Source organism: Phocoena sinus, chromosome 3 (assembly GCF_008692025.1).
Source record: "Phocoena sinus isolate mPhoSin1 chromosome 3, mPhoSin1.pri, whole genome shotgun sequence".
NCBI lineage: Eukaryota > Metazoa > Chordata > Mammalia > Artiodactyla > Phocoenidae > Phocoena > Phocoena sinus.
Genome location: NC_045765.1, coordinates 142125374 through 142413731, shown reverse-complemented (window position 1 = coordinate 142413731; position 288358 = coordinate 142125374). Strand labels below are relative to the sequence as shown.

Below are 288358 nucleotides of genomic sequence, written 5' to 3'. Positions count from 1 at the left end.
TTCTTATTTCTTTATATATACCCTATTGCTCTTTACCTTCCTGAGTTGAATTCTTAGCTCATTTTCCACCTTTCTTGTTTTTCATTCCATATATTTAAAGCTCTCCCTAGCCCTCTAAGCACTGCTTTAGCTGCATCCGACTAATGCTGAAATGTAATGCTTTCCTTGCCATAAAGCTCTATATTTTTAGTAACTTTTCTATATGATTTGCTCTTACATCCAAATGTTCTTTAGTAGTATCTTTTTTGGTTTCCAGACATATGGAATTTTTAAAAACTGTCATTTGATGAATTTTTAATTTTATTACACTGGGTCAGAGAAGTTAGTCTCTGTGACACTGGTGCCTTGAATCTTTTTTCTTTTTTTCAGCCAAGAACATGTCCAATTTTTGTGAAGTTTCATATGCCCTTGAAAGAACATGACTTTTGTTTGTTGGAAGTGAAGGTATACATGTATATATGTTAGTGCTTATGGTATTGAATATGTATATAATAGCAGTTATATTAATATATCTTAGCACCTCTTAACCATGTTATTAAAATCTTCTGAACGTGTGTTTGTTTGCTGTCTGCTAGACCCACTATTTCCTTCCCTCTGTTTATTTCCCTCACTTTTCCTTCTGAGATTCCTATTAGAATGATGTTGACATTTCTGTTTATCTTTCATATCTAACTCTTCTCTCATTCTTTTCATCTCTTCAGACTTTCTTGACATGTACTGGGATAATTCTTCAACCTGAACATCCAGTTTGCAAATTTAGAATTTGTATCTGCTGTTTCCAGGCCCCCAGTGAGAATGGGGGTAGGAATCATGCCAGGAAACATGAAGGAGAGAAAATGACACAAATAAAAGCTGTCTCCTGGAGGCTGGCTGGTGCTTCAGCTGTGTCCCAGGCTCTCTCTAGCATAAGACCATCATCATCCCCATCCCCCAACCCCCACTCCCAGCTACTGGGTCCCAATCAAGACTCTCCCCGAGCATTTCTCACGATGTTTGTGTTATTTGGCTGAGCACACTTGAGATCCATCAAACTTCTCATTTCTTCTGTAGCATCTCCAACCCTGGGATCCATAGGGAAGCCAGCAGTCATGAATAGTCATTTCATGTCCATCCTGGCTTATCTGTGGGTCCCAGTTCCCTGTTTTTATAGCCACTGCTTGTCTTAACTTTATTCTTTTCAAAATAGTGCAAGAAGAAAATACTGAGAAGTTTGGGATCATTTTATTAGCAACAAATGTCTGTCAATATTAATTTATCCCATGTGAGATATATGAGTGAGTTAAGTGCCAAACTATTAAATTCAACTTAAATAACAGGAACAGCAAAGGATGAACTGAATTCTTGGCTAGTAGAGTAGCCACGTTTTTCCAGCAGACTTGACCTGCTGAAGTTCAGAGGTCTGGAGTAAAAAACCTTAACAGAAGTTCAGACAGGTACCGAATCTGGGAGGACAAGTTTCTCAGGGTAAATTCCCCAGGATTTTAGCAGAGTGGTTTCTCCATAGAGTTGACAGATTTTGCAAATAAAAACATAGGACACCCAATTCAATTTGAAAAATAGCTTTGACTGCCAAATTTTTGTAATTTATTTCAAAAATATCTGAACACAGGACATTTGAGGAGTCCTGACAAGGTCAACATACGACACAGAAGAAAATCATTAAATACAGGTCCTCTCCTGTGTATACAGGCCTGGCAACTCTTATTTCTCCATCCATTGGCGTTACTAGACTTCTACCAGCCTAATGGCGTTCACGGTCATGATGAGAAACACTTTCCTTCCACATGTTTGATCCATGACCACCTTGGGAGAGAATACTGGAAATCAGGACCATTCGGGAAATTCCAGGAAGGGTATTGCATAACAGCAGGCTTTCTTTATGGCAGAAGTCTTCAACCCTGGATGTATATTAGTGTCACCTGGGGATTGTATTACCAAAAAAAAAACCAGGATGCCAGTAAGATTTAAATTTCAGAAAGATGGGAAAAATTTCTTACTGTAAGTATGTTCCAAATACTGCTTAGGATACGCTTATAGTAAAACAAAAAATCGTTGTTTATCCAAAATTCAAATTTAACTGCATGTTCTGTAATTCTGTTTGTTAAATCTGGCAACCTTACCTGGGGAGCTTTGGAGACATACCCTTGCCTGGTGGGACCTCTCTCTTGGTCGGGTTAAGGATCCAGGTGATTCTAGTGTGCCGCCAGTGTTGAGGATCCCTGCCTGCCCACAGCCCCAGTCTAGAGTGAAGCGTCTCAAGCTTAAATTTTATGTAGATCATCTGGGCTTTGTCCACGTGCTGATTCTATCCTTTGGGGCGGGGCTTGCGATTCTGTGTTTCTAACAAGCTCCGGATGATGTGGGCCCACAGGTCACGGACCTTTTCTGCTGAAGAGCTGTTTAGGAGCGCCTGTCGGTTAGACAATGCTAGATGGGGTTGGGGTGAAACCCTACAGCTATTGAGAGAGTATCAGTGCCTCCTCACCATCCACAACTGTCCATAGGAGTTTGGTGCATTTTCCTGGCCTTCCTCTCACTGACACTGCTCCGGTACCTGGTAAGAGGAACGGCTCCTTTGTCCACCTTGTCTTAACAAGCCCCTACTGGTTTCCTTGCTGAGTATAGGGTGTACCTGGGTGCAGGGAGCAAAACCCGGTGTGTGTATCTGGAGATGAGCTGTGGGATGTGGGAAGCAGTGGCGGACGCAGCCCCTCGCCTCCCAAGGAGCTACACTCTGACCCCACCTGACTTGATCTTTTTTTAACTTATTTTATTGAAGTACAGCTGATTCACAGTGCTGTGTGCATTTCTGCTGTACAGCAAAGTGATTCAGTTATACACACACACATAAATGTATTCTTTCATATTCCTTTCCATTATGGTTTATCACAGGATATTGAATACCGTTCCCTGTGCTATACAGTAGGACGTTGTTGTTTATCCATCCTGTACATAAGAGTTTGCCTCTGCTAACCCCAAACTCCCAATGCATCCCTGCCCTACCCTCTTCCCCCTTGGCAACCACAAGTCTGTTCTCTGTATCTGGGAGTCTGTTTCTGTTTCGTAGAAATGTTCATTTGTGTCATATTTTAGATTCCACATATAAGTGATAGCATATGGCATTTGTCTTTCTCTGTCTGACTTACTTCACTTAGTAAATGACCATCTCTGGTCCACCCATATTGCAGCAAATGGCATTATTTCATTGCCTTTTGTGGCTGAGTAGTATTTTGTTGCATACATACATATACATATATATGTCTCACATCTTTATTCATTCATCTATTGATGGACATTTAGGTTGTTTCCATGTCTTGACTGTAGTAAGTAGTGCTGCTCTGAACATAGGGGTGCCTGTATCTTTTCGAATTATAGTTTTACCTGGATGTATGCCCAGGATTGGGATTGCTCGATCATAAGGAAACTCTATTTTCAGTTTTTTGAGGAACCTCCGTACTGTTTTCCAGAGTGGCTGCACCAATTTACATTCTCACCAACAGTGCAAGAGGGTTCCCTTTTTCCCCCACCCTCCCTGGCATTTATCATTTGTAGACTTCTTAATGATGGCCATTCTCACCGGTGTGAGGCGGTACCTCATTGTAGTTTTGATTTGCATTTCTCTCAAAATTTGCGATGATGAGCATCTTTTCACGTGTTTGTTGGCCATCTGTATGTCTTCTTTGGAGAAATGTCTATTTATGACCCCATCTGACTTGGCAGCCTCTCTTTGCCCAACAGAAGCTGGACTTTGATCATCAGAAGTAATCTAACGCAGAAAGGATTTTAGACCCCTTAGAGCAGCCACTTTAGCCCTGCAGAGAGAATCATGGGATTTTTGCAGAGGTGCATACATGTGAAACAGATGGCGTGGATGGATGTGCGTACATGTGTGACAGGAAGCCTGTAGAAATAGATCAGATGGGGTCTGTGGCGCTGGTGTGGAGCTGGGGGGAAGGGGAAGGGGAAGGGGGAAGGTGTGTCACGTTACTGAGTGGAGTTCTTGAGGCTTTGGCTCCTTCTATCAGCCAGATCCTTCCCCCAGCCCCATTGCTTCATGGTCACTGTGCACGTGCGTGCACGCACACCTTCACACACTTACGCTTTCTTTCTTCAACTCTTACACAAAGTCTAAAAGTCTGGGTCCCTGTTAAGATCACCAGGAGAAGGTCGGCTCATTCCTCTGGGGTTGTCTAGCCCAGTTTATCATCTCTAAAGGAATACACACGACAAGGACCGGTCACTAGCGAATGCTGTCAAATGAGGAAACTGGAAATACCATTCTGAAAGCTACCACATACCACCATTCAGCAGAACTGCCCTCAGGATACTTCAGAGAAACGGGACAAGGTGGGCCCCTGTTTTTGTCCCTCCAAGGAGACGGGGGCAGAGTAGTCCGAAAAGCAATGTCGCTTGGAGAGTAAGATTTGATTCGCATCTCGGTTTTGCCACCTAACAGTGGGAGGACTCCTGGCAAGACCAGTGGCTGGCCTGACTTAGTTTTCCACTCTCAACACTGAGCTAGTAATACTTAAGAGGACTGCTGGAGGGTTAATGAGAAGTTGCGGGTCAGGGCCTGGCACGGTGCCTGGCCTGAGAAAACTGCTGATCAGCCAGTTCTGCGTATGGGGGGTGGGGAGAGGCTGTTTACATGACAACTTCAAGGTCTCCCCGTCTCCAGTCCTTATTCCCACACACGTGCTCTGAGGGAAGAAGGCTGCAGAAAGCAGCAAACACTGCCGCTCAGAGGACTGCAGAGCCATGTATCGGCGCCCAGCTCATGTTTATGAAGAATGGCATTTATAGCTGAGCATTTGCCAGGGGAGCGTACTTCAATAACACAAAACAAATCACACAAAAATACCAGCACACACACATCCCTTAAAAAACTATTTACTGTTAATTTTACGAGAAGTTGACTGGACTGTTGAAAGAATGTTGAAATGAAAAGCCACTTCTGAAACATCTCTCCATGTCTAGAAACATTTTGGTGTATTATTAACAGTACTCATTTTAATCTGGAGGCTCTTTGCCGCCCCTGCCTGCGTGACTGAATGAGGAAATACCCCAGTGTGTTGAGCAGGGTATCTCTGGTTATCTCCTCCGCGAACATTTGTTGATTCCAAATGAATCATCGCTTTGGAATATCAAGAAATGCCATTTACCGATTAGACCCAACAGACTTTTACTCAGTGAACTAATTGTTTGACAAAATGTGCCAAGGAAGCAGGGAGAGATTTGTTTCAGAAGCTGGGATTGCCCTAATTTTCTTTTTAATTTATGATTGAAATAATGAATTTGTCTTCTTGTTTTTAAATGCTCATAAGCAGAGGAGAGAATTTTATTTTCAGCCTGATCACTGTGGCCAGACATAGATTGTGTTGTTTTTGTGAATAACAACCAAATTCACACAGTCCAGTGTAAGTGTATTTTGGTGTGTGTCTACCCATATATGTGTATATGTTAGAATATAAATATCAATTACATATACACAAAAAATTGTTCAATACTTTGTGCTATAAATATTTAAAATTATCTCTCTGTATATATTTGATTACTGGACAACCCCTAAAAATTAAGTGATTAATGAAAAGATGCTCAACATCACTAATTATTAGAGAAATGCAAATCAAAACTACAATAAGGTATTACCTCACACCGGTCAGAATGGCCATCATCAAAAAGTCTACAAACAATAAATGCTGGAGAGGGTGTGGAGAAAAGGGAACCCTCTTGCACTGTTGGTGGGAATGTAAATTGATACAGCCACTGTGGAGAACAGTATGGAGGTTCCTGAAAAAACTAAAAATAGAGCTGCCACATGATCCAGCAATCCAACTCCTGGGCATATATCCAGAGAAAAGGCTAATTCATAAAGATACATGTACCCCAATGTTCATAGCAGCACTGTTTATAATAGCCAGGTCATGGAAGCAACCTAAATGTCCATCGACAGATGAATGGATAAAGAAGATGTGGCATATATATACAACGGAATATTACTCAGCCATAAAAAAGAATGAAATAATGCCATTTGCAGCACCATGGATGGACCTAGAGATTATCCTACTAAGCGAAGTAGGACAGAGAAAGACAAATATCATGTGATATCACTTATATGTGGATTCTAAAAAAATGATACAAATGAACTTATGTACAAAATGGAGATAGAGTCACAGATGTAGAAAACAAACTTATGGTTACCAGGGGTAAAAGGGGGAGGGGATAAATTGGGAGATTGGGATTGACATTTACACACTACTATATATAAAATAGATAACTAATAAGGACCTACTGTATAGCACAGGGAACTCTACTCAATACTCTGTAATGGCCAACATGGGAAGAGAATCTAAAAAAGAGTGGATATATGTATATGTATAAGTGATTCACTTTGCTGTACACCTGAAACTAACGCAACATTGTAGATCAACTATACTCCAATAAATTTTTTTTTAAAAGTGATTAAGGATTCTTCAGTGACAAGGGGAGATAGCAAAATAAGGAGGTGAAAAAGTTGTAAAATGGTATTAGAGTATGATCCTAGGTTTGTAAAATTACACACAAACACACGGAAAAAATACATAAGCAAAAATTAGGATACGTAATAATATGTGACCGGTTGTTATCGGGCTGGTTGGATTACTGGTGATTTTGTTTACTTTGGGTTTTTTTTGTATTTTTTTGCATTTTCTTCAATAAACATTTTTATAATCAGAAAGAAAAATCCCACAACAATGGTACTCTTAGGAACTGAAGTGGAAACCCCAGTGTTTTCTATGGCTGCAGGTCAGTGAGCCACTTTGCCTCCTTGGTTTTGTGGCTGAGACCCCCTGGTTTCCTCGGCTGGCCTGGCAGGGGCTGAGGGGAGAGGTCTCCATCAAGATGGCAGAGCCTGAAGAGTTCCTTCCAGCCGCCTTGTCCAACAAAGAGACAGAGGTCTGACCGCCCTTAGGCTTCGTACCTAAAGATCAAAGAGGCTAAAGTGACCCCTGAAGCCACAGAAGCCTCTGAAAGGTCCCCATGCTTGGCTGGTGTTCTGTTGTCACCATGTTGAAATTCTTACTAATTTTTGAACAGAACCCTGCACTTTCATTTTTCCCTGGGCCCTGCAAGTGACTAGCTGGTCTTGCCTGAAACCCTGACCTCTCAAGAGCAGAATCTATGTTTATGAAAGAAAAACAAAAAGAGTAAAACGATAGCTTAGTTTTTCCACTACTTCAAATGCCCGGTTTGCAGCATCCCAGGTTGAGTGTCCTTGGAACTCTGTATTTCCTCTGTAGCATCTCACACTATCTCTGTACATTAAAAACACATGGTTACCTCAACAACATTGGAGGCTGATGGTGGCTGGCACTCAGCTTACGGATCAATTTCTTCTCCTCCTCCAGTTATGTGGTTCTTCCGGAGTGTGGCTGGCGGTCGATGTTCCTGTCCCTAATGGGGACTGTGGGGACACATGTGTGCCCCTTCTCTCAAAGAGTTCACAGCAACCTGGTATTATCAGACCCTGGGAGAGACTGTCCCACTCTCCACTTTCTAGGTCCTATGCCTTTAAGATTTGTGCCCCATCAGATTGCTCTCTCTCTCTCTTTTTTTAGTGGCTTTACTCAACTCCAAAAAGTGGCATCAAAAAAATTCACCTGTTTGCTGTGTGGGTGCGCTCTTTAAAAGAAAAAAAAAAGTTTGCTTTGCATTCTGAATTACTTTTAAGGAAACTGAACATTTAAAATGGAAGCCGCACAACAGGCTCATTCTTGACTTAATCTTTTGCAAGAAAGAGAAAACTTCTGATATTTTTGGGCCTGCAAGGTCTTTAGAACTGCATTTACAATATTTTTTATTGAATAAAGTACCGGTCTGCAGCGTGCACCCCGTGGCACTCGTCGCCCTCTGCTGCTGGGGCCTTGGGGTCTGTGGTAGCCCCCTGCGGGCTGCACTGCATTCCCTGCTGAGCCCCGGGCGGGTCACATCCGCGTGGGCTCACCAGCTCCGGAGCGCTGGCCTCAGCCACAGCCTGCCCTGATTAGTCTTGCTCTCACTCGACCCTGTCCCAGGAATGGCTTCTCTTATTACAAAGTATCATCCTACCTCAGCTGTTGAAACCTGGTCATTTCGCACCTGCTTCGATGAATTCAGAGTGACTTGTGTTTTTGATGAGCTGCTCACTTCATAAATTCACCACTCTCCAGTAATCGACACTCACTCCCCACTCAGGCTTGTCCCGGTGCAGCCTTCTCGGCAGCATCAGAAGGAGGCCAGTTTTAAGCCTCTGTTCACATTAAGATTCCCAAGTCATGATTTTAAGTCTGCCTGAAAACTTGAAGTGCCGTAATTGACAGAGGCTCAAAATTGGATCCACAGCCTGACCTGAGGGGCAACGGCCTTGCCGTCATACTCCCAAGTCCTAGAGAGCCAGCTGGAGCAGATATAATGCGGAATAGAACTGTTTTCTAAAGTTAAAGTAGAAATCTGGCTCACCTTCTCACCCCCGCTTGGGGGGATTTGTTTGTTTTCCCGTCATGAAATCACTGCCTGGGTTCTTTTTCCCCCTCAAAGATTTTTCAACACCACTAATTGCTGGAAGTACCAAAATGCCAGGAGTTCCAGGGTACTTCTGGCATTTTAGGGTCGGCTCAGACCAGGAAGTACTTCAAGTTTGGTAAGGGAACCTGATCTCTCGAGGTTTCCAGCCCAGATAGCTTTGGTATCCCGGCCCTCACTAGTCTTGCTGAGGACAAAGCTGCCTCCCTCCCTTTGTCTCTTGGATGAAAAAGAATTTTCTCTCAGGTCAGATTCAGACAAATTGGCATCACCTCTTTTCTAGATTCTCTAGAGCAGCATTCGTAATCTGTGTGGTCTGTGGTATCTGATTATGAGTCTGTGTGTTCGTGGGTGGGTGAGTGTGTGTGTGTGTGTGTGTGTGTGTACGTATGTGCGTTCACACACACAGCATAGACTGGAGTGAGAATCTTCCAAATCATAAATTCACTAGGTTTATACTTATGACCCTAGTGGGGAATTCAAAACAGTGAACAGTCAGTAGCACCACCTTGGGCTTCTATTGACTGACAATGCCAGCATTTAGGGCTCTGAGAATTCCTTTCCTGCCCCTCAAGTGTCTCCTTCCAGAGAGATCCAGAAAGGCTCAGGCTCATTCTCGGGTGGAATATGCTGGGCCCAGGAAAAACCCAGTCCTGATGTCTCTGCTCCCAAGTAAGCCCTTATCAGGGACCAGCCCCAGGAAGCCCAGGGAACATAAGTGCCCAACCGGTCTGTGCTTTTCCCCTGGCTCTGTGCCCTCACCTGCCACGGGATAAAGGTACCCACACCTTGGTAGTGCCCACAGTTGTCACCCGGGTTCAGCCTCATCTGTTTCAATCCAGGCTTCATCTGCCTTCTGACTCTGCCCATTTAGGAGGCCACATCAGCCCTTTGCGGACTTGACCTCTGAGCTTCATCAGGGTCCCCAGGTGAGATTTTTAGCTCAGATTCACCTCACTGGCTCCTCCTGCCTTGGACCAGCCATTTGGACTCAGAACCCACCCTTGGCTGTAGCTGCTGGGATGGGATTTTGGTCATTTGTGTGGGGTTCAGAGAAAGGAAGTGTATCCCTTCTCCAACGTGAGGAATGGCCATTCTCTTCTTGCTCAGGTCTTCTCTTGGCCTCTCCACCCAGGACCTGGGTGTCACACAGTGGATCTTCCACTTCTCCTCATCGAGAGAACCACAACTCAAGTCTTCTTGAAGGGGTTCAGCTCAAGGTGACGGACGCAATAGTCCCAAACCTTATATTAGGGATGGTATGTACGCCCTCACCCACCTTAAATCAGCGAAAGGGCCTTGCCTCTAAGATTCTCCTTAGTAAGAGAGCTGCTGCCCGTGCTCTTCTTCGCTAGGCTAAATTTCCCCATTCAGCCCCGCTACTGCCCTAGCTGTGGTATACAGGTATGCAAACAACCACTGGGGCTTATGGCCCGGAGCTCTTCCACTCTTTTCCCCAGAGCATGGCTAGGCTCAGACACATACTCCAGGCTTGACAGCAGACATTCTCACATCTTAGGACACACCAGACTTGCCTCTTCTCTTGTTAGAAATGCCTATTCCTTTATTCCATTTCTAGAGATCCTAATATGACAGCTTGGGAGTAGAGTAAGGCATCTGATAAGTAGCAAGCCACCTCTCCTTCCAGGTGATTCTGATGCAGGTGGCTCACAGACATCATTTTGAGAAATGATGCTTAACAGTCTTTAGATTACATCCTTATTTAAAAAAGGTAAAGACCAGGTAGTACCAGTATTAAATATCAAAATAATAAGTAGTGATTGTATTGTGAGTTTCTGAGTTACCTGCAGTTTTGGAGTTGTCTGAAACTCTTTGTTGGCTGAATAATCTGTTCTCTTCTCTGCACTTGGATCTCTGAGTTATGGGACCCCAGAGATAAGGAGACCAAAAGGTATTAAATGGTTAAAATCTAAGTATATCAATGAAATTAAATGATGTTATCACAACATACAAAAGCGAGAAACTTTTCTCCAGGTATGTTTGGGGTGGACTGACTGCAGGCACTTTGGGAGTCCTCAAAGAAATGCCATCAAAGAGATGGACAGTCGTCTTCCAGGGTCACCAAAACTACAATGAAGAGCCAACTGGGAGAGACGTGCCATTTGTATTAAGAAAACATGGGTAACACAGAAAATGACAAGTGTTGGCAAAGATGTGGAGAAATCAGAACCCTCATACACTGCTGGTGGGGATATAAAATGGTGAAAGGAAGCAGGGTGGCAAGTCCTCATTGTTAACCATAGAATTACTATATAACAAAGCAATTTCACTCCTAGTTATCTACTCAAGATAAATGAAAAGATATGTTTACACAAGGCCTTATATGTGAATGTTCAGAGCAGCCTTACTTATAATAGCCCCAAAATGGAAACAACCCAAATACCCATTAAGTGATGAATGGATAAACAAAATATGATATAGCATGGAATATTATTCAGCAGCAAAAAGGAATGAAGTACTGATACATGCTACAGTATGGATGAGCCTTAAAAACATTATGCTACTTAAAGAAGCCAGTCACAGAAGACCATATATTGAATAGGCAGCTCTACAGAGACAGAGATCCAGAGAGTAGATTAGCGGTTGCTTAGGGCTGGGGTGGGAGGGGCTGGAGAGTGATTATAAGTGGGTTTGAGATTTCTTTTAGGGATGATGAAAATGTTCTAACATTAGATTATGGTGATCGTTGCACAATTCTGAACATACTAAAAACCATTGTACCTGTCACATGGGTGGATTTTATAATATGCAAATTATATCTCGGTAAAGCTTTTTTTTTTTTTTTTTTAAAGCCACTCTGGACAGAAAAAAATAAATAGTTATTTCAACTGTAAGCCCATAATAAAAAATCACAAGGGCAGACCCTCCAAACTGGACATCCTCATTGAGATAGAGCCTAGTAGCTTGGTCCAGGGTTTTTATTTAACGATGGTTAAAGATTCTGCCAAGCAATGCCAAGTTCACAGCTGGTCTAGGAGAGTAAGTTATCTGGTGACAGGCTTCCTGAACCAAGAGTCTCAATGTCCCTGAGTGATCGGGCCCCTGCACCCCAGAGGGTAAGCACCACTGCAGCTCAAGCACACACTTGAGGGCAGAATTTCAGCAGTCCCGTGCTGGGCTTAGAGTGTTTTGCCTCTGACTCGTTAGCTAAATCTGGCCCAGGCAGTAAGCCATGATCCAAAGAGGATCTTTGTAAGAACTACATTACTTGTATAAAAACCTTTCCATTTTGAAAAATTGCTCCAGGTCCACCTGCACTTGTAACTTTATTTGGGCTATTTGGCTGGAAAATGGATGGAATTTTTCAACATGACCATTTTAAAGCTTGAAAGATAAACTTTTTTTTTTTTTGGTTCTGCCTCAAATATTCCACTTGTTCCTAAGATTCTGCCAGTAAAAATTGAGCTTCACCCTGAGAATTATTTACACTGTCTTCTGTAATTCACTCTGGGTATTGTCATAACCTTAGAAATGGAACCTCTTATTCAGCAACTTCAAACTTTTTGAGTTGTAACATGCTATATTTGTTCAATCTCACGAAGTCTCCCTACTCCTCTACAAAGAACCTGGATACGAGTCTGAATTCTAAGCCTTGACCCTATTACGAAACTGTGCAATCCGTTTAGAAAATACTAAATAAAAATTAAATAAGGCTGGACGGAACTTCAGGGAAACCTTGCTTGGTTCAACCCTTTCATTCTGCAGATAAGGCAGATCTCCTTTGGAAGGCTGTGACCAATTCACAAAGCTAGTTATTTCAAGCCTTGGTTGGTTCATCCTTAAAATGGGATGGATAATATTTTCCCTTCATTGCTATTGCTTCAGTCATAGAATTGTTGTGAGGATAAAGTAAGATTATCTATATAGATGTGTTTTGAATAAACTTTAGAAGAGCTAAATAAATGGTATTTTTCATAAACACATGCACACTCAAATTCATTTTATTCTGCAAAGGTTTTTTTCTCTACTGAGAAAGTCTGAGACCCTGGGTAGGGGTCACATCATTAGAGTGGATACCCATTGCTCTTGTCTGATAAACATCGGCTGATGAGGATAGGGGAGTTAAATCAGTTTTCCATGTCCAGGAGGGAAGCTGTATTTAATAAACTGTTTCCATGTATATTTTAAAAATTCATCAGCTCTGTAATTTTTCACTGAGATTAGTTTGTAAGAGCTGGAGCAGTAAGGGAAAAGCTTTGACATGATTTCCTAAATAGGAAGAAGAAGGCATAAAGTGAAACTGAGCTGCCATGATGCCAGGGTAAGAGTTCCCTTCATGCGACCATTGGAAAGGGTCTGCCTTGTGGCAAAGAGTTGGTGCCAGAAAATGATATTAGAAAACTTGAAATAAACGTGAACTGTTGATCTGAATATAGGAAGATGGGACAATTTGACTTCTTGGTTTTAATTTGAACTGATGGGACGTCTCTGAGGATTATATTATGTTATGGTAGCAGTGACAGATTTCCAAGCCAGTGCAATCATGGAAATTGTATCAAATGTACCCATAGCCAAGTGGAGTGATATGTCTTAGGAGAGCAATCAGGCTGAAGAACTACAGAAATACACAAAGAAACTCCCAGCTGCAAAGTACTTGAATGAAGTGAGTAAAAACTTGAATGAAGCTAAGATTGCACAGGAATGCACAACTCTTTATATGTCCTTGAAGAGAGAAAGTCCAATGCTTCTGTCATGCTCAGTAAAGCTAGTTTGCCTTAGAGGACCAAGGAGGAATGAATTCCACCTTTCCTCTAGCTAAGAGAGAGAAATGCATTTGTTCTGGTAGATTTTGTGCAAAACTGAGTGAAGTTTAGAAGGAGACTGTTATCTTTGTACTAAAGCCCACAACTGAAAATGTTTTCTGTTGAGTCCAAGTGAAGAAAAAGTTTGGAGGCATCTGCTCAATCCATGTTCCTTCCCCATCTCTGAGAACCCCTCCTGCCACCATCCATTGGGATGGGATCCAATGGCATATCTTTATTGTGTGACCTCTCCTTGATAGTCAAAGCTGATTGGACCAGTGGGGGACACCCAACACAGGCTGAACCAATCAAATCTTCTTTTCCCAGAATCTGGAATTAGGATTCTAAGGTGCTGGCCAGATTCATCTGAACTTTTGAGCCAGACTATGATGTATAATTGCGTCTCAGGCAGAAGCAGAGAAAGCTGGTCTGCAGAAAGGGGAAAAACAGAATGATGCAGACATGCAGACAAAAGCAGAAACGAGATCACGTGGCCCCAGAGAGATGGAGAAACTGACTGGTTCTGACAGCTTTACAGTTTCTGGTCTAATTCCTTGTAAGGCCCAGCTACACTTCCTGTCCTAAGATGAATAAATTTGCTTAAGCTAGTTTCAGCAGGTTTATGTTACTTTCAGTCTAACAAGGCTTAACCAAAATCTTGGAAGTCTGTAGATGAGAAGAGATCGGATGGCTCTCTTTTATTGTAAAATAGCCCTCTTGAGCCCTAAAATAGTTTTTCTTGCATATTTTGTTTTAGAAAACCTCAAACTATTAACACATTTTTAAAATGTCTTATAAATATCATTCACATTATTACATACAAATGCCACTTAGCCAGGAAAGGCATGATACTTAAATTCCAGCATAGTAGGGGCTCCCTAAATATTTGTTGAAAGAATGAATCTTTGACAGATATTTACTAAGATATTCTAGTACTGAGCTAAGTCACATATTAATCCTGTATTTCCAAAATTAGTGATTAATGTTCTTGGAAAATTGTTGTGCCTTTCAACAAAACATAAATGAAACATTTTATGGATTTGCTAGAACACATGGCCTACATATGCCATGTAGTTATATTTGCATTATTTCCATATAAGAGATTTATTGTCTCATAATAGCAGTCAGGAGAGGAAAAATAGTGTTGGGCCTTTGAAGACATAGTTTATAGAAAGAACCAGCAGTTGAAGTTTCTATATGGGAAAAACTTAGTTTAGAATTGTATTCATTTCCATTACTGAGATGCTCCGTAGACACCTAAATGTAAGGTTGAAATTCTTTCCCTTCAGTTTAGAGTTGGACCTGGAATCAAATCCCATTACGTGTTTGGGGAGATGAATTTAATGCTTCCCTAAATTGTATGACATTGTTTCCAGAATTACCTTGAAATTGTTTGTGAACATCATCTCTGCTGCCCAGAAGGAGAAAAAATGTTGATCTCTACTGGTTACCTTTACTTTAACAAGTGATTCCACCTGAGGTTGATTTACAGGGGCCCTTAAGGACACAGGTGGGCTTCATTAACCACAGCTGACCTTCAGACTGATAGAATCCAGTCATTTAATGGGATAAATGGTGGTCTCTGGTTATTCCCACATTAGCTACACAGCCTTTTGGCCTAGAAACTTTCTGAAAGTTTGTTTGGCAAGAGACATTTCCTGAAATCTTCAACTACAGCTGCCCATTTTTGAGCCCCCAATTAACAATGAAATAATTCCTAGTCTATGATTTTATAAGGAAAGGTGCTATATATTTTCTAAAGCTGTAGGCCATTTGAAGGTTTTCCTTTGCCTGAATTTATGTAAAAAATTGTGATTTTTATTAGCAATATTATTTCTGTTATATACAATTTAAGTAATAACCTAAATACTGAGAGTAATAAGTTATATTAAAGATGTGAAGGAAAATCACAGATAAAGAAAGTTTTTTTTTTTCTTTCTCTAACATGCAGAGTTAAATTTTCATTTGGTTCAACGTATTTCTAGAGAAATACATAGGTCTGTATTTATTGCCAGTCATGGCAGCAAAACTGTTTATGGGAAAGCAAAGATGTTTATTTCCTGATATCTGTAACAGGAAATGTGTTCAGAAACACCCACCCCCCACCTCGCCCCTCAAACAGTGGCTTATACAAACTACAAGTTTCATTTTCCTCACCTTTCAAAAACTCCAGAAGTAAGTGGTTAATGGCTTTGGCTCAATGGCTTAAAGGTACCAAGGCTAAGGTATCTGGGAAGATCAGGGAGGAATAAAGAGGTAAATGGTGCAGGCCCTCAGGTCTGTCCTCCTTAAGCTCCACCTGTCAGACTTCTGCTCACACCTCCTGCGCTAGAACTCGGTCTGCAAGAGGCACTGGGAAGTGTGGATTTATAGCTGGGAGCATTGCACCTCCCAACAAAATTAAGGTTTGTGAGGAAGAAGGGCAGTGACTAGCAGGTCTGCTCCAATATCACTTCAAAGTAAAGGTACAGAAAGCATACTAAACATCCCTGGAAATTAACACCTCACTATGGTTGAATAGTCCTGAATGTATCTAGAACTTGCTCGAATCTCTTTCTACTTTCAGCCAATCTACTTTTTTTTTTTTTTTTGCGATACGCAAGCCTCTCACTGTTGTGGCCTCTCCCGTTGCGGAGTACAGGCTCCGGACGCGCAGGCTCAGCGGCCATGGCTTACGGGCCCAGCTGCTCTGCGGCATGTGGGATCCTCCCGGACCGGGGCTCGAACCCGCGTCCCCTGCATCAGCAGGCGGACTCTCAACCACTGTGCCACCTGGGAAGCCCAGCCAATCTACTTTTTGAGGGAAAAGTCAGTAATGGTAGAAACAAACTCGAAAGTGGTTTTTTCCGTTAGTCTCTTTTGGGACAATAAGGAAGAGCACAGTTGGCAACCAGCTCTGGAACTTCACTGTTGTCTGTGGTCCTCGCTCATATCCCAGGGAGAAATCTGGGAATCATTAGTACTTGGAGAGACTTCCCCCTGCCGTCCATGCTCTTTATCCCTCCACAGACATACGTACATGTGCTCAAACCTTTCCTACAAATGAACTTCCATCCCCCCACTATGTGCCAACCTCTGTCCTCGAGCCCCTTGGCGTTCCAAATTTTGGCCCTTCTCAAAGGTTCAGGATATACGATGCTTTGTGATTGAACTGAAGCAGGAATTTAAATCCTACGTATGCAGGAGTGGATTGGTTTTCAGTGTTTCTCAAAGTTAGGTTCAGTGACCACCTACATCAAAGCCCTTGAGGTGTTTGTTAAAAATGTAAATTCCTAGACTCCAGTGATACCTTTAAAATCCAAATCTCTGGGGGGAGAGCTGAGGCAATCTGCTAGGGTAATGTGAGCCCCAGAAGGACAGGGATTCTCTGTTTTCCCTCCACTGCTGTATCCCCACTACCTGGCACAGTGCCTGTCATGAGGTTGGCACTCAAGTATCTGTTGGAGATAAGTAAACACTTATAATGCTTCCTATGTACTGGGCACCATTCCAAGGACTTTTTATGTCCTTATAAAAGACATATTTAATCCATATAAAAACCCTTTGTGATAAGCACTGTTCTTATCCCCATGGAACAGCTGAGAAAACTGAAGCACAGAGAGATGAAATGACTTGCCCAAGGTCTCAGTCTGTAGGTGATGGAGCTGAGGTTTGAACTCAAAGCTGTGGGAGTAGAATTAATGATTGACATGGAACCTAAACATATTAGGTTGGATAGTTAACAAAAAGAAAGAAAAAATTACCAAAAATATCTAGAGATTTGTGACAGTCTCAGAATGCATCTGTCAAGACTACCAGGAGATGATTACAGTAGACACTGGAGATACAAAGAAGAATAAAATGGGAGGAGACAGACAAGTTAACAGGGAAATTATAAAACCGTGTGGTGTGTGCCATGAGAGAGGCTGGCTCAGCATGTGCTGGGAGCTCTCGCGAAGCCAAGGGAAGGGGTGGGAGAGGCAGCTGAGTGGGGCCGTGTGGAGAGTTAAGACTGGAAGTTGATGAAGGGAGTTGTTTGCCTTGATGAGGACACTCAGGGAGCAGCAGAGAGTAATCCAGAGCAGAGACGGGCTGCCCAGAGCACAGGGTGCAGAATTAGAAAATGGACCGGCTCAGGAGCCTGCATTCATCCAATATCCAGTCATCCTATGAGCACTAACAAGGCCAATAGTTACTGAGCATCCATCTCGTATGCAAGGGACAGCGCTCTACTCATGTGTGCGTTGTCTCACCTCATCCTTGCTCTAGTCCTATCAGGTTGTCTGTATTCCTGTTTTACAAAAAAATAGCAGAACAACTGACTTAGCCATTCATAGGAAGAAGCTAGCTAGTTCATAAAATAGTATGGAACCTTCAAAATAGCAGAAAGAAAATGTCCAGAAAAAGTTATTATAAAGAAACATAAATGGTAGCCAAATCTGATGAAGTTATCCTTTCAGCAGGATTCACTATCTTTCCTCCTTAATGCACACATTTGTCAGTGCCATTCTACTGAATGTCAATTTCATGTGTGTTTCAGGTTTCCCCTACTTCTGAGCACTTCTCCAAAGGTGAGTATTTCTTTTATGAATGGGATGACTTTCCCTTCAATGCAATTTGTTTGTCATAGATGAAGCAGAAACTTTCTTTTGTCCAGTGGACAAACGAAGACTGTATGAATCTAAATATGGAGTTTACATGTGGGTCTGAGGTGTCTGTGTGTGCATAAGTGTATGTTTTCTTCAACACTTACAGGGATAGTGGGTGTTTGTGCTCAGAGGATACATACAAAGGTATTCCTAGTCACAGTTTCCCAATTCTCACCTATGACTCTAAGCTTTTATTTCTCTGTGACTTTAGGAAAGGTGGTAGACATAAAGTTAAACATTTTTAAAAGAAAGAGACCTACTTTATTGTTTATAAAATCCTTGAAATTCCTTATATGTTCAACACTTGGCAAGAAATTACCATACCCCAAAATACAGTGATTTTGAAAAGCCTTCAGCAAAATAAAAATTGGCATAAACTTCTTAAGTAATTATTAGAAACAAGTTTTAAGCAAACAGATAATTTAGCAAATTACTAAATTGATGAATGAGTGTACAGAAATTGCTTTCTGGAAAATTGACCTAGAATTCTTTCTTCATGTAGCAGTTAGAATTAGGTTGGATAGCTTATAAAGAATACACAATGTGGCTTAAGATAGGGGCTTCTTTTTCTCTTCTGTAAAAGGAGAAGGAGGTCTTCTTAACAGGGCTGTGATGGATGACTGTAAGATCATCAGTGTTCCAGGCTCCTACTATCTTTCTTCTTGACTATCTTTAGGGGTTGCCTTACATCCTCGGGGTCACTGCATGGTCCAAGATGGCTACTAAAGCTCCAGCCATCACTTCTAGGTTTTAGACAGGAAGAAGGTAAAAGGGAGATGGGAGGAAAGGACAAAAGGGCATGTACCAGCTGCCTGTCCCTCTGTTAAGGAGTTTCCCTTGAAGTCCCACCTGACAAATGCCACTTACATCTCAGAAGCCATCCTAACTGCAAGGGAGGCTGAGAAATATATTCTTTCAGTTGGACACATTGCTTTCTGGAATAAAATTAGGGTTAATTTGGTAAGAAGGAAAGAGATAATGAGTAGACAGCCTCGGCCACATCACTGTACCAAAATCCTGAATTTGGGTACATCGGGGCCAAAATTTTAAGTGAAGAAGGAAACTCAACGCCCTCCTTTGGGCACTTACGAAAAGGATGAGTTCTCATGTCACGGGCCTAAAAAAGAGACATTGACAACCCAGAGGACCGCTATCAGTCTAAAGTTGTAGAAGCCTTTCTACTTTGGGTGAATAGTGAGAAGCTGGCGGAAGAGATTTCTTTGGCCTTCACGCTAATATTTGCCTGAGAGTCACCAGACATACCCCAATCCCAAGTCATAACGATAGAGCGTGACAGAAAAGAGAGCTGAAGAAAGCAGATGATTACCATTCCCCAGACTTCCAGGGATGACCATGAAAATACGTATCTTTTCCTCATATACCGTTGCTGAGATTTAGCTCAGATATGGAATTATTTGTGATGCAGTGTAAATAGTTGTATCAAGTTACAGCATAAGCTGTTGGATCATTTGAGCTCTCAGCTGACTTGGCAGGTTTGGGGTGAGGAGATGGGTCTTTTCACATAAAGCCTAAACTTCAGCACGAGAAGCACGATGGGAGTGGAAAATGCTCAGTGCAAAGGATGAACTTCCTGCCTGAGGAGTAGCTCTTCCAAACCCTGATGCTACTGCCCCATCCCGGCTGAGGCAAATGATTTGTGCTACGTCTCCAGTGGTGGTGTAGAATTTCCACTCTGATACTCGTACTCATGTTCGAAAACTGGTTTAGGATCTGCCATAGCTGCAAGCATCCTGGAAACAGGTAGGCTGAACTTGTGGTGGCGACACTGCCAGGGACAGTCCCCTGCTGTCTATGACTTGTTGTGACTTTACAGAGATAGGACCCACCCAATAAATCAAAACGAGTGACAGCTGCTACCTCCTTCCTAAAGTCTTTGGATTGTACTTGCTTTACCAATTCTACCTCCTCCTTCCTCTTTCTCTTTCCTTTTTCCTTCCACATAGAGCCTTTTGTTATTCTGATCTTTGGTCCCTAAATCACCATCGGGTCATTGTCCGCTAAACATACTCTAGACCAGGCCTGTGTTTCCTTTGATATATTGTGCTCTCTGAGTTGGAGAAGATTTTTATGGTCTGCCCAAAACTATGCTGAAAGTACCTATAATTGAAAAAAAAAAGATAAATTCTTGGTAACTGGGGGAGAGAATATCGTGACAGGAGTGCTATGGGGAAGACAAAAAACTCCGCTGTGCAAGGGGCCTCTGGGGCTGGAGTGGGGAGAGTCCTCAAGAGCACAGCAGGACTGAGAGCTGGGCATCACCTCAGTCAGAAACTCCACAGGGTGGGGTCTGAGCACTGCCTTTCCCGACAGCCTCTGTGCATCAGCCATGGACCTGCATCCTCCAAACTAGAAGCTGCTAGACACGTTACCTGCCTCCAGAAAGAAACTTCAGGCATCAACATCGCTGTTGAAGGGTTTATAATTGTGTCAGGACTTGAATTTGGGGCTAAGAGTTTGGGGGTGGTTGTGGCGCAGACGATGGAGGATCTGGAATGCTATTCTACCAGTTCCCACGAAAATGGAGAACAGCACAGTGTAACGGGAACACGGCGTGAGCCGCGCATGTGATTTCGACTTTTCCAGTAGGCACGATTCAAAAAGTAAAAAGACACAGGTGAAATTAACATTAATAATAATGTATTTATTTAACCCTATATATCCAGAATAGTATCATTTCAAAATGTAATCAATGTGAAATATTAATGAGATACTTTACAGTCTTTTCCTTTTTTTTTGCATAAAATCTATAAAATCTGGTGTGTATTGTCTACTGACAGCACATTGCACTTCAGACCAGCTGCATTTCAAGGGCTCAATGGTCACACTTGCTAGTGGCTGCCATATTGATCAGCACAGCTGTATGAAGATCCATTGCTTCAGTATATCAAAGGTACTTTCAACTCTCTTCCCCATATCCTCCATCTCTCTCTGGTCATTTTGAAATCTTTCCCTTCTTTTTACTTGCCCCCTTTTCCCTAACTTCTTTTCCAATATTCTCCACTTTTTCTCTCCCTCCTTTTCTTTCTTATATCAACGACCTGTATGAATCACTTCTGGACTCATTAGAAATGAGAAGAGGGCCAGGACTCGGACCAGGAAAAAAGGGACAAAAAGAGCTTAATTTTGCGGTATAATAGAAGGAATATGTGACAAATGGTGTGCAGTTTTAGCCCAAACCACACCACCTCAAGCTCCAGGAAGAAATAATATTTCTCAGTGAATTTTGTACAGAAAGGAGTTCATTAAATGAATTTCATTTATAATGAAAAGAAATACTAACTCTCCTCTGTGATTTAATTACTCCATGCCCACGTGTGTCAAATTTTCCAGTGGCAACCATGCTGGTTTTCTTTACCAAAACTGAATTTCTTTTAGTTGCATAGAATCTATGTAGTTGCTCACCCTCTTCTCTTTATGAACTAGCATCCAAGCTCATGCAGAAGGTGTACGAAGCGTTCTCAGTTGCTACACTCCTCTTTGTCAATAGAAGACTCCCAGCTCATAACCATGTTTCTTAGAAAAGAGGAATGAGGGAAGAGTTTCTTTCCCCCGCTCCATCTTCCTTCTTCTTCTCTGATGTTCTAAGACAGCTGAGCAGAGCCTGAGCGGTCACATAATGAGGTGGTTGTCTCAAAACTGTGAGCTGTGGGTTTTGTTGGGGCTGAAAGCTATTCTTCAAAGTCTTGAATGTACAGGAAGCCCAGCCTTGGCTCTGAGGGACATTAGGTTTTCCCCCAGTTTCCTTATTTCCCTCTGGTCCTACACTACTACCTATTAAGTCCATCAGAGATAATTTGGTTGATTCTGGGCAGCCTTCCTAATTATTCCAACTCTTCTTCTTGTTCGAATGCATTATGAATGGAAAGATCATTTCCAAAGTTTGGATTTGGCACCCTATTGACATACTGCCTCCAACTGTCAACCCATTGAGTTAAAATAGGCCAAATCCCTTATTCAACTTCTTCACTAGAAATCAGTTGTTCCGTTGACTATTTTAACAGCTCATTCCTGCATTTAGATATAATTTTGGTGAGGTTGCCTTTTCCCGTCATGTGCTGGTTTGACATTAAACCTCTGCTTTCTTTAGCTTTAGCCTCGCTGGCTACACTGAGGCAAAGCTTTCGTTGTTTTCTGTCTAGCTTATCCACCACCCACTTCGTTTGACCTTATAAACATGTTTAAATAGATTTCTTGGATAAGGACCATTTTAGCTGGCAACTTCCCGTTTAGATATTACAGCAGGCACAGTGTAAATTAAAGGGCAGAGCAAAAAGCGCTAAGGATCATGAGACCCTGGACAAATATAGTCAGGTCGCTCAGCCTCCATAGGACAAGGCCGCATTCTGATCCCAGTTTACTCACTGACTCAGTAAGTGACTCTGGGTAGGGAGAGTAAAACACTCACTGATTTCATCCACTGGTGACTCAGTCATGTTGATCTCGATAATGGGGGCCAAAGAAGGAGCTTACTGTCACAAAGATACCTCATTTCCATCCTGGCTGTTTCACTGTTTTCTGGGCTTGCCTCTGAATTCACACTGAGCAAAACAAAGACGCCCTTTGTGCACTATATACTGGGTGATCATTGGGGTGACTGGCCTGATCAGCGATGAGAGGAATGTTTCTAAAGTTTAGCCGATGGGCAAATAGAAAGAGCTGGTCAACCTGATATTAAAAGGTAGCCTTGAAAAGGTGGCTTTGTTCAATTTGGTGTTACCTCGATGGGATGTGCTTCCCTGCTCTGTGATCTCAGTAACTGCCCAGGTCCACAAATGATTCAAACTTTCAGTTAGAAGCCGGATGAGGTTCTGCTCAGCCCCTCACACAGCCTTTGTCACGTACTAGATGCTCAGTGAATGTTGTGAGAGTGAGCGAATGGATAAAGGACTGAAGAATTAGGAGTGATTACATTGTCAATGGCCTCATTCACATCTCTGACAGCACCTTTCCTTGGGGACTTGATTTCCCAAGGGTCAGAATTGTCAAATCTGAACTTCCTCAAGTCTTCTTTCTTTTTCTGATTTTTAGAGCAAGGGTTTTTTACAAATTGAATTATGATTGACATACAATATTATATTAGTTTTAGGTGTACAACATCATGACTCAATATTTTTATACAGTAAGCATTTTCAGTTACTTGCTGGCCATCTGATGGGTCTTTTACATTCAGTTGTTTGCAGGAGATCATACTTTTGTGACCTAGATGGGAAATATTTTGGCTAACTTTTCACTAGTCCTTATTAAATAAACTTAGCTTATCTCCCTTCTCATTCCCCAAAATGTATTTCCATCTTTACGGAGGTGGAACAAGGGAATGAGAAAGTATAACACATAAAACTATATAGCAATTTGATGAGCAACTAAGTTGATTTTTTCAAAACGCAGAAAACTTGCAAAGCAAGAAAGCAACTGGCAAAACAAATTACAAAAAAGTTACCAGTTCATATTTTTTCCTTTAGAGAAAGAAGCAATTTCATATGGATGAATGACGTTATATTTACTAGTTAATAAACACATCACCTCATACTACATAGCTCTTTTACATTTACTGACCCCAGATACCTTTATGTCCTCATAAATATTGCCTGAGGCAAATGGGACAAGTGCATTGTGCTACTTGAGCAGAGGTGGTAACTGAGCTTTCTTCCAAAGATCTTATTTTTTTAATTTTTTATTTATTATTTTTTTAATTGAAATACAGTTGATTTACAATGTTGTGTTAGCTTCAGGTGTACAGCAAAGTGATTTGGTTTTATGTAAATATATACACACACATATATATATTCTTTTTCAGATTCTTTTCCATTATATGTTATTATAAGATATAGAATATAGTTCCCTGTGTGATACAGCAGGTCCTTGTTCATTATCTATTTTATATATAGTAGTGTGTATCTGTTAATTCCAAACTCCTAATTTATCCCTCCCCAGCCCCTTTCCCCTTTGCTAACCATACGTTTGTTTTCTATCTCTATGAGTCTGTTTCTGTTTTGTAAATAAGTTCATTTGTATCATTTTTTAGGTTGCACATATAAGTGATAGCATATGATATTTGTCTCTCCCTGTCTGGCTTGCTTCATTTAGTATTATAAACACTAGGTCCATCCATGTTGCTGTAAATGGCATTATTTCATTCTTTTTTATGGCTGAGTAATATTCCATTGTATATATACACCACATCTTTGTTATGCATTCATCTGTCAGTGGACATTTAGGTTGCTTCTATGTCTTGGCTACTGTAAATAGCACTGCTATGAACACTGACGTGCATATATTTTTTTTGAATTAGAGTTTTCATCTTTTCCAGATATATGTCCAGGAGTGGGATTGCTGGATCATACAGTAACTCTAGTTTTAGTTTTTAAAAGAACCCCCTTACTCTTATCCATAGTGGCTGCACCAATTTACATCCCCACCAACAGTGAAGGAGGGTTCCCTTTTCTCCACACCCTCTCCAGTTATGATTTGTAGACTTTTTGATGATGGCCATTCTGACCAGTGTGAGGTGATACCTTATTGCAGTTTTGATTTGCATTTCTCTAATAATTAGCAATGATGAGCATGTTTTCATGTGCCTGTTGGCCATCTGTATGTCTTTCTTTGGAGAAATGTCTGTTTAGGTCTTCTTCCCATTAAGGATCTTGTAGTCTATTTGGGAAATTAAAGGTGTATATAAAAGTGAATAACATGGGGTAGATTCTGAGTACCCATTAAATGGTAGGAGTTCAGGCAATGGTGATACCACCTCACTGTATCAGGGAAGCCTTTCCAGAGGAGGATGTGTTTATGAATTTAAAGGATTAGTGAAGCTAAAGCAAGTGGAGAAAACTAACTTTGGTGGATCAGGGGTGCAGAGAAAGGGGCAAAACCAATACCAATAAATCTAATGGTTTTCCAGATTCCTTGAAATGTTTTGGTCAGGTCAGTTTCCAAGTGCACATTGTAACTTATGCTCTGTATGTACTGATTGTACTGAGTTTGAGTCCCGGTGTGACTCTCACAAAACCAGATTCTGATAGGTTCCTGAGATAGCACTGAAAGCTATAGAACAACCCTGAGCTAAAGGATCCAGCATCTCTGACCAGGAGTGTAGGAGACACTGCCCTGCATTACTCAGATCCTCTCTGGTTCATTTTTCCATTTTGGTGTGCCCTTCTTTCCCCTGGCTTCCGTGTGATTTTGTTTCTGTGTTCACACCTGTGACTCTCTCCAAAGACTGCCTCTTTGCCTTTGAGCTTGAAAGCCAGAAGCACCTGAGGGCTTATATATCCTCATGCCACCCCTACCCAGTGACTGACGGGTAAAGGAGAGTGAAAGCCCAGATCCATCGCCTCAGTTTGGAATAAACTTGGTGGTGTAATTCACACTCCAGAGTTCTGCTGAAAGATCAGGCTCAAATAACCTTTGTGAAATTTTCCCTAAAATCATAGCCCTACTTGGACTTCCCCCTTCCCTATCCACCATCCATCTTCCTCTACCCCCTTATGAAACAAATCTTCATTTCAGAATCTGCATCTGGAAAAATGTCCTTAAAATAAGGAAACAGTTTATCTTCTAGTTTGGGTTTAAGGTCTCTAAAAGAAAACCAAGAGGGAGGGGATGATGACACAGCTAAACCAGAAATTAATCTCTCATTATTTTCCGAGCACAGGAAGACTCTACTCTGCCTCCTTTCTTCTCCACTGTCCCTTCCCCTGTCTCTGTTTTAGAGTCCTTCAAGGCACAGTCAAATACCACCTTTGAAAATGGTAAACTCTGATAACTCGTTCCTGAATAGAAATGAACGAGTCATCCCCTCCATCCCCACCATCTCCAATACGATCTGTGTTCACGACATGCAGTTTGGAAATGATGATGATGATAGTCACATAATCATAGTCATAGCCCTGTTTCACTGCTCTGTACCCACACATCCTCTTGCTCAGCCCATTGATGGTTACCAGGAGGCAGCTTGCCAGGAAGGAAGCCAGCTGTGGCGGCTGCACAACCCCAGGAGGCAATCCATCAAGAAGACATTTGTGACTTTTGGGCGTGGGGGTGAAAGGGAACAAAAGTAGTGTTTGTCTACTTGCGTCATGGGAGCAGCATTGGGAGAAGTCACTCCTGACCAAGCAGTGCCAGTTGGTGGAGCCCAGGCTTTGAAGACCATCTAGCTGCCCATAAGGAAAGATACCCAAGGGATGAATCCACCACCATGACTTTCTCTTTTCTTCTGTTTGATTTTTTCAGAAGGAGTGCCAATCCTGTGACAGGCTGTACTCATGTGATGATTACTCTATTGTGAACTCACTGACGCTAATGATGTACAGACTTTCCAAAGTTCAACTGTTTTATAATATCCCCCAATTAATACTAAAAGCATTTCTGGGAAGAGGAAGGGAACTACTGTGACATATGGGCCAAATCTGATGATTTGTCTGAAACAGATCAGCTGAATTTTTACCTCCTTTGTCCCCTAATTCCTTGAGAAATGAGAATCGATCAATGTCATGTCTAATTATTCCAAAGAGAGAAATAATTGATAGCACCTTACACTTAAGAAAGGCCTTCTTTGATGACTAGAATCACTAGAAACTCAGTTTGTATCTCATGAATTTTGAGTTACTGGAAGTTCAGTCTTAATAATTCTAATCGTGAATTGACTGAATTTCAGAGTACTTTGTACAAAAATTCATATTGAAAGAAATGCTACCCTAAAAGATGTTTCAAATGCCTTGATTAAAATTTAGATATATGGACTTGCCTGGTGGTACAGTGGTTAAGAAATTGCCTGCCAATGCAGTGGACACGGGTTGGAGCCCTGGTCTGGGAAGATCCCACATGCCGCGGAGCAACTAAGCCTGAGCACCACAGCTACTGAGCCCACGTGCCACAACTACTGAGCCTATGTGCCAGGAGCCCATGCTCTGCAACAAGAGAAGCCACTGCAAAGAGAAGCCCACACACCACAACGAAGAGTAGCCCCTGCTCGCCACAACTAGAGAAAGCCCACATGCAGCAACAAAGACACAATTCAACCAAAAATAAAAATTAATTAATTTTAAAAAGTAGATGCTGCTTCAAGGATGCAGCCTTGAGAGAGTAAGGTGGTGTTGAGACCATCTGAACTGAATATAGGACTGAACCCCTATATGAACTTTTTAAGATTCTGGTGTCTGGGTGTGGCAATCTACTCATCTTGCCTCTGCCCAAGACAAGCCTTAGCACTACAATAAGTCCCCTACGTATGAACCTTCAAGTTGAGAACTTTCAAAGATGGGAATGTGCATGCCAGCCACTGTATGCCAGCTGCTGTACTGTTCTACTGTACTTTTCAAGCTGCTGAACTTTACTTGAACCAAATGCTTAACTCATAAAAGAAATCAGGAGAGGGCAGACAGCAGAAGCAAGGAGAACTACAATCCTGCAGCCTGTACAACGAAAACCACATTCATAGAAAGACAGACAAGATGAAAAGGCAGAGGACTATGTACCAGATGAAGGAACAAGATAAAACCCCAGAAAAACAATGAAATGAAGGGGAGATAGGCAACCTTCCAGAAAAAGAATTCAGAATAATGATAGTGAAGATGATCCAGGACCTCGGAAAAAGAATGGAGGCAAAGATGGAGAAGATGCAAGAAATGTTTAACAAAGACGTAGAAGAATTAAAGCACAAACAAACAGAGGTGAACAATACAATAAATGAAATGAAAACTACACTAGAAGGAATCAATAGTAGAATAACTGAGGCAGAAGAACGGATAAGTGACCTGGAAGACAGAATGGTGGAATTCACTTCTGTGGAACAGAATAAAGAGAGAAGAATGAAAAGAAATGAAGACAGCCTAAGAGACCTCTGGGACAACATCAAACGCAACAACATTCGCATTATAGGGGTCCCAGTAGGAGAAGAGAGAGAGAAAGGACCCAAGAAAATATTTGAAGAGATTAGAGTCAAAAACTTCCCTAACATGGGAAAGGAAATAGCCACCCAAGTCCAGGAAGCGCAGCGAGTCCCATACAGGATAAACCCAAGGAGAAACACGCCGAGATACATAGTAATCAAATTAGCAAAAATTAAAAACAAATTATTGAAAGTAGCAAGGGAAAAATGACAAATAACATACAAGGGAACTCCCATAAGGTTAACAGCTGATTTCTCAGCAGAAACTCTACAAGTCAGAAGGGAGAGTGACATTATGTACTTAAAGTGATGAAAGGGAAGAACCTACAACCAAGATAACTCTACCCGGAAAGGATCTCATTCAGATTCGAAGGAGAAATCAAAAGCTTTACATATACACAATGGAATATTACTCAGCCTTAAAAAGAAATGAAATTGAGCTATTTGTAATGAGATGGATAGACCTAGAGTCTGTCATACAGAGTGAAGTAAGTCAGAAAGAAAAAGACAAATACCGTATGCTAACACATATATATGGAATTTAAGGGAAAAAAAAATGTCATGAAGAACCTAGGGGTAAGACAGGAATAAAGACGCAGACCTACTGGAGAACGGACTTGAGGATATGGGGAGGGGGAAGGGTGAGTTTTGATTTTGACAGGGCGAGAGAGAGTCATGGACATATACACACTAACAAACGTAGTAAGGTAGATAGCTAGGGGGAAGCAGCCGCAAGGCACATTAGCTCGGTGCTTTGTGACAGCCTGGAGGGGTGGGATGGGGAGAGTGAGAGGGAGGGAGACGCAAGAGGGAAGACATGTGGGCACATTTGTATATGTATAGCTGATTCACTTTGTTATAAAGCAGAAACTAACACACCATTGTAAAGCAATTATACCCCAATAAAGATGTTTAAAAAAAAAAAAAAAGCTTTACAGACAAGCAAAAGCTAAGAGAATACAGCACCACCGAACCAGCTCTACAACAAATGCTAAAGGAATTTCTCTAAGTAGGAAACACAAGAGGAGAAAAGAACCTACAAAAACAAACCCAAAACAATTAAGAAAATGGTCATAGGAACATACATATCAGTAATTACCTTAAGCGAGAATGGATTAATGCTCCAACCAAAAGACACAGGAATGTTGAATGGATACAAAAACAAGACCCATATATATGCTGTCTACAAGAGACCCACTTCAGACCTAGGGACACATACAGACTGAAAGTGAGGCGATGGAATAATATATTCCATGCAAATGGAAATCAAAAGAAAGCTGGAGTAGCTATACTCATATCAGATAAAATAGACTTTAAAATAAAAAATGTTACAAGAAACAAGGAAGGACACTACGAAATGATCAAGGGATCAATCCAAGAAGAAGATATAACAATTATATATATATATATATGTACCCAACATAGGAGCACCTTAATACATAAGGAAAATGCTAACAGCTATAAGAGAGGAAATCGACAGTAACACAATAATAGTGGGGGACTTTAACACCTCACTTACACCAATGGACAGATCCTCCAAAATGAAAATAAATAAGGAACCAGAATCTTTAAATGACACAATAGACCAGATAGATTTAATTGATATTTATAGGACATTCCACACAAAAACAGCAGATTATACTTTCTTCTCAAGTGCATGTGGAACATTCTCCAGGACAGATCATATCTTGGGTCACAAATCAAGCCTCAGTACATTTAAGAAAATTGAAATCATATCAAGCATCTTTTCTGACCACAACATGATGAGATTAGAAATCAATTACAGGGGAAAAAACGTAAAAAACACAAATACATGGAGGCTAAACAATACGTTACTAAATAACCAAGTGCTCACTGAAGACATCAAAGAGGAAATCAAAAAATACCTAGAGACAAATGACAATGAAAACACGATGATCCAAAACCTACGGGATGCAGGAAAATCAGTTCTAAGATGGAAGTTTATAGCTATACAAGCCTACCTCAAGAAACAAGAAAAATCTCAAATAAAAAATTTAACTTTACACTTAAAGGAACTAGAAAAAGAAGAACAAACAAAACCCAAAGTTAGCAGAAGGAAAGAAATCAAAGATCAGAGCAGAAATAAGTGAAATAGAAACAAAGAAAACAATAGCAAAGATCAATAAAACTAAAAGCTGGTTCTTTGAGAAGATAAACAAAATTGATAAACCATTAGCCAGACTCATCAAGAAAAAGAGGGAGAGGACTCAAATCAATAAAATTAGAAATGAAATAGGAGAAGTTACAACAGACACTGCAGAAATAGAAAGCATCCTAAAAGACTACTAAAAGCAACTCTATGCCAATAAAATAGACAACCTGGAAGAAATGGACAAATTCTTAGAAAAGTATAACCTTCCAAGACTGAAGCAGGAAGAAATAGAAAATATGAACAGACCAATCACAAGTAATGAAATTGAAACTGTGATTAAAAATCTTCCAACAAACAAAAATCCAGGACCAGGTGGCTTCACAGGTGAATTCTATCAAACATTTAGAGAATAGCTAACACCCATCCTTCTCAAACTCTTCCAAAAATTTGCAGAGGAAGGAACACTCCCAAACTCATTCTATGAGGCCACCATCACCCTGATAGCAAAACCAGAGAAAGATACTACAAAAAAAGAAAATTGCAGACCAATATCACTGATGAATATAGATGCAAAAATCCTCAACAAAATACTAGCAAACAGAATCTAACAACACATTAAAAGGATCATACACCATGATCAAGTGGGATTTCTCCCAGGGATGCAAGGATTCTTCAGTATACACAAATCAATCAATGTGATACACCATATTAACAAATTGAAGAATAACAACGATATGATCATCTCAATAGATGCAGAAAAAGCTCTGGACAAAATTCAACACCCATTTATTATAAAAACTCTCCAGGAAGTGGGCATAGAGGGAGCCTACCTCAACATAATAAAGGCCAATTATGACAAACTCACAGCCAACATCATTCTCAATGGTGAAAAACTGAAACCATTTCCTCTAAGATCAGGAACAAGACAAGGATGTCCACTCTTGCTACTATTATATAACAGAGTTTTGGAAATCCTAGCCTTGGAAATCAAAGAAGAAAAAGAAATAAAAGGAATGCAAATTGGAAAAGAAACTGTAAAGCTGTCACTGTTTGCAGATGACATGATACTATACATAGAGAATCCTAAAGATGTTAACAGAAAACTACTAGAGCTAATTAATGAGTTTGGTAAAGTTGCAGGATACAAAATTAATGCACAGAAAGCTCTTGCATTCCTATACACTAATGATGAAAAATCTGAAAGAGAAATTAAGGAAACACTCCCATTTAGCATTGCGACAAAAAGAATAAAATACCTAGGAATAAACCTACCTAGGGAGACAAAAGACTTGTATGCAGAAAACTGTAAGACACTGATGAAAAAAATTAAAGATGATACAAACAGATGGAGAGATATACCATGTTCTTGGATTGGAAGAATCAACATTGAGAAAATAACTATACTACCCAAAGCAATCTACAGATTCAGTGCAATCCCTATCAAATTACCAATGGCATTTTTTATGGAACTAGAACAAAAAATCTTAAAATTTGTATGGAGACACAAAAGACCCCGAATAGCCAAAGCAGTCTTCAGGGAGAAAAACAGAGCTGAAGGAATCAGACTCCCTGACTTCAGACTATACTACAAAGCTACAGTAATCAAGACAGTATTGTACTGGCACAAAAACAGAAACATAGAACAATGGAACAAGATAGAAAGCCCAGAGATAAACCCATGCACCTATGGTCAACTAATCTATGACCAAGGAGGCAAGGATATACAATGGAGAAAAGACAGTCTCTTCAATAAGTGGTGCTGGGAAAACTGGAGAGCTACATGTAAAAGAATGAAATTAGAACACTCCCTAACACCATACACAAAAATAAACTCCAAATGGATTAAAGACCTAAATGTAAGGCCAGACACCATCAGACTCTTAGAGGAAAACATAGGCAGAACACTGTATGACATAAATCACAGCAAGATCCTTTTTGACCCACCTCCTAGAGAAATGCAAATAAAAACAAAAATAAACAAATGGGACCTAATGAAACTTCAAAGCTTTTGCACAGCAACGGAAACCATAAAAAAGATGAAAAGACAACCCTGAGAATGGGAGAAAATATTTGCAAACGAATCCACGGACAAAGGATTAATCTCCAAAATATATAAACAGCTCATGCAGCTCAATATTAAAGAAACAAACAACTCAATCCAAAAATGGGCAGAAGACGTAAACAGACATTTCTCCAAAGAAGACATATAGATGGCCAAGAAGCACATGAAAAGCTGCTCAGCATCACTAATTATTAGAGAAATGCAAATCAAAACTACAGTGAGGTATCACTTCACACCAGTTAGAATGGGCATCGTCAGAAAATCTCCAAACAACAAATGCTGGAGAGGGTGTGGAGAAAAGGGAACCCTCTTGCACTGTTGGTGGGAATGTAAATTGATACAGCCACTATGGAGAACAGTATGGAGGTTCCTTAAATAACAAAAACTAGAATTACCATATGATCCAGCAATCCCACTACTGGGCATATACCCAGAGAAAACCATAATTCAAAAAGACACATGTACCCCAATGTTCATTGCAGCACTATTTACAATAGCCTAAATGGAAGCAGCCTAAATGCCCATCGACAGACAAATGGATAAAGAAGATGTAGTACATATACACAATGGAATATTACTCAGCCATAAAAAAGAACAAAATTGAGTCATTTGTTGAGACGTGGATGGATCTAGAGACTGTCATACAGAGTGAAGTAAGTCAGGAAGAGAAAAACAAATATCGTATATTAACACATGTATGTGGAACCTAGAATATTGGTACAGGTGAACCAGTTTGCAGGGCAGAAGTTGAGACACAGATGTAGAGAACAAATGTATGGACACCAAGGGGGGAAAACCGCGGTGGGGTGGGGATGGTGGTGTGCTGAATTGGGCGATTGAGATTGACATGTATACACTGATGTGTATAAAATTGATGACTAATAAGCACCTGCTGTATAAAAAAATAAAATAAAATTCAAAAATTAAAAAAAATACAGTAACACCTAAAAAAAAAAGAAATCAGACCTCAGGTGTCTATCCTAAAGTTGATCACATTCCTGGTATCAGGACAAGTGATCATCCCTGGGGGAGAACTTTACTCGTTTAATCGTTTTGCTATTGTCTTCATCTACCATCTCCCTTGTCCCTCCAACTTCTACTCCTACGTATTTAATATATGCCCTTCCATTCATTGTTCATAGATTTATAGATTTTTTAAAAAATAAATTTATTTGGCAAAAAAAATTAGATATACTATAATTAGCACTGCCTTCACCTACCATTCCAAGAGAAAGCATATTTCTTTTAAAAAAGAAAAGTTTATTTTGGCACAATTTGGTTTTAGTGATTCTCTATGGTTCCTCAAGGATGGGGGTTTGTAATCACAGCTGAAGAGAGCTTATCAATTCTTGATTAATTGAATGAGTGAACAGAATATAATATCATCAATCTGTCCATTCAGTTATCATCTTTAGTACCTCTCTCTTTAATTATGCTTCCTAAAATATTATTTACACTGTGAATTGGTTTTATAAAATTCTTTTAAAGCAAAGGTGAAATTCAGTTCAGTCACTGTCTTATTGAAAATACCAAATTAATAAAGCCTAAATGTATGATATTTGACAACTTTATAGTAGTCGACATCTATAGAATAGATTATCTAGACTTTCATAGGATCTATATGACATCTACAGGATGTCCAGCAGAAGAGAGGCTGCTTTTGCTGTGTATCTTTTCTTATCTGTAAAGAAACTTTCTCAGAACCCCCCACGAAAATTCTTATGTATTACTGGCCAAGATTGGATCCATGCTCCTTTCTAAACCAATAACTGTCAAGGGAGATGAAATTATAATAGCAAAGATTAATCAAAATTTGCTCCCTGAGTCATGTAAAGAAAGGGTGCAGGCCTGAACCAAAGCAAAGGAAGGGAGGCATGGACGATGGCCGAGAAACCGGAAAACATCTGCTCCAACTGCCTTCCTAGGAACCTAGCTTCTTCTGCCACTGCAGTGGGGAAAGATGTGTTCAGGGTGTGTGAGGTGACTTTTTGTAAGGGTGGCTTGTAAGTAAAGGCATGGGGCTATTAAGTTATGATTAATGGATGAACATGTTCACCCTCCCCAAATGTCTCACTAATGAGTCTTCTGAAAAGTCTTACCTTATTCCTTTGGGTTAAATTATTTTATCCAGAATAAAAGTACCTAATAAAATGCATGTGAAATTTTGGAGTGATATAGCACAGTAAATAGGATATTTGTTTAATATTTATTTAGCAACTTTTTTAAAGCATCTAATAGCAAGGCACTATGCTAGGTGCCGTGGGAGATACAAGAATCCATCATAAATAGTCCCTACTGACAATCATTTGGTTTGAGTGAGCTATGTGCACAAAAAACAAGGTAGAACGTGATGCCATAGAGATGTGGCTGGCTACTGGAGTTTAGAGGTAGGAACTATAACTTCTGAAAAATGTAGAGAATGGAAAGAGAATGGTGGAGAAGGTGGTATTTGAATGTGTCTTGAAGGACTCTGAGATGGCAACAGGGGAAAGGACAAGTGAGACATAAGGGTTTCGTGGGGAGATGAGAAGCACGGAAAAGAGATCTCCTTTCCCTGAAAGAAGTTGGCAACTCATGGTTGGCCTTTGGTGCAAGGCTAAGGGGTTTGGCATTTAAGACAAATACGGAGAAGATCCATTAAAGGCATTGAAAAGAGATGACTTTTTAAAAAAATAGAATTTATTTTTTTAGAGCAGTTTTAGGATAACAGCAAAAGTACAGTGAGTTCCCACATATCCTTGCTCTCACGCATGCACAGCTTCCCCGCCATGAGCATCTCACTCCAGAGTGGTACAATTTGTTACAAACTACATTGACACATCATTATCACACATCATTATCATCACTATCCCAGTCCATAGTTTACATTAGTGTTCACTCTTGTATATTGTACATTTTATGGGTTTTGACAAACTTATAATGACATGCATCGACCATTATAGTTTCATATGGAATAGTTTCACCGCTCTAAAACTCCTCTGCTCTCTGCTTGTTCATCCCTCCCCTTTAAACCTTGGAAACCACTGATCTTTTTACTGTCTCCGTGGTTTTGCTTTTCCCAGAATGTCATACAGTTGGAATCATACAATATGTAACCTTTTTAGATTGGCTTCTATTACTTAGTAATCCACGTCTTTTCAGGACGTGCCTCTGGAGCTTTTATTAGTGAAATTGTTATAGTTTTGATTGGTGAGTAAATTGATGGGGAGGGGATGATAATAGACTATGGCAGTAGTAAAGCCAGTTATTTATTCATTAATTATTTGAAAGGACCTAGCTGGAAACAAGAAATATTTATCGAATACTTACTGTGTGCTAGGCTTTATGCTAAACGCTGTGGACAACAAAAAATAGAAGCAAGCACAAGCCTTACTTTTTTAAATTGAAGTAGAGTTGATTTACAATGTTGTGTTAGTTTCAGGTGTACAGCAAAATGATTCGGCTGTATATACATATATACCTATTGTTTTTCAGATTCTTTTCCCTTATAGATTATTACAAAGTATTGAGTAGAGTTCCCTGTGCTAAACAGTAGGTCCTTGTTGGTTATCTATTTTATGTGTAACAGTGTGTATATGTTCATCCTAAACTCCTAATTTATCCCTCCCTCCCACCCCCGCAATGAGCCTTACTTTTAAAGAGCTTCAAACTTTGGAGGCAAAGCACATACACAAATAACTAAAGTTTGTACACTCACCCATCCTTCGCTTGGAGGAATAGACGTTCTTGTGCCTTTTAGATAAAATGCTTTGATCACAGTCTAGAGCATGTCTTGGCACCCCTTCTGTGCTTTGCATACAGAGTGCCCTGAACCCACAGGCATGTCCCCAAAACAATGAATAAGTCACTTTTGCTAGAGCTGAGGGAGTATATCTTCCTTCAGACAGGATGGGTAGGGGTCCCAAATGTTTGTTTTACTCTGGAACAGTTGGCAGACTAATGACCTATTCAGGGATCCCTTGTTTCTCCTGCTGTATTGTCCTCTCCAGGTTTGGGGAGTTGGAGTACTCAGGAGCTGGCCAGTACTAAAGCTTGTAGCTAAGCTTCCCTTTGACATTTCATTGCTACCACTTAACAATATCCAGGCTTTGTAAATGGTCACAAAAAATAGTATTTTATCAGCTTTGAGAAAAGCTCCATCATGGGGAGAAGTCTTTGTCACATGTATAATTTCACTGTCAGTTTCTTAGACATGGTTGCATTTGGAAATGCTTTAGTTCCAGCCCATTTATGTTATCTTGGAGAAACAGTTCCATTCTTCCAGTCTCATTGATTATGTCCTTATTCCTCTTTGATGTCAGAGCTTGGCTGGATTATTCCAGTTTCTTGTCATCAATGTTTCAACAAAGGCCTTTAAGTAGGCCTTTTAGAACAAGATGACTACAGACCTCATAGAAAGCAAGGAAATTGTTCTAAGATGCAGATAAAATGGTCCAAGACCAGTAAGACAGTGGGAATAGGATCGTCTTCCCTACTGCTTCTTTGTATTCCTAAGCACCCCTCTAACTTCTGGGTCATAGATGAATTAAAATGAAAAACTTACTTTTCACATCTCCTTATTCCAACCCAAATTCTTACACACAATTATTTCTTATAATTTCCTCCCAGAATTACAAATATTTAAGCTGACATAGACAAAGAAAAAAATTAGAAAAGAGGATAAATTCCCAAATCAGTTCTTTGAAAATATCTACAAAATAGAAGAAGGAAAACAAACAAACAAACAAAAAAACAACCCTTGTAAGCCTGATTAAGGTTAAAAAGAACAAAAAGGTTAGGAATGAAGATGGAAATGTAATATAGATTCTAATGAAAGTAAATTAATTATGAGATCATTTCCCAATGGCAGCAAAGTTGAAAACGTAAAATAAATGTATAGACTGGTTCTGCTTACAGTATAAACAAGTAATCCCCTACCAGACCAACCATAAACTACAGACCAAATAAAATCAACCACTCGAAGGCACTGGAAAGGTAGATTCAGGGGACAGATTTTGGATAGTCACTTAGAAGAAGGGAACATTATGGGGTGAGTTCCCTCCTCTTTTTTCTGAAGGCTGGTCTCAGTCTATAACATACAGGGTGGCAAACACTCTGAAACAAACTCTCAATCTTATTGACTTGTAGAACTAGAGGATTCAGGGCAGCCACAGCCACAAGAAAGTAAAGAGATTCCTGGAAAGAGCCAGAAAGGGAGAGCTCCAAGGTCTGAGTGTGAACTGCTCAAATCTCTGGCTGACCCCTCAGCTATTATAAGAGCAGACTGAGAGGCCCATCTAAGGCTAAAAGAATGGAACTGAGATTTGCGGTGCTACCCGAGAGATAGAGTGTCAAGTTTGAATGCAACCATCTTGATTGCTGCTAAAACAAATAATTAAATGCAGAGTGTCTACAACTTAACATTGCAATAATCAAGAGACAAACAAAGTTACCTGACAAAGAAAGAAACAGGAAAATGTGACCCATGTTTTGAGAAAGAAATCCTAAGGTAGCTTACGTTTTGGAGTTAGCAGATGAATATTTAAATCGGCTATTTTAAATACGTTCAGTGATACGAAGAAAAATAGGTTCAAAATTAATGAAAAGATGGGACATTTCAGCAGGAAATAGAAACCACAAAAAAAGATTTAAAATTAAAAATATTTTTTCCATCCTAGTGTAGTGTCTGTCCCTCTTTCCAAGAGATCTGTCCTTTCCTGTTAGAAATATCATCAGAATGATAAACAGCTGAATTTCCTTAGAAGTATGACTTGTTCTGTAATTACCTAGAGCTTTTTTCTCCATTCTGTGCCTTTTAGCTCCTTCTTCTTCACCTCACCTCTGGCTCTTGCTAAAGTAGAATTTAGAGTCACCAGCATCTTTTTAAATCAATAACAACAACAGTAAACTTGTAGGTAAGCTTTGAGGACACCATGCTGTATAGTTTGGTCTCCTGGTGCTTACATTCTAATGGAGTAAAATAATTTAATGCAGGGGTTCTCAACTTTGGTGACTTGGAAACACTTGGCAAGTATTTTTTTTAATGCCTGGGTTCCTCCCAGAGATTCTAATTTGGGGGATCTGGGGTGCAGCCCAGACAACAGCATTTATTAAAAGCTCCCCAGACAATTCCAATGGGCAGCCAGTGTTGGTAGCCACCAATTTAACGTGTTACCCATCAAAAGAATTAAGAAAAGGATGTTTGGGGCAAAGGAATTATCAAAGGAATATATCCTGAATGTGAAATTTCAGACATTGTGGCTTTTGCATAAAGGAGATAGTTTGGAGTTTAGAGATGAAAGTCCTTCTGTCACCCCTCAGTTTACACAGTGTAGCAAGTGGAAGTTTTGTTGATGGCTAAGGTCAACTTGACCCCAAAGCTTTCTGATCAAAATTCCGCTTATATCCTGACTACAGATTATATGGCCACATTAGTTACCATTTACTAAGTGCTACCAGCACGTTATCTTATTGGATTCTCACAGGGATATTGTGAGGTAGGCATTCTGATTTCCACTTCACTAACGAAGAAACAGAGAGGGCAAGCCACATGCTGGAGCCCACATAGCTCGGAAGGGAGACAGCCAGTTCTTACATCCCAGGGGCCAAACAAGTGGTGCTGAGCAGAGGGGTCTGAGGAAAGCAACCGGGGTATAACTCCCAGACCCACTCAGCCCGGAGGCTCTGCAGACCCCGGTCCATGCTGCAGCCTAGGTAGGGGCGCTGCTTTTGTATCCTGAGTTGTGCTACCCTAAATTAAAAATAAGCCCTCTCGGGCTTCCCTGGTGGCGCAGTGGTTGAGAGTCCGCCTGCCGATGCGGGGGACACGGGTTCGTGCCCCGGCCTGGGAAGATCCCACATGCCGCGGAGCGGCTGGGCCCGTGAGCCATGGCCGCTGAGCCTGCGCGTCCGGAGCCTGTGCTCCGCAACGGGAGAGGCCACAACAGTGAGAGGCCCGCGTACCGCAAAAATAAATAAATAAATAAGCCCTCTCTTCCTTCTCCTGGAACATTAGCAGCTTTTCCATCCTTCACTCTCTTCTCAGAAATGAGAGTTGAAGAAAGACACTGTATTACACACTTCCTTTCCCGTCACCTGCTCTGTCGAGGCCACCAGAGATATTCGCGGCTGACAAAATCAGTAAGCGACTGACGTGTGTCTTTGTGGTTACCATCCCCTTTTTCTGTGCTCTTTCTTTCCCTTTGTGGAATCTAGAACCTTTAGGCTTTTTTTTTTTTTTTTTTGGTTTTTTTGCGGTACACGGGCCTCTCGCTGTTGTGGCCTCTCCTGTTGCGGAGCACAGGCTCCGGACGTGCAGGCTCAGTGGCCATGGCTCACGGGCCCAGCCGCTCCACGGCACGTGGGATCTTCCCGGACCAGGGCACGAACCCGTGTCCCCTTCATCAGCCGGCGGACTCTCAACCCTGCGCCACCAGGGAAGCCCAACCTTTAGGCTTTTTAAGCAAAACTTTCTCTCAGGAAAGGGTAGGGTCAATCCATTACACTACAGTGTGAATGACTGATAGAGTCCCACGTGCTGCCTTTCCCAGGGACAGTCACATTTTAACAGGGGACAAAGAGTTCAGTTTGGGAGTCCGATCCACGTGGACTTGACTCTCAGGCTGCCGACTGGTTATGTAATGTTTGGCAAGTAACCTAACCTGTCTTAGTTTCAATTTCCTCATCTCTAAAAAGGGAAGAAGACCTCAGAGGGCTGTGGTGAGGATTAAGAAGATTTGAGAATGCACCTAGCCTGGTGCCTGGCACGTAGTAGGTGCCTATTAAAGGTCTGGTCCCTTTTCCTTCCACGTCAGTGGCAGAAGTGATGCGTCTGTTGGGCAGGAATGAAAGTGCTTGGGGCCCTGTTGTTTTGGAGATCCCTCAATAGCAGATGGCCTCGGACATCCTCTATGCCACAGGCTACACAAGTCGTTGTTGAGGAACACACTGAACTTTCCCCACTGTGAGTCACACTCACACACACACACACTCACATTCCATTGTTGTGTGACACAGATGATTTCATGTAGGCAGGCTGGAACTGTATTTCACATCCAGGCTTCTCATCAGCCCTTCCTTTCAATCCTGAAGCTTGCCCGGAAACCTAGTTGTGAACGTTCATATCTCACCTCTGATGCACTAAGTGTTTGGATACATTTTGGACAAAACAGCTACCTCTTGGTCCTTCTTTCTACAGAGGTTGAAATGCAGCCCCTCTGAATGAAAAACTAGCGGCTGTGTTCACAAAGAACGTGGCTGAAATGCAAATACACTTCGGAGTCTGTGCCTTGATGGCATCGTGCTAAAAGGTGACTGTTATTAAAGAACAATGCAAAGCCGCTAATTACCAAGCTTTCACAGAAGCTTTGTGCACAAGCTTGACTTTCATTATCTGTCTCTGTCATCCCTGTAAAACAGCCCATTAGACTTTCTACTAAGGCAGAGAAACCAGCTGACAACGGAAAGGGAGTTGTTTAATTGCTATTACCTTTGCAAGTTTGAAGTGCATTTTTTTCCCCATAATTGTTTCGAGGAAAAGAAACCTGGATTTGAGGACTAGATTGGATGAGAGAAGGACTGAGATGGAGCTGGCTGCTGCATCAAAATTCCTCCGATGCCACAGATCCTGCCCAGTTACAGTAGGCTTCTGACTTCACCTCGACTGGGTGTACCCTTCCAGGCTTGAACACAGGCCACTTATAGGATGGTAGACCTTGGCAAGTCATGTCATCGCTCCACACATCAATTGCCTCACCAGTAAAATCAGCAGAATGATAGTGATCCAAGGGTCTTTGTGAAGGTAAACAGAATTTATGTAAGGTACCATCACATTGCGCAGAGGGGAGTCAAGAGATGCTACTGCCCTTTTCTCTCTGTATGCACCCAAATGTCGTTGGTCCAGAGCAATTACATTTGCTGAAACCAAATGAAGTGGCCATTAAGGGCAGCTTTGGAAGAAGAGAGAAGTCACAGAGGGAAAATACCCTCAGGGGCGTGTGTGTGTGTGTGTGTGTGTATGTGTAAGACCCAGTTTTTGAAACTCAAGGTATAAACTATAAAAACTCCAGTACATTTGAAAAGCGACCTTATGGCAAAGTGTGCAAGCAGGAGGCCCAACTCCAGCACTAAAAAGGGATACCATTTACCTGGCCTGGCGGTGTTTACTCCCGTCAAACGTCATGTTCATAGCAGAGGATTTGACGAGTTAATTCAAACCAAGTCAAGTCATTAAATACCTTGCGGAATAAATAACAATGGGTCACGCGTTTCTGAGACGTGTTTTCTGGGCTCTTTTTTTTTTAAACCAAAGTAGTCTTTCCTGGCTCCTGAACACAAGCCGTCCTCATCTATTTCCTAAGATAATCCATTATAAATTATGACAGGCTCCGAAGGGCCTGGCGGGCAGCGCGGCCCGATCTGCTGCCCAGGTCTCACTTTTCTGTCCTTGTCATCTCCGACAAGCTCCATGCGTGACCGGTCAGGAGATGGCTAATTCTAGTCCACACATTTTTCAGATGAGCTTCATTTTATTTTTAATTTCCCCACAAATGCACGCCAGGCACAGATTTCAACAGTTACAGACATAGCTCTCTAATCTGTGCCGCTCTTCCGTAGCTCGGACTACCAAACGAATTAAGGTCCAGTTACATATAAAAGTGATTATGATCAGCGAAACGTCTGCCCAGAGCGGCCCTCCCCCGAAAAGGGCGATTCGTGAGTCTGACACTCCCCTTTGGCCATCCTGGGGCCATGAACTGTACGATAAAAATGACCCCACCAACCACCTTCTGAAACCTACGCTCCCTTCGGATCTTACAGCTCAGGGGCCTCTGGCCACCAAGGAGCAGAGAAATAAATTGTTTTCTTGTGTTGGGTGAAATTTATTTGTTTTCTATCTTCATCTGACAAGATTCCGGGAGAGCCGACCTGATCCTTTTGAAAACTTCCTATTTCACTTCTACTGGCACCTGGCTTTCTCTTAGAGGCAGACGACTTCTTGCAAATCCTAACAATTGAGAGACAGGACTCGACATCATTTTAGGATTCTTGTTAGGCTCATCCAGGCATTTCTCAGGGCAGTTCAGGGCCGTTTTCCCCTTAAATGGTCAGCGGCCAGGAGCACATGAGGTAAACACTGCACCGAGAGTATAAAATTAACTCAGGACCAGGCAGCAAAGGAATAAAGGCCACCTCTCTTTGCTCACAAAGGGTTCATAGCCTACTTCAGGGAAGAGGAAATATTCCAAAGGATGCATTTACTTATATTACTTTATCATTGCATCTTGCTAAGTTAGGGAGTTGTTTACAAGACTGAGAGAACAAGGACTAGCGTAGCAGAAAGAGTTTTTATTAGGGACCAAGGAGCTGGATTTTCCACCAGAGAAGGATGTGATCGTGTATACTTCAGTGCCTCTCTCTGGGAGTTGGTTCCCACAAATGTAAAAACTCTGTTATATCCGGAGCTTCTGTGACAAGTGGTGACAGAGCTAGGGAAATCTGGAAAGCCTTCCTCATTGGAGTTTTTAGAACAATGATCACAAAGGCATAACCAGGCTGATCCTGTGGGGATATCTCAGTAGCCCCCGAATCATGCCTCTTTTGTGGATTTTTCCAACTTGCTGTGCAGACCCCAAAGTGGGTGAGGCAAAGTCTACTCAAACCATGTGATACAGTTCTTGTCCGGGTGGAACCAAGTTTATAAACGGTCCAACAAGCTCTACCAGATCTGAACCCCAAGCGGAGCAAGAGAGAGGAAAGGCTGCCCTCACCGGCAGAAGCGTGCATTATACCCGCTCCCCTACACCTGCCAGGCCAGGACCCAAGTGCCCTCAGGGACAAGCCAACCTTGGTAGCCACCCAACTTGAGAATCTTTTGAGCTCTTCCTGTCGCCATGCCCCACCCCATCCCATTCCACCCTGGCCTCTTTTTTCTCCTCCCTGGCAGCCACTCTGTTTTCAGATGTTTACCCTGAGTTAGAACCTCAGTGGCCGGCATGAGGCCTCGGGGAGGGAGGAGGGAGAGTGCCCAGAAAGAGGAATTCCTCTGGGAGGCGTCTAGGGGGCATCAGATGGATGCCTACTCTTTCTCTTGGTGTCTGGCAGACTGTGCGTGCGTGTGTGTTTTCACTGGCTGACAGTGGTCTGTCTCTCTGGCTTGTAACGGCCTTAATCCTAGATTAGCCCAAGTCAGATGCCTTTTTTTGGGAACGCTCATCTCTGAATGCCCCATCTCAGTGGTCTCTATTTGATCAGGACATCCGGATTTTGTAACGTCATTTTACAACCGTTCCCCCAACCCTGATTCCATCCTTCGGAGCTCTGAGGACATGTAACTAGAAGCCACTCCAGTTACTCTCCCCCTCTGCGGTGGACCCGTGTCACCTGCCGCCCTGGCATCATCACCCAGGCATGCACTGTCACACTCCCAACCGGAATGTCAGCTTTGCTGTTTGAGATTCACACCGACGCTGGGTCCCCAGAGGGCCCCTCCAGGAGCCAGGGCGGCCTGCGCTTGGGAACACATAAAAGCACAGGAGTCCCCTGGCTTTCTGGCAGCACTTCAAGCGCTTGCCCAATGAAGAGATCTTGACAGCATACTTGTAAACTCCACAGGCCCCAGGGGCTCAAACACCACGATATTTATGCTCGCGGGGTGGACAGCCAAAATAGTTGGGTTGTTATGCAGACGTGGGTCTCTTAGTCGGGGCCAGCATTTCTGACACCTGTTAATTGGCATTTGAGAGAACTGAGTTGAGGGGGTTGGGGGCCTTCGGAGCAGCTGCTGGCCTGTACCTGAACAGCAGGGAGTCCTGTAAAGGTTTGGCCCACCAATGGGGGTGGGGAGCTTCCCGAGGTGGGGAATAAGCAAGTGAGTCCCAGCATTGCCAGAAAGGATCATCAGAGAAGGAAGAAAATAGGAAGGAGGGTGAGAAGAAAAGAGACCAAGAGGGAAAGAAAAAAATAGAGAGGGCGGGTATTTTTAGATTTGCTAGCACAGGGCTTTGTGCTGTGGCACTCTGGTCCTTGTTTCTGCAGCACCAGTTCTCCTGGCCCAGGTTAGGACAAGCACTCCTTCCCCGCTGAGACTGTAGACCCACCCACGTTTCAAGGTCAGCTGCAGGACCACCGGCCCCCACGAGCCTCCTCTGGAAACCCCCAGGTCCAGCCCTCTCTTCCTCCCGCGTGCTCTCACCCTCACACACAGTTCAGCACTCCCCCACTCTCCCTGTGCATCTTGTGCTCCTTCCCTAAATGGCGCCCTCACCCCGAGGTTCCCTCCTTGGCATCATAATGGAGACTTTCTTTGGCCCTTGCTGCCCTAGACTCACAGTGGATTTTCTGTTTCCACAGCTGGATGGCTCTTCTCCCTCTTCTTCTCTTTAGTTCCAGGCTTTCTGCTTCAACTTCCAATCGGCAAAGCCCCCGCTCTGTCCCCACATAGCTTCAAGCTGACCTCGGGGCCCTGTGAATCTTCTTCCCTGTTCCTATCTCAAGGTTTGGGTGGTCCACAGTTCAACCTGAGGTGAGACTAGGTTTAAATGGCTCAGTAAACGTCATTTCTGTATTTCATCATTAACACACACAAATGTCCAGAATGTCCCTATTTGTGAACTGACTTATGTTCCAAAAGTCAGCTTATAAATTAGTGGTTTGAATCTGGAAGTCCATAGAAACAATATTATAAATGAATTCGTCCATTCATTCATTCAACAAATACATCTGAACAAAAGGCAGTCACTGTGCTGACCAACCTGTGGGGAACAAAAAGCCCTTATCCTCAAGGGACGTATTCCCTGGTCAGGGGAGACAGATAACCCACAAATAAACGAGTAAACTATATATGGCAGATGATCCTAAGTGCCATTGAAAGGAATACAACAGGGAAAGGGAATAAGGAGTACTGGAATGGGGCTGGGATTATAAATAGGGTGGCCTGGGAAAGCTATTTGAGGGAAAACTGAAGGAGAGAGAGTGGACGAGGAAAATCCAGACTGAAGGCAAGAGTGAAGTTGGTCTGTTCAAGGACCAAAAAAAGGCCAGAGTAGCTACAGCCCAGTGAGCACTGGGAGTGAAATATACTGGTTGGTTTCCCGGCCAGCCCACTGGTGGTCAATTTAGCTGTAATTCTAATTCAATGCAAGACACATTTACCGGGTGCTGACTCTCTGCCAGGGGTTAGGGCTGAGACTCATTCTCTTGACTTCCATAACCATGGCTCTCTGGGAATATCTCTTTGGAGTATCAGCTAGGAGTGCAAGAGACTACAGAGCCCACTCAGGGTAGCACAGCGTGCAGGCAGATGAGAGGCAATGCCCAGTAGACAAAACCTCCCTCCTGGAGGCAATGTGGGCGTTAGAACCATCTCTCAATTTGCTGGCCGACCAGACGGCTTCAATCACCTGGGGTGACCAACCATCTCTTGATTTGGAAACCTAGGCACTTGATCCATTGCTGAGTGTTGGTTTTTGTCCGTAGACGTGTTATATAATATGACCTTCCTGATCTTTGATTTCCTGGTAGTGATAATGACTGCTTCACCTCTTTTGTGAAAAATTAAATGAGGTTAGTGTCCATAACAGAGCCTTGTAAAACAGAATAGCCTACTGATCGGAGTCGTCATGATTTTAGAGCAGTCACTCTGTCTTCTACGTCAGGGAATTAAGGGGAAAAGGGCTCAGGAACAGATACCTTCCAATGACACCTTTATATATGGAAATATCTGTTAAGTTTTATGTTGGCTGTCTAATCTCCTCTGGAAAAGGTGATGAGGGTGGGCAGTTTCAAGATGGTGAATAACTCTGCTAAAAGGTCCAGGTAGGAGAAGAAGCAGGTTGATGAAAGAGAAAATTGCCTAACTCTAGAGGAGGTTGTGGAGTAGAATTTGAAGAAAGGTATATAGTTCATCTCAAAAATGACAAGCAAGTGGACAGACCCAAACAAATCATTACAGAGGTAAAAATCACATTTCCCCTCTGGGCACTGCTGTTTTCTCTCCATTTCCCTGCATCCTCCAGTCCCTATTTCCTGCAATGTTTAAGCTGCTCAAATAGCCCAAGTTTCACTACCCCAGCCTCAGCCATCCAGTCCCTCCCAAATCTGCCTGCCTTCCCTCCAGCGCCCTTTTGAATTGGGCACTCTATGTAGGAAGGAAACTTTCTAGTGACAGAGAACTCATTTCCTTATTATAAGGCAAGCTGTACATTCTGGAGCACCCCTATTATTGGAATGTTCTTCCTTAAACTCACTTAAAATCTGCTTCCCTGTGATTTCTACTCCTAGGTCCTGGGTCACCCTCTGAGGGACTCAGAGGCATACTGACTAACTCTTCTTCCAAGACACAGCTTTTCAGATATTTGAAGACAGGTCCCTTTCTCACTACCCTAACCCCAACACGTTCAGTTTAAGATCCTATGTGCCCACCACCTCTCGTATCCTCACTTGTTTAAACCCCTTGTGGACAAAATCAATTTTCCACGAGAAGAGTTAAACAAGAATGAACACAAGAGGCTCTTTGCCTCTTCACTTCCGACCCTTCTTTGGTGAACACTCTGCTCCAAAATTGCAGTTAGAAAAATCTCAAATTCAACCTTGGGCATGTTTCTTTTGGCTTCACTTGTGACACGTCTCTAAATAAATGTTAGCGTTTTGCAGCTTTGAAAAATACCAGAAGTACACATTTCTCCATAAAACCCAGGAAATTCTCAGTATTAGAGCATGAGCCATAACTCTGACTCTTTACTGGAGAATGAGTGTGCACGGCCTCCCTCCAGTGCATGCTTAGGCCTCTCCAGATCAGGTGGTGCAGGTGGCCATCTGGGTAGAATCAGTATCAGCCCAGCAACAAGTCCTGTGAAGACCCCAGGTTTCAGTTTTCTAACAGGAGACTCACATTCTCCACCTGAACTGACTGGTGTGAAGAAAATATCGGTACACTGAATGTACCTAAGGAAAGGTGATGCTCATCCACACATTCCTGTGGTACAAGTGGGAGCTATGTTATAACTTCCCACAACATAATCCACAATAGTGAGATCTGGTCATGCAATCTATGACTTTCCCTGGATAGGTAGTAAACATAGTTCATCTGTGTTAAAATCAAGGGTAGGCAAAAAAAATATGAAGAAGCATTTCACAGAGGAGGAAACATAAATAGCTACTAAACATATGACGAAATGAATTATCATGGTGGTTCTCAGGGAAATGCAAGTGAAAACTACAACAGGTTACCATTTTATGCCATTAGATGGGGTATAAAATGACACTAAATGATGGTATGGATGTTGAACAATGGGAAATCTTATACCCTGCTGTTGGGAGTATACACTGGTTCAGTTACTTTAGAGAAAAATTTGGCATTATTTAGTCATGGTGCAGATATGCATTCCCTTTGCCTTAGGTAGTCCACTATTAGAACAAGTCTCACATGAGTGCAAAGGAGATATGTACATGGACATCTGGATAAGATTACTGGTTAAAACAAAACAATGGAAACAGCTTAACGTCCATCAACAGTGCATAAATAAATGGTGGTGCCTTCATATAATGAAGTACTATACAGGGGTGAAAATGAACAAGAGCAATGCGCACCAACATGGATGAAGGTCACAAACAAAAAGTAAGAGAACAGAAGCCATTTGTAGACTAATAAATACATAATAAATGATATTACTGATACATAGTTAAAAACAGACAAAATACCACATGTTTCTCAGGGATCCACATATATGCATATAATAAAAGTGTAAAGACATGCGTGAAAATGAAAAGCACAAAATCAGGGTGGTGAGTTGTTCTGGGATGGAGAACACACATGTTCTGGGATGGGAAGGATACACAGAAAGTTATCTATTATTTTGATAACTTGTGTTTCTTAAGCTGGGTGGGTATTCATTGTGTTCTTCTTTATATCATGTTGTATGCCTTAAATGTTTTATAATACACTTAAAAATATTCCTTTGAGATGCCAAAGAATTGCAGAGCTAGAAAGGCCTTAGAAATCATCTAGTTCAACAATCTCCCTTTAAACATGATGACAAATAACTAAAATCAGAAATGGAAGAGGAGGCATTGTAACTAATGGCACAGAAGTAAAAAGGAATATAAGAGACTACTATAAACAATTATGCGCCAACAAATTGGATAACCTAGAAGAAAGTATACGTTCTTAGAAACACACAAACTATGAAGACTGAATCAGGAAGAAACAGAAAATCTGAACATACCTATAGCTAGCTAGTAAGGAGATTGAATTAGTAATCAAAAATCTCTCAACAAATAAAAGTCCAGGACCGGATGGCTTCACTGAATAATTCTACCAAACATTTAAAGAAGAATCAGTGTCAATCCTTCTCAAACTCTTCCAAAAAGTTGAAGAGGAGGGAATACTTTCAAACTCCTTTTACAAGGCCAATATTACCCTGATACCAAAGCCAGACAAAGAGACTAAAAGAAAAAAAAACTACAGACCAATATCCCTGATGAATATTGATGTAAAAATCCTCAACAAAATATTAGCTAACCAAGTTCAATAGCACATTAAAAGGATTGTACACCATAACCAAGTGACATTTATCCCTCGGATGTAAGGATGGTTCAACATACAAAAATCAATGAATGTAACACACTATGTTGATAGAATAATAGACAAAATTTACATGATCACCTCAACTGATGCAGAGAAAGCATTTGACATAATTAAAAATCCTTTTTTGATGAAAACACTGAACAGACTATGAATAGAGGGAAACTACATCAACATAATAAAGGTCATACACTAAAATCCTATATAGCTAACATCATACTCAACAGTGAAAAGCTGAAAGCTTCTCCTCTAAGATAGAAAAAGGACTAATATCCACTCTTGCCATTTCTATTCAACATAGTACTGGAAGTCCAAGCCAGAGCAATTAGGCAAGAAAAATAAATAGAAGGCATTCAAATTGGAAAAGAAGTAAAATATCTGTTTGCAGATTACATGATCTTATATGTAGAAAACCCTAAAGATTCCACAAAAAACGAAATTGTTAGAATTAATAAACTAATCCAGCAAAGTTGCAGGATATAAAACCAGCACTCAAAAATCAGTTGCACTTTTATGCACCAACAGTGAATGATCCAAAAAGAAAATTAAGAAAACAATAGCATCAAAAAGAATAAAATACCCTAGAATAAACTTAACCAAGGAGGTAAAAGACTTGTACACTGAAAACTACAGAACAGTGATAAAAGAAATTAAAGAAGACACAAATAAGTGGAAAGAAATCCCATGTTCATGGATTGGAAGACTTAATATTGTTAAGACGTCCATACTGCCCAGACCCATATACAGATTTGATAAAATCCCCATCAAAATCTCAATGGCATTTTTTGTAGAAAGGAAAAAAATCATAAAATACACATAGCATTTCAAAAAATCCCAGATAGCCAAAAACTCTTGAGAAAGAAGAACAAAGCTGGAGGCTGCACACTTTCTGATTTCAAAACATATTACAAAGCTATAGTAATCAAAATTGTATAGTGCTGGCATAAATACAGACATATAGACCAGTGGAACTAAATAGAGAGCCCCCAGATAAACTCTCATGTATATGGTCAAATGATGTTTGACAAGGATACTAAGGCTACAAAATGGAAAAAGGATAATCTCTTCAATAAATGGTGTTGAGAAAACTGAATATCCACATGCAAAGGAATGAAGATGGACCCTTATCTTACACTATATACAAAAATTAAAGTCCTAAGTGTAAGACCTGAAACTATAAAACTCCTAGAAGAAAACACAGGGAAAGACTTCATGACATTGGAGTAGGCAATGATTTCTTAGATATAACACCAAATGCACAGGCAACAAAAGCAAAAACAGACAAGTGGTACTACATCAAACTTTAAAACTTATGCACAGCAAAGGGTACAATTATCAGAGTCATAGGCATCCTACAGAATGGGAGAAAATATTTGCAAACCACATACTGAGTAAGGGATTAATCTTCAGAATATACAAATAACTCCTACAATCCAACAACAACAAAGCAAATAACCTGATTAAAAATGGGCAAAGGACTTGAACAGGTATTTCTCCAAAGAAGATATACAAATGGCCAACAAATATATGAAAAGATGCTCAATACCACTAATCTTCAAGAAAATGCAAATAAAAACATGAGTTATCACCTCAAAACTGTTAGGATGGCCACTATACAAACCAAACCAAACCAAACCAAACCCCAGAAAATAATGAGTGTTGGATATGAAGAACTTGGAGTTTTTCTGCACTGTTGACGGGGTTATAAAATGGTATAGCCATTATGAAAAACAATATGGGGGTTTCACAAGAAATTAAAAATAGAACTACCATATGATCCAGCAATACCACTTCTGGGTATATATCCAAAAGAACTGAAAATAGGATCTCGAAGAGATATTTGCACACCCACATTCACTGCAACATTATTCACAATAGCCAAGATCTGGAAGCATCCTAAATGTTCATCAACAGATGAACAGATAAAGAAAATGTGTATACACATGTAATGGAATACTATTCAGCTTTAATAAAGAAGGAAATCCTGGCATGTGCTACAACGTGGATAAACGTGAGGACATTATGCTAAGTTAAATAAGCTGGTCGCAAAAAGACAAATACTGCATGATTCCACTTATACGAGGTAGCTAAAGTAATCAAACTTATAGAAACAGAAAGTAGGATGGTGGCTGCCAGGGCCTGAGGGGAGGGGAAAATAAGACTTTGCGTTTCAATGGGTATAGAATTTTAGTAATACAAGATGAAAATATTCTAGAAATCTGTTGTATAACACCATGAATGGCATATAGTTAACAGTGCTGTACTGTTGCACTTAAACATTATTAAGAGGGTAAATTTATGCTGTGTGTTTTTTTACAACTAAAAAACAAAAAAAACATGATGAAAGCAACGTCCAGGATGATGGAATGACTTACCCAAGCTCATGAACTAGTTAGTGCTGGGGGCTAGAACGGGGGCTGGCCAAGTCCAGATCATAGGCCTTTTCTCTACACCTTGCCACCTCCTTGTGCTGGTTTGTTTTATTTGTAACACCATTTCAGAGATGTGAGATGGCCTTTAGTGATGATTGCTCTAGGGGAGAATCAACTCTTTGTTGAACCATGATGCCTCTGCTTCAAATATTGCCTTATATCTTTGTGAGGCTTGCCCATCAAACTTCTATAAATGAGTTCCTGATCTTATTGCAAGCAATCACACATTAATACTGTGTTCAGCTTTTGCTGCCTTTCAATTGTGGAGCTCAGGGGCCCTTCCAAGGCAGTTAAGATTCACGATTTGCTTACTGGATGACGTGACAGCTATATTATAAAGAGAAAAATGCTGAGGTCTAGAAAGGTTAAAGGGCCTATCTAACATTACAATGTCATCCTTGAGGGGAAGACGCTTTATTTTAAGGTCAAATTATTTAAAACTTCTCCACCCCCTCCCTCACTTCAGCAGACGACGATGGTCTGTCTCATTCCCTAGCAGTGGAAAGTGATTAAAATATAGAAGTTTTAGTCCCAGCAGTACCTTTTGCCCTTGGAAATGCCCTTCCCACCACCAGCCTCTGTGAGAAAAGTGTAAAGCGTTTCCTTGGTTCTAAGGACACCTTTCTGAAAATTTTCATAATTTGGGGTGACTGAGAGTCCATGGTGAGAGGGGGCACGGGAACCGCTCCCCAGAGCGGAAATGTGGGCATGTTAAAATAAGTAGCCCCTGCAAATGGGAGTTCACAGCCAAAGGCGTCCTGAGTCCAGTCATAACTCATGGTTTCCTGAACACTCCAGAGGCTCCTGAGGGTAATTAGGGCTGCCTTCTCAGGGGCCCATTTGACCCAAATGGGCCCTTGGGGATTGAGGCTGGGCACCCGGTCAGCCGGCCTCTTGGATCAGCTCAGGTTCTGGGTTTAGAAAGTAAGAGGCTGCCAGCCACTGACCCGCCTTCCCGGAGGGTTTGCTTCCTTTCGGTGAACTTGCCTAAACTGGCTTCCAGGAAGAATGACAGGCGCGCGGCATTCTTCAATACAGACAAGCAGTGGCCGCGCGGGGTGCCGGGGAGACGGCTTCCCCAGGACCCTGCTGCCCCCGCGTGGGTGCCGCGTGGACCCCGAAGCCCCGCCTCCCAGGGGGCGTTTGCTGCTGCCCAGAGGCTCCTGGGACCCCAGCGTTTGTGGGTGTCCCTGCGCCCCACCGAATCTCCCGCCTTGCATTTCTCACCCCGGGGTGGGCATGCTTGTCCCGCCCAGGCCTCCAGCCTGACCTGGGTCCTGATGTTGGCACGGATTTATGACCCTGAGCTGCTTTTTTATCTCTTCGGGAAGTAAACGTTTTGGTTGGGAAGTTTTTCAATTTCCTCCTGGCTTGGACCAAACTGCTCAGATTTCCAAGGGTGAGATTTCCCTCTCCTCCTGGCTAGGAGGCTCACTTCACTGCAGACAGGCCACTGCAAATGCTTTGAGGGTGGAGCAGACAGAAAGCCCCTCCCTGGCAGGCCTCCTCCTTTCCAAAATGTACATGAGGGGCAGGGGCATAATGACAGCCATCAACCAGCCTTCCCTAAGTGTCCCCTCCAAATCAGGCACCAGTTCTCCTAAGCCACAATCTCCTAGGACAGGGCCGGAAACCGACGCCTTCCCCCAGTGGCCCAGGTGGTTCTGATACACCCCAAAGTTCTAGACCAACTGCTGTAGTCACTGTACAGGAGACAGAATGAGGCAAAGCAAATCTTAGTCCCCCTACTTTTAGGGGGACTAATCCTCCTGAAGCCGTACAGCATCATTCGCAAGAAAAAAACGATGAACCCGAGACAGTGCAACAATGCCATGCATCGGCTTCTCACCAACAACACAGCGCCTTTTTTCTTTCTTTCTTTTTTTCCCTCCATAAGATCCCCTCCTTCTAATCCCCATACTCACCCTCCCACGCAGTTTTCCCTCTTAGCCTGGTGCCCGACACGATGTCATTTGAAAGTCAGGGAAAGCAGTAAAGTCGGGGCATCCCTTTTATACCTTGGTGAATATCTTCCGTTTTGAAGGGCCCTTTTATCCTGAAATGCTTCACCCACTTTATATCCCAGGATAACTTCACCCACCACTGAAGTACCGCCAGCCGGCTCGGGAGGGTAAAGTGGCAGCTGTTCCTCTGTTTAGGGCAGGAAGCAAAGAAGAACGTGATATTCAATTAAAACTGCAGGGGGAATTCAGCGAGACAGCAGGCTCTAATGGAGACTGATGGCCCGGCAGATCTGCCGGTCTGAGTTCTATCCCCATCTCTGCCACCAGCTCATGGGGGTGACCTTGGGCCTGTCACTAAAACGTTCTGGGCCTTCGTTTCCTCTGAAAAATGGTGGTGATGATACCTGTATCCTCACAGGGATGGTTGTGAGGATTAGGGAGATTAGGAAAATACACAGGGCTCTTTTGATCCCTTCAAAGTCAGCAGCAAAGGATGGATGGATGCAGAAAGCCGTCTTAGGCTGAGTGGAATCAGCTGCCAATTACAGGATGTGATTTGAGGTGTAATGAAAAGGCGGCCAGTGCAGAGTTACCTCGCCTACCAGCCTGAAGAGTTGCTCTGAAATCCCATTTCTGGAATGGCATGCAGAGAGCCAAGTTCAAAGATAAATGTGACCTATAGGAGCAAACAGCACATCACCTGCCTTCTCATGAGTTGGCTGGAACGGTTTGCCCGTTTCCCAGGAGAAAAAAGTGTCCTGAGTGAGTGAGGAGCTTGAACAGGTCCGTGTTATTGGAGCAGAGTTTAGTACAAAGAATGAGCAAAATTGGTGTCAGAACGATGGTGGTTAGGGACTTGGGGAGGGAAGTAATATTACGGAAGCTGTTTTTTAAAAACACTTTTATTCAGTGTTAGGTTATCAATAACAATAAGATAGCCCTCCCAAGGTGATGTTGGCTGATGTCTGTCCTCTCTGTAAGACACTGTACATATCATTTCTTATCGATTTTTGCTCTTTATATGTAGCTATCCTTACATATATGTTCAGGACACCAAGAAAAAGTGTCGTTCTCCAGAAAGCATTACGATGATGATGGCCGCAGTTGTGTTGGCCAGTATTATCATTTCCCTGTCCGCGTTTGGTAGGTGTCAGGCATCGTACTAGGGAGGGTGATGGAGTCCAGGTGCTTGAGTTGGATTCCCAGTTCTGTCACTTTGCTCTGGGACCCTGAATGCTTGAGCTTTCTGAAACCCAGTTTCACTATTTGGAAAACTGGGGTAAGAGACCTACTACACAGCTCTTTCCAGAGGATCAAATGACGTGGTGCAATGTGCAAAAGGCATATGTATATGGCAGAGGGCAATAAAAAGGAGAGCTGTTGTCTCAGTCAGGGTAGGCTGGGTTATGCTGCAGTAACAAATAGCCCATAACCCCAGCATTCTGTGGCTTAAAGCAACAAAGGTAGATTTCTTACTCCTGCTACAGGTCTACCACAGGTCAGCCTAGGGGGAACTCTGCTCATTGTAGTCACAGTAGGACACAGGCTGGTGGAACAGCCATCAACCGCTGGGTCAGAGGGAGATAAAGAACTGCATTGGCTCTTAAAGCTTCTGCTTCTAGTTCCTTAGCCCAAGAAAGTCACACGGCCCTATCGACTTCAGGTGGCTGGGGAAGTGCGATCCTACTACGTGTCAGAAGAAGAGAGATCTGGGCTCTTTATTCACAGCCCTATGGCAGGCACAGCTGCTGTTCTACAAGGCTGGATAAGATGTGGTCCCTGCCTTCAAGGAGCTTACCCAGAACTTACCTCCAGATCATGCCCCAGAGGTTCCAGAAGAGCGCACGCACCTTCCGCCCCGATTCCCTCCCCCACCTCTGCCCCACGCCTTCTCCTGGGCTGGGCTGTACTCAGTCCCATCTCAGGAATGCCTGTGCTAAAGGCAGGTGGAACACCCACCTGCTTCCTTGGCCTCTGCCACACTGGTTGTAAAATAACCCCAAGGCCTCTCTTTCAGAGCTGGTGTCCTGCCTTTGTCCTTCGCCCAGACTGCACGGAGAGGTGCCCAGGCAGCAGACCCCTCAGGACGGCCTCCCCTGGCTGCAGCTAATTGCACTGGGCTTGACTGCTGCTGGGAAGCACAGCTCTTCACCTGCCTCCAGCCCTTCCTGGGCCTGACGCCTGCTGACCTTCCCTTGGCCCAAGCTCAGGTCTGTCATTCTGCCTTTGGGGAAGAGGCAGGCGCACCTAGGTCAGGCTTTGCCCCTCCCAACCTCCCTTAGAACCGTTTTCCTGCTCTTCTGCCAGACTGTAGACATCTCCGACATCCCCTTCTCCATCATCCACAGATTCCTGGCATGGCCTGAGATTCAGCAAAGTTTTTCCTCCTTCCTCCTGAGTCATGTCCCTTCTCCTTGACATTTCGGTTGGGACCCTGAAAGAAAATGAAAGGGTTTAATGTAATATTCTTAGTAATAACAATAAATAGCTTACCATGTGCCAGGCTCTGAGTACATAACAAGTACTAACTCATTAAATGTTCACAACAAGCCTAGAAAATCGGGATTTTTTTATAGTCTCATTTTAGAAATGAGGTGGAAACAGGCCCAGAGAGGTGAAGTAAGTTGTCCAAGGTCACACAGCTAGTAAGTTGGCAGAGCTGGGATTTTAACCCAGGCAGTTTGACTGCAAAGCACATGCAAATCATTTTCCGTCATGGTAGTTATTTATACAGTGGTTGAGAGAGGTGGTTGAAGTTATGGATTGTAAGAGCCATTCACTCCCAGATGCCTTCATGAGGTATTATGAGGCTGTCACTGCCCTCTGGTGGTCATTAGTGAGCATTGCCACTCAAAGTGCACTGGCCCTAACCCGCTGGCAAAGCGTTTCACGGAATTCAGAGTAAACTGGCAAATACATGTGCAGCTTACATGAGGCAGTGTCATATTGACTATTTCTTTCCCTCTGGCTTGGTGTGTCTTTCCTCTTGGAGGAAAAAAAAAAAAACAGAAGGGAGAACAAAAAGCACACAGGCAGCTCTCCACCTCTACGAGAATAAGCAGAAGAAAACCACAATTATGTAACTATCAAATAATGTGTTTATTGTCATGGAAATTGTGACGTGGCATGGATGCCCATGAAATGTCATCCTAAACAGATGCAAAAGCACATTTTCAGTCGTTTATAGCTAAGTTAGAGTAAAATGCTCACCTTAATTAATCAGGGTATTCTTCCACTACAGAACGCTGCATGCAAGAAGATTCTTATTTTTAAAGTTCAGCCATTTTGGATAATCTGTGTTCGAAAAGAAATCTGAAGTCATTTTTTGGTTTGATGTAGAAAGATGAAGGTGACCACGTCTGACGTGGTTGTAATCGGACAGCTTGGCCTGAGAAAGTGTTTCATTAGTTACTACAATTCAGGAGTAACCTGGCTTCTTATTAAACCCCAGCCAAGAGGACCCCTCAGACAAGGCGATCCAGTAAGTCTTCATGGGTGGGGGGGTGGGGGGAGAGGGAAAGATGACGGAGGAAAGGGATCCCCGTCTGCAGCCACAGAAACCCCTGGTCTGGGCCTGGAGGCTTGTCCAGGAATTGCCCAGATGAAGCCCCTGGTAACAGGTGGGAGATCTGAGGAGTCATGGCTTCTGGAGGCTGGGTTTTCAGCCCCCAGATGGAGAATGATCAGCATTGGCAGCTCTTAATTTGGCTATTTAAAGTTTCCCTTCTTGAGAAGATCAAGCAAGTTATGCATGCACAGGACTTTGGTCACACCAACAGTAAATGCTTCACTGGTCAGAATTCCTCTGTATTTTTAACCCCCTGCTAACACACTGTGCTCATATCAATGTGAAAAACTGCTGATAGGAAGAGTTAGTAGATCAGACCTACTTTCAGGACACATTTAGGATCTGTACTTAGCCCCAGCCGCAGGTCATACCTGGATGATGAACATTCATATCCTGTCCTTGGGTAACGTTTCTGGTCCATGCCTACACCTTCAAATCATTGTCTCCACGTGGGCCACGTGCAAATCCATTTCCTTACTGCTGCCTCTGTCCTGGGGTCCCAACTTACATCCAGCTGCCCAGTGGCAAGCTCCATCCAGTTGTCCCCCAGGACCCCACTCAGCATGTCCAAGGTAGACCAGAGTGTCCTGTCCCTGGAAGTGCCTCCCCTCGACGTCTTGATTTCTTTCACCAGCTTCACCATCTCCCTGTGATTCCAGCTCAAAACCTGAAATTCCTCAACTTTGCTTCACGCTCCTGCACCACCCACTGGATCTAGTCACTTGCAGAGATGACTTACATTCTTCCTGCTTCCCACCCTCACTGCCCCGGATGGCACGATGCAGTGGATGAGCGCCCGTTTCAGAGTCAGACATGGGTTCAAGTCCCAGCTCTGTTGTTTATTATATGTACGGGTGTGGACTTTTTACTTAATGTATTCAAGCCTCATTTGTACAATGGAAGATTGATGATGAGTTCAGTAGGATAATATAGGTTAAACGTCTGACATATGGTAGGTGCTCAGCATATGTTATTTCTCTTTCCTTCCATTCAGGCCTTGTTGTTTCTCACCAGGGCTAACTTAACAGCCTCCCAGGTAGCCCTCGCTCCTTTGCTCTCCATCACTAGTATGGATTGAATACCCATTAAATAAGCTGACCACTACGAAGAGAAACATTAAACAATTCCACAGGGCCCTGCCCCCGTGAAACTCATAGTATGACAGAGCAACTTAAATTCTCTGTTTCCAGTGATTTATTTGTACTCTTCTGCCCAATGAATCTTGCTAAAGCATAGATCACTCGTGACATTTCCCTCCTCAAGACCGTCAGCGGCTCCCCACTTCTCATCTCATGAGATATATGTTCCTTTGCCTACATTCAGGCCCTCCTTAGTTAATAAGGCCCTCACCTCCTCTCGCAGCCTAATTTCCTCCACCCCACAGACCCTCCTTTCTGCAAGCAGAGCTACTTGCCAGTCCCACAATAAAGTAGATAATTGTTTTTTTATTTATTTTTTTTAATGACTGATTATTGTAACGTCCTTCTTGTTGGGAGAAATCCCCATGACTGTGGGTCTTGGTGAGAAACAGGACTCTCTTCACACAGAAGTGGGAGCACAGGGTTCTTTTTCCCCATCTGTGGACACTGGGATATAGGCAAATGGTCAAGGCTTGGCCAATCCCAAACCCTCCCCAGGATTCTGAATTTTGAGGGAGTGACATGGTATCAGATGAAGCACTTAAAGGTTTTAACTGAAAAGATCTTAAGGAAGAGACTATTTACAGAGGTATGGGCAGGGTTAAGGAGGTTAGGAAAACCAGCAAGAGGTGATGAGTACCAACCCCCAGGAGTGCCAACACCCTTGGGATGTACTTATAAAGGCAAATCTAGGTGAAAGTTTATGTTCCCCCCCAACTTTAAAAAATGTGACAGTTTTCTAATTTTATCAGCAAAAATGTGAAGAATCACATAAGAATGTATTCTCAGCTTGTCTGCCCAAGGAGGGAAGGGCATAATTTTAGTCTGTGACTTTAGAGCTCAAAAGACCCGGAGGGATGGGAATGCAGGAGTGGATTTAGCATGTTTGATCAGCACCCATCCTCTGTGTTTCTGAAGAGGCCCCAGTTACCATGCTCTTCACCAAGACCTTTAGAAATAACACAGGAGGGGAGACCCACCATCTTTGAACAGTACATATGGGCTGCGTGTGTGAGTGGAAGGTTCTACAATTGAAACAGGGTCCCTGACTTCAGTGGGGTGGAGAGGCAGTAGGAGGGGGCTAGTGGGGGGGGGGCAGAGGAGAAGCCCTTACCAGACAGAGACAAAGGAGAGGGTGTTTACCATGATAAGCAGAAGAGTTGACTTGTAATAGGAGTGATCAAACAAGCATTTTTGGTAGAGAATTCCCTGGTGGTCCAGTGGTTAGGATTTGGTGCTTTCATTGCCAGGGACTGGGTTCAATCCCTGGTGAGGGAACCAAGATTCCGCAAGCTGCGTGGCCAAAAAAAGTTAAAAAGAATTTTTGGCAGAAGTTTACCGATTCTGAAGTTCCATGTGTATGTGGATTATCACAGCCCTATTTGCATAACTGAAAATAATTTTCAGGGTGAGAGGCTGTAGATTTGCCCAATTTGGGGTAATATAAACATGCGGCCAGGGAGAAGCAACAGTGAAACACCACTGCCCTCTCAACTCCTGACTCACTTCAGGGAACCTCCCCAAGGAGGGAGGAAAGGAGTGCCACTTTGACACAGGCAGACGATTGGACACCAGAGAGGCATCGGGGGCCCCTGTACCTGCCCACCGCCTGCCCTTCAGCAAAGCCAACATGTTCAAGTTATTGGGAAAGAACAGCTGGGATAAATGAACTTGAAGAGCTTAATTTAACTAGTCACGGGGAAAATATGGGTTTTTTTTTTCTTGATTTCACATTTTTGTGTCCAACTAAAATGATCGATTTAGTGACAGAATTGAGACTTTCGATCTATAAACACCAAAGTGATAGCAGGTCCTGCTGATTCACAGTTGACCTGTTTAGCATGGGGTAATATTCCTCATACACAGAAGGGACTTGGACCTGGGAAGATCTCGCTTTATTCAGACTCAACCCATCAGATCTCAAAGAATTATAGTCTAAGAGAACTCAGGCCACAGTCTTAGAGCGCTCTTTCCTATTGATGAAAAAGGAATTTCCAAAGACAGTTTACAATGGAAGACCCTCCTGCTGGCAGAACAGTGAATGAGGTAGTATGCTTGGGCAAGTATTCAATACACTCCTAATACAAACCTGGTGGCAAAGCAAAAATCCCTGACTCAGCTAGAAACCTGAACTATTTTGATAAACTAAACTGAAAACGTCTCTCTTAGGTCCTGATGCCTAAAAGTTATCAATAAAAGTCACCAAATATAATTAAATAATTTCCATATCTCATGACCAGGTATGTGTCTGATTTGAGCTAAGCTACAATGGCAGAAAGTAATAGTAGACAGAAAAATACATGAAGGAGTTGGGTACCGTAGGAAGGACCCTGCAAGAACATCTCGAGGACACAGTATGGTTCCTCCTCCTAGTTCTCCAAAGATCTCTGAAGACAATTTACCAAGGTACCTGGGTACTCGGGAAAAACATTATTTTGACACTGACTCTAAGCTAACAGATTCTTAGAGATTAGAGAGAGGGCTTGTGGAAGCCATGTGATAAGTGACAGTTTGTCCAAATCCACCTTGAATACAGTTTAGTGAGATCCCAAGCATATTATGGTTATTTCACCAGCCCCTGGGTATATAGTTAAAATTAATATTTTAACAGTTAGAAAAATCCCAATCTGTGTAGTAAGATATCTCATGGTAAGAAGGACCCAAAGAAGATTCAAAGAGCCCTACCAAACTGGCAAAAAAAAAAAAGTAATACAAATTTCCTGGGTTAAGGGACAGAGGTATTCATATAAATTAGTGCCACTTGAAAGATCCAGGGGTGGTGATTCTCCAAAATAAGGATATTTACCTCAGAGCGATATTGTGATCATTAAATGAGTTAATACATGTGCGTGGCAAACTATAATCCCTTAATAAAACTTAGCTACTATTTCCACAATGATTAATAATTACAAATCCTATTTAAGTCTGCATGGGGGTGTGCAGAAGACACCCAGATCTTGAAGAATTACTATAGGTTATTTGAGGCTTAATCAGGGATCACACCTAAAATGCTGTCACTGAATTATCATTTTAGTTGGACACAGGGATCCTAGAGTTTAGGTAAGAGAATGAAAAGTAAATCCCCCCCAGTACAAGAACTTTCCACTTCAACACTCCCTCGGGGCTTCAGTGGTCTGAGGCACATCAGGATATCTCCTCCAAGGAGAAGTTAGGTCAGTGCTTTTACACCTCCTACCAGGAGGCTTTTGACCTGAGAGGCTGGGCCGCCTGTTCCAGGTGGCTGCTGAGGCTACCAGACCAAGATGGCGTTTCCCTCCTCCCGTGGATGCTCTGAAAATACACTCAAGAAACAGAGCTGCACATCACCTAGCTCTGAAAGCCAGTGGGATGGCGTTCACAGGTTCCACAGTGTGATAGCAAACAAAGAAGCAGTTGTCGGTGGGTGAGCCCTCCTTAACAGCTATCCCTCCAGAGTTCAGTGCGGTAGGAACAGGCAGAAACACCCATCTTCCCTGGAAGCGGTTTGACAGCATATTTTACAAACGGATGTTGCCTGAGGGTCTCGCTCCTAGTTAGCATTCGTCTAGGTGCTGACCGCATTCCTCCAGGGAACCCCAAAGATCCAGTGGACACCTCCCAGTCTTCTCCCTCTGGCTCACTCCAACAATATAACTAAGCCACCAGTATTGACCTTCCTGTGTTGAGACCAACAATGGTGTAGAAAGAGGCCGTTGCACCCACCTGGCTCCCAGTGAGTGAGCAAGAAACTTTTGTCGCTTGTTACTGCATCACTTAGTCTATGCTGACTGATACTCCCTCTTTACCAAGTGTCCCATCACCCAGAAGCAGTGTGCTCTATGGAATGGTAAGGTGGCTTAGGCAGTAGGCAATTACAGTGCCAGTTTGGTGCGCTCTCCTGAAGGTGGAGAAACCAGTCAAAACCAATGAGCATATTATGCAGTTTTTCCCACGACATGGTTAGAGATCTGGGGAGAAGATGTAGACCTAACCGCAAAATTTCGCCTCCCCTCTCTGAAGCTCCAGCTTCTGTTGCTGCAGAAGCTGTTTTAAGCAGGGAAAGAGTATTCCCCCAGGGAAACCAACAATAGCCACATGGACTTGGAAGCTGAGTATGCCACCTGGTCAGTTCTGGCTGCACATCCTACTGGGTGAACAGGCAAAAAAGTCTCCATTTCCTGGACTCTTGCCAGCTGCGGTCTGGTTGGGTCCTACTAGGGAGCACTGACTGGATATTGGAAAGTGAGCAGGGGAGAGGACAAACTTGTGCTGTTTCTAGGTGCTGGAGGTATCTTTCCAGCAGATAGTAATAGACACCTCTATGCTCTGGTGTCCTTTGACAGGTGCAGCATTGCAGCATGGAGATTTCCTGGAGCCTACAATGGAACTTGGTGCCCTCTCAGTGGTGCCAACACTAGCCACACAGTGTCCCCTTGGCAAGCCAGCATTGCCATCTGTGCTTCCCATTAGGGATGTCCCAGCACCAGCTGTGGGAACCCCGTGTTCCGGGACTGCTCCAGGTGGCAGCCCCTCTGCAGTAGTCCTGCTGGCTGCGAGACGCCCCCGGCAGCGGGGGTGATGAGCTCTTGGCTGTGGAGAAACCACCTCCTCTTCTTTGTTTCTGCAGCCGTGGGGATAGAAACTTCCTTCAGCTACGTTTCTCTGCATTGCCTGGCCTCCCTGATCTTGCTTTCTTGGCTGATTCCATGTTTTTGTAAACAATTCCCTGAATGAAATCCTTAGTTAGAAATGTTTAGCTTGGTATCAGCTTTCCGGATCAGACCCCTGAACGATCCACTATCCATTTTAGAAAGCACATCCCGAACACCCTCCCCTCCCTGAAGTCTTATCTGATCTCCCATCCAGAAGTAATATACGAACTATTTGCGATTATTTAATGCTTTTCAAACATCTTTTGACATTTGTGATTTTCCATCTTGTATAAAATTCACTTATTCTGTCCCACTCGATTTCCATTAGATGTAAACACACTGAAAGCAATCACCGAATTGCAGTCATTTTTTTAATCTCCTACAGCAACTAGCTCGGTACCATGAACTCAGTTGATGTTCTGAGAAAATATCAGTTGATTTGAATTGCTGTTCTAAACGGGAACCTACGATATTATGGTATCGTCACTCATCAAGATTCTATTGCCTTGGCTCTGCTGTCATAGTTGTACTCATAGCAATGTGTAAATTTGGGGGTTAAAAAAGAACTGTGGTTAAATTGCAAAAAAAAAAAAAATTCTATCCATAATTCCCCAAACTGAAATGAAAGTATTTGTACACCCTATTTCCTGCCTTACACTCATTCTTTCACACACCTAAAACAGTGCTTTCTGCAAACATTATCTCATTTAAACCTCGCGTTGACGATGAGAAATAGGAATTGATACCCTCACTCAAACAGTACCAAAAGGCAGAATTCAGGCTCCTACCCAAAATACTAACTCCAAAGTCCAGCATTCTTTCTTGCCTTTTGTCTGAAGTTGGGTTCTGGTAAGTCAAGGATTGGATTTCTCTAAATCTTTTTTCCCTGCTAACAAATGCCATTAGACATCCAGACGGCCATGTTTTATACAGAGGTACAAAAGAGCAGATTATCTGTGATTCCTTTTTCATAGGAAATAAATGGGATAATGACCATTTTATTCCTCTGGCTTAGAGAATGTGGACAATTGTGTTCTCAATTTCACAGTTCATCGCGTGAACATTTATTAGATTAGCACTTGTTTAAAAATGCACCACAGAGCCTCCCAACAGCTTGGCAGTCGCGTTTTGATTGCTTTTCGGAATTGTACTGCTTGTTCTCCCAAGACTGCGACCAAGGTTTAGCGAGTTAAAACTGAAATGCTGCAGGCAGAAATTGAATGCAATCCAGGCAAGGCTCAAGTTATTACTTTTTCCCACCTGTTTGTTATTTGACTTTTCACTGGTGCCACTTCTTGTCTCAGAGGCTGATGTTATGGGAACAGATCTCCTTTCTCAGAGCAACTTATGTACCCTGGTAGAGAGGGGAGACCCCTTCCATCATGAACCGCGTATTGGCCCCCAACCACCTGAAAACAGAGCCCCAGTAAGCTCATCTTGGGTTTGACTGGAAAAGACTTGCTCTGTGGCCAAGCAATATGGGGTGCTATCTGAAGGATGCTGGGGATGGCCAGGCATAAATGTCATTCTCTACACCACAACCCTTGTCTTCCATTGTGGTTGATGCCTAAATTCCACCAACAATAAATCATTTTTTTCCTTTCCATCTGGTTCTTGAGTCCTTATTCCTGAGAAATCTATCGCATTGATTTTGCTTCTCTCGTCAGGCTCAGTCCCCCTCTCTGATCAGACAGTTTGGGCCCCAGAACCTGAACCACTCACTTGGAACCGCCAACCTAATGTGGGCAAAGTGCTTAGGACACCTCCTGGCAGATAGTAAGTTCCTCCAGCAATGGTGGTCATTACTGCTATTGTTATCATTATTACTATTATTAGATTTGTTTTGTTGCCCAGATCAGCGAATCACGATGGCTGATGTTTGCCGAACACATACTGTTCTAGGTATTGTTCTAGGCACTTATTTTGCTATTTCATCATTGCAACCACCCTGTGAAATAGGTATTAATACCTCATTTTAAGGATGAGGAAATGGAGCCAGAGACTTAAAGCATGTTTCCCAAAGCTATAGGGCTAGAAAGGGGCAAACCCAAAATTCAGCTGTCGGCACGCTTAAGAGTGGAAGAATTGAAGGGAGGGGCTGTAAGATGAGTCTAGCAGACACGTCACCTACTTCTATGAGGGCTGGGAGATAGAGCCTACCTGAAAAATACTGAAAGGAATTTGTCTAGACAAAAGGAAAAATTCAAAGGCTTGTGTCATTGAGGAGTAGTATGGGTCCTCTTTCTTCCCCAAACTTTTAGAATGGGGCACATAATATCTGGAAAAGGCTGGTGTCGACTGAAAAAAAAAAAGCACAATGTGAGAGTTGTGAGTTAAGTTTTATTTGGAGCAAAATGAGGACTTTAGGCCAAGAGACAGCATTTCAGATAGTTCTGAGAAACTGCTCCAAAGAGGTAGAGGGGAAAGTCAGTATATATGTGATTCTGGTGAAGGGGGAGTACATGCGCTCAAGTGCATACTTTTAAAAAATAAAATTTATTTATTTTTGCTGTGTTGGCTCTTCGTTTCTGTGCGAGGGCTTTCTCTAGTTGCGGCAAGCGGGGGCCACTCTTCATCGCGGTGCGCGGGCGTCTCACTCTCGCGGCCTCTCTTGTTGCGGAGCACAGGCTCCAGACGCGCAGGCTCAGTAGCTGTGGCTCACGGGCCTAGTTGCTCCGCGGCATGTGGGATCCTCCCAGACCAGGGCTCAAACCCATGTCCCCTGCATCGGTAGGCAGACTCTCAACCACAGCGCCACCAGGGAAGCCCTACCAGCGCGTACTTTTTGCAGAAGGCTACTGCTAACGTCATGAAGGTTACTGCTGGTCACGAGGAGCAGACATCACCTTGAAGGATTTTCGTGCTTTTCTAGATACGAGGAGATGCAAGAATGGGGCTCATCAAATTTTCTCCTGAGAATATGTAACTAACTGAAGGCCTTTTCTGCCAGTTTTTCCCAGAGCACAGAGTGCCTCATTCCCGATCTCCAGCCTGAACTCCTTTCAGGGGGTGTTGAAGGGCAGCGGCTGCAGCAGCTCGAGATTTAATCCTCGTAGAGGTAGATGGCAAGTGCCAGTTTGTAGTTGGCCCTGGGAATGGCACACCTTAAGGCAGAAGATGTATAGGGAATGTGGTTCTCAGCCTTCCTTTGTTCACAGCAGACATACGTGGTGGGTGACCTCCACGAGGTATGTTTAGGTTTGTGTACAACTTCTGGCCCTGACCTATAGATCTCTCTTCTACTCCTCCACTCAGGGAAGCCCACTGGAAATTAAGTGAATTAAGTAATGTCTTTGGACCAAATAACTCTAGAGAGCATTGTTCTGGTGACCCCGGTGGGCTATCTCCAAGGGGAACCTGACCTTCCCATGCTCCCTGCAGGGTATCTGTGGGTGTAGTCATACCTACGGCTCTACCGTGAGAGCTGGCATACTTCTTGATCGAAAAACGGGAGATGGGGCTTCCCTGGGATAGGAAAACAGGAGACGGGACTTCCCTGGTGGTCCAGTGGTTAAGACTCTGAGCTTCCATTGCAGGGGCCACGGGTTCGTTCCCTGGTCGCGGAACTAAGATCCCGCGTGCTGCTCGGTGCAGCCAAAAAGTTGAGAAAAAGAAAAGAAAAGGAAAATGGGAGTGAGGAAAAGGACAGAGGTATGACTGCACAAACCCAGCTCTTGCAAGCACACATCAGGCGTGGTTGAGAAGAACTTGGTCATGTCATCTCCCCAGATTTCCAGCTTGGCAAACCCATGCTCTACTCCCAGACTCAGGCTGCAGAAGGAGTCCAGCCAACCGTTGGTTCTGGGTGGGGGGCTGAGGCTGGACTGACAGCCAGGAGGGCAAAGCGACTGGTGGAGCGGAATCAGTAACCATCTCTCTGGTGACCAGTCTGGCTCTTGGGTCTCCTGTGGTCCCCTTTCCCTGCTCTCCTGTCCTACCTTTCCTGTTCTCATCGCCTTCCATCTCAGCAGCCATTTCCCAGTAACAACAGTGTCGGCAGTGGAGGCCCCTGTCGCCATGTTATAACCCGCCAGGTTCCAATGTCGTGTCCCAGGGTGGGGAAATTGTAACTGAAAAGTAGCACAACATGAAATATGAAAGTACATGAAATCACCAAAATGGAGTTCAGAAATTTAGTTGTGGTGCTATATTGAACATTGTGTTCGTCAAAATAAGTGTGCCCCTCTGTTAGCCCTGAGTACGGGGAATGGGGGGACCTACCCCACTCTTCTCCATCCCCAACTCCCTGGAGTTTCCAGTGAGAAATCTCTGTCCCTTTCCCTTCTGTCTGGACTTCCTTTCCAGTCTTCCCAGTTCCCTCCTGCTCTTATCACCCCGCCTCCCGTTTTTCTGTCCTGTATTCCTTCCCTCGCCTCATATTCTCATCTTGCTGGCCCTTTCCACCTTCTCTCTCTCGTTCTCTTTTTTTTTTTTTTTTTTTTTTTTTGCGGTACGTGGGCCCCTCACTGTTGTGGCCTCTCCCGTTGCGGAGCACAGGCTCCGGACGCGCAGGCTCAGCGATCATGGCTCACGGGCCCAGCCGCTCCGCGGCGTGTGGGATCTTCCCGGACTGGGGCACGAACCCGTGTCCCCTGCATTGGCAGGCGGATTCTCAACCACTGTGCCACCAGGGAAGCCCTCATCTCTCTTTTAAGACTGCTACGTGATGGCAAATGACAATGACAAACCAGAAATCTGACTAAAAGTGACTTCCTCCCTTCTTCTAACTCTTTTTTCCAGAGAGTTGGAATATGCATGTAAACATTTTTCTTTTCCCACAAGGCTTGTGCATTTTTAGTTGGAAATGGTTTCATGCCATGGCAAAGCTTTGATAAGCCGAAGCTATTAACTGAGTTCCTCAATTATCTATATGTTTTGCAGTGCCGTATTTTTAGGAGAAAGGTAACTGACAAGACAGCAAGCATCCTGAATTTTGAAAGGATACTCCTATATAGTAACCTATCGCCACACAAAATGATGTATAACAAATAACTGCAAAACTCAGTACAGTGAATACTTGTTGAGTTCTGCTCACTCAGCTGCCAGTTAGCTGCAGGGTGGCTGATCCGGGCTGGGCTGGGCTGGGCTCCGCTCCAAGCTGTAGGCTGGTTCTGTTTCTGTTCTATGAGTCTTTCCTCATCCTTGGATCAATGAGATTCTTGGAAACGTTCTTCTCATAGAAAGGACGGAAGTCCAACTGGCCAAGCCCAGTTCAAGCTTCTGTTTGCATCATATCTTATAACATCCCACTGGGCAAGGCACCTCCCTTGGCCAAGCCCAGTGTTAAGGGGTCGGGAAGGATACTTTGCTTCTAGTAGGAGGAACTGCAAAGTCACAGGATAAAGGGTCTGAGTACGGGGAAGGCTGAGGAAATGGGGCAACTGAATTCAACCTACCACTCCTGGGACAGTAGCTGCTGCATTTAAAGCCGTGAATAGCCAGCAATTAGATGAAACCTTCACTTTGATTAAACTCTGGTGGCATAAGGAGCCCTCCTGAGGCAGAGGCGGTGGGGTGTGAAGGAAAGTGGGTACAGGAGTGTCCCTGGCAATGAGACACCAGTCAGCACTCTTCTCACAAAGGATCACTTTCCAGGACACTATCTGCCTCCTTTTGTAACCTTCAGGTTGTCACTTGTCTACTAAGAGCCTCCGTGTTTAACCTGTAGAATGGGCGCAAGGGGGTAGAAAGGACAGTATGAACTGCATGAGCTCTGGGTTCCCTTCACACTGAGGAGTTTGTTTTTGAAAAAAAATTACTTAAAATATCCTTCCTTCCCTTGTCCCTCTCTCTCAAAGCTAGATTCACCTAGCAAGACCTTAGCCCAACTTTCTGCCTGCGTCACACCTAAACCCAAGCCAGCTCGTTATCCTGAAGGGAATCACACAGCAGGCTTGCCCAGCCCACCTCCAGCTTAGGACCAAAAGCTCCAATGGGCTCTTACCACTACTGGGCAGTTGTTCTATAATCTCCTAATAAATGCACTTTCCAACCTTATCTCTCCTCACATTTCCAATATTTCTTCCTTGCCTCATGGTCATGGGATGACCTTACTTTATAACTTTGTAGGCAATATTGAAGCAATTAAAAAAATACCTCATTTCCCCTCCAATTTCACCAATGGACTTACAGCTGTACTCACGCATGGCTGACAGAAGCAACCACAGCTCAGACACGTGAAGGTCACGTAACACGAGTAAGAAATAAACCCTTGTGTTCCGTTCACCACTGAGATTTTGGAGTTATTTGTTACTGCAGGCTAACCTAGCGAAAGCTGACTAATATATGTTTCCTTTTAGTTTATCACACTAATACATACAGTGAAAGCGACTCTGTCATGGAAGAGCCCATGATCTAGAGTTAAAAGACCTCCATTTGAAATCTAGATCTGACATTGGACTCGTTACCTTGGGTATATCACTTGACCTCTCAACCTCATTTTCCTTGTTTGTAAACTGGAAATAATTAAATTTCATGTTTTTAAAATTATTATTATTTTCTACTCTAACCAATAATAATAATTACTTCCACTTTTTGCTCTCTTATTATTGAGCTCTTACCAGCCACTGGGGCCAAGCACCTTCCATGGGTTTAATCTTCCCCACAGTGTCATGAAGTAGGCTTATTATCCCCATTTTACAGATACAGAACTCAAGGCCTTGCAATATTAAGTAATCTAGCCATGGTCACATAGCAAACAAGAGCAGATACAGGATGTTTGCTGAAGCTGAAACTATTGAACTTAGCAAGGATTTCAACTTTACAATTAGAAAAGAAAGCCCCCAAGAGGGAATTTACAAACTCCAACCCACACACTTCAGAAGTTTAGTATTTTTAAGATTCATTGTTCTTAATTAGCTTACCTAACACAACAGCATTGTGCGTAGGTGAGAACTACATTACATTTGATTGTTTCTAGATCTTTTTTTTAAAAAGGTTTTCTTGCTTTTGGCCACAAGATGGCGCCCAAGGCCAACAAGCTCTAACAAGCTGCCCCTGTTTGACCTTAAGTCACTTCCCAGCACAACTTTGCCGGATATTCTGGCACTTTCACAACAGGCCTCACACCTTGCTGACACCAGAGGGTCCAAGCTGGAAGAACTGATCAACATCCATGGGGTTCCGGACATCTGGACACCTAGGCCAACACTGGGACTATATTTGGAATTTTTTCCCATAAATTTGTTAACATTTTTCCAAACCAAATAAATTTACCTTGGAAACTCCCGTCATTTCCAGAAATGACACGCCTGTCTACCTCTGGCCAAGATCTATTATTACAAGTGTTACCATTTAATGCAATGAAATAGGTATTGATTGTAACAAACTTTGGAGTTTATTATTACATTAAAAGTCCCACTGTACTACTCAAGCATGGCTCACGTAGCAGCACCATGGGCAAAACCTGGGGACTTACTCGAGATGCCAGATTTCAGCATCTGCTCCGGACCCACTGGGTCAGGATCTGCATTTGAATAAGATTCCCCAGTGACTTGTGGGATCCAGTTTCAGTCTGAGGAACACACAAGAGCCCATCTGTGGTCTTCCTGTAAATTTTCTTTAAAAAGTGTCTCGCTGCAGGCAGATGCGGCCATAAAGTTCTGAGCACAGCGGGTTTTCAGCCCCCGTTGGCATGTGTGCTGGGGTTCTTGTGCTGGGGTTTAATCTGCACCAGGGGCTCTCGTGCTGGGGTTTAATGAGCACATTACACAGTGGCCTTGATGATTGATTTATTGACAGTTAGATTCTGTCCTCTTTCTCTCTCTCCTTTCTCCTTCCCACCTTCCATTCCACTCTCTCTATGGCATCTCTATCAAGGATCCATATATAATATTTGTTGAACCAGAACACAACAGGTTACCTTACAAAGGTGTCCCTGAAAAGCATTTTTCAATTTTCAGCTCCTTGGAATATTGATGTCACATCCATTAGCCCTGGTAATCAAGAGCTGGTTATATTCTGAATCCTGAGATAAACATACACCCACTTACAAACTCACACTGCGAAAAGGATGAAAAAAACCCATTATTCATCTGTTTATTCCCTACCACGTTCACATCAATCCAATACCACTTGCATATTTCTTTAAATGCTTTGGGATCTTGCTTTAAAAATAACAACAAAATATTCTTGATGGTCTTTGCTTTAATTCTCATCTGGTCCTTCCCAAACCTTTTCTGTCTGATGCCCAGCATCTGAGGAATAAGGTAAATCCTCCTGGAAAGCTCTGGCCTGGACCAACCTTCTCACTGGATCGTTCCAGGGGCAGTGACCTCCTTAGTTTCATATGCCACCAACAGAGTGAAGTGTTACCTAAAAGAAGAAGAGTTATCGAAGGGTAAAAAAGGGTCTAGAGGAGCACAGGTGAAGAGGCATAGATAGATGGGGAGAGAGAAGATGGGAGGAGGAGTTGGGAGGTAGGAGGAAGGAAGAGTGAAGAAAAAGTGCCAGTGATACAAGGTAATTATTACAATTAATGATAAGTATAGCATTCCCCATCGCCTGCAGAATTAAAACCAGGGCCCAGGCTTCCCTGGTGGTGCAGTGGTTGAGAGTCCGCCTGCCAATGCAGGGGACACGGGTTCGTGCCCCGGTCCGGGAAGATCCCACATGCCGTGGAGCGGCTGGGCCCGTGAGCCATGGCCGCTGAGCCTGCGCGTCCGGAGCCTGTGCTCCGCAACGGGAGAGGCCGCAGCAGTGAGAGGCCCGCGTACCGCAACAAAGAAAGACAAAAAAAAAACCCAGGGCCCATAACCTGTCCTCTTCACATTTCCTCAAACTCCGCCCAAGAATTCCCACACTGCTATGGCCGTGCCCACCTCACCTCCGTCAGGGAGCACAGCCCGCAGGTTCTTGCTTCAGGGATTTTGCATTGATCTTATCTGCGTTGAAACAGGCTTCCTCCAGGTATTTACCTGGCTCACTTCCTCCCTTCTGGAAGTTTTCTGCTCCACATCTCTCCTCAGGCGCACCCTACATAAAACTTTACAAACACACCTCTCCCACCCGCTCTTAATCCTGTTTTATTTTCCTTTTCAGCCTTTATCACCTCCTGACATCTTTCGTATCTGTTTCTTTCTCTGACTTGCTGTACCAGAATTTGAGACGCAAGACAGCGGGGACTTGGTTTTGCTGGCAATGGGACCTCCAGCACCGAGGACAGTGGCTGGTCACAGTCAGGGGCAGTAAATCTCTGTGCCGGTGAGCCTGTTAACGCAAGTTCCTGTGCCCAACGCGCAGTGAGGCCAAACAAACTGAAACATCAGAGTTGGGAGCAGAGAAAGGTTTATTGCAAGGCCATGCAAGGAGACGGGTGGCTCATGCCCTAAAAGCCCCGAACTCCCCAAAGGGTTTCCTTAAAGCACTTTCAAAAGCCAGGCGAGGGAGGGGTTTGCAGGGTATGTAATCAGCTTGCGCACAGTTCTCTGATTGGCTGATGGTGAGGTAGCAGGGTGGTGTCACAAGGCTTAACATTATCAGTCCTTAGGCTCCAGGAGGCCTGGGGCCATGTGCTCATGGTCATCAAGTACTTAACATCTTCCATTTGTCCGGGAGGGGGGAGTTTCGCACCTGCAAAACAACTCAGGAAATGTGCATCAAATGCTATTATCTAGGTACTTCAGAGGAGCTAAAGCGTAGGATATGGGGGAAGACTCCATAGGGTCCTGCTCTGCTTGCTGGGCACTCTTCTAAGTGCGCTACAGCAACCTGTTTCATCGTCACAACAACCCTGTCGGGTAGGTTTTGTACTGAAGAGAAATCCGAGGCACAGAAAGGTGAGGTAACCTGCCCAAGGTTTCTTTGTTTAGGTTCTTCTCTGACTTTGCCTTGACCAGTCCTTCTCTGGTGAAGGACAAGTGTGGGCAAAGTACCGCTCCCTGGCCAAATTCAGCCCGCTGTCTGTTTGTGTAAAGAAGTTTTAGGATGGCAGCAATGCCTGCTTTTGACATACTGTCTGTGGCTGTTTTTGCACTAAAATGGTAGCGTTGACTGATGTGACAGAGGCCATGTGGCCCGCAACATCTTTACTATCTGACTCCACAGAAAAAGTTTGCTGACCCATGTTCTTGACGGTAACCTATCAGGAAGACAAAGCCAAACTCCTGGTCATCTAGTTGAATGTGGTGGTTCAATAACTGTGTTTGATCATGTCTTTTTAGGCATTGAAATGAATTGAGGGAAAAAGAATTCCAATCTTGGCTTTAATAAATATGTGTTCTCATCTCTGTTCTGTTCCTAATGAGCTGTGTGATCTAAGGTCAATCATTTCATGTTCCTGGATCTGTTTTCCCACAGGTAACAGCTATAATAACGATAATAGTAATAATAGCTCTTGCTAAATGCCAGGCTCTGTTCTTGGCATTTTACTATAAAATAATGCTGTTTTGATATTCTGAGTTAATCATTGGGCTTTTCGTAAATATTCTGACTCTGTCCTTGCGGGCACATGGTAGAAGTGTGCTTCCACACCAACTGGGAAGTAAGTGTGGCCATGAACTTGCTTTGGTGAATGAAATGTTAGAGGAGGTGGCACATTGCAACTTCTGATCAAACTTTAATAGCCTGTGCACACATTTCTTCATTCTCTTTCCCTGTTTCTCTCTCTACCGTGGCAACCAAAAATGTTTCAAGAAGTGGACATTACGTCAGCTGGGTCTCAGAGTGCAGATAAGGCAGGGCAGAGCCCCTGGTTTTCCCTCATGGAGCATAAGCATTCCATACACCTGGTTTGTTTTGTTTTTTTAAGCCACTGAGATTTGGAGCTGTTTGTTACTGAAGCACCAGCTAGCCTACCCTGACTAATGACACAGCCCATTACGCTTCTCTTCAGGTCAAATTCTAGAGTCTTAAAAATAAAACTCCATTCCTGCAATCACACTCCTGGGCATATATCCGGAGAAAAACATGGTCTGAAAGGATACATGCACCCCAATGTTCACTGCAGCAGTGTTTACAATGGCCAGGACATGGAAGCAACCTAAATGTCCGTTGACAGAGGAATGGATAAAGAAGATGTGGTACCTATATACAATGGAATATTACTCAGCCATTTAAAACAATGAAATAATGCCATTTGCAGCAACGTGGATGGACCTAGAGATTGTCGTACTGACTGAAGTAAGTCAGACAGAGAAAGAGAAGTATCATATGATATCACTTACATGTGGAATCTAAAAAGAAATGATACAAATGAACTTATTTACAAAACAGAAACAGACTCACAAACTTAGAGAATGAACTCATGGTTACCAGCGGGAAGGGTGGAGGGAAGGGATAGTTAGGGAGTTTGGGATTGACATGTACACACTGTTATATTTAAAACAGATAACCAGCAAGGACCTACTGTATAGCACAGGGAACTCTGCTCGGTGTTATGTGGCAGCCTGGCTGGGAGGGGAGTTTGAAGGACAGTGAATACATGAATATGTATGGCTGAGTGGCTTGGCTGAGCACCTGAAACTACCACCACATTGTTAACTGGCTATCCTCCAATACAAAATAAAAAGGTTTAAAGAAATTAAAAAATAGGGCTTCCCTGGTGGCGCAGTGGTTGAGAGTCCGCCTGCCGATGCAGGGGACACGGGTTCGTGCCCCAGTCCGGGAAGATCCCACATGCCGTGGAGCGGCTGGGCCCGTGAGCCATGGCCACTGAGCCTGCGCGTCCGGGAGCCTGTGCTCCGCGACGGGAGAGGCCACAACAGTGAGAGGCCCGCGTACCGCAAAAAAAAAAAAAAAAAAAAAATTAAAAATTAAAACTCTTTCCTTCTCAGGGGTGGGATCTTCATTGTTTTTGTCATGGGAAGATGACTTCTCCCTGTGCTGTGGAAGAGGAGTGATAGAGCGTACAGCGGAGATGGACAAGGAACAGGAGGGGAACAAGGTTCTATCTGAATGGAGAGGACAGCAATCCAGATTGCCCTGTTGTTATTTCAGTTATACTAGTTTTAGGCGATCTTATCCCCAAATATCTGCTCTTGTGGCCACTTAAAAATTCTATCACTGCTCATTCCTTGGGTCAGATAGTAAAAGTTCTTATTAGAATATGTGTGCATGCAAATGCATGAGTGTATTGTTTTAGGAAGGGTAGAGAGGTAAGTTATTAGCAATCACAATAAAAACCAATGCATCAAGTTTTATTCCCTGGAAGGGAAATGAATGTGGCCTAAGAGAGATATATTTTGAAAAGGAATGCGGGGAAAGGTTCGTACATGGACATTTCCTGCAAATAGAGAACACGAAGTGGCCAGGGTTCAAGGTTCCTGGGGTTGAGGGAGAACTGAAAGAGGAAAAAAAGGAGAATGAGGGGGGAACAACACAAAATTGTAAGTGTCAGTCAGACCCAGGATTGGTATGAGTTTTAAGATTAAGGTTGTAAAAGAGAAAGGTTGAGCATTTTGTTATTTTTGTCAATTCAGCCTGAAAAGGATTCAACTTGGCACCAATAAAGGTGAGGGGTGGGCAACAGATATTATTTGAATTGTAAGCATGATGTGTTGTCCCCACAAGCCATTTAGTTTTTTCCCTTCCCACTTTTCATGAGAATACCTTCAGGTTGCCTTCTGCAATTTATAGCGCAGGACGTCTGATGGGCACAAGAATCCTGTGGGTAAACGTTCACCACATTTGGGCATTGGGTGGAGTTATTTTATCAATACAAGTTGGAGGGGTTCTAGAATGGGCAACTAATATCTGTTTTAAGATGAGCCACGGGCCATCTAAGGTGTAGGTGGCCTTTTGTGTGCCCAGCAAAGACAAAGCAAATGGCAGCCACATAAGAGGGCCAGGTGTCTGAGCAGTGGACGAGCCACGTGACTGTACGAGCTGCTGCCCTGAGCCCTCCCCGATAGCAGCAAATGTGCCCTGAGCACCGACGCTGTGCCAGCCGACAGTCCTCCTCTGGGAATGTTGGCTGCCAGGCCCCATGGTGCACAGCTCCCAAGGGACCATCCACTTCTGTTAAGGGCTGCATTGGTGCTCTTCAGACAGAACGCAGCCTGAGTGTGCTCCTGGGAGTTGTACAAAGTAGTGACCTTTGTCCCTAACCTCTTATGAGCATCTCACCTCCCAGATGCCATAGATATTGACAAGCTTTTACAAGCCATGGGCCAAGTTTCCTAGGCCAACTCTTCTGGGGTCAAGGCAGGAGAGAGTGGGGTCTCTCAAGAAGCTGAGTGGGTGGGAAAAGATGGAGTGTGACCTTGCACTCATGTTGTATATAGGAGACAAAGGAGGCTCTAGGGCTAGAATGGGAAAAGAGGCTTTGGAAAATGCAGGAACCCCCTCCTTCTTGAGCAAAGACAGAGGCAGGGACCCTCCTGGGGAAAGTCTCAGGAGTCAGGACACTATATTTTGAGGTATCCAAATGAGTAGTACATGTGGTTAACATATTTCAGGAGTTTAGAGGAATGAGAAGGCTTTGTGGGCTAAATCATGTCATTCCTTCGAATATTCTCTAAATTTTTTTTTTTTTTTTTACCTTTTGTATGTATTGCTTTTATAATCAGAGATGGCAATAGCTACTCCTTTTTGTCAAAATTAACTCGTGTGCTGAAAAAAGAGGTGGCAACGTAATATACACCATTAATTATTAATTATTTACAATTGTTTTATAATAATGACAATAATTATACATGCATATAGTTATACATAATTATAATTTTAAAATAATTATTAAATTAATAATTAAAATAGTTAATTTATATGAATTATTGAGAATGCTAAGAATGAATGAGCATTAGCTATGGCCTGGGATGTAGTCATCTTTTTACAGATGTGTACTGAAGGGTAGGAGGTATTTCTGGCATCTGGGCCATCAGGACATGTGAGCTTCTTGCATCCAAAAGTTTGTCTTATCATGTGAACATCTGTGCTTGGTATATCCAACCCCTTAGTAATTATTAACTGAACTGAAAAAGCACAGTTTTGCTATCCAGTAAGCCTCTGGTTTGAGGCAAGTTTTTTGTTATGGAAATTTGTTTCCCTGACCCACCAGTATTACTCTGGTGTGCTCTGGTTTGAGATTCAGAGACCTAAATGCTACCCAGGTTTCTATAGAAAGTTGACAATCTTTGCAACATCTAGTATATGCATTTGGAAATGTGAGCTTTCAAATTAATAAGATTTTGCCTTAGTTGTTTGAACTCATAACGCATCCCATAGCAAAGAGAAGAAGCCCCATCATGTCTGAAGCCCTGGGAAAGCGGGATTTTTAGCCCACACTATTGTCTTGTGGGGCAGAATTTCTTTATATCATTATACACATGAAAAATGTGAAAAAGATCTGCATTTCATGTCATTTCTTCCTTGCATTTTCCCCACCCTCCTTTCTCCCCTGTTTCTATAGTTCCGTAAAGTGCTTAGAGATACGGTTTATAGGGAAGATGTCATAGAAAATGAAGGTGCCATGCGTGTGGCTCTACTACCTCAACGTGAAGCGTTTTGAGCACGAGGAGACTTTTCAACAGCAAATGAAAATGAAATGAACAAAATATTTTTGATTCATTCTCATAACACTGGCGAGTGATTTCCTGTAACACCGTGAGGTCAGAAAACCATGCTTAGTTTCCTCTGCAAGATGGATCAGAAATGTAAAAAGAAATATGAAGCCTGGAATGGTAGTAACTTCCAAATCTGGAGCTAAAAGGAAACTTGAATTCATTCAACCTTTTCATAGATGAGAAAATCAATACCTACATAAGTCAAAAGCTTTGCTTGTGCAGGCAGTGGGAGAGTCAAGCTCAGAACCCTGGTCTCTTAGTTCCCAGCCAAGTATTTGTTTCGCTAGACTATATTGCCTTGCTCTACCTGCAGCCAGGGTTTGAGGTCATACAACCTCTCTCTTCCACTAGGATCTCTTCACTGTGCTTCACTGCAGAATCAGAATTTGGGGATCATCTTGACATAAACCTTAACAGATATAGGCTTCCAGTCTTTGTATGTTGCATAAAGGGCATTGGAAAAAGAAATGCCACCCTGCTGGCTAAACCCACATGATGGGAAAAATGAGGAAGAATTATGAAAAAAATGAAGACATCGGGTTGTAAGAAGTACGGATATCAAAGCTTTGATTTATGCTCATGAACATTTCCAAGCAAATTTTTCATGTTTTCAATTCTACCTCTTCACAGACTGAAATGTGCACCAGTTGGATTCCATTTCAAAGTTAAAATTCCAATTCAGTGAAGTTAAGATGAAGATCTGAGTTGACTCTTGTTTCAGTATGACCTAAGTCTCCTATCCATGCCAACTTTTTCATTTTTTTCTTTTTTGTGCATTCATGATGGCTTCTTTCCTCCTTGAAGTTTAACTCCATAAAATATCCTCTATAACTGTTCTACTTGTCACAGTCTAAACAATTCTCCAATCAAATTGTCCTGCCTAGCACAATACCTCCTCTCAGAAAGCCAAAAAAATAGTTATGGAGCAAACAAAGTGCAGCTGTGTTGAAGTTGTTTAATAGCCCGCCAATGTACAGTCCACCAATTGCACGGTGGGAGATGGGGGGTGGTCAGAGGGTGGGGGAGGGGTAGAGAGACAAACATAGACACCCAAAGAAAGAGCAACAATTTTGACTTCAGAAACAAATTAAAGAGCCCCTTTTTTTCCCAAAAGGTACTTGGGGTAAGAATGCAAATTGTGATCTAATAATATAGGCTCCAGCATCAGGACTTCCCAGGGAGAAATCTTAAGCAGAAAAGTTAAGCAGGTGGATGGCTGTTTCCATGGAGATTGTTAGCTGCCTAGGGTGAAGCCCTCTGGGAGTCTTTGTGACATTCTGGGGTGTCCATTAGATGGGTGAGGGTGTCTTACCAGCGCTATAAGATCCCAAGGAGTCAATCCCATTGGCATGGCCAGACAGTCTTAACATCCTTGAAACTAGCTGCACGTCATCAGAAAGTTAATTCTTTAGTGGTGGGGGGAATAAAGAAAGGAGTTTTGGTTGGGGGCAGGGGAATATGGAGCTGGCTGGTAAAAAATGGCCTGAAGCTACAGAGAGTATTTTACAATAAGCCATTGATGATGAAGAATTTCAGAGCTGAGGCAGAGACGTTATTAGCCCATGGGTGGGTTGTGAGACAAAGCAGAATGGGATTATTTCAAGTGCCCCCAATACGAATAGTGTTCTGGCCTTTCATCTTTAGGCTTCTGTGGAAATGTATGCTTCCCGATTCACATGTGCAAATCAGCCAGACGTCAGAGAAAGAGATGTGTTCTCTTTCCTACTGAGTTCTGTGAAGCACTAGGTGGAGGGGTGTTTTGAAATCAAACTGTAACCTTTCTTTTGGTAAGATTCACTTGCTGAAAATAACAGAGGTCTTCAAATATTGTTGAATAATGTTTCAAGGGTAAAAATTGAATTCTTAGAGGTTTAGTTAGTCACTTATGTTCTATTTTATGGAAACGTAAATCTTTATTTTTTTCTTCATTGCTAGAACATCTTTCCAGTTTATTTGGTGAGCTTTGTCCAGGTGACTCACAGATATTTGTGACACTTTTGCTGGTTTCATATTTCTGAGCCAGGCTCCATTTTATAGACCAGTTAGTTTTACCAGCCGTCTCAGTAATTCTCAAATATTGGAATGTGTCAGTACCCATTGAAAGCCTGTTTTCGTTTGTTTGTTTTTTTAAATTTTTAAATTGTAGTAGAGCTGATTTACAATATTGTGTAAGTTTCAGGTGTACAGCACAACAATTCTGTTATACATACATATATATATTCTTTTTCAGATTCTTTTTCCTTTTAGGTTATTACATAATATCGAGTATAGTTCCCTGTGCTAAACAGTAGGTCCTTGTTGGTTATCTATTTATATAGAGTGATGTGTATATGTTAATCCCAAACTCTTAATTTATCCCTTCCCACTCTCACTTTCCCCTTTGGTAACCGTAAGTTTGCTTTCTATGTCTGTGAGTCTCTTTCTGTTTCATAAATAAGTTGATTTGTATCTTTTTTTCTTTTAAGATTCCACATATAAACAATGTCGTATGATATTTGTCTTTCTCTGTCTAGCCAGACAGAGACTTACTTTACTTGGTATCATAGTCTCTAGGTCTATCCATGTTGCTACAGGTGACATTATTTCATTCTTTCTTATGGCTGAGTAATATTCCACTATATATATATATATATATATATATATATATATACACACATATGCCACATCTTCTTTATCCATTCACCTGTCGATGGACATTTAGGTTGCTTCCATGTCCTGGCTATTGTAAATAGTGCTGCAGTGAACATTGGGGTGCATGTGTCTTTTCGCATTACGGTTTTCTCTGGATATATGTCCAGGAGCGGGATTGCAGGATCATACGGTAGCTCTATTTGTAGTTTTTTAAGGAACTTCCACACTGTTGTCCATAGTGGTGTTAGACCCAAGCGGTCTACGAGGGATTCCAACTCGCCCAAGAACCGCCAAGAGTCGAGAGCCGTTGCAACACGCAAGAGGTTTATTAGGAGCCGATGCACCGGGGTTCCCTGAACCTCACGCAGGAGGCCGATGGGGAACGCCTAAAAGCGGAATCACATACTTTTTATAGGTTTATTTATTCATAGGGCGGGTATATTCTCACAATGATTGGGTAAATGTGGTGACTTTTGAATTCATTGGCTTAGGAACTTTTGTCCCACCTTCTGGCCGTTATAGTTGTCTGTTCATTGTGGCGGTTAGGGCGTATACCTGTTACGGGCAACTGGAAAATTACCCGCTGTCTGGCAAGTCCCCGTCAACTGAAAAACTCCAAGAATTGGTTTCGATAGGGAGAAGGAGTGGCGCACGATAGGGAGAAGAATTGGTTTCGATAGGGAGAAGGAGTGGCGCACGATAGGGAGAAGAATTGGTTTACGGGAACAAGTGAGGGGGTGGAAAGTCCCTAAAGGCCCCACAGTGGCTGCACCAATTTACATTCCCACCAGCAGTGTAGGAGGGTTCCTTTGAAAGCCTGTTAGATTGTGGCTTCTTGAGCCCTACTACCAGCGATTCTGATTCAGATGTGGGACCAAGGAACCTGCATTGTGACAAATGCTCTGGGTGATTCTGATTCTGATGCAGTTGGTCCACCAACGGCACTTTGAGAAACCCTGCCTTGCCTCCTCCCCTTCTAGTTGCTGTCCCCTTCTGCATGTCCTGCCCTCCCTCCATTTCCCACCGCCAGGATTCATATCAAGGGGAAAGCCAGGGGCCCCAAACTTTCTCAAAGTCCATCACACATGTCATCAGCACCCAATTTCCCAATTATTCCAACTCCAATTCTTCCATCCTTTGGAATCAGTCTCTAATTCCCCCTGCTCTAGAATATCCTCTAGAAGCAGGCAAAGTGAGAGATTAGGAATAGCTTTTCTTTAGGCAAATCACAATTATCTCTTTAGCCTTTTGGTCCTTCAGCTACAAAATGAATCGGTTGGACAAGATCGATGGTTCTCAAAATTGTTTGGGAGGCAGAGTACCTATGAGCCTTTGTGGAAAGCTATAGAATACAGAACTATTCAGTTAATTCCAGGAACAATTTTACTAAAAGAAAACTTGGCCATGCAATATAAAATCACAACCATGACCACAGGAGTAGCAGATTGTCTTTCCCAAAGATGGCCACACCCAACTACATATCCCTTCCCATATATTCTTTTTATAATGTGTCTGACACTCCTTTCACTGAGAAGTGAGCTCTATGTTACCTCCCCTTGAATCTGGGCAGGAATTTGTGGCAGCTCTGGTCCACAGAGTACAGTGGAAATGATATTTGTGAGCTCCAAATCTAGGTCATAAAAAGAATATACTTCTATCTGGCACTCCCACCTCCCAGTGTACTTGTACCTGTCCCAGCCTCCATACTGTGAGGAAGCTCAGCTATAACATGAGGCAATCACTCTGTCATTAAGGTAGTGGCACCACCCAGGTGTAATGGCTGGATTAAGGGAAGGAGAATTTTTGCTCTGCCAGCATTGGGACAATCTCTTATTATCTATATCTGTGCTGCTGAGCTTAGGAGTTTTCCAATTATATGCATTTAGGGGTTTTCTATGGTAGGCCTGGTCATCACAATAAGAAGTTTTTATTTTATTCTAAGTGCAATGGGAAACTGTTGGTGGATTTCAAGAAAAGGCATGACATTATTTATGTTTTAAGAAGACAACTCTGGCAGGTTCATGAAGAATGGGTTGTGTAGACAAACATGGAATCTGGGAGGCCTGTAGGAAGTTATTTTAGGAAAAAAATTATGGCGGCGTGGACAAAGGTGGCAACAGTAGTGATAAAGATAAGTAGATGGATTTGGGATGTGCTCTGGAAGGAGAGATGACAGGATGTCCCAGTCGATTTGTCCTGGGGGGTGGTGAGAAAATCAGGGTTCTCTTAGCTTTTCGTCTTGATTACCCAGTTGGAAAATAGAGTCATTTACTGAGATGGTTAAGAAGGAGGGGGGAATACCTTTGTGTTAGGGAGATGGAGAAATCAGTAGTCGTCTTTTGAGATCCTATGAGTCATCCACACAGATATATCAAGTCCAAAGAAGGATACAAGTGTGGAGTTGAGGAGAGAGGTCAAGGCTAGAAATGTAAATAGAGGCACCATCCACACATTGATGCTATTTAAAGCCGTGGGGCTGGCTGACAGCAGGGAGGGAAGGGTAGCTGGGAAAATCAAGTGGGTAAAGGCAAAGCCCTGGATAATCCCTGTTTGGAGAATTGGTAGACAAGATGGAGCTAGCAAAGGAGGCTGAGAAGGAGATGCCATTGACAGGAAAACCTGGAGGGGTCAGCATGTTTACACGTGCTTAGAGCATGCCGATGGGAATAGAGGGGGGGAAAAGGCAGAAGAAAAAGAAAATAACCACAGAAGCAAAGTCCTTGAAAAGGTGAGGGAGGAGAGATCCAAGTACAAAGGAGAGTTGGTCTCTCATAGGAACAGGGAAAGCTTTGTGACTGACCAGAGTGCGGACACACTGCACGCGCAGAGGCTGCAGACTGGTAGATTTGATGTGGGAAGATGAGAGAGTTTGGCTTGAGTCACTTGCTCTAAACCCACTTAGTTTGTTTGTTTGATAATCCTATGGGAAACCTGTTTATAAAGGTCAGCTGTTCTGGGAGAGTCGGAAGTTCCATCTGGCATTGCTCAAGGCGTTTGTATTGCAGATGAGCTCAAAGCTAAGACACGGCACTGAGCAAATGGTGAGGTAGATAAGGCTTATCTTTAGAAACCCTCCCTCCCCCAACTCCTTCACCTCCTCACCCCTTTGTTCAGCGCTCTCAAAGGACGTTGATAACTCAGGTCAAAAAGAAAGCATCAGGACTTCCCTGGCGATCCAGTGGTTGAGACTCCGAGCTTCCACTGCAGGGGGCATGGGTTTGATCCCCGGTCAGGGGAACTAAGATCCTGAATGCCAAGGCGTGGTCAAAAAAAAAAAAAAAAAGCATCAGATAAACTTCTCTACACCAAGCTGTAAGGGCTTAAGTGACACCCTTCCCAGGACTGTTTGACTTTATAAAGAGAGTTCTGGGAAAAGGGAAGACAGTTCCCAACCCAAATTCCCACGGGGAAGATTTGGGGGGAGTGGCTTTTCTCCCTCGAATCCCAGTGGGGACAACAATCATAAACAATTACAGGACTAAGAAAAAAACATCAACCAAACCACTGTTTACAAATCTGATGACTGCTCACAGATGTTTTCTGTTTCATCTTTCAAGGTACTTAACTGTGACATACTGTGAACCATCATGATGGGGGAAGACAATAAGGGAAGGAGGAAGGAAGAGGGAGGGAGAAGAGAGGAAGGAAAGAAAGTATATTGTTTGGCATAGTTTGTGGCTCTGTTATAATACCTCTCTAACAGTCTATTTGTATATTTAGCAGCAATTCTAGTTGGAGTATCCAAGCATTGGGATTATAAGGTGATCTAGAGCAAAATGGACTTTTTATGAAAGTTGGTTTGATGACTACCATCAGTCACCACACTAATCTTTAATAATAAAATATAAAATTTCAGTTAAAGCATTTGTGTGTCATATCAGATACAAAGGAAATAAACAGAGCTTGGCTTTTGCATAATGAGGAGAAAAGCAGAATAATTCTAACAACAGTAATGATAATGGCAGTAGTAGCAGCTATGATATTGGGCATCTACTATGTGCCCAGCACAGTGTTAAGTAATTGATATTACCCCATTTAATTATTCTTGTTTCATCTTGTTGATATTTTAAAAGCCCATGCTTTCATAAAATAAGTAGCTGTAACGTTTGCACACTTGGAAAGGTCAGGAATAAGGTGGCTCTCGAGACCTACAAAGGTAAAGGGAGGGACAGTGATCTTTAACAGTAGGATTTTGTCAAATTCAAAGAACACATGTTCTCTGTGTTGATTTCTGCCTCAACTGTCCCTTCTCCACTCAAGTCAGAGGAAACGACACTTAGCATCTGCGTTCGCCTTTCCGCCTCAGGTCTAGATATTTCCCAGACTCTCCACGGATGGTGAATGTTGTGGAATGAAAATAGCTTAAGGTCACCCTATCCTTATTGCAGAAAGTTATCACTCAGCATAAACCCACTCCTGGCCCCCTCACCATTAGCCAACAGGTGACACTGAGGTTTATGCTATTTTGCATGGGGTGGCTCTCTGGTGGACAGAAGTCGGCAGCAGGTGTCACACCAAGCCTGCATTTGCATCTCATCTCTGCTATTTATTAGCTGTGTTACCTTGGGAATTTCCTTAGCCTCTCTGATGCTCAATTTCCTCATTAGTAATGTAAGGAAATCCTGCTTTCCTGTTAGGATCAAATCAGAGAGTGTACATGAGCATACAGAATTTGTAAATGGAAAAGGAACACTGAAGGAAGTGGGGCAACAAAGAAAAGAAAGGAAGGCGGGGAGAGAGAGAAGAAGAAGAAGGAGAAGGAGAAGAGGAAGAAGGAGGAGGAGGAGGAAGAGAGAGAAAGAAAGCGCTTTGAAGACTGTAAATTGTTTTGCACATGTAGGAAATATTTGTTTACTGGCTAAAATGCTGAATCAATTTCAATGAAAAGAATCATAATGAATAGCTAACAGTTCTCTCTTTCTCTCCTTCATCCGCAATAGTTTCCAATATCTGCCCCACCAAAATGTTTGTAAAGAGGTAAGATCACAGGTTACAACATCACCGTCTTGGGGCAATCCTAATGAGGGGAAAAAGAAAACAGTATGGAGGTTTGGGATAATTCAAAAGCTGAGCAATCAGCCCCTGAATAACTGAGAGCTGCCGGCTTCTGCAGCACTGCTTCATGCTAGTAAGAGAGCTGGACACATAGTGAGGCATTGTGTACCCACGCCCCCTCGCCTGGCCCCAAACACAGGGATGAGGATTTGACCTTGATGCAAACTCCACCAAGTCCAGCACAGTCTGACCTGCCTTTGGTGCAGCAAGCTCTGTGTGTGTTCATTGTGTATACATCACGCATGTTTAAAATACAAGTCTGCCGTGCTTTCTAATGACTGCAGGGAAAATCAGGCTACCTGTCTGCATACATCACTTACCTGAAGCAGAATTAAAATATTTCCACTTGATTTCCTGAAAAAGTGTCAATGGAATGATTTTTAGGCCATGAGTTTAGTAACAGGCAATAGTATAATTATTAAGTGAAATCTATAATATGTATTACATATATATCATAAATCTAATTATAAATTAAATATATATAACACATCTAATTATAAATTAATATAGGTTTAGAAAATAAATGAATATATAATTAAGTGAAATCTATTTAGATTTTACTGGAGTTGGTTTTGCTATCTTGACTTCTGCATAAAAATGGGTATTTAAACTCCCACAAGAATCAGTAAAATATAAAATCCCTCCAATTCCTGTATTCTTCTGGACACTACCGCAATGGAATAAATAATCCTATCAGTCAATGCTTGTGCTATGAAGGCTGTGATTTCTTTTACTCTGCAGCAGAAACCAGGTGTCAGCGGGCTCATTAGTACAGGGCAGATGCCAGTACCGTTTCAGAAGCGTGTGGGCACGGAGAAATTAATGCTTTCTGAAAATAAATGGGGTCAGCAGCCACTGCTACATTTCCAAATCTTTGGCCTCTCTCCTTAGTCTGGGAATGGAGTGAGGTGTTTTTCCCGGAGGTCATTCTGTCACCTCCTTCGTCCCACAGGAGGTGAGAACTCAGCCCTGGGCTGGAGGTGAAGCCGGGAGCAGGCACTGGGCGTGGTCCCGGATATCGGCGTGAGGCTGGGCTCGTGATTTCCAGGAAGCCCAGCTCACGTTGTGTAGGGCTCCATCACGGCCTTACTCCCCGGTAATTCTCTTCTCTGCTGATTTGTCAGGTTACGGGAGAGGCAACAACTTTGGAAACAATAAAAACAAACACTTGGATTGATGTGCCACAGACTACCTTCCGTCATGCGTAGGAACAGGGATAACTGCTGGGGGCCAAGAAGGGATAGGATATGGGGTCTATTTGAAATGGAGCAAGTGTGTTTGCTGTGGAAAGAAGTCCCCGTGGTTCTGGTGCTGGCTAAATGGGGGCTGAAATCCTAAAGCCCGGGGCAGACACCCCTGCTTAAGAACTTGACCCTGCTCCATCCACAGATACTTCTGTGATCAGAATCGCGCTCTGTCCATGAATTAGCCTATAGAGAATTTCTAAACATTCAGACTATAAAAGAGTCCATGACCGAAACACACGTTCTTTCATTGTGAGAATGAGAAGGGAGGCCTTCAGATTTAGTCTTCAAAACAGCTCAGTGCCGGTTCACTCTGTTGTGACCCTCATGTGTTATTTCTTTGAAACCATCGGGTCTTGCCAAATGCAGGGCAAGACAGGAGCATCAGAGGGAGACCTTGGCAGCACAAGGGGGACCAAGGACAATCTTGAATAAGTATCTGTCAAAAGGCTGAACCTTCATCCTAGGGCTCAGATTCTTCAAAAATGGCTCCTTGGTATCTAAATGACCAAATGTGGATAAATTCTTTTTAAAAAACAGTTCATTCATATAAAATCATTTTCCTTAACATCAAAGTATCTAGAAAAGAGGCTTGTTGTTTACAGAAGTATGTTTCCTCCCTGAAGTGCACAGTAAGGACCACTTTAGGACTTTCTTCCGCTCACTTGCTTGAATCATGAAGTCTCTTGTGGCAGAGACTATGTGATCTCTCACCAAACCATTTCCATTTTCCTCCCAGGCACGCGGCTGGGGTGCGTGTCCCAGCCTCCCCTGCAGTCAGGTGCAACCATGAGACTGAGTTCCACGCAACGTGGGCAAAAGTGATGTTTGCTTCCACTGCCACCCCCAAGCCTGGTCCATAAAACCTCCTTTGCAATCTTCTAGGCTCCCTCTTTTACTGATCACTGGTTGGAAGCAGAGGAGCCAGGAGAAGATGGGGGGTTTAACCTGGGGTCCTCAGACCCCCAAAGAGGTCTGTGGACAGAATTCAGGAGACCTGAGAAGTTGAAAGGGGAATTGATATGCATCTTTATTTTCTCCAGCTAACAGACATTTAATAGTTTCTTCAATTATGAATGAAAGCAACAAACCACAGTAAAACTAACAGCATCTGTAACTTTGTCACTAATAGAAATGACAGATATTTTCATATCACGTTACAGTGGTTGATGAGATCCCAAAATGCTGTGTGATCATCGCCACTGTGACGTTATGGCAGTTCTTATTATAACAATTGCCTATATCGCCATTCCTTTAATATTTTGATAAATGTATTTCAGTATCTTTGATGTTGCTATCTGAAGTCGTTCACTGTACACATTTAAAAATAATATTTAAAAAATATTATTCTGGGGTTGGCCCTTAAGCTTCACCAGACTGCCGAGCGGGTCCATGACACAGAAAAGTTTGAGTTCCTGCCTTGCGGGCGGTGGGCCCGTGAGACAGAAGGATCCTGGAGTCCTGAATGACTGCTTGGAGCAGACCCCTCCCCTTCTTCTACTCCCTCGCTCATTCTCCCATCAATTCACATTAACCTGTGATGTGAGAGGGAAATAAACGATTGTTTCAACAGTTAGTCTACTACCGATCTGCTTCCACAGGAAGGTAAGTAGGGAGGAAGTTAACATTCGTGCTGATGTTAACATTCTGACACTCAGGTTGCCAAGTCTCACTGGCAGGCATCCCGCTGCTGGACTTTCACCTTTGTGACGCTCAGCGTGGGCTCCTTGGGATTCAGCAGAATGAGAGCACCTCGTTCCCCAACATTCTCAGACTGCGTTCCCCCTCAGCTGTATCCAAGTTCAGCTTTGGAAGGGACTTAATGCAGCTGGCGTGGTTGCTCATAAAAGCAGCATGAAGTAGCATCTACCTATGTACACCACAGTTGTGTAAAAACACCCAGCTGACCAGCTCTCTAACCAGGAGACTTAAAGCAGTGAGCCATGGAGAACTCCATAGCACGCTGTCTTTTTCCTTTCAAAATTAATATTTCTTTCACTGGGGAAGCCATTACTTCTAAAAAATATATACATTTATTTATTATTTTTCTTTATAAATTTATTTATTTTATTTATTTTCGGCTGCATTGGGTCTTTGGGCAAGCAGGGGCTACTCTTCTTTGCAGTGCCCGCGGGCTTCTCATTGATGTGGCCTCTCTTGTTGCAGAGCACCGGCTCTAGAGAACAGGCTCAGTAGTTGTGGCATGTGCGCTTAGTTGCTCTGCAGCATGTGGGATCTTCCCGGACCAGGGCTCGAACTTGTGTCCCCTGCATTGGCAGGCAGATTCTTAACCACTGCGCCACAAGGGAAGCCATATATTTATTTTTTAAGTTGGTTTTAAAGCAAAAGAATTCTGATGTGTTCATCAAATTTGGTAATTAAATGAGTGAAGAGATTGTGATTACCAGTGGCCAAGCATACGCTTCTTGTTATAAGTTTAGCTGAAAATCACTTTTTCTTTCCCTTTCTTTTCCTGATTTAACAGAATATTTTCCCACAATTCTATTTTAATGGACTCCTAATGATGTTCTATGTATTTGCTTGTACGTTATTGGAGAGCAATGGGTTTATAAGCTTAATGAAGTTGATGATTATAGAAGTTCAAACCAAAATCACACCTGTAACATATGCAGTTCTTTTTTAACCTCAATATACTTGTCAGTAGCTAATGCATCAATATTGTTTGACTTTTAGCCTTTTACATAGGCATATGGGCAAACAAAATACTGTTCCTAGGTTCCCAACAGTTAAGCTTCAAGGAAGCATATGACACACTTAAAATTAGTTTTATAATTTAATTTATTGTTTGAATAGATAATGTAATGCAGACAATATTCAAACAACATAAAAGATCATCTAGTGAAGAAGCAAGTCCTTCTCTTTCCCTTGCCTTCTAGAAACCCAATTTCTCTGAAAACTACCACTATTACCCATTTCTTATATATCTTTTCAAAGGTATTCTATGTCTATTTAAATAAACATGTATATATTTATTTTCCCACACAAATATGATATTATACTTAAATGCTTTTTTGGAACCTTTCTTTTTTAACCTAACGATATCATCCAGAAGATCTTTCCATATCAATGTATAAAGAACTTTTTCCCTTTCTGTATAGTATTCCATCCATTTTAGGGATGTACCATGTTCTGTTTAACCAGTGCCTATTAATGGACATTTATGTGGTTCCCAATCTTTTGCTATTATAATATTGCAATGGATATATTTGCCCAGGAATGTCACTTTGCACATATGAGAGTGCCTGTCTGTTAACCAAATACCAAGGAGCAGAAGATATGAGCATTTTTATTCTGAGAGATACATAAAGGACTACGATTATACAATCATGTCTTTATAATGACCAATGTTGGACTCTTACACTTGGGAGGAATTCTCATGATGCAAGGAGCCAGCAATTCGCTTGGCCTCTCTGGACCTTGCTGAAGGGCTAAGTAGGTACAAGAGCCTAGACCTAACGATGGTCAACCAGAAACGAATTCACAGGACGCACAGACATCTGGGAGCTTGGGGTGGGGCAGCTAAGACAGGGGTGAGAGGAATGGGCTAATGACATATAGAATTAAGACCACCTGGCTGAAGATGCCAGGAAATGCACAGGTTAGGGAAGGGCACCTGGAAAAGATCATTGTGCAGTTGTAGTGAAGGGGAGAGACAGAGACAGAGACAGAGACTGAACACGGAGCCTGGAGTTACAAGACCCAGCTTTGAACTCCAGCTCCACCACTTACGAGAGCTGTGTGAATCTGGGACCAATTATCAAGGCAAGGTTGTTCTGGGTGATACAGAAAGGGTGCATGTGAAAATGCTTGGTTAACAGTTTGAACTTTTTTTCTATTTACTTCATTATTTATTATTTTTTTATTGAAGTAGAGTGGATTTACAATGTTGCATTAGTTTCAGGTATACAGCACAGTGACTCAGTTATATATATATATGTATATATGTATCCTTTTTCAGATTCTTTTCCCTTATAGGTTATTATAAAATATTGAGCAGAGTTCCCTGTGCTATGTAGTTGGTTATCTATTTGATATATAGTTGTGTGTATCTGTGAGTCCCGAACTCCTCATTTATCCCTCTCCCCCAACCCCACACTTTCCCTTCTGGTAACCATAAGTTTGTTTTCTATGTTTGTGAGTTTCTCTGTTTTGTAAATAAGTTCATTTGTCTCTTTATTTTTAGATTCCACATATAAGCAATATCATATGATATTTGTCTTTCTCTGTCTGGCTTACTTCACTTAATATGATCATCTCTAGGTCCATCCATGTTGCTGCCAATGGCATTGTTTCTTTCTTTCTCATAGCTGAGTAATATTCCATTGCATTATATATATATATGTATATATATATATATATATACATATATATATATATATACACACACACACCCCACATCTTCTTTATCCATTCATCTGTTGATGGACCTTTAGGTTGCTTCCATGTCTTGGCTATTGTAAATTGTGCTGCTATGAACATTGGGGTGAACTTAACAAAGGTTAGTGGAATCGGAATGAATTTATGTTTCAACATGTCTAGGCACAAAGGAATACTAACTTCAGAAAGTTCATCGGGACATCAACTCCATAAGAACTGGAGCTGTGTCTGGCTTGTTCACTGCTGTGTCTGCTGAGCCCAGAATTGTGGCTGGTGCTGAACAGGTGCCCAATGAATATTCACTGAAGGAGGGAAGTTCAGGCCGTCTCTACTCCACTGAGGAAGGAAATGAACCAAAGAGAGAAGGAAATTAACCAGAGAGCCTGGTTAAGGCTGGAGATAGAGTTTTGAGAGTTACACACTCATAATTATTAGTCCTAATCATTCTTTATAAGGAAAACCTAGCAATGCAGATATTTTATGAAAATTTGTCGATTGCATAAATGAATGGATGAATGAATGAATGAACTTCAGAAGGTATTTCATGAAGTCGATGAGTTCCCCCAACCCGAGAGGAAGAAAAAGTTTTTTTTTATTTGAAATATTTATGTTACAGTGACTTGAACGGTTGACAAAGTTATTCTATATTTTACTTTTTTGTATGTTTAACTATTTTTTGACCTATGTTTTGCTTGGGATAAATTAACACATATGTTGTTGGCCACATATCTCTAAAGTCTGTTTTATGTCTTAATGTAGTTTACATCTCCATATGGAAATACACAGAGAAGGAGGAAATTCCTCAAACTTTCTCAATGATTAGGGTTTTTGAAATTAAATGAGGAAATTGAGGTAAATGATCTCAAATGCCCCCCTTTGGCCTAAAATTATAGAATTTTGAGAATAAAAGCACAAGGGGAGAGCAGAGGTTAAAAAAAAAAAAAAGCCCGGGATTCCTGTGGGACAGGAATCACATTATACTTGGAGGATGATAATAAACACCTCACATTTATAGGGTGTTGACTAAGGGCCAGGCCTACATAACTTGTTTCACTTGATCCTTACAATCCCTATAAAACGGGTGTTGGAAATTCTGCCTGGTGTCCAGCAACTGGAAAGGAGGAGATCATTCTAAGCACAGACCACGATTCGAAGCAGCAAAGTTGCCAACAATAACACGCTTTGTAAAAGTAATTGCTACCCCAAGTCAAAGAACTGTTCCCCCCACCCTTCCCCCAGCTGATAGGGCTATTAAATCTGGGGGTGGTCTCTCCAGCTACAAAGACACACAGAGATGATGTCATCTTTGACTCTGAGGGACAGGGTTCTGTGTGGTTATGGCTTCATGGAACAGGGCTTTTTTGCTTGCTGTATCCCTTTCTCTAGCATCAGTTCTTTCCTTAATTGGTGATACTTTCTCCTTTCTAGTTTCTACTTCTGTCGTGAACTGACCTAAGCCAATGTAGAAGCATAGCGTTCTCAGGTTCTTTTTATTCACAGTGGGTATATATCAATGATCAGAAGTAGGTGAGGACTGCAGATCTCTGAGCCCATCATCACACTACAGGTAATAAAAGCAAGGCTCAGACAAATTCTGCTCCCACACAATTATTTATTATTTATAAAATGTATTTATTGACAGGCAGGCATCAAAGCATGTAACTTAATGACTTCTAGTTCTTGCCCTTTTGTATGCTCCCATTACTTCCGGTTTGAATGGCACATTTGGGGCAAATGCCGCAACATCCTAGAGGTGCAGTTCAGTTAACCTTGTAGTTATCAGGCAACCAGAATCCTCCAAGCCAGCAGTGGACTTGGGACTATTCTGGAATTCAGCCTTAGGAACCATTTTATCGTGTGAAGAGATTTATATTCTTAAACCCTATGCATTCAAGGACAGGCGGTGTTTCTACTTATTCTAGCCTAGTAGCTGGCAAACTTGGTGCAAAGGCCAAATCTGGTCTGTGCCTATTTTGTAAATAAAGTCGTACTGGGACACAACCATGCCAATTCATTTAGTATTGTCTATGACTGCTTCTGTGCTATAACAGCAGAGCTGAGTGATTGTGACAAAGATGGTTTGCCCGCAAAGCCAGAAATAATTTACCATCTGACCCGTTTCAGAAAAAAAAAAAAGTTTTCTGACCCCTGCATTAGCCAATCCACATACACTAAGCACGACTGTTTTCAGCAATGAAAACCCATTGCTAATATCCATTTTGCTAATTAGCAAAACCTCTGGTGTAGATCAGAGATAAATATAGCTGAAGTGCTTACAGCAGCTCCTTCTGGAGTGTGGCCTTCTTATTAAATATTAGATGACACCCCCCCAAATATGCAAGTTCTACTAGGGTAGTAGTAGACTCAGAGTATTTATTAAAACTAACACACATTTATAGAACATCGTCAATTTTGAAATTTTAAAAGTAAGTTGCAGTCATCATAAGACTTTCTTTTATTGCTTCTCAAAGCTCATTTTTGTTAATGATTATGATTAAATTTTCAGGTACTCTCATATCAATATTAAGCCCAGAGTTTGAAAATTATGTTATCCAATTGGATCTCAATGCAATAGCTAAGATAGAGCAGTTTATTATCATCCCATTTTACAGAATGCAAAACCTAAGGTCCGAAAGTATATCTACTTTTCTCACAGTTGCAGAACTGATGAGTGAGGCTTGAATCTGAAGCTTTTCATTTTGCATATCTTATCGTCTCTTCTCTACACCATGATAATTTTCCAGTAGCAACAATCAATTGATCTTTTTCTTTTCTTGGAGCAAACTGCAGATTCTGACTTCAGCCAATAGAAATATATTCTGTCTTCAGGAAAAAAAGAAAAACATCCTCAGAAACTTCTTGATTATTTTGCAAACAGACTTTGCCTCCTTTCTCCACATTGTTTATTCTTAAAGTAGAGCCACCATTGGGTTGCAGGATTGGTTACTAGAGGTGGGGAGAAATTTCCCAGAGGAATCAAAGGAATGAAGGTAAATGCTTGAAAATGGATCTGTTTCAGCAACCACATAAAATGAGACCCTACAGAGTCAAAGAAGTCTTTGAAGGACCACCCCGACTTAGAAGTCTGTAACTGTAGCACAGCATAACAAGGCTCCAGGGCTAGTCATAGACTCAGACATGTTAGAAAAGGAAGAAGCTCATTATTAGGTCGGCGAGTTCACTCCACCTCGCTGTACAATGCTGGGTTGTTCTCCCAGCTGTGTTGGGCTGCATGGGAAATTCATTTATTATTGATTAGTGGGGGGTTATGAGAACTGGTGTGGCATCTCCTCAGCCTTTTCTCAGCCACTCTTTCCCATGACTGTGACCTGCAATTCCCCATAATCTATTCCTTCCCACCCTATGGCATCATCTTGGTTGGATTTAAGCTGATAATTGGTGCTGGTGCCTTTTGCTTCTTCTACCTGCAGGTTCTGAGTTGGAGACGGGAGAGCCTTTCCTCCAAGACCGTCCCTTCATCTACATGGGCTCTAACAGGCCTCCATCGTTACCATAACTGGTGGAGAAGAAAAAAGGGCAGGTATTGTAGTCAGGAATAAGAATGTTAAGCTATGAGCCCAAGGAGGAAGCTAGAGGGCATCTTTCCAGACCCTAGTGTGATTGTCTGCAGGTGACTTGGATGACAAGTCATAACCATATGGATTCTAACAGCCATTGAGAACCCGCATTGGAGACTTTTAAAAACAACTTTAAAGCAACAAGTCAGTAGTGTAAAGAGACAAAAATGAGTTCAGGTGTAAGTCTACCAGTAGATAGTAAAAAAGCAGTACTGTTAGGAGAAGTCCCTGTGTGTGTGTGTGTGTGTGTGTGTGTGTGTGTGTGTTGAGAAGACTCTAGTCTCTTAAAGATAGCTTCTCATTTCTGAACTTCTGAGAATCTTCTTTGTGATTCTTCTAGCTGACTTTTTGATGATGTGTGGAAATAGCAGTGCCAATGTTGGGAGCAAGACAAGACTTTCAAAAGTTTGAGTTTGAGATTAAATATTTATGATCCAGCCTAAATAGAAGAGTGGAGGGGGAAGACAATGAAATCTTGAATACTGATTTTTGGGGGAGAAGACTGATTCCTCTTTTAAAGATAATTTACTTGCCACATAATACTAACTTTAGGACTATGTAGTGAATCATTCAGGATGGGTTAGGTTGTCCTGCGGAAACACACAACCTCAAAATCTCAGTGGCTTAAAACAACCAAGGTCTATTTTTCATCCATGGAACATACCCATTATGAGTGTTGACTTCACTCTGGAACACAGGATTACAGGATGGCTGCTCTAAGGAACAGGTCTGATCATTGTGACAGAGAATAAGAGCTTTGGAAGGACTTGAATCAGCAATTAAGTGCTCCAGCCCAGAGTAACGTTTGCTCACAACTCATTGGCCAGCAGTGGTCATGTGCTCCATTCAATCACAAGGGCCCAGGAAGTAAAAGCCTACCAAGTACCTGAAAGGCAGCTGAGAATATTTGTAAAATAGTACTAATGACTTCCACATGTCATTAAGATTGACAGGGCAAATTTTGACCTGTAGTATGTTCAAAATCACACAAGTCAAATGCTTGTGGTAAGGCTGACGTTTAAAAAGCAGACACAGTATCTAGAGGATCTACCTGATGGTTCTCTGCACTTGGAGAATAAACATGGGGATCTCCTGGAAAGTTTGCAAAACACTGATGCCTGGGTCCCACTCCGGGGATTCTAATTTAATTCGTGTGAGGTGCAGCTTGAACATCAGGATTTTTTAAAGCTCCCGAAGTGATGCTGAGGTACGCTCAGAGTAGAAAGTCAGTGATCTCTTCTAAGCATCAGGGCTTTACCGTGATCTTCAACTCCAATACTATCTGTCCATCTGTGTGGTCTTAAGCCAGTTAACCACTCTGGGTCTCTGTTTTATTATCTGTGAAATTAGGGGTGGAATACAATGACTTCTACAGATACTTCCAGCCTTAAAAATCTCTCCTAGACTACTGATATCTACTTATAAGGAGTTTTAGAGCTCAAGTTAATGTGTAAGTGCAGCCAGATTACTCTGTAAGTTCATCTGGTTAAGCTCCTCTATCTTCGATAACGGAATAAAGGCAATAATTGGCAGGAGTCTTTACCAGGTAAGTAGCTGCGTTTTTCCAGCAAACCAGGAAGCCTGGCCAGACTTGGAGATAAAGTCATGTTATAAGAAAAGATATGGAGTTAACTTGATCTCTTGGTTATTTGTGGACTGAGGGTGAACTTCCTGCTCTAAGATGAAAAAATTGTATGACCTAAGGCTATTCAGATAAAAATAAATTTTAGGAAGCCACTTCCTTCAATTCTTCTTGCTGAAAATGAAAACGTTAAAGGTTTCACAATTTCTTCACCGTGTAATCCTATCTCAGTGCTGTCAGTGTGTCTTAATAGCATATTGATTGGCTCGCACTCCTGCTATCTTTAGAGAAGCATTATTACTCTGTTGGGCCAAACATAAAAAACTACTTTTAAAGACCCTGTTAAGAGTTTTTTGATTTTTCAAAACCTTCTTAGGGGCGTATTGAGCTTCCCTGGCAGCTGGAATTAACTCTACAATGCTCTTTCTCTATTTCTGACACAATGAATTCATCTGAAGCCGGCAGGTTATCAATGACTCACAGGCGGGAGAAGATAAGGGGGTCCTGGAGATAAATTAATGTGGTAATTAGTTACACGAACACCTGTATTTTTAGGCTCTTTCTAAGTGCTACCGTTGCATTGGAAACTCGTGATAATTATCAACAGCCATCTTAAATATGTGAAGTTGAGTAGTATTAAGGGGTAGAAAGTGAGGAGAGGAGAAGATAGATTGTAAAAATGAAAACTGAGCGTCAAATAGCATTAAACTGTTTTTCAATTATCAAAATGCCTGACAGCTGAAAAAAGACAAAATCTTCATTTATAGCTCTACTATATTTATTCAATGTCTGCATCTCTCTTCTTCAGTTATTAGAAAAAAGCATCAGAATAATTTTTATTGAATGCTTAGAAAAATATTTGATGATAATACACCAAAATGTTATCACTGTGGGCGATGGTATTGTGGGTGAGTCTTTTTTCTTCTTTTGGGAATCTCTCTGTTTTCACTACTTTTCTCTGTTAAGCAAACAATTTTTTACCTTCACTCCTTCACTGTGTTTTGGGGAAAATTACTTAACCATCTTGAGCCTCATTCTGTACCTCAGGTAATATTCACTGTGAAAGAGTGTTAAGGAAATACAGCGAGAACAAATTTAAAAATACTAAGCACTCAGGTAATATTCACTGTGAAAGAGTGTTAAGGAAATACAGCGAGAACAAATTTAAAAATAGATAGGACATGATATGCAATTTAAAACATTACGTTTTAAATGTCATTTGCATATAGTATACAGTTCTAGAAAAGCTGACAAACGCATACAGTTGGGTAACCACAGTCAAGATACAGAGCGATTCCATCATCCCCCCCAAAATGCATCGTGCCTCTGGTAGCCAGCCCCTCCCCCCTCCCCAGCCCCTGGCAACTGCTGGTAGTTTTCTGTCCCTATAGTTCTGCCTTTAATATGAATTTCCCCCCTGACTTGAATTAAGTAAATGTATTCATTTGCCTCCTTCCTACGCGGACAAACACTTTCAGAGGCAGAAGGGAAGTGCCGTCACTCTGGCCAGCCGCCGATGAAGTTCCTTGAGAGAAGCCACTTTTAATTTGCTCTGGAGGGTGGAGGATGCTGGGGTTCAGGGTGTGAACGGGGTAGGGACAGGCATTTGCTGAGGCTCGACTTCCAGGAGTAGAGGTTCGTTCCTCGTGAAAGGAGGCGAGAATGTGCTCAGGCAGCCCGTTTTGGCTACTTTTCCTGGGACCCAGTGTGGTTTTGGAGTCTGATTTTTCTGTTGATTGTAACATGTACACAGCTTGTCGGAGGTCTCAGGACCTAGGGGTCATTTTAAATTCCGTATCTCCAAATAGCGTTTAGCAAAGAGCCCTCTTCAGTCCGGTTCTCCTTTTAGAAAAGTGCCCAACCTGTGGGTGTAGGCGAAGCTCTCCTTTCTTGGATGCTGGGGCACTTTTATCAGGGTCAAGCTCATTGTCATGCTCTTGGAGGTATTTTTTCTTGCCCTCTTAGCATCCCTTCATGATATCACTTGGCTACATATTATTGGCCATAGCATCCAGTTGACGATCTTTATCATCTTGAAAATAGAATGTCACTCCCCTGTGACAAGCCTGCAGTGCTCCCTTGGGCTCACAGGATGAAACCTGGCTTCCTTTGCCTGGCAAATAAACCCTTCACCATCTGACCCCACCCGGACTTAAACAGCACCATTAATCAGTTTGATTTTGGGGGGCATGTAGAGCCCAGTACCCACCAAATAGAGAACCTGGAACTTTTGCAAGCATAGGTCACTTATTAGCTAGAAAACAAATCACAATAAAATTTTTTTGGTATCGCAGACAGAGGCTGCTTCCCATAGTGGAAAGTGCACCGACTTGGGAGCCCACCTGCTTTTCTTTGGATCCTGACCATTCCTCCTACTAGTCCTATGAGCTTGGGACAGTTACTTAACCCTCCATGCCTCTGTTTCCTCATCTGTGAAACTCAAAGGCTTGTGGTGAGGAAAATGGTAGTCCCTTAATCATGTCACACTCTCCCAGGATTCTCTACCTTTGCACTTGCTGTTTCTGCCTTGGAACATGCCTTCTCCGCCTCTTTGAACACACAGGGAATCCATCTGGCAGCTTTATTGTATGGAAGTTGCTGGGATTGCTGTCTTCCCACTGATCTGTACCCTCCCTGAAGTAGGAATAGCACCTAGAACTTAATGAGTATTTACTGAGTACTCAGTATTTACTGAGTGTTTATTACAGGCAAGGCATTATTTACCTTTTACATATATTAATTCATTTATCTCCATAAAAACTCCAAGAGCTGGGTACTATCGTTTTGCCCACTTTACAGATAAGGAAACTGAGGCTATGTAATTTGCCTAACTTCACCCAGCTAGGGAGAGGTTAAGATGGATTTCAAAGAGTCTACATTGGGCTGTATTGAGAGTAGGATCAACTAACTAAATAAAAACTACAGTCCAGGGCTTCTCAAATAATTGTGTCCATGAGTCACCTGGGGACTTTGTGAAAATGCAGATTCTGATCAATAGGTCTGAAGCGGCACCAAGATTCTGACTTTCCAACAGGCTCCCAGCCAGTGGACTACACTTTGAGAATCAAGGCCCTAGACTTGTGGTTCAAAGCTTTGTTTGTTGGTATTTTTGGCCTCGGGACCCTTTTACACTATTAAATATTACTGAGGACACCCCAGAGCTTTTGTTTACATGGGCTATATCTGTCGATATTTACTGGAATAAAAATTAAAAATGAGAAATTGAAAAAGTATTTTTAAAATATTTAAGGAAACCCATTACATGTTAATAAAAATAACGCGTTTTAATGAGAAATAACTATATTTTTCAAAATAAAAGATTAGTGAGAAGAATGGCCTTGTTGCACACTTCTGCAAATCTTTTTAACGTCCAATTTAATAGAAGATGGCTGCATGCTCACACCTGCTTATGCAATCTATTATCCTATGACGTGACATGCAGCCTCTGAAAAACCCCATTGTGTTCTCAGGAGAGAATGCAAATCAAAACAAGCAAATGGCATCTTAATATTACAGGGATAGTTTTAACCTTACAGACCCCACGAGAAGGTCTCAGAGACCCCACCCGAGGGTCCCCAGACTCTACCTTAAAAAAAAACCACTGCTCTAGACCACTCTTAAGAATCCGAGAAAACTCTGAAAGTCATTACGTTCATTGTGGAGTTGGGCTATGGACATTTCGTAAAATTTCTGACTTCTAAAATTCTGTGAGGATACTCTTTCTGAATCTGGATTTTGTATCTATTCCAGTTGCGGTTTTCATCGTCATCTGCATTCTCTGATGGTACCTGATCATAGTCTCAACGCAGAGAAGACTCTCTTCAGAAGACCAGCAGCCAAAAAGGTAGTACTCTCTCTCTTTTTTAAAAAATTTTCTTTTCTTTATTTATTTGGCTGCATTGGGTGTTCATTGCTGCACGTGGGCTTTCTCTAGTTGCAGTGACCCGGGGCTACTCTTCATTGCGGGGTGCAGGCTTCTCATTGCTGTGGCTTCTCTTGTTGCGGAGCATGGGCTCTAGGTGTGTGGGCTTCAGTAGTTGTGGCACGCGGGCTCAGTAGTTGTGGCTCGTGGGCTCTAGAGGTCAGGCTCAGTAGCTATGGTGTACTGGCTTAGCTGCTCTGCAGCATGTGGGATCTTCCCGGACCAGGGCTCGAACCCGTGTCCCCTGCATTGGCAGGCAGATTCTTAACCAGTGCGCCATCAGGGAAGTCCTGGTAGTACTCTCTCTAGATAGAATATTGATAAAGAAGAAGGTCAAGTGGAAAAACATATTTTATTGAATTCCTTAAAGATTTTTAAAAATCACTTTCGAATAGATCATCCTAAACTAATGTATTAAATGACTTAAAGCTAGTAGGATTTTATGCTATATACATTTACTACATTTATCTTTTTGTTCACACATGGTTTCACAATTTTTAAAATAAAAGATGTAAACTGAAATCATTTGATATGCTTAAATATCGTATACCCACTTCTTGTCCCTAATTTTTAATACCTTACTCTTATGCCTGGATTTCCAAGTTTATACCAGGTGTTCTCAGGAGAACATTTGAGTAGGTTCCTGGGCTCTTTGATTTGCACTCCCCTTTGAGCTCGGAAATGTTTCCTTAGCACATTTGCTTCTCCACTGGGTCTGTATCAACTGACTCCTCTAACTGTATGTCGAAGGAGTTATGCCCATTGGTAAATCTGTTCATCATATGTTAGGGCAAGGAAAATAGGACCCTGTGAGTTCAAGCCTTCAGGCTGTCTCTGGAAGAATATCTCCTCAAGCCTTGATGCTCTCAATTCAGAGAATCATAGAATCTTAGGATGAGGAGGGATCTTCAAGGTCATCTAGACCCTTGCTACTCAAGGGTCAAGGTACAGGCACCACCTGGGAACTTGTTAGAAATGCAGAGACTCAGGAGCCACTCAGACCTACTGAATCAGAATCTTCATTCTAACAAGATCCCAAGATATGATGTGTGCATGTTAGTGTTTAAGAAGTGCCGCTCCAGACCAGCCCCCCATCCAGTGGAGAAATCCTATCTGCGGCGTCTTCCCCTGGGGCTGCCCCTCAGTGCTCAGAAGTCTTTACTTCAGGCTTTGGGATACAGATCAATGATTCCCAAGTTTGATTGCACATTAAAATCACTTGGGGATCTTTTAAAAATCCCTATGTTGAGGCCTCGTCTCTGACAAATAAAATCTGAACCTCTGGCATTGGTATTTTATGAAGTTCCCACAATACTCTAAATGTGTAACCAAGTATGGACCGTTGATCAAGCGCTATCCGTTTGCATCTTAAGCCATTTACTTCATTCCTTGCTTTAATTTTCTGTGAAAATGCACATATCCCCTCATTTTGCCTGGAAATAGTTTTTTTTTTAATCAGCATAAATAATTTATTGCCAACATTTTCATATCATACACTTGTAGGCTTGACGATTCACACAGCAGTATTCTGGGATGGAGGAACCAGGAGTTAGGGAATGAGAAGAAAGTTTATGATGGGATGTTAGGTTGCTGAGGGGCAGACTTCATGCCTAGTTCTTGGTCATGACCAGTTCTTGGCCAGCTAAGCTGCCTTGGGCAGGAAGGGGCTAGGTCAGGCCAAGAAGGGGAAGTTCTCCTTTGGCCATAGCACTTCAGTTTTCCAGCCTTTCCTCTTGCTTCTGCATTCGTGGTTCTCTGGGGGTGAGGGAGATGTAAGGAAGCAAGAACCTCTACAGCTGTCAGGTAAGTGGGCTCCATCAGCTGAACATGGGGTGCCCAGTCTAGTCCTTGGCCTGATGCGTCTAAGAGAAATGTTGCTAATGTCATAGTCTTGCTGGCCTCAAAAGTGGCCGGATGTTTATCTCCACTCAATAATCCTCTTGAGTAATAAGCACTTTTGTTTGTGACATGACTGTTTAAGAAAATGAAAGCTGCATTTTTTTTCAAGATTACGGGAGAATGATTTTGTTGACGTTTATTAGCTTTTAAACTACCTAGTTTTATTTTAATAGTGCTACATTAGACTAATTGTTGCTTGGAAATATATAAATCTTGTTAACAGTAATTCTGAACAGACTAAATACATGATCAAGTCAAAAGTTTGAGGACTAGGGAGAGAGTGTTATTTTAAAAGGAAATCCGAATTACTACCCATAGTCATTTTAATTTACTATTAATAAAAATATAACACCAAGTGAACTCAATAATAAATAAGTTTGGAAGTTCTAACATTCTAGATTCTAATGAGTATCATTCACATATTAAAATAAAATTTAGAAAATGTACAGCTTACAAACTTTCCTTTTTACATATGTGTTTTGAAAACTAAATAATAGTCAAATTAATTTGGATGTTCGAGGAGGAAATGCCATCACATCTTCTCCCCCCTCCCATCCCTGCTTACCTAGGCTTCAAATCTGGATAAACATATTCAAGTGTTGTTTAATCATGAATGTGACACATTAGACAGATTTATAATGCGTGAGGGATTTAAAAATTTGATTATTCTCAGATCTTTAAACATCCCAATAAGTAATGTTAGAGATAACATTAACGTTTACTCTGTAGACTAAGCAAGGATTGTAGGAAGAGAAGATTGTGTTTTGGGTGCCTGAAAAGTACAGAGAAATTTAGAGTATTTCTGTTCTCCATTAAGGAACATGTAGTTTGGCTTCCCCCCAAAAATGTGAGAGACGAAGATGGAGAACATTTTAAGAAGGATATTTTTTCTTTTTTTTTTCTTTTTTTTTTTTGCGGTATGTGGGCCTCTCACTGTTGTGGCCCCTCCCGTTGCGGAGCACAGGCACCGGACGCGCAGGCTCAGCGGCCATGGCTCACGGGCCCAGCCGCTCTGCGGCACGCGGGATCCTCCCGGACCGGGGCACAAACCCGTGCCCCCCGCCTCAGTAGGCGGACTCTCAACCACTGCGCCACCAGGGAAGCCCAGGATATTTTTTCTAAGTATAATTCTTGTCTTCTATTACTGTAACATTTGTATTTATTATGTTTTTAATGAAGTCTCAATTTTGGTACATATTTTCTACTTTCCTCACTGGCTTACATTTTCATTTCAATAATGCTTTATTTTTGGACTTCCCTGATGGCGCAGTGGTTAAGAATCCGCCTGCCAATGTAGGGTACACGGGTTCGATCCCTGGTCCAGGAAGATCTCACATGCCGTGGAGCAGCTAAGCCCGTGCACCACAACTACTGAGCCTGTGCTCTAGAGCCCATGAGCCACATCTACAGAGCCCGTGTGCCACAACTACTGAAGCCCAAGCACCTGGAGCCCGTGCTCCGTAACAAGAGAAGCCACTGCAATGAGAAGCCCGCAAACTGCAACGAACAGTAGCTCCTGCTCGCCGCAACTAGAGAAAGCCCACGCACAGCAACGAAGACCCAACGCAGCCAAAAATATAAATAAAAAAATAAATAAATAAAATTTTAAAAAAAAACTAATGCTTTATTTTTACATTTGAATACATATAAATTGAAACTGAAGCTAACACTTTAGTTTGTCTATTCTACTTTCAATTAAAATTTTTGGGAAAGGGCTTCCCTGGTGGCGCAGTGGTTGAGAGTATGCCTGCCGATGCAGGGGACACGGGTTCGTGCCCCGGTCCGGGAAGATCCCACATGCTGCGGAGCGGCTGGGCCTGTGAGCCATGGCCACTGAGCCTGCGCGTCCAGAGCCTGTGCTCCGCAACGGGAAAGGCCACAACAGTGAGAGGCCCGCGTACCGCAAAAAAACAAAAACAAAAACAAAACAAAACAAAAATATTTGGGAAAATTTCGCTGTAGTGACTACTTTCTAAAATTGTTTAAAAGCTGTGAAAAAATCCCAATCATCCCCCAAATAAATATTTTACATATATTTAGATTTCTTAAAGAAGGGCACACCTGTAAAGAGCCACCTATTTGAACTGGTAATTTTGTTTATCTACTTGACTGGTTGTTAATATGTTAAATTGTTAAAATTTGAAGTCGTGCTATCAAACTTGTGAGCTAATTCTGTGGGCTTTCGGGAACGTGTGAGAATGCTCTTCCCATTCTCTGTATCTTCCACTTCGTTTCCTTGACTTCTGGGTTTCTTCTTTGTCCTAATTTCCTTACGTATAGCTCTCTACTGTTTGAGACGGGCCCAGGTATATACCTACATGGGTGGGGATCCATGGGGACACTTTCTTACATATTCAAAGTCATTGTATTGCTACTGTCTGATTTTCACCTCAGTAAAAGTGAATAGCTTGAATTGTGTGTTATTATTACTGTTCTGTCAACTAAACCCATGATTATAAATAGAGCCTAGAACCAAAGAACAATTAAAGCCATCCCTCTCTGTTCACCACACAAATACTTTCAGGACTGCCTTCTTCATGCGAGTCAACATTTGCACATTCTCCAACTGCTTCTTGGATTTTTTTTTCCATCATCTGGACTCAGCAACCACTTTGGTCTATTCCTTTAGCTCAGACACCAGAGCCATGGCAGCATTTCCCAGGATAAGCCGTTGGGATCTGGACATAATTGAGGAGGGTGTGCCTGGGGCCATTGTGCCCAAACGTGGATTCAAGAATGTCCCAGTGGGGAAAGATCTTGTGCTCCATTCAGTTCAGCCCAGGAAACTGATGTCAGGGAGGCAATGTGACTCATCCAGGGAATATAATAAGTAATAAGCAAGGAAGGAAACAGGGAACATGGAAAGCACGCATACTGGATCAATTAAGAGGCACTAAAGCTGAAGGAAAATACGAATGGGCCTCAGTGTTCCCAGGAGCAGAGAGGACTAATTGGCGTGCTACCAGTGGTAGTTGTATCCTGTGTGTATCTTTATTTGTTTTGATGGCTCAGCCATTATTCCTTCCCTGGAGGATCCCTATCTACTATATCATTATCTTTTGGGAGATATCTTTCATTGTCCCAAAACACACAACTTGATTTTCCATTATTTCCAGTTCACATTGAAAGTATCTGGATCAAAGCTTTATCTTCGGTCTCGAGTCTTATTTGCCATTCTAGCAGTAATTCACTAGTGCTTCTGGAATTTAACTCTGGAGAGGACTTAGCTTGTCTCTGTGATAAATGTGAGAGTGATGGAATGAAATAAAGCCAACATTTAGTGAATGCCAAGGGTACGGTATATATAGTGCACTGGGTTATCCCATCTGATGGGCACAGCCTTTAAAGTAGGTGTTATATCCCATTATACAGGGGAGGAAACCAAGGCTAATTTCTCCCTCATCCTTTACCATTGATCTTTTTTTTTTTCCTGTACGCGGGCCTCTCACTGTTGTGGCCTCTCCCATTGCGGAGCACAGGCTCCGGACGCGCAAGCTCAGCGGCCATGGCTCACAGGCCCAGCCGCTCCGCGGCACGTGGGATCTTCCTGGACCGGGGCACGAACCTGTGTCCCCTGCATCGGCAGGCGGACTCTCAACCACTGCGCCACCAGGGAAGCCCTGATCTTTCTTTATATCAACAATTAACTTAAAAACATGGATCTAAGCCATCCCTCTTATTTTTTTGGATTTTCCTTTGAAGCTGTCCCATTCCTCTTTCCTTCCAGCAGCCCTGCTATCCTGACAGGCTACATGACTTCTTCTCTTGCTTAAACCTTTTCCTTTCACGCCTCTCCTCCCTGGGGGCTGGGTACAAGCCAAGTCTCCTCTCACTCAGCTATTTTGCACCTCCTTGACACCTCCCACTTGGTGACATCAGACTGGATCTTCAGATCTCCCAGTCCTCTTCTCATTTCCTCCTTTAAGAAACATCCAAATACAGATATAACCAAACTCAGATGGAAATATTGGCCTTTGCTTCCTTCCACAGGTTTTCTCTTGGCATCAGAAAATCCGGATTTTCTGGTTATTTAATGCACTGTCATTAAATAACCCCGAAACTGAGCCAGCATTCCTCTGCTTCCTATACCCACCTCCCCACACTGGTCTCCCCTGCCCCTCCTTTCTCACACCTCCCCATTTCCTCTGTCTGGATGTCCTGAGCCTTCTCAGAGGCTTTTGTCCTGCCGTCTGTCTTCCTTCCTTTCTTCCTTCCTTTCTTTCTTTCTTTCTTCCTTCCTTTCTTTCTTCCTTCCTTCCTTCCTTCCTTTCTTTTTCTTTCTTTCTTTCTTCCTTCCTTCCTTTCTCTCTCTCTCTTTCTTTCTCTCTCTCTCCCCCTTCTTTCTTTCTTTCTTTTAGCAAGACCCTGCTTTCCAACTTCAAAGTTTTTCTGAGAATAAACTTTTTGCAAGAGTTCTTGCTGTTTTTAAGTAGTGATATCTGTCTATCCTGGGAAAAATAAAGAGGTTCTTCCACGGATGCTGAGACTGTGAGCCCCAGGACTAGCGAAGACATCCTCTCATCCAACACCGTCATTTGATAGAGGAGAAAAATAACGTCTAAAGAGGTTGATTGAATCACTAATGTCCCATCGACTGTTCCCGACAGGGCTAGAGCCAGAGGGCAGGTCTCCCGACCTCTAGTCCACCGAGATTTTCTTGAGATTGTGTCATTTCACAAACAAGCCCTGCATTTGGAAGTTGCATGCCGGCTCTTGAAATAGATGCCCGATAGTATGCTGAGCACTGCGGGGCTCCCGCATTTTGCTGTGTTGTGTGTGCTTCACAGGTCATAGAGACCCCAACATCGTCAACGTTCTGCGGGGTTCCCTGCATTTCCAGGAAGACGGTAGCTCTTGCTCTCTTTCTTACATTAAATCTGGCAGCACCAGACAGAATCACATGATCTGTGAGGTCTGCCTTTCATGCCCCCTCCTCTTTGAAGGGACTGCCTGTCTCAAACTTCTTCTCTCCTTCTAAGATGTCTGGGGCCTGTATCTCTTCTCTTGGTTTCTCAGTCCCTACCATTCCTCCTGTCCCACCAGATACTCCACCTAGGCTGCCCTATATTCTTTTAAAATGCATTCATACTTTCTTTTTAACCCCAATAAAGACATTCCTATGATTAAAAATACAAGTAGTAAAAACATCATCTCAGACCCCTCAGTCCCCTTCCCACACTCAGTTAACACTTGCACACTCTGTTCTGCATCTTGCTTTGTCCACTTTGTCCACAAGTTTGGGAATACCAGGTGATATACCTTGGTAATTCCAGTTCTGTCCCTGGTGAATCCTATTATGTATATAAGCATGCTTTAAACACCCATGATGCTGAGTGCTGTATTTTATAGTATATGATTACAGAACTTATTATTTGAAATACAGGGTCTTCCTCTCCTGACACACCAACAGCATGTTGCAGTCTTACCCTGGTGCTGCCTTTGCTCTGTTTTGTGCACAACTGTCTTCTCTCAACAAAACTGTGGTCTTCTTGGGTGCAGAAGAAAGACATTGTTGTCCTTTCCTTCCTGTGGTCATTCTGTTCTCAGCACAGGGCCTTGCACATAATGGGATCACATCTTAATTCATGCTTGTTTCATACTGAGGATGGAGAGTGTTTACACTTTTTGCTGATCTATTTTTATTTGTGTATTCTAATTAAAAGTGAATGGGAGGTTTGAACTCTCCTCATTCCTCTTCTTCAAAAATATACATCTAGGGGCTTCCCTGGTGGCGCAGTGGTTGAGAGTCCGCCTGCCGATGCAGGGGACATGGGTTCATGCCCCGGTCCGGGAAGATCCCACATGCCGCGGAGCGGTTGGGCCTGTGAGCAATGGCCGCTGAGCCTGCGCATCTGGAGCCTGTGGGAGAGGCCACAACAGTGAGAGGTCCGCGTACCGCAAAAAAAAAAAAAAAAAAAAAAAAAATATATATATATATATATATAAAATATATATATATGTATATATAAAAAATATATATATATGAAGCATGACGAGGGATTACTGGGGGTGCTGGTCATGCTCTAGTTCTTGGTCTGGATGGTAGTTATACATGTGTGCTCACTTTGATATAACTCATCAATTGGCACAGTTCATATTTGTATACTTTTCTTCATATGTTGTATGTCTATTAAAACATGTAATATGTATGTGTATAATATATAGTTTTAGGTTGATAAGATACTGTGTTTGTGAAAGTTTGTGCAAATAGTCATGCTTGTGTATTGCTTCTGGGAGTGTAAATTGTATAATGCCGTTGGGAGGAAATTTGGCCAAACTATCATAATGAAAAGGTGCTTACCCTTTGGCTGAGCAACGGCTAGCCTAGAAATGTACCCTACAGTCTATTATAACATGTGCAAACCGTTATACATTCAAGATCATTCACTTGTCTATAATAATGAAACTGGAAACAACAGAAGGAAGAACAAACAGATTGTTGTACATCCTACCATAAAATATTATTCAGCAGTTAGTAAAAGGGAGGCAGATCTGTTACTGCTGATTTGGAAGCATCTTAGGGTTAAAAACTGTGTACAAGCTGCTCCTGTTTGTGTTACGTATGTGTATATATATCTGCTTGTATGTTCATAGACTATCTCTAGAAGGATACACAAGAAACTGATAATAGTCGTTGCTTCTGAGACAGGAAGGGGTAAAAGGAAACTTATTTTTCACTATACACTCTGCTTGATGCACATTTCAAATTTTATATGTACATGTAACCTATTCAAAAAATTAATTAAATCCAAAGCTGCTTCTTTGCAGCTGGCTTCTCTTCATTCTCATTTACAGACTTCCTAAACATTCTAGAATTGGTGAGTTTGCCTCTACTTTCTTCCAACAGCCTCCAAAACCATCCCATGGAGCAAAAATCATACTTTTCTTCCATGATATTGAGCAAAGCAGGCAGGTCACTCTTCTGCTGGTGACCTTATTAACTGAATTTAGACCTCAAGTGAATTTGAACAGATTTTTTTTTTTTAATGAAACATTCAAAGCCTCTTTGCCCTCTTTAGTTCCTCTCCTCCCAGAAGGCAGGAAGAGAGTGAAAGACAAGTGTTCCATTTGTCTTTAATCAGATTTACAAGTGCTGTAAACTGGCTGTCAAACTAGAAGAAGAGAAAACCTTGGGGGATGTGGTTTGACTAGCAAAGGAAGGGAATAAGTCGAGTCTAACATGTGCCCTAGATTTGTAACAAGTAGATCTCAAGAAGTAAGGTTTTATCTCGATAGCCTGAGAATCCAGAGCGTATGGAAGCCCTCAAAAGTAAAATATAACAATATAATCAAAGGTAATCCTTGCAAAGAAGAAACAAAAGGGCCTCTGAAGAAGCCAAGCCAGCTTCCAACTTGCCCATGGCCGTCTGCAGAAGATGGAAGGGAGGCCCGGGGCCAGGGATGAGGAGGTGGTATGGGTGCTTGCTGAGGATATCAGCAAGAAGGCTGAAACTCAAGTTTGCAAAATTCGCCATGGACAGTTTGTACAGGTCTTTGAAAAGGCACATTCAGAGCAAAAATGGCTTGGATTAGACGTTGCTGTTTTATTAGATAATAAAGAAAAAGCAAACCCTGAAACTTAGCGATGATTTCGTCCGGCCCCTTCATTTTGCCAAGATGCACTGTAGGCAGAGCCTACTATTAAACCCCCAGATCTCACGATTCTTGGTCCACTGCTGTGTCTGCTCTCCACCTGTCTTCTTAAAAGTCTGGACTCTGGAACCAGACCACCTGGACAGAGCTCTGGCTCTCAGGAGCTGCATGCTTTGGGGCAGGTTACCTAATTTTACATGCTTCAGTTTCCTCATCTGTCAAATGGGGATAATGCTGATAACAGTAACTACCTGGTATGGTTGTTAGTGGGATTATAAAGCCCTTCAGTGAAGTAAGTCAGAAAGAAAAAGACAAATACCGTATGCTAACACATATATATGGAATTTAAGGAAAAAAAATGTCATGAAGAACCTAGGGGTAAGATAGGAATAAAGATGCAGACCTACTGGAGAACGGACTTGAGGATATGGGGAGGGGGAAGGGTGAGTTTTGACAGGGCGAGAGAGAGTCATGGACATATACACACTAACAAACGTAGTAAGGTAGATAGCTGGGGGGAAGCAGCCGCAAGGCACAGGGATATTAGCTCGGTGCTTTGTGACAGACTGGAGGGGTGGGATGGGGAGAGTGGAAGGGAGGGAGACGCAAGAGGGAAGACATATGGGAACATATGTATATGTATGGCTGATTCACTTTGTTATAGAGCGGAAACTAACACACCATTGTAAAGCAATTATACCCCAATAAAGATGTTTAAAAAAAAAAAAGAATTTTGCAAACTTGATATTAAAACTTAAATCATATAAATGTGCCATTAAATCAAATTAAAAATAAAAGTAATAAATTCTTAAAACTTAAAAAAAAAAAAAGACGGTCGGGTACATGGGAGGTGTTGTGTCAATTCTAGCCGTAATATTAATGGTTAGTATTACTTCCAATTTCTACAGCAGGGAGAATCATTTTTAAGTGGGAAAGACCACAACACCAACATAGGAGGTGTCTTCATGGTAATAGTTAACTTGGTTCCGGGTGCCACCTGAGGTCTGATATAAGAAATCCCTTTCTCGTAAAAAGAGCTATCCAACTTCTGGGCTGGTGGTAAGGTAGATGCCCTTTGTCACAGGTGGAGTTCAAGCCAAGGATGTAGAAGGCAGATTCCTGTGTAGAATGGAGGCGGGGCCTAGATGACCTCTAGGGGCTCTGATCTTAAGGGTCTAGGATTCTGCTACCTTTGAGACTAGTAGCCTTGGGGACAGTCACATGGCCCGTCTCCTGGACATGGGTGTGTTATCAACTTGGAAGTGAAGAGCACAGTTTGTAAGACTTTTCTCCTCCAGCTCCGTGTAAAAGGACAAGCTCTGGTGTGACATCTAAGACTTCCAAAGACTCATGACTTTGAATTTCTTTATGGAGAGCTGCACACCCGAGGATGCCAACACAGAAGGGAACATATTCTTAGATCTGGCTCAGTACAAACCCTCTAGCCAGGAGGGATACTTCACTCCTAAAAGAGGAGTAGAAATCTTTGGGGGGTGGGGGGGAGGGAGATACATTGGTCAACATTGTTCCCTCCGGGTCCCCAAACCCAGGTTAACAATGAAGGGCCAGGACGCCAGGAGCCTCTGCCACGCTGCCAGGTGGGGCCGGGCCAGCACGAAGTCCCGCGGGCCAGCGACCTCGGCTCCCTCTGCGGGGTACTTCCTAGGGCCTTTGATGTTTCCCCAGGAACTGGCAAGGGCTGCGTTTCCCTCAAGGTTTATTCCCTCTTGGTTTATTTGTTGTATCTGCCTTCTCGTCTCGCTGGCTTGAAGATCAGCACGCAGGTGTGCAACGGGACTTAAGTCCCCGGGTCTCCTCTACCAGCGCCACCTGGAAACCCGGCAACAGGCGCATTTTACTGAGTTCTCTGGCAGCATATTCGGAGAGGAAGGGGTCTTTTTCGGGCCGGCTAGCCGATCTGGGAACCCTGGTCCCAGGATCAGTGGCCAGGACTCCCCGTCGGCCTCCAGCCCCAGCCCGGCCGGCGCGCGCCCCCTCCCAGCCGGGTCTTCTCGGTCTGCCAGGGGGCTCGAGCTCGCTTCCTTTCCCCCCGCAAAGCCAGGCTTAACCCAGAGCTTCATCTCCTCCCCTGGAGGGTCTCAAGTTGCCTTCCTCTGCCCGGAGGGCACCACACTTCCCCGTGCCGGGCCCTAATCTCCACCCGGCCTTTCCAACAGAGTGGCAGGCTTCAGCTCTCCATCTGCGCGCCTTAAATCCCATTTATCTTCTTAGCGCCTGTGTCCTGGCCAGCCCCGCCCCCTCTTCCTCCCACGCACCCTCCCCCCTCACCCCCCCCCCCCGCGCAAATCACAGACCCTCTCCTCCTCCCTCTGCTATCCCCCTTACTCCTAGTGCGGTGGACCGGCTAGAGCAAGCTTTGGAGGTGTTGGGTAAAGTACCCGAGGAAGGTGGAAGCGACCTAGAGGGGCGCGGCCGGAGGAGAGTATACCAGGGGAGGGGGAGGCGCCGCAAGATTTCAGGCTCAGGACCAAGGCAGAGGGTCCTGGACTCGCAGTCACCTAAATCCTGCCCTGCGTCTCTAGCGGTTGAAGTCGGCCCCTCCTAGCGCCCCAATCTAGGTCACCAGTCGGGAAGGGCTGAGCTGGGGGTCGCTAGAGGGGTGACGCGCGGGCTCTCTGCCCTAGAGGTGGGCGAAGAGTAAATTGTCTCAGGGCCTGCCCCTCTCACTTCCACTCGATTGTAATTCCATCCCCGGGTCGGTCGAGCCTCCCTCCCGCTCTCCCGCGGCCAGCCAGTCCCTCCCCGTCGGCTTCCCTCGCCGCCCCCATCCCCGCCCTCCCCCCCGCCCCGCCCGAAAAGCCCTGCTGCTCGAAGCCCGCTTCACTCCCGCACGCGGACCTCCCGGCTGCTGTCCTGCCTCCGTGGACTCCTCCGTGGCTCCTGGTCCAGCTCCCTCAGCCCTTCGCCTCCTCACCTCGGTCAGGGGATCCGCGGGGGCCGCGTCTCCCGACGTATCTCAGGAGACGCCCTTTCCCTGTGCGCCCAGGACTTGGTGAAACTTCTGAGGCACCCGCGGTGAAATGGATTTAACCCGAGGCGTCTTGCTCCGGCTCTTGCTCCTGGCTTCCAGCCTCGGACCCGGCGCTGTGCCGCTCAGAGCAGCTCACAGAAAACCAGGTAATGCGTTCGGTGCTCCCGGGAGCATCACGTCCGGAGCGCCCAGGTCCCCGTCTCTAGCGAGGACCCAAAGCGGGCAACGCACCGCCTCTCCCACCCCTGACCCGCGGCACTTAACTGGGTTCTTCTCTGCCCAGAGCCGAGAAAAGACGCCAGCCTCGCCCTCCCCCTCCCAGGACAGGCGGTTCCAGGGATATTTGTTTGTTAAAAGAATGATCTATTTTCCAGACACAGTAGAGGTGGAGGGCTCTGTATTTGACCACAGAGAGCTGAGAGTTGGGGCAGCGATCACGCTGTCTCAATTACAAGGATTGCAACTGTGCAAGAAAAGTCAAACAGCTCCTCCTGTGTCTCTAAACAGCTTATTGAATTCATATTGTTCAGAGCCCAGCGATTTCCTGTTAAGTGTCTGAAGATTTGTCTGGTGTACCCTATGCCCATCTCCAGTCCTTCCCACGCACTATGTAGGGATGTGGCCTCTGCTGTTAGGATCCTCTTCCACTCTGGGGCCATTTTCTCAGAAAGGAGCACCCAACGGGTTAATTTTTACCGTGATTTGAGCTCCTGTCTTTGCCCTGTGATTTAAACAAAGATGTACAGCGTTGTGGGCTATTAACAGTGAACTGCTGAGAACTCGAAACATACTAACTTGCATTTTCTCTAGTTACACAGGTAGAAAGTCTTACTGTGTTTTTGCCTACTTTGGTTTGGCCTGTGTGGTGAGATTATTCAAAGTAGAACATTCTAAGCAAGAAAGTTCTAAACACTGTTTCTCGGATAATGATTTTTATTCCTCTTTGCTGAGACTATATTTAGAATTCTGAAAAATCTGTTTTTTCTTAGTTTACTTTGCAAACCGGGTTGTCTTACGGTAGTAATTACATCGTATGAACAATGGAAAACAATATAACTATTTGAATGCAGTCTGCAAAACTTTGCAGAAAGCACAGTTTGTCTTCACAAATAAAGTTGCTGTTAGAAAGAGACAAACGGGGGAAATTTATCAGAGGGCAAAGAAAATAATCTTGGCAGGTTCCCATATGGCTGCTTAAATAATTTCACTGCTCCAGGATCTCTCCACTTGGAAATATGACTTGTTGCCTTTCTGCTCTGGAAGATGCCTTCACTCTTCAAGCTGTATCTATTATCACCTGTGCCTTGCTACCTGCCTTGAAATTTATAATTGTTATTATAATCTGAAGCACACTTAAATTATGAGCGATTTCAGTCCCACTGATCATTCACTTTGGAGAAAATAGCAGCAGTCCCAGGTGATAATATATTAAATTGTTTCTTTCCTACGTGCACGCAGACACATATCTTCAAGGATTTCAATGAAGGGCTTCTTTCTAACTTTCCTCCTTAAGATACCCACACGTGATCATCTGCATTCTGTGGGTTTATTTACATAAAACCATCCAGTCACAATTTTTGAACAATGCCATAGTTATACCTGTAGTTCTTAAGGGTGAGCAGTGTATGTAGTGTTCTTTTAAGGATAGATTTCAATTCGTTTAAGCAGAATTTTTTAAAAAAGTATTTCACAAAAGCCTGCTGTGTAAAAACTGCTCATATGGTTCACCATGTTTCCTTTCTTATTTTCTGTAGTTCCTCTCCTACAGATACTTCCTACCTGGTTCATCCAGGGTTTCATTCTGTTATTCATGCCATGAATATGCCATGTTGGTCTCTTTGGTTTTATTTGAAGCATAGATAGGGTTTTGATAGTGGAAACTACATTTTAAATATTTTAGCACATTAAATATATCAAATTTGAGGTAAAAGGAGTGTTTGGACTAGGTTCAGCCTAGGAGAGTTTTTCATTACTTTATAATTTTATCCAGACACTGGCTCTCAGGTTGGAAGGCTGCTCAGATTAAAATGACAGCTGCTTCATAAACTTTGGGGGCAAATATCCTCCTGGGCTCATTTACAACTCTTGGAAAGATTAGTTTTTGATCCGGAGAATTGGTCCAGATTAAAGACTGAATGTGCCCCACTTGGCTCCGATGTGAACAGCAGCCAGCAGCCAGCTGATTTATAATCTTCCCCAGATACTAGCAGGTCTTGCTAGTATCCATACAGGAGTTTCTTTGTACCTTGTTTCCTCAATAGAAATTGATTTGTGTGCAGTACTTTGAAGGTGGCATGGCTACCCCTAAGGTGTACTGCAACAGTCCTGTTTTATTTGGATGACCCTGTCTTTCTCCTCACCCTCCCTAAATCTCCCTTTGACAAGTTCGGCTTTGTTGGAGAAGTCTTGGATTCAAAATCCACCTGAAAATTTCCCATCCCCATCTACTTCTGGTGAGAAAAAACCAAGCAGCAGCTTCAATTATGAGTCTCATTTGGGTCCAACATAGACAACTTTTCCCTCCACCAAGACAGCTACTCCTCTGTCACTGAGTGTTAATAAAGAAACCTCTGCATTTGCTGAGACTCACAAGAAAGAACAGTTCGCAAGTTAAGTCAAATTAAATAATAATGAGCATTAATTAATTGCTTTCTACACTGTCCTAAGAACTTGACACATACTGATTTATTTAATCAACCCAACAGGTCTGCGGGTCAAGCAAAGGTCTGCGAGATGGGTATTATTATTACCCCTGTTTAACTGAAGGGAAATTGTGGCTTAGAGAAATTAAATATCTCACCCAGGGTCACCCAACTAGTAAGAGCCTGAATGGGAATTCAGGCTCTGATACCCAGGAGCAGAAAGGAGTCCTTAGCAGCCTGGTTAGGGGAGGTGTGCAACCCCTCAGGGAGGGCGTCTTCCCCCTGGATGAATGGGGGGGGCCTCCCAAATTCGAATCACAGACCTGGCAGGAAGTGAAACACCCTATTGTACAGCCGGGCTGAGCATGACCAAGGGACTTGCCCAAGTTAATATCAGAAGCTCAGCTGGACTAGTACCCAGACCCCCTTGAGTGGTTTCCAGTTCTTCCCATACCCAGAGTCTTACCAGGACATGCAGGGAGGACTGTTGTGCCTCTGATGTAGGGCAGGGGGGAGGGAGAAGGAAATCCAGACACATCTGCTGGGACCAGCATGTCAAGCCACGTGTGTTCCCACAGGCAGATTGCTAACTTAACGGTGTTAGCTTAACTCTCTGGCACAGAGAGAGGGGCTGGAGGGCTGCGTGAGGGCCCTGCCTTTCCTCTGCCTTTCCGGCTGCCTGAGGTCCCAGGGTCAGTGGGACAAGGTCAGGGTTCAGAATTCAAGGTTTTCCTCTGGAGGACTGGAGATCCGCAGTCATTTTGCGGAGGGAGATGTAGGTCTGTAATCTTTTCCTTTCCACTTTTCCCTCAGTGTTTCTCTATCTGAAGAAGTGGATTAAAACAAAGATCCAGGGAAACTCAAAAAGAAGAAAAAACAAAAGACTGGAGGGGCAGAGCAGAGTTAGGGCAAGGGCAATGTGCCTTGTCCGTTGCTGGTGGGGAATACGTGTACCTCTAGGTGGTTTCTGCTGCTACTAGTGTGAGGCTGAATGGCTAAAGGGTCAAGCAAAGGTCAGGGTTCATCCTCTTCTACTTCCCCCACCCACCCAGGATAACCTGAAATTCACAAGAGATTGGTTATGTCCTCACTCAAAGCTCTCACCCAAGTCCCTTTCCCAAAGCATGTAATCTGGGGGGGCTCAGCTCTTCCGGATGTCACCCCTCCCTTTCCAACCAACCCTGCTCCTCCACAAGGCTCATCCAGATTGTCTTGCTTCTTGATGAAAACTGGAGCGACAAACACCGTAAGAGGGATTATGTATATTTCTCCCCAGCACCTAACTACTAGTGTCCAATGCAGTTCTGGCACCATAGCGGAAATATTTCCCTCTGATCCTTCCTTCCATCAGCCCTCCTACCCTCCCATTTGTTTCCACATCATACCTCATCCCTATAAAGAAGCCCCTGCCTCTCTTTCTCTTTCTCTTTCCTTTGATCCTCTATGAGGTAAAGGGACACAGAGAGGTCATGGTCAGGAGTAAATGTGTGTAACATGAGGCAGTACTTTTTTCTCAGAATTCTTTCTCATGGGAGAGTGACTTGACCAGAAAGGAACTGAGTGGTGTTTCGCTTTTTGGTTTTGTTTTTGTTTTTGCTTTTTGTTGCTTCCCTGAGCCCAGGGCTTTAATAACCTTAGAATTCTTTGGGGAGTAGCTGTCCATCTGTCCACGGGTTACTGTAGCTCAAAAGTGGTCCAGTGAACCAGAGGTAGATTTCTGGAAAACAGGGACTCAGGTGTCTGAGGTGGAGGTGGGATCTCAACTCCTGCAGTGTTATCCTCGGGAGCTCCTGTCTTCTCCTACCTAACCCACTAGGCAAGCAGGACTGTATTTCTCCCAACGGACTAAATGAGTGACGTGATATCTTGATTGCAACAGAGAATATTTTGAGCTGGTCAAGACCCTTGCCACTTGTTTTGGTCACAGCAAGTTGCAGGTATTAGAAGTGCACCTGCTATTTCAGGGATAAAAAAGGGAAAGGGTGAGGAGATGCTGCAGAGACTAAATGGCAGTTTGTAGGAGAAACCCCCCAAACCCATCTTTGATTGCATTGGTTGTGAACGGTCGTTCTGAAGAAGGACCCCAAAGTGTGCTTCAGCCTCCTGAAATGAGCTGGAAGACACTTACTTCCTTGAAGAATCCCGATCTCATGGGATGGGGGTCTGGGTCTGGGGGCAGAGAGAGACTCAGGTGAAAATCAAATCAAATTGCTGCCAGCAGAGGGCGCCGTTTCCAGAGCTGGCACAGAGCGGATCTCAGACTTCTGACCCAGGCGAGTCACCGCTGAACTTCTATGTGGATAAGAATTCTTGGAGTGCATCCCAGACATCTGCTTTTTTAAACAAGAGCCTCAGGTCACTTGGCGCATGTGGTTCACAGTCCACACTTAGGGACGTGACGGAGGAGAACTTGGGCTCCTCGCATAGCCTCCCTGCCTCCACCCCAGGTACTCTCCGGTACCCCGACAGCCTCCACTTCGACAGCAAGCATCTGTATTTCAGCCAAAACAACCCCAGTGTTTAGATTCTCTGCCGGGTTTCCGAAGGTTGGATTCGGGACTTGAGGTCCTCTGAAGGCCCCTGAAGGACATCTCTTCTGGGCAGGTCGTCCTTCTACTCACCCTCTTTCCCAGTAACCCCGTCATTGAGAGATGGCTGCACACGGCGGGACACCCTTCAGTAGCATCAACAAAGAAGTCAGGCTGTATATGACCAGCCCCTGCCCCTCATTTCCCCCAGGCCCATTCCACCCCCGCTCCCACGCAGCTCCTTCTTTCAGGCAGGCTTCTCCTGGCCGAGCCGGAAGGCTTGGGTGAAAGCACAGACTCTGCTATTCGCCAACTTTGGGTTCAAGTTCTGACACTTCTTTTTTATTATTATTATTAGTTCCTTGGTGACATAGGGCTAGTTATATTAGCTCTGTAAACCTGGGTTTCCTTGTCTGTAAAAATAGGGTAAGGAAAGAACCTACCATTTAAGGATTAAATGAGGTAATAGATATACCAAGGCATTAAAAAAGGATTAGAAGCCAGAAGCTTGAAGGCAATGTTTATGAAGTTGGGATTGTTTAATCTGGAAGAGGGTGTGGGTGGGAGAAGAATGTGTGTATTTCCAGGCATCAGAATAATTAACATAGACCATAGACACTTATGAGTTCATGTACTTTTTTTTTTTTTTTTTTTTTGTGGTACGCGGGCCTCTCACTGTTGTGGCCTCTCCCGTTGCAGAGCACAGGCTCCGGATGCGCAGGCTCAGCGGCCATGGCTCACGGGCCCAGCCGCTCCGCGGCATGTGGGATCTTCCCGGACTGGGGCACAAACCTGTGTCCCCGCATCTGCCAGGCGGACTCTCAACCACTGCGCCACCAGGGAAGCCCGAGTTTATGTACTTTTATCCTTTCTTGTACACGTTAATGTATGATTGATAGCATAATTCTAATTTTACTGAGTTGTACAAATTTTTAGATAAACTGACAAATCAGAAAGACTCTTTGGTCAACCACATGCCTTGATTTGGGGTTTGGAAATGTGGCTGTGAGGTTTGTGGTCTTGCTGGAGTAGATTCTTTTGAGAAACAGTATCCCCAAGGGTGATGGACAATTTTTTCTGGTAATTGTCACGTGGAGGTTTTGTTCCTGAAAGAGAATTATCCAGCCTGACATGTGACTGGGAGTCTGTGAAAATCTCCATGAAGCTAGAGAGCTAAGAAAGGGTCAGGGTCTGCTCATTGATCATCAGTTTGGAGTAATTTATGAGCCACTACCAGTGACATAGAAAGATAGAGACTGGGCTCCATTGGCTCTTCCTTTTCTTATTAATGATTCGTGCACTTCCAGAGTTGTAAAAAAAACCCCACTTACCCCAGATAACCCCACCAGCTTATTTTAAGAATCAAAGGAAATAAAGCAGACTAGTGCTTTGAAAGAACTGAAGTGTTACACAAAGATGGGATGTTACTAACTAATAATACTCACACTAATTATTATTACTTTAACCAACCAGACCCACCAAGGACACACTTTCTGAAGCTTTGATCTCTTTTCCAGTCTCTTCTTCCCCATCCCCGTAAAGACACTTGAAGATTCTTTCTCTGTCTGACTCTGCAAATCCTGAGCAATTTAAATCTTAACACTTGTGTTTGCTGACAGGGCACCCAAAATCCCGAATCAGATTTAATGCAGTGTTAATGCTATTTATTTCTCTTGATGCAACAAGTTGATATTAGCCAGTTAATGGCTTACATTGTGCAAAAGGAGTTGTATCAGCAGGCACTTTTCTGTAGCATCTGGGCAGTTGGAAACATAATACTTAAATACAACCTGAGTTTAAAGCCTTCCTTGGACAGATGGCTAATTTTATTGATCTAATCTTACACTTAGGAATAGGTCCCATGATCCTTTGCTGGTAATTCTTAGAGTGAGCAGAGACGTAAATAAACTGGATGACGGCTAGACGCTTGTTTGCTTGTAATTTATTTTTTAAATACTTCAGTATAAACAGTCATGGTGTGAATTACTTTAATCTCTACCCTAAGGGTGCTTAATTAACATTTGAAGTAATCCAGGATAGAAGGTACCGCTCTGGCATAAGAGTTTACATCTTTTTTTAATGTCTTGGTGGCTGTGTCATACCAGTGGTTAAATATTTTGAATTCACCTCTGTGCTGGCCAGGAGTCTACACTCCAGGGCTGGTTAGTTACCACTTGAAGAACTTTACTATGATGTCTACTCTCAAAGGTGGCTGGGAAGATATTTCAAGTGATGCTATCAAAACTCCAGCCTAGAGGGTTTGTTAATTAGCACACACAAATTATGTTAGAAATAATGTTTTCATTGGTGAAATATGTGATTGGCTAGAAAGATTGTACATGCCCCTCTATTTTTGCATGGACAGAATGTAACAATTCAGTAAGCCCAACAGTCAAGCTGCTTTGGCATCGGGCCAGAGCTCCATTCAATCCTGTGTCTTCCTCACTTAACAGTAGATTCCTTTGCCTCATCCGTCTGGATGATTTGTTGATCCTGCCGTTAAAACCCTGATGCATCTGCCTCAGCAAGTTGCTTGCGGCTGTAACAAACAACTCTAAATCTCAGTGGCTTGACATAAGATTTATTTTTCATTTACTCCAAGTCCAAAGTGATCGTTTCTTGTTGGGCAGCTCTCCTGGGCTGCCCTTCTCCAAAGGGTGACTTGAAAAACCTGAGTCACTGTGTCTTTAATACCTTCATCTTGTAATGCCACCATCTTTATTTTTTATTTTAATTTTAAATTATTTTATTTTTGGCTGCATTGGGTCTTTATTGCTGCACGCAGGCTTTCTCTAGTTGCAGCGAGCGGGGGCTACTCTTCATTGCGGTGCACGGGCTTCTCATTGCAGTAGCTTCTCTCGTCGTGGAGCATGGTCTCTAGGCACGCGGACTTCAGTAGTTGCAGCATGTGGACTCAGTAGTTGCGGCACGCAGGCTCTGGGGCATGCAGGCTCAGTGGTTGTGGTGCACAGGCTTAGTTGCACGGGCTTAGATCTTCCCAGACCAGGGATCAAACCCATGTTCCCTGAATTGGCAGGCTGATTCTTAACCACTGAGCCACCAGGGAAGTTCCCACCATCTTTAAAATGGGCCTCCAAGGTGTCATGGAAGGTAAAAAGAAAGAAGGCTTGTGTGGGAGATGTTTATGTGTCGGGCCAGAACGCGGTCACAGGGCCTCAACCTAACTGCAAGGAGGTCGGGAAATGTAGTTCAGCTGTGTACACAGCAAGACAAGGACCAGACATGGTGGATTGTCTCTCATGCAGTGCTTTGGAGTTCCTAGAAGAACAAACAGGGTTGTTATAAGAGTAAGTTATTTGAGAATTTTTGCAACTTCCTGTCCATCCGTTGTTCGTATGTGTGGGAGAATTTGGCCTAGAATTTGCTTTCACTGTAGTGTACAGCGTGGTTGAAAAGCAGATAGTTACCGCCTATCTTAACTTGTTGGAGGCTACCATGATTTAATAGAAGATCCTAAAAATCAGGCAGCCAAATTGACTTACATCACTTTGCAGTAGGGTCCAAAAATAGGTATATGTTTATGTGACTACATGCTGTTTGTTGCTACATATTTCCTACATTTTACAAAAAGTAAAATAAATCCCTTTTAAAAGGTAAAATAACGACTCAGTGGGTTAGAGTGAATTTCTAAGGAATGTCAACTAGAACTTCAGTTTTTACCAGTTTTCTAGAAGTTCCTTCTCTTTGTATCCCATAACAAAGAGGAGTATTCATGGTAGAATAATTTATTCAGTGAGAGATGCATCTTAAAATATAAAAATCATTTTTTAGTCACCACAGCCTGCTTTGATGGGGATGAAGATGATCCCCCCAAAATAAATGGATATATTTTGTTGGACCACTGCACTTTTCAAAGCACTTTTAGAGAAATGAACTCGTTTGATCTTGTAACCCTTGCCCCACTGGGAAGTCAAGAGCTGATGACTTAGCAAAGAGGAAACAGGCACAGCCAGGACATGAACCCAGGTTGTCAACCCGTAACCCCTGATGCTTCCCATCAATCCGGAGATTTTCTTGCAGCTGATGGATAAGAGCATGGTCGCTGTGATGGCCCTGAGTCTAGCTCTGCAGCCAGGAGGGACCTTGCCAACAAGACTCACCCACGTTTTACTTGCAGAGGCTCCATGCCTGTCACAGGACACTCTGTAGAATGAACTGGTACTGCTTTCAGTCATACTCCTGACTGGTTGGTGTGTGTTTTGCGGAATACGTGATGACTGAGGGGCTGTTTGCAAATGAGAAGCAGCTATAGTGGCTGGAGGATAGCTCCAGAATCCTCCCAGTGTCTCCTACAGAAGATCCTTTTGGGGTCTCAGGGACACCCAGGATACTCAGCCTGGCTTTGTTGTTCCTCCCAGCTTCCCATTCCTCCACTATTTAGCCATCTTCTTTATTGGAAATAATATTTGCTACACCTTCAATGTGAGTATTTCAAGGTTTATCATTCAAGTCTCAAGGCTTTCTGGTAGTTTCTTCAGCATCTTTTTGATGTTCTAGGAGTTCCTAATGGCTGTAGTTAAACAAGTAAATCATTAGGTTGGAAAAAGAGGCCTTCCTTTGATAGCTGTTTTAGAGTAATTGATGGGCTTTGGCCACAACCTACACACATAACACACATCCCTGAAGCTTGGAGGAGTTGTAACAAGAATCCAATCAAACAGACATGGGTTTGAATCCTAGTTTTAAAATTGATGGCTGCCTGATCCCAGACAGAGTATTTAATCTCTTTATACCTTAGATTTCTACCTGAAATTTAAGGCTCATAATACCTACCACAAGGGTTTTATTTGATAAATCAGTGAAATAATATGATGACTGGAAATGCAGCTAGGAAAGTACTTAGACATGTGGTACATAATGGGCACTCCAAAGTTAGTCCATATTAACTAGGTTCTTTTTGATTTATAGAGTTTATGTAGTGGTAGAGATGGTAGTTTTCCCATATTTGATATAACCGCAAATATTGACAACATTGACACAAATGTATAATTGAGCTTAGGCTCCCATGAAAATGGAATTGAAAGGAATTTCATTTCCTTAATCTCATATTATAGATTTTTCAAGTTTATATCATCAAATGATGACTTTTGGTGTCTAGATCAGTCATAAAGTTCATTTTATTGATAAAAGATCTGGAACCAGCATAGAGTTTAATAAAAATAGCTCACATCCTTTTTGGCCTTTGTATTAAACCAAGAAGAAAGATCCTGTATCAAGATTTTATATAGCTACTATAGTAGTGATAGATTTTCATGTATCAGCTATATGGCTCTGTACCCCAAAAGAGGTTAATTGCAGTTGGAATATAAAGAAAATTTTCCTTAGCTACCTTCTTTACAGTGGTATTAAGATAACAAGTATAAAAGATGCTATTTCTATGATATCTGCTCTCTCCCCATTTTGAGTCAACCATACTCTCTGCCAGAATGCTCCTTCTAAAATGCAGTTCTAATCCTGTCACTCTTGGGTTTAATATTCCTTTCTGGCTCTCTACTGCCTTCTAAATTCTAAAGCTGAGCATCCAAGGTCTATTAGAGTATGGCCTCCACTTCCTTTTCCTGTCTTCTCACTGAATACATAATCTGTATTCCAACCAAGCTCGATTATTTGCGCTTCCACAGTCCTCCTCTTTGCTTCCCAGTGGTGGACCTGTCCAGTTGATCCATCCCCTTGGAAAATCCTTCCCTCATCTCTGCCCAAGGAAATGCAGTGACCCTTCCAAGCACGGCTCAGTGCCGTTCTGTGAGGTCTTCACGTACCCTCCCAGCCAGAAGCCCTTACGCTTTTCTTCCATTTTGTCTTGTATTATGTTTTTGATGTACTGACCCATGCCTTGTCTTAGATTTGTAACTCGTGAAGGAAAGCCCTGTGATGTCTTCACCTGTGTGTCCCCTCCAATGCCTGCTGGAGTGTCTTGCATTCAGCTGGTCTTTCCCAGACAGCTATGCAGTGGAAAACGATGGCCTCGTTTGGGGCAAATACTTTTTAACGTGTTGTGATTAATTTGATCGTGTTCTCAGCTCCCAAATTCACTTCCTTCCTCCCTCATGATACAGAAAAGGTGTCATTTCTCTGTGCCAACATTTTTTCTCAACCTGAGAAGACATTTGAAAACCCACACTGCAGTGTGATTTAGAGAAGGAAATGGCCCAGGAGTCAGTCTGTAGCAGTATATAATTTAAATCCTACCTCCATGCTGCCAGGGGCTATTGGAATTGTGGGTTTTTAAGGAGCATCTGATCAAGTCCACACTGTGAAATATGTCATTTTCAATACCCAGAGAAGAGGTAGAGTTTGAAGTAACATGTGGGGCTGCCTTAGACCTGCTTTTTATCATGTTTTGGAAGGTTAAGAAGCAAAGGCAATAATGCTGTTTACTCATACATCAAAAGATAGCGGGGGAGGATGAGTTAAAACAGTCCATTGTTCAGTTCCCCTCCTTCTTCCAGTTGTCTTTGAAAGCAAAGGAACATGAGATGTATGTGGGAATGGCTTTGGCGGTGTGATAGAAAACGTCAGGTTGCAGGGGAAGGGATAGAGCCAGTCCATCTCTCATAACGAGATCTGACTGTGAGGTTGGGAGGAAAACAGTACTCAAGTCTTCTTCAGTTTTATTGTGCTGACCCTGGCTTACTTACGAAGATCAATTCTTTAATCCCTGGAAAGTAAAGCAGCCAAAAGATAGAGTGTTTGCAAAGGTTTTTCTGGTCTTTGTTTTGTAAGGACTTTCATATCTGATAAAATGAATGCTCCTGGGGGGCCCAGTTGAAAGCAACCAATTGATTGACCCATTCACCAATTAATTTCTTGATATATACATACACATACATACATATATATATGTATGAAAAATAAACTGCATTGTAGTAGAATTAAAAATGAACAAAGTAAATGATATGATGCTGAAGCATTTAAGGGGAAGTAATGTCTGAAATTTACTTTGAAATACATCAAAAATCAGATTCACTGATGGAGACAGGGATAGATTGTTGATATATGTGTGATAAAAGAAGTATAGTAAAATGTTTACGGTAGCATCCATGTGGTGATTATACACATGTTCATTCTAAAACTCTTTCACTTTTCTGTAGTGTTTGATTATTTTCATAATAAAGCGATGGAAAAGATGAACTAAGTATGAAGGAAACAAATGAAATGACTACAAAGTTTTTCCCACACAGAGTGAGGGTCCGACATGCTCTGCTCTGCACCCAGATAACAATGGGTTTTCTACTTTCGTCCTGCTCTTCCCTCCACATTTCCTCTCTGCTCTTCTCCGCCCGGCTCCTTGCTGCCTGGGGCTGGCCTTACTGCATCAGTCAGGCTGCTTTGCCCTTTGGCTTTTTTGGGTTCAGCTAACGAGAGGCACCGGAAGGAGATGAGAGGAGAGCAGCGGAGAGACCCTGGTGTGCGTCTTGCCTGATTCCACCCTGCTTTGGTGCTGCTTTCCTGGCAGCAGTTGCATTTCTTTAAAACTGCATCTCCTGGCTGTCCTTGGCTTCCAGCTCTGGCTGGCGCCAGGAACAGTATTTTCTCCTCTTGTACTTTCTGCCCTGGGTACCGGCAGCATTTCACTGCTGCTGATCTCTGGGTGCATCCACAGCCCTAGTTTTTTCTCAGAGCTGTTCATACCTCTGTAAGATATCTTTTAATTACAGTCTTTTTAGATTAAGTAAATTCTTCTTCCTGCTGGGACCCTAATTGCTACCTTTGGTACCACTGCTTTGTGATAATATGCTCTGTTTCTACTATTTTCCTCCTTAGGTGTAACCATGAGGTTTTGATTTGTGTTTAGCTTGCATTCAGAACTCTCTGAGGATCAGGTCTGATTTAGCTTAAGGATGCCTGCTGTAAATTCATGAAGTAACTGCAAGAGCCATAGAAACCTTGATCTTTTGAGAATGAGCTTGTCCTCTGGGCCCAAATCTGCTGGCTTCTTGGCTAAGAGCACATTGAGATTGACCTATTCATTGCTGTGTGGTATTGAGAAATGATTGCAGTGATGTCCAGGGTTCGTAATAGAAATTCTAGGAACTCAGAGGTTTCTGGAACACATATGAAATGATTGGAAGATAATTCTTCATCTCGAGAAAGCCCCCTGAACCCAAATTAACCTCTTACAACTCCAGGGAATTTGACCTAAAGGGGAAGACCATGGCGAGCTTGGACTTTCTCCCACTTCTGTTAGGTTTGTTGCTAGTTTTTATGATGATGATATTTTTTTCAACTCTGTTCTGATTTCTTGGCTATAAATATCTTGTACCTGATATTCTACAGATGAATGCTTATTATTCAAACTCTAAAGAATTAATTAGGCAACACCTATTGTCTTCCTTTGGATTTCCCAGGAACAGACCATAGGATAAAGATTTGAATTAAAATAAGTTATATGAAAGGTGAAACAAAACAAAACAGAACAAAAAAAAAGAGTGGGAAAGTGAGACAGGGAGTCCACTGAAAAGGCAGTCAATGAAGGTTTTCTCATCAAGTGGGTTAACACTGTGATGATTAGAGCTTATACTCGTGGGAGAAACTCTAGAAAATGGTAGAGAACACATAGCACAGAGTTTTCCTACCTGAGGGGTGAGAGAGCTGGGGTACTTACATCAATTCCATCTGTCACCAGGGGAGGGCTGCTCGGGGATGGGTGTTAATTTCCTGACACTTCTGGCCTGCCAGGCTTATGGGTAGAGCAGTTTTCTATGTCTTCTGAGAAAATTCTTAGGCCAAAAGGTGCAAAGATTGGTAGCTAGAAGTGGGTTGGCCAGCTCTGAAGTGGTGAAGCCTGAGGGATTATGGTGGGTACTAACAGTTCTTCTACACCCATAATTGACGAATTATATTTGGAAACTCAAGACTGAATGTCATTTACCATTTTGATGGACAACCTTGCTCCCTCCCCTGCCCCCACAAGGAGTTTATATATTATGAGAAGAAGGGGAAAGATGTTTGGATATTCCAAGGAATTCGAGTTCTCAGTCTCAACTTATATCAAGATTTTCAGGGGAAAAAATTTATCTTGCAGTACAAAATGGACTTTTGATTAAACCAGCTCTCCAGTTGGAAGGGTGACTGTTTGGGTTTTAGATTCAAGAACTACCATCACCACCAACCACCCTCTACCCCCCCAGTTAAAAGCTTTATTCATTTGTGCTAATTGAGAAGGCCAACAGAAATTGGAGTCTTCATTGCTTATGGTTATGCTCTGTTATTTAGAACTTGAGTTTAGGTTGTTGACTGTTACAGTGGGGAAGAACCCACATTTACATTTAAAGGCATGCCTTGTGCCTTCACAAAGCAGTAGTGACAGCTAACATTTATGTAGTGCTTGCTATGTGCCAAGCACTGGTAACAGCACAGTCTCCTAAGGCCGGCATCGTAGAATCCAAAAATTTTAGCACTAGAAGGGACCTTAGGGGTAGCTGTCTAAACCTATATGGCTTAGTGAAGGTAAGTCACTTGCCTGGGGTCATGCATCTTGTTAGTAGCAAAATCAGCACCAGGACCCAAGCCTTCTGACCCCTGACCTAGTGCTCTGTCTACTAGACCCACCACCCCTATGACCATGGGGTAGGTAAAGACTCATGTTCTATGTTCATTGACTATCTCTTTCTTTTTGAACTTGGTCTTGCTTGTGTGTTTAGAGGTAATGAACCCTTAGCCCAGGCTCCTGTGACAATGCCATGACTGGAGAAACAAATGATCTATGAAAAGGCAGCCCAAGCTACCTTCTCAGCTCAGCTCCTTGTTTGCTCCAAAATACAGGGTCTGTGAGAAGCACCATCTTCTAAGCCACAGAGACCCACAGGTAGACAGACAGTGGTATTAGGGCAGAGAAAAGAGTACATTTGTATAGGATCAAAATTCCCATCTGAAATTATTTCCACAGCATGATTTTAAGTGAATCCTTCTAAGAGGCACCGTTGAAGGGGAAATTGAGGGGAAAGTTGTGTCCTAAGACAGTGTCAGTGGCTTAGTTAATCACTTGGCTTGCTTCTCATTGTTGGGGATAACCTTGAAGAATTAATCCACTATGGCGAAGTTCCAGGACATTTTTTAAAAACACAATTACAGTCATTCTTTGTCAAGACTGACTTGTACAGAATTGATCCTTTAGAGCTGAGGTTAGCAAACTTTTTCTGAAAAGGGCCAGATAATGAATATGTTATTTATTTCATTTGTATTTATTGGGTCTGTATTGCAACTACTCAGCTCTGCCATTGTAAAGCAAAAATAGCCAAGGGCAATATGTAAATAAATTTACGTATGTTTCAATAAGGCTGTTTCAATACAACTTTATTTACAAAACAGGCAGAGGGCCACATTTTGCCAGAACCCTAGTCAGCCAGAGCCTTCAGATAATGCACATCACCAGGCCTGCTGCTTTCTTTTGTTTGCTGCCTCTGTGGTGTCTGTATTCATTATTAATGTTATTGATAACCTTTTTTTTCCTGATGAAAGTTTCTTGTGTCCTGGCAAATAGCTTGATTCAATTTCCAAACACAACAAAGATGGGGGTGTTACAGCAAGTCCAGGGGAGTTAGCCTTAGACAGATGTGAGGTCATCCCTCAAGCTCTCCATTTGATATAGGTAATGGGCCATATATGACTATGTCCAAAATACACACACATAGAAAGCATTGTAGACTTGACCCATATCTTAGAACCCCCATTCTGCTCATATTTTAAAGTAATGACAATAACTCTGTCTTAAAGGAAAAATAAGGGAGTTCCCTGGTGGTCCAGTGGTTAAGACTCCTCGCTTCCACTGCAAGGGGTATTGGTTCAATCCCTGGTCAGGGAACTAAGATTCCCACATGCCTCGAAGTTGTTATCAAGAGTAACTATTCACAGGGCTTCCCTGGTGGCGCAGTAGTTGGGAGTCCGCCTGCCGGTGCAGGGGGCGCGGGTTCGTGCCCTGGTCCGGGAGGGTCCCACGTGCCGCGGAGCGGCTGGGCCCCGTGGGCCATGGCCGCTGGGCCTGCATGTCTGGAGCCTGTGCTCCACGGCGGGAGAGGCCACAACGGTGGGAGGCCCAAGTACCTCAAAAAAAAAAAAAAAAAAAAAAAAAAAAGAGTAACTATTCTCATATAATTATGGTAGAAACTCTCCTATCTGCTCCAATTTGGATTGGTCAGTTAATTGGAAGAGTTAGTTAAGGGGACAATTTAAATATAGATACATTTTATTTTCAGTTGAGAGATAGTAGTGGGAGATTTATTTGACAATGCTTGGATGTAAGGATAATGCTTCTTCTTCTTCTTTTTTTTTTTTTTTTTTTAACATGGGCCCACTGATTGGAGTTCTTAGTCATGAAGCAATAGGGCATTATCTGAGTATAGCAAGCTTCCAGATTTTTCAGTCTTTTAGAGTAGCTGCAGTTGTTGCTTAGAAAACACCTTTATTGAGTTATCCCAAAGCAGTCAACCTGGTTTTTACAGAAACAATTTTTTCTTGTTATATTTGTATTTCATCCATTTACAGAATGGAAGGCCATGTAATTAAAATAACAACCGGGAACAATGCAACTGACCCTTGGTAAGCATACCACTCAGCTGTGGGGTGAGTGGATGCCCAAGGGCCACACAGAGAGTGGAGCCCTGCCAGCGCAAGCCTTCCAGGGCACTGGGGCCATCAGTATCAAGGACACTTGAGAGGGAATCTAGGATGTTGGTTAATACAGGAAGTAAGTAGGACTTTCTTTTGCTCACAGTACTTTAAAAAGTTGTTTCATTTGGGTTTGTTAAGACAGGTTTCCTGCTCACTTGTTCAAGCTCGTATTTTGCACAGGTAATTTCTTTGCAGTAGGCTGTACACAAGCTTCTGCCAAACCCTGATGAAATTGTCAACTAACTTGGCCTTGGTGGAGTTCAAATCAATGAAATGCTTTTCAGTGAGTTGAGTACCCTTCATCCGTGAACCTGTGTCTTCTCTAATGACACATGTATGTAAAAAAAAAAAACAGTCATTAGTAAACTATGTCAGAATTTAAAAACCTTAAAGACTCATACAGCTTTACTACATGTCAAGTATTATTTCAAGTGCTTAGAAATAATATACTTTTATTCCTCTTAACATCCCTTAGATGTAGATCTTATCTCATGACCATCTTGCGGATGAAGAAACAGGCAGAAATTTGAGTGACAGAGCTGGGCTTTCTTCTTAGTCATTTCTTTCTGCCTCTCCGGAGCTGAAGTTGCCTGCAGAGGATGGGTTGGAAACTTGACCCAAATGAGAACTCTGACAGCCAGATCTTTTACATCTCGTAGTTCTCTCCAATAAGCACAAATGATGGGTTGTCAGCCAAGTGGATCATGCGGTATCAGCCCAGGGGTGGGGTGTAAGGTAAGCACAACTTCCCAAATCTCCAGTTCCGCAAGGAAGACACATTTGACTTGGTGGCCAAGTCAAGAGGAGGTCCTGCCAGGTCATGAGAAGCCCTGAGTAGGAGCTGACAAAGCCTCTTTAATCCTCAGCCAAAGACCCTGAAACTCCAGCATACTTAGCTTTTATGGATATAAAATTGCTGTTAGAAAGCTAGATCACTGGACTGAATATCTGAGTGCAGGGTACTGTGTCACCAGCACCATCTTGCTATTGATTGACCCAAATTTATAAAACCATGAGCAGGTATCACTCCTGAACAGTAACTTAGCACCTATGAAATGATGAGCAACATATGAACATGCTCAGACAGTCAGGTCTGATCTAAATAGACCAAGAAGGGGTTGAACACAGCAGGCCTGGCCAGAGCCTACCACAGAAATCAGGCAAATGAAGGACTCCACCGATATATTAAGTGGTTTTCGTTGCCGTCAGACAAGAAGTATCTATGAAGGCAACGATAGAAATATAGGAGACTGACAGATTATGATGTTAGTTCTTATGTGTATGGTGTTCAGAGTTGGCAAAACTCTTGTCTATATCATTAGCATTGCTACTGGTGATAGATTTTGGAGTCAGATAGAGCTATTTTACAATCCTGCCTCTTAGACTTGTGACTTTAGGTCAAGATCATTAATTTTTCTGAAGGTTAGTTTTTGTTTTATGTGTGAAATGTGAATAAATCCTTTACCTTTTGGAGTTTCATGAGTTAAAGCCTATAATGCCTATGAAGTGCCTAGCACAGAGCCTAGTTTGTAGTAGGTTTAATGATCTCCTTTGCACATCTCTTTACACAGAAAGAGTCACAGGAGTGGCAGGACCTGACCCTATATCTTCTGATTCTTAGGTCAGTCGTCCTTGTCCTTAATCATATGTTCCCTAGAAGCAGGCACATTTCTGTTTAATGAACTGTAAGGCAAAGGATCGATCCAGTCAGAATGGGCACCCAACTGATAGAAGAAAATGAATCAGTGCTCTGAGTTGAGACACAGAAGTGAGTATCATTCAGCCCCTGAGTGGGGTGGGGGGGAGCAATGACAAATGAACGTGCTTTTGCCAATCACTTACTCATGATTACATATTCATTTATTTATTCAGCGATTGTTTATTTAGCAAGGACCATATGCCAGGTATTGTGCTAACTGCTGGGAATAAAGTGAATAAGAAATATCGTCATTTCTCTAAAACTCATTAACGCTCTGTGGACTTCCAAAGGTATAATGATTCCTGTTGGAAATAGAAATAACTTAGTCTGTAATTTAACTATATTAGATTTAAATCATCTGATTAAAGATTACAGAACTAATTATAAAGCTGAAAGATACATTATGAACTTCTTTTTCAGTATAATTTCTTAATATATACCATTATTAATTTATTTTTACATAAATGGAAATTCAGTGCACACGTTAGAAGGTCTAGAGATTTAAAAAGAAACTGTTAAAGATAAAAGGTCTTAAATATATGGTAAGGCTGTTTTATTGTATTACTCAATTTTCTTGACATTTTCTAGGACTTTTAGTATAATTAGTAAAATAGCTGTAGCTTCTGAGCTTACGAAAGAAAGACGGTCATTTCGAAAATTGGAAAATGAAAAAAACATACTGCTGGGAAAGAAAGGACCTCCACTTTAATATTATTTATTTTCTTCTTCTGGTCAAATAGAAAGCCCTTATTTTGCAGTTGAACTTTAACTAGGAAAACTAAATAATTTCATAAAATTTTATCAAAGAGTCTGATTGAGGAGTTCATATTTAAGGTTGAGAGTGGAGTTTTCAATTCCTGAGATTTTGGTCCACAAGTTGAGAAAATATAGGGCTCCTATCAGTTCTTGGAGAGAAGTGGTAGTTTTTGGTTACAGAATAAAGCTTAGGGCAACCTAAATGCTAATTTTTCATGTGGTAAAACATTCTCAACTATAAGAAGGAAAAAGATGACAAGCATTTGCTTTATTTTCCTTACAAGTTACATAATTCAGTTGTCTAGACAATCTTACATTAACCATATTGTTGAGTAACCCCTCCTTTGGTTGTATAGACCAGATGTGTGTTATTTCTTCAATACTGGGGCAGTTTTAAGGGGTAGGAAGAGTACTGGGTTATAAGCCAAGAGCCCTGAGTACAAGCCATCCCATCATTATGTCCTATAATTGGGTCCATGATCACCACACATTATTATGAGGGAAATACTAGGGAAACCCTTTGTTGCTTATCCATTATTAACCCCCAATTCCTGCCTTCTGTGGAGAGGGGGCATAAGAAGGTTTCTTTTGATGGTACTGTATAAAGTAGAACGTCTTTAAACTCATGTCTTATATCAAACCAGCCTCTCCAACATCCACTCTTCCTCTAGACTTGCCTTTTTCTTTTAAGATACCATCTTCCAGTTTTCCAAGCTTGAATCCCAGGAGTCATCTTTAAGTCCTTTTCTCTTCTCCCCTACTTGCTGATTTGTTTTCCTTGGAAATTGCCCTTTTATTTCCTTCCCTCCACATTCCAGTTTCTAGATCTTAGTTCAGACTCTTCTTACTCGAGGCTTAACATAGACTCCTAACTAACCTTCCTTCTGTCGTTCTGCCTCCTCGCCATCTGTATTAGTCAGGGTGAGCTAGGTTATGCTACAGTGACAAACAATTAGAAAATCTCAGTGGCTTAAAACAAAATTTACCTGTGGTTTATGTTACCTGGTTATCATAGATTCTAGGGGTTGACTTCCATTGCCTCTTTACTCAATGACCCAAGCTCCACTCTTTAGAATTTCATCAGTTTTCCAAGGAGAAGGGGGTGTTGGATGATCTTACTCTGACAATTAAATGTTCTGTCCCAGAAGTGACACACTAACTTCCACTCACAGCCATTGGCCAGAACTAGTCACATGGCGGACATGTGGAGTCCACTCACGTGCTTGCAACAAGTGGAGAAATGGATATTGAGGCGCACTAGGGGGCTGCACTGTTCCATCCTACAGTGAAGTCCAGAATCCTCCACTAAAGACCAAGTCCTCCAATGAAGGCCATTGGAGTTTCTGCAAAGCACCCCTTTACCTAAAACCTTTCAGCCATTCCCACTCTATCAGATGGCCTAGAATTCATGGATCTCTAACATGTATTGAACAACCAGTAGTTCTCAAGCCTTTGCTATGTCAGGTACCCTGCTACGTTCTTTAACCCATTATCTCATCTATCTCTTACAACAAATATTCAAAGTAGGCTTTATTATCCCCATATGACAGATGAAGAAACTGAGACTTAAAGAATGTCCTAGTTTGGGTTTCTCCGAAATCCGACCACGTGGCAAGGACTTGGACACCAGAAAGCTCAGTGAGGGAGAGGGCTTGTGATAACAGCAAGAGAGGCGTATCAATAATGGGACAATGAGTGGGTTACCACAGGGGGCAGCTGCAGACCCTCTGAGAGACTGCAGAACAGGGCTCTACACCGCGGGCCAAGGAACTCCTATACGTCATTGCTTGAGGGCTGCTCTTGAGATGTGAACTCCCCAGCACCTTTGCCCTACCCTACCCGTAAGCCAAGCACATGCTGTCAGCCTTCTGCAGAGGCAAGCAGGTTGCCAGTTTTCTGGAACAGTGTTGATTCCCTGAGGGGATATGGGCATTGGCAGCTTCTGCTACAGAGAGGTGAATCTACTTGCCCAAGGAATACAGTGAATAAGATTTAAATCCAAATACTCTTGTCCCCCACTGTCCACACGGACCTCTCACTATTTACTAACACTGGAGGTGGATCCGGGATCCAGCCAAAAATGTATCACTGACCACTCTCCAAGCACTCTTGTCCTTTTTCTTTCTATCCCTGGGTTCATACCATTTCTTTCTTTTTTTTTTTTAATAAATTTATTTTACGTATTTTTATTTTTGGCTGCGTTGGGCCTTTGTTGCTGCACGCGGGCTTTCTCTAGTTGCGGTGAGTGGCTACTATTCTTCGTTGCAGTGCACGGGCTTCTCATTGCGGTGGCTTCTCTTGTTGCGGAGCACGGGCTCTAGGCGCACCGGCTTCAGTAGTCGTGGCTCGCGGGTTCTAGAGCGCAGGCTCAGTAGTTGTGGCACACGGGCTTAGTTGCTCCACGGCATGTGGGATCTTCCCGGACCAGGGCTCGAACCTGTGTCCCCTGCATTGGCAGGCAGATTCTTAACAACCGCACCGCTAGGGAAATCTCATACCATTTCTTCTGCTGGGAATTCTCGCTGTTCTGTGCCTCCTATTTAAGTTCTATCCATATTCTCTGCTCAGCTCAAACGGCGCCTTCTCCGTGAAGCCTTATTTGATCATCAGAAATCCTGCTCTCCCCTCTCAGCCCTACTGTGGTCAGTTTCACTCTTCTAGCACTTCCCCTGTCCTTGCTTGCATGGCAGAGATGCATGGACAGGTCTCTCTCTGGATTAGACTGTAGGCTCCTTGAGGGCATGAATCCTATTTTATTCAGTTGCTTCGAACACTTGGTGGAATAAGGTAGATAAATATAACTGTACATGTGCGCACGTCCACATGCACATTCATTTCACATTCAGTCCAGGTTGACTGAATTTGCCAAACGTCACACTGAAGTCTGGATTCCGGGAGGAGGTGGTTTTCTGCTTTTCTTCTTAATGCGCCACCATCAGCTTCTCTACTCACCTGACTTCCAGCCCCTGTGTTGCCACTTGCCGTGTCCGCTCCGGAGAGGGACAGGCGAAGGAGCTGACCGATGAGGACACAGTGGCCTCCAGCAGTTTGTACACGTCATGTCTGGGGGATGCGTACTTGTCATTATTCCCATTTGAAATGGCAGCGGGATGAAGATGCTTTGCCTAGTTCAGGTGACATGACCAGGAGAGTGTAATTAACCTTCAGGGGACACACCATATCGCCATAAACTATATGCCAAGAGTTTCTAGTGGTTGGGAGGCAACAAAAACCTTCAGCTTTGCGTGTTCAGAACTTGGTTTACCTGCAGTCTCGGTGGTGCGGTGAAGAAGGGAATTCCGCTGGGCTCTCCCTGGCTTCCAAAGAGACATTCTCCTGTTGCTGAAGATCACCTTTCAGATTTCCATTGCCCACTGGAGCTCCATGACAAGAAATAACAGCAGAATAGATGGCCCTGGTCTCCACGGTGTTGCTGTTCCCGTGAGCTTTTCTCATATGGCAATCCCAACCCCTCCTTGGGAATACTGCTGTTCATTTTTGAAACGCTGAGCCCAAGGAGGCACTTTGGCCACAGGTGGTAATTCATTCTAAACAAAGAAAGGTGACCTTTCTCATCTTCCCCCCCGCCCCCAATTATGGAAACAGATTATATTCTTAGATCCTTTTTGAAAAAACTATATAATAACTTGCCTTAACAATTTCCTGCACAGAAAATTCTTAATTATGCAGTGGATCAAAAAAAAAAAGGCATTTTCTTTTATCTGTTTTGAACGAGTTGCCTTTCAATTTCATTGACTGCCCCTTTGTTCTTATAGGGCTAAGAGTTTGTTTGAAGAATGGCTTTGTCGTGTTTCCTTTGACTGTCTCCATGGCCTAAATAAAAAGTCTACCAGAAAAACACTGAAAAAATCAGCTTCTTAGTTGTGAGTCTCTTGCAAGAGCTGACAACCTAAAAGTTTGCTTTTATCTTTCAGATTCTGAAATCCATCCCATTTATAAATCGCTCATGTCCCCCCATTTGCTGTTTGACACTAACCAAGTACCCACAGTCAGTGAGTTAATCATTATTCCTGTATCAAAACCACAAAGATTCCAGATGTACAAAGGGGACAGTGCTCACATGTATATGTATAGGCAATTTAAGTCCACTTTGCAAAAGTATGTGTTGATATTAGGAGAATTTTGTATATGTATATGTAAGCAGATTGGCCAGGGCTGGGAGGGCGAGCAGTGATTAATCAAGGTGAACTTTCTGGAGGAGTCAATGTCTGTGCCAGTGTTGGAAGGAAAGGGCATAATTCCATAGCGAGTCATATAAACATTTATTATTATTATACTTGGTGAGATAGTTGATATTTTCACGGAGAACCATTAACAATTGTTAAAAGTAAATCAATTCCTGCTCTCCGTCTACCCCTCTCTCTATGGAACATACAACAGAGATTTGCCCTCGTGAAAAACTGCTCTGTTGGAAAGCTCCTTTCCTGTGTTCTGTTTGTTTTTAGGTTGCAGCTTTTATTTCTGCCTTTAAGCCTCTGACTCCATATGTTTTTCATTTCTACTCAGAGGAGTTAGGACTGCTGTTGACTGAGAATGTCTAGTCTAATAAGGCTTTTTATTTTTGACCTTTTAATTTGTCTAGTGTTTCAAACTACGAAGACCCTTTGCTTTCTAATCTAGGCTGGTTTGTAGTTGTCCTCGTAGGTGGTATGGTGGGAAGAACATGGGGTTTGAAGGCAGAAGACCTTGGTTTGAGTCCCAGTCTCAGCTGTGTGACTTTAGACAAGACCTTCAACCTCTCTGAACCTCTGTTTCCTTGTTTGCAAAGTAAATTAAATAAGGAGGACAATACTTATTGGCTCCAGAATGACAGTAAGGATTACAGTTAGCCACATACATTGCGTAAATTTAAATGTGTTATTTTAAATGATCAGTGCTATAATTGTGCAGGCACTGAAGGAGACTGGGCTGCCAAGAATTTCCCCTTTAAGGTCTTCTTCCATTCCTGAAACACTTTAACTGTAAACAGTTACTCACACCGAAAGCATATTTTTCCTTAGCAGTTGCCCCTTGTCAGTCCCCAAAAGTGTCTTCACATGTGGTTCCTCAAGATGTAAGTGGTGGAGTTTTAGGTTTTATGGGGTTATTTCCTAATGTTAGTGCATCATATCAAAATTGCACAAGAAGCCAACATTATTCTTGAAAGTCTTTATTATTATTCATAAAGTACAGTATATAAGCTTTGATGCCTACACATGTGACTCCCACTTAGGGAGCCATTTGTAGGAAAAGTATTTCTCTCTAAGCATTCTGTGGGGTTGATACCCACACTGGGAGATGCATGTGGAAATTGATACCTATTAAGGAAAAGTAGATTACAGACCCCCATCTCACACTCACTCCATGTGCTCACTCATTAGGAACGCTTTATATTGATGTTTCTTTCTTTTTCTTTATTACTCCATCTGTCAGTTATTACTGGATAGCAAACCACTCCCAACCTCAATGATTTATAAGAGCTATTATGTATTCTCACTCATGTCTCTGCAGGTTGGCTGGTATTAGACTGATCTTGGCTGAACCCAGCCGGGCAGTGCTGTTTCAGGGTGCAGGTTTTTCTGGGCTTGATCCGTTGTAACAGTTTAGGTTCAGGTCCACCCCACATAGGTCTTATGTCGATTCTGGTTGAAGGGGTTGTCATGGCAATGACAGAGGCACAAGAGGCAAGCCCAGGACTTCCCTGGTGGCGCAGTGCCTGCCAGTGCAGGGGAAACGGGTTCGAACCCTGGTCCGGGAAGATCCCACATGTCGTGGAGCAGCTAAGCCCGTGAGCCACAACTACTGAGCCTGCGCTCTAGAACCCCCGAGCCACGACTGCTGAAGCCCGCGTGCCTAGAGCCCGTGCTCCGCAACAAGAGAAGCCACCGCAATGAGAAGACCGCGCACCACAACGAAGAGTAGCCCCCGCTCGTTGCAACTAGAGAAAGCCCCAACAAAGACCCAACGCAGCAACAATGGCCGTTGTAAAAAAAGCAGCAACAAGACCCAATGCAACCAAAAGTAAATAAATAAATAAATGTATTAAAAAAGAAAAGCAAGGAGTATTAAGGAAAAAAATAGAGGCAAGACCAAGGGCACAGAACGTATCAAACCTTTTACGGCATCATGTCTGCTAACACTCATTGGTCACATACTGCTAAGCTTAATGACAAGGAGCAAGGCAATAGATACACACTGCTTACCCTGAAACCAAAGCAAAGCACATGGCCACGCCCAGTGTCAAAGGGGCGGGGAAATATACTCTTTCCATGTTGGAGCATGGGGAGGTTACATATTTTTTGTCAGTAATCTAATAGTCCTGCTGCCAAGTACGTACGTTGAATTCCTATACACAAGATACATATGTGTGGTGCAACTCTACAGTATAAACATGGAAGTTCCAATGCCCCTCTACAATGGCCATCCTGAAATGACACATAGAGGATGATTCTCCCATACAGAACCATTGCCACTGTTAAAAAAAGATAAGATAGGCTATAGATTTTACAGGTTTGTCTTGGATCTATCTATAATTCTACCATCCTGTTCCCTTTCTAAAAAGTATATCTACCTTGATTTTTTTTTTTTGCTGTACGCGGGCCTCTCACTGTTGTGGCCTCTCCAGTTGCGGAGCACAGGCTACGGACGCGCAGGCTCAGCGGCCATGGCTCACGGGCCCAGCCGCTCCGCGGCACGTGGGATCTTCGCAGACCGGGGCACGAACCCGCGTCCCCTGCATCGGCAGGCGGACTCTCAACCACTGCGCCACCAGGGAAGCCCTACCTTGATTTATTTTTCAAAAAGCAAATCATTCTTAAACTTTGGTACTTTAGGTATGATTAGTCATTAATTGCTTACAATAAAGCTCATACTGATGACAGCATGCCGTGACTAAGAACCACAGGTAGATTCCAGGTATCCACACTAACCAGAACGTGTGGATAGTTTATTACAAAAGAATGTCCGTGGAACATTGTGGTGATCTGGGCTTTTTTGATGGACTTGAAAAGGGAAGCATGTTTGTGCTAGTAATCAAGACAGAGAGAGGACCATGCTTGATCTTTGAATAAGTGGGTGTTTTAACATAATATACTTGAAAAATTTTTAAATATATATGGCTAATGAATAATATATAGATGGACAAACTGTCTAATAAGGATGACCAAATAGGACATCCCTTCTCTTCTTTCAGGTGTATGTTAGAAGAGTCCCAATAATTCAACACATGGAAAAGGTTAGAAAAGAATCCTTTACAAATAAGAATTTAATTGATTTTTTAAAAATTTATGCTGGAACTGAGAGGGGGATCCTGATTTGAACTTGGTAAGTAATATAACTGTATACCTTTCTACATTCACGAAATGCACCCAAACAATAAATAAGATTATGATGATAGTTATCAGACAACTAGTGAAGCCTACCTTACACATGTCTAGTAGGAAAAATAAAAAAGCCTATGTAAAGCAGAATGTAATCCATCGCTAAGCTAACCTCCTTTTTCAATTGATACTGGGTTGAAAGACCACATAGCTTTATACTACCTACATTGTGAAGGCAGTATCACAGTTTAGGTAGTTCAAGTAGCAATTCTGAAATGTGGAGGAATATTTGTTATATATTTCGCGTTTGTGCTATTTAAACTGCAAAATACAATCAGAAGCAAGAATAATTGTTCTGATTTTTGTTTCCAAGAATAATTGTTAAGATACTTTGAGGAGTTTAACAAGTCTACTTCTGGCTAAACACAACACTCCTAGACATGCAATTTTTTTTTTTTAACATCTTTATAGGAGTATAATTGCTTTACAATGGTGTGTTAGTTTCTGCTTTATAACAACGTGAATCAGCTATACATATACATATATCCCCATATCCCCTACCTCTTGCGTGTCCCTCCCACCCTCCCTATCCCATGCCTCTAGGTGGACACAAAACACCGAGCTGACCTCCCTGTGCTATGCGGCTGCTTCCCACTAGCTATCTGTTTTACATTTGGTAGTATATATAAGTCCATGCCACTCTCTCACTTCGTCCCAGCTTACCCTTCCCCTTCCCCGTGTCCTCAAGTCCATTCCCTACGTCTGTGTCTTTATTCCTTTCCTGCCCCTAGTTTCTTCAGAACCAATTTTTTTTTTTTTTTAGATTCCATATATATATATATATATGTTAGCATACGGTATTTGTTTTTCTCTTTCTGACTTACTTTACTCTGTATGACAGACTCTAGGTCCATCGACCTCACTACAAATAACTCAATTTCATTTCTTTTTATGGCTGAGTAGTATTCCATTGTATATATGTGCCACATCTTCTTTATCCATTCATCTGATGATGGACACTTAGGTTGCTTCCATGTCCTGGCTATTGTAAATAGCACTGCAATGAACATTGTGGTACATGCTTCTTTTTGAATTTTAGTTTTCTCAGGGTATATGCCCAGTAGTGGGATTGCATGGTGGTATGGTAGTTCTATTTTTAGTTTTTAAAGGACCCTCCAGGGCTTTCCTGGTGGCGCAGTGGTTGAGAGTCCGCCTGCCGATGCAGGGTACACAGGTTCGTGCCCCGGTCCGGGAAGATCCCACATGTCGTGGAGTGGCTAGGCCCGTGAGCCATGGCCGCTGAGCCTGCGCGTCCAGAGCCTGTGCTCTGCAACGGGAGAGGCCACAACAGTGAGAGGCCCGCGTACCGCAAAAAAAAAAAAAAAAAAAAAAAAAAAAGGAACCTCCATACAGTTCTCCATAGTGGCTATAATCAATTTACATTCCCACCAACAGTGCAAGAGGGTTCCCTTTTCTCCACACCCTCTCCAGCATTTATTGTTTGTAGATTTTTTGATGATGGCCATTCTGACTGGTGTGAGGTGATACCTCATTGCAGTTTTGATTTGCATTTCTCTAATGATTAGTGATGTTGAGCATCCTTTCATGTGTTTGTTGGCAATCTGTATGTCTTCTTTGGAGAAATGTCTATTTAGGTCTTCTGCCCACTTTTGGGTTGGGTTGTTTGTTTTCTTGATATTGAACTGCATGAGCTGCATGCAAATTTTGGAGATTAATCTTTGTCAGTTGCTTCGTTTGCAAATATTTTCTCCCATTCTGAGGGTTGTCTTTCATCTTGTTTATAGTTTCCTTTGCTGTGCAAAAGATTTTAAGTTTCATTAGGTCCCATTTGTTTATTTTTGTTTTTATTTCCATTTCTCTAGGAGGTGGGTCAAAAAGGATCTTTCTGTGATTTATGTCCTAGAGTGTTCTGCCTATGTTTTCTTCTAAGAGTTTTATAGTGTCTGGCCTTACATTTAGGTCTTTAATGCATTTTGAGTTTATTTTTGTGTATGGTTTTAGGGAGTGTTCTAAATTCATACTTTTACATGTAGCTATCCAGTTTTCCCAGCACCACTTATTGAAGAGGCTGTCTTTTTTCCATTGTATATTTTGTATATTTTTGCTTCCTTTATCAAAGATAAGGTGACCATATGTATGTGGGTTTATCTCTGGGCTTTCTATCCTGTTCCATTGATCTATATTTCTGTTTTTGTGCCAGTACCATATTGTCTTGATTACTGTAGCTTTGTAGTATAGTCTGAAGTCAGGGAGCCTGATTACTCCAGCTCCGTTTTTCAGTCTCAAAATTGCTTTGGCTATTCGGGGTATTTTGTGTTTCCATACAAATTGTGAAATTTTTTGTTCTAGTTCTGTGAAAAATGCCACTGGTAGTTTGATAAGGATTGCACTGAATCTGTAGATTGATTTGGGTGGTGTAATCATTTTCACAATATTGATTCTTCCAATCTAAGAACATGGTATATCTCTCCATCTGTTGGTATCATCTTTAATGTCTTTCCTCAGTGTCTTATAGTTTTCTGCATACTGGTCTTTGGTCTCCTTAGGTAGGTTTATTCCTAGGTATTTTATTCTTTTTGTTGCAGTGGTAAATGGGAGCATTTCCTTAATTTCTTTTTCAGATATTTCATCATTAGTGTATAGGAATGCAAGAGATATCTGTGCATTAATTTTTTATTCTGCAGCTTTACCAAATTCACTGATTAGCTCTAGTAGTTTTCTGGTAGCATCTTTAGGGTTCTGTATGTATAGTATCATGTCATCTGCAAACAGTGACAGTTTTACCTCTTCTTTTCCAATTTGGATTCCTTTTATTTTTTTTTTTCTTCTCTGATTGCCGTGGCTAGGACTTCCAAAACTATGCTGAATGATAGTGGCAAGAGTGGACACCCTTGTCTTGTTCCTGATCTTAGAGGAAATGCTTTCAGTTTTTCACCATTGAGCATGATGTTTGCTGTGGGTTTGTCGTATATGGCCTTTATTATGTTGAGGTAGGTTCCCTCATTTTGTTTATCTTACTGTGTTTGGGGGTCTCCTTTTTGCAGGCTGCAGGTTCGTAGTTCCCATTGTTTTTGGTGTCTGTCCCCAGTGGCTAAGTTTGGTTCCGTGGGTTGTGTAGGCTTCCTGGTGGAGGGGACTAGTGCCTGTGTTCTGGTGGATAAGGCTGGATCTTGTCTTTCTGGTGGGCAGGTCCACGTCTGGTGGTGTGTTTTGGGGTGTCTGTGGACTTATGATTTTAGGCAGCCTCTCTACTAATGGGTGGGGTTGTGTTCCTGTCTTGCTAGTTTGGCAGAGGGTGTCCAGCACTGTAGCTTGCTGGTCGTTGAGTGAAGCTGGGTGCTGGTGTTGAGATGGAGATCTCTGGGAGATTTTCGCTGTTTGATATTATGTGGACCTGGGAGGTCTCTTGTGAACCAGTGTCCTGAAGTTGGCTCTCCCACCTCAGAGGCACAGCACTGACTCCTGGCTGCAGCACCAAGAGCCTTTCATCCACTCGGCTCAGAATAAAGGAGAAAAAGTAGAAAGAAAGAATTAGAAGAAAAGAAAGAAAGGAAGGAAGAAAGGAAGGAGAAAAGGAAAGAAAGAAAGGAGGGAGGGACGAAGGGAGGAAGGAAGGAAGGAAGGAGGGAAGGAAGGAAAAAAGAAAGAAAGAAAGAAGATAAAGTAAAATAAAATTAAAATATAAAGTTATTGAAATAAAAAAATTATTAAGAAAAAAATTTTTAAAAAAAGCAAAAATGGACGGATAGAACCCTAGGACAAATGGTGGAAGCAAAGCTATACAGACAAAATCTCACACAGAAGCATACACATACACACTCACAAAAAGAGGAAAAGAGGAAAAAATCATAAATCTTGCTCTCAAAGTCCACCTCCTTAATTTGGGATGATTCGTTGTCTATTCATGTATTCCACAGATGCAGGTACATCAGGTTGATTGTGGAGCTTTAATTCGCTGCTTCTGAGGCTGCTGGGAGAGATTTCCCTTTCTCTTCTTTGTTCTCACAGCTCCCAGGGGCTCAGCTTTGGATTTGACCCCGCCTCTGCGTGTAGGTCGCTGGAGGGCTTCTGTTCTTCGCTCAGAGAGGATGGGGTTAAAGGAGCCGCTGATTCGGGGGCTCTGGGTCACTCAGGCGGGGCGGGGGAGGGAGGGGCACGGAGTGCGTGCGGGGCGAGACTGCGGCGGCAGAGACCGCCGTGACGTTGCACCAGCCTGAGGTGCGCTGTGCGTTCTCCCGGGGAAGGAAGTTGTCCCTTGATCCCGGGACCCTGGCAGTGGCGGGCTGCACAGGCTCCCCGGAAGGGAGGTGTGTGACCTGTGCTCGCACACAGGCTTCTTGGTGGCGGCAGCAGCAGCCTTAGTGTCTCATCCCTGTCTCTGGGGTCCGCGCTTTTAGCCGCGGCTCGCGCCCGTCTCTGGAGCTCCTTTAAGCAGCGCTCTTAATCCCCTCTCCTCGCGCACCAGGAAACAAAGAGGTAAGAAAAGGTCTCTTGCCTCTTTGGCAGCTCCAGACCTTTTCCCGGACTCCCTCCCGGCTAGCCGTGGCGCACTAACCCCCTGCAGGCTGTGTTCACGCCACTAACCCCAGTCCTCTCCCTGCGCTCCTACCGAAGCCCGAGCCTCAACTCCCAGCCCCGCCCGCCCCGGCGGATGAGCAGACAAGCCTCTCGGGCTGGTGAGTGCCGGTCGGCCCTGATCCTCTGTGTGGGAATATCTCTGCTTTGCCCTCCGCACCTCCGTCGCTGCGCTCTTGAGGTAGGTTCCCTCTATGCCAACTTTGAGGAGTTTTTATCATAAATAGGTGTTGAATTTTGTCAAAGCTTTTTCTGCATCTATTGAGATGATCATATGGTTTTTCTCCTTCAATTTGTTAATATGGTGTATCACATTGATTGATTGGGGTATATTGAAGATTCCTTGCATCCCTGGGATAAATCCCACTTGATCATGGTGTATGATCCTTTTAATGTGTTGTTGGATTCTGTTTGCTAGTATTTTGTTGAGGATTTTTGCATCTACATTCATCAGTGGTATTGGTCTGTAATTTTCTTTTTTTGTATTATCTTTGTCTGGTTTTGGTACCAGGGTGATGGTGGCCTCGTAGAATGAGTTTGGGAGGGTTCCTGCCTCTGCAACTTCTGGGAAGAGTTTGAGAAGGATGGTGTTAGCTCTTCTCTAAATGTTTGATAGAATTTACCTGTGAAGCCATCTGGTCCTGGACTTTTATTTGTTGGAGGATTTTAATCAGTTTCAATTTCATTATTTGTGATTGGTTTGTTCATATTTTCTATTTCTTCCTGGTTCAGTCTTGGAAGGTTATACCTTTCTAAGAATTTGTCCATTTCTTCCAGGTTGTCCATTTTTGCCATAGAGCTGCCTGTAGTTATCTCTTAGGATGCTTTGTATTTCTGTGGTGTCTGTTGTAACTTCTCCTTTTTCATTTCTAATTTTATTGATTTGAGTCCTCTCCCTCTTTTTCTTGATGAATCTGGCTAATGGTTTATCAGTTTTGTTTATCTTCTCAAAGAACCAGCTTTTAGTTTTATTGATCTTTGCTATTGTTTTCTTTGTTTCTATTTCATTTATTTCTGCCCTGATCTTTATGATTTCTTTCCTTCTGCTAGCTTTGGGTTTTGTTTTTTCTTCTTTCTCTAGTTCCTTTAGGTGTAAGGTTAGATTGTTTATTTGAGATTTTTCTTGTTTCTTGAGGTAAGCTTGTTTTGCTATAAACTTCCCTCTTAGAACTGCTTTTGCTGCATCCCATAGGCTTTGGGTCATCATGTTTTCATTGTCATTTGTCTCTAGGTATTTTTTGATTTCCTCTTTGATTTCTTCAGTGATCTCTTGGTTATTTAGTAACGTATTGTTTAGCCTCTATGTGTTTGTGTTTTTTACATTTTTTTCCCTGTAATTGATTTCTAATCTCATCACGTTGTGGTCAGAAAAGATGCTTGATATAATTTCAATTTTCTTAAATTTATGGAGGCTTGGTTTGTGACCCAAAATGTGATCCATCCTGGAGAATGTTCTGTGCACACTTGAGAAGAAAGTGTAATCTGCTGTTTTGGGGTGGAATGTCCTATAAATATCAATTAAATCTATCTGGTCTGTTGTGTCATTTAAAGCTTGTGTTTCCTTATTAATTTTCTGTTTGGATGATCTGTCCACTGGTGTAAGTGAGGTGTTAAAGTCCCCCACTATTATTGTGTTACTGTCGATTTCCTCTTTTATAGCTGTTAGCAGTTGCCTTAAGTATTGAGGTCCTCCTATATTGGGTGCATATATATTTATAATTGTTATATCTTCTTCTTGGATTGATCCCTTGATCATTATGTAGTGTCCTTCATGTCTCTTGTAACATTCTTTATTTTAAAATCTATTTTATCTGATATGAGTATTGCTACTCCAGCTTCCTTTCGATTTCCTTTTGCATGGAATATCTTTTTCCATCTCCTCACTTTCAGTCTGTAGGTGTGCCTAGGTCTGAAATGGGTCTCTTGTAGACAGCATATATATGGGTCTTGTTCTTGTATCCATTCAGCGAGCCTGTGTCTTTTGGTTGGAGCATTTAATCCATTCACGTTTATGTTCCTATTGCCATTTTCTTAATTGTTTTGGGTTTGTTTCTGTAGGTCCTTTTCTTCTCTTGTGTTTCCCACTTAGAGAAGTTCCTTTAGCATTTGTTGTAGAGCTGGTTTCGTGGTGCTGAATTCTCTTAGCTTTTGCTTGTCTGTAAAGCTTTTGATTTCTCCGACAAATCTGAGTGAGATACTTGCTGGGTGGAGTACTCTTGGTGGTAGGTTCTTCCCTTTCATCACTTTAAATTTACCATGCCACTCCCTTCTGGCTTGTAGATTTTCTGCTGAGAAATCAGCTGTTAACCTTATGGGATTTCCTTTGTATGTTATTTTTAGTTTCTCCCTTGTTGCTTTCAATACTTTTTCTTTGTCTTTAATTTTTGTCAGTTTGATTACTGTGTGTCTCGGCATGCTTCTCCTTGTGTTTTCCTGCCTGGGGCTCTCTGTGCTTCCTGGACTTGGGTGGCTATTTCCTTTCCCATGTTAGGGAAGTTTTCAACTATAATCTCTTCAAATATTTTCTCAGGTCCTTTCTCTCTTCTCCTTCTGGGGCCCCTATTATATGAATGTTCTTGCGTTTCATGTTGTCCCAGAGTTCTCTTAGGCTGTCTTCATTTGTTTTCATTCTTTTTTCTTTATTGCCTTCCACATCAATGAATTCCACCATTCTGTCTTCCAGGTCACTTATCAGTTCTTCTGCCTCAGTTATTATGCTATTGATTCCTTTTGGTGTATTTTTCATTTCAGTTATTGTATTGTTCATCTCTGTTTGCTTGTTCTTTAATTCTTCTAGGTCTTTGTTAAACATTTCTTGCATCTTCTCCATCTTTGCCTCCATTCTTTTTCTGAGGTCCTGGATCATCTTCACCATCATTATTCTGAATTCTTTTTCTGGAAGGTTGCCTATCTCCACTTCGTTTAGTTGTTTTTCTGGGGTTTTATCTTGTTCCTTCATCTGCTACATAGCCCTCTGCCTTTTCTTCTTGTCTACCTTCTGTGAATATGCTTTTTGTTCCACAGGCTGCAGGATTGTAGTTCTTCTTGCTTCTGCTCTCTGCCCTCTGGTGGATGAGGCTATCTAAGAGGCTTGTTCAAGTTTCCTGGTGGTAGGGACTGGGGGTGGGTAGAACTGGGTGTTGCTCTGGTGGGCAGAGCTCAGTAAAACTTTAATCTGCTTGTCTGCTGATAGCTGGGCCTGGGTTCCCTCCCTGTTGGTTGTTCGGCCTGAGGCGACCCAACACTGAGTCTTCCTGGGCTCTTTGGTGTGGCTAATGGCAGACTGTGGTAGGGCTCACACCAAGGAGTACTTCCCAGAACTTCTGCTGCCAGTGTCCTTGTCCTCACAGTGAGACACAGCCACCACCCGCCTCTGAAGGAGACCCTCCAACACTAGCATGTAGGTCTGGTTCAGCATCCTATGGGGTCACTGCTCCTTCCCCTGGGTCCCGATGTGCACACTACCTTGTGTGTGCCCTCCAAGAGTGGAGTCTTTGTTTCCCCCAGTCATGTCGAAGTCCTACAGTCAAATCCCGCTAGCTTTTAAAGTCTGATTCTCTTGGAATTCCTCCTCCCATTGCTGGACCCCCAGGTTGGGAAGCCTGACCTGGGTCTCAGAACCTTCACTCCAGTGGGTGGACTTCTGTGGTATAATTGTTCTCCAGTTTGTGAGTCACCCACCCAGCAGTTATGGGATTTGATTTTATTGTGATTGTGCCCCTCCTACCATCTCATTGTGGCTTCTCCTTTGTCTTTGGATGTGGGGGTATCTCTTTTGGTGAGTTTCAGTGTCTTCCTCTTGATGATTGTTCAGCAGTTAGTTGTGATTCCAGTGCTCTCACAAGAGGGAGTGAGAGCAGGTCCTTCTACTCCACCATATTGATCCAATCTCCTTTTTCATTTTTTTCTGATCTGATCTTTATGATTTCTTTCCTTCGCTAACTTCGGGTTTTTTTTGTTCTTCTTTCTCTAATTGCTTTAGGTGTAAGGTTAGATTGTTTATTTGAGATGTTTCTTGTTTCTTGAGGTAATATTGTATTGCTATAAACTTCCCTCTTACAACTGCTTTTGCTGCATCCCATAGGTTTTGGGTCGTCGTGTTTTAATTGTCATTTGTTTCTAGGTATTTTTTGATTTCCTCTTTGATTTCTTCAGTGATCTCCCGGTTATTTAGTAGTGTATTGTTTAACCTATATGTGTTTGTATTTTTTACATATGTTTTCCTGTAATTGATATCTAGTCTCATAGCGTTATGGTCGGAAAAGATACTTAATGTGATTTCAATTTTCTTAAATTTCCCAAGGCTTGATTTGTGACCCAAGATATGATCTATCCTGGAGAATGTTCCATGAGCACTTGAGAAGAAAGTGTCTTCTGTTGTTTTCGGATGGAATGTCCTATAAATATCAATTAAACACATCTTGTTTAATGTATCATTTAAAGCTTGTGTTTCCTTATTTATTTTCATTTTGGATGATCTGTCCATTGGTGAAAGTGGGGTGTTAAAGTCCCCTACTATGATTTTGTTGCTGTCGATTTCCCCTTTTATGGCTGTTAGTGTTTGCCTTATGTATTGAGGTGCTCCTGTGTTGGGTGCATAAATATTTACAATTGTTATATCTTCTTCTTGGATCGATCCCTTGATCATTATATAGTGCCCTTCTTTGTCTCTTGTAATAGTCTTTATTTTAAAGTCTATTTTGTCTGATATGAGAATTGGTACTCCAGCTTTCTTTTGTTTTCCATTTGCATGGAATATCTTTTTCCATCCCCTCACTTTCAGTCTGTATATGTTCTTAGGTTTGAAGTGGGTCTCTTGCAATGGAGCATTTAATCCACTTACAGTTAAGGTAATTATCAATATGTATGTTCCTATTACCATTTTCTTAATTGTTTTGGGTTTGTATTTGTAGGTCTTTTCCTTCTCTTGTGTTTCCTGCCTTGAGAAGTTCCTTTAGCATTTGTTGGAAAGCTGGGTTGTGTAGGCTTCCTAGTGGAGGTAACTGGTGCCTGTGTTCTGGTGGATGAGGCTGGATCTTGTCTTTCTGGTGGGCAGGACTTTGTTTGGTGGTGTGTTTTGGGGTGTCTGAACTTATGATTTTAGGCAGCCTCTTTGCTAATGGGTGGGGTTGTGTTCCTGTCTTGCCAGTTTTTTGGTATAGGGTGTCCAGCACTGTAGCCTGCTGGTCGTTGAGTAGAGCTGGGTCTTAGCGTTGAGATGGAGATCTCTAGGAGAGCTTTTGCCATTTGATATTACATGGGGCTTGGAGGTCTCTGGTGGACCAATGTCCTGAGCTCGGCTCTCCCACCTCAGAAGCTCAGGCCTGACACCTGGCTGGAGTACCAAGACCCTGTCAGCCACATGGCCAGGTATGTGGGGAGTTTCTTGCCTTTTAGGAAGTCTGAGGTCTTCTGCTAGCATTCAGTAGGTGTTCTGTAGGAGTTGTTACACGTGTAGATGTATTTCTGATGTATTTTTGGGGAGAAAGGTGATCTCCATGTCTTACTCCTCTGCCATGTTGAAGGTCCCCCAGGGTGGTTAGTTTTTATGGGCTGCGTAATTTCATAGGCTAGTGAGTAGGAGGATTATTCCAACTAATTTGCAGAAGAGGTGAGATTTCCAGGAACTGGGCCACCACCCACTTTTTGACCTTGTGTGGTAGCCCTCAGAACTGTCCTGGTGCCTCTGGGTGTGCCATTTAGATGTTAATGTATTATGATGAGCATATAATGAGGCTCAAGGTCTACTGAAGGTTGAACCTTCTGCCATCTTGGACCTAGTTGGTTCTAACCAGTTTTGTCTTGTCCTATGGCTATGTCATTCTTTTAGAAGTTGCGCCCTGCTCCCTTCCCTCCTGTTTCACTTCCATACCCTCTTTGGAAAGATGACCATGTTTCCTGCAGCAGACCCCTGCTGCTTAGGGGTATCTGTATCTCTATCTGAGGTCTATCTCTTTATACCTCAGATTGGGAATGACCCACAGGTCTCAGTGGGTCTCTGACCTAGAGCAAATGGCCTCTGGTCTCAGCCAGAGATCTAGTGATGGAGATGTGACCCATTCTTGCCACCACGATTTCTTTTTTCTAGCAGTCCTTGTGGTAACTTGGGAGAGCAAATTCAGGTTTGTGGCTAATTTGGGGATGTTAGTACAGTTTGATAGGAGGCTGAACTAAGGTCATGGCAGTAGCACTACAAGGAAGATGTGGATTTATTCAGTCAGTCATTTAGTCAATCAGACAGCTAATATTTCTGTAATGCCTATTATATTCTAGAGACTACTATAGGTGCCGAGGATAAAGGATGACCACAAAAGGCCTGGCCCTCATGGAGCTTACATTCTATGGTCTGTTGGGGGCAGCATGGTGGGTGGTGGTGTATCTTGATAAAGATGCTCCCAGATTTTTGGACTGTGAGGAACGTGGGAGAGGAGATTTGCAGACTGAATATGGTTTTAATCTAGAACATTTGGAGTTTGAGGTGTCTGTGAACCATCAAGGCTGAGATGCTTAGTTAGATAGGCGGGACTTACTTGAAAAGATACACTGGGCAGGTGCTTGGAGATACTGTGGGAATGGATGAGACCACCTGGAAGAATGGGACTCACAGTAGGGCTCAGCCAGGGGCAGGTGTACATCAGGACCACCTGGGGAGCTTCTTCAGACTCTGGGCATCAGTGTCCTTGACCCAGACATTTAGAGATTTTGAAATACCCCATATGGGCATCCTCCCTAAACTACCACCATTGAGATGTCCTCTAAGGGGAATGTGATTACGTTGAAGCAGCAAAAAGGGTTGAGAGTTACTGGTACAACCTGAGAGGAGGCCAGCGTCCAACCGAAAGCCTCGACAGCTTCGTGAAATTCGGAAGTACCTGCGAGAAGCTCCAAAGCTGCTGGCTAGGGACTGAACAAATAAGGCTTTAGTGTCAGTTTTTCACTAGCTGCTGAGAGCTCACACGGCGCTTAGCTGCTCTGAGTTTTAATTTCCCCATCATTAAGATCAGAGGGTAGGCCAAAGCAGTGGTTCTCACCCTGTGGTTTAGGAACTAGCAGTGCCAGCATCCCCTGGGAGCATGTTAGAAACGCAAATTCTTGGGCCCCATCCCTTACCTCCTTAATCAGAAGTTCCAGGCGGGGCCCGCAATCTATTACTCCAGCCTGTCAGGTGATTCGGATGCTCCCAAACGTCAGAGAACCGCTGGATGAGATGAATTTGGAACTCCCTTCTAGCTTAGAATCTTCTGCTCTATACTCTTGTCCAGACGCTTTTGTCAAGTTTCCCAGTCTGAGTCTCTTTGTCCCTCTCCCGTGTTAAATGATCTTAGCAATGAATCATTGTAAAATGATTTAAATGACTTCTGCTTGTGATGGGGAGGATACGCATGTGTGTATGTGTATGCCTGTGTGTGCATGCGTGTGCACGTGTGTGTGGCAACAGGAGGCTGGCGAGTGGAGACTCAGCCTTCCTGCTTGCTTTTTCGGATGACGTGGTCAGAGTGAGCCTGCCCCAGTGACAGCAAAGAGTCACAAGGTGTGGTCGCGCCCAGTAGGCGCTCAGAAGCTGGTTTGGGCCTTAACCCTCTGTAACACACCTGGAGTTAGGGGAGAGCGGGGCCTCGAAGTCCACCGTCTAATTGTTACTCCAGTAGGTTGCCAGCTCTCTGGTGCTGGCGCTGTCTCCAGCGTCCTTCTCCATTTCTGGCCTGTGCTTTATTTGCCTTGCTGACCGTGACCAGGAACTGCTGTTAGAGGCTCTCGGCTAGATTTCCCTTCGCTGGAAGTCCGCAGCTGGGCCAGAAGGACTCCTCTGCAAGATCCCCTCACAACCCAGCTGAGCCCAGTTTATGAAGCTGCGTGATGCTCGAGCTGGGCCTGCCCCTAATGCTAGTGCATCTAGAGCAAGAGTTCAAAGGGACACCTACCTACCACCTGTAAAAACTTACAATTCATTCACAAAATAAACAGTTAGATGCAAGATTTTCTCTCCTTCCGCCTTGACAAATATACTTTCATAATGACCTGGAAGACCGGGTTCAAATTTAGATTTCTCAGCCTCCCTGAATTTCCACTTCGAAAGAGGCAGTGTGGACAGGACTGGTCCCTGAGGCCCGGTCTGCTGCTCTGCTTGCTCTGCCCCTCCCTGGAGGCTGCGCTTGTGCACACACGTGGGCACCGCAACCAACAACCCAGCTCCGTCCGCTGGCCGTCCTGGCACACAGCGACCCACTGGTCACCCCATCACTGAGGGTGCACACACCGGCAGCACAGGTCCCCCCCAGAAGGACAGACCCAGGGAAGAGGCCACTGCAGACCAGGACACAGGCTCAGGACTCTCCAGGCGGGGAACCCAGGGTCTTGTGTGCTCAGGGAGTGGTCCATGAGCGGAGGGAACCCAGGCTCTTCTAGGCATGTCCTCCTGGCCTGGGACACACACTCCAGCCAAGGAGCGTGGTGTGGCCAAAGGAGGGTCCAAACTGGGTCTTCTAAATCAGGGCCCACGTTTGTCTGGGTCTAATTGTGCCAGGAACCGCTCTGAGTGATTCTCTTCCCTGTCACCTTTAGTGTTCTGTGGATGCTTCCCCATGTGCTATTCAGGGAAGTATGAATGTCAGAGTAGGAGGGACATTAGAAATCATAGAATCCAGCCCATTGGTTAGCAGACGAGTAAATCGAGGCACTGCGTGAGGGTGGATTACATTCTGGAAAGATGCATTACTCCCTGGAATTGTATGTACTCTGGAGTGGTGGATTGTGGAATTACATGCTGGAACGGTGGATTTCAGAGGGAAGCATGATTGTGATGTGAACCATAAACCCCCCACTAAAAGAAGCCGGGAGGGCTCTGGAAGACATTTCATGCTGCCCCTCAGTGTCTGAGAATCTCCTGAATCCCTAGGTCACTAGAACAAATACTGTTCTGTGTCTTAAACCCACATTTTTACTACTGCCTTGAAGGCATCACCTTGAAAGTGGCTCTAGTGGCAGATTCTGGTTACATATTCATAGTGCTGCTTTAGTAATATTAGTTGGAGCAAGCTTCAAAAAGATGGAAATGAGATTTTTTTCCTGTTCAGAATTTCCTGATTATTTTTAGTTAGTCTGGGCATTTTCCATTGCATCAGTGAATATAACTCTGTTCATTCCGTGAAAATCAAATAACTAAAAAGCGAGCAATGTATTTCTGTCACAGATGACATTTTTGTTTGCATTTTGGAGTGTTTTTATGAATTGGATTACAAAACTAATTGAATTGGAGATGAATTTTACACAGGAAGTTGAAGTATTTTATGAAATAAAATTACCATAAGAAATTGACTTAATCATTCAGAAGTTTCTAATGCAAAAACACGGTTTTGAAAGCCCTCCAAAGAAGAAAGCCCAAGAAGATAGCTCCCTCATGGTAAAGAAACTCACTTTTTATTTATTTATCTCTTAAGAAGTATGGCTTTTAGCTTATAAGAACACAGCTTCGGGATGGATTGTATAAATGCATTATACTAGTTTTAAATGCTACAGTTCTTCAAAACTAGTTTTTTATTGCGTGTTATATATAATATATATAATATATAATCCAACATTCTAACCATAGTTGCTGAAATATGAGTTATTTTTGTACTTAACTGCTTAAATCTTGTTTAGTCCACATGTAAGTGGCCTACCACTTTGATTTTTTTTTAATGTTGAGGAAGCACTAATACGTTTTTATATCATAATAGATACAAATCCCAGAAGACCTCAGTGTTATAACTATTATCAACATTTTTTTGCCTCCTTAAGAGTTTTTTGAGAGAGTAACTTGGGCTCGACTTGCCCTGTCAAATGACTGGACTTTCTCCTGATGACTCAGAGGTTGTAGACATATGAGGAAAGTCTCTTTAGTTTCACTCCTCATCTTTCATTCCCTAGCTGGAAGAGACTGAGAGAAATGGTTTGCTTGGTTCATTCCGGTTGGGACTACACTCCGATGTCTCTTTATCTCCAAAGCTGGTACCAGGCCAAGCCTCAAGACTTCCCAGCTGGTTTCTCTGGGCTTTCCAGGTCTGCCACCGCCTGTCTGGAATCTGTCTCCAGCTCAGAGGGGCCCTACCGGGTGGTTTGCTCCTGCCTTCAGCTTGCCCGCTCTATAGATACTCCAATAATCATACAATGTCTGTATAAATATTGTGCTTGCCCTGCAAATACAGCTTCAGACGGCCCCAGCTGGAGACCTGCCTTTCCTTCAAGGACACCCCAGACAAACACACAAAGAGAAGAATGCTGTGCTCGCGATGCAAATATGCCATAAGACAAGGCCTCTGATGCTTCCTTCCAACCAGATGGCCCTTCACACGCCCCTCCTACTCATACGATTTAGAGTCACCGATCCTATGGCCTTCAACTGCTTTGCTGAAAAAAGTTCCGTTCAGTTTACTAACACACATTCTTCCGAGGAGGGCGCAGGCTGAGGGAACTGTGGGAGGGAAACCACATCCCTTAGAATCTGGAAAGGCCAGAGAAACCTTGGGGGAAGTCTTGACAAATGGCAAATAAGTTCCATTGCGAGCACAGCTCTGAACAGTTGGTGGCGCTACTCCAGGCACTGGGTTGAGGAGGTTTCCGAGGCCTCCATGAATAGCGGAGAATGGACTTCCATGTGATCAATTTGATGCCGAGGATGACTTCCAGGTTTCTGGACGTCGTGGTGGATGATGATACCATTTACCAGAATAGGGATTACTGGAGGGGCTCAGGTTAAAGAGAAAGATGATGAATTCACTTTTGACCTGTTGAATTTGAGAGGCCCGTGTGACATCTGGGTCCACTTGGCAGTTGGGTACATAGACCTGCCCTCTGGAAGAGAGGGCCGGGCTGGGGAAATGGAACGGGGCGGGGGGACGGGGGAGCCCACCAGCATATATGTGGTAATGACTGGCAGGGATGAGAGCACCCAGGAAGAGAGTGTAGTGGAGCTGAGAAGAGGACGTTCGGCAGAATCACCGAGAACACAAACTTTAAGGGGTTGAGAGAAGATCATCTCTTCTTTGTTACTACTCACTGTCTCTGTCTCCTGCCCCGTTGATAAGATCTTACATCAGTAGACTCTAGACCTCAGTTTCTTCATCTGTAAAGCGGGAATAATGTCTCCTTCCGCTATCCCATACTCTTATGAGGATCAGTTGATTTCTGGTGACATGTGGTGGGTTGAACAAACATATTTACTACCGGTCCCTAAAAAACTGCACTAAAATGCTTGTCAGCTGGGGCGAAGAGCGTTAACCAGCAGGACAAAAGGATCAGCAGATGGCAGTGATGAGATTTTGGAAACTGAAATGCCCATGGTCAAGTGGCAATGTATTTAGAAACCAAAGAATGGTGGTTGCTAAGCCAGCAGTGAGGGGAAGACCAGAAGCTGGCTAATACTTGAATAGTGCTTTAAAATACACAAAACTTTTCTTCTCTCTCTCTCATTCTCTCTCTCTTTTTTCTCAGATCTCTTTTTCTCTTTAAAGGAATAAATGTTCAAGTAGAAAAGATACTGATACATTGTATGAATAAACCAGTTTATCCCTTCCTTTACCGGTGGACAATTTAGTTATTTCCAGTAAAAATATTAAATAAGAAATGTGCAGATAAAATCAGAGTACACAAACTCACATGGGGATAGGACATGTAACACCAAATGGTTGTTACCTCTGGAAGAGAGGAATGGAGAATGGCGTTTCAGCTATATTTTATCCCATCCCCCATACATTTATTTATTTATTTATTTATTTCCAGCTTTATTGAGATATAATTGACATATAACATTGTGTAAGTTTAAGGTGTACACTGTGGTGATTTGATACATAGAGAGAGAAATGATTACCACAGTAAGGTTAGTTGACACATCCATCACTCACATAGTTAGCATTTTTGTGTGTGTATGGTGAGAACATTTAAAATTTACTGTCTTAGCAACTTTCAGGTACTATTAACTATAGTCATCTTGCTGTACCTTAGATCTCCAGAACTTACTTATTCAATTTATAACTGAAACTTTGTATGCTTTGACCACCTTCACCCACTCTCCCTGCCCACCCCGTCTACCTTTTCACCTTCTCCCACCTCTGGCAACCACCAATCTACTCTCTGTTTTTTATTATGTTTGGCTTTTTTTGTATTTCACATATAAGTGATATAATGTGGTATTTGCTTTACTCTGACTTATTTCGCTTAGTATAATGCCCTTAAGTTTCACCCATGTCATCACAAATGGCAGGATTTCCTTTTTTATGGTTGAATAATATTCCATTTTATGTATATGTGTGTATATATCTATATCTGTATCTACCACATATTCTTTATTCATCCATCAATGGACACTTAGTTGTTTCCACATCTTGGCTATTGTTAATAGCGCTGCAATGAACATGGGAGTACAGATATCTCTTTGAGATTCTGTTTTCATTTCCTTCAGATAAAGATAACTGCCCAGAAGTGGGATAGCTGGATCACATAGTAGTTCTAGTTTTAATTATTTGAGTAACCTCCAGACTGTTCTCCATAGTGGCTGTACCAATTAACATTCCCACCAACAGTGCACAAAGGTTCCCTTTTCTCCACATCCTGGCCAATCCTTGTTATTTCTTGTCTTTTTGATAATAGCCATTCTCGCAGGTGTGAGGTGATATTTCCTTGTGCTTTTGATTTGCATTTCCCTGATTTGTGATGTTGAGCACCTTTTCATGTATCTGTTGGCTATTTATTTGTACATCTTCTTTGGAAAGATGTCTATTCATGTTCTTTGTCCATTTTTTAATCATATTATTTGGTTTTTTGCTATTGAGTTGTATGAGTTCCTTATATACTTATATATATCAAATATATGGATAGCAAAAGTTTTGTCCTACTTTATTTCTTTTTAAAAAAGATTTGAAAATTCACATAATAATAATAATTATAGCATTACATGTTAATTATTTTGAGAAAGGGAAAAGAAAATCTTCCAATCAGTATTCAAGGACACCTGAATGAGTATACTATAAAGGCAGCATGCTCAGAGCACTGGCTTCCCCACCAGCTCTAGTTTAGAATCTTCTTGAAGATGTGAGGCCAGGACCATGTTCATGACCCCATCTCTCCTCCCCTACACATTGTGAGATCTGGCTGGGCCATCCTCTAGGCCTTCGTGTCCTGTGAGGCCCCATGTTGATGCCCCCTTGGACACAGTTATATCCAAAGGGACATAATTGTGAGATGTAATTTAGAATCAGAACTGTCGAGAATTGAGGGCATAGGGAGCAAAAAATTGGGGGAAATACTGTTCTGGATTATGGCCAGCCTCCAAAGTAGGGCGGAGCAAGAGAGTGCCTGTTCTGTGTGCTTTATAATATCAGGTCCTCCCATTAGTGCTTCAGTCACTGTTGATTGACAAATCTGTGTGGCACTGTTTTTGGCAGCAATAGCCTCTTTCCTGGACACCTTCATTTTACTGTGATAGTTGACTTGTGATACGGGCATATTATTTTATGCAGGTACATTACCTTTGGTTAAGAGCTAGTAAATCTGCTTCATTAATTACAAACTATTTTTAACCTCACTGCTAGATTGAGAGACAGACAGCAACCATGAGACAACGCAGCCTCCCCTAAACCGCCTGGTATAAACTAGTACAAACGCTTCATGAAGCGTTATTTTGTAGATTTCCTTTAGTTCTGAAGGAGCCTGGTCATACAGGCGCCCATGCAACATTTGGTCTTTGAATGTAAAAATACTTTTCCAGGTAATTTTTTCAAATTATGAAAAATAATATAATAACAATCTGTAAAGCTTACTAAATAGAAGAAAACAGGAAAAAAAATCATCCTTAATCTCAACTACCTTAATGTAACAATTAGCCTTTTACTCTTGCCTTCCAGTTATTTTACAAATGAGTATTTTGTATGACTCTAATAACAGTATTGATGGTAATTGGGTATACTTTTTATTTAACACTACATCCTAATTGTTGCTACAGAGTGATACAAGCCTCATTCTTAAAATAAACTTTTAATTTTGAAATTAATTTAGATTTATAGAGAGTTGCAAAAATAATAGAATTCCTGTCTTTTACCCAGTTTCTCCTCATGTTAACATATTATGTAACCGTGGTACATTTGTCGAATCTAAAAGATTAACTAGTGCTAGTACTAACTAGTAATAGTACAATATTATCAAATAAACTACTGACTTTGGATTTCGCTCATTTTCCCACTACGTCCTTTCCCTGTTCCCGATCCTAAGAAACTGTAACGTGTTTAGTCAAATCTCATTTTTGATGTTTGTATAACAGTCCATCTTGGTAATGTACTATTATTGACTTGACTTTTGCCCTGTTTCTAAATATTTAGATTGTTTATGGTCTTTCCATATCTCAAGTGACCCTCTGAAGAACATCTTCACGCGAGCAGCCTTCTCTTCTTTTAAGATTCTTTCCTCACGACAGACTGTAATCCCACCTCAGAGAGTCCAAGGGAAGGAACATACTTGTGGCTCTGGATATTACTGCATTTTGCCAAGTTGTCTTCCAAAATGCCTGCGCTCATTTACTCTGCCATAAGTAATTTTTTGAGACTAGCACATTTATGTACTCTTGTCAGCATTAGTTACTATCACTTAAACATTTTTGGCTAATTTAATAGGTGAAAATGACATCTCAATTTTAAGAAGTTGTATTTATTTGATAACGAGCAAATTTCAATATTTTGCCATGTGTGTTTATCAGCTATATTTTCTCTTATGGGAGTTGTCTCTTCATATTTTATTTGTGTATATTTTATAAACATATTCAGGGCCTGAATGTGTTTTCTCAGTATGTATGAGTTTTATAATAAAGGGATCCCTTGGCCTGCATTTTGCTGCAATTATTTACCTTTTGATCTGTTGTTTTTATTTTTTCTTTTGTAATCTTTGAGGAGCATAATGAAGTTTTATGACGTGGATCCATCACTTTTGATTTATTTTCTTTAGCACTTTTTTTTTTTTTTTTTTTTTTTTGCGGTACGCGGGCCTCTCACTACCGCGGCCTCTCCCGTTGCGGAGCACAGGCTCCGGACGCGCAGGCTCAGCGGCCATGGCTCACGGGCCCAGCTGCTCCGCGGCATGTGGGATCCTCCCGGACCGGGGCACGAACCCGTGTCCCCTGCATCGGCAGGCGGACTCCCAACCACTGCGCCACCAGGGAAGCCCTCTTTAGCACTTTTAAGCTTAGAAAGGTTTATCTTCAAAAAAAAAGTATCTGATTTTAAAATTCAATTCTTTTCCATAATTTGATTTCCCATCTTTAACCATTTGATTCGTCTGAGATAGTTTTGGTGTTTGGCCCAAATGTCTGACCTGGCTCCCTCTCACTCACCAGCTGCCGACGACCACACCTCCTACACCAGCAGCAGTCAAAGCTGCCTTTGTGATCCTAGATGAGTGGATGACACGCACCCCTCCCCTGCGCTGCCCAAGGCAGAATCCTTGGAGCTTTCACGACTCTCATTCGTCACCCCACCCACATCTACTCAACCATGGCGCTCTGTTATGTGGTGCTTCCCCCGACTCTTTGAGGAAGAGTGTATACTGCTCCCTCTGCTTGAGACACTTCTCCATCCCCACTTTGTCGCATTCTTATTAGTCCGCCAGGTGGAGTCAGGTGTGTCCTTGCTGTGTGCCACCAAAGTGCTCCATCCTTCCCTTTATGTTCCTCACACCCAGTTGTAATGTCCTGCTAACTTGTTGGTGGTCCCCTGTGTCTCTTCATTATTAAGGTAGCCTCACTGACTAAGCCAGTGCCTGATACATATAGGAGCTCGATAAATATATGTTAGGGGTGTGAAAGATTGAATAAATGAAAGAATATGCCGATAAAAATAGAAGTCATATCTAGCTGTGTTCCAGCAGGGCTTGATTAGAATACTTTCTTAGAGAATATGAACATAAAGGGGATAGTATATTAGAATTCAGGCTTTTCATGGTACCAGCATGTCATGGATACTGTGGATTGGCTTGTTCAACATCCATTTTACCCTCCTTTTAGGTGTCATTACTGTAATGCAAAGGCTGGAGAAATACAAACATTTCCCAGACTGCCTTGCAGTCAGTATTCTGGAGGTAAATTAGGTCCCACCAATTAGATGCGCTCTTAGGACTTACAGAAGGCAGGAAAGGGAGGAAGGCCACTTTCCGGCTGCTGTTTCTCCTGCCAAGCAAGGCCATCAAAACATGACAACTCATCATTCCAAGGTTCACCACCACTTTCGTGTGTGTCTGGAGGCAATTGTAATGGTAAGAATGGCAGGATCAAGTGTGAAGGCTGGGGTTTCTTGGTTTTGAATCACTGCAATAGCGAATTAGCTAGTTACCATCTATCTACCTATTATCTCTCTCTCTTTCTCACCTATTTATTTACATATTTATAAAATAGAGCTAATGGAGACTCCTGAATTCCAGTCCCCTAGTCTTTCCACCAATTTTGTAACCATGTTTCTGCTTAAAATACCTAGAGAGTTTTCTGTTTTCTGTACTGAACAGATCCACAAGGGATACAAGGACTGGTTTCCCACGAACTGACCCAAGTAGCCCAACTTGATAAGTTGTAATTTTCCCCAAAATGAAGAGAGTAGTCCTACTCCTAGGACCTAGGATGAGATTGTGCTTACTGGTTATTCTGTGGTCTGTGAGGGTTCTGTAAATCATTTCCACTATCTTTTCCCCCATTCCCAGCTTCCTTTGAGATTTTGATAGCATAGACCCCCACTCAGCAATAAAACTGCCCAGTAATAAATAATTATACAGCTGAACCCAAATGTAAAACTGCACAGGAAAAAGTATAGGTAAATGACTCAGATCTTTGAACATATTAAGAGCCCTTTTAAATCAGTGGGAAAAAAAAATAACTCAATTGAAAAATGTACAAAACACATGAAGGGAGGAAGAAAAATAGCCAAAGAAGATATTAAAATATTCCTCTTTCTTTCTTATCAAAGTAGCAACGATTTTAAAGTAATACTCAGATCTGGGGAAGATGTGTTCCTTATACTGGGCATTCTCATACACCTCCATAAGCTTCTAAATTGGTTAATTTTCTAGATGTAAGTTTGGTTGTATTTATAAAATTCTTTAAAGCATTCATTCTCTGGATCAACAGTTTTCAGCCGGAGTCAGTTTTGCCTGCCGTGGGGCATTTGACAATGTCTGGAGATGTTTTTGGTTTCCACAACTACAGTTGGTGCGTGCTACTAGCATCTAGTGGGCAGAGACCAGGGATGCATCTCAACATCATCCTACAATGCACAGGACAGCCCGCACAAAAAAATATACAGCTCGAAATGTCAGTAGAGTGGAGGTTGAGAAATTGTATCTTAGACACAAAAATTCTGCTTTGAGAATTTACCCAAATGAAAAAATTGAATGTACTTCAAGATTCATTTATTAAATCCTTTTTAGAGAGCAAAAAGTTAGTAGCTGTTAAAAATTAAGATGCATCTACTCATAATTTTTAATAGATATCCCTCCTAGAAATGCTTGGACTTTTGTGCATGAAAAGGCACACACACAGATGTTCTTCTCAGCCTTATTTTTAACAGTGAAATTTTGGAAACAACCTAAATGTCAATGACTGGAGTAACAGTTAATGTCCGTGCATGCTCTGCATAGCAGAGTATTTGGCCATCCCACTGCCCACTACTCTTTTCCTATGATCCTGTCCTCCTTTGGGAAACTCCTGTACAGTGGATAGGCTTGGTGGAAGAACTACTTCCGGGACTCCATTCATCCTGTCCGTTTCCAGTTTGGAAACCAGAAAAAACTGATCTTTCCTCTCTGATCCTTTGGTCACATGACATGTTTGTCACATGACATAAGTTTGGCCAATCAGATGGGACTTTAAATCTTGAACCAAGGCAGAGCCAGAGAACAGTTGAAGATCAAATCCCTGAGTCACAGCACTGGTGGCAGTGGTAGGTGTCTATGGCCGTTATTGCCGATTGATGACACTGAACCTCTGTTACTTGGTCCACCAGAAAGGCCTTCGATTTTGTTATTGAAAATGTTGGTGGTGGAAGGCCCCAGCAGTAGCCCAATAAATGGACACATTAGATCTCTGTGAATTGCAAACAGAGTATCCCAACTGATATGCTGGAGAATTATACACAGTCACTAAAAAGAAAGATCATCAGGACATATTAGTAAGTGGAAAATCAAACTGAAGAACACTCGTTCACTGAAGGAACGTTTATTGAGCTCTTCCATTTATTAGTCTCTGTGCTCTGAACAGGACATACCTAGTTGCGGCCCTCATGGAGCATTATTTAAAATAGCAAAATGTCAGAAATAAATTGTGTCTAACAATAGTGGAATGAGATACACTATAAATTATGGCACATGCATTATATGGAAGAGCTAACAGCCATTAAAAATAAAAAAAATTATTTTGATTAGTAAATACATACTATCAGTTTATATATATATTAATATTTATATATATACGCTATATATACTAAGTCAAATAATATTTATGAATATATATTGAATATATATAATATGAATATTATATGTAATGAACACAATAAACAATTAAAATTATATATACATTATATAAACATGTTTGTATGTGTGTGTGTGGGCGTATATATATATATATATATATATATATATATATATACATATTTCAAAAAATTCCATGTAACCAAAAGGAGGTATACTATATAAAAATGTTGGCAGGACTCATTTTTGAATGATGGAATTTTTTGGTTTTGTTTTCTAAATTTTGAAATCTGCGTATGTTGTTTTTATAAACATAAAATTTATTGTTTATAACCATAAAATTATTTAAGGTAAGAATACAATAAAACATTTGAAATTTCCTAACCCCATTTTATACTAAACCACATTTTTGAAATATTCAGCAGTAAGAATATACGAGATATATAAACAGAATCTATATAACATATCTATAAAACACATATGTTACTGAGTAAACCAAAAAAAATTCACTATCTTGCTTTAATGCATTCCAAGCGCCTTGGTCTATGTGGCCCTGAATCTCCCTTTGCTGGTCCTTGAGGTATTAGGAGTTACAGAAGGGACTGTGGGCGATAGCTGGGCTGATTTCCCTCCCATTGCACGTTTGGGAGGGGTCAGTAGAGGTCTGGTGAAGTCAGCTGCCACAGGTGTGGCCTCCTGGAGAGATGTCTGCATTTCTGGCCTGTGAAATCATCTTTAAGTATGCTCTCCATCTGTAAGCACACACTCTTATATCTCGTGTTAAGTGTACTCAAGGTGGGATATGTAACACCATCTCTTTTGTTTTGGGGCAGGCAAGGTGGGGCCGCCTCTTGATATCATGCTAGAGGCACTGAACTGTACAGCTTTCAGCATCCAGTGGAAGATGCCAAGGCATCCTGGGAGCCCCATCATGGGGTATACTGTGAGTACCTGGGCACGGGGATTTCTGTAGTTGGTGTGTTGGGGTAACTGTTCCTCCTCCCCATCTCCTGTATACGGCCTCCTGATACCAGCCTTCCCGTGTGGGGCTTCATTCTCCCTCCGTGAAACCAGAGATGTTTCCCTTTAAGGTCATTTGTAAGTGCCCTGAAAGTCAGTTGGCTCTACTGAGTCCTTGCCCTGTTCTGGGATGGGAAAATATAAACTCAGTAGAAGACATGCTTCCTGATCTCCAACTGCCCACAGTTAAATTTGGAGACTAAAGCAGAAACATGGGAAATAATAGAGAGTCGCTGTCCTATTTTGTCAATAGGACAAAATAATGTAAAATCTGAATGAAAATGACCGGGTGGACAGGCAAAGTGGAGAAGGGAACAGAGAATGCATTCCTACCTCCGAGAGTTTACAAACTGACCCTTTTACAGTTTACCAAAATGTTCTCTTTGAACAGTGTTTTAAAAAATGAGTCAACTTTTAGAAGTTAGGATTGATGTATATCCACTAATACGTATAAAATGGATAACTAATAAGAACCTGCTGTATACAAAAATAAATAAAATTAAATTAAAAACTTCCAAAAAAAAAAAGAAGTTAGGAGATTTCAGATAAATACTTGAAAGGCTGAAATCTCTGGGACTATCTGGAGAGCTGGCCACCCCAGGCTCACCTTCCTATGGGGCGCCAAGCCTGCTGGAGCTGAGCTGCCCACCGGGATGTAAACCCCCCATAAGACCCCAGACCCACCATTCCCTCCTGTCTCCCCTTCACCAAGGGAGAGAAGCCATGTATCATGACCCTTGTCCTGTTGTCATCTTAAAGTAGAGAAATGGATTTCTAGACTCAGGTAGAATCAAAAGTGGGAAAATGAAAGATTACCTGAGAGAATCATGGTTTCGGGGAGAATACTAGGCGCCGGGCCCAGCCCTCTCCATTCCACTTTACTCCGTGTCTTCCTCTGGGTCTCTGCAGGCTTAGGAGTTTGCAACCCTGGCCAGGTATGTCTGATGTTTGCTGACAAGGAGCTAGTGTGAGAGAGGTGAGGCAGCATGCCTCAGGACCCGCTGTGGTTGTGAGTACAGTTCGAACCACAGGCCCTTGGTCTGCTGGAGAAGTGCTGGCCCCGCTCTCACACGGATGTCTGCATCTTTTCCAGGTCTTTTACTCTGAGGTCGGCGTAGATAAATCCCTGCAGGAGCGGTCCCACGGTGTGCCACTCGGCCTGGATACCCTGACCACGGTGAGTAGCTCCATCCTGGAAGCCTCCTAAAAGCACATCCCTGGTTGGCATTTCATTGATATTCGGAAGGATTTCTAATTTGGTGTGTATATGTGCTGATGAATGTATAATAATAATCATAATAGCAACAACAATGAAAACTAACGTTTGTATAGTCCTTTGGAATTTAGAACGTCTTTCGTGGCCATAAACCCATCACATGCATGTGTCTCTCCGGAAAGGCAGCCATATGAGGAAAGCTTCCAGAAAGGCAGCTTCCATGCTGGACTCAGCCCACCCCATTTATCCTGCGAGAAAACAGCTATCTTACAGCTGTTTTCTCCCCTTCTTTTCTCCATAAAATTCAATTCTGATTTTTTTTTGAAATCCCAATAAAGCTTTATAAATAAATATGACACATTTGTATCTTCTCAACTCCCTGGAGACACAATGCAGAAGGTGTAATTGGAAATGTATATTCAAACCGTGCAAGTTGTTTATTTTTCTTCCCCAGCCGGCATCCTGTCCTTCCACTAACCAGTTGCTGGCTCTTCATCTATTTCTTTTCTGTTTCCTGTCAAGGTCTCTTGGGGTGAATTTCTCTGCCTTAGGCATATTCTGTTTTCTTTTCTTTCACTCGAGGCCTCCCTCCCCGTTCTACTACAATTATTCTACAGGCTAGAGCCTTTCTAATTGCTCTACAAGGAGCTAGCATCAGTGCCCAGAATACCATAGCTACAGTGGTGGTGGAGGAAGAGGTGGTGTTTGTAACTCCTATTTAGTAAATGCCTGTGGGGCGCAGCATCTAGAAACTTAATTGTCATCAGTGATGAGTAGCTGTCACTTCCTGAGAGTCTGTTACCTGCCAGGCACTCTCCCTCATGCTTCTACATTTGTTCTTCCATTTCATCTTTACGACTATACTGTGACCTCATTTTCCTGACAAGGATGCTGAGACTCAGAGAGGTGAAGTAACGTTCTTCAAACCGTATGTTAGCAAGTAACGGTTGACTGTAAACCCAGGGCAGACTGAATTCCGGGTCCTGCTCTGGCTATTTTTACCAAAGCTCTCATGACTCAAAGAAGAAGAGATGCACGTGTTCGGCTTATTTGTATTTTGCATGCTGCTTTTATTCTCAGACTTTTGCTTAAGTACCCCTCATTTGCCTCAGGAGCGCTCAGCCCCAGCCTCTGTGGTTTGGTCTCTCCTGAGGTGGGGAGATCGGGTTGGCTGCACCTAGGCCACCACTGGTTGAGGTGCCATCTCCCCTTGACAGCACTGGAACTTTCAACGATCCCCTGGACCCCACCGTGGGGCTGACATCATCCCTAGCGGTGTTCCCGGCTGCCCAGCCTCCTGTCCTGCAGTGAGTGTGGCTCACGCACAGCCTGTGCAGAGAGGGCACGGTGCTGGTGACAGGGGTCCTGGACCCCGCACGGTGCCTCTGAAATCAAGATCCTGCCCCATTACATGAACCCGGGCCCGACACTCTGGCATTTCTGGGAAGGCCACTGCAGTGCAAACAGAAAGCAGAGGCCAGGAAGGGAGACAGGCACCCTGGGCTTCCAGACCTCCTTCCTCCACTTGCAGGTTGGGTAACTTTGGCCAAAGCTACTTAAACTGTCTAAACCTCAACTTTCTCCCATGAAAGGGGTGTCATAATTATACTGTTGTGAGTGGCAAATAAAATTGTGCATGTAAAAGCCTTTAGTAAAAAGTAAGAAGCCATATAGATGTTAGTTGTTATTCCTGATGACCATTGCCTTTATGTTCAATATATTCTCTCCATTAACTACACCGAGGTGTTAGAATATGCTACCAAATTACAGCATTCGATTACCTTGCCGATTTCAACAAACTTGCCAGGTTGCTACTCTCCACCCAGCACGAGATAACACACTGTCGCTGTTCTTGGGCAGCTTTTGGTCTCTTTGAGAAAACCACATTTACATTGATAAAACAATTAGAGAGCAACATGAGACCAGATGTCATTTACATGCCACTTACTAGACAGACTGAGGTTTTGAAGGCGGAGAGATTAGTGTAGGAACAAGTGGTCAAGAGGTAAAAGTGGGGGCTGAGAATTGAAGCAGGGGCAGTTTCTGGAAAGGCAGAGGAGAGAGAGGGGCATTCAAGTCGAAAAGAATGGTTTGAACTGAGGGAATGAACACATATGTGTGTGTACATGCTCGTGGGCTTGTGTGTTTGGGCAGAGGGGCAGGGGAGGTGCAGAATACAGAGCATGGAGAGAGGAAATGATGACTAGACATAAAGGCAGCAAGTCAGGAAGCGGGAGGGGAGCGGTTGGTACAGCAGAGGGGGCTCTGGATTTAGATGACTCTCATTCAGATTCCTGTATGACAACAAACCAGCTGGGTAACCTTACTGGGTCTCAGTTTCCTCATCGACAAAACAGGAACTGGAAAAGGAGCTATATCATGGGTAGTGTATCTGGGGTTCCCAGCCTGTGTGCTTCAGGGCTCTGCAGCAAACTCACAGGGGTCTTGTGGAATATTTGAACTTTGCACGGGAAACAGCAACATCTGTGTAAACTACTAATACCAAATCTTTTGGGTATAACTGTTGAATAACTGGAACCGTTAGGGATTTTTTTCTAGATTAGAGGTGCTGTAAAAATAATACGGCGATACTAATGGTGCCATGAACAGAGAAAGTTTGGGAACCTCTGTACTCCATCACATCATCCTGTAGCATCCTACAGACCTCAATCTGTCTAGTAAGTTGCATGTAAATGACATCTGGTCTCATGTTGCTCTCTAATTGTTTTATCAGTGTAAATGTGGTTTTCCCAATAAGACCAAAAGCTGCCCAAGAACAGCAGCTTTTAATGTTGTGGGCATCAAACAAGGTCATGGTCGTAGAACCCCCAGCACCACATGCGGCACAGAGTAAGAACTGAGTGAGTGTTCAAGAGAAATCACTGCCAAGGTGTGTGTTTGCTGCCCTTGGCTGCACGTGGTGGAAGGGCAGCTACTCTACGAGTTCATTTTAGTTCCTGCAAGCTTTCCTTTCCTTTTCATATTGTTTTGTTTTTTCTCCTCTCCAGGGACTATTGGATCATCAGGTGATTTTTGTAAGTATGCTTTCGAAAAGTTAAACCCTTGCCCCAACCCTGGATTCAGGGGGTCTCTTTTCATCAAAATGTTGATTTTTCTGCATCTCCCTCGCTGATTAAGGCCCACGGAGAGTGCTTGGTTCTAGTGGAAGCAGCAGTCGCGGAGCATACCGGGTGAATTTTTAATCATTTAGAAAGAAACTGTCTTATCTCACATGGTAGAGTAAGGTTAAGAGCAACGTTGTTTTTGGTTGTTTGTTTTTTTTACTTTCGAAAGGAATTTTATTTTTGTGTGAAATCCAGATTTCTTTTTTCTCATCATACATTTTCTTTCTTGCTAGGTGTTTTTCTTTTCTTTTTTTCTTTAACATCTTTATTGGGGTATAATTGCTTTACAATGGTGTGTTAGTTTCTGCTTTATAACAAAGTGAATCAGTTATACATATTCAAAAAGAGTCGTGTACCAAAATGTTCGTTGCAGCTCTATTTACAATAGCTCGGAGATGGAAACAGCCTAAGTGCCCATCATCGGATGAATGGATAAAGAAGATGTGGCACATATATACAACGGAATATTACTCAGCCATAAAAAGAAACGAAATTGAGCTATTTGTAAAGAGCAACGTTTTTAAAGGTTGAAGTAATTTAAGTTCTGTTCCAAGACGAGGTGAAAAAGATTGAAAAGGAGAGAAGATATTTCAACTAGCGAGCCCCAGTGTGAGGGGGGCTCCTTCACCCGCTTTTCCTTCTTCTTTCCTCACTGCCTCTAACAATCCTAGACCTTCTCAATGAGACAAAACCGGGTCACCTAAACGTGGTTGATTGACTTTCTGGAAGAATGCCGAACAGAGGATTGGTCCTATTCAACTGAAGAAGTGACCAAAATAACCTGGTGGATTATGTGGAATCCTGATGCACTCTTTGATAGTCTGCCTATATAAAGGCTTCTGATTTGATTAGCATCTGACACTTAACCTTTTCTTAGAAGAACAACCAGCAGGTTTCATCCCGGAAAAATAAATAGTAAAACAAATCAGGACAATTTGGTGATGTTTTTAGAGTTAGAAACGGACGCTTAAACTGGTGGTCTTCAACACTTTTTTATCATGCATACCATCAGTTAAAAAATATTTGAACATATACCAACATACGTATATGTATGTATTTGTAAATTATACATCTGCTACTCTACATATATATTGTGTACATTATAAAATCCCACAGCATTTTAAAGGAGGAGATAAAATAGAAGTAGAAAGTTCTTATGTTTTCTTCCAACATCTCAGTAGGTTGTCTTGCTCTCTCAGGGGGATGCACCACCGCCTTGCTTTGGAGTCCACTGGTCTGGCTGACCCACAATAGTGATTCTATTTGGGTCTTATCCAGGGTTAAGGGATAAAGCAGACAGGAATCATGAGCTTGCATCTAGTCCCAGCTCTGTCACTAGAGCAAGGGTAACCGTGGGCAAGGTCACTGAACCCCCTTGAACCTCTCTTTGACTATAAAATGAAGAGGCCAATTAGTAATGGTTGCCAACTGGGGGATTCTTTGTTCCCTGTGGGCATATGTAAATAGGTGTGGGCGTTCTAGTGAACAAGCTTCAGGGATTCTGACTCTCCTGCAATATGCAGGGTAGATCCATACAAGGAAGATTTGTCCAGCCCCAATGCTGCCCCTCTTGCAAAACCCTGGAAAATACTCTATGTTTCTGTGACCACTCAGGGAATGGAAATCCCTCCACGCTGGCCTGCACAGCCTTCCTCTGGACCTTTGGAAGAAGGCTGTTTGGAAGATAACCCTTTTCTATTTCCCTGTGCCTTCCATCTAATGATGCTAAACATTCCCAGCTTCTACTAAGGCAGCCGAGGCACTGACTTAACTTATAGAGTCAACTGTGAAGTTGAACCCAAGGTTACTAGCTGCCAGTGAAGGTTATTTTAGAAGAATTGTAGAATTTCCATGTTGAAACTTTGGCCCAGAGAAGTTAAGTGGCATCCCTAAAACCACACAGCTCTTTGGCTCTGGAGTCTGGGTCTCCTGGCTCCTAGTCCAGTGCTGTCCCAGTTCATGCCTCCTCTTAGCTGTGCTCACTGGATGCCCTCCCGGTGTAGGGGCTACTTGTCCAGACTAGTGAACAAGACAACATACAGCTTCATTTCTGGAAACAAACCACCTGGGTTTCCAGCAGTAGGAGAAAAGTGCAGCATGGAAGCAGGTAAAGGTGAGGTTTGATTCAAGGTCAGAGCTTTTAAGTTCAGAGCCATTCAGCACGGTTTCATCATGGCAAAATGAAGAGGGATTCAGTTAAGAATTGTCCATTCTTTTCAGGGGCTCCTCTTACATAACTGTCCAGGTTGTTTTTGAACATTGTGTCTAGCATGAATTAGAATGAAAGTTTAGCAGTCCCCAAACCCCAAATAACAGTGATCCTAGCAAGATGTGCATTCTTGTTCTGTCATGTAATGGTCTGGATATAACCAGTTTAGGGCTCTTCTGGTGGCTTCCTTGTGCCAGGATTCTTCCATCTCATTGCTTTGCCAACCCCTCTGGCCTGCCTCTCCATCATCCAGAATACCTTACTGCCTCATCCACATTCTAGCCAAAAGATGAGGAAAAGGGGAAAGGGAACATATCATTTACTATTGAAGGGATAATTCAGAAATTGCCCTCAGCGTTTCTGCTCACATCCTGTTGGACAGAATTTAGTCACATGGTCACATCTAGATGCAAGGGAGGCTGGGAAATGTAGTCTTTGAGTGGCCATGGGCCAACTGAAATGTACAGGGGTTCTATTACAAGAAAGGAGAGAATGGATGCTAGGGGCAGAGAGTCATTCCTATCACAGACTGTGAATGGAGAGAATAGATCTGGTGCAGTAGACATGGAAAAGGCAGTTGGACATCTGAAAAACAAGGTGCTAGCCTGAGGATTAGATGTACTCCGTCTTGAGTCAGGCAATCGGAAGCATATTAAGTTGTGCATTTTATCAGTGAAACCAGACCCATTCTTGCCCCACCCAGAGTGTAGTTATATAAACTTTCTGGGTTCAGTTTCATCATCTGTAAAATGAGGAGGATAAGACTAACATCTCAGAGCTGTTGTGAGAATTAAATGTGGCACTGGTACACAGGGATTTTATAAATTCCAAAGTGGAGTATAAGTTATGACTATATTATGATTACACAATCATAAGACGAAAGTTTGTTGTTTCTGGTAGTCTGTGAGGGAGGCAGGTGTCCTGGGGAATAGCTCACTTGGTTGTAAAGTTGTTGGAGCTTTCTTCCTGGGCTCAGTGAACTAACCAACTAGCCTTGCTTTTATCTTCTGCAAATATAAATTTTCTGATCACATGACAGCCACTGGTGGTGTTAAAAGACCACTGGTGGTGTTAAAAGACAAAGGAGGCAACCATTGGAAGGGGTTTTGTATTTCAGAAAGGGACACAAAGTAGGGTTATTTTGCAGCAATGCACCCAACTTTGCTCCCCGCCCGCCCCCAGAAAAGTATGGAAGGGTCCAGAGGAGACTGTGGAATTCACTCTGGCTTCTACCCCAAGAAAGCAATTTCTCTGACTTTGTTTCTCACCATCTTGTGCAGAAATAGGTCCAAGAGAGATAAATATTTTGACTCATTTTCAAACTTCCACAAGGTAAAAAAAAACACTTTTTCTACTTTGAAAAGGGTATTTTTAGCATCTTATCTAGTTTGATGAAGGCTGAAGTAGTGGCCATAAGACATTTAAGGACAGAAATAGAAAGACTTGTGGAATTGTGCAGCATTTTACTAAAAAATTCAAGGGTTATCACAAGTCACACTATTCTGAGAGATTCCATTTGGAAGGAGAGATATTGGAGGAAGAAGTGACAGTTAAATCATTGAATCCAACCCCTCTTTTTATGACCCCAACTACTCAGTCCCCTTGACCCTTGCTCTCTTATGCTAATCTACCAGCCTGTCAGCTCAGGAAGAGACACCAGAAAAGACTGGAAATAGTTAGCTTCTGGGAGGGTGACCCTCCACCTCTCAGAATATACCTGGGCTAAAGGTAGCACTGATCTTCAAACAAAAAGATGAGTTGTTTTTTAATCCACATTCAGAGCTTCTACAAGTGTAGTTTCCCTTGGTTTTCAGTGATCACTTTTAAATTGAAGATACATAAATTTCCATGTTTATAGATAAAATAATTATCTGGTCTTCAGTGTTTATGATACGAATTTTTGATTTAAATATTATTTAATATTTTTCATTCATGTATTATCCAATTAGAACTTAGTCCCTGGAGTCAAACAAAGCAGGATTCAAATCCCCACTTTGCCACTTAATAAATATACAGCCTTGAGCAAATCATTCACTTTTCAGAGATTCCGTTTTCTCCTCTGGAAGTGAAAATAAGAGTGATACCTACCTCATAGGCCTGATGGAAGGCTCAGGCTACATATGTTCCTGGGACAGAGAAGACACTCAATAAGTGGTAACTAATGGTAGCTGTGTTTGGTATTGGCGCATATCTAATATCTATGAAACCACACCACTACCCCTGTACTTCATACAGTGTAATGACGTCACAGGAGGAAGGGATTCTACAGCAAAGGCTGTGAGAGCATTGGGTTGGTTTGAAAGTGTGATTCCGCTTCCCTGGGAAAAACCTGGGAGTGGCAGTTGGGAGAGGAGGGAAACAGGAGTCTTGTATACACCTGGGGCCCCCAGCCTCCTAACCACCCAACTTGAAATGAAACCAGGAGACAGATGGTGTAACTAGGATGCACAGATGCAGAGTATTAGAGCAGGGGTGAGGATGGGGGACAGGGAGCTGTGAAAGCAGGACCATATGTTCAGCAAAGACCCCTTGTGCAGTTATATGTAGGATGCAGTCAGGGGGAGAGAGAAGGAAGGGAAGATTGGAGACAGACACTCTCTTGGAGCCTGTAGAAATGGCCCAAGTAAGGAGTCAAGGGAAGCAGAAGAAGGGAACAGGTCTGAAAGGCATGTGGAGGTGGCTGGAGGGAGGTGGGTAAGAGGCAGTCAGACTTGTCTCTGGGGTTACTAACCGGGGTCTGGGGCAGAGCTACAGATGCTGTTAATCAAGTTGGAGGGGTCAGTAGGAGAAGTTGGTTCTTGATGAGGTAGTCTGTTTATATCCTACATCTTGGTTTGATTTTTTTCATTCGCTCAGTAGTTCATTTATTCATCAAAAAGCACTGTTTGAGCGTTTGCTACATGTCGGATAATGCTAAGCTTTGGGACGCCAGAGGAACAAGAATTTGCTTCCTGCCCTCAAGCAGGTGGGGAGAAGGTGACCCGTAAACAGACAATTACAGGATAAGGCGAGTGTTGCTATGATTGAGGTACACCAAGGACGCCAGGGAAGCATAGAGGAGGGACGCCTAACCAGACTGGGGGCTAGGGGGTCAGAGAAATGAGGTAATGTCTTAGCTGAACTGAGTCATGAAGGATGAGCAGGGCTGAGCCAGGCAGGAGCAGGGAGAAGGACATTCCATGGAGAGGGAGCAGCCAGTTCAAAGGCCCAGAGGCAAGGAATTGAATGGCATAAATGTGAGCCCTGCCAAGTTCTTAAGTATGACTGGAATGTAGAATGTAAGGAAGGGGGGTGGCATGAGATGATGCTGGAAGGATAAACAGGGGGATGCAAAGATGCTATTGTAAGTGGAAGTGACATGATCAGATTTGGGTTCAGGAAAATAACTTAGCTGTGTGGAGTACGGATTGGATGTGCAGGAAGTATTGGTGGCCGAGAGAGTCAGAGCCGTTGTCATCATTATGAGGACTTGGACTTAAATGGCTGTGAGGATAAAATGACATAAACAGATTCAAGTGATACGAAAGAGTATTGGTAACTGATTGAATGGTGGTTAGGGAGGAGGGGTGGTGAACATAGGGAGGAAAGTGTTGAGAATTTCTGGTTTAGGTAATGAGAGAGAGAACACAAAGGGTGAAGCACTTTTTTTGTTTTGTTTTTGGTAGTCAGAGGAGGGATGGTTAGTTGAGCTTTGGTTATGTTGAACTTGAGTTGCATGGTAGTTGCTGGGTAGAGAAGTTCAAGAGGCAATCACAAACCCATGTCTGGAGATCAAGAGGCAGGTTAGAGCTGGAGATGGTGGGAGATGTCATTCAAAGGTGCTAGAAGCTAAGGGAGTGGTAGATGAGCTCACCTAAGCAAGGCTACAGAGTGAGAGGAGATGGTGAGGGGTGAACTTCTGGGAAAGACCAACATCTAAGGGGCCAGCAGAGAATGGGGAGTGGGTGGAGGATACTTGGAAGGAGCAACAAGAGAAGTAGAAGGAGACATGGAGGAGAAGTCATAGTTTCCAAGGAAACCAAGGGATTTCAGAAGCAAGGGTGGGCAACAGTATTGAAAGCTGCAAATAGTCAGGTAAAGATGGAGGCATTCCCGCTGGGTGGACTGCAGAGTTGTGGTGACTTTGGTAGGAACATCTCAGTTGTTTGCAGTGAGGAGAGACCAGACGGGAGCAAGCTGAGGAGTGAATTGGAGGCGAGAAGGTAGAGACAACGTCTTTAAGAAGGTTGCATCTCTGGAGAGGAGACAGGGGCACATGCGCGGTGGGGAATAATTGATTGTCTAAGATAAGAGAGACTTGAGCGCAGTAAATACTTACGGAAGCATCAGGTAGATAAGGGAGAGGTTGGAGATACAGGAGAAAGAGAGGAGGGGAGACAGATGGAGTTCAGAGGCCAGGAGGTGAACCAAGCCCTAGACCAGTGGTTCACAAACCTGGCTGCCCATATTAGCATCACCTGGAGAACTTAAAACAAACTGACACCAGGCTCTGCCCACCCCCAGAGGTTCTGATTTAAGTGGTCTGGAGTGGAATCTAGCACTGGTATTTTTTTTAGATCTTCGAGTGATTCTACCTTGCTTTCAGGGTTAAGAACTACTGTAGTAAGTATTCAATAACTATTTGTTGAATCTTTTTAAACGTTTTGTCGATCAGTTGATTAGTTCTCCTTAGCAACAATGAATGTTTAATCATTTGCAGAGGATGTCGTGAAGAAATATAAGACAGGATACCTGCTTTCAAGTGGCTTGCGATTCCATGGGAGAAATAGTAATAATTTTTAATATGTATACGTGCTAATTTAGTGGCACAACACTTGGTAGGGTAATATCAGTTCTGTGTGGTCAGCTGTCAAGGGGAAGATTTTGGCCTCAGAGAAGGTGGAACCTAGGTAAGTGGAGAAAAGGAAGGGTTTCACATGCCTAAGACAGTAATCATTACAGTCCTGTTTCTTGAGGACATCCTTGGTGCCAGCTACTTTACGTACATTATCCCAAATGTTGTAACTATGCAAGATAGTTATACATCATCCCCATTTTACAGAGGAAGAGACTAAGGCTCAGGGAATGTAATATCGAGGCCATAGCTAGCAATAAGTGGCAGAGTCAGAATTCAAGCCCAGGACTGAATGATTCCAAAGTCAGTATCCTTTCCACTACAGTGTACTGGGGCCAGGGGCACCAGGCTCGCACTTACTATTTGGTACTGTAGTCTCAAGATGGGGCAAGTCATCTTCAGCTGGGACTTTTTGGTCTAGGCTGTTTGTGCAGGTGAAGTTCACACACACTTCCATCATCAGTCCTAGTGGTTCTCAATGTGGGCGTTGATGAATCACCAGCAGCGTCACTTGGGAACTTTTTAGGAGTGCAAATTTTCAGACCCCTTCCCAGATTTACTGAATCTGAAACTTTGTGGGCCAGTCTTAGCAATTTGTTTTAAGAAGCCCTCCTGGTGATTCTGAGGCAGTTTAAAAATTTGAGAACCAAAGTTTGAGTCCCTACTTTGTGGATATAAATCAAGAACCTCAATTTGCTGTCGTGGCTAGTCCCTGAGCATCTGTGATATGCAAATGGAAAGAAAGAACTGGGGGATTCTAACCCTGGAAAAGATTGTGACCTGAATTCCAGCAGCCTAGTACTCTCACTGAAGAACTCAGATGTTATGAGCGACATCTGATAGGGTGAATGAGTCCCAGTTCTACGACAGTGTATTGATTCCAATAAAGGATAATTCATTAGTCTTGGGAAATATGTCATGGTGTTTTCCTCTTTGCAGATTAAAAAACTTGGCCAATCCTAGAGAAAACAAAACAATCTCCCAAGCAAATTTCACAGGGGCCTCAAGATGCAACCCTCATGAGATTGTCCGGTTTGCCTCAAAAGAACTTCTGATCATTGACACATTTCCTGTTTGGTCATTGACAGGAGGAAGTGATCGGAGGTTTGAAACCAGGCACTGAATACCGAGTAAGCGTGGCAGCTTACAGCCAGACTGGCAAAGGGCGGCTTAGCTCTCCTCGGCTCATTACCACTTTGCTCCAAGGTAAAATGCGTTCAGTCCATTAATAAGAAGAAAGTGATGGGTGCTATTCATTCATTCCTTCATTCAGTATATCAGTGAGGACCTACTATGTACCAGGCACTGTGGTATGCTAGGCTCTGGGAATTCAGTGGTGAACAAAAACAGGCACAGCCCCTGCCCTCTCAGAACTGAGTGGCGTGGGTCAGGACATTGTCTAATTAACGTGTGGCCGCGGATAGTGAGAAGTGCTTCCCATGGTGCTGTAAGATCTTCCGTTGTAAGATCCCATATAGGGGTTCGATAAGGATTCCCTGAGGACATGACTGCTAAGTGGGAATTAGGTAAGTGGGAGTTAAGAAGGCGAGGAAGGGGAGTGCGAGAAGAGATCTTATAGGCCAGGGGAACCCAACAAAGGCTCATTGAGGTGGTCTGCGCTGGACACTGGGGGACAAAAGTGGCTTGAAGACATCGTTGCTCATAGGAGCTCCTTGTGGAGGGAGAAGCACATGGTAGGCAGGTAGATCCAGTGCATCCGAGGTCTGCCCAGCTGGCTCTGGAGGCACTCAGAAGGAGCGCGTTCTCCACCCCAAGGCTCAGGGAGCGTTTCAGAAAGAACCATATCTTTGGCCCGGTGTTTGAAACCTGCATAGGGTTTTGCTAGGAAGAGAAGGCAGAAAAAATACTTCTGGCCGAAGCAATAAAGAAAGGCTGGGAAATGTGAAAGTCTAGATATGAAAATAGTAATAGCAGTTACCTTGGGGTGATAGGATCGTCCTACGTCTTTACCCATGAGGCTTTTTCCAAATGTCCTACCATTGATATGTATTCTGATGACAGGGGGCAGGAAGGGATACACAAAAGAATTGAAAGTAAGTGACAGTAACGCTAAGCATTTAATTTTCCTTGTAGGTAAACATCAATTCCGACATGCTAACAGAGGTCCTAAAGGGTACACCATATTGTGTGTCCTGGGGTCCATAGTCTGGACATAATGTAGTTGGATTTCCAGCCTGGGGTGCTTGAGGAGAAGGGAAGGCCAGCTCTCATTGACAAACCTTGCATGAATCCAGTTGTGATTGTGTGTGTGTGTGTTTGTTTGGTTTGGAGGGTGAGGCAGTTCTGGACAGAGATGTTTAGGCTGTAGAAAGCACACATGTTTTTTTATATGTGAAACCTCTCCAGCAGCGAAGACCACAGCCAACTCTAGTTGTTCGCTGTCCTGCCTAGATTCCTGCCTGCTTCCAGGAGCACCTCAGCAGCTGCACGTCACTGTGGTTTCTGATTCCGAGGTGGCCCTATCTTGGAAACCTGGAGAGAGTGAAGGAAGCTCCCCTATTCAGTACTATTCTGTGGAATTCATCAGGTAAGTTAGTGGGTCACATTCAGAAGCCAAACGTACTGACCTCAGTCATTCCAAACACGCTAGAAGACGCCACTGCCTGTGAATTTGAGACGACAAAGAGGCCTATATTTATACTCTGACTTGGGCCAGCACCTGTCCCCAGCCCTCTTTGATGGTGGGTCATCTGGTTAACCTGTCTGTACCCACCTGACCTCTTCCCCACTTCCCCGCCACAGTCACACTGTCCTAGGCTCTGAAAACTCCAGAGGGACCACTGCCAGCCTGCCTGCATTTCAAGCTCAAAACTTGCCTCCCTGGCTTTGAAACATTATGTCTGAAGTATATATTAGATGGTGATTTTTCTCGAGGGAGAGGAAAAAAAACTTTTAAAAACACGTGCAATGCATTGTTGCCTTTGCATCCATATTGCCGTGGGGAAAGTTTCTTGGTTTGGTTTCAGCTTTTTTCTCTTGTCTACCTCTCCAGCTCTCATATTCAGCTTATCAGCGGTAGAAGAGTGATTAGAAGTTCTTCTAAGAACTTACAGATGTAAAAACCTGGATTCTCAATGCTGCTATGTAATTTTAAGCAAGAACAAAAGCAAAAAAAACACCCACCCAACCAATGAGCAAAAGTTATTCCCCAGCTAGGGCTCTTCCTCTGAACTCTAGTTGCAGTTGACTTTTGAATTGAAGCACCTAGCTGATGAAACAATGTTGTTCTCTACATTAAAGGTGATTGGGTTTGTCTGAGGCCGGTTGCTTCATGGATTCATAAAGCCTTGCTCAGCACCTCATTCCTAGGCTCTCTGAAGCTGAGGCAAAGGATTCTGCCATGATTTCATTAGGTCTGCTTCTGTTTCTTGACTTCCTAGCCTATTTTTTGGTAGTAGAAAACAGATACTTGTTTCTTCAGAGAAGTACTGCACTGAGTCTCTTTAATGCTTGAGTACAGAGCTTGTTTCAGGCAGGACTTATTGAATTGCAAGTGGCAGAATCTTGAAAGAAGATGAGACCGTAATGTATTGGCCCCTATGAATGTCAAGTCCTGTGACAACTCTAAATTTGGGGAAGACTAGTTCTGTATCACATCAGCAGTCTGTCTCCATCCATCTCTGTGCTCTGCTCCCCCCTTTATTGGCTTTAGTTTCAGGCTTTTCCAGTATGGTGGCAAGATGGCCACCAGGCACTGAAGGCTTGCTTTCTACTAGCTCAGCTCCCCACTGGAAAGGAGTGGCTCTTTCTCAGGGGACATAGTAGAGTCTCAGTATTCATTCTAGCTGGCCACGCTCTGGTCCCTCTTCATTCGCTGAGCCAATCACTGCGGCCAAGGAGAAGAGTACACTGACTGGGCAGATACGCATCATATTCTGAGCTCAGGAACTAAAGACTGGTGGGGCATTCAGGCCTGAAGTACACAGACTGAGAGTTCAAGAGGGTTGGTTCCTTAAAGCGAAGTTGTGCAATTAATGGACAAGGGAGGAACAGATGCTGGGAAAATTAAAAAAAAAATAAATAAAAGATGCCCCCAGCCAAGCTCCAGACCAATGTCCTTCAGTGAGGATAATCTACAATCCGTTGTTGAACAGATTTGGTAGGCAAAGCCTGGAATGTGTCTGGAGTAGAAAAGATTCTAAGCCTGGTTCCAAAAGTAGTTAAACTGCAACAGTGGAAAGTCCTAAAACTTCAGCTTTCTCATCTGTAAAACTTGGAGTGAAACTTAGCATTTCTAATTTACTTGTCTAACATCAGCAAAGCAAAATGTAATACTTTAAAATTTTGAAAACTGGGCAACGTTTTTCATAGTAGCCCAGCAGGTCATCTGTGTGACCCTCAGCAAAGATGACAGTTATCATTTACTATTTTATTTTATTTTATTTTATTATTATTTTATTTATTTATTTTTCGGTACGCGGACCTCTCACTGTTGTGGCCTCTCCCGTTGCGGAACACAGGCTCCGGACGCGCAGGCTCAGCGGCCATGGCTCACGGGCCCAGCCGCTCCACGGCATGTGGGATCTTCCCACACTGGGGCACGAACCCATGTCCCCTGCATCGGCAGGCGGACTCTCAACCACTGCACCACCAGGGAAGCCCTACTATTTTATTTTTTAACATCTTTATTGGAGTATAATTGCTTTATAGTAGTGTGTTAGTTTCTGCTTTATAACAAAGTGAATCATTAATTTTGTGGTAAAACATGTATTTCTTTCTTAAACTTCAGTCTGGCATATTGGCAAAAGGTGGAAATTGCAGTTTCTTAACCTGTGTGTACAACTGAAAGTAGAAAATGAGATGGATTTAGAGCCAGAACTGGAAGGGAGTGCTTGCTGCTTCCTCTACTGCCAGCAGGGGGCCCTGTGCAAGTCACTTCACCTCTGTAGTCTCAGTGCCTCACATAGTTTAGGGTCCCCAAAAGGAGAGCGTTTTACAAGGACTTGGGTGCAAGTAGTTTATTTTATTTGGAAGCAGGAATGAGACGGTTGGGTGAGGGATGGAGGACATATGACTGTGTGTTACAGAAGTCACTTCTGCAGGCAATGGGGGCCTCTGTAGGGGCTTAATTCTATGGAGATCTCTCTGGAGCACACAGAATTCCTCTCTAATTTGCCTATCAAAAAGGCAAGAGCATTTCTCTAATGATTAGTGATGTTGAACATCCATCCATGTGTTTGTTGACAGTCTGTGTATCTTTTTTGGAAAAATGTCTATTAAAGTCTTCTGCCCATTTTTGGATTGGGTTGTTTGTTTTTTTGTTATTGAGCTGCATGAGCTGCTTGTAAATTTTGGAGATTAATCCTTTGTCAGTTGCTTCATTTGCAAATATTTTCTCCCATTCTGAGGGTTGTCTTTTGGTCTTGTTTGCAAATCAAAACTACAATGAGATATCATCTCACACCAGTCAGAATGGCCATCACCAAAAAATCTAGAAACAATAAATGCTGGAGAGGGTGTAGAGAAAAGGGAACACTCTTGCACTGCTGGTGGGAGTGTGAATTGGTTCAGCCACTATGGAGAACAGTATGGAGGTTCCTTAAAAAACTACAAATAGAACTACCATATGACCCAGCAATCCCACTACTGGGCATATACCCTGAGAAAACCAAAATTCAAAAAGAGTCATGTACCAAAATGTTCATTGCAGCTCTATTTACAATAGCCCGGAGATGGAAACAACCTAAGTGCCCATCATCGGATGAATGGATAAAGAAGATGTGGCACATATATACAATGGAATATTACTCAGCCATAAAAAGAAACGAAATTGAGCTATTTGTAATGAGGTGGATAGACCTAGAGTCTGCCGGACAGAGTGAAGTAAGTCAGAAAGAAAAAGACAAATACCGTATGCTAACACATATATATGGAATTTAAGAAAAAAAAGTCATGAAGAACCTAGGGGTAAGACAGGAATAAAGACACAGACCTACTGGAGAACGGACTTGAGGATATGGGGAGGGGGAAGGGTGACCTGTGACAGGGCGAGAGAGGCATGGACATATATACACTAACAAACGTAAGGTAGATAGCTAGTGGGAAGCAGCCGCATGGCACAGGGATATCGGCTCGGTGCTTTGTGACCACCTGGAGGGGTGGGATAGGGAGGGTGGTAGGGAGGGAGACGCAAGAGGGAGGAGATATGGGAACATATGTATATGTATAACTGATTCACTTTGTTATAAAGCAGAAACTAACACACCATTGTAAAGCAAGTATACCCCAATAAAGATGTTTTAAAAAAAGGCAAGAGCCATTTACGCGCTAGCTTCTGTCCTCTTTTTGTTGATTGAAAGTTTCCCCCAGAGGTACAACTTCCCACCCTTCTAGGCTCTGCTGGCCCTTGGATTAAGGAGGCAGGTCCAGGGAAGAAGGAGGCGTGTTGTGAGCACAGCATGTGCTTGAGGTTCGATGCTGCGAGGCAAGTTGAGCTCACATGAAACTCTCCACATGACAGCCGCAGCTGAAATCAGAACTGGGAGAAGGGGAGGTGACACAGGCCCCAGAGGCATTGACTACGATGTCCTTACAATGCAAAATATGGGTGATAACTTCTTGCAGCCTTATAGTGTGTCCTTATTAGGAGGATCAAGTGAAATCACATATGAGAAACAGCTTTCTACAAAGCTCTTTTGACATGTACATGTCAAAAACCAAGCTAAGGAAAAGGAGGTATATATGGGTGTTATGTACCTACATTTAAGGTATATATGGGTGTTATGTACATAAGGTATATATGGGTGTTATGTACCTACATTTAACAATTTTAATTCTTCTCCAACAAAAATACATCTTAACATTCAACCCTCTAACATTTGAGGGGCTCAGACCCCAAATTCTTATGTATAAATATTTTAAAAGTATATACCATTTTAACAAACTGTTAAATATTTGTTATATCTGTTTATCTTAACAGATATACCTCTACAGTGTCCTGGAGACATTGTAGATGTCTTCATATTTAGAACTCTTGGATATCTTGGTGTTCCAAATGGAACATGGTAGCATAAGGAAAGCCAGCTCCTGGCTCCAGCCCCTATACTAGGAATTCTGCTCCTGCTATCTCTTCCAGAATATGTAACCTCGGTCAAGTTATTTAATCTCAGGACCTCCATTTCCTCATCTGTAACATCAAGTTCATGTGACCCTCATAGCAGGGTTATTGTTCATAGCCTTCATAAAGTGTTTATACATAGTAGACATTCAATAGCTGTTTATTTCCTTCCCTCCCTACCACTCTTGCCCCTTTACAAAGAAAGAAATTGGGACTCAATTGCTTAAGTTGCTTTGCCAAGGTAAAATGACTGGTTAGGGACAAAATTAAAATTAGAACTGAACTCTCTCGACTTCCAGCCCGGTGCTCTTTCTACAAAACCCCATGTCCCCTTCATGTCTGTGACCCACCTTCAGAGATGGAATGCTGGACTCGCCCGCCTGGAGCTCTGCTGGCTGGGGAAACGGGAAGCCTCATCTTAGGCTGCTGTTGGCTGTTACTGCAGAAGGGAAGCTCTTGCAGCATTTAATGTTTGGCTGCAAAATAAATCCTCACATTCGTCTGTAAACATCTCAGAGTCTATCCCATTTCAGTTGAGGGCCTGAGGATATGTGTTTAAAGAGAGCTTTCCTGGGCTCTAAATCAGAAACGGCAGTCAGTGGGAAAAGCTTTGGGGGCCTACAGTTATCTGTTTTTCCCAGAGAGGTCTGTCTAATGTTTAACACTGAATTCTTTTTGCCCAGATACCTACTGTGTACACAAACACCTGTGACAGGTCTCTGGGTGAGCCAAAAGTGTCTTTTCCTATCCCAGAGGCAGGCCTCTGACAGGCCAAGGCTAGGAAATTGTAGAAATCAGTGTATTGCCAGAAGTTCTCCTCAGATTCCACCCTTCTGAATGTGAAGTTCTTGTCTGAGTTCTGTCACTGGAGGATTAGGTTCCAGTCCTCTGTCTTGGTAGGTACTTATTCATCAGTTGCCCTTATTCAGTGAGGATGATGGTGTCAAAGGCGTTGCTGGGAAGTAGTCTCAAAAAACTTTTAATATGTAACTGGCTAATAAGAGATTAACCTGAAAAATTACACTAGACCAGGGTGTGGGGTACTGACTGCTTACTCGCTAGTTTTGTTCATATTTTGGGTGGACATTCCATGTGTTTGTGATGCTGTCTTAGGTCATGGGCTTAGGACCAAGCAAATTTTTGTTCTTCATCCAGCTTCTGCCTCCTGTAAAATGGAGGATGCCCACAGGGTGAGCACCTTGAAAGGGTGCTCTCAGTGATTGTATCAGAGAGGAGACTTGGTCTCTGGCTCAGGCAGGATGAGAGTAATCATAATGTCTCCCAAAGTTGGCCTGGGGACTATTCATCAACTTCCTTATTTACAGTAGATTTAAAATTTTTAATCAGTGTAGAAAAGATTTGAAGAGGCAAATTCTAAGTAAGTCTGCAAGCTGTAACATATTTTGCAATGTTTTTAAAACTTTTTCTTCCTGCTTTTCTAAAACAGAAAAAATACGCATTCGAAGTAGGAAGAATATATATGTATATATTTTTTGCCTGCTGTTGGGTCTTCGTTGCCGCGCGCAGGCTTTCTCTAGGTGTGGCGAGTGGGGGCTACTCTTTGGTGCACGGGCTTCTCATTGTGGTGGCTTCCCTTGTTGCGGAGCACGGGCTCCAGATGCGTGGGCTTCAGTAGTTGTGGCACGTGGGCTCAGTAGTTGTGGCTTGCGGGCTCTAGAGCGCAGGCTCAGTAGTTGTGGCACACGGGCTTAGTTGCTCCGCGGCATGTGGGATCTTCTCGGACCAGGGCTCGAACCCGTGTCCCCTGCATTGGCAGGCGGATTCTTAACCACTGCGCCACCAGGGAAGTCCCAGGAAGAATATTTTATTTCTAAAGTGATACTGAAAATTTCTTTGTGGGCAACAATCTTAGTGTTCATTAAAATAAGAACCAAGCATAAATATAGCTACCTATGTTTTAAAATATTTTGTCTATAAATATCTGAGAAACTTTCCTCCTTCTGCCTAAGAATTTCCCCAGGGTAAGTGCTTTTCTCATAAGTGAAAAATATATACTATGGTGGCAATGAAAACCCAAAGGCCTGGACAAATAGTCCTTACCAGTAATGTTTCAATTGGGGTGCTATGTTCCATATATGCTCTCTATCAGTTTGGTTAAAGGTGAAAATAGTTTTCATTTAACTTACCTATACAGTTAAGTCCCCTACATATGAATGAGTTCCGTTCTGAGAGCACATTTGTTAAGTCCAATTTGTTCGTAAGTCCAATAAAGTTATCCTAGGTACCCAACTAACACAATCAGCTATATAGTACTGTACTGTAATAGGTTTATGATACTTTTCACACAAAGAATACATAAAAAACAAACACAAGAAATGAATAAAACATTTCTTAATCTTACAGTACAGTACCTTGAAAAATCCAGTAGTACCTGCTATATCACTGCTGCTTTAACACTTGCTTCCGGACATCCTGGGCTTGAAATAAAGATCCTGTACTACTGTCTCTATACAGTACTGTACGGTTAAGTACACAAAAGCACAACCACTTGCAGAGGATGCACGCATGTGACAGCGTACGCCAGACACATGAACTAACTGACATGATCGGACAAGCGAATGCACGGTCGCATCTTTGAAAGTTCCCAACTTGAAGGTTCGTATGTAAGGGACTTACTGTAGCTTTTCTGTAGGTGTAACCTGATTGGTTAAAACTGCTTCAGAGTTTTGTAGTGTCAGTTGTTGCAAAGGGCAGATTAAAGCTTTCAGTGGCAATTTTTAATAAAAAGTCCACCAAGGCTAATTTTGGGTGCATGTGAAAGTTCAAAATATTTCTGTGTGTTTTAGGGACATAGGTCAAGAAATGATCTCTAAATCTCAGCCCAAGACACTAATACTAATAAATATGAAAGAGCAATGCTTCCTTTCTTTTCCCTTTCACACCTTTCTGCCTAAATAATTCCCTGGTCCCTTGCAGATGCCTTCCATAATAAGACTTGCAAAATTCATCTTCACGCAGAGCTGCTTTTAAGCTGATTGCAATGTCTGCGTATTGGTTTTCCTTGAGAATCTCAAGGCCATGCACAGCTGGGTGGTGCATTGAAATTATTATTTCAAAATAATTTTGAAAATTATTTTACAAATTGATATTTTTGTCAAAAGTCATCTGTCTTTCCATCCCATCATCAGCCTACAAGTAACAAATGAATTTAATTAGTTTCCTCCTAAGAAGTGATCCTGCAAAGGCTGTTACTGACATGAAGATCAAGTGTGGGATTCAGAGCGGAAGCTGAACGGATTATGGATTTTCCTTGAACAGTTTTAAGGGATGATGTGATATGACTTATGGTCAAGGGCACAGGCTATGAAAGTTAAGGAAGTGTTTCATTCAGAATCGAGACTTACAGTCCAATGCTTGGTATCGTCTCTCAGGTTTAAGTTTGTCCAAATGTGGAATCAGAAGACACAGCTCTGAGCTGGCCTCTAATCCTGGGGACAAATGGCTTGATTCCAGTTTTAAGCTTCCTTACATATGAAATAAGGCTGGACTGCTTGACCTCTAAAATCTGGTGGCTCTGATTTTCTGTCCTCGTGACAAAGGTGAGGAAGTATAGGCGGTTTACTACACAGGGCTCTGGACCTATCTTCCTGGTCCAACCCTTGCCTCCACCACTTTTAAACCATAAGATTTTAGTTGCATTATTTAACTTCTCTGTGCCTCAGACAGAAGAATGGGGATAACGATTTACTTACCTCATCGAGTCGTTGTGAGATAAAGTGAGTTGATGCACACGACATGCACAGAATAGCACCTGTTATACAGTAAATGCTCAATCAATACAAACTGTTCTTATTAAGGCTTTTATGATAGGTCTTTCCTGCTTTCCTTTATAGCCATGTTGTTTCTTGGCTAAAGGTCTTTATGTTTGCTATACTCTGCCAGGATATATCTTCTACTTCTTTACCTAGTTAACTCTTGTTCATCCTTCAGTTCCCCTGCTTAAGTACCACTTCCTCCAGGAAGCCTGCCCTGAACCCTGCCCCCCACCTCAGACTAGGTTAGGTACACCTGCAACACTTACTAGCAACACTCAGCACACTTATAGTTAATTACTTGTTCGAAGTCTGTCCTCCTTGCCGGGACATGAGGGCAACGTCTTGACTAGCTCCCTTCTGTGGAATATGGCACCTACATGAAGTAAACATAGCACGCATCAAGTAGGTGCTGGAGAACATTTGGATACAGGCAGTCATGTGATTGCATCCAGAGAGTGACAACAACTAGCTGCCACCTTGCACAAGATCCTTGACCTCTCTGAGCCTTGCTTCCCTTGGCTGTAAAGCAGGGATGATAATAGTGGATACCTCGGGAGGGTTGTGAAGATAAGTAGATGTCTATACAGTACTTAGAAGAGTGGTTTATGGAAGAATATTTTTAAGTGTCAGTTCTTTTCCTTACCCTGAGCCCCATGGTAATGGAAGTGTATTGCCATACTAGTCACAGCAGATTGAATGAATCCTTTACCGCTAATTTCCAAGGCCACAGCAGTAACCAATATCATTCCTTACTAACTGCAGAAATAAAAGGCAGACAGAATCCAACCTGGATCTGCAAGCACGTCCCCTTTCCTTCCCCCCGACCCAAAGTTACTTATTGCTTTTGTTTTCTCATCATAAAAGGGATAGTGGTATGTGGTAAAGCTTCAAATAATACCTAATGTGTAAGACTAACTTGAAAGCTACCATTGCGATTTTATTTCGTATTGAATGATAACTTGTGTTTCGGAGCCCTTCATACCTGCAAGTGAATTGCCAACTTTTTTCATAGTGTTTTACTAGAACTTATAGCAGTAACTGGGCAAATGGCTGCCATATTTAACAGTGATGTAGCCCTGTGTTGGTTTTCCTGCCCCCCAAAATTATAGAGCTTGATATATTTAAAGAATCGTTCTTATACAATTAATCAATTTTGAGGAGAATGGGAAAAAACAGCAACAAAAATCTCCCTTTCTTTTCAAGAAATTGTTTAGGAAGTTGTGCTGTTTAAGTATAAGCCTTCCTTACAGCCAACAATAGAATTAGAAATAAGCAAGAGTGGGCTTGTTTGGGTGTCAGCTGACATTTCATATTAACAAGTGGTGTTTTGTGAAAAATTCCTTTTTCTTACCTTTAGTTTCCAAATTGAAAGTCTCAGAACCACTTTCCAGAGTGGTATGTAGTCCCAGAAATTCTGGTAGCCATCAAGTTCCTCCATTCAGGCTCAAATGGAAGGGCGATTCTGAATGTTTTTGCAGAAGTTTGACCTACAGTTCTACAAATTGATCCCTTAAAGCTTCAATCCCTCCTACCGTGAGCTTTCCTGATGTAATCCCTGGTCGGACTGATGGGAGTTGACACAAATTGAATTCTTGTGTACCAGTGTTGGGAGCCATTTGTAAACTGTAAATGAAAGTGTGCTCTCCAGTTGCCCCATCAGGGACAAATTGCTAGCTGAGTTTATCATTACCCCATTCTATCCATCTGTTTGTCATTTGGTTGGGTGGAACCAATTCATTAATAAAGAATTACGGCTGGAAGCTGCAGGTCAAATAATACATCTTTCTTTTTCTTTTTTCTTAACTGTGATTACTTAGTGGTTTTGGACTTCCTCTACAATTCATTTTAGTATAGAGCAAATCCTGCATAACACCAAGTCTGTAAAATTGAGAGAGACTTGGAGGCCTTTCTGAGCATGAGATTTTCTTTCACTCCTGTCGTATTTACCCTGGATAACTATGGGATCTTAAAGCAGGGTGCTTAACCTGCAGTCTGTGGATCCCCAAGGTGCTCATGGATGGAAGGCAAGGGGTCCCTGAACTTCGGTTGGACAAAAATTACGCTCTTAGTTTTACCGACTGAAATGTAATGTTTTCTTCAAATATGAATGTAAACTGCAGTGGCATTAGCAATTCCTGTGACTTTGTCACTATTAGAATCACAGATACGTTCTTATCCCATTACAATTGTTGCACATATCTCAAAATACCTGTTATGGTTATCACTACTATGAAATTATTAAATCCATTGCTAAGTATTGTTATTTAATGTGTTAATGAAGAAGTATGTATATTAATATATCATAATTTTTTATTGTTTTCATAATTGTTTCTAGTATAACTGGTTTCCTTTGTGATCCTATGCATTTTATGCATTTAAAAATATTATTCCAAGAAGGGATTCACAGATTTCTGCAGACTGTCAAAGTAGCACAAACAAGGTTAAAGACTGTTGTCTTAAACAGTTTTTTTTTTTTTTTTTTTTGGCTGCGTTGGGTCTTCATTGCTGCGCGCACGCTTTCTCTAGTTGTGGCAAGCAGGGGCTACTCTTCATTGCGGTGCGCAGGCTTCTCATTGTGGTGGCTTCTCTTGTTGCGGAGCACTGGCTCTAGGCGTGTGGACTTCAGTACTTGTGGCACGCGGGCTCAGTAGTTGTGGTGCACGGGCTTATTTGCTCTGCAGCATGTGGGATCTTCCCTGACCAGGGCTTGAACCCTTGTCCCCTGCATTGGCAGGTGGATTCTTAACCACTGTGCCACCAGGGAAGTCCAAGACTGTTGTCTTAGACCAGGGGTTGGCAAATTTTTCTGCAGGGTCAGGTAGTAAGTATTTTATGCTTTGCCAGCTATGTGGTCTTTTTCTCAACTATTGAGCTCTGCCATCGTAGCGGGAAAGCAGCCTAGACAATACCTAAACAAACAGTTGTGGTTGTGTTTCGATAAAACTTTATTTACAAAACCTGGCAGGCAGCTGAAGGTTGCTACCCGCTGGTTTAGGGCATTGCGTTATTGCTGACGTCTAAGTTTGAAGATATTTGAATTCAGCTCAATTCACCCTTTACTGGATACTTACTATGTGTATGCATTCATCCAAACATGTACGTATTGAGTATCTTCCATGTGCAAAGCATGTGCAAGAGATTTCGGGGTGAATCAGCTATTGCCTCTGCTTGGACAGTCCAGTGGGGAATGCAGGTGAGCAGTCCAGAGCTGTGAGTGTTGCGGGCAGGGGTGGGGGCCAGGGGCCTAGAGGAACACAGCCTTGACATCTAACCCAGTTTTGAAGGAATCTGGGAAGGCTTCTTACAGGAACTAAGGAGGACATATCAGCAATAACCAGGCACAAGGGGAGGGAGGAAGCAGTGTGAAAAGGCTCAGGCCAGAAGGAGCTGCTCAAGCAGTGGCTTGGAGGCAAAAAGGAAATGTTCTTGGACTTGCTTAGAAGCCTGGAGCTCTGTGTAGTGAGAGATAAGGCTGGCTAGGTAAGCAAGGTTTGGAGCAGGAAAGCCTTTATAAAGGATCTCCTTTTGTCCTGACAGGAATAGGGAGCTATGGGAAGGGTTAAGCAGAAAAGGAATTGATAGTATTTGCATTTTGAAAGATCATGCAGACATTCCAAGGAGCATGGAAATGAATAAGACAATCAGCATGTCAATGCGCTCACAGCCTAGTAGGGAAGACAGAAATATAAAATTCCATTAGAAGGTGGTATATTCAGTGTAATGGTAGAATCAGATTTAAGCGGTAGGAGGGCCCAGAGAAGAATCTTTTCAATTCGGTGTCTGAAATGATGCTTAGAAGGAATAACATGAAGGAAAATACTGAAGGAAGGAGCCTCCAAATAATCCAAGGTCCTCCAGAAAACATTAAACCGAGGAATGCTAGGTCCCATACTGAGGGAGGGAGGACACATATATCTCTGGTTGTACTGTAATTAGGCTTTTGGTCCCCTCCATCTCGGGCCTATAGAGTGGCCTCCACTGTCAAGGCCATTCGGATGTTCTGTGGATCCCCAAGAGGGCTGTTTTCTGCTCCAACGAGTTCCTCTCTCAGAAGTATTTTCTTAGCCGGATTTAACCATTCCTAGCCCAGTTTCCTAGTTAATGTCTGTAACGTGCTTGAATATCACTCCCCACCTCAGCTTGAACTTTCTAGAGAAGGGGTTCTCAGCCCGTGGGCTCATTAGAAGGTAAAGAAATCAGCTGAGGGGGTCCTGACCGACAGGTTTTCAAAAGTAAAATGAAACAGGAAAGAAAGTATCAGAAGGCATCACACGTAATAAAAATAAGAATTATTTCGTGAAACTTGTGTTTCAGCTGTGTGTGCATATTTGTGGTGTGTACCGGGTCACAATGTTCGATGTATGTCTTATTGTGGATCATTCACAAATGTTGAAACACAGTGCTCTAGAGAGTGATGTATCCAGAGCATACTTGGAGTTTAACAGGCTGCATTTCCACTTTATGAACATTTATCTGTAAGTCATAAATTTGTCTTCATGGCTGAAAAAATCTGTTTTCTTTATTCTCGGAGTTCTAGAGTTGGAAGCACCATCTAAGGTATTCTAGAAGAAAAACCCCTTGTCCAGTGTTTTTCAAATTATGGGTCACAACACTTCAGTGGGTGGTGAAATCAGTTTAGTGGGTTCTTATCAGAATTTTTAAAAAAAGAAGAAAAGAAAGGAAAAGAAGAGAAAGAAGAGGAAATAGCAAAGTGAATAACATAGTAAGGATAAGTATCTTTTCTTGAAACTTTTCTTTCAGTTTTGTACTCACATGTGAGTCATACACATGTAGTATACATATATGAATAGGTATATTGGGTTGCTCTACAATAATGTATTTCCTACTGTGAGTTGAGGTCAGAGACATTGAGTGAAGTCCAACCTTCTTACTGTGTTCAGGAAGCAGCTGGTTACATTTCTGATGGATGGCTACCCAACCTCTGCTTCAAGACAGCTGCTGATGCAGAGCTCAGCCCTTTCGAGCAGTTGGCTTTGTTGTCAACCATTCCTGATTGCCATCAAAGGGTCTTCTTTATAACACACTGCCATTGGCTTGCCTGTAAGGAACCATTGGGCCTCCTAGTCCGATATGGAAAACACAGAAGCCATCGTCACCATCTTCATTTGACTGTCTATCTCCTATCTAATGACACTGGCATATGTTCAGTATATCCTCTCTACCCCAAGCCAATCAATACCAGCCCTTTGAACTCTGCCTCAAGTGGAGATGGGTCTAGAGCACTTCTGCCAAGTGATCAACCTAGAAAACCACTTTTTCCTAGGAGATGGACACTAGGCCTTTTCAACAGCAGGTAGTCCAGAGGATTCATATTGAGTTTGTGATCAATGCCCCCTGCCTTCCCCATAGATCTTTGCCACACCAGGTTTTCTCTGCCTTATTTCTATGCCATCGGCTTTTTAAAAAACCTAATATAAGATTTTACATTTACCATTTGAGTTGGCTTTGCCCTTGTGTTTCTGCACACGGAGGTCATTTTGACTTTTTATTCTGTCATGAATGTCTTGTGAGGTCACGTCCCAAGCAACTATTTGCATTTCCTAAAGTTCTTCTTTTTCAGATAGTTTGTTAGTGTATATAAATGGAACTGATTTTTTTTTGTATCTTGCAACTTTATTGAATTTGTTCATTAGTTCTAACAGTTTTGGGGTGGAGTGTTTAAGGTTTTCTATATGTGATACCATGTCATCTGCAAACACAGACAATTTAAGTTCCTCCTTTCCAATTTGGATGGTGTTTATTTCCTTTTCTTGTGTAATTGCCCTGGCCAGGACTTCTAGTAGTAGGTTTCTTAGAAGTGGTCAGAGTGGGCACATTTGTTTACCCTTGTTCCTGATATTAGAAGAAAATTTTTCGGCTTTTCGCTGTTGAGTGCTAGCTGTGGGCTCGTCATACATGGCCTTTATTATGTTGAGGTAAATTCCTTCTATACCTAATTTGTTGAGAGTTTTTATCGTGAAGGGATGTGGAATTCTGTCAAATGCTTTTTCTGCATTTATTGAGATGGTCCTCTGGTTTTTTTCTTTCATTTTGTTAATGTGGTGTATCAGATTTATCGATTTGACTATGTTGCATCCCAGGGATAAATTCCACCTGATCATGTAAGATCATTTTAATGTGCTGTTGAATTTGGTTTGCTAGTATTTTTTCTATTTCTGTGAAAAATGCCATTGGAATTTTAATAGGGACTGCATTGAATATGTAGATTGCTTTGGATAATATGGACATTTTAACCACACCTTGAAGGTATCACCTACAATTTCTACTTACAGTTTTTTCAAGTTAAAAATTTAAAGTCACTTGCAAAGTTATCTGACTACAAAATCATTCTAGAATTTTATAATCTTCTTTTCACTCTTTTACAGTTGCCTTGCTTTCACTTAGTTCAAAGGCAATTATGTTTTAGTGGTTCAGCTTTACCAGGTCTTTCAAAACCATTAAACATAGCTATCACTTATATTTTTACTCATATTCACTAGTTTATATAATATGGCATTAAATAACATAATTACAATAACAAACATGAAAGTCATAAATAAATTTAGAAATAAACACAATGGACTGTTGATAAGCCAACAGCTGAATTAGTGGGAACTAATGAGGATCCTTGGTTAATCTAACAAACTGGTAGAGGCTGACAAGGAAAGCTTTGACTATGTGTGATAGGCAGAGGTACTGTATATTCATTTACCTACTTACTTATGGCTAATGTTTTTATATATTATACCAATCTTTTATATAGGTTAATTGAGCATTCATGTTAGGAACCCATATTATTTATTCTCTTTGGATATTCCACACTATATTTTACATGTAGTTGGTGCTTAATTTATCCACATTCATACATAGAGCTAATTCTGCACTCATCTCTTCTCCACCCAGAGATGCCCTATTCCTTTTCAGTTATCACAACTCAAATATATTTGAAATCTAACTTAAATTCTTCCTGGTCTCATATACGTTCCCCAGGATGCCAGTTCACATTGACCTGTTCAAATATGGCTCTTGAGATATGCAACTTTGCACTGGCTTCCTAATGGTGCTTAGATATATTATCTGCCAGTTAGATTATAAATTCCCTGAGAATGGAATTGTGTTTATAGTTCCTTAGAGCCTCCCAGAATATAACTTCTGTGATGGATTCATGGTTGATAATCATTAATCACTTGCCAACTGAATAGCCCAAGGCAGTCACCTACCGGGTTTGATGGTACCAAGAAAAATGATTGTCCACTAAGGGTGAACTTGGCAATAGTTGAGGTGGTCAAAATGCCACAAGAGAGGGAAGAAAAGAGAAAAAGATACCACCCTGTGGTATTAGGACTTTGGATAAGTTATTTTCCTTCGGTGTCCACGTGGGTAGAATGAGGGAACAGACTAGACAGTGACTCTAAACGTTTTGGGATCATGATTGTCTTTGAGAATCTGATGAGAAGCTGAGGACGCTTTGCTTAGGAAAATGAAGCTCACACACGGAATCTTGCACATGATTTCTGAGAGCCCTCAGACACTTAGACCAAACAATCTCTAAGATTCCTGATAACCAGGCTGGATGCTAATATTGCTTCCTCCCACCAAAATGAACCAGTGGGTGTTCTGATTACTTGAATCAGCTAACTGGGTTTTGAATGGTCACCGCTGACCGAATTGTATCTGTCCCACCTGAACTCCCCCACCCAACCACCTTCCAAAGGTGTCCTCCTGACCTCCTGAGATACAGGATGCACAACCCAACCTATCCCACTACTTGGAAAAGTTTTTAAGAGCCTGCCCTACCGGTGGCTGCCCATCTTTACCTGGGATGGCTGTACTTTCTTAGGCTGCTTCTTCCCCTCTAGGCTTTTCCTGGTTGGGGAAATTGGGAGGCTAGTGTTGCTATGGTGATTTGACTGGCAACTCTGTAGTTAGGATGATTTTCTTTAGTGAAAAAAGATAAAGTTATTGTTTGAGGATGAACTAAGACAATGCTTTTGCCTGATTATCTCTCTCTCAACCTTGCCTTTGCACTTTTGCACCTCAAGAGACTCTAAAAACATTTAAATGCAAAACCCATGACAAAATCAGAGGCAAAATGTTAAAGGTTTTGGACTGGTATTCAATCTACATGAGCTTTCCTCTCTCACTGTATATAATGAAGTTAAATGTTAATGATGTCAATCTCTTATTCGCTGAAAATGTAGCTTTCTTTCTTGCATTAAATGAGCAAATAGAAAATAATCTCTTTTTTTGTGGGGGATGGGAAGCTGTAATTTTTTACATGAAAATTGTTGCAGATATTTGCAGGTAGCCCTGGGTAGACAGTGGCACATTCTGAGAGCAGTGACAGGTCCTTTCCTCTATAAATGCCACAAGGGAAACTTAGCAAAGGATAACAGGAGAGTTTTATCTAAAGATCATATCTTTCCTGACTTTACTGTTAGGCATCCCTGTGGCTTTCCTCTGTGAAGTGATTTTGTTCTAATTTGAGTTTGTAAATGTGTTTCCTTCCACTCACGAGGTTTTCTCTTTGATGACAAAGTTAGTTTACATGAGAAATCCATCTTTAGGGAAAGGATACCGAGAAAGAGAAATGAGCCCTACATCCTACAGTGGACATGCTTGTGACCTCTGCTTCTCCAAACACATGAATTCTTGTGAGATATGGGCCCCATAAACTCCTCATCAGCACGGTGAGGCCAAGGAAGCATCTTTTGCTGGGCTTAAGGACTCCATCTAGCTTTCAACAATTCTTGCTAATGAAAAACTAGAAGAGCACATATTAGAGAAATCTGTGTACCATCCAGGCATCTTCTTTTAGCAAAATGAGTCTTTACCTCCTTGCCTATTAAGTTGTTCATAAAGGGCAAACATCAATGTTTTTTGCTTCCTGCCTTCCTCTAAATATCTGTGAGCAGAGGGGTTTAACGATAGAAGAGCGGAGAGGTTGGTTGGGGAGCAAACTAAAAGATGGAGAATCTCCCAATCCCTATCACCCCAATTTTTCATTCAGCATCAAGGATCTTCTTAATCTAATCTTCCCCCATCAACCCAAGTTGGTCTCACCATTTATCAGCTGTGTGACCTCAGGCAAGTTACTTACCCATTCTGTGCCTTAATTTCCTCTTCAAAGAAATGGGGGGGGGGTGTTTAATATTAGTATCTACTGTATAGAGTAATTGTGAGAAGTAAATGAGTTAAACTATTAGAACAATGCTTGATACGCATTGAAGAACATGATAAATGATAGCTATTATTAGTTATTAACAAAACCTCTCCACTCCAGTTAGGCCATTTGCACTGTCCCCCAGCCATGCACAAACATTCCTAAATTTCATTTTGTAGCTCTTATTACCTGGAAAGCTCTCCTTTCTCCCTCCAACTAGGAAGTCCATATAGAACAGCACTGGCCAATAGTAAATGCAAGCCTATATGAAATTTTAAGTTTTTTGATAGGGGTATTTAAAGGGTAGTAAGAAACAAGTGAAACTAATTTCAATAATAAGTATTTTTAACTCACTGAATCCAGCATATCATCATTTCAACATGTAATCAATATAAATATTAATATTTTACACTTAAAAAAAATCCACTGTACACTTTACACTCACAGCACATCCCAATTCAGACAAGCCGCATTTCAAGTACTGACTAGCCACGTGCGCTAGTGCTACTGCATTGAAGCTCATGGGTATAGAGTGAGCAGGTGGCCAAGGGTTGCCTGCCAGCTCTGTGAGGTGGGTACATCCCTTACACAATGGCTAATCCATGCTGAGCATTTACAGTGTGATGCTGTTACCGAACCAGACTTGGGTCTGCTTGCCTGAGCGCAGTAAAGCCGATCTACTGACACCAGGTTGTGGTGAAGGAAAGTACAGCGTTTATTGCGGGGCACCAAGCAAGGAGTCCAGGTAGCTAGTGCTTAAAAGACCCGAGCTCCCCGAAGGCTTTCAGGGAAAGGTTTTTAAAGGCGTAAGGGAAGTGGGTTGTGGGGTGTGTGATCAGCTCATGGACACTCCTCTGATTGGTTGGTGGTGAGCTAATCGTGAGTCAATATCATCAACCCTCTGGTTCCAACCGGTCTGGGCTGTATGTGCCTGTGAGCAGCAGACAGTTAACTTCTTCCACCTGGTGGGTTTCAGTTTCTGCAAAACAGCTCAAAAGATGTGGCTCAGAATATTATCTATAGCCCTTGAGGAGGAACTGAAGGTCCTTGACTTTGTTGAATGGCTAAACTATTATTATTTTATCTTGTTTGATGTTATTTTTTCCTTTCTGCACTTTCTCACTTTTCTGATTAAATTTATTCTTTGACTAAAGTTTTTCTACAGGCAAAAGGCAGGCTGAGGACATTGGGAAGAGGGGGCTCCTGTTCTGGGAGGGCCCCATAGGGTCCTGCTCAGTTACATTGCCAGGCACTGTGCTGGGATACAGAACTAATTTCTCCTTTATGACAGCCCTCTTAAGTAGGTACTTTTATCACCCCATTTTACAGATGAGAAGCTAGAGACTTAACTTAAAGAGGTGAAATAGCAGCTAGTGAGCAATAGAGGCAGGATTTGAACAGCTCAGCCCAGATCCAGAGTTTGTTCTCTTACCCGCTGTATGCTGTCCCCCAGATGGAAGCTGGACTTTTTTTTTTTTAATCCTTTTATTATTCTTTTTTAACAAACGGCCCCAGGGATAGGGGACCAGGGGAGGGGGGAGGAGGGGAAGCAAGGCCCCAGCCCCGCAACCCTTCCCCACCCACCCCTTTCCCCCTTATATATTTATAATCTATATACAAGCACCAGGAGGTGGGGGCAAAGGGCGCTTCGTCAGCGGGGTGGGGGCAATCCAGGCTCCTGTGCCCTTCGGGACGGCCCTTCTCGAGAAGGGGGTCCCGTCCGCTCCCAGGGCTTCGGCGTCCAGCGCAGGGCATCCGGTGGGGAGGCCTGCTGGTAGAGGTCGATGCGCTGGCTGCGGAAGACTCCACTGTAGGTGGAAGGTGGGACCTTGAGATGGGAATTGAGGCCAGAGAAAGACCTTCCAGCTGGAGGAGTACGTGATGACCCAGGTCCCCCAAGGTTGCTGTTCAGTTTTCGATAATCCTGGAATGGCTTTAGTTCTACTGGGTGCAGCTCTGCTTGCCCCAAGCTAGGGCCGAAGGGCCTGGCAGGTGAAGGCAGCACCCGCATAGCAGGAGCAGGCGGGGGCCGCACAGCCAGGCTGGGGGGCCGCAGAGCAGGGCCCACAGGTAACAGAGAAAGGGGGGGGTCGGGCAGGAGGTGGCGCTGGTGGCAGGGAGCCGCAATTCACCACAGGCAGCTGTGAGTCCACCGTGGGGGGAAGCATCTGCTGGGCAGGGGCCCCGTAGGGGAGGAAGCCACTTTGGCCGCCAGGCTGCAGAGGAGGAGAATAAAGATCTGAAGGGGATGGCAGATCCTGTCACACCTGAAGCAAGGGTAGGTCTGGCAAAGGGCTGGGGCAGAAAGCTGGAGGGTGGAGGAAGGAAGGTGGAAGGTAGAGAACTCCTCCAGCTAGCAACTTCCCCAGCTCTGTTGCTTGCAGTGTGGAGAAATCCAGAAATTGGCCCTTGACAGCTACCCCAGAGGGCAGTGCCGAGGGTCGGGCTGGGCCTGGGAGGAGGTATGGGGCTGTGATCTGCAAGGGTGCAATGAGGGTGTCCCAGGGCAGAAACCTCCGTCGTTGGGGTATAGCTGAGAGGCTGTGGCTCCCCCTGAAACCTGAGAAATGGGAGGCCCAGGGCTGCCATAGAAGACCTCAGGGTACAAGCATTGGCCTGATGAGCTGGTCTCTGGGCCACAGTGCCCAGAACCCAGGTGCTTGGATTGTGGCTCAGCTGAGGCAGAAACACTGGGGAACAGCTCCTAGTCGCGGGTGATGGGAATGGCCTCAGTGACTGATACCATTAGCTCCTTCTCTGCTTTTAAACTGTCTCCCACCACTAGGCACAAGTCCGAGTCCATGTGAACATTTGGCAAGTTGGCACGCTTGTAGTTTTGTGAAGAGTAAGAATGGCCGTGCTACAGAATCTTGTTGGGTTTTCCCATGGCAGTTCACGCAGTTAGTCACCCTGGAACATTTATATTTGTTTATTTTGTGAACAGATTGTGCATAGCTGGAATCTGTGCTTTCCTGACCCCTGGGAATGGGAACTATCAGGGGAAGGCTTGTTTACGAAACATCTGGAAGGCAGAGTCCCTGAAACCGAATTCCTACGTGGGGATCTTTTTACCACAGTCAAGGCCATGCAAGGAAAAGCGGGTGATCTTTAAACAGTGCTTAAAACTGGCCCTAAAAAGGATCTACTTTCTTTTATTGGCAAGGGCTTAAAAATCATGACCTGGCATTTCAAATCCAGATCACTTTTAGATGGGAAATGTTCACTCATTTTGATAAGTCTTGCTTGCAGAATTCAAACGCTGTTAGTTTACATAGCCAGCAAGCTTTCCTTCCCTCTGCTGTAACTGAACTACTGCTTCTCATTCTGTTTTGTTTTTTAATCAACAAAGGCCAGATTTTGACAAGAGTTGGACCTTAATCCAAGAGCAGCTCCAGATGGATTCCATGGTCATCAAGGGCCTCGATCCGGACACCAGCTACCAGTTTGCCGTGAGGGCCGTGAACCCCCACGGTCTCAGCCCCCGTAGTCAGCCCAGTGACACCATCCGAACCGCCCGTGAGTACTGCGGTCCTTCTGAAGGACAGACAGACGTAGCTGCGTTGCTGGGATTGCCTCCTGAGGACCCACTTGACGGAGGTTGCTTAGCGCCCCGCAAAAGGGCAGTCTGGAAGGGGGTGTCCTCAGCCTTTCCTGCTGTGGTTTTCCCAGGTCTTTGGAAGTTAGAGGCCCTCCACAGGGCCAGGCTGCTTCTTTGTACAGGAGGTCAGCAGAAGGCTTATTTTTGCATTATCCTTAGGGAGTTTGAGGTCAGTTTTCTTTCATGGGTACAAAACAGATCACATACCAAGATGTGCAGCTCCTGCCCCTTTCCATCTTTTGGACAAAATGGGTTCAGTTTAGAATCATAGGAGAAAAAATGCTGCTCCCAGACCCTTCAGGGTTATTCTTCACCGGCAAATCAAGGACGATCAAGTAAAATCAGCCCCTCTGAAGGATGGTGAAGGAGAATCCAAGGTGCTAGCTCGCCGATGTGTAGCTGGGGGTCTGTAGCATAGGCTCTGTCATAGTGCCTCTCTGGGGGCCTTGGGGAAGCTTGGGCCAGTTCATCAAACCATCTGGAATTTTGTGAAAAGTCAGATTCCGATTGTGGTCTGGGGTTTAAGAAGCTCCCACACGATTCAAGAACTATATTTCGACTGCTTGCTCCACCTTGCCAATCTGGCTTAGAAAGCTTTGTCTTTTGGAAGCGGGAGGTACATGTACACAAACCTAGAACCCAGTGTCGTGGGGAGGTCTCAGAACTGAACTGTTGACACTTCTTTTGTTTGAAAACTGTAATCTTTTCAATTTTGCCGGTAAATTCCTCCAGATTCTTGTGCCTGAAGAGCCCCACTACCATCCCTGGGTCTCTTCAGCCAGGAAAGGAGCTCTCAGAAAAGAAGCCTACTTAGCACTGCCAGAGGCTTGCCTTGGCCAGGACAGAGCCCTGCGTTCATTGGTTAGCTGATCCTTCTAAACTCCTCCCCTCTGCTTCACAGCAGCCCTACAGCTGACTTCCCTGCCCACCTGCTGTTTCCAGGGGTGGAGATTCACCAAGTTCCCTAAGTCCTAGGAATTTTGGCTCTTCTAAAACCAGCCCTTACCCTAACCTTGAATGTTAGGACTCCATCCTTCAAATTGAATTGTTGCGGAATATGGGGATGTAGTGAGTCCACACCCTACACACACACACACACACACACACACACACACACACACACACACACACACACACACACACCCCTACATACTCAGTAACTACCATCACCCAACAATTGTTTCACCGCTCTTCCTTAGAATTTAGAAGCTACAACTCCCCATTCATGCGGCAAGGGATGAAGCTCCTTCTTTCTAGAAGAAATGTTAACAATTTTATTTCAGATCAAAGGAGGGCCACCTTCCACTCTTGCTGGATGAGATCTACTCTGTAATCTTTGGTTAAGCTTTGTGATGCATGGCCAAAAAATGGGGCAACAGTAGCTGAGGCAGGCCTCAGGATCTGACTGTGTTTTGAAACACGTAGTTTGTCTTTTTGTATTATAAACCGAGCAGGCACTGTGTGCTGTGTGCCTACCCACCCTTCCCCAGCACTGAACTCCTCCGCTCCCATTTTGTGAGCTGCCCCATGTTCACTTCTTTCCTTCTATCCCCTAGTATCTCCTTCTCCACAGAGGCAACAAAGTGCAAAAAGGATGAGCTCTAACACCTCAGCTGGCCCTGGACGTAGATGTGGAGACTGGAGTCAGGGGAGGGGGCGTGGAGGGGCATCTCTTGAACTTTTTCTTTTTAAACTGAAACACTAGTCTGGTCTTGGAGTTTCTGATAATTATTTCCCCTTTGGTAGATGCCAGCTCTGTGAATTAAGTGGGATAAGGTATGTGGAAGTGCTTTACAGATATGTAACATGTTGTTACAGTTGCCTCCTTTGTGAAGTAAAATTTATCCTTTCAAAGTAATTGTGTGCAGGGGATGTGGCTGATTCAGTGAAAACTCTCAATTATGAAATATTCCTCAATAAGTCAAACTTAACTGTTTATATATATATGGTGACTCAAATCAGGGTAACAGAAATAGAATTTATTAGATAGCCTGTTTTATGAATATATAAGAATGTGCTGTCATTGGTATTTCAATTGTGACTTTTTTGGTCATGATCATTTCTAATGTTTTAGAAAAACCTGTATTCTGGCAAATTCATACTTCTTATTCTGCTCTTTGTCTAGACTATTATTTTACCTCCAAAACCCACTTTTCCGTATATAAAAATGCCTGATTACCAAATAGCCCTTATTGGAATTATAATAAATTCTGAACATCAGAGCTACTGTTGGGAAAGGCTCCTATGAGCCGGCCGCATCTCAAGCACTTACCTGGGAAACCCCATATTAATCCTTATAAAAACCCTGTGCCAGAGGAATAGTATCCCTTTTTCATAGTATCCTTTTTTTAAAAAAATAGATTTTTAAAAATTGAGTCTTTGAAAGATTACATATTTTCCCAAGAATAATCATTGTAAAGGCAGGATTTGAACTTGGGTTTGGCTGACTGCTAAACCACTTCCCTGAGTGAGGTTCAAATTAAAGAATGTTCTTCTTCTAGTGCGAAATGGCATGAGAAAGGTAACGTTCGCAGTTAAATAAAGTACAGGGGACAGTCCTTGTAGAATCTATGGACCAAGGAAGTTCTGACAGCACAGAACAAGAATTTTAAGAATATTTTTTCTTTTAAAACCTGTAAGGCGTATTGCACATACCAGAAGGTGAGTAAAACATACTTACAGGTCTGAAATGCTACCAGCAAGCATCAGTATAGCCCTGGTAGTTTACAGCTGGTAGCCCTTGTGATTGGTTAGACCCAAGCCAAGAAGTTGTTAAATATTTTGAACACTTCCTGAAGGAATTTGTGAGATGAGTATTTCTACATGTTGGGCTCCCCCTTTCTCATAATTCTTACTCCTCCCAACCTCCGGGTCCTTCCTTCATGGATGTTTTGTGGGTTGATGCTTCCTGAACCGTGAACCTCAGGACAGTTGTCAAGTGCACTTACAAGGTGCAGCGGGCTCGATGGGAACCCTTGGATCGCACCCCAGACACTGCCACTCGCTGAGCTCCTCTGTCACCTATTTTAGACTTGCATCCACCTCCTTTCATAAAAAATATAAGACATCACCTCTAGTTACTCACAGAGCATTGACTTCCCCTGGACCTATTTGCGCCCGACCCTGTTAGCAGACCTCGGGTGCTCTGTGTCTGTAGTTACTGAAAGCCAGGGCCCAGCGTTTTCCTTCATTGGTGCTCAGCCTGAGTGAGGAAGAGGGTTTTGATGGCTTCGCCGGGGAATTGTGAGGTGTGTTCAATGTCCACATCTTAGCTCAGCTCCATAACCTTACAGGTAGAAAGGGAAGGAAAAATTAAGATGTTTTAGTGTCCAGATCCTCTGCTGAGAACTAGATCATTTCAGACCTTGACTAATAAAGACGCTACCCTGTACTGACTCCCATCCTCTCAGCAGAGATTTTCCACACGTCAGCACCTCTTCTCTTCCTCTAAGGAAATACAAGAAAGACAAAGATCACGATTCCTCATTCTTTACCCCATTCTACTCTACATTTTTTCTTCCAGAAAGAAATGCCAACAACATTATAATTTGCCTATTATTCCATGGCATTCTATTTTCCCTTGGTTGATCTTATAAATTAGCCAATCAGAACGGGACTGGTGGAGCCTCACGAACACAGGGGCACATATGTGGCTTTGTAGTAAGACACGTATTCGCCCCGTCTGGTGGTCACTTATCCTCTGGGATCCAAGCTTATCTTGATCAAGAAGGATGGAACAAGTAATAAGGGATATGAATTGTAAATAATAGAAATGGCAGAAGTCATGTGTTTTCTTTCTTTTTCCCAAAAACAAATGAAATGAAAAATCACTCATATGTGTAACCCACTCTAGGATTATATAACCTTCCCTGGGTATGGAACTTGGTCCTACACCCTAAAGCATTTAATTTCTCGTGTTCTAGCCTCATGATATAAGCAGAGAAAGAACCAGTAAGTTTTTCACTGAAGTGAAATCGGTATCCTCAGGGAAGTCCCCAGTAGAAGGTGTTCTTTTGTTCCCAGCAAAAGTCATTTTGCTCCTTTCTGCCTGAGGGCTTTTGTACCTGCTGTTTCCTCTACTTGGAACTCTCTCTCCCCAATCTTTCTATGTCCCTATGACCTCCCTCCCTTTCTTCTTTTATATCATAGCTCAGATGTCACTTCCCCAGACAGGCTCCCCTAAACTTCACACAGTGTCTCCTCAGCCCATTCCCAGCTTTGCTATGGCCCTTTCACTGCCTGAAACTCTTTACTTATCTGTCTCCCCCCTTCAGTATAAGCTCCATACTGGAGTTGGATCGACTCATTCAAGGTTGTGTTCCTAACACCCTGTACAAAGTAGGCTCTCAATAAAATATTGATTGAGTACATGAATGACTGAATGCGACTTCACAAGCCAAGAACCTGTGACTACTTTGGTGGCTGGATAACTTTCTACTGCTACTGTCTGGGAAATTTGAAGAGAAGATGTGAGGAGAAGGTTGGTCTAGAGACCCACCAGGCCAAAATTAGGTTTGCCCATTGGCAAGGTTTATAGGCAAAGCCGAGCTCCCAGAATTGCAATGAGACACAAGTAAGAACAAATTAGAGTGAAAGAGGGAGGAAAGAAGGAAGGAAGGAAGGAAGGAAGGAAAGGAGGGAGGGAGGGAAGGAGAAAGCAAACACAGGGAGTTTAAGTTCAAGGCAGTAAGGATGGAAAAGAGGCCTTTGAGAGAGATTTCAGTGATCAATAGAGTTCCATTTGCTAATAAGGAGGTTGAGGAAGGGAAAGACATTTCCCAACTCTTTCGAATCAAGCCCTTATTTTACCACTGTGTTCTTTTTTTAAAAATTTTTCCATTATGAATTATGATCATTTTTATAATTGAAAAGATGATGGATCTGAAGATTTAGGAAGCTGGTTAAGGATATTATTACACTGATATTTTCCATTTTCCTATTAGCAGTAAATTTTTGAAACCCTTATTTCTTTTTGAATTTTATTTTTTTTTATACAGCAGGTCCTTATTAGTCATCAATTTTATACACATCAGTGTATACATGTCAATCCCAATTGCCCAATTCATCACACCACCACCACCACCCACAGCCGCTTTCCCCCTTGGTGTCCATAGGTTTGTTCTCTATATCTGTGTCTCAATTTCTGCCCTGCAAAACGGTTCATCTGTACCATTTTTCTAGGTTCCACATATATGCGTTAATATACGATATTTGTTTTTCTCTTTCTGACTTAATTCACTCTGTATGACAGTCTCTAGATCCATCCACATCTCTACAAATGATCCAATTTTGTTTCTTTTTATGGCTGAGGAATATTCCATTGTATATATGTACCACTTCTTCTTTATCCATTCGTCTGTCGATGGGCATTTAGGTTGCTTCCATGACCTGGCTATTGTAAATAGTGCTGCAATGAAAATTAGGGTGCATGTGTCTTTTTGAATTATGGTTTTCTCTGGGTATATGCCCAGTAGTGGGATTGCTGGATCATATGGTAGCTCTATTTTTAGTTTTTTAAGGAACCTCCATACTGTTCTCCATAGTGGCTGTATCAATTTACATTCCCACCAACAGTGCAAGAGGGTTCCCTTTTCTCCACACCCTCTCCAGCATTTGTTGTTTGTAGATTTTCTGATGATGCCCATTCTAACCAGTGTGAACTGATACCTCATTGTAGTTTTGATTTGCATTTCTCTAATAATTAGTGATGTTGAGCAGCTTTTCATGTGCTTCTTGGCCATCTGTATGTCTTCTTTGGAGAAATGTCTATTTAGGTCTTCTGCCAATTTTTTGATTGGGTTGTTTGCTTTTTTAATATTGAGCTGCATGAGCTGTTTATATATTTTGGTGATGACTCCTTTGTCCATTGATTCATTTGCAAATATTTTCTCCCATTCTGAGGGTTTTCTTTTTGTCTTGTTTGTAGTTTCCTTTGCTTTGCAAAAGCTTTTACATTTCATTAGGTCCCATTTGTTTATTTTTGTTTTTATTTCCACTACTCTAGTAGGTGGATCAAAAAAGATCTTGCTGTGATTTATGTCAAAGAGTGTTCTTTCTCTGTTTTCCTCTAAGAGTTTTATAGTGTCCAGGCTTACATTTAGGTCTCTAATCCATTTTGAGTTTATTTTTGTGTATGGTGTTAGGGAGTGTTCTAATTTCATTCTTTTACATGTAGCTGTCTAGTTTTCCCAGCACCACTTACTGAAGAGACTGTCTTTTCTCCATTGTATATCTTTGCTTCCTTTGTCATAGATTAGTTGACCATAGGTGCATGGGTTTATCTCTGGGCTTTCTATCCTGTTCCATTGATCTATATTTCTGTTTTTTTTGCCAGTACCATATTGTCTTGATTACTGTAGCTTTGTAGTATAGTCTGAAGTCAGGTAGTCTGATTCCTCCAGCTCCGTATTTTTTCCCTCAAGACTGCTTTGACTCTTTGGGGTCTTTTGTGTCGCCATACAAATTTTAAGATTTTTTGTTCTAGTTCTGTTAAAAAAAATGCCACTGTTAATTTGATAGGGATTACATTGAATCTGTAGATTGCTTTGGGTAGTATAGTCAGTTTCACAATATTGATTCTTCCAATCCAAGAACATGGTATATCTCTCCTTCTGTTTGTATCATCTTTAATTTCTTTCATCAGTGGCTTATAGTTTTCTGCATACAGGTCTTTTGTCTCCCTAGGTAGGTTTATTCCTAGGTATTTTCTTCTTTTTGTTGCAATGGTAAATGTACTCCTGTGTTCTTTCTTGATCATTAGAATAAACTTTAACATTTCCATGCTAAGTTAGAGTACATTTTCCCTCTGGTCCTCATGAGTCTAATTATGGTCTCAGATCCTTAGAGATTGTGTAGGGAGGTGTGAGAGGTGTTTGGTTGGGGTTTGGTCTTTGACATACTCTTCTCCCCACAATCCATTTTCTTCAACAGTTTCAGAAACTTCTTCTTCTGCTGAGCTGAGACAACCCTCCTTGACCCCAATCAATCAAATTTCTACAATAAACCTGATTCCATGATGTTCTTTGCCTCCCCCACTACCCCATCCCCCTTTTCTTGTCTCTGCGGTCCTGTTTACTCAGACATTGCTCTGTTCAGCTGTTGTTGGGTGTGTATCTGTTTATGTCCTTTTGTCATACAAGTGTCCATGTGTGAATCTGACCTAGTTTTGCTCTGAAATTTGGACCCTGGTTTTAAATTGCCTGCCTCTCCAGAGACCAGCTTGGCGTGCTGGGTCTCCTGATTTCTCATATATGTAGCCACAAAATAGACTTCCTTTATCCCCAATCACTAGGAAGGGCCCCTATTTGGTGGCAGTGCCCTGAACTGCCTGCAGCTGTGAGCAGAGGGGAAGCAAGTGGGGGCAGAACGCAGTGGCATCCCTAGGGGTGGGAGGAACATTCGGGAAGGGACTGGAAGTAGCTTCTTCCAAAATCCCCGTGACTTATCATCACCCTCCTGCAGCTTCCATACAACCTGCTGCCTTCTTTGGTCAATGTCTATGGAAAGTCCTCGGCAACCCTTGAAGCCTTCTTACTGCCCCCAACCACAGTACCTTTGGACAGGGCAGAATCTGGCAGCCATGGCTGCGCCTGGAGAACTGTCTTCTTGGACAGACACAACAGGTAATAACCTTGTTGTGAGACCTTCTTGGAAAGTCACTTAATCTCCCTGGGCCTCAGTGTCCTCATCTCTAAAATGGGCACAGTAATGTCTGAGACAGGTGATATTTTCTACTTCTCAGGATTATTTTGAGGAAAATACATGTGAAACAGAGATTATGATGTCAGTCCACTTTTCAAGATGAAGGAGAGGTTGATACTTGTTTCCTCACATAATTACTGAAGGATGGTATAATTGACCTGGGTGACCACCAGCTGGTCTATTGCTTTTTCTTTATGACTCTGTGCCCTGAGCTGTGCTCTTGGGACTTGAAGTCATTAGAATGTTAGATTTTAGGAACCAAGGGTCAGGAGCGAAAACTTTCCTAACAGAAGTGGAAGAATAGAAGAGACCACATGAGTTAAGTCAAGTAGAATCATTAGGATGGCTTTTGGTTGGTTGGTTAGTTAGTTTTAAAAGACTGCAGATTTAGAAGACATCAGAGAATTAAAACTGCTAGGCACAATGAACTACACTAACAATATAATTTCACGTCTCTCACCGCTCAAGCACATCCTGGATTCAGGCAAGGAGAAAAACAAAACCCCACAGAGTTATAGTACTGTACCTCTAGTTTTCATTTGTTTGATTTTAACCTTCCAAAAACTAGACTTTTACTTAGACAGGGTCAGCAGCTTTTTCTGCAAAGTGCAAGATAGTAAATATTTCTGGACTTTTGTTTCACCTTTGCTGTTGTAGCATGAAAGCAGCCATAGACAATAAATAATGTGTGTGACTGTGTTCCAATAAAACTTTATCAATGGACACAAAAAGTTGAATTTCATATAATTTCTACGTGTCGCAAAGGATTATTCCCTTTTTAACCTTTTTCAGCTATTTAAGAATATAAAAACCCTTCTTAAGTTGTATACTGTTAAAAATGATTAAAGAAGACAATTTAGGTAATACAAACAAACTTAAACATTTCACGAAGTAAGCAGTGTCCATTCTCAAAGGACCAGAGGACTACAAAATGAGGCAGGAGGCAGGAAGCTTTTATAGGATAAAGAATGAGGAACAAGGAAGAAAAAAGCAGAAAATGAAGAGAGAAGAAGGACATGAGTGCAGAGCTCAGAGGTGCCTTGGCATTTGGAGACTGGCTGACTGGATACAGGCAGATCTCGAGACATTGCTGATTGGGTTCCAGACCATCATGATAAAGCAAGTAATCGTGATACCTCGAGTCACAGGAATCTTTTGGTTTCCCAGTGCATATAAAAGTTATGTTTACACAATATTGTAATCTATTAAGTATGCAAAGGCATTATCTCTAAAAAAACCAATTTAAGTACCTTAATTAAAAAATACTTTACTGTTAAAAAATGCTAGTCATCAGTTTGAGCCTGCAGTGGGTTGTAATCTTTTTGCTGGTGAAGGGTCTTGCCTCGGTGTCGATGGCTGCTGACTGATCAGGCTGGTGGTGGCTGAGGCAATGTCTTAACATAAGACACAGTGAAGTTTGCAGCATTGATTGACTGTTCTTTTCACGGTCGATTTCTCTGTAGCATGCAAAGCTATATGATGGCATTTTACCCACAGCAGAACTTCTTTCAAAATTGGAGTCAGTCCTCTCAAACCCTGCTGCTACTTTATCAGCTAAGTTTATGTAATATTTAAAAAATTTTAAACATCTTTATTGGAGTATAATTGCTTTACAGTGGTGTGCTAGTTTCTGCTGTATAACAAAGTGAATCAGCTATACATATCCATATATCCCCATATCTCCTCCCTCTTGCATCTCCCTCCCACCCTCCCTATCCCACCCCCTAGGTGGTCACAAAGCACTGAGCTGATCTCCCTGTGCTATGCAGCTGCTTCCCACTAGCTATCTGTTTTACATTTGGTAGTGTATATATGTCCATGTCATTCTCTCACTTTGTCCCAGCTTATCCTTCCCCCTCCCTGTGTCCTCAAGTTCATTCTCTACGTCTGCATCTTTATTCCTGTCCTGCCCCTAGGTTCTTCAGAACCTTTTTTTTTTAGATTCCATATATATGTGTCAGCATATGGTATTTGTTTTTCTCTTTCTGACGTACTTCACTCTGCATGACACACTCTGGGTCCATCCACTTCACTACAAATAACTCAATTTTGTTTCTTTTTATGGCTGAGTAATATTCCATTGTATATATGTGCCACATCTTCTTTATCCATTCATCTGCTGATTCTTTGTTGTCATTTCAACAATTTTCACAGCATCTTCATCAGGAATAGATTCCATCTCAAGAAATCACTTTCTTTGTTCATCCATAAGAAGCAACTCCTCATCAGTTAAAGTTTTATCATGAGACTGCAGTAATTTAGTCACATCTTCAGGCTCTACATCTAATTCTAGTTCTCTTGCTAATTTTACCACTTCTGCATTTACTTCCTCCACTGAAGTCTTGAACCCCTCAAAATCATCCATGAGGGTTGGAATCAACTTCTTCCAAACTCCTGTGAATGTGGATAGTTTGACCTCTTCCCATGAATCATGAATGTTCTTAATGACATCTAGGATAGTGAATCTTTTCTAGAAGGTTTTCAATTTACTTTGCCCAGATCCATCAGAGAAATCACTGTCTATGGCAGGTAGAGCCTCACAATATGTATTTCTTAAATAATAAGACAAGTCAAAATGACTTTTTAATCCATAGGCTGCAGAATGAATGCTATGTTAGCGGGCATGAAACAACATTAATCTTGTTTTTTTTATAAACAGGCAATGAAATTTATTGATTGTTAGGAATGAAATAAATAGGGAGGGAGGTGCCACTGTGTTGTGTAAGTTGCCCACCACTCTATACACTGGCAGCAGCTCTCCAATTCAGGGTTTGTGCTTGTTTGTGTTCACAGATGTGCCCATAATGTGTCTTTTCTAATATTTTGTCATCCCATGACTTTGAGCTTGTAAATGGCTTCCTGTGTTCCTTAGGATGAGATGAGAACTGCTTAAAATCATGTACAAACCTGACTGGACAGACCCCCCACCTATCCCCAACCCCCCAGTCCAGTTCACACTGTTCTGGAAACAACATTAATCTTGTCCATCTCCATCAGAGCTCTTGGGTGACCAGGTGCATTGTCAGTGAGCAGTAATATTTTGAAAGGAATCTTTTTTTTTTTTTTCTTCTGAGCAGTAAGTCTCAACAATAGGCTTAAAATATTTAGTAAACCATGTTGTCAGCAGATGTGCTGTCATCTGGGCTTTGTTGTTCCATTTATAGAGCACAGGCAGAGTTGAATCAGCACAATTCGTAAGGGCCCTAGGATTTTCAGAATGATAAATGAGCATTGGCTTCAACTTCAAGTCACCAGCTGCATTAACCCCTAAAAAGAGAGTCAGCCTGCCCTTTGAAACTTTGAAGCCAGGCATAGACTTCTCTTCTCTAGCTATGAAGCTCCTAGATGGCATCTTCTTCCATATAAGGCTGTTTCATCTACATTGAGTATCTGTTGTTTAGGGTAGTCACTTTCATTAATGACCTGAGCTAGATCTTCTGAATAACTTGCTGCAGCTTCTATATCAACACTTGCTGCTTCACTTTGCACTTTGATGTTATGGAGACAGCTTCTTTCTGTAAACCTCATGAACCAACCTCTGCTATCTTCAGATTTTTCTTACGCAGCTTCCTTACCTCTCAGCCTTGTTCTGGATTCGGCTTTGACCTAAGGGAATGTTGTGGCTGGTTTGATCTTCTCTCCAGACCACTAAAACTTTCTCTACATCAGCAATAACACTGTTTTGCTTTATCATTTGTGTGTTCATTGGAGTAGCACGTTTAATTTCCTTCAAGAACTTTTCTTTTGATTCACAACTTGGCTGCTCGTTTGGCACAAGAGGCCTGGCTTTGGGCTTATCTCAGCTTTAGCCATGGCTTTCTCACTAAGCTCAATCATTTCTAGCTTTTGATTTAAAGCGAGAGACATGTGACTCTTCCTTTCACTTGAACACTTAGAGACTATTATAGGTTTATTAATTGGCCTAATTTCACTGTTGTGTCTCAGGAAATAGGGAGGCTGAGGGAAAGGAGAGAGATGGGGGAACAGCTGGTCAATGGAGCAGTCAGAACACACACATCTATCAATTAAGTTCACCGTCTTATATGGGCACAATTCGTGACCACCCCCCCATTACAATAGTAACATCAAAGACCACTGATCACCATAACAAGTATAATCATAATGAAAAACTTTAAAAGATTGCAAGATATGTCAAAATGTGACACAGAGATACGAAGTGAGAAAATGCTGTTGGAAAAATGGTGGCAATAGACTTGCTCGGTGCAGGGTTGCCACAAACCTTCAATTTGTAAAAAACGCAATGTCTGCAAAATGCAATAAAGTGAAGCACAAACAAAGCGAGGTGTGCCTGTAGGCTGTATGTTTGGTTGAGTGGAACATTTTCAGGGACATGAAAGTTTTGGTTTACTGGTGTGGCAACCCTGGCAGAAGTGGCTTCATCTTGGGCCTAGAAATAAATATATTTCACCAGTACAAAGACAGGTGGTCTTCCAGATTTGGCCTGTGAGATGTAGTTTGTTGACCTCTGTAGTACATTGCTGGGGCTTATCTCCCAAATTTTAGGAGATTCTCCAGGAAGTCTGGGAAATCCTCTCTTTGGTAGTAATTTTGTCAAAATTGGAAGGAATCAATTAGTGCATACTAAGGAAATTGTCCCCTTAATAGAAATCCCTGCCATTTAATTTTCACATGAATGTTCTGAAATAAATAAGAGCCCTGGAGAGCCTGCAACCTACCTCTATCAGACGGGTTTGTACTGCTGTTAACAGAGAGAGAGAGGAGAGAGAAGAGGCATTGCTTGGTGTTACTCCAGGGGCTTGGGATGGGCCTCTAAATTGGCGAGCTTCGTGGATTTGTAAATCTTTAGAATGTAAGATGAAAAAGCGCACAGGAAGAGGAAGAAATCATTTGTTTCACTCCTCGCCTAGACAAGTCTGCGTTTTAAATGTGCAGTTTGTGCATATACATAATTTCAAGTGTGATTTTGCACTCAGGTGCCCTCCAAGGTAACCGCTCCATTGACTTGCTAACGCCACGATGCCTGTAAAGCTGAGGAACACTCATTTGTGCCACTTTATTGGTTCTAAAGGGAATGGTTCACTTTGCTGCTTAAATACCTGCTACCTATTAATTGCTCTTCTGAGACCTTCATACATCCTACGTTACCATACGTTTACTTATCATCGATGCACCGATATCTTACCGCCTCTGGCTAGATATGGATGAAAGACTAAAACAAATGATAAGAAAACGTAATTTTCTAAAGAAATGGCACTCACGGTGCTCTAGTTTCAACTGTAGCATCTCTTTGATCAGTCAGCTAGTGTTTCGCAGCCACACGGTGAATATGCTGTCTATTCACTCCATCTCGATGGATTTTTAAACGTTAGTATATTGAAGTAATACACAAATGTTCTTAACTATTTTTCCTTTTGTTTCCTCCTACTTGCTTATTATTCGTTTTGTTTTCCTTCCTTTATACTCATCATTTCATGGTTAATCTTTTCTGCTCTTTGGAGCACTTCTTGCTCGTCCACAATTCTCCATTGGGATTGTTTCTTAGCATCTAGATCCCTGAGTCACTTAGGTGCTCTGATGAGGAAGGAGGGCAGCATCCGTGGTTTGGCACAGAGAAGGGGCTCTAGGAAATCAGCTTGACCCAGTGACAGACGTGTGCGAGGGACACCGTGCACCCTGGCTGAGTCTGGTGGATCTCGTTTGATTATGCAACCACATAGGAAACAGATTTGTGCAAGTAAGAAGCAACGAAGGGAGAAAAGGTGACTTTTCTCATGATCTCAGGTGTCACCAGGCTCCCAGCGGGGAGCAGGGGCTCATGCAGTTTGGTAATTTGAAGTGAGTTTAGCAAAGGGACTATTTGCAGAAGTTTGAGTAGGTGTAAGGAAACCAAGAGGGGGCAATTACCAGCATCTGGAGACAAACAGGGAGGGCAAGTGCTGCGACCTTCACACACGTGTCCCGTGACAACCACCTGGGGAGGAAGTAGGAGAACAAACACTCTGACTCTTTTCCTCCCTCCTTCACTCCCCTCCTGGGGCCTCTGGCTGGGCAGACACAGTGGGAAGCCAGAAAAGTCTGCCTCCCAGGGCCCAGGGCAGAGGTAGATCAGAGGGAGGAATCTCGTATAAGAAGTAATAGGATCATCTCCTATAATAAAATGATGGTGCCTTTTGGTGGATTGCAAAAATATTGATTATTTTTGGTCTTTCGCTCTCAGAGAGCACAGATCTTATCTCGTTCATCTTTGCCTATTTAGCTTTGTTGACTAAAAAAAAAATGTACAACGTGAGAGTTATGAGTTAAGTTTTATTCGGGGCAAAGTGAGGACTATAGCCTGGGAGACAGCATTTCAGATAACTCTGAGAAACTGCTCCAAAGAGGTAAGCGGGGGAGGTCAGTATACCTGTGATTCTGGTGAAGGGGGAGTACATGCAATCAAGCGCGTACTTTTTGCAGAAGGCTACTGCTAACGTCATGAAGGTTACTGCTGGTCACGAGGAGCAGATGTCACCTTGAAGGATTTTCGTGCTTTTCTAGATACGAGGAGATGCAAGAATGGGGCTCATCAAATTTTCCCCTGAGAATATGTAACTAACTGAAGGCCTTTTCTGCCAGGTTTTCCCAGAGCACAGAGTGCCGCATTCCCGATCTCCAGCCTGAACTCCTTTCAGGGGGTGTTGAAGGTCAGAGGCTGCGGCGGTTCATAATTTAATCCTCGTAGAGGCAGATGGCAAGTGCCAACTCGTAGCTGGCAACTTATTTCCTTGAACATAGGAGATAATGAGGTCTCACAGCTAATATTCGTTTACTGAGGGTTTGTAAACTCATAGAGCTGGAAAGGACCACCTCCACATTCAACACCTGAGGGAACTGAGGCCCAGAATACCCCAGCAGCCCTCTCAAGGTCACTTGGTGGCAGATCCTGGGCAAGAACCCAGGCTGGTGATCACTTTGTTTTCAACTTGATTCCTAATGTTAGTGGAATTCCTATTTTCTAAAGAATCAGTTTCTCAAGTTATTTTATGATATCTCCGTTTTCTCTTTCAAACAAATATTTCATGCCCACTATGTGCCAGGTACTGTTTCAGATGCTGGGGATTCAGCAGTGAACAAAGCAGATAAAAGGAATCCCTGACCTCACAGACCTCACGTTCTAGTCAGGACAGACAGGAGGTGAACAGATAACATTAAAAATGTAAATAGTGCGTCAGGTGGTGAAAGGGCTATGGAGAATAACGAAACAAGGAAGGGGATGGGCAGTCAGAGAAAGCCTCCTGAGAAGGTGGCATCTGAGTAAGAAGGACAGGGTGATAAACCTGGATCGATAGATCTATCATCTATCCATCCACCCGGGGGGAGAGCTCTCCAGGTAAATGCTGAGGCCTCATTACAGGAGCATCCTGGGCTGTTCATAGAAGAGCAGGGCTGCCTGTGTGGCTGGGTTATGGGGATGTGAGGTAGAAGATGAGGTCAGAGAGGGAGGTCACAGTCGGTGGAGGCTGATTAGGACCTTGGAGGCCAGTGGAGGCCATTGGACTATGCTTTTTCTCGGAAAGAGATGGGAAGACTGGGAGAGTTGGGAGGCAGGATGGGCTTGACCAGAGGGGCAAAAAGACCTTACTTAGGTTTCAACCAAATCACTCCTCACTGGTATGTGAAAGAAGGACTGTAGCTGGGCAAAGGCAAGAGCAGGGAGACTGATTAATGAAACCTCTGCGATAATCCCAAAGCAGAAATAGCTTTTTTGTTGTCTCTAAATAGTAAAAGTAAACCATACTTATTATTAGAAAAAAAAATGAACAACATATAAAATGCAAAACAAAAAAAAAATCAAGATGAAAATTATCTCTAATCTCAGCATCCAAACATAACCACTATTAACATTTTGGTATATAATCATCCAGAATTTTTAAAACTCCAGTGTGAGATCATAGAACATATACTTTTTCTGTATACATCTTTAAATATAGATTAATATAGATCTACATCATTAATTTTAGTGACCACAGTATATATCATTGTAAATCTCTACCATTTATTTAACTAATTTTTTATTGATGGGCTTTTACATTGTTTCACTGTTATATACAAAACTGGGCCACTTGATGGTTCCCTTACTTACCTTTTGGCTTGTCCAAGTTTGTATTTACCCCTTTGATATCTCTGTGAAGGAGGGTGGGTCAGGACTTTTAGTTGTCTCTCCCTAATGTTTATCCATGGGCAGACCAATGTGTGCAGCCAAGTTGCACTACGGATGGCATTTGAAGCCCAACTCTCTTCCTGCTATTCTAACCATTATTAAATGTTTTGATAGATAGTATCCATACTAAAGCGTGGTGTTCATACACACTTTTGAGACAAAATCTTAAAAAAGAATCACCTGCCGTAAGGATGAAACTATCTAGTTTTGAAGCTTAGGTCTCATATTGGAGGTTTTGGTGGTTCCAGCTTCCCCTTCCCGCTTGCATGGAGAGTCATTAGTGTTGCCATCTAACTCCAACCGTACTATTTACCATATTTTAAAAGGTAAATGTATGTCCACTTTGGCCCAGTGAAATGTTTCTCCCATCAGTAGTCTTGATCACGTGGTCATGGTGGGATTCCAGAGACCCACAGATTCTGAGGATCACAAACAGTAGGGAATGACCAACTGCTCCTCGGGAGGAAGGACGAAGACTGATCCCCAGGTGATGGTAGTTCACACGTCACCCAGCAGATGGCGATAGTTCACAGACTTTCAGAGCCCGAAGAGCCCTTTAGAATCAGTTTGGAGTCCCTTGTGGTGGTTGAGATGAGGACAAAACGGAGAGGTTCCATTATGTTGCCTCAGACGACTGACTTCTTCCATGGTTAACTAGTCCCACCAAAATGGGAGAGGGCAGCTAATTTTAGATTTTAGTTCTTGCAATGGAAAGAAAAGTTCACAGGCAGAAACTGAAGTCTCTTCAGTGATCTGAGACGTTTATATCTTACTTCTAATCAGTGCTGAGCCCTAATGGTAAAAAGAACTGATACAATAAATTTATCTCTAAAATAAAATGAAATAAAGGGCTGCGAAATTCAGAAAGAATTTAAACAATGAAAAACAGAAGAGTGAGAGAGAAGAAAAACTGCAAATGACTGGAAGTTAAGTCAGGCCAAATTTTTGATTGTTTTTTGCATCAGACATCACCACTGGTAATTATTTACATTAATCTGGAAAATGTTTTGGTGATGCTCAAGAAAGTAAAGAATTTAGTTTCTGAGTCTACAGTGATTATTTCTCTTGTTTAAACATTCATTTGCCAATTCATTTTTTTAAATAAATGTATTTATTTTTAATTTTGGGTCTTTGTTGCTGCATGTGGGCTTTCCCTAGTTGAGGTGAGGGGGGGCTACTCTTTGTTGCCGTGCTGTGGGCTTCTCATTGCTGTGGCTTCTCTTGTTAGGGAGCAGGGGCTCTAGGCACGCGGGCTTCAGTAGTTGTGGCAGGTGGCCTCAGTAGTTGTGGCTCGCAGGCTCTAGAGCTCAGGCTCAGTAGTTGTGGCTCGCAGGCTCTAGAGCTCAGGCTCAGTAGTTGTGGTGCACGGGCTTAGTTGCTCCGCAGCATGTGGGATCTTCCCGGACCAGGGCTCGAACCCGTGTCCCCTACGTTGGTAGGTGGATTCTTAACTACTGCGCCACCAGGGAATTCCTGCCAATTCATTTTTTAAAATGTGTATTTAATACCAATGATATGCCAGGCAGTTTCTGGGTGCTGGGTTCTTAGCAGTAAGTAAGATAGACAATCTCTGCCTTCATGGAGCTTATATGTGGGAGAATCAGTCTCAGTAAATAAGTAGATAATAAAATAAATACTTATTACATTATCCTACATAAATAATATACCTTTAATGTTAAGTGTTAAGAGGAAAAGAGAGGGGGTGAGAGGGCATAGAGGATGCAGGAGCTGCTGTTTGGAATAGGCTACCAAGGAAGCCTTCTCTTAGAAAGAGGTTTGAGCAGAGTCCCTCCTTGTGGGGGGAGCAGCAAGTGCAAAGGTCCTGGGGTGAGAGCAGCCTTGGGATATTCTACAAACAGTAAGGAATATGGTAAGTGAGACGAATGTTAGGAAATGAGGTCAGAAAGGTAGCCAGAGGCCAGGGGTCAGATCATGTCCAGTCTTGTAGGTTCTGGTGAGGACTTTGGATTTTATTCCAAGTTAGTTGCAAAGATCTTGAAGTGTTTCGAGTAGCAGAATGGTCTGATCTGATCTACATTTTGAACATGATCACTATGGCTATGGTGTGTGGACCCCAGCAGAGAGGAAGGGAGATGAATAGAGAGGCAATATATTGTTCGAAGGAGAATATATATGAAAAGAAAAGGTAGAGAGCCGAACCAAAATCATGGAATTTTGGAACCAGCAGGTTGTTTAAGGACCTAGCCAAACTTCCACAATTTTCTGATAAGGAGCTGAGCTATCACCAGATTATATGACTAGTTCTAGGTCACAGTTAGTTGCCATGAGTGTTAGATTCACAGGACTCTCTGTCCAGGGTTCCTGGCATTTCCTACCCTCCTCTCTGTGCAGAGACACCACTTGCCTGCGTGGTTGGGCCCTTCCGTGTAAGAGCAGTGCCACTTCTTACCATCTGATGCTTAATTTCTCACCCATCTTCTGGATGCCTGTAGCTCCTTTTTAGAGCAGGGGGACCGTTGTCTCCGTGGTCGCAGGTGCAGATATTGCACGTGAGTTTCCTGAGACGCTTCTTCCGTTGCAAGGCTTTATGTCTTTCAGCCAGAAGTGCTGGGATTCCTTCTCTTCTCTTGGTGCTTCCAAGAACACCTTCTGACCCTGAACGCATTCTGGGTCCTGCTGCACACCCCCCAATGGAAATCCTGTGCTTAGACCGTTAGCATTCTGTGCAGTCAGACCGTGGTCTACAGGGACCTTGTTGTAAATCTGATGGAGATTAAGAATCTGTAGGGATCAGTGTTCCCAGATCTTCTGTTGCAATGGGCTATTATTTGGGGCACCATAGGGTATAGTTCTCAACTGAGGGTGATTTTGCCCCTTACAGGGCTCTTGACAGCCTCTGGAGACATGTTTGGCTGTCTCAGCTGGGGGGAAGGTGCTCCTGGCATCTTGCGGGGAAAGGATGCTGCTAAACAGCCTACAACGCACAGAACCCCACCGTCACAACACACACACACACACACACACACACACACACACACACCAAAAAGTGATCCAGCCCCATGTGTCAGTAGTGCCGAGGCTGAGAAATCCTATTACAAGACAAAAATAAAATTAGAAAATCTAAGCCTTGCTCAAAATAAAATGGCAATCAGGCTGGAAAATTAACTGACATTCAAAAAATCAACTCAAGTGAAGACTTTTTCTCAAAGTTTTTTGGACTGCAGCACACAGTAAGAATATACAATTTGTACTGCAGCCCAGAGCACACAACCACATCTAGAAATACATGTGTGTATGTGGAGACGCCTCATCGAACAATACTCACCGATGCTAAATTCAGAGCTTTATATTTTCATCCATTTGGTTCCATTTTTGAAAACTGTGGTCAGGCCCCAGTGAGTTATTTTTACTCGCCACTAATGGGTTTAAAATGTGCAGCTAGAATAATACTGAATCAGATATATAAAGAAATTGAATAGTTTCATATAAATGACATATCGGCACTGAACGGCATAGAGTGAGGGTGGATTCTGTATAGAAGCCACCAAAAGGATCAGCCACTAATTCCACAAATAGTTATTTTGGCCACGCCCTTGTCAGAGTTGAGCCAGTCCTTGTTTTCCAGGGTTCAGGATCCAATCCAGTGAACAGACACGTGGCGTGCGCTATACGGAGGTGCTTCTGCACGTGGGGAAGGGGAGCGATTGATTTTGTGGGTGTGGGAACTGAGAGGTGGGTTGGCAAAGATTCCACAGTGAGGTCACACTGGGCATGGCTGGGAAGAATCGAGTGGGATTTCTCCAAAGGGACAGAGGAGTAGGAACAGGAGAATCCGGGCAGAAGGATTTCTGGGTTGAGTGATGAGGGAGATCTTCAAGGGTATGAAGGAGGCCAAAAGATACAGGCGTGCAGAGGGAGAAAGTGGAACCTCCCCTGCACCCCGTGTTGGGTAATGTAAAACCACCTTCATTAGCGTGTTGCTCTCCTGCCCCTCCTTGTTTACAGGATAAAGGCCACACTCCTTAGCTCAACGTTCAGTATCTTCCATGGTCTAGCCCCAGCCAACCTCTCTCCCTTACCGCTCTTGACTTCATAGCATGAGGCCTCCATCCCGGCAGATGGGTCCCAGCTACACCCACTGTGCCCAGGAGGCTGCCTGCTCTGTCACTTCCTTCTCTTCCCTTGCTCAGCAGATTCTAGGTGGTATCTTCTCAAGGTGTAGGTTTCAAAACCCTGCAGAAATTCTTCCCTTAGAAAGCGACCCATGGCAATTCCACTGGATAATTCCATTCAGTGAATTCTCAGCGTTGGCATTTCATGATTTTCTCTCTGATGAAGAAAAGTTTGTGAGGCTTCAGTGCTTGGAAACTCTCAGGGCACCCCGGCTCCACCTCAACTCTCTGTGCCTTGGTTTAATCAATATGCCACAATGTCTACTGACAATGAGAACAGATTACTCTTGTTTTCATTCATTTTGAAAAGGTTTCTTGGGCACAACCAATCTCATGACCCAGAGAGAGGCTGGCTTGCTTCTGTCACAGGCTCTTTATGGAGTTTTCGATTAATTGTTGGGCAGGATTGTGGGTCAGATTGAGGATCAAAGTCAGACTGCCTTCCCTGATTTAAGAGTGGCTCTGCTCCCATGACAATATTCACAAAGTAGGAGTTGTTTTCATCATGATGGGACCTCCCCAGCTTAGGTACCACCAACAGTCTTGTCCACAATATGGCTGTCTTCTGGGGCCATGCAAGCTTTGGGAATGTGAGTTTACTCAAGACATTGGAATGTATTTTTTTTCTTCCAGCTTTATTGAGATATAATTGACATACAACACTGTGTAAGTTTAAGGTGTGAGGCATAATGATTTGCCTCACATACCTCGTGAAAAGATTATTGCAATAAGTTTAGTGAACATCTATCATCTCATACAGACACAAAATATAAATTTTAAAAAGTAGAAAAAATTTTCTTTGTGATGAGAACTCAGGACTTAACTCTCTTACTAGCTTTCATATATGACATCCAGCAGTGTTCATTAGATTTATCATGTTGTCCATCACATCCCTCGTACTTATTTATCTTTTAACTGGAAGTCTGTACACTTTGACTGCCTTTATCCAGGTCCCCCTCCCTCAGTCCCCACCTCTGATAACACAATTCTGATCTCTTTTTCTATGAGTTTGTTTGTTTGTTTGTGTTTGAAGTGTAATTGACCTACAACACTATGTTAGTTCCTCACACACTATAGTGATTCGACACGTCTAGTCATGATGTGTCACCATACAAAAATGTTACCTGACCTAGAAGGTATTATGCTAAATGAAATACGTCAGACAGAGAAAAACAGTTACTGTCTGACTTACATGCAGAATCTAAAAATCAAAAACAAACGAACAAACATAACAAAACAGAGTTGTAGATACAGAGAACACACAGGTGGTTGCCAGAGGGGAGGGGGAGTGGGGGGCAAAGAAATAGGTAAGAGAGGTGAAGAGGTACAAACGACCATTTGCAAAATAAATGAGTCACAGGTATGAGATGTACAGCGAATGTATTTTTAAGTCATTTGTATTTCACCCAAGCACAACACCACTTTGAGGAAATTTACGCACACGCACACACACTGTCTCACACACACACTCATTCACACACACACACACACACACTGACACACACGCACTCACACACCTTAATTAAAAAGAAATATGATAAGATGATCAGAAACCAGATAGAGGTAGGTAACATAATTGTATGAGATGAGACAGTTAAGTCCTGGATGTCACTAAAGGCCAAACTTCCTATTAGCAAAAACAAGAAAGAAATCAAGGTCTTATAGAACTCTCAATGTCTGACCAAAGGATGCAAACTAGTTTTTCAGTGAAAATATTTTTTTTTTCTGGTTACAGTTACAGGAAGAAATTACCAAAGAAATCATTACATAAAGAATATTGAGCATTATAGTAAACACTGACTGTAATGGTGGTTTTAATGGTGGTTTAATGATGAGGGAATGTCTATGGGAATGATCAAACTTGACAGAAAGAAAACCCTTCGAAAATTAGATGCAGGGATAATATGTCCCTTAGAATTCTTCAGTAAATTCCTTGACTATATTTTGAAGACCAACACCTAACATACATTCTGGTATTGAATACCAGAGATTCTTTTAAACTGGAGTTCAAAAGGATATTTCAAAAGTATCTTAATTCTTTTTCTTTCGTTTATTCTTTTAGTATGGTGGTAAAATATACATAACGTAAAACTGACCGTTTTCACCATCTATAGTGTACAGTTTGGTGGCATTAAGTTCATTTACAATGTTCGCAACTGTCACCATCATCTACCCTCTGAACTTTTTCCATCACCCCAGACAGAAACTCTGTCCATTAAGCAATGTAATAATTCTCCATTTCTTCCTCTCCCCAGCACCTGGTCCAAATTATTTTGTCTTTTTTTATTGAAGTATAGTTGACGTACATTATTATATGTTTCAGGTATACAACACAGTGATTCACAATTTTTAAAGGTTATGTTCCGTTTATAGTTATTATAAAATATTGGCTATATTCCTTGGGTTGTACAATATATCCGTGTAGCTTATTTATTTTATACATAATAGTTTGTACCTCTTAACCCCCTACCTCTGTCTTGCTCCTCCCCCCTTTCCTCTCCCTACTAGAGAAAGACAAATACTGTATGATATCATTTATATGTGGAATCTAAAAAGTAAAACAAACTAGTGAATATAACAAAAAAGAAATAGACTTACAGATATAGAGAACAAACTAGTGGTTATCAAAAGTATCTTAATTCTTTTTAGTTCAGACACACTCTCTCTGAAGATAGTAGAACTTCCTTTGCCTTCCTAATTTGTCTTTACTAAACCAGAAACAATCTGGATAAATCACCTCCTGTACTATGTATTTCAGCATCAAGTATTTCTTTACTTGCCCAACTGCTTGTCTACACAGAAATCACCATCTTGACTCCTGAAGTTTTTCTTTATCCTGTCGAAATTTTTCCAGTTTATGTCTAGGTGTAGCTCTTATTTCAGTGGAAATATTAGCCCTTTCAAAATATATTCTCTTGCTTTTTTTCCAGCTCAGACAAGTTATATTTTTATGTTTTTGATTCTCATTTCTGTTCCCATTATTCTGGTAAATACCAAAGAAACACCCATAATCCTTCAGTTTGGACCTTGTGCTCTATATCCACATCCATATCTATTATTTTCTCTCATATATTTTTTAATCTCTTTGACATTTTTCTCAGCATTCTGGGGTAATTCCTCAGGTTCATCTGAAAATCACTGGTTCAAGTTTCTCCAGTATCAGTTTTGTTCCTTATTATCTTAGGTGTGGATTTTCAATCTCCTAATAAAATTCAGGCTTTGTTACATTGCTTTCTTTTTATTATGGACAGTTTCAAGCAGAGTGAAAAATATCAGGAATCCTTTGGATCCATGACTTCCCTGGTGGTCCACTGGCTAAGACTCCATGCTCCCAATGCAGGTTCGATCCCTGCTCAGGGAACTAGATCCCACATGCATGCCGCAACTAAAGATTCCACATGCTGCAACTAATGATCCCTCATGCCGCAATGAAGATCCCGAGTGCCACAACTCGGGGCACCGGCAAAGCTTTCTTGCCGAATCTTAACAGTTGCCGTATTTTCTTCAGTGTTGCCAAACAAACAAAAATTACAGATATTGGGGCAGCCCCTGTGTACCCCTCCCCACACCGTTCTTCTCCCTTCTTTCTGAGAGGTATTTGTATTTAGAGTTTATGATTTCCCTACATTTTAATCATTATATGTAACATGTATATATATATATTTATTTACAAACAATGTGGTATTGTTTTGATTGTTTTTACATTTCTTATAAATGCAATGATATGGCAAGTATCCTTTTGTGACTGATTTTTTTTCCACTGCATTGTGTTTTTGCAAATTAAATTGTAAAGTTCTACTTCATGCAGTGTCACTGCTGTATAGTGACACTGGTGTATAAATTTACCATAGTTTATCCATCAATTATTTTGATGTTGGACCTTTAAATTGTTCCAGTTTTTGGCCATTACAATGTTGCAATGAACAATCTCATATATGTTTCCTTGAGTATGTGCTTACAAATGGAATTGCTAGGTTGTAGTGCATGCATATCTTCAGCTGCATTGCCTTTGAGAAATTTGTTCCTCAAAGTGATTGTAGCTATCTTCACTCCCCCTGGAAGTGTGTTCAAAACTCTTCTTGCTGTATGTCCTTGCTGACACTTGGTATTAGTCAGACTTTTACACATGGTCAGTCTGATGGATATAAAATATGTCATTATTGCTTTGATTTGCACTTCTCTATTGTTAGTGAAGTTAAACATAATTTTATAACTATTAATCATCTTATGACTTTTATATGTTTTGCCTATTTTTATTGGAATAAACATGTACTTAATTATATACATAGTGTACATTTACATATAAATAACTATTAATAAGCATTAATATATGTAGAGTTAAATTCTAATCCTTAGCCAATAATGTGTTGCAAATATCTTCTTCTAGTCTGTGACTTATCCTTCACTTCACTTATGATATCAAGTATTGAATAGAAGTATTTTTTATGTAGTTAAATATCTCAATTTTCTTTATAATTTATGGTTTCTGTGTGTTTTTTTAAAAACTACTTCCTTTCCCCAAGGTCATTAAGCAAAATCTTCTGTTTTATTCTATAATTTTGAAAATTCTGCTTTTCATATTTAGAATCTTAATGTATCTAGGATTTAGTTTTAGGTATGGAGAAGTAGGAGGCTAATTTAATATTTTTTCCCATACAGACAACCACTTGCCCCAGCACCAATTATTGAATTATTCATCTTTTCTCCTGTTGATCTGCAACAGCATCTTTCTGATGTATCAGATCTCCATACATCTGTGAATCTGTTCCTGAGTTCTATAGTCTATTTCTTTATCAGTACCACACTGACTTGCCTGGAGGTCCAGTGGTTAAGACTCCATGCTTCCACTGCAGGGTACATGGGTTCCATCCCTGGTCAGGGAACTATGATCCTGCATGCCACACAGTGCGGCCAAATAAATAAATAAAATAAAATAAAATAGGATACCACACTGTCTTAGTTTCTACAACTTTATAAAGTCATGATATCTGGTAGGTAATTCTACTGCACTTTGTTCTTCAAAATTGTCTGCTCTTGACCCTTTGCTCTTCAATATAAGTTTTAGAATCAGTTTTCCAATACGGTGAAAAACCCTGAAGGGATTTTAAAAATCAGACTTATGTTGAATTTTAAAATTAGAATTATATTAAATTTATAAATAATTTTGGAGGAATTAGTATCTCTGTGATATAGAATCATCCACTTCATGGCTATATCTCATCTGTTCATTTGGATATTTTTCAAAGACTTTTAATAGACTTTTCACATTTTTTCATAAAAGTCCTTCATAGCTTTTGTTAGATTTATTCCCAAGGCTCTTACATTTAGAAGTCTGTTTTAAATTTTTGGAATCTGAGGAATTTTCTTTTCTTTTTCTGTAGTTACAGTTTTCTTTTCATGCACTTTTCCCATGTACTTTTGAAAAGAATATGCATTCTCTTACTTTGGTGTATAGGGTTTTATATATGTCCTTTTGATCAAGCTTTTTAATATCATTGTTCAAATCTTCTATATTATCAGCTTGATCTAACAATTACTGAGAGAGATATGTTAAAATTTTCCATTGTATCTCCCTGCACCTCTCTCAATTTTTTTATTGATATATATATGAGGTTGTAATATTAGATACCTACACGTTTTGTATTCCTGATGGTTCCTTTACTCATTACTTAGTAACAATTGTTATCATTAATAATACTTCATTTTCCCCTTAAAGTCTATGTTGTCCAATAATAATGTAGATCCACTAGCTTTCTTTCAGGTATTGCTTGAAACATCTATTACTCTTTTTTTTTTTTTTTAAACATTTGATCTCTCTGTGTCTTATGTTTTAAGTACTTTTGGGAAACAACCTAATGCTTAACTTTTAAAATTCCAATCTGACAAGCACTGTCTTTTAAATGGCAAGTTTATTACGTTAATAGTTATTATAATTGTTGACATTTTTTTAAATTTCTACCATCTTATTTTGTACTATTTACTCTGCTTTTTCCATTTTCTTGGAGAGGGGATCTTTATCTTTGCTCCTTTCCTGTCTTCTATAGAATTGACTGTATTTTCTTAGTCCCCTTTCCTCTCCATTGGGATGAAATTATATATTCTTTCATCTACTACCCATAAATTGTTAACTTTCAAACTTTTATGGTCTAAAGTTAATAAAAATCTATTACCCTCTTCACAAACAATAAAAGGACCTTAGCAGCTTTTATCCAAATCAATTCCCTCTTGTCTTACATGTTACTTTTCAGCATTTTTGTTCCACTTTGTTTAATAGGTACAAGTTTAGGCTTTTTATTTATTTATTTTTATAGTAACGCTTGTTTAGATTTATCCATACAGTTTCTCTGCCCACTACCCTTTGCATCTTACTCTTTCCTTCTTCCTGAAGTTACTTCTCAGTAAATCCTTGAAGGTCTGTTAGGGACAAGCTCTCTCAGGCTTTGCAATCATGTTTTTGTTTCACTCTCACTGCTGAACAATCATTTAATCAAACGCAGAATTTCATGATGGTAATTATTTTCTCCTAGCACCTTTCCTCAGAGGAGAGAAGAGGGATGATAGGGTGTAAGTGTCTTTGGTTTAAACCATTTGCCAGTCAGAATACCTACAAGAGAACTGAACTACAGTTGGTGCTCCACTCTGAAGCCACTTTAAGGAGCACAGAAAACCCACAGAGACACTGGAGCTCACTCTCACAATAGCATCAGTCATCTTGCCCTGCGGTTGTAGGTACATGTGTCTTCTTCCTCACTGGATTGTGAGCCACTGGCGAGCTGCGTCTCATCTCTCTTTCTCATCTCAATCTCTATTCTACCTCCTGATTCCCCAGTGCAAGATCTGAACCACGCCCTGCCTTGTACAATACTAAGCCAATTGCAGATCATACCAAATACATCTGTTTTTTGTTTGCTGCCCCCCAATCTCTCCTACTTGATCCATCCTTCACTCTCTGCTTTTCTAGATCATTCCCGTCAGCATGCAACCATGTTTACCACACTCACAGAAAAGATTTTCTGGATCCCACAACCCTTCCATCTACCGTCTCATTTCTCTGCTTTCCTTCAGGCTAGAGTTATTGCGTTGTCTACATTAACTGTTACTACTTTTTTTCCAACCTCCCACTAACTCTTCAATTCACTCCAATCTGCTTCCAACCCCGCCACTCATGTAAAGAGAGCCAATGACCTCCATATTTCCAAACATAAACTCATCCCATGAACATAGAACATGCCATTAAATTTCTTAAAGTAATGTTTAAATGATAATGGATGTTTTTATACATCTGTTTTCTTAGGACAAATTCCCAGTAGTAGAATCAGAAAATCAAGTAACTCAAACACTTGGTATATACTGTCAAATTATCTTGCAGAAAGAGAAAGAGAGGGGTGGGGTGGAGAGAGAGTAAACTCTCACTTTTCAAGCCCTGTTATCTTCCTGACACTATGGACAGTAGTTTTCTGTTATTAATAGTTACTTGAGAATTACTACTAAACTCCCAGTGAAAATGACTGATTACACACTTAGAGCATTGCCAATGACCAGATTAAAGCTAGGGTCTTTCAACAAACATTTTTTTTTTTTTTTGCATTTGTCATGTGTAGAGCACCTTGTAAGAAGATTTTACTTTTATAGCGAACATTCACTCACTCTCTTATCTAAGTAATATGTACCGAGGGCCCGCTGTATACATAACCCTGCCAGCCACTCTTTCAGCTGTTTAGAAATATTTTACTTGCCTATCTAACTTGTACACTGCCCACTCCACCTCAAGTCCTGAGCATCCCCACAGAATGTTGTCAACAAATTAGTATTCATTATTCTCTGAAGTTACAAAGAGTCCACACCTGAAATTTTCAGCACACCATGATGAAAACATGGCCATAGGTTGTCCTGCTGTGTTCACAGCCACCTCTTGCGTTATGCTTTGCCTGTGTATCTCCTCCATCAGCAGGAAGTAGAGACGCAGGTACCTCACACCTTGGTTTCTGGCCATCTGCTTAGCTTTCCACAGCTCCGTTATCTTAGAAAGGGAGACTCCAAGGGAGAAGGCTACAGCGGGTTGTGCTTGGCTGACTGGTTTGTGTTCTTCAAAAGACAACACTCCACAGGGGTTGTGCAGTTGACGCCTCCTGTGTGTGTGCAGGCATAAAGATCATAAAGGTAAAGGAGTCAGGGAAGTTTTGAGGTGAGGGCTCTAGAAGTCATTTGGTGTCTGGGGTGACATTCTTGGGCTGTTGTCAAGTAAGGGTTTCAAGAAGCATGATGAATGGAAAAGAGCAAACATACCTGCCTATAGCTGGTTCTCTAGAGCCATTCTCCCCAACCATCCCACCCCTACCACCACAGAAACGTACCCCGGGATGAGTTAGTTTCGCTCAGGTGGAAAGAAAAGAACCAGACAGATTATTTGTGGGAAAGGGAGGAGCAAAGGAAACCATTCAGCATTCTTGCAGAGCCTCTGAGTCCCTGTCGCCGAGGCTGATGTTGGGGTTTTGAGGATGCCCAGCTAATAACACTTCTTCTCTTTGTCCATTTTCTGAACCAACTGAGAAATAAGACAACAAACTCAGGCGATAAACAATCAAATGCTTGTCCTTGTTTATGATAAAGGCCAGATCAGAGAACACAGTTTACTCTCAGGCACAAGCTCCCTTTTGCAAACTCCCTTTTGCCCACTCCAGGCTATGGAACCCACTTGAGGGAAAGTTTGGGTTTGCAGAGAGATCACACCTGCCCAGGTCACTGCTTTCCACTTGTCGAGGTAGAGAAGGAAGGTGGGAGAGACCAAATTTGCCCCAAATTCCTCCTCCCTCCCCCAGGTCCTTTGATAGATTCGCTTCACTCAGTTCAGAAATATGGACCAAATGCTTCTACTCAGCATCTAAGTTTCTGTCTCTACCTCTGTAGGGAGGCGAAAAGGTTGGACGAGCATTCAACAGTATTTCAGGAAGCTCTTCTCATGATTGCAGCTTCAGGAGTGAAGAATAAGTGCTCCTCTCTCAACATTGCTAAGAGCTGTTAAGAAAAGAGACCCAAATACAACCTGGTCCTTATGAATGAAGATGAATTCTGATAAATGATAACTCACATCTTCTGGGAGGTTTATACTATTGAACACAAGGTTACAATCCCCAAGGCGTGTAACTTCCATGCTGAACTAACTCCTTTTTTCATCCACATAAGTGAAATTCCCTAGCTGTTTCTTTTTCAAACTTCGCTTGGAGTAACAGATGCTTGCAATGTGTCTGAATTAAAAGTGTAAACTTTAGGGTCGCAGAATGTTAGTGCCAGCAGGTCATCAAATCCAGTCCAGTTCCTTGTTCTGTTAGAAAACACGAGAACCGGTGAAATTAAATGACTCGTTCAAGGTCACACAGTCATTTGTGTCCATCTCTCTCCCAGTTTTTGGTTTCCATGACTAGGGGTATTTCCACGATACATCAGAGAAACTTACTGTTTATAGAAAACTGGTGATGACTCAATAAAACCAAGCATACAGGTTTTTTTTTTTTAAACAAAAGTCGTCCTGTAGTATAGTAATAGAAATTTGTCTTTTCTATATTAGTTTTCCTTGTAGTGGAATAACCCTTGAACTTGTTTTGTATTCAGTTAATGGTTTGACTATTCTGGTTCTAAATAAATGACTCCTTTTTAATGTTCTCTTTTCCTAATTAACAAAGTGTCAAGTAGAGAGAGATGAGTTATGCACTTTAATTACAATAACCCCAGGCTGCTGGGAGAATTCTTATCAGTGGCTTGGACTGTACGTTCTGTGCTCACTTAGAAACAGCATTGGTAAAATCTTTAGGGAAGCCATGGATTTGAGATCTGAGGTGGTGTGGTCATCAGGAAACAAGAGTGGGGAACGTCATTCCAGATGTCTTCACACCATACTGTGTCTGGTCCTCTCTCTGCTCATTTCCTTCCTGTTAGAAATGGGAAATGACAATTAGCCTGGATAATTATGAGAAACAGGAAGAGATGCTGCAAAGGGTATTGGAGTGGAGCACCAGGGGTCCAGAATTCTAGACCAGCTCTGCCACTGAACTGTCTCTGTGGGCTAGTCACATGGGCTCTCTGAGCCTCAGTTTACTCCTCTGTAAAATGGACTTGTGCTAGCTCATCTCCAAGGCCTTTCCTCAAAAGTCAAGATGTCTTTGACTCTAAGTCCTTCTAATTCCACATTGTCATCCTACCCTTATCTCACACGCTTTGTTCCCCCAAACTGAGCAGTAACCTCTGGCTTCAAAGAGATAGGTTATATGCAGCGTCAAACAGAAGCAATGATTATAAGGACCAAAGAACCTTATTCATTGAACAATATATGCCTTATTTTACTTGTCAAAATGAGCAGAGAAGCTGGAGTCATTTCCATTCTCATCATGGTACCATTTCATAGCTGCAGCAATGCATTTGTGGTCCTTTCCTCTAAGAGTTTCCTTCAAGGTAGACTTCCTAGGGTGGGTTAAAGGGCAGGGCAAGAACTCAGTTACCCACACTCCAACCCCTGGTTCCTCTATATCCTTCTGGCTAAAGTATATTAGATACTCGGTGTCAAAACATGTGTATGTTATTTTGCATATTGAACTAAGGGTCATATGGTTTGGTTCTGGTCCTGAATTTTCCACTAATGAGATGCATGACCTTGGTTTCAAGTCACTTCTCTTCTGTGGCCTGAGTTTCCACATTTATGAAATGAGACTTTTGGACCGGATGGTGTCTAAGTCCTCTTCCAGCTCTAAACTTCTAGCTCTGAGTTGGGGAAAGAGACAGGAATGGTGGCAGTTTGGGGAGAATGTCTTTGGATTTGGGGGCAAAGTCTCACCATACAAGGATTTGTCCCCAGTATTCCACCACTTAAGCAGGCCTGACCAGCTGGGCCAGGACAGGACAAAGTCCCTCCATAGTACAGCACTGTGGTAATATCTCCCGTGCCTGATGGAAGCCTTGGCTTTTGGTGGGTATGTGAAGTATTACTTAAATGGACGATGGGGAGGCATATCAAGAAGTCTAAAATATGGTTCCTGCCCTCAGGGGGTTCACAACTGAGTTGAGAAACACAAGGGCAGCATTCCGAGGCCAGGAGTCCAGAGGATGTAAAAACCATCTTGAATATCCATTGAGTTTAACATACTGTGGAAGCTTATTCTGAGCTCATGGTTAGGGACATATATTCGTGGGTGGATGGCACCATCCGGGAGTTGGAAGAATGTCCTACAGGCCTTGGCTTGCTCCATCTTTTCTGGAGTCACCATTTTTTCCCCAGAAGAGTCTGTTTTCTCTCTCTCTTTTTTTTTTTTTTTTGCAGTACGCGGGCCTCTCACTGCCGTGGCCTCTCCCGTTGCGGAGCACAGGCTCCGGACGCACAGGCTCAGCGGCCATGGCCCACGGGCCCAGCCACTCCACGGCATGTGGGATCTTCCCGGACCGGGGCACGAACCCGCGTCCCCTGCATCGGCAGGCGGACTCTCAACCACTGTGCCACCAGGGAAGCCCTGTTGTTCTCTTTTTAAAATATCACTTGATTTTGGTCTTTGGATGATACACATTCAGCTCTGTCTCCACAGAATGCATGCAGCTGGAAGGGTGGGTAGACTATGTATATAAGGACACACAAGAGGGAAAAGGAAGGTGATGTGGACAAGAGCGTTAACCAAAGTCTTGGGGTAAGAAAACACAAGATGTGTTCACAAGTCAACTGGTAAACCAGTTTGGCCATTAAGACTTTGGAAGAGGGGGGAAAAAAAGAGTCAAAACCATGATTTGGAGTCCAATTATAAGTGGCATGATGTAATCAAAAAAGAGACCAAGGGTAAATCTAGTGCTGCTGTATATTGTCTGTGTCCCTCTGAGCAAGTTATTTAATCTTTTTCAGTTTATACCTTCACATGGTAAAATGGGAGGAATAATACCAATTTCACAGGATTTTGTGAGAATTAATAGAAACAATCTATGAAAAGCTCTTGGCACAGTAAAAATGAGCAATAAATGTTAATTTTCTCAGTCCCAGGCTCTTCCTCTCTCCACAGTGATTTCTTCTCCTACAGGCACTGGGAAAGCAGCAAACTTGGTTTTGAGTTAGGCTCGGCCAGTTACAAAGGGTTTCATCTTGGTCAAACCACTTAACTGCCCTGACTTCAGTTTCTTATCTACCAAATGAAATTCACCACACTTACCTTTCAGGATTATTGTAAAGTTTAGAAATGTATGATATGAAGCAAACAACAGTACCTATCAGTAGGAGAGAGGCAGTAGCTTTCAGTAAATAATGGTGATAGGAGAAGGGAGGAGAAAGAGGAGTTGTGATCATTGGGATTCTCGACCAAGGAGCCTGGACATCTGTCTTGTTGGCAGTTGGGGTCTTTGAAGATTTTTTTTTCCAGATAGAGTATTATAAGATGAAATGCAGAGAATCTTGAGATGATGAGAATAGTACAAGAATGGCTAGAATGTGCAGAGGGCAAGGGTGAACACCCTGGAGGTACAGAGGCCCACCTACGGAAGAGAAAACCCAGGTCTCTCCATGCATGTGCTACATAATTCTTTTATTAGCAAATGAATTGGTTCTAGTGAAATTCATCCATTCTGAAAATATGAGAGAGACAGAGATAGAAATGGAGAGTGAGGAAGGGGAGAAGAAAGAGGCCCAGAGAAAGAGAGAGAGGCAGGGAGAGAGGTAGAAAGATACAGAGAGACAAGAGAGGGGAAGCTGTTTTCAAGGGCCTCTGGCTTTTTGTGTGAAGACATCTGGCACACAGCTGTGCTGGCTGGATGCAGGTGGCATAAGAGAATTTGCATCCAGGTATAATAAATCTGACATCAACTGGCTTGAATTTTCAGCTGACATGTGGGCTATTTTAAATAAAACTGGGGAATTGGTGTGGAGGTGGTGAGAACACCTCCACCAAGATGTGCCTGATACCTGAGAACAGGACCTTCTCCGATGTCTTTGGATCACCTGCCGACCACGTCTCCCTCTTCCTGGTGCAGGAGGAGATATCCGGTCAGCAGCGTGCCCACTGAGCAGGCATCCCACGCTCCCTTTCTGACATTTCCTTTAGTTTCGTGTTCAATCTGCTTGCTCTTTGCTTAGAAGACGGTGAGTTTGCTTTTGTGAGAAAGGTGTTTGGCTTAGCTTATTCTGAAAGCAGAATTGTCTTTAAGTTCAATTTATGTTTTTAATGTCATTTTTTTCTTTTTTTAACTAATCATTCAATAACTAATGGGCATCAATGACCTACAAAAGTCAGTTCCTGTTGCCAGAGTTGTTACAGCCATAAAGCCTGGTGCCTGGTGTGACTGGATTAGAGAAGGCAGCTGGTACCTGTGCCTATCCAAAGCCACCAGGAGGAAATGGGGGCGCTATGGAGCAGCACTTTGAAAGGCTCTCAGATCCTGGAGGTAGAGCTTCCTGTGTCTAGCCTAAGTCAGGACTACTGTGGATCAGTAGACTTCGTGGATGACAACTTAATAAAAATGTTAATCTGACCATCCCCCAAAGAACAATACCCTGTATCGTCCCCTATGAGTTTTTCTCAGCCCACCTTACGGTTCTGAAAGATCCTGTTGTCCTGCTAAGATGTTTGGAAATGGTTGACCTCCAAGATGCCACCCAGGGACCCTTTTTTTTCTGGGTGTGGGAATGTTTGTTCTAGTATAATGTCTCTTTCTTATTTTGAAGAACTTTTTTTTGTGTGTGTGTTGTACGCGGGCCCCTCACTGCTGTGGCCTGTCCTGTTGCGGAGCACAGGCTCCGGACGCTCAGGCTCAGCGGCCATGGCTCACGGGCCCAGCCGCTCCGCGGCATGTGGGATCTTCCCGGACCGGGGCACGAACCCGTGTCCCTTGAATCAGCAGGCGGACTCTCAACCACTGCGCCACCAGGGAAGCCCCTTGAAGAACTTTTAATGAAATATCTCATACGTCAAAAGTATAAATATATGTATATATATATATATACACTTATATATATATATGTGATATTACTTTGTGTTTTTATATAATATATAAAAATAATATGAACACTCATGGGTACCCAGCATCTATCTTAAGAAATAGAATATTATAGAGTACTATCAAAGGCCCCTGTGTGTCACACCTCATTCATATCCCTCTTCTAACCTTTCCCATGTATTTTTGGTCCTTGCCTTACTTTTCTCAAGAGTTTGAACATAGTCGGCCGTCCATATTGATCCGTGGTTGGTTGAATCCGTGGATGCAGAATCCGCAGATACCGAGGACCGACTGTGCTCTGCCATTTTATATAAGGAGCTTGAGCATCCGGAGATTTTGGTATCTGAGGGGGTCCTGCACCAAAACCACCCCTCAGATGCCAAGGGAAGAGGGACAACTGTATATATATATATCCTTAAATAATATATAGTTTTTCTTGCTGTTGACTTTTATATAAACGGCATCAAACTGGATATGTTCCTATGCAACTTGCATTTTTTTCATGAAATCTTGTGAGATTAAACCATCTTGATTGATTAAACATCCATTTATTCATTTCCTGTGTTACATAGTATCCCATTCCATAGATATACTATAATTCATTTATCCATTATCTGTTGATAGATTTTTGGGATATTACTTGATATTATAAAAATAGCAAAGTTGGGTTTTTTAACAATTACAAATTCTGATGCTATGAATGTGTTATGCACATGTCTCTTTGCACGTGTGGAAAAGTTTCACCAGATTTTGTAAGTTGGGGTGATATTGCTGCATCAAAAGCTATGAACATATTCTACTTCATTAAATATTTCTAAGTGTTTTGCAAAGGGGATGTACCGGTTTACGCACCTAACATCAGAGTATGAGTCTCCATTGGTCCCATCCTTGGTAATGTTCTTTATTGCCCAACTTTTGTACTTGCCAGTCTTGTCAGTATAAAATGGCGGCTCTTTCTGGTTTTAGCAGGCATTTCCTTGATTACTTAGGAGATGAAATGTTTTTCATACTTTTTGCTCAGTGCTGCTTCCTCTTTCGTGTTGAATTCCTTGTGTGTTTCCGATACATCTCCATCCATTCAGCACAGCTCTGTATGTGGCTGCGTTAGCGTAAAAAAGGGAGCGAAGGTATGTGTTGACTGCGGTGTGCTGCTTTTCTCTGTGAAGGCCCCGAGGAATCAGGAAGTGGGCGCTATGGACCCCATTATATAACCGACACAGAAGTCAGCGAGGATGATGACACATATGAAGACGACTTAGATTTGGATATTTCCTTTGAGGAGGTAAAGAAAAGTACTGCTTGAAAACCTGGGTGTTCTTGTTTCCTTGCTGAACAAAGTGATTTAGTCAATGGACCACTAACGTTTTACTTAAAACTTACTTAACTTGGCTCATTTGCTTTTAACACATTTATTTCCTCTGACTATTAGGCACCAGGTGATCATAAATTAATAGTAACTAGGTATCAACCATGCTGATGCTCTGTAGTCAGTTCCTGCCTGCTGACTTCACAATCTGGCAAAAACGTATTTAGATTCCCACCAAATGAAATTTTATAAACTCAGTTTTTATAAGGAAATGAACAATTCCTTGACAAGTTAAATGCATCTTCGTGATATTGTAATAATAATAAATCACATAATATCAGCTTTAGTGGTGATTTTCTGAGTAATACAGGAGAAGGTACTTAAAATCCTTGAGCCTCAAGTTCTTTATCCATAAACTGGAGTCAGTACTATTTGTCCTCTGTACATCCCAAGGTTTTGGTAAGTATCAAAAGTGACTATATTTTCAAGTGTTAGGCGTCAGCTATAAATAAGGCAGTCTAATTACTGTGCTCTGTGTTAATCCTGAACTTCTTTTCCTTCTCTGTCTTCAGGTTAAACCGCTTCCTGCTATCAAAGAAGGGAATAAGAAATTTTGGGTGGAATCCAAGATGGCGCCCAGATCGAACCCGATGACCATTTCTAGGCTTGTCCCCGCTACCCCAGCATCTCTCCCCATGACTGAGGTGGCTCCTCAGCCCACTCCAGTGGAGAGGAAAGGGAAGAATGGTGCGGCTATGATGCCAAGGCTTTTTGACGTGTCTTGTGATGAAATTCTCTGCTCTGCTGACAGCTTTTGTGTCAATGACTACACCTGGGGGGGCTCTCGATGCCACTGCAACCTGGGCAAAGGTGGTGAGAGCTGCTCAGAAGGTAGGCCCTTGGGTGGTGGGGTGGGGAACATGGTCATGGGTTGGCCCTACTGGGAGCCAGAGGGCAGTTTTGCATCCACACATGGTTCCTTCAAGTCCTTTTTCTAAGATAAGCCCCTTCTCCCATGTTTTAGTCACTAAATCAGCTAGTTAGCTACACAGGGCAAATGTGAGGCAACTTCCATTGCTTCTAGGTAGATAGCAGCCCTATTCTTATATGTGCCAAACATGTAGTCCTTTTGGAGCAATTAATAAGTCATCCTGATGGCATCTTGGGGGTGGGTTTACTTTGATCGCACCTCTCCTGAGCCAACTTATATCACACAGATGTACAGCTAGAGAGCAGGTGTCAGCGGCCTTAAAGCCACTTAAAGATTTCTCTTTAGGGCGGCAAGTAACCAGCTCCAAAGATCCAGTTTCTCCCTAAGAATTTCAGAAGCTCAAAGTCCCCAGGAATGAGAATCCTGTGGGTAGAGAGTAGAGTGAAGAAGACGGTAAGCTAGGTTTAACAGACTGTCAGGGGTTTTTACTTAATGACATCCAGGCAATGGTGTGTACTGATTTTTTGCATTTGAAGTGAGGAAACAGCATGCTTTGATTTTGTCTTTTTCTCTTTTCAGATATTGTTATACAGTATCCTCAGTTCTTTGGCCACTCCTATGTAACCTTTGAACCTTTGAAGAACTCTTATCAGGCATTTCAAATTACTCTTGAATTTAGGGTAAGAAGGGTTAATCCTTTGATGAGTGCTTACTGGACACCGTAACACAGCAGTGTACTACATCAAAGGGAGGAGGAGAGGGGAGAGGAAGCAGGGGGTAAACCCATTCACAGGTTAGCGAGAACGATGGGCACACTTACACACTCAAGGGCGGCAGCAAAGGGAGGGTGGGTTTCTGTATGTTACTGAACTATGGAAATGGTTGGCCTGAAGGTTCCCAGGAAGAATATTTGGGTCCCACACATGTTGCTCGTGTTGACTGAAAAAAAAATGCATAACCTAAAAGTTGAGAATTATGTTTTATTCAGCAAATTTGCTGAGGACTTAAGCCCAATAGCTCTAAGGGACTGTTCCCCAGGCTAAAGTCCTCAGCAAGTCCACCAAATAAAACGTAATTCTCAACTTCTGGTTGTGCATTTTTTTTTTCGGTCAACACTCATAATAGTGACACTTCTCAGACCAGGATTTCAGAAGGTATAAATGCATTCTCCAGCCCAAAATTCCTTTTAAAGGAAGCCCAAACAATGTTCATTATTATGACTGTAACTGAACAGATAGAAAAATGACTATATGCAACCCTGGCACACAGTGAGGGCCCAATAGATGCTCTCTGATCTGAATCAGCTGTGGATCAGGATTCATTGCCTTCAGCTTAAAGTGATTCTTTTGGGTATCTCAGAGGACAGGAAAAGGTTTGGAGATATGGACACAAGTCCCCTTCAGGTCACAGTCAAAGTGTTGAGGGTCCAAAAGACGATCTGTCCCAGTCTAGGACAGACAACATGGGTGAAAACTAAACTAGTCCATGGGCTGTTTGTATTGTCATGTTCTCCTAATGGAAGGAAAGAAGCAAATTTGCGTGGGAAATATTTTAAAAAAAGGAAAAACTAAAATGCTCTTTGGTGAGCATAGAATTTGATGAGCATGAGAGCAGCCCCTGTGCGACTGCGGTCTTTGTGCACATGGTTTCCCAGAGCCTCTGCTGGTGGATCCATGAAGCCAAGTAAAGAGTGGGTCAGATATGGGGCCACCTTCCTCTCACGGCACTGCAGAATTCCTCATACACTGTTTAGATCGCTGCCCTCTGTTTATTGAAAGTGAACTGGGACTAGGTACCTGGGAAGTAATTGGAGTCCACATGCTCGTAAATAGGAACACAGTGGAGATGCTCAAGTTTCGTATTCATGAGTGTTTCCAGGTGGCCCTTTGTGGAAGAAGAGGCGCTCATTGTTCGTGTGGCTTTCGTTCCTATAATAACAGGCAGAGGCGGAGGATGGCTTGCTGCTCTACTGCGGGGAGAATGAACACGGGAGGGGGGATTTCATGTCCCTGGCTGTCGTCCAGCGCTCACTCCAGTTCAGGTAACTCCTGCCAAAAACCCCTCAGATTTTTAATACTACCCTACGTTATGTTTTCCTTTTTATGGTGTGAACAAAATCTATACACAATGGATCCCTGTAAATAAAGGAACAGTGTGTATAAGATGAGCATGGACCAGTTTACTAAATACTGGGGTATCAGGATTGCAGGGTTGCCCCTCAAATTTGAGTTTGGAGCCTTGTAATCATTTATTCATTCAACAGCAAATGTTTCTTGAGCCACCACATTGTACCAGGCACTGCTGCGGCGCCTGGGAATGTGGCAGTGAGCCAAAGCGATTGAGTCCCTTCTCTCCTGGAGCTTCGGTGGATGCGATGGGCAGAAGGCTGGGACTTCCACCTTGTCCCCTGCGGTAGATACAGCTGACAGCGCAGAGCCCAGAGAGGAGCCCATAGCCTCCTAAGCGTTTCCAGAGGCTCAGACCCCATCCTCGTCTTTCCTCAGGGCTGTGGTGGACTATTTGACTTACCTCCTCTGCCCTGATCATTTGTGTCCCAACGCACCTTGGAAGCCACCTTTGGTTTATGTGTGGTTTTCTGCATGCAGAGTTCTGTGGACGTGTGAGTGTTTTAACCACCCTCATGGAGGTGCACACGGCACCTATTAGAGGACAACCAATGGGGATCAGCTGGGTGCTTCTCCATGGCTCACTGATTAAGATCCTGATGACACTGTTCTCCTGCGGCCTGACCGTCAGCAAATGACTTAACCTCTCCGAGCCCATGTTTCCTCCCAGGACTACTGTGGGCATTAAATGCATGAAAACATGAGAGTACTTAGAGCAGCGCCTGACCCGTAGCAAAAGCACTCAGTAAGCACCAACCACGATTGTCTTTTCACTCTTTTAGCACAAAAGTTACTTTCGGTTAAGAAGGATGAGACTGTCAAGCATCTCACGTGGGGTAGAAAATGCCCCCACCCCCATCCCCGCATCCTTTGCTAAATGCATTGATGGATGGGAGATTGAGGTCAGCCAGCAGGATCTGGGACAGTGGCCCTAACCTTATGCGGATCTAACCCTTGGAGGATCTGATTGACTCCCTCTAGCCCCACTGGTTATTTGCTGGTAGCAGCTCTCTATGTCTGCAACTCCTACTGCGTGATTCTGAGATCCCCCCCGCTATGTGAGACTGTTTTGCGACGCCTCTCCACCCCATTCCACTCCACTGACGATCAGGAGACAAAGGGAGGCCATGAGAGGTGGGCTGCAATTAGTGCACATCCTGACAACACCCGCCATACTTCCTTCCCCACCGGCAGTCTCAGAACTCATGGGGGACATGGCATGGTGGCTGCTTGGAGGTTGCCTGGAAAAGGTCAGAATCCTACATGTCAGGCATAGTGACCAGAGGGCACCCCAGGCCATATGGAGGTTGGGAAAAAAAGCAAGAATAATGCAACTGTCTGAGAATGCTCTTTCTAGACCCACATCCCCTCTGAGCTGGACACTCCCATGGAAACCATCCCTGCACTCAGGCCCAGCTGAACACAGATGGCATTGCTGGCCAGCTTGTCAAAATGAGTGTGAAGACTTGGTTTCTTTTTCTTTTTTTCTTTTACATTTTATTAACATCACTGAGCCTCTCATTTCGGAGTTGTGGGAAGTCCCTAGAGAAATCCCCGGAAGCAGAATGATTCAGGCTCTACTTCTCTGCACCTTGAGTCCATGTTCAGCATCTGGTCATTGCTGAGAAGGAGAGGGAAGATCTTAGTTGCCCAGGATTCTCTAAGCTGCAGACAAAGTTGGGTTAAAGGAGACTCCACACTGAAAGGTTCTATGGGCGGATTAAAGACAACCAGGCTGAGGAGGTCCCAGGGAAGGAGGCATCTAGTTCTTCCATGTGTAGATTTAAACAGCTCTTGATATTTGTAAACCTAACTCTGAACAGACTGGCTCTCAAAGAAGCCATTCCCCTGGAAGTGATGTCCATGGAGTCTGAAAACATAATGAACTGGTTGATCTAAGAATTTTCCTTTTCTTTTCTTCCCCCACAGGTTTAACTGTGGAACTGGGCTTGCCATCATCGTAAGTGAAACCAAAATCAAGCTAGGGAGCTGGCACACGGTTACGCTCTACAGAGATGGGCTGAACGGGCTGCTGCAGCTGAACAACGGCACCCCGGTGACAGGCCAGTCCCAGGTGAGTGCGAGCCTCACTCCCTGCCCCCCTGCCCAGCACGCACCACAAGCACCCTGGCAGGGTCCCACTGCAGAGAGCTGACAGCCCTGGCAGATGGGCTGCTTTTCATGGCAAACCCATGCAACCTGGCTCTGATGTGCCCCTGCCGGCTTTCCACCCTAGGTGGGCTTTCAGGGCACGTGTCCATCCCACATGTACCGAGGAGAAGGGTGACTGCCAGCATCATGGCCCTGGGTGCACAGGGACATGCAGTAGGCCCTGTGCCCAGGGACGTGTTCTCTTTCTACAAGGACATCAATGCCAGGGGGTGGAGGAAGGCCCATATTGGAAGAATTGAAGCCATTATTACTGCCAAACACAAAGCTTGCTTTTAAGGCAGAGGTGTTGCAATCCTGTGGCTATAGAAAATCGTCCCGAAAGGTTCACTTGGTTCAATATTCAGGAGTAATCCATTCATCCACCTTTTTGGGGCCATGATTATAGGAAGTGGTAAAGCAGCGTAACTGTTGGACTACTCAGCAAATCACCTAGGTATTCACATACTTGTCATGCTCTGAGCAATTTTAGGACTGTGTTTAGAATAAACAGTTGGGATTAGCAACCTGCCAAGGAACCGAGCCTGTAATTCTAATCGGGCAGGTATCTGTATTCTCTGAGGAAAAAAGTAGCAAAAAAGCCTTTGTGTATATGTGTATAGCTTTCTCCTTGCCTGGGCTCTTCACTATTCTTTGCTGACAAGACATGTTATATTAAGGGTCATGACTTGCTGATAAAAAAAAAAAAAAAAGAATAGAAAAAATAAATCTCATTCATTTGAATCCCAGTGGTTCCAAAAGAACAAGAATCCAAATAGAGTGAATGTGAATCCAGGAGGATCATTTATGCAGATATGCATATATTTCTAAGGAAGGGAAAGATGGGATAAACGCACTGCAGAATCACATAAACGCCAGAACAATAGGCCTACTATGGTTAAAATTAAATTTGACAGGAATAAAGACACTTTGAACTTGGGTCCAAAATACTAACATGAATGCAGGTGGAGAAGCTGTAACAGAAGTAACACATGTGTAAATGTCTTATGGTTTAAAACAAGGAAATTCAATAAAGGTTAATAAATAGGGCCATGTGATAACAACAAGCTAAAGAAATTATAGGCTGCATTAATAGAGGCATAGCATCTAGGAAAATGGAGGTGATAATCCTATTCTATTCTGGTGCCTGTGTGTGTAGTTCGCAGTACTCTAACAGGGACTCTAATCCTCGAAGAGGATTGCCTTCCGAGTATATGATTTTAATGCATGTAAGCATTAATTACAAAAAGCATATAATTTTGTGCATACTCAGGGCAACGTCTGCCTCTCTACGACCAAGACTTGCTAAGCAAGTTGTATAAGCAGGACCTCAGATGTGGAATGTTTGAGAAAACTGTCTCAAGAGATAGTGACTCTGTCTTAAGTCAGGGTTCCCCCAAAACAGACCTGAGATGAGGAGTCTTATGCAAATGATGCACGAAAAAAGGGATCCCAGGGCTTCCCTGGTGGCGCAGTGGTTGAGAGTCTGCCTGCCGATGCAGGGGACACGGGTTCGTGCCCCAGTCCGGGAAGATCCCGCATGCCGCGGAGTGGCTGCGCCCGTGAGCCACGGCCGCTGAGCCTGCACGTCCGGAGCCTGTGCTCCGCAACGGGAGAGGCCACAGCAGTGAGAGGCCCGTGTACCGCAAAAAAAAAAAAAAAAAGGGATCCCACAGGAAACCTGTAAGAGAGGGGGTTAAGATGAATGGGGGAAGGGCAGAAGTCAGTAAGAGTGAGATCTCAGGCAAAGTTCATCAGGATCTGGCTTTAGCCTGATCCCACAGGGGAGCTCTGGCATGTAAGTAGTACCACGGAGTGATGCCAACCCAAAGCAAGGGAATTGGACTTTCACACTTAAGCACCCATTAAAACTTGTTAAGAGCTGTGCCAGGGGACTGCAGACTCCAGGATACCACCAGTTCTCTGCATGGGCAGGCAAAGCAGCCTCCAGAGGCCCAAAGACAACCCTCATTAGAGGGTTGTAAAGGCTAGGCTCAAAGACTATTGCCTGGGATGTTGTGAAGGGAGCTTCAGAGGAGCTACCCACGCCTCTGATGCACTTAATGTTCCAAACAAGGAGAAAAGGATTTAGCTGTCGGGCTCCTGCTGTGGTCCTGGATCAGGGAATAGGGCCAGAAGGGTGAGAAAGGGATCCAGAAGAAGTAAATCCTGAGGATCTTGGTGAAATAAGCCAACAGGGCACTCAATTCATCTCACAAAAGCTATATATGCCAGTGGCTGGCAAAGAATTAATCCTTAAAATCCACTGTAAATACTTTAAAGCTGCCTAGCTCATATTTAATATACTATTTACAAATGATTCTTATCTATTCATTAGAAAAGCAATGATTAGATGTTTTACTTACTGAGGGTAAAGATTACATTTCAGTGGCTTACATTCTAGACATTTTATAACTTCTCGCAGCATACCTTTTCCCAACCTCCTTCTCTACCCTTTAATCCAAGCAAATGAGATATTTCTGCAATAAAAATAACAAATAACCAAGAGCACCTTAATTCTGTCCCACCTAATGTTCAGCTCTGTATTTTGTAACCTCAAAATCTACAATCCAGATTGTGGTTTAGTCTAAGATTGGAAATGTCCCTACTTAGCTGTCATAACACTTGAAAAAAATTGTATCCATGAGCAAATTTCAAAATATTTTGCAACTCAGTCTTGGCAATTTCCCTCTCCCTCACAAATGCCTCTTGCAGGATATAGTATAAAGGTGACTAGGCCAGTAAAAGGGTAAACGTTAGCCCACGTATACACAAAATTAGTATTATCACCTTTTGAGACACAGAATAGCCCCATGACCCATCCAAGATACACAGTAAATTGGTGTCAGGACTGGAAAGAGAAAGTTGTTCTGGGGATGCCCATCGTGGTACACTGCCTGTTGGGTTGCTCCTGGCTCTAACCCACCTTCCCTTCCCTTCTAGGTTCCAAAATCATCCCTTCTCGAAAGACAGCCCTCTGAGAAGCTCTCTTGAGTTTTCTGTGGTAGCCGTGGGTTTAATTTTCCAGGAGGACAGTGACTTAAATACAGATGGAAGAAAACATTGGTGCTATAAATTGCATCTTAACCATGTCCCTCATGAAAAGCTGTTGTGTTTTAGCTTTTGACTTTGTGTAGTGAGTTACTGTTTCCATCTTTCTTAAAGGGCCAGTACAGTAAAATTACCTTCCAGACGCCTCTCTATCTTGGTGGGGCTCCCCGTGCCTACTGGTTGGTGAGAGCGACAGGGACAAACCGAGGCTTTCAAGGCTGTGTACAGTCACTCACTGTTAATGGGAAGAGAATGGACTTGAGGCCCTGGCCGCTGGGGAAGGCACTCAGCGGGGCCGATGTGGGTAAGTGGTTGCCCAGTGGGTGGGATGCTCTCGTGGGACTGCCTTTCTGCTTTGGGCCAGGGTGGGGAGAAGCTTCATGGGCTACAACCCTAGGCAGATGGTTAATGCAGAGCTTTAGGAGGGAGGTGGGCCTGAGGGGTGAGGTTGGTGCTCTGAAGACATGATGACCTTGAATCTGAACACTCAGACGTGGTAAATAAGACCAAGCGTGGACCAAACCCTTGGTTGTGTCCTGCTGTCATCTTGGTGCTCTTCATGAAACGTAGCCCGGTCTCATCTGACAAGGCAACAGCATTTCAGCCCTTTCACCCTTCCTCACCCAGTCCAGTGGAAGAACCAACACAATAATGTAGAAAGATCTTTCGTATACTCTTTGCTTCTGAAAGAAATGGCCACATTCCAATTCTTGGCCACCGTGCCAAACAGGTTCTTGACGCCCTCTCATTTATTCTTCATACTGACTCAAGGAGGTAGAGATTATTATTATACTTATTTTATACATGAAGACACTGGGACTTGTAAAAGTTAAAGAACTTATCTAAAATAGGGCAGAACTAGGATTGTGGGTTTTTTCTATTTTCCTTTTTTTAAATTAAGATTATTTTTTGAGTAGTTTAAGGTTCACAGCAGAATTGGGGGGAAGGCACAGAGATTTCCCATATGCCCTCTGGTCCCACACACACGTAGCCCCCCACCCCCCAATTATCAACATCCCCCATTGGAGTGGTATATTTGTTACAATTGATGACCCTGTTGACACATCATAATTGCCCCAAATCCATAGTTTACATTATGGTTCACTTCTAGTGTTTTATGCTCTATGGGTCTGGACAAATGTATACTAACATATATACATCATTATGGTATCATACAGAGTATTTTCACTGCCTTAAAATTCCTGTGTGCCCTGCTTATTCATCTCCTCCCCCCATCTCCAACCCCTGGCAACCACTGATCTTTTTATATTCTTTATAGTTTTGCCTTTTCCAGAATGTCATATAGTTGGAATCATACATTACGTAGCCTTAATAGATTGGCTTCTTTCAGTTAGTAATATGAATCTAAGTTCCCTCCATGTCTTTTCACAGCTTGATAGCTCATTTGTTTTTAGCACTGAATAATATTCCATTGTCTGGATGGACCACAATTTATCTGTTCACCTACTGAAGGACATCTTGAGTGCTTCCAAGCTTTGGTAATTATCAATAAAGCTGCTATAAACATCCAGGTTTTTGGGTGGACGTAAGTTTTCAGCTCTTTTGGGTAAACACCCAAGAGTGTGATCGCTTGATCGTGTGGTAAGAGTATGTTTAGTTTTGTAAGAAACCACCAAACTGTGGACTGTATCATTTTGCATTCCTGCCATGAATGTATGAGAGTTCCTTTTGCTCCACATTCTGGTTAGCATTTGATGCTGTCAGTGTTCCATATTTTGGCCATTCTGATAGGTGCATAGTGGTATCTTGTTGTTGTAATTTGCATTTCCCTGATGACATATGATATGGAGCATCTTCTCACATGTTTATTTGCCATCTGTATATCTTCTTTGGTGAGGTATCTGTTAAGATCTTTGGCTCATTTTCAATTGAGTTGTTTGTTTTCTTATTATTGAGTTTTAAGAGTTCTTTACTTATTTTGGATAACAATTCTTTATCAGATGTGTCTTTTGAAAATGTTTTATCTGTGGCTTGTTTTCTTATCCTCTAGACATTGTGTTTCACAGAGCAGAAGTTTTTAATTTTAATGAAGTTCAGCTTATCGATTATTTCTTTCATGGATTCTGTCTTTGGTGTTATATCTAAAAATTCATTGCCTTACCCAAGGTCATCTAGGTTTTCACCTGTTATTTTCTATGAGTTTTATAGTTTCATGTTTACATTTAGGTCTGTGATCAATTTTGGGTTAATTTTTGTGAAGGGTGTAAGGTCTGTGTCTAGATTCATCTTTTTTTTTTTTTTTTTTTTTTTGTATTTGGAAGCCCAGTTGTTCCAGCACGATTTGTTGAAAAGACTAGGATTATTTTTAAAGAAATAAGGACATTTATTCCATCACTGAAGGCAGCAGATAGATAATTCTAAGGTTGGTTAATTCAATGAGTGTTTTAGTCAGCTAGGGCCACCATAACAAAATACCACAGACTGGGTGGTTTAAACAACAGATATTTATTTTCTCACAGTCCTGGAGTCTGGAAATCCAAGATTAAGGTGGTGTCATGTTTGGTTTCTCCTGAAGCCTCTCTCCTTGGCTTGCAAATGGCCACCTTCTCACGGTGCCCTCACATGGCCTTTTGTCTGTGCTTGAATCCTGTGTCTCTGTCTTTTCTTATAAAGACACCAGTCAGATTGGATTAGGACCACTCACATGACCTCATTTAACTTTCATTCCCTCTTTAAATGCCCTGTCTCCAAATACAGTCATATTGGGAGTTAGGGCTTCAACCTATGAATTTTGGGAGGACACAGTTCAGTCCCTAACAGTGACTCAATGACGTTAGAATTTTGGGTTGGTATCTCAGTGGTTCTCTTGTTTTTCACTCATAATCCCAAGACGGTGCCACAACTCTGAGCATCACATCCTCATATGACATTGTTATTGCAAGAAATGGCAAGTTCCTCTCTTGGGTCTCTTTGTTCTCCATCTTCAAGATGTCATTTTGAAAGAACGCATGGTGAATACCACGTGCGCACAATCTAGCTCTACCATTCACATTTGCCTGCGTTTGCTCTACCACATATGATCCTGTTCCGCCCTCTCTCCATTTCTGAGCCAGAGCTAGGATTCGATCTTCATGACTCCAAGTACAGTTTGCTTGTTTTGTTTCTTTGTTTTGTAACCAATATTAGTTGAGCACCCACTACAGGTAGCCACCATCCAGAACTACTTTAATCTTCTCGAGATTCCTACAAAGTAGGTGCTATGATTAGTCTTAGTGTTTACAGATGAGAGCTGGTGGTTCAGAGCAGTTAAGTAACTTGCCTAAGGTCACACAGCTAGTAGGTGGTAAAGCTGGTAAATGGTGACCTCAGCAGTTCTGGCACCAGTGCCTGCCCTCTTAACCACATCTGCCACGTCAGAGGTTCCTGAATTGGTTTCAAATTGCTTCCTTCTACTTTTCTCACTCCTAAAGGTGACACCATTGTTAAAACTGCAAAAGATGGAGTTTACTTGAAAGGAAAAGATTACTCTCCACCCGTTATTCCCTATGTTACTTTTTCCCTCAATTGATCACTTGGTCAAAGCAAACAACAGTAGTGACTAAAGCTATTGCAAAGGCTCCCGCTGTGGTAAGGTGAGAACCAGCGAGCCCACGAGAAGTCTCCTGTGCTGTTGAAGAGTCTGGACTCTGAAGGCAGATTGCTTGGATTTGCCAGGTCAGTTAACCTCTTTGAGACTCAGTATCCCCATCCATAAATAGTAACTGCCTCATAAGATTATTTTGTCCGGATGAGTCACGGTGCATACAGAGTACTTAGAATAAAGCCTTGCACATAGCAAATATGTTGTAAGTGTTTCCTGTTGTTGATGTTATTATTAATATTCTGACTCTACCGATCCACAGGGTATAAGCTGTTTCTTCTCTCTTCATTGAATTCACAGGGAAACAGCCCTGAAGGACAGATCTGGCAGTCTTGTAATCTCTGACAGGTAGTTAAGAAGTTGCAAAATTGAGTAAGGGCCAGTTTCTGACAGCGTTTTAAATTCTCACCCGGTACAATACTAACCACTCCATGGAGCAGATAAACCCGGAGGACCCACCTTGCTGGCTCTGGGATCCCTGGGAGCAGCTATTGGATTATTCCGTTGCTCTCTGTCAACCTCAGTGGCAGGCATTAGTCACATGGCCTTTTTTTTTTTTCCATTTCTTCCCATTTTCCCCTCTGGGGTACAAGAACAGGGCTGGCTATCCTTTCTCACCTCCATATTTGTTTTCCTTTGAATAAGTCCTCTGGAAGTTCAAGTTCCTATAACTTAAATGCAGTCTCACCATGGGGGAGACTGGGCTCTTGGAAACAGCGGTTAATTGCCCATGGAGATGCAGGCTTCCAGAAGAGGGTGAGGACAGTTGCAAGTCATGGCTCCTTCCGTCTGATCTCTAACTTGGCCTTGCCGGCTTCAACCACAGTTTTTTCTCTGTCCCACCTCCCCAAACCCAAGAAACCTGTTTCCAATGGGCCTTTCTTACTCAACCCCTCCCACCTCATCTCCTTCATTAAATTATGTCCAGCTATTGGATTCTGTGTGAACTCACATTCTAGAATAGTCAGCAGTCTCAGCAAAATTTTGTATTCTCTGGCCCAGACTTTTCTTTTATTATCTCCACCCAAATTCTCCAACCTAAGCCACCACCACTCATTTTTTCCAATCCCTTCTTGGATCCCCACCCTGCAGTGTCACAGAGCCAACTTCCCAAGTTATTCGAGACTCGTGAGGTCTGCAGGGGCCACGGGTCTCACTATGGCTTATCACTCTCTTACTGTTTCTTCCACTTGGTAAATACTGATTTAAGCTCCTGTGCTGGTCACAGCACTGGGTGCTTAAGATAAAGCAATAAACAAGACAGGATCCCAGCTCATCCCTCCTGTCATAACTCTCCCTAGGAGAGACCAAATTAATCAAATAAACATCACAGACATAAATGTAAAATTACAGTTTGGACTGTTACAAAGGGGAAGTGCAATACTAATGTATAATAGGGAGATGTATGGGCTGGGGGTCAGGAAAAGCATTTCTGAGGCTGGAATGTGAAGTTGATATCTGAAGCAAGAGTAGGGGTTAAAAAGCAGAGATGAGAGGGAAGTGCATTCCAGGCAGCGGAAATGCCCTGTCCCAGTGGGAGTATGAGGGGAGGTGGGTCTCATGATCTTGTCTGTGTTTTGCAACGATCCCTCTGACTATAGACAGCTCTTTGGAAAGGGTCTTCATGGGGGGGCATGTAGACCAGCTGGGAGGCTGTGCAGTAGTTCAGATCAGAGATGATGGTGGTTTGATCCAGGGTGGTAGTGGTGACACACTTGACAGGTCCTCAGGAGGGGAAATAGACAAGCCTCACTGTTGTGCTGGATTGGGGACGAGGGGCAGGGCGGCTCCTCGCCGTCCGTGGGCTCCTTAGTGTATTCCAGTCCACCTTCTCTTCCCTCCTTGGGAGCCTGATCTCTCTCCTGCCCCTCACTTCATTATCTTGCATAAACTTACCTAACAGCTGGTGTATAGGAAGTATCAGTGTCAATAAAAGTTATTTTATATATGGATGATGCGGTCCTGCCAGCTCCCCGTACACATGATCTGGCACCCCCTTCCTCCTACTCTCAGAGTTGAGAGTTCTCCTTTCTCAGACTAACCTTTTCATCTACACTCTGCACCCATCCTTCCCTATGTTCCTGGGACCTTGCTGCCGAGGTTGTCACTTCTCAATAACCCAAGGCTTCTTAAGCTTTCATATGCCATGGACCCCTTTGGCAGTCTGGTGAAATCTATGGACCTCTTCTCAGAAGGATGTTTTCAGGGCTTCCCTGGTGGTGCAGTGGTTGAGAGTCCGCCTGCCGATGCAGGGGACACGGGTTCGTGCCCCGGTCCGGGAAGATCCCACATGCCGCGGAGCGTCTGGGCCCGTGAGCCGTGACCGCTGAACCTGTGCGTCCGGAGCCTGTGCTCCGCAACGGGAGAGGCCACAGCAGTGAGAGGCCCATGAACCGCAAAAAAAAAAAAAAAGAAGGATGTTTTCAAATGCAGATAATAAATATACATGATAGGAAAAAATTATATTGAAATAAAGCTATATAGTAAAGTTCTGTTATTATAGTAATGTATGTGCTTCCTTATAAAGCATTAAAGAACAGGATTCTTCAATGGTGGGTGCAGTAACGACCATGCTGTCAAAGGAGCGATGAGAATAAATGGTGTTTTGAGATACCCGCAGCAAATGGAAAGTGATTCGCCCCATTCTCAGGGCCATTGGGCACAATTCACAAGAACTGCTAATACTGGAGATTCGTTACCTCCATTAATAAGTAAGGGAAATACTCAAGTCCAGTTAGAGATCGTGGAAAATAAAGAGAAAGGTTTTTCCCCATCAAAGTTCATGGACGCCTTGCTCTAGCTTATTCACACCCACTCAGGTCCTCTCCAGCTTCAACCAGTGCCATGTTTCCGTGAGCCTGGACCCTTCTGATTCGGGAACCCTGCGGACTTGTCTCCTCTCTTTCAAAACCTGAGTCCAGCAACCCTCCAGGCCCCCTGTCTGAACTTCCAGTGCTGGGGTTCTGCCTTCCACTGCAAAGCAAAGCTGCTCCCCTGAAGCTGTGAGTGGTTCTTTCTTTGCAAACCCCTCCTGGACCTCTCAGCGGTATTTACTTGACTCCTCTCTTGGCTTTTGCTTCCCCTGAGCTTCTGGGAACCCCCCTTGTCTGGGTCCTCTGTGTCCTTCATCTGTTCCCCCTTTGTCTTCTCTGCCAGTTCCTCACCCTCCATTGGTGCCCTGGGATTTCCAGGGGCCCTTCCATCCTGTCCTCTCTCAAGGAGCGCATATGTGCTCGGTATCAGGGTCGCCCCTACCTTGCTGCGGCCCCTCCAGCCCTCACCTGTGTGCAGGAAGGGCTCAGCAGCAGATACTTCCACCATCACCTTATGCTTAAGTTGAACGAAAGCCAGCTGCGGTGCTCATTGGCAGCCAGGTCCTGTTCGCAGCCTCCCTCGTTTCCTTCCTCTTGCCACTCTCCTTTCGGTCTTCCCAGCTAGAAGCCTTGAGGTTATGCTGGAGTCTCCTTCCACCTTCAACTTCTAGAATGAACTGGCTACTCCTGCTTGCCCTGTGCGTCTTTGATTGTTCACTTTCTCTCCATTTCCTCTGCGATCACCCTCTCCAGCCGCAGTTTACCTCCCCGTAGGATTTCTCTCCTCTTTCCCACCCCCATGGCTCACAATCTATCTTGCATACCATTGCCAGCACAGTCTTGCTGAAACACTGCTTTCATCCAGTAAACATCTCTGGCTGGCTTTCAACGCCCCTCCCCGTCAACTCCCACCTATAAAAAATAGTTACAAAGCAAATTTGTAAAATAATTTTCCCCATGTGTATCTAAGATAAGCCAAGGACTCCACTTCTTCCTGTGGGACCAGCCCTTCTCTGAGAAAGCCTCCCAGCCCACAGAAATCGGTGGAGCATGGGGACCTGTGAGAGTTTGGCTCTCTAAATTCAAGTTTGCCTCGCTATGGAGGCTGTGGCTGCTGGCAATGTTCTCAGGGCCGTGGCTGAAAAAAAAAAAAGAGACCACCGTCACTTCTGCCTGAACTTCCAGTGGCCCCCAGCTGGAATTCATAGAGGCCAGCCCACCTGGCTGGAGGGGCAAGCCATCTGGAAGGGCTGTGATCAAATTCTGTTATCAGCTCCTGGAGTGGCTCTCCTCTCCTGGGTACACGGTATGTCAAGCCCTTCCCCCTCCTCCTGAGGAGGCTTTCGGAAAAGAAACGACTGGATCCGTTCAACAAAAACAGATGACTGATGACGAAAGGATGAGAGACTCCCCTGTTGAGATGACACAATCAGGCCACGGGGGTTCCTCATCTCACGGGGCGGTGGGGGGCGGTGGTAGAGGGGTGGAGGAGGGCGGCTACCAGCTCCCACGGGCGTCACATTGGAGACTGTGCGATGCAGAGCTGGACCCCTCGTGGCTCAACCAGAGATGCACCCCTTTGCCTCCATCCCAAGAAAAAGGGCTTTGGTCTCACCTTTGTAGTTCTGGGCCAGGTTGTGGCCCATCTGCCTAATTTATTTCTTATACACAAGGAGAAAAGGAAGAGCAAAGGAGCAGAAGAAAAGCAGCCCAGGAAAAGTCAGTTTGTTTTCACTTCATCTGGTGACCTACACTTGAAAAAGACCAAGTGTACCCTTCACAGGTCTCTCCGATGTGTTTATGGTAGAGGGAACTAACCCATCTGATGTTGAACCTTTCAGCAATTTTTACTTCCGGTCACCTTGCTGTCCCTCATAAGACTGTAACCTTGAGTTTAGAAGTAGAGATTCTGGAACCCCCTGCTAAGGTATTATGGAGCCCCCCCCCCCTCCCCTCCCTGCTCCAGACAGATGAGTTGACAGTCCAGGGCAGTTAATAAGCTTCGACAAGGCTCCTTACCTCCTTCTGTGCTTATCTTGCTTGACCCAACGTTCAACCAAGAAGGCGGGCAGCACTTAAGGTAATTGGGGCCAAACAAATGAGAACGCTTTTAACATAAACACTCTGCTGACATTGGAGGGATGGTAACACACTCTTGTGAGAACAACAGCGAGATGAGTTACAGGCAGAAACAACTCTGTCATCCCTGTCAGTGGTCATAAAATTGCCCAGTTATTTATTAGTTGATTTACTGTGTCCGCCATGTTTTAAAGCATCCCTGTGGCTCTTCATAAAGAGTAAACCAAAATCAAATTAAAATGAAGGGAAGTTCCACTTATCCTGAAAGCTGGTTTGCAGTTGTTCAGAGGAGCAAATCAACAGGAGTGGGGCATGAACTGTATTTGTTCAGAATCGTGAGCTGTGGGCGTGCTCAGTCTTGGACTGGCTCACGTGATGAATTGGCTCTGTCATTCCCATTCTGTATTTAGGGGAATGCAGCAGTGGACTCTGCGATGAAGCCTCCTGCATCAATGGTGGCACCTGTACAGCAAGCAAAGCTGACTCCTACATCTGCCTCTGTCCCCTGGGATTTAGAGGTCGCCACTGTGAAGATGGTGAGGAAGAAGCAAGCTGATGACGATTTGTCTGCATTGTTAATTCATGTTGATGTAATTTTTCATCAATGTACTTTTAGCAAGGTCCCATATATTTTTATGGGATTAATGTTGCTTTGTTGGGAGGGACGGGAGAATCTTTTCTTTAACCATGTTGGAGGGTCTTCAAGTGTCAGAGTGGCAAACCAGCCAAAGACAAGTTCTCTTTAAGATGGTCCTGGGCCAGGCTTTGGTGGGCTCATCTTGGCCCTCAAATAGCTTTGAAAAGCCTATATTTGTGTAGTTTGTGTCAGAATTTGAAGCATTCACAGCCCAGGCTCCTTAGAATATCTGATGGTTTCAGAGCAAATGTCGGGAAGGTACACACAGAAACATTAACAATGTGATGTTTCTTTCTCTTTGTACTGTTCTGCCGAATTATTCTACCTCTCAATACTGTATATATTGATTATATTTATCTATATACACATATATGTATACATACATATAAACACACACGCACACACAAATACACACATATAATAATGGAAATTTTGAAAGATTTAAAAGATTTTGGAAAACCCAAGCAGAGTTGAGCATGTTTTAACTTTTCTGCCAGTGATTCAGATTTGAGCCTAAGACACCATCCCGGGGAAAAGTTTTTTTTTAACACTGTATAATCTCAAATTTCTCGTCACCTAGAAGAGGGCGTTGTGAGTCAGAGTAAGCCAAAGCCATTACACACCATCCTCATATTTCTGTAGCCGAACACACTAACAGTTGATCTTTGCTCACATCACTGAAGGTCAGTGGGGGGAGTGTGCTCTGCCCCACGTAGTCATTCGGGGACGCAGACGCCTGCCTTCTAGTGGCTCTGCTGGGGCCTTAGAATCCTCCACTGATTCCTGCATCCAGCCAGCAGGGGAAGAAGAAAGAGCAAGTGGAGGATGGAGGGAAGCTTTAGGGGTCAGACCTGGAATTCTGTGTACTACTCCCAGCCACATTCCAGTGGCCAGACCTCGGCTACACCACCCACCTGTCTTCAGAGCAGCTGAGGAATAGAGTTTAGTTCTGTACCCAGGAGGAAAAGAAGATGCTGGTTCCGGCACGGAGGGATTTCTAACCACCTGCTTGTTGTTTCAGCTTTCACCTTGACCATTCCTCAGTTCAGAGAGTCCCTGAGGTCCTACGCTGCAACACCCTGGCCACTGGAGCCCAGGCATTACCTTTCCTTCACGGCGTTTGAGATCACGTTTTGGCCTGACTCGGATGACGGCGTCCTCCTGTACAGCTATGACACGGGCAGCAAAGACTTCCTGTCTATCAACATGGCAGGGGGCCACGTGGAGTTCCGCTTTGACTGCGGCTCTGGGACTGGTGTTCTCAGGTAAGGGGCTGAGACCGTCAGGGTCCCCCTCCCCTCAAAAGCCAGACAACAGTCACTTTGCAGAAAGACAAATTTGTCATCTACCAGCTTGCTCTCTTCCTGTCTTCCTTACACAGTTATCTTTTCTGAAACCTGTCCTGATTCATACAGATGACGTGCTTCCCAGAGATGATGCTCTCCTACTGGCAAGGTTTCCTCTTCTTGAATAACTACCCAGTCCTCTCCACCTAAGGCCATGCAACGCAATCAGCAGAAATGTGATAAATAGTCAATCAGTACCTTGCTCAGAGCATCACTTAGTGGGCAAATATATGACAACTAGTTTAAAAAGCACCAATAGAAATGTAATGAACAGAAATTTCCTTGGTGACCTCACTTTATTTATTTATTTTGTCCATTGGAAGTAGTGTGTATCAGAGCCACAATCACTTAAAAACAAAGCTTCCCTGGTGGCGCAGTGGTTGGGAGTCCGCCTGCCGATGCAGGGGACGCGAGTTCGTGCCCCGGTCCGGGAAGATCCCACATGCCGCGGAGTGGCTGGGCCCGTGAGCCACGGCCGCTCAGCCTGCGCGTCCGGAGCCTGTGCTCCGCAGCGGGAGAGGCCACAACAGTGAGAGGCCCGCGTACCGCAAAAAACAAAACAGAAACATCAAATTATTATTCATCTGCCCTATTCCCCACAAACGTCCTATTGATAGAAGCTTAACAAGTTGTTTCCATTAGATTAAGAGGATTTCAAAAGGACACCGACTTCCTCACCAGCATTGAGTGAACACACCGTGGCATTACATTACACATGCTCATACGTGAATAAATACATAATTGTCACGTAATCATTCATTGCTGTGCATCGATAGATTGGGGTGGCCTCACTTTAAATTTTAACTTTCCTCTTGCTTTATTTCTTTGGTGGCAACTAGTTATTTGGCATGGCTCTTATTGTTCTCCATACAGAGAAGCTGATAGCAAATCACCAGCAACTGCAAAGACCCTTCCCTGACCATCGTGCTTGTGAAGGCTGTGTGATGACTGGTTTCAATAGCATGGAGTAACTGAGTGCTTCTAAAGCGCTTGCTGGTGTCTGCAGGTTGGGTTCTGGGTTATCAAAACTTTCCTTCTGCTATCTAGTTTGTACTATTCATTGACTTAGCAGATCGATTGTTCCCATACAGTGTGGTAGCATCCTTGTGAATCCCTCAGAGCCTGCAGCTGGGAGGCGCAGATATTTTTCTTACTTGTTTATGTCTCCCTCTTCTCACCGTGTTCCTCCCATGGTAGTTTTTACCTTCAAGCGGGAGGCCTGCTAGTCTAATGCAGACATGCCTCATTTGGTGATTTCTTCGCTTTTGAAACCCACTGTGGTGTTTTGTTCAACGGTGCCCTGCGGCAGGAAATCGGTTAGTCTTTGTCGTTGTGTTAAAGGAAATCGTGGGCTGTGTTGAATCACAATTCCTATTGCTGGACTGTCGTTTCTAGAAAGGGTTTGTCGCTGAGATCTTATAGCCACGCGTTGCCCTTAACTGCTGATCATTTTTCATGGCTGATGGGAAGTGCTCACTGCATTACGTTTCAACAATTCTTTAAAAGGACAGTTCATTTTTGTCCTCAAGAGCCGAATTCCTACACATCAGTGAGCCCTCCCACCTTGGGGAATGGACACTTTCGTACCTCTGGTTATGCAAGAACACCCTATGTCTCAAGACAACTTTGGTGGGTATTTAATTGATTCAATTTACATACGATTATGCAAAACAGTATAAGCTATTCACTTAGAGTTATTTGTCAGGTCGAGAAAGGAAGACACCTTGAATATCACCTTGTACTTTCAAATGGCCTCCTCCTGGATGAGGAATGAACAGAAAGGGCTGGGGAGGGTCAGGGCTCATCGGCCCTCCTCCTGCACAGATTGCCCCCTGCCCCCTGCACCTCGACAGTGGCAGCTCCAGCTATGGGGTCACAGTGGAACCTTAGAAGTCCAGCATTTCCCTCATTCATAATTCTGTTTCTATTTTTGACAAGAGGTGTTTTTCTTTTTTTTTTTTCACATAAGTTATTGCTTCCCTGCCTGTCAGGAAAGGCTCCTGGAAAAAGAATTCTTTAGTATTAGGTGTGATGAAAAGGAGGCAAGAACGCAGAGATTCCAAGGAACAGACCACCGTCTGCTCCCCTGGGCCATCCCCTCTCCAGTGTAACTGACCACACCGATCACGGTTAGTGTTTCAGACGGCCCTTTGGAAGATGTTTATTCTGAAAACCAGTTCCAAGACTTCCTGCTTCATTAAGACAATTCAGTGAAAGGCTCAACTACAGGAAGCTGTGGAATTGGCCAAATCATTTTAACTTTAGGGAAAGGGTAAGGTGGTCTGAACTTGATTCAAAAATCGAGACAACTGCAGTGAGCTCATAATGGCCACAGTCAGTCTCCCTCTGCTGAGGGAAGCAGCGTGTGGACGGGGAATGACCTCTATGCAACAAGAACAGGCTCAGGCGCCGTTCGTTATTATGGAGATGGGCTGCTGAACAAGATCTTTATTGCATATTGATGGAGCCAAGGTGATTAAATTCTAATTGCTAAGGACAAACGGCAAAAGCATTTGCCAGAGCAAAAAATCAAGTGAGAGGGTGGAGACCTTTCAATAATTGTGCCCATTGGTATTCCTGGTGGGTTTCTAAAGATGATCCAGGACCAAAAAATAATTGGGAGGTTCAGTGAAGGCCAGGAACTATAGAGACATCTTTAGAAGCTCAAATGCAATACTTATACCCTTTTACACACCTCGCTGTAAAACGTAACATGTAAAACTCTTATCAATATCATTTAAACTTCAACTGTTTCCATCTTGAATTAATAACTGAATTTTTAAAGTACTTTTAATCCTTTTCACAATATCAGACAACATGGAAACTGTCCCCCCAGTATTTTATTATGAAACATTTCAAACATATAGAAAAGTTGAAAGAATTGTACAGTAAAATCCTTATAGTCTACAATTAACATTCTACTGTATTTGCTTTATCATGTATCTGTTTATCTTTACATTCCCCATCCATCCATCCACCCATCTTATTTTTTATGCATTTCAAAGGATGCTACAGATATCAGTACATCAAGGAATCTGTTTTACATCATAGCCTATACAATTTTCTCTTCTCCAAAGCTTGTATGCAACTCTGATCACACTTTAGCCTCATGTCACCCCTCATCTTGAAAACCAGACTGATCCTACCCCCATTTCAGACTTGTTGTAAGGAATAAGTAAAATGATAAGTGAGATACTTACTCCTCCCATGAAGGGGTCCCATGAATGGAGCTAGCACTGCTGTGTTTACCAAGAAGGAAAGAAGGTTTTTCTCTTTGCTGAAGGGAGTGAGGTGCCTAAGGTTGGCACGTTCCATGTGAGCCAGGTTGGTGGACATCATTTCTAACACCAGTGGTGCTAACCCATGCTCAGTTTCCTTCCTTCAACAGGAGTGAAGAGCCCCTCACCCTGGGTCACTGGCACGAGCTGCACGTGTCCCGCACAGCGAAGAATGGTATCTTACAGGTGGATAAGCAGAAAATAGTGCAGGGAATGGCAGAGGTAAGAAGGACGTCACCTCCTAACGGCTTATGTGAATGGGGTTACTATTTCCTCCCTGTCTTGGAGATGAAAGTGGCAGCATAATGATTAAACACAGTGCCAGTTTACCTGGGCTAACAACCAAGCTTCCCACTGGGCAAGTTCCTTAGCTTTGCAATTCCTCAGCTGTGAATGGGGATGATAATAAGAGGGGCCTCATAGGGTGGTTGGAAGGATGGAGTGAGCTAATGCAAATGTAGCGCTCAGAAAAAGTGCCCGGCTACCTCCATGCCTCCCAACCTCTGCCTTTGTTCATGTTCGTGTATAAGGAAGTTCAGAACACAACTCCAAGGCAGGGCCAGAGATGGGGTGGTCGCACAGCTGACAGACTCTGAAACCAGACTCACGGGGCTCAAAATCTAGCTCTATTCCTCACCAGTAGTGTGAACTCAGACCAGTCCCTCGATCTGCCGAGTTGGTGTTTTTGCATCTAAAAAATGGGGTAGTGGTGACACAATAATGATGTCTCATAGAGTTTTGAGAATTAGGATAACTGTATTTATAGAACACCACAGAACCTGGCATATGACCAGCACTTTGTAGCTTTACTTATTGTTAAAAGTGTGCTATCATAGTAGCCTCAAGAGCTCAGAATTTCCACTCAAGTTTGTAACTTTCATCCATGATTTTATTTCCAAGGTCACGTTCAAAGGAAAAATGACACTTTTAAGGAGGGATAAGAGAGATTTGCTTTAAACTGTAACCTACTGCGATTCTGTACACGTACGAAATTTACAGACCCCTAAAACAGAGGGGACTTTAGATTAGCCAGGATGTTCATTACAACAGTCTTCATTTTGTGCATCACAGATTTAAAGGGGGCATCGATGAATGTGGGTGTTCTGATAAGAAAATGAATTGATAGAGAAAAGAAAAGGAAGGAAAAAGGACTCTTGGTGGTAAGAGGTATTTGGTTGAGGAGGAGAGAAGAAAGAAGGACACACATGTCAAGCAGGCAGCTTTGGGGACAGCAATGGTGGGTGGTCCTATCAGAACCAAGGACCTCCGTGGGAATTAGAAGAATCAGAAACTGGGCTCTGCTTCAAGAGGCGAGTACCTTAGAAAACATCCCATATATATTTGTGAAAGGAAGGAAGGGAGAGGGGAAGGGAGGGAGGAAAGATGGAAGGAAGAAAGGAAAGCAGGGAAGAAGGAAGGGAGATGAATAAAAGAAAATGGATTTTAATGGGAGAATGGGAGTCACTTCTTGTGTAATCCAGAAAACTCTAACAGCTGACTTTAGTCCAAGACAAGATCAGAAGCTCACAAGCATAGATCTGTGTGCTGACTTAATAACATAAATTCAAAAAAGCATTGTATCGCTTTAGGCTCTAGTTACCAACATCTGTAAAACAGTAACAAAAACTTAGGATGGGCATGTTTGTAAATAGTGGGCTTAAGGCCTTTGATTCTAAATAAGGAACCCTTCAGGAGGCAGTATTTACCATTGGGATCCTACAGTGAAGAGGTAACACAAAGGTAGAAACCACACCTCGGGTTCTGTTACTACCACGCCAGGGAATGAGAATTAGACAATATGGTAAAATTGTGTCCTCCCTATTGGCTCTTTGAACGGATGGAGCTGACCGGAGGGCTGCCCACCTGGAAAGCAGTATAAACATGTGGGAGGGAAGGCGTGGCTGTTGTGTGTGCATTTGAGGGTGGTTCTTGTGAGGCTGCCTTGAGACAGGAGTGGGAAGGCCCAGTGCTTGATCTCCAGGAGTTAAACCTTAATCAGATCACCCCGCAGGGGTCTCTGCCCCTGCAGCTGTCCTGTCCACACCGTGTTCAAAGGTGTGGCTGAGAGGGGCAGAGGTCTTGGAGTTTAGAGATGGGTGGGGTCAGGGATTAGAGGATACTGTTGGGGGCTATCCCAGCCCCTAAGTATCCGGGCCAGATTCCTGGCTGCACTGAGAAACACCAACAGTGCAGGGTGAGCCAAGCTATGCAGACTTAGAGGAAAGGCAGTGCTTCCCAGGGCTTCAGGAAAACCCAGCCGGGGCGTTTGCTCAGGTTTTCCAACCACTCCCAGCCGAACGGAAGCGGCAGATCCAGGCCCAGAGCATCCCACCGCAGAACAGGCCCACCTTGGTGGGTCTGTTTGTTTATCTCCTGCGGTCCTGCGTGGGCGTGGCCGCTGCAGCTCCGCCTCTTACCCACCGGCCGGTGGCGGGGGAGGATTTTGATGGGCAGCCAAAGGGGACGCCTCTCACCCCATGAGACCCCGCCCCGTTCGCTGGACCCAACCAAGAAACTGCAAGTGTTTTCAAAACAGTCTGTTTCTCTGAAATCCCTTTGACCCTGCAGGCTTCCTGCTTTCCTCCTAGTATTTTATTTTAAAGACAAGATGGAGATGGGTTCATGGGGGTGTGTGCTGACAGCTCCTGTCTGGTTCTCTGTTTCATGGGGCCACAAGAATTCGCGAAAGCCCTTCTTTGATGACCACCCCCCTCCACCTCCCCGCTAGTTAAATAAGAACCCTCGAAGCTGCCTGAAGGTTATTGACGGAAGGCAGTTCAATCTGTTTAATCCAAGACCTCTCTGCTTCTACCTGGCTGGACCCCACCGCCGTGAGTGCTCCCCTAGATGGAGCTCCCTCCTCTCTGTCTCCATCGCAACCAGACCCCAAATCCATTCTCCTCCCTCTGGCCAGTTATATTCCTAAAACACAGTCTGACTGTTCTCTCTCCTGCTGAAAACTCATTGCTTTTGGGGTGAAGTGCACATTTCTATCCATGCATGATCTGGTCCCTCCTTGCCTCTGCCCTATACCTACGTGCCCCCTAAGCCCCCAGTTTGTCCAGTGTCTTTCTCAGTTCTAACTCTCCCTAGTGCACCTCCCCACTCCCTATGTCTGCGGTAGAGTATGTGATGCCCCCTCCCCGCCAGGTGCACCCAGAGTCACAGGGTTAATCTTACCTGCCCGGCCACTTGTCTGTGTTCACCCCAGCGTAAGCCTCTGGAGGGCAGGGACCTGGGCTTTCTTATTTACTGTTGTCTGTGCAGCACTTAGTAACTGGGACATAGTAGGTACCCAGTAATATTTGTTAAATTATTAAATGCTGCTACTGTTTGTATTTCTTTTGATCATAAAGGAAACAATAACTTAAGTTACCCAAAGTGTGTTCATCCCCCAGAGGCCTCAAATGTGTGTTATCTTAGGACATTTTACTTAACTAAGACTCATGTTTAAAGGAGTTTAGACATTACATCTCACACACAGCTTGTTATCTAGCCCAGCCATTGGGTTTAGGCTGTTGAAGTGACCAGAAGCAGGGGCAGCCTTTGGGGATTGACAACGGGGAATTCTCCGAGAAGCTGGAAAAGAATTTCTCTGCCCTTGTATCTGATAACAAGGAATGCCTCCCACCTGCCATGCCTTCCCTTTCTCTTGGCCTAAAGAGGTTCTATCTTTACCATTAGTGAATATGCATCCAGCTCTAGGCAAAGTGCTAAATCAGTGGAATCTCAGCCGCCAGGACAGGCTAGACTGTACTGTACACATAAGCCCCAAATAGCACCACCTTATAATAAGGAGTTATTTCTCACTCACGCTACATGTCCGTCAATGGTCAGCTGCAGCTTTCATCTGAGACCCAGGCTGAAGGAACAGGGCGTGGGGGAAGAGGGCATGGTGAACCCCTCCTGGCTCCGAAAGCCTCTGCCCAGAAGTGATTAACTTCTCTTCTGTTCATGCTTTATTGACCAAAGCAAGTTACATAGCCCCACTTGAGATTGACAGGTTGGAGTTAATCTTCCTACAGGGAGAGGGGTATTGATGATGGAACAGTCTACGATATTCGCTCGCATTTTATAGATGATGAAACTGAGTCTCAGAAATGTCAAGAAATCTACTTTCCAACAGGTGGTAAGTAGCAATGCAAAACAAGGCAAAGGTCAAGCCAATGTGTAGACAGATTGTCATGATGAGTCTTGAGACTGCCTCTGCCATTTGCTCCCTGACAGGAAACCAAAGGTACCTTTGATAATCTTAACCATTTTTTTCTGAAGTTGCACCGTGTTTTGTTTTTTCACCCGTTGGCAGGGAGGCTTCACCCAGATTAAGTGCAACTCGGACATTTTCATTGGCGGGGTCCCCAATTATGATGACGTGAAGAAGAACTCAGGCATCCTCAAGCCATTCAGTGGGAGCATCCAGAAGGTACAGGCTTCCCTTCCTCATGTGTATTGTGTGACCTTGACCGCAGACAGTGGAATTGAGAACTTTCAACCTGCTGCACCCAAGAAAGAAAGCTTGAGAAATTTTTAACGTTTTTCAAGCTATATTTTTTAGTGCTCAGAGCATACCTTTGCAACCCCACTTTCTTATAACGTCTGCTCCTAGCTATATCCAGCAGACATCCCATGAATGCAACTCAGTGAAGATGAATTTGTACGACACATCCACTAAAATATGCTGGGATTGTTGAGGAAGGCACCTGGCACCGGGTCGCTATAGACACTTCTACAAAAGGGAAGGAAGAGGATGGAGTCTCATAGGGACTCCTGCTTCTCTTTGGGGTCACTTTGCTTTCTGCTCAAGGCAAGACCCAATTGTTTTCGCCGCCTCCACTTCCATCCCCACCACCATGATTTAACAGTTGTTCATCAATCAAGTAACCATATTCTTGAGCACAGATTAAAGTCCTTCCATAGAAGGTCTGGAAAAAATCCACTCAGCTAGTAAAAGAGACGGCATGCTGACCCCATTCATATCTGTCTCTTATTCCTTCTCTTGGGGCTGTCCATGATCCCTCCAGTCATGAGATTATGTTCTGTCTGCAACAGATATGCAGGTTGACCCACCAACCCAGATTTCCAGGACCACTAAACACTGGGGGAAAAGACTTTGAAGAAAAGCACATCCGTTTCCTGGATGTTAGCAGTATCCTGTTTGCCTTTAGCAACCACTGGGGGAATGGGGGCCACTGATCCCTTTCAGACCTGCAGCAAAGCCAGGAGAGGCTAGGATGACGGAGGGACAGTGAGAGAGGAGGGTCCTCTCACGATTTGCACATCTGGACTCTGGGAAGGGCCCCTGGGGCTCTGTACTCTGTGTCCCATTGTAGGGCCCAGAAAAGGGGCCCAGGCAATATTTCCTCTCTCTGGTGTGCTTCCCTTTGTTGCTGAACTGTGATATCAGTGACACCTCAGTTCGGACCGTTGTCCCTCCAGGAATGGGGGTGGGGACATGGCCCCCATCGGCCACGTGTGTAATCACGGGTTTGAAATTAGGAAGCGGGCTGAGGTGCTAAGAGGCTTCACCTTCCTTCCTACTGTGTCAGGTTTTGCCCCTTCTTCACGCAGCACACACAAGCCTTTCCTCCTTACTTCCTGGAAAGGCCCTCCTCCCCTCCCAGTGACCCAGTCATCGGCTCTGCCTTACCCTGCAGTGGGCCACGCCATTCGTGGCTTGTTCAAGTCCTGCATTCTCAGCAAGAAGAGGAGACTGCGGAAAGATTCTGGCTCTTGTCCGGCAGCTTCTGAGATTCAGGGCTAGGGAAAAGTTTTCTCCCAGCTCTCCTGACACTCTCTAACAACTAGGCAAACCTGTGGAAACATGGGTTAGTGGCTGGAAGTGCCATTGCTAATCTCTTAGGACCCCCTGCGTGGTGGACCTTCCCCTGGGATGTGTTCTCTCTGTCTCTGAGTTCAGCAAAGCCTGTGAGACTTTGAAGTACCAACAGCTCAGGGCCAAGGCACACTCCGTTTGTTTATTTGTGTCTGGGGAGACCAGTAACCTCACCCTATAATTCATCAGTTTCACTAAAGCCCCATTGCAGGGAAAAAGGGTGAGAGCAAAGAGCTCTCTCGTCTGGTGAATATGTACAGCGGTGCTAAGAATGTGACCTGAGTTTCACTCCAGGGAAGAGGATGTGAACAGGAAGGGGATTCCAGAGTGTCAGGGGAGGGAGGAAGCAGGAGGGAGGGGGGCAACTGCGGGGCCGAGATGGTGGAGCCGGAAGAAGCGGCAGAGAACTCTGGCCAGGACGACACAGCAGTACAATTCCACCACCTCCAGACGCGATCACCCGCCCTTGGATTCCTGCCTGTGTAGCATTTTGTGTTGTGTTCTTCCTTGCTCCGCTTTACTACCAGCATCTCTCAACCTTGGCCGCACCTTAGAATCACCTGGGAAGCTTTTGAAAGTTACCGATGACTCCAGCTCACCCACAGAGATTCTAGTTCACTTGATCTGGGTGGGGCTTGGGCATGAGTATATTTCTTAACCCTCCCCCCCCTCCACCTCGGGTGATTCTAATATGTAGAATTAGAACCCTAATTTTGTGGTTATTGGGACTTCTTTACGACCTCACTGAGTAGCCAGGTCTTCCAGAGACAGAGGAAGCTGCGTGTATAGTCTTAGAAGCGATGCAGAGTGTCCCAAACACCAGATGTAATCACTTCAGTGCCTGTGTCGCTTACAAGACTATAAAAGCAGCAACCGGACCTTCTCTCTTTTGTTTAAAGCTAGGCATAGTTCACATTAGCTGAGGAAAGCTGTAGAAGACCGAAAAGACGTTTTCTGAATTCCTGAATTTCTTTACATTTTCTTTCCCAAGATCATCCTGAATGACCGGACCATCCACGTGAAGCATGACATCACATGGGGCGTGAACGTGGAGAATGCAGCTCACCCCTGCGTGGGAGCCCCCTGCGCCCACGGGGGCAGCTGCCGACCCAGGAAGGAGGGCTATGAGTGTGACTGCCCCTTGGGCTTTGAGGGGCTGCACTGTCAGAAAGGTACACCACAGGGAGGGAAGGGGGAGAGGGGACTCAGGTGCTGCTTCTGGGAGCAGAGGGAATGGACAGACCGTTTGGGGGACCAGTTGATAACCCCGGGACAGCCATACCAATTATTTTTATCAGTGATGTCAATAGCATATTAGATGATGAATTATATATAAACTACTGTAATTATTTAATAAGAATTAAAATGCTGAAACAGTTCTGTAAACAATAAGTAAATAGTCCCCCCCCCCCCCCCGCTTCCCCCAACCTACTATGGCTCCTTTCCTGAGAATCTCCTCATGGTCTAGCTATCAAAAGGTTAACTCATAGGGAATTCCCTGTTGGTCCAGTGGTTAGGACTCAGCGCTGTCACCTCCGGGGCCCGGGTTCGATCCCTGGTCAGGCAGCCAAATAAAGAAAAAGTTTAACTCATTATATGGGTAAGGGAGGCTTCCAGGACTCCTACCTCTGAGCCACTCCCAGAGCCTATCCTGACAGGTGGATGCCTGGGCTTTATAGACCGATAAATATCTTGACTAAATATTTTTGACTCCTACCTGTGAATGCTGCGAAGAGAAATCTGAGACATCTTGCCAAGTACAGCAAAATCTGAATTATACGTTAGTTGCTCCAAACAAAAATATGAATAACCTTCTGTAGACTATTTTCCATGCTGTATATGTTTCCTCTGTACCTCCGTTTCCTCATTTGTAAAATGGGAATAATAGAGCAATGTTGTCTAACACAGAGAATTGTAGCATAGGTTAAATGAGGCAGCGCACATTCCTTAGAAGAACGCCTGGTAAGAACTCAACCGATATTAAACGTTATTATTCTTGGTGAGAAAAATAAAATGCACCAGCAAGTGCTGTGAGCCGCTCAGCTTTCAACCTGCCCTTGTGTGAAATCAGAGCAGGTCCCAGACCACAGGCCCTGCTGGCCTGAGCTTTCCACACCTGCTCAAGGAGGCGGAGGCCACGGCGGGTCCAGAGGAGGCCTGCGTTATGCAGCTGTGTCATGTCGGGCCACGTGGCCCTTCTTGTTAGAATGCCAGGTGACTTCACCTGTCTGGGAACTAATTAGAAAAGGTAGACAGGCCTGAAGGAAAGAAGGCTGCCATCCTAAGCGAAGGAACGTGCTCTATCTCCTTCCTATTTTTTTCCAGGTTCCTGATTTTTATTAGAAGTGGGGCTTAGAGGAAAACAGGTAGCTATTTCGGGACATGGAGTGCTAGGAGAGGTTGTTTTGCAGCAGTCTTGGAAAATACGAAAGGTGCCCGTTTTCCAGCTGCAAGACTAGGTAGTAGTATAGTGAAATGAATTTTGAAACCTGCATGGCAAATCATATGAAATATATTTATTAACATAGCTCACCTTGGTGACGAACCCCCAAAGAAGAAGAACATTTGTGAATGAGCCTGACTGTAATTCTAACAAGCAAATCACTGTTGAGCTAATAGCAGGTACTTGAAGAGGTTCCGCTCGAGTGGCCCGTTCACTCCGAAAACCGGATCTGGATTTCACACATCAGCATTTGAATCTCTCAGGTCTTCAGTTTCACTGCAGGCACATTCAAGCTTGCTCCTGCCTTAAATGCAGACACTAATGGTCAATATATAAAGTCCAAGCTTAAGTGAACATTTAGCTTTGGGAATTAAAGGAGGAAGGAGAGGATAATTTGTGATCGTGTTAACCCTCCTTTCCTGTTACAGAACATGAGCCATACAGATATAAAGTACTCACGTGCATAGCTTTGTAAGTATAGGCTCGGGTTCAATGAGAAATAAATCTCCCCCGAGTAAAGAGTCAGATCGCTGATGAGGGCCTGGGCCTCCTGACGAGATCCAAGGGGATGCACAGTGGCCGGGGGGCTCTGGGGGGCTTTCAGGGCTCTTTTTCTTCAACATCCTAGGCTAGAGCCAAGATTAAAATCCAGGCAGAACATCAGCTGTCCTTGTGTTATGTCAGTATTTCCTTGTGCTTTGAAGTAACGATGGTGTTTCTGGCAAAATGGCAACTGTTACCAATCCTAAGAAGATTCGTATATAGGATGTGTGGCCTGTATCACGTAACTTCTCCTGTTATATGGCTTGAGAGGATTAGTGGGACTCTGGGTGCAGGTTAGGACCGTTAAGGACAATTTTTCCAGGCCCCAGCAGGCTCTCAGAGGTGCACAGTTACCAAACAGACTTTTGAGGTGAGCCTCTAGTCCTGAGTGAGGATCGGAAATAAAGGGAGGAGAGCTGGTTCCACAGAGATGCGGGAGAACAGTCTAAAAGTTGGGGTATATTCTTCGTGAGAGAGACAAAGAATGGTTAGAAGCCAGCCTTGGTTGTCAAAGAGGATCCTGTCTGATCCAGCAAGGTGATTTTTTTTTTTTTTGCGGTACATGGGCCTCTCACTGTTGTGGCCTCTCCCATTGCGGAGCACAGGCTCCGGACATGCAGGCTCAGCGACCATGGCTCATGGGCCCAGCCGCTCCGCAGCATGTGGGATCTTCCCGGACCAGGGCACAAACCCGTGTCCCCTGCATCGGCAGGCAGACTCTCAACCACTGCGCCAGCAGGGAAGCCCTAGCAAGGTGATTCTTAGCCTCATATATTTAAGGGTTGTTTCCCTCCCTGATTAACAGATCATGCTTCAAAAGCACGAACCTCTCCTAGCACTCCCCACAGAAGTTAAACCAGCCCTTTACAGTGAGCAGCATGTTGTAGAAATCCCCAGCACCAGGCCTCGCTCCGTCCATACCAAGGCGTACCTTCTCCGTCAGGAAATTAGCTTCTGGGATCCTCAGTGAGTCTGGTTCTTTCTACCCTCCTCAGAGGCGAATTCCACTGGGACCCTAGTCGGGAGATTGGAAACTTGTTCTCACCTCTTGGTGGTGCAGACAGGCTGGGGCCAGAAACTCAGACAAATCCTGGAGCGGTCCAGGCTCCCAGACCATCAGAACATTGAGGGTGTTTTGGGGCCCCCATCCTGCCCTTTGTCTCTGGAAAAATCAGAGGCAGGAGCAGAGCCTGAGCCCAGATGGAGGTGGGCACCGGGCTCCCACTGAAATGCAGAAAAGTGAGCCTCTCTGTCCCCAACCGGGGCAGGAGGAGCCAGAGGGTCTTTCAACTCCCAGCCGCCGCGACTCCAGGTGCCAGCAAAACCCACAGAGCTTGGTCGTCCCCTCACCTTCCATTTGGGGGCTGTCACTCTTAGGTGCCTTCTTCCACCTCAAACCTCAGCACCCCATGCTGTACCCCAGTACCGAGGCCCTTTTCTCACCTCACCAGAGGGGTGTCAAAAAGCCGCCCTCTGGGCTTCCCTGGTGGCGCAGTGGTTGAGAGTCTGCCTGCCGATGCAGGGGACACGGGTTCATGCCCCGGTCCGGGAAGATCCCACATGCCGCAGAGCGGCTGGGCCCGTGAGCCATGGCCGCTGAGCCTGCGCGTCTGGAGCCTGTGCTCTGCAACGGGAGAGGCTGCAACAGTGAGAGGCCTGCGTAACGCAAAAAAAAAAAAAGAAAAAGCTGCCCTCCTCAAAAAGATACTCGCCATCATTAGAGATTTCTGTCTTCTTTCTCTCTGCTCTCATCCACATTTACCCACCTGTGTCCCAGTCCCTCAGGGCTCTTGTATTTAAGTTACTAACGAGTTAAAGCAGAGTTCCACGAAGGATGTGTAAAAATTTAAGTTCCAAGGAATACTGATGGCTGTTTTGCTCTCACACAGAGAGACAGACAGCATACATTCATAGGCACAAAATGGGAGGGGGCTTCTGGGGTCAAATAAATCTGGGTAATCCTGGGTAAACAAACCACTGTCTCTTCTGTGGGACTTTTCAGAGCATTTGCTATGTTCTGCATGTCCAAGACAGGGGTGCAGGATGCAGCTGTTTCATCCTGGGGTTCCCCCAGCCCGTAGCAGACAGGCCACTTGGGAAAGACCTCTGAGCCGGGTCCTCCTTTCCCTTCCCTGCATTAGAGTTTGGGCTCATACCATGCAGGACCCTGCAGGCCACTAGATGGGGTTGTTTCTCTGTAGCAGCTGAAGCTGCTCTACACTCACTACCGACACCAAAAGCTAATGGCTTAGGTCACACATTTGTCAGGGATGCGCAGTCCTCAGAGATGGGAACCTGCCTGGTCCATACTGATCTCCCACATTCTGGACATTTTATGTTGTGTCTAGTAAATTCACATCGTATTGCTGGGTGTGATTTGGGTGATTTTTTTGGCCGGGGAGAGGGGTCCCAGTGCATAAAACACATAGCATCATTAGGTATGGGCTATAATTTAAGAAAACTCAGTATGAAAAAACACAAGTGAATAAGACATAGGAATTGTGCATACTACAGGGAATTTGTTTTCTTTTGATGGTGTATCATAAACAGTGGAAAATTTGGGGGGGGTGTTCAACCTAGATGTTCATGTTTAGATAGCTGAAGACCGGTAGTGTTGAAAAACATTTTTTTGCTGTTCTTTACTTTATGGCTGCAGAGTCAGTTTCATGGAACCAAGACATCTGCTCCAAGTAGAGCTGTCCAGCAGGGGAGGGTGCTGCCCTATGGGCGAGAGAGCTACCCATCGTGGAAAGTGTTCCCTGGGGCTGGATGGCCATCTCTCAGGGGGTTGTTGAGAGGAGTCCTGGCTGCTGGGAAAGCTAGGTTACAACACCCCAGGTCCTTCCTTCACTGGTCCTGGGACTATGAAGGAGCCAGCAAGCTCCCTTTAACTCGTCATATGGTCCATTGGAAATTTCAAGTCCCTGCAGTGGAAAATGCTTTGCCTAGCTTACAGGCTGCTATTCATTGCGGGTATTATTTGTGTCACCAGATGGCACGAGCTTTTAGGTCTAAATGTGAGGAAGCACCAAAAACACTTTTCGACTAGTGCCTTTGCCACAGAAAAAAAGACAATGTGTAGAAGAAAGTAGATATAAAGGGTTAGGATCAAATATAGTTGTGCTTGCAATATTTAAACAAACCACAAAGGGCCAGAAAGGGCTAGATGGTCACTTCTAGCTGCTATGTTGTAGGACGGAATTAATATTTAGCCACATATGCTGACGACACTGAGTGTATTTTCACCATTTTTGTATTCAGTGGTGTCATTTCTAGAGCGTTCCCCTGCTCTTTGTTAATCACCACATCACCAGGGCTCTGAAATATTGCAAAGGGGGTGGGGTGGGAATTAGGGTGATATTTTCCACTACGGAGAGAAAAAAGAGGCAGCTGGCTGGCTTATCATGCCTTTTTCACACGTAGCCTGGAAACAAGAAAATAAATGGTCATTGACAAGGTAAGTAACTTTAGCAAGGAATTATTTCTCCAGGTTTAGATTAAATGGGGATCGTCAGCACAAGCTCAGGGGAGCCTCAGAGGTGTCAGACAATTTATTACATACATCTTCTTGGTCCACCACCACCTGTGCCTCCACTCGTGAGCTGGGACTGGGGAGGTGTGTTGGGTGACTTGGTGCTAACCACGCAGATTTCCAGTGGTTCCCGTTGGGAATCAGATTCACATTCCGTAAGAGGAACGTGAATTCCTGCAGGGCTTCACGAGGGCAGCAAGGCTGGTTCCCAGAAATCTGCAACCAAAGTAATTGGGACTTTACAATGACTGTGAGATTCTGACCTTCCCTGTTCTGTTTCATGCTGGCATCTGGCAGAGTGTGGGAACTACTGCCTCAATAGTAAGTACAGCGAGTCCTCTGAGAAGCTGTGACAGTGCCCTGGGCTCATGCCAAGGCAGGCTGCGGGCACAGTGCAGGCCAACCACCTGCACAGGTAATGAGGGGGACACACCTCTCAGGGTGGTGGGCATCCTCCCTCCAAAATCGCCGGCCCTGGGAACACACTTGTCCCCCAGCTGGACCTCGGGAAGCCCTGAGCTCCTGAGCTGGGGGGGCTTAGCAGGCACCTGGACGGGGCTCCTACACACCCCTTTGAGGGTCCAGGTGCAGAGCGAGCCCTGACCATTTCAAGGAGTCCAGGGGAATGAGGACTATTGGCCACAGACCCAACAGCGGGGACAGGCCCTGCCTGAGGCTCAGCCTAACCCAGCAGGGGCGCCGGAGTGATGTTTAGCTCTGGGTGGGATAGTCTCTCCTCCTGTCTCGGCACTAGCACCCTGCAGTCCGGGGCCTACCAGCCCAGCTAAGAGCTCTCCTGCCCTCCTGCATTTCCGCACTTTTACTTCTCATCCCCCCTTCTGGCCCTCTCCTTTCTATTTCTGCTCCTCTGGGTGTCTCTTCCAGCCTCACCTTTCCCATCCCCCTCTCCTTCCCCTGCCCGGGGCTGCCATCCATTTTTACACCTTCTCCACGGTTTTCTTTTCTCCTCTTCTGGCGTCTACTTTCCCCTTCTTCTTCCCTCTTCCCACCATCTTTCTGCTCGTGCCATTTTGCATCTTTTTCCTTTCTCTCGACTTCCTTTTCTTCCTTCTTCCTCCTATTCACTTTAAGCAGAGGAAGACAGGCCTGTGGTACAGCCCAGAATTTAAGATGCAAGAGCTGTTCACTTCAGTCTCTAAAGGCCCTCCGGTCAGCAGGCCCTTGTCTTGGGCTGTGCTGCCTCAGGACAGTGAAGCAATTTCTTAGTTACCTCAGAAACTGTCTTTAACATTTTTTACTTCTGTTCTGCATTTCTTGTTTTCTTTCTCTCTCCCTTCCTCCTTTCCTTCCTTCCTTTATTTTTTTATGAAGAGAACGCGAGCATGCTGTGGGCGACCTGCTAACATGGGAACCTATATTTGGGGGCCCAGTGTCATTGGGTTTTGTGTTTTGCTTTCCTTCCTTCCTTCCTTCCCTCCTTCTTTCTTTCTTTTAATGTTTAGAAGTGGAGTTTAAACCCTCCTGTCGTTTGTAGTGTCAATAATTATACGTTTTCTCCCCTGGGTATAGAGTCCTTAGTTCAGTGTCTTTGTACCAACAGCATATTTTTGTGAAACTAGAACTCGTTTTATAAGCTGGCTTATTCTCTCTCGTTTTGCACATTTCTTTAAACATGAGATTCACTCTACCTTAATTTATTTAAACTGCCATTTGTGTCTTTCTAAAGAGAAAAGAGATATTGCTATAATCTCTTTAGAAGAAATCCCCTAAATTATCCCTAATTTGTGACACCAAACACAACTCCTTAGCCTATTCTTTTACTGACTGTATGGAAGAAGGAGATTCCTCAAGAAAACAAAGATGAGAAGTTGGGAGGAAGGAAACACACCTCTAAAATATTGAAAAGTAAAAAGTGGGCTCAGGGCCAGAACTGGGGAGAGTCGGTCTGGCTCATGGTCTTTTGTTTTCTTAGCTGTATGATCTTGGGCAAATCCTTGATGATTTTATGCCTCAATTTCCTAGTCTATAAAAATGGGGCGTTTCCCTGGTGGCACAGTGGTTGAGAGTCCGCCTGCCGATGCAGGGGACACGGGTTCGTGCCCCGGTCCGGGAAGATCCCACATGCCGCGGAGCGGCTGGGCCCGTGAGCCATGGCCGCTGAGCCTGCACATCCGGAGCCCGTGCTCCGCAACAGGAGAGGCCACAGCAGTGAGAGGCCCGCGTACCGCAAAAAATAATAATAATAAAATAAAAATGGGAACAATCAAACCCTCCCCTTCACCCCGCACTCCCTGCTCCTTCCTGTGATTGTGGTGAAAATCTTGTGAAATACAACACCGGAAGGTGATTTGCAAACAATTGTCAAAGCCTCATCCCCTCTGCTTCACCAGTGTCTGAGGTCACGGCTGAAAGGGCTCTGGACCAGATTGGCTTCAGCTAGAGAAATCCTGGTGGGTTTTGTTGGGGGAATTGTTTTCTCTGCCTCCCTTGGAGAACAGGGTTATCCCCAGCTGCTCCTCGCATGGCCCAAGACCTGCCCTTTGGCTTCCAAGAATAATTGGGCACAGTTCAAGTTTTGGCATATTGCAAGGCCTTCTCGGCAGTGCTGAGACCGATAGGAGTGACGGCCGGCCCCAGAGAGGGGACAGCAGGGAGATGCCGATTACAGGCCATCAGTCCGGGCAGTCCCAAACCAGGCCAAGTGCCTGTGCAGCCAAGAGGAAGGGGCCGCCAAGTGGATAAATGTCCTACTTCCAGGAACTGGCTTTCTTTGTATTTTCCTGCCACGTGGTGGAGTGTAGGGGTCAAGAGAGCCATGTAGCATGTAACCTCCATTTTCTGTTCCGTCTCAGCCGTCACAGAAGCCATTGAGATCCCTCAGTTTATCGGCCGCAGTTACCTGACATATGACCATCCGGATATCCTCAAGAGGTAAGAAGCTTCCACAGGCACCTTCCTTATCTCCTGGTAGGTCAGTTTCTCAATATCTTTCCCAGAGCTTTTCCTTATCTTCCGTGCCAGAAGATAGTTCTCCAAAAAGGCACGAGAATTTAGCCATAGTCCCAGAGGGGAAAAAACGTACAAAATAAACATAGAAACTAGAACAAAAACAACACAAAAAACAAACTCAAAAATGCAACCTTTGAAACAAGCCCATGACAAACAACCCAAAGCCTTTCTGGTCCAAGGGACGTTCCCAGAGAAAGGGACGTGCCCAGCCCCGGGATTTCTAATATTCAGGCTTTGAGAGGCAGTGAGAACTTGATGCTCCCGAAGCCAGGGTTATATGAGTCCGATTCCCCAGCAGGGCAGTCGGCGTCACGCTGCTCTGTGGCCATGGTCTGAAGAAGCCCGCCGAGGAAGGGTTCTGGGGCACCCTCCACCAGACAACAGCGCTTTCAGTTTACCCTTTTCTCTTGCTTTTCCTTCCCCCCTAGCTCTTTGTAGTCTAGAGTGTGCCATCCCTCACCCTACCACCGGCACAATCATTCTAGAATGTTTCCATCCTCTTCAGGTTGATCACATCTTCACAGACTAAGGCGATGCTTTAAGCCAAAGGCATCCAGTTCTTAGGGTGGAATTTGGTGGCTTTTCGAGGAACGAAAGAGGTTGAGAGACATTTTCCTAGGGCATTGGATGTCCCTGGTGACTCTGAACACACGCCAGACAGACAGGGCTTTGTTTCTCTAATCCCATGTTCTGTTTATCAAGGTTGTCTTTCATGGGCCTTAGGCAAAATGGAGTCCCAGCCAAGAAACCCTCTTCTTTCTTAAGCCCTTTTTCCCCAGAGATGGAAGGGTGTTCAGTCCCCAGAAACTGGAAGGGTGTGAACAGGGCCCAAGTTTCTAGCCCCCTGGTGCTTAATGAGAGGCCCTGGGTGGTTGGGAGCAGAGGGGTTTGGTGAAAGCAGGAGGTGCAGTGCCCCAAAGCAGAAAGCCCAGCGGCGCCTGTGCGCATATATGTAGGTGCATGTACGAGAGCATGTGTGTGAAGCTGCAGGGAAAAGTCAAGTTCGGGGTCTGTTTCAGTTAGATGCCTTTGGCTGCAAGTAACAGGAAACTCAGCTCAACGTGTCTTAAGCATGGAGGGTATTTATTATTTCACATAACAAGCTGTCCAGACTTAGACTGGATCCTGAGTTGATTAATTCAGATAATCAACGGTATTATTCAAAGACCCATTTTCCTGCCTTGTTATCCTCAGCGTATTTTCCAATGGTTATACCCTTTGTGGTTATAAGATAGTTGATCATAAATACTCATTAAATGGCTATAAATCATGGCAACATCCCATGCAAGTAAAAAAAATTTTTTTTTCATGTGACTCTTTTAAAAAGGAAAGGAGTCTTTTCTAGAATCCTCCTGATAAATTTCCTCTGTCTCATTGGACAACAGTGGGTCACATGCCCACCCCTAAACCAGTCACTGCAAGAGAAATGGAACCCTCGTGATTGGCTTGTACCAATCAGTGTATCCAAGGCAAGTGAGGGAAAGAAGGAAACTTGGACAAAAGACTGGGAAAGCAGCTTTCTAGGGAACAGGCCGGGGCTGGATTGCGCTGCACCTGGCCTGGTGAGGCAGTCAGTATCATGGACCCTGCTCCTCGCCCACCACTCCGAGACCCTGCCTGGGGAGGGCAAACTTGATCTCCTCCTGTCTGGCTCAGGCTCTGGGAAGCCTTAGACAAAAGTCCCCTCCACTGTTCACTACTGAATGCACTCTGCAGCTCCAGGCCATGCTCGTGAGACGGAGGGAAGGTGCACGTGACAGGAGAATGGATAAAGAGCTTTTTCCAGTAGTGCCATCTTAGGAGCAATATTAAATTATGTTTACTCTCATCTCACCTTTTATTTAAGGACCTCATGGTTGCTTTTCTTCCTATTGCAGATGAAACACTGGTCACTTTCTAGGGAAACTGGATCTGTGAACTAGTCTCTTCCCAAGAATTGTTAAGAACATCCCAGAACTGATAGGGACACAGAATCACGTGAGCCTATTCCCAGCCAAAGCTGTAGGGCCGGGACCTGACCTTCCTGACCACCCCTTCCTTCCTCTCATCTTCCTGTTCCTCTCCACCCTGCTTTTGCCCCAACACCCCACGAGACCATTATCCCGTCAAGGCACCTTCCTTGTCTGACACTCTGCCCCTTGTCCAGTCATTCTTCCTCTGCCCTCAAGGATGTCACCTCCAGAGATAGCCACCCACAGCCACGATCATAGCCCAGAGCAGCTGCCAACTTGAACCTCTTGGTAATTAAGGAAACCACTTCCTTTTGAGGAACAGGGGACACTTTCCCAAGGACCCGTGAGTGGTAGGACAGGAAAGAGGGAAGACTTGAGGTGTGTATTGGGGGTGCAGGCTGGGACCGTGGCATTGGCCACAGTCTGGCTGATCTATGACTCATCAAATGCTCTCTTGTGGCATTTGACCACACGTGGGGAGAGAGACAGACTCCAAAGTGCAGAATGAGGAGGTCAGACCTTTAGACCCATGGCATGAGCTGTGGTGGTGATGCCTTTTCTAATCTCCTGGTAGTAAGAGTCAGAAGTGTCAGATTATCCTCGTAATTGGCAGAGGAATCTGGGATTCCTCAGAAATGAATGTTGGTGGAGACTGGTTGATCTGATGTAATTATTTGTGTGTTTCCTCCAGGGTGTCAGGATCCAGATCAAATGCGTTCATGAGGTTTAAGACAACTGCCAAAGACGGCCTGTTGATGTGGAGGGGAGACAGCCCCATGAGACCCAACAGTGACTTCATTTCCTTGGGCCTTCGGGATGGAGCCCTGGTGTTCAGGTAACCCCTACTCCAGGTGCTTTCTACATCATCTTGCGATTTTTCTCAGACGGTACAGATCACGCCAAACAGAGGGTTGCAGGGGGAGCCAGAGCACAGTCTGCTAGAATTAGCAGCTGCCTGAAGCTCCGAGTTAATTTGAGGCTCCTGGTCCTTCTTTCCAATATCCATCCCTAGAGCAGCAGTTGGTCAGCTATAGCCTGACGGCCAAATCTGGCACGCCACCCATTTTTGTAAATGAAGTTTTATCGGAATACTGCCACCCTCATTCATTTATGTATTGTCAGCGACTGCTTTCATGAGACAGTGATACGCTTGAGTAGTTTCAATAGGGACTGTATGGCAAAGCCTGAAATATTTATTATCTGGCCCTCTAGAGGAAAATTTTGTGACTCCTGTTCTAGTATGTTACTGCCATATACTCCCCACTTACAAATTAGGAAGTAGTCGAAAGAGGACTTTGATCCTGCCAAGCATGGACTCGGGTATTTGGCCCAGTGCTCTCCAGCTCAGGAAGATCTGAAGATTTAGTCTAGAGACCTTTCTTTATATTCTGACTCTGCTCCCTATTCACTCTGGAGCCTTGGGAAGGAGAATGCCTGCTTTGTCCAATCTCCCACTGCAAAGAACAAAGCACAGATTCATATCTCAATAGGGCAACCCAACATTTGGATTTTTAAAAGTGCTTCTTGGGTGATAACGGATAAGCCAGTTCCAGAAGTTCTAACATCTTTTACGTCGGTTTGGACTGCTCTCAGATTGGTCAGATGGGTTCCTATGAAGTAGCTAAAGGATTACCTGGATGACTCCTCACCACCAGAAGCTGGATGGCAGCTGGGTGCTAGCGGGATTCCCAAGGGGCAGGTACCAGCTGTGTACTATGAAAAAGCTTCTCTACAGATTGTGATAGCACAGCCTCACTTGAGGTTAGAAATCTCTTGTTTAGACCAGTGATCCTCAGATTGTGGTCTCCGGACCCACAGCATCAGCATCTCCTGGGAACTTATTAAAAATACAAATTTTCAGGCTCCACCCCGACCTACCGAACCAGGAAAATTCTAGAGGTGGGACCCAGCAATCTGTTAACTGTTTCTCCACGTGATTCTGAGGCCTGCTAAGGTTTGAAACCCCTACTCACCATCTGTTCCACGGGGACAGGAACTTCTCTGGCTTTTCCTTCTTTAATCCCCCCTCTGGTGACTAGCACGAGTGTTCATTAAATGATATGGAATTAATTGGAATTGAAATAGACGAAAGTGAGAGCGGAACTGCAGAGAAGATGAAGGCCTAATTGTGGGGCTTCAGTGGGTCACGCGCTGGGATTGCTGACAGCCAGGGTAGAATGCCATGTCTTTGCAATTCGAATAAAAGGCACTTCGAAAGGAAATGTCACTTGTCCAACAGCACGCTTGGCCCTCCTACCCAGCAGAGCGTGCTCAGCGATGTAACCCTATGGTTGTTGAGGACTTTGGGGTACCGCGTGTGGTTGAAAGCTGGAGAGAGCAGTTCTCACCACCTCCGTCCCCTCCCCCGGGGCCCTGAGGTCAAATGCTGAGCTCTTCACACCCCAGTTTCAGGCTGGCTGCCGCAAAGCCATTTTCTTGTGGTTTTCCTGTGGTTAACCTCGCCAAGGCCTCAAGTACTTGATTGTGCCCAGAAAAGGGAACTGAAACAGTAGCTCAGCCGTGGGTGGGAGGCCCAACTTCCCCCTAAACCGCCAGTGAAAACCCAGCTGGACAGGGAAGCTCGATCTGCTCGGGGCCCCTCACAGCCCCCGCTGGCTCTCACACCCGGCCCTGGGCAGACCCCCAGGCCCCCGGGCACCCTTCTTACAACTCCACGCCATCCCGATGTATTTCTTTTCTTACCATCTCTTTCTCAGGTTTCTGGAAATAGGCCCCGTGTTTTCCTCTTAAGCCTGGAGTTCTGGCTGTGCTCTGCGTAAAGGGCACAGCACTCAGTCTCCACCGGAGGCAGGCAGACATCTGAACTCTTCCCTGGGCCCCAGGCCCAGCGTGGCTGCTTTGCTGCATTTCCTGCCTCTGGGCAGCCACTCCCCGCAACATTACTCACCCAACACAGAAGTATGGAAGCCCTGCGGGAGGCTGGGCACAGAGAGGAATCAGAGTGTGGCCACTGGTTTGAAACTGTCAGCATACAGAGAGTCATCTGCGGGGCTCGTGTTAGAGGTTACTGGATTCCTGGGCCCACACCCAGAGATGCTGGTGGAGGAAGTCCCGCTGTGCGCCAGAATCTCATTGGAAGCCATCAGGAACCACCACGCCCTGAGAAACAGGGTCTGAAGTGGTCACAAGCATGGGCTTCAGAGTCAGACGTGCCGGATTCCCACGGCCACGTGATCTCCTGCAAGTTACCGACCTCCGTAAAAGGAAACGGTTAGTCATGAGGACTGAATGAGTTAATTCATAGAAAGGCCTTAGTGCAGGGCCTGGCATATCTAGTTATTAGTGATAATGATTATCCTTGATCGGGTGTTTTCTGTGTTCTAAAAACTCCGATCGCTAACATATGTCCGGAAGTTGGCACGATATATCTACTAAATAAAATTCAACTATTATTATTGTTATGGTTGTTATTATTCTGAATAAGGCCCTGCCCTCAAGCAGCTTACATCAGTGGAACCTAGAGAATGAACTGGTTGATTGGGTAGATGAACCATTTTTGAGGTTTTGGTGTTCGATCCAGGTCCAAAGCAAACAGTAGGAAACCTAAGATAATACAATATAATCTCAGCTTTCTTCACCTAAGTGCTTGTCCTTTTGCTAATTTAGAGCTCAGAGCACTTCAACCAGAGAATAAGGAAGAACAGTGGAATTCTAAAAAAAAAATTATGTACGGTTTTGGTGCAAGGTGACGTAAAAGAAAGGGAATCGGCGTGCTCAGCGATGAGTGTGGTTTTTGCTGTTTGTTTCGTTTCATTTTGTTTTAGGATTATGTTTAGGGCATGAAGCCAGGTGTGTGAATATCACTTTACGGGCGATCTTTCCCACTAATTTTCCATGTGACCTCGATAACATTTTCATGCAGCAGAGAAAGGAAAGCAGTCTGACATTAGCAGAGTACCCTGTGCTATACTTTAAAGGAGGCCTAAGTATAAGTGCCACCATAAGGACCCCACCTGATGGCATTTCCTGGTGGCCCACCTTGGCGCTCAGCCTCCTAGCCTTCCGTGAGCACCAAATTGAGTAGGTACTCTTGGATCAGGTTAACCGATTCACTCTAACCGGATACACAGGACGTTGATAGAGAAACCAGGTGTGCATTTATTGGTTCGTTTATTCGTTCATTCACATGTTTTTACCTTTTTTAAAAAATTGAGGTATAACTAGGTGAGGTGAGTCAGAGAAAGACAAATATTATACGATATCACTCGTATGTAGAATCTAAAAAAAACGTGATGCAAATGAACTTACCTACAAAACAGAAGCACACTCACAGACATAGAAAACAAACTTATGGTTACCGAAGGGGAAGGGGGTTGGGAGGGATAAATTAGGAGTTTGGGATTAACAGATACACAGTTCTATATATAAAATGAACAACAAGGTCCTACTGTATAGCACAGGGAACTATATTCAATAGCCTATAATGGAAAAGAATCTGAAAAAGCATATACATAGACTGGTGTATACTTCACTGTACACCAGAAACTAATGCAACGTTGTAATTCAACTATACTTCAATTTTTAAAAATTGAGGTATAATTTACATAAAGTGCAAAATACTACGTGTACAGCTCAATACATTTTTAAACATGTAAACAGCTGTGTAACCACCACCCAGAACAAGGTATAGAACATTCCCCCACCCACACCCAGGAAGGCTCCCTCATGCCCCCTCCCAACGAAGGCAACCACTAATCTTGGTCATTTATTATTTAAAAGAAAGAGAAGTTCCAGGGTGATGTATCAGGTGTCTGGGGGAGCAGGAGGTTATTCGGAGGGTCTGAAATCAGAGAGAGTCGGTGCGGGGGGGCGGTTGGAGAGTCAGGCCAGAGATGTGCCAACTGGGCCACACCACCACCTGCAGTGATGGCTGGATTCCTGTCTGCTGAGTTCAGCATTTGCTCCCTCGAATGCAGTCTGGCTCATTGCATGAACAGGCGTGTCATCAGGCTGGAGAACAGAAGAAGAAGGCCCGGCCTTCGTCCGAACACAACTGAAAAGCTTTCCATTCACTTGATTACAATCACATTCCAGTCTGGTGCCACCGCAGCTATACCCAAGTCACCTTGATTCTGACACCTGGGTGTTTCTGGACGTCTGGTTACATATTTACAGCCTGTTGGTTTACTCTCACACATGACTACTCTTCCAGGAGAGGCTTGAGAAGTTTATCTCTTGGCGGCAACTTTCTCCTATTGCTAGCTCCCCCCCAGGTTGTATTGTTTGATGCTATATCCAAGCTGCATTAAGTACTGCGTATATTGGGGGCAGTGGGATTATTTATTTGGCTCCTACTCTGTGCTGTGCTCTTTACATATGTTATCTTACTGAATCTTCCCTAAGACCCTTCAGGAAAGGTATTATTACCCCATTTCACAGATTAGAAAATTTAGGCTCAGAGAAACGAAGCAAATTGCCCAAGATGGCAGAACTAGTAATTGGCGAGGCAGATTCATCTAATCCAAGTGTCTAGGCTCCTTCTATCACCCTGTTCTGCCTCTCATAAAAGCCCACATAGTAATTCAGCTACATTTCTGCCAACCAGCTCTCAGCCCTTCCTTATACTCATTCATTTCTTCAACAAGCATTTGGCCACTAAATAATGAAATCTGAAAATTCCACCTCCAGGCTGCTTCGTACAAGGAGACACTTGAGGTGGGAAAATTCATTAGAAAACGGTGGAGTTTTCTAGGTCAGAGCAACAGCTTTGTCTCAGAGTTTGTCAAGTCACCCGAGTTCTATTCTTGGTTAAATGTCGATGGGCTGTGTGACTTCTTTGAGGCTCCAGTATTAAAGAAAGGACCCATAGTGCTTCCCTGGGGAAAGCCAAAGCTTTCTATTTTTGCTCCTCTCTTATACTGAGTGCATGCAAGAGCTCAGTGACTAATGCGGGTTTCCTCTCAATATTCCTGTTTCTTGGCCAACGAGCTAAAGGAGAGACATGTCCCCTTACAAGATGAGGAGAGGGTCGTCTAGGTGGAATACATTTTCCTTCAAAAGCATGATTACATAGGCTTTATTATTTTATCAAGGGGAGGTCTAGGCAGCTGGCCCAGTGCCCGGCCTAGAATCGCCACTCACCAAATATTTGTTGTATTGAATTAAATTAGAATAATTGAATGAACACTGAAATAAGAGGGTTATTTCTCTCTGGTAAACAACATATGCATGTCTTCTGATCCCCTTAGCATATCACGGTATCTGGCAACTGAAATAGGAAATAGAAAGCTACCGAGTAAAATGTGGCAGGGTCGGGGGCAGGGAAGACACCAAGTTCAAGTCCTATATGTTAGCTCTGAGATTTTAGGCAACTTCCCGTAAATTCTTTGGGGCTCAGCTTGCTCTGCAGTGTTTCGCTCTGTTTTGTCTTTTGAAAAGTAAAAACACATGTATTCGTTTCTGAGGCCTGCCATAATAACTCACCACAAATTGGGTGACTTAAAGCAATAGAAATGTATTCTCGCCCAGTTCTGGAGGCTAGAATTTCAACCTGGAGCTGTTGGCAGGGTGTCTTCTTCCTGGGAGCTCTGAGGGAGTCTGTTCTATGACTCTCCCCTGGGTTCTGATGGTTGCTGGCAATCCTTGGTGCTCCTTGGCTTAGAGATGCAACGTTCCAGTCCCATCTTCATGTGGCGTTCTTCTCCGTATGTCTCTGTCTCTGTGTCAAAATCTCCACTTTTTATAAGGACACCGGTCATATTGGATTTAGGGCCTCCCTAACCCCATATAACCCCCGTATAACCCCTCTTAACTAATTACATATGCAAAGACCTTGTTTCCAAATAAGGTCACATTTTGAGATTCTGGGTGGACATTAATTTTGGGGGGATACTATTCAACCTAGTATTGATACAACACATTACAAACGATAAAGAAAGCCCTTTTGTTCCTTATACTCTAATACTGTACATAGAGCCTAAAATAAATCAACCTTGAGGACATTATATTAAGTGAAAAAAGCCAGTTACAAAGAGACAAACACTGTATGACCCTGCTTATACAAGGTACCTAGGGCAGTCAAACTCATAGAAACAGAAAGAATGGTTGTTGCCGAGGGCTGGGGGAGGGCGAAATGGCAAGTTGTTTAATGGGTAGAGGGTTTCAGTTTTACAAGATGAAAAAGTTCTGGAATTGGTTGCATAGCAATGTGAATATACTTAACACTGGACTGTACACTTAAAAATGGTTAAGACTGTAAACTTTACCACAGTTAAAAATAAAAAACCAGCTTTGGTCACTCATGGCCTAATCTGGGGACCTAGTGTCTTTATAACATTGTTTTGTTTTGTGTTAAAGAAACTACATCCTGAGCTCCAAAGAACTTTCGCAGTGAGAATCATTCGTGAACGACCATCGGTGCGTACATCAGTGTTTTATTCTGTTCTCTGTCTTGTTCTTCTCCGACGCCTTTAGCTATAACCTGGGCAGTGGTGTAGCATCCATCATGGTGAACGGTTCATTCAGTGACGGTCGGTGGCACCGAGTCAAGGCTGTTCGGTGAGTACCTGCCACAGTGTGAGACAGAGCTGACGGGATGTACTCTCCAATTCCCTTTAGTCCCATTTCCTGTTCCCCATCCTGGCCTGGCATCCAAGTATCCTTGATCCGGGTCATTAGGTCATCTCGGTACCAACTCCCACCTGTGCCCTTTACTAACACTAGCAGGCCAGAGAGGCTGAACTCCCAAATCTTCACTCAGCAGAGATCTTCTAGAGAAAGAACTTCGATGGCTAAACTTGAAGAAGCCCTCACCTTCCACGGAGATCTAGATATCTCTAGTGAGATAAGATTTCAGGGCAGGTGGACTTTGAGGAGATTCCAGAATGCTGGAAGCCAGGTCTATACCCCACAGTAAGAAGAATAGGAAATCCAGGTATTCACCCAAGGAAATGACTGAGCCAGGTCACAGCACAGTCAACAAAAGCCATCCAGCACACAGGGCTTCCAGTCTGCTTCCTGGTGCTCAACACTTATCTGTGTGGCAGTTGGGGATCACTAGGCATTTGAAAAAAGTTTCCAGTATGAAAGATGGATATCAGAACAAATAGATATAACGAAGCAACTTGGAGGAAACAGAGACTATGAATGAAAAAATGATGAAAACATGAATATCATCGGTGAGGTAGGAGAGGCTATTAACCCAAGAAACAAGAAGTGACTGCTATAAAAAAGAAACATAAAAAGACCAATAAAGAACTCGTTAAAAAAAGAGGAAGAAAAGAGGGAGAAGGAGAAGAAGTGTGGCTGGTTTTTGGAAACCACCTTAAAAAACTGCAAAGCCCTTGCCACAGATGAGCACCTCCATTCCACTGTCCTCACTTTTGGGTGACTCTCTGGGTCCTTTAGAAACCTCAAAGCCATTCTTCGTCCTCCCTGAGAGTAATCTTCTACAAACAAAGACTACTGCATTGGCTTCCCATTGTGTTTGGAATCACATCCACACTCACCGTGTGTCACCATGTCACCACCACTCCTCCTGTTAAAGTTCTCTGGTTCCCTCCCACCTTCAGGATAAATTCTAACTAAGCTCCTTATGCCCTTCACCATCTGCTTCTGGCTTCATCTTTTACTACTCTGTTCCCACCTCTAGAATTCTCTATGCTCAGTCTGTACCAACCCCCATGTCTTTTCTCTCATTGCCGTTGTCACTTCCTGTCTGCATTAGCCTTCTCCTTCACCTGACCCACCCAGCCTTCAAAACGCACCTCAGAGTCTTTCTTCAGAAGCTTTCCCTGGGCTTCTGTTCCCTTCCCGTAGAATTCCACAGCTCCCGGCGGCCATTCTTCTACCATAGAGTGGTGACACTGTGTGATCGCCGGCAATTTGATTTTTTGTTTGTCTTAAGAATGTCGGTGGTTTTTTGTTTGTTTGTTCTTGTTTGTTTCATTTTGGCAGCTCCGTAATTTAGTATAGTGCCTGGTGCTTAGTAAGGACTTCAGTAATACATTTGTATTAAAATGAATGCATGATTGAATTATTGAATGAAGCTCCAAAAATGGTGGCGGTTTTTACAGGGATGGCCAATCAGGAAAGATAACTGTGGATGACTATGGGGCCAGAACAGGCAAGTCACCTGGCATGATGAAGCAGCTCAACATCAATGGAGCTCTGTATGTGGGTAAGTGACCTTGACCTTTGACGAAGCCTAAATTAGGCCAGTGCGTTTTCTTCTTAGCCTTCCGTTTGTCATGCTGGGGCTTCCCAAAGCTGTGTACCTCACTGGGTCGGTCAGATACTTGGAAATCAGGAAGCTCTCCAGATATTCCATTCTTCCATTTTCTGAACTTCTGACTCATGGCTGAGGGGTCAGGAAGCACTTAGATGATTTTGTGCTGTGGACCGACCCACCAGGAAAACCCTGCTTTTCTTGTTATAGAACAGGAGCCTGCTAAATATAGCTCCTTGGATTCTCCCTGAGGGAGGAGGATCTGCCTTCCCGGCCCCCTCAGAGTTAGAATGAGTGGTATTTTTGTACATAGCTAAGAACCCACTAACGCTGACACATCAACATGAAAAGATACCTCTATCTGTATGATATTTCCTACAAGTGAACAATCAAAAGCATTCAACATCAGTGTATTTCTCTTGGTTTAAGATAACATCACCTCTTACCACACATACTACATTTTGTTGACATTATACAACATTTCAAAATTTACCAGGTACTGTTTGGTTTTTAAGTGGTCAAGTAGGTCAGAAATCACTTATGAGGTGGATACTTCTAGGCTCTGATTGTGTATCAAATTGATCCAAGTCAGCTTGTTCCTTCAAGGATAATTATAAATTAGACAGCTGCGATGTCCCGAGTTCTAGGTACCGCAGCCTCACCTATCCTGTCGGCTGAGGTACGCCTTGGTCAGCAGACACTCAGGCATACTGAAGAGACATCCTTCCCTTTGACTCACGTCATCTTCCTTTGGCCTCCTGGCAGGTGGAATGGAAGAAACTGCTCTGCACGCTAACAGGCTGTACACGCGGGGCCTCGTGGGCTGCATTTCTCATTTCACCCTGTCCACCGATTACCACATTTCCCTCGTGGAAGACGCCGTGGATGGGAAAAACATCAACACTTGTGGAGCCCAGTAACACCAGTTGGCTCTGCCCAAGGGACAGAACCTTCTATCCTGAGAAACCCGGGGGCTCCAAGACCTTGCCTGACACCACACACAGAGGCACGGGGACCAGGTGTGTTTCCTTTCATCAAGGAGCAAGTACACCCTGATGGGAAACTAGGACCAAGACAGGAGTCCCTGGGTGGCCTTTCCTGCTGACATTCTGTGGGCCAAACCCAACGGAATGCTCTGTGTAGGAAGCATCGGACTCCGTCCACTGAATGTGTAGTGGCCGCCAGAGATCACACATCACAGCGAATTTCCGAGGCTGTCTGCTGTAGCTCAATGACTGTGCTGTGATTCATAGTTTGTAAGAAAAAAAAAAAAAAAGAAAGGAAAAAAGAGAGAGAGAGACCCAAAGGGCAGTATTAAAATACTTCTCTCCTCCCCTGACTCTTGACACTCTTACTGATAGCAGAATGACCGTAAGACCTTGAACCTCAAATTTCTCTACTTTGGCCCACAAATTACTAGGATTAACCCCTTCCCCTCCTCACTGGCTGGTTCAATATGCTCTGACTATGAAAATAAGGATTAAGGGAGACTAGAGATAGAATCATAATTATAAAGCTGCCCCCTGGAAGTTTACCTTTAATGAGAAATCCTTACTTTTTATAATGCAAATCTAAGAAAATGGGCACCATGACTTTGTAGCTGTCCTTTTGTATGTGTATATTTTTTATAGCTACAGATTGTCCACACAGTATACTTCTGCAAGTTTGGGTGGACAACCCTGAATTCTTTGCACACTTCCTAAGAATTTTCTCCCAAAGGAGACTTGTCTGGGCCCTTTGTGGCATTAGCAGAGCGGGATAGGTAACTTGGGGTGGGCACTTCGGGGAGCTGACTGTTCTCTCTCGGTAACTGATGACTCAAGGGGGTGACTGTGAAGCTTCCAGAAGAAGCAGATGGAAAGGCACATGTATTACTGAGGTGGGTCACTGTCATTCTGGTTTGAAGTGGGGGGGTGTCTGTAGTGAACTTGAATAAAGAAGATGAACAAGGCTACAGCACATTCATTTAGTCATTCGTTCACCTGTGGAGGGGTTGTGGATCCCTCCCGAGGCGGTGTCTAGAAATGGACACGAATACAGTCAGTGCTTCTCAGGCTGGGCTGGGGGTGCCCTCAGCCTGGTCTGAGCATCTGGGCAAGAACCAGAGAAGCGGGGCTGCTTCCTTCTGGGCCATCACAGTGCCACGTGGTGACCCCGGAAACAGCTGGCTCACTGGCAGATCCCCATGGCAGGACTTGCTAAGGGCAGGTGAGATGAATGCTACCACCAAAGAGGTGGGAAATGTGATCCACCTCACACAAGCGCCCATAATTAGTCCCATCGTGACTCTGCTCTTGCGTGCGTAGCAGGCGGTCGGTGAAGGCTTCGAGCTTTGTGCCAGGCACAGTTTAAGGCACATTAAGGGTTCTAAAAAAATGAATAAACTAGAGACGTTCACCTTGAGCGTCACCCTTCCGCCTCCTGTCTTTGGGAACCTTCGATGACCAGGATCCTTCCTCTTGCTCACAACAACAGCGATCTCTCCTCTCCTGCGTACATCACCTGTGAGTGCGGAGTGGAGAAAGCCACGTGGTAGAGAGTGGGTGTCACCCCCAGGTGACCTCCCCGTCACCCTCACCTCAACACCGTTTCCTTGGAGACATCCGGGGTCAGTGCTTCCCAAGATACAATGGAGTTGCTTTCACAACTCCAATTGATTCACATTTTGAATCGATAAAAAAGTCACGGTGATTTTGGAAAAATGTCCAGTTGAGCTGAAGCCAGAAGAGTTGTGCTGCAGATGGGCTGTTGTGCCCTGCAAGTGTGATCCTGAGAAAAAGCACGGTAGCCCGGGGCTGGGGGCCCGGGAGTGATGGACAGGATGAATTGCCTTTCCCTAGGTGGGCTAGAAAAAGAGGGGTGACACGTGATGAAATCAGAGCCGTAGAGAGGCTGCGGGTGAGAAGGCAGCAGAATAGGGGGACCCAAGAGGAGCTGATCACGTGGGAGGGCTCAGCGTGGGAGAACAGGGTAAGAGACAGTATATCCCAAGCTCTTTCACCCTCTCAGTGGGCAAAATTCGGGAAACATGGGATGAGTTTACAGCAGAGGTGGTTGGGGGAATATAAACTTTGTCCTGAAGCTGAGGGATTAGACCCGGGTTCAGATGGGCAGGACAGCCGAGGAGAACTCAGCCTGGTTTTGTGGGTCCCCCGGTTTCCTCTCTAAGTGTATCTGCTATCTGTCGCCACAATAATGCTGCACGACAAACAACCACAGAACCTCAGTGGCATACCGCAAGGTGTGCCGACTGCTTCCATGCCTCGAGGGGTCAGCTTGGCATTTCTGCTGATCCTGGCTCGGCTTGACTAGGCGGTCCTTCTGGTCTCAGTGGGTCTCGTTCACACATGTAGGGTGGCTCGCTTATCATCGCCTTGGCTGGGATGGGGAGGTGACTTGGGTCTGCTCCACCCTCCTGCTGGACCCGTGAGCTAGGCTGACGTGCCCTTCACACGGTGATGGAGGAGGGTGAGAGCACCGGAACTGAGGTCTAAGGCGTTTTACAGCCGGGGATTGGAACTGCCTCATGTCGCCTTTGCCACCTTGTGCTAGTCAAAGTCCGTACACCCAAGAGATGAAGAAATAGACTGTCTCCATTGCGAGAGCAACTACAGAGTCACGCAGCACCGGGCATGGATTCAGGGAGGGTGGAAAATCAGGGCCGTTAGTGCAACCAATCCCCCACCGCAAGTCCTGTGCTGTTGGGGAAATGGTGCAACAGGGATGAGGTGACCCCTGGCAGGAGTTCATCCGTGGTCCCTGGGGCTGGGCGGAGGCCTGGGAGGTGGTGGTCACGGGCCCAGCGAGGGGAGCAGCGCCTGCCTCTTCCAGCCCCGCCTGCTGTGCCCCTCCTGTGCCCCCTTCGTCCACCTGCCGCCTGGTACCTGGCAGCCGTGTTGTCATGCTGAGGAGAAGGGCCTGGCAGGGGATGGGATCTGCGCCACGGCTTTTGGGCAGCGGCTCTGTGCAGGGGCATGTCAGGGAAGGCTGGCTGCGCGCTTGGCTGAAGGAAGAGCTTTGAGGAGAAGCCAGGGAGCTCGAAGGTTAACGCCATCCCTGTCCCGCCCAGGAAGGATATTATGAAGCCTGGGTTACTGAAAAGCTTTTGTCCCACAATCAGCATCTGAGAAAATTCTCCAGAACTTCCCATGTGTTCTAAGCAAGGACGGCTGGGGTGCTGTCAAGAAAGGGAAGGGTAAGCTGTGACAAAGTGAGAGAGTGGCATGGACATATATACACTACCAAACGTAAAATAGCTAGCTAGTGGGAAGCAGCGCATAGCACAGGGAGATCAGCTCAGTGCTTTGTGACCACCTAGAGGGGTGGGAGGGAGACGCAAGAGGGAGGGGATATGGGGATATGTGTATATGTATAGCTGATTCACTTCGTTATACAGCAGAAACTAACACACCATTGTAAAGCAATTATACTCCAGTAAAGATGTTAAAAAAAAAGGGGGGGGGACTGTTCTTGCGTTTCCTACAAAAACTGACTTGCGCACCGGCATGTGCTCCCTCTAAGCTCGCCTGGGGGCTCTTTCTCAGAAAGGTCTGCGGGGTCATCTTTGTCCCCGTGCTGCCCCAGAGCCCAAGGCGCGGCAGCTTGGTGACCCTGCCACTCAGGCACCTCTGAGCGGCTGCTGGTCTCCCGCCCTCTTCTTTGCCTTCCATTTCTGGGCCCGGGCCTGTCCAGCCCCCTGGCCCCTCCAACACAAACAGGCCCTCTGCTTTCCACATGCCCACAGCCCGGGCTTCAGAGGAACCGGTGCTTCCCTTCCGGTCCCCTCTCCTCCCTCCCTCCCTCCACCGCCCACCTCTTCTCCTCTCCCCCTTGCAAGGAGCCGTCTCCTCCCCGAGTGGGCGGAGGGATCTCGGAAATGTGCCCAGAGCTGGCGGGCCCAGTGCTTTCCACTTGGAGGAAGTGCTGCATTTTTCACCTTTCACCCAGAAAAATAGGATTCTCAGCAAGCTTATTTTTAGCACAGAGAGCTCCCAAAGGAAAGAGAAGAGCGGGTAGGAGGGGCTCGCAGCCCCTCGCAGAGCTCTGACAGCCGGCCCTCTGCCGCCAAGGCTGCTCTCCCCGGGGAGGGAAGCACCAAGGGGCAGCCTGTGGGTGGGGGGGGCTGGCTGAGGGGGAGAATAAAGGCAGAGAATTCCAGCTCCACATGGAAAGACGATTCATCCTTGAGGAGAGGGGCTTGGACGGAGCATTTACTGCTTGCTTCCCCGTCCCTTCCTGGTCTCTTCTTCCAGTCGCTGCCCTTGCAGGTGGGGGGGGGGGGGGGCGGGTAAGGTGTGTGCCCTGAGGCAGCCAGTCCCTTAGCTGAGAAGGGTGTGTGTTTAGCTTGTCAAAGGCAGGAAAGAAGAGCTCTAAGACTACCATCCAGAAGGAGCCCAGAGGGACGAGGGCTGCCAGCACGGAGTCCAAGATGAGAATCCGAAGTTAGGGATTTGTGCTGCTTTCAGCCCAGTCTGCATCGTTACTTGCCAAGATGGAAAAGGGGGGTCATTCAAGTGCATCAGCACTGGGTATTCTACAGCTCGCACTGAACAAACAAGGGAAATATCAGTGGCCCCGCCTCAGCCTCGGGGACGCCCTGGAGTACGAGGTCTGAGGGCATTTAAGCTGGCGTGTCCTGGTGGAAGTGACAGGCTGTCATTAGGAAGTTCCAGTTTACAGGTGGCTGCATTCAGGCAGCAAAATGACTAATCCAGTTCTACAGCATGGTCTCGCTGCTGAGACAGGCCCTGTGAGTAACTGCACTTCAGCCTCATGTTCAAAGAATGTTCACATATTTGATCTCAGCAACAGCCCTCCTTTGATGACAGCCAGAGCACATGGGCAAGGCCAGTTTGACTCACAAAGACGAACGCTGGCCAGAAAGACCGAGTGACTTGCTGCTGGTCCTACCACAGGACACAACCACGGTGCTTCACTGTGGAACTTTGCTACCCCTTACCCAACCTTCAGTCAGATGCAGCGGCCCGTGGCTTGTTCAGGGGCGCTCTGGGCGTCCCTCCGGTTAGCTGTCATTGGCAGGAGAGTCTTGTGGGTGAGGGGCATTTGGGCAGAGGCCAGTCCCCTAGTGTCTGCCTGCTGGGCTCTCATCACAGCTCCAAGTCTGCTTTCTTCCAAAGCTCTCCCATCGCAAGGACTGTGGGTTGAACAAATCTGAAAGCAGAGACCAGAGCCACTCCATCGGAGAGGGATTCAGGGCCCCCGACGGGCAATGAGGTCTGGGCTTGAAGTCTTTTCCTTCTCTCCTCTGGCTTCTCCTCCACAAATGACCTCCAGCACTCAGGGGAGTTGCTGCAAGCTACTTCCAAGCAGTGGTGTGCCCCCCTGGGCCCCTGCCCAGCCCTGGCCAAGCTGAGGGCAGCAGGAGCAGGGCAGGCAGCAGAAACAAACTCCCTGCCTCTCCTCCTGCCCTTGCTAAGACCTCTTTATCCTAGAAAGTGCACGGCTCCCAGGAGCACCCGCCTTTTCCTGGAAGGACGTGCGAGGAGCTATGTGTCTCAGCGCTTGGGCTGCGTTTGCTGCCTTTCTCGTTGCCTCTCTTTGTCTCTGACTTGATCAAGGTCCAAAAGGTTTACCAAGGCACAGAGATCTTTGAACACGTGGTAAGGCCTCCCCCCATGTCCCAGCTGCCCACCTTCAAGCAAGGGCCCAGCCTGGGGCTCTGGCCGCCTCGGACAGCCTGGTGCTAAGGGGCTGCACCTCCAGCTTGGCTAAAGGAGGACTTGGATGGGAATATCTGTGAGAAGGAAGGCCAGGGAAGCGCAAGGAATCTGCTCATCTATGCTCACTTAGAAAAAAGAACTGGCACCAGGCCAGAGGATTAGCTATGGAAATCCCTGTTAGGAACCTGGCTGAAGGAAAGTAGAGGCAGAGTAAAGGGACTCTCAGTCAAGAGGACTATGGAGGAGAGAGGGTGAGGGTATAAGGCCTGCTGCATGGTGACTCCCAGCCCTGGCGGCAGGCATTCCTTGCTCTCACAGACCTTAGGGTTCACGGGGCAACTGTGGGCAGGGTGGGTATGAAACGGGGGGGGGCACTGTCCAGTAGAGTAGAAAACGTGCCCACCAGTTGTCCAGGCCACATATTCGCCTCAGAAATAAGAATAAGCTGTGTGATCTCCTGGTCCAGTGCCTCAGAGGATTTGCCCAGGGTTGGGGCCTGATTCACGGTCACATGACTACCTCTGGCCTGGAAGCCTGAGGTCCTCGGAGTTCGTTCGGAGGCTGTGGGGTTGTT

General features: G+C 43.5%; 1 protein-coding gene across 1 annotated transcript; it reads left to right on the top strand.

Annotated features, from left to right (window-relative positions):
• Positions 1-111589: 111589 nt before the first annotated feature.
• On the top strand, positions 111590-282362 carry EGFLAM (EGF like, fibronectin type III and laminin G domains). The gene is made up of 23 exons (XM_032625049.1): positions 111590-111847; positions 162174-162283; positions 163454-163537; positions 166585-166611; positions 174833-174950; positions 176157-176292; positions 197111-197277; positions 232495-232610; positions 233207-233525; positions 234145-234245; positions 235506-235606; positions 237621-237765; positions 241005-241194; positions 249794-249919; positions 251042-251285; positions 254755-254866; positions 258951-259067; positions 261469-261649; positions 269809-269887; positions 272609-272752; positions 279352-279435; positions 280953-281056; positions 281870-282362. Exons 1-23 carry the CDS (start codon positions 111751-111753, stop codon positions 282022-282024), a joined length of 3057 nt encoding a protein of 1018 aa, XP_032480940.1. The 5' UTR covers positions 111590-111750; the 3' UTR covers positions 282025-282362.
• The last annotated feature ends 5996 nt before the right edge of the window (positions 282363-288358 follow it).

Coding starts and splice junctions, on each gene's coding strand:
- EGFLAM (XM_032625049.1), top strand. CDS start 111,751: ATGGATTTAACCCGAGGCGTCTTGCTCCGGCTCTTGCTCCTGGCTTCC. Junction 197,278..232,494: donor TGACACCATCCGAACCGCCC/GTGAGTACTGCG, acceptor TTCTCTGTGAAG/GCCCCGAGGAATCAGGAAGT. Junction 235,607..237,620: donor CAGCGCTCACTCCAGTTCAG/GTAACTCCTGCC, acceptor CTTCCCCCACAG/GTTTAACTGTGGAACTGGGC.